The sequence below is a fragment of the Neurospora tetraspora genome, assembly GCF_033439725.1.
Source record: "Neurospora tetraspora strain CBS 560.94 chromosome Unknown B0H65scaffold_4, whole genome shotgun sequence".
Lineage (NCBI taxonomy): Eukaryota > Fungi > Ascomycota > Sordariomycetes > Sordariales > Sordariaceae > Neurospora > Neurospora tetraspora.
Window position 1 is genome coordinate 734,292 of NW_026944386.1, and position 241,916 is coordinate 976,207.

Here is a 241,916-nt window from a genome sequence, read left to right on the forward strand (position 1 = left end):
TCGGCCGGATTAACTGTAAATCGGATTGGTGTAACCTGAAGGGGTAAGAGGCGATGCAGGTGCCAAGACCGTTCCGCCTCCTCTGGCTGGTGCGTCATCCGATGTAACTCTGGGAGACTAGCCTTTTCAGGTTGGAGGGAGAGCCTCATCGCCGTTCTGGACCTCGGAACAATAAATCAAGTTGAAACCCATAGATTACCACATCATAGGGAACCAAGCAAGAGACAGTTCAGAATAGGAATAACAATGCCATATCATTGCTCTATGCATCTACCACTACCAACACCACACACCTATATCTCTACTCACCACTCTAATAAAACTGTGACCAAAAAGGAACGGACCAACAACCAAAAGACCAAAACAGAGGAAAACAATCATCAACCCATGTACTCTTTAAGCTCCTCCGACTCTTCAAGCTGTTGCTTAAACGAGAACGGCGCAAACGGCCATCCGCCAAACTCGGCGAACTTGGAGAAGGACTCGACCCACGCGAGACGCAACGAGTGAAGCTGTTATCACACAAAATCATTAGCGGATGCTCTCTACCAAGGACATATGAGAAAGCGAGGCTTACCATAGCAGAGACACCCTCCATGATAATCAAAATGATAACGCTGAGGACAAAGAACATGGCAAACGCAGCCACAAGGAAGAGGGCACCGCCAATACCCCTGGCTTCCAGCGCCTTCGCCATGGTCATGGACCAGAGCACAGCGGAAAGCTGCTGATGCGCAAGCGAAAGAGCCCAAAGACGGAGGTAGGAAGCCGTGTGCGAAACGCAGTTGAGGCAGAATTCTGTTTCCTTGTTAGCACGCCACCGTTAACATAACCCATCGGACAACAGAAGAACTCACCGATAGTATGAATAACCTGGTGAATCATCACCTCACCAAACTCAAACTCCTCATGCTCACCATCACCATGGTCATCGTGGGTAAGCATGGCCGCACCCTCATAGTCGTCACCGGCGTCAATGGTATGGCCGTTCTCATCATCGTCATCCAGAGCACTAACACGAGATCGCTCGCCAATACCGCGATAGCCCTTGGCGCGCGCCCGGTTGTTCTCCCAGCGAAGATAGAACGGCTTGAGGAAGAGTAGGACAGGAACCTGGACGACAGCCAGCAACAGGAGGATAACCTGAACTGTAGCCTGGCCAGGGTAGAGTTCGACGCCACCGTCAAGGGTACCAGGTTGCAAGAACATGTAGATCAACATGTTCAAGAGTCCAGGCGGTTGCTTGCCGGTGCCGAACCAGTCGACGGACCACTTGTAGATAATGCAGAGGACGAGATAACCAAAGATAGACTGGAAGAAGATCATACCCGGGACAAAGTTACCCCAGATGTCGATCGGCTTCTTGAAGTGGCGGGCGTTGATGTATGAGAAGCACAGCGAGTACGTCATGTGGGCCCAACCCAGGATGATAGCCATCTTCATCTTGTAACTGTTGCTGAAGAGCAAGTCGTTCTCGGTACCGTGCCAACGCCAATCGAGACCAAAGGGATAGCGGTAACCGTTGGGTTCGCGGAGCACGGCCTTAACACTCATACCTTCCTTGTAGTTATCCGGTACAACCCACTTCCACTGACTGTCAAAGAGGGTCATGGACTTGGAGAATACATCGTTGTAGATGAGACCGGTGTAAACAGAGAAGACGGCCATGACCAAAGCGATGTAACGACCGTAGTAAACCATGGCGAAGAGCTCGAACGTGACCTTCTTCAGGGGCTTCTCCCAGTAGATCATGGCAAGGGCGGCGCAAAGCATGATCATGGCGTGACCAAAGTCACCGAACATGACAGCGAAGAGGAAGGGGAAAGTGACGATGACCGGGATGGCAGGGTTGACTTCCTGGTAGGTAGCAGTACCGTAGGCGTTGACGATGGTTTGGAAAGCCTCGGTGAACTTGTTGGTCTTGAGGTACGTAGGAGGGGTCTTGTTGGTCCGGATCTCGTTGATAATGGACGGGACCGAAAGACCAGCCCTGTTGTTGACATCCTGCAGAGTAGACCTGATGAGCGGCAGGTCGTTGGTAGGACACCAACCCTCGGCAATCAAAGTCCGGCGAGCCCGGTCGTACGAGAAGAGGTTGAGAGTGTTATAAACAGCCTTCTCCTTGCTGACGAGAATCATCCAAGCCGAAAGTGACTGGGAGGTCTGGGAAAGCTCAGCGTCGAGCGTCTGCTGGGTGTTGCGGAGGACGTTCTGGACATCGTTCAGTCTAGCGTTGACCTCGTGGACCTGATCCCGGCGCAGATCGCTGTTTTCATCGACATTGTACACCTCGGCGCCCATAGATTCGGAAATGCGGCGGATCTTGGCGAGAATTTCCTTGCCGTGGGCAAAAATGACAAAGACGTTCTTCTCAACGGGCTCGTTGATGGTGGGATCGATCAAAGGCTCGGGAATCTCGGCCTGGTTCATGTAAAGGTTACCGCGGAGGGTACGCCAGAGGATGCGCTCAAAGGCATCGACGCGGTCTCTACCGATAACACCGGCGACGAAACCGATGTTCATGCCAGAGAAGGAACGCTCGACATCGGCGGCGGTGTTGTGCTGCTCGACATCCTGCAGCAGAGGGGCGTCATCGTTGTCGGTGGACGCCCTAATCTCCTCGACGTTGCCGTGGGCCCGGTCGAAGAAGCCGCCAGCCTCGCGCAAGACCCATCTCCATTCAGTCAGCTCGACCTCGCGCTTCTTCAAAGTTTCGTAGCTCTCGTTAAGAGAAGAGACGCGCTGCTCCAGGGTCTGGGCACGTTCGGCGAGTTCGTCGATCTCGGTGGTGGTGGGCGGGGCGAGGGTGTCTACGTCGAGGTCGAGTTTGCGGAGAGGGATTCCAGCCTTCTCCATCTGGGAGTGGAAGTAGCCTTGGCACACGAGGTTAGCGATGATGCGATGTGGTGGCTTCGGGAGGAGGGGCATACGCAGTTGGCGTTCGACATTGTCCAGGCGTCTAATGTCTTGGGTAAATGCTCTTTGGAAAGCACTGAGTTCCGAGTTGAGCTGTATTGGCACACATGGTTAGTTTGACTTTGTTGTTGTTGACGTTGGTGGTGGTGCTGGTGGGTTCTCGTCATGACAGGGCAGCAAGGCAGGGGAGGACTCGGATGGCATTACGTCTCTGAACTGGACAAGCCCCAGCTCGCCCAGGGCATTGCAGACTTCGCGGCCGATTTCGTTGGAAATGTAGAGCTGGACCATGCTCATGTCCGCCGAGCGGAACGGCGTGTCCTGTTTCGGCGCCATCGTGGATGACCCGATTGAAGCGGAATGCTATGTGCAACTCCGAGTCGTTGTCGATAGGTTTTGTTGGTGGTTTGGATTCAGTTCCAGGTTCAGTTGCTACGATGTCCTGCAATCCATGGACGCTGGATGGTCACAGGTGGACCATGCGTCGCCGCGCCAGGCAGTGGCCACTTATATTGTTGGACGCCCTTGTTCCTTGCCGCCGCCAGCGTCGCACTTTGCTGACGCACGCTCGGCCACCCATTGACAGCAGCTGGCACTGCCAGAAGGGAGAGTGTCAGCTGTTATGCCCTAACCCTGAGTATGACACTCTTCTCACTTGTTATCGCAGTGACGTCTGAGAACAGTGCTTTGTCTTCTCTTTTCTGTCTTTCGAGAAGAGGTTGCCGATTCTTTATCTTGATGAATGCCACGGACATTGGATATACTGCTGCAAAGTCTTCAGAGCCAAGATATATGTAGGTCCTACATACTCTGCTCTCTTTAAAATGACTTGATCCGCAGTTGCCTCGTGAACAAAGTATACACTACTCAGAAACTCTTCAGTTTCTAATCCCATCACCACACAAAAGCAGGTACCGTCTCTTGCATCTCTATCAACAAAAACCTCAGTGACGTCACTACTTGCAGTTATTCTACTTCCTGCAGAATCCATCAAGGGACCAGTTAGAAAAGACTTTCAAGTTCCCCTTCTTCTCGGATTCCATTTGATACTATTCATGCTCAATGTTTTCAGCACATGGACACTCATTCGGAGGAGGGGAAACCCCCACGCGGGGTCGGGTCAAGGACTCGGGAATGGTCACACCCAGTGGCCATCCATCACACATACAAATTACTCACTCACTCACTCAGCGATTTAGGAACGAGTCCGATATCTTATCTAAGTGTTTCTCGGATATCATTTGGCACAAGCTGTGAGGTTGTAATATTGTAGCACATTTTGCTTAGTTTAGGTAGTCAAGTCAAGTAGAAACTCGCCAAGTTGCTTATAAATGTAGCACAAGTCTCCTCCCATCCTTTCCCGTGGGTTCTCCCGCTAGAAGCTTTCCATACACATACATACAACTTCGAAAGGCAGTTATCACAAAACTGTTGGTTTTGCCTCCTTTTTATCTCTTTATGACCAAACAGTCAATTCCTTTTCCCTGGAAACTCCTGCTTTTGGTATATTGATGTCCATCGATGCAAAGCAAAATTTGGATAACCCTTCTTTTGACGAACAACAACAGAAAGCCTATCCCTCCAAAAACTCCATGCAATGACAATGATGCGAAAAGCCGAAAACCCTCAAATACCGATAGATCCATTGGTGGACGATGGATATTGGAACTCTCAACGACCTCGCTCTCGGCTTTGCGAAAATGATATCAGAAACTCAAAAAACTCCGTGGTTGAACGCAAAACCCAGGGAGAAAAAAACGCCGAAATCGCTCGCTTGCCATGCCGGTCATACCATGCCATGCCATGCAAACATAGGGGATACATAAGAATAAAAAGGTGAGTAGAGAGTCGGGAAAAGGTTGTGGCGAGGAACAGATCGATCGCGGATGCGGAAAGAGCTGCTTAGAGCTTGCGCCCAAACATGAAGCTCCCGTACATACCGCCGACCTCAGCTCTCGCGACGGGGATCTTTCTCATTCCCCAAGCCTCGGCGCCCATCTTCCAACCACGGCTACCGTCATCGTGTGGCACAGAGGGGTCCTGAGACTTCTGTCGCACCATCCATCCGCGGCTTCCGACCTCCGAGGTGCGCCAGCCCATGCGCTGCAAGGTGGCAGACGACTTCACCACACGACGGAAAACATCCTCCGCCAATTCAACCACTTCAAGAGGAGCCGAGAAGGGCTTCATGATCGCACAGCGGCTGTTGAACAGATAAACCAGGTCCAGCTCGTTACCCCAGAAGTCCGAAAGATCGAGGAACTTGAGCGTGTGCGGAACCCATTCGAGCTGCTTCTCAACATCTTCGGTCTCGTCCGGCACAAAAAGACGGTTGACATCCTCCAGGAGGAGGGATCGGCCAATAGACAATTCTTCGAGGTGCTTGGTCAAGGGCCGGAGCAAATCAATGTGCGAAGGATCCATCTTGCTTCCCTTCAAGCTGAGCGATTTGAGCGTCGTGGGAAGGATGGGGAGCAGCTTGGAAATGTCCTCGACATCAAAGAGCTGGTGGCTTCTAGCATCAGTAGCCAAGCTCAGGTATACGATATCCTGGGCAGCAGGGTGGTTGGCGAGGAAATCAATCACGCCGCGCGCCGAGAGCAATTTACACTTGGCGATATTCAGCTGAGTGATCCTGGCCGAGTAGGGGATCGACATGAGGGCCGCATCAGTGATGCGAGTGCCGGCGACATCAAGGTGCGTCAACCGGGTAAGTCGGGGAAGAATAGTCTCAAAGACGGTCGAAGGCAGTGTCAAGCACTTGTGTAGCGAGAGGCGGCGAATCGACAACTGCGCGGGCCAATCCGGCGTCACTATGGCCGTGAAGGAATCCTTGAAGAAGGTCGAAGTACATCCGCAAAAGTCCAAAGCCTCCATGCGCTCCAGGCCCAAAAACAGCTTCCTCAACACATCCGCGCTCAAATCCTGGTCAATGTGTTCCTGGACCAAGAACTCTTGAAGGTTGGGGGTCAACTCAAGGCATCGGAGCAAGGTCTCGGAAGTCAAGTTGCGGGCCTGGGATCGCTCGGCGGCCGTGGAGAAGAGCTGCGAAGGGTTGAAGTGGCAGAAGTCGAGTCGTCGGACGATTGTGCCCAGCGTTTGGTGCTCGGCGATATGGGTCAGGAACTTGTGGAAGATTCTCGAGTGGGGGATCGTGATCTGGCTGTACAGCGTGCTCAAGGTAGCAAAGTGCAGTGTCTTGGATGTCAGCAACAGCGACATGAGATCGATATTGCGCCGGGTTACGCCGTTCGGGGGAACGTCGAGGACGAGGAGATTGATGATGGCGCCTGTCACATCACATGGTGGTTAGCGAACGGGTTGTTCCCAGATGCAAAGCGGTGGAGGGGCATTATGGAGTCGGACGGGTACGTACTCAAAATCTCGGCAGGGAGCCTCTCGATGGCAGCCTCACCCGGCCTAATTGTGACATTTCTCGGAGCCTTTGGCGGACTGCCCCAGACGTTATTCAGAATGGTCAGGTCTCCAAAGCTCCTGCTAGCAAGCTTGCCCTTAACCTGAATTCCCTTCCAGCCTTGGAAGCTGTCGGCGGGGGCAACATAGCCGCGAAGCCTGCTGTTGGGTTGGGTCACTGGGGGACGGAACTGGGTCTGAATCATGTTGAAGGCGTGGATCTTGTTGAGAGTCGAGGGGCCGGGAGTGACCTCGGGGGTGCGATCGTCAACAACCTCTTCGTCGACGTCGAGATGGGAGACCTTGGAGTGGGTGAAGGTCTGGGTGAGGGTGTTTTCGTTCTCTCGGATGGAGGAGAAGGAAGAGCGCGACGCCCTGTCGGGAGAAGGCTGGCGGTTTTGAGCCTCACCCATGATCATGTTGTTGCACTCGTCAGGGGAGGGGGGAGCTGGGAAGAGGCGCTCCTGGTGGGCAGGAGGAGTAATAGGAGGGCTTGGCGTTTGGATGTGATCCATGGCCGCGAAGGTGTTGAGGTGATGCAGAATGACCATGTTGATTGAAGAAGGACGAAAGGTTGGGGGAGGGGGGGGCTTGGCCCAGCCCAATGGTAAGATTACTATGAGGTCAGGTGTGCGACGGCGGGACAATCGATAGTCGACAGCAAGCGGTGACTTGTTTGGCGTCCTTTGTTCGGTTTTTTGGACGATGTGACAGACGTTGGCGGGCCGAGGAGATGAAGCCGCAATATGTTGAGGGGTACAAGCGGAGGAAGTTAGGGTTGGATGGAAACTCTTGAGCAACAAGGGACGAAAGTCGGAGAGGAGTCAGTTGTTGGTGGATCAGTTGGATTTCGCTTGTGGTGGGTTGCGGTGTCGGTATCTGGAAGCTCTTGGATCCCGGGAGGTTATAAAGAGCCGTTCTTGGATCGCCCCTCGCCAAGTTGGGGTAAGCCGGAGTCGACAGGTGAGGCAGGTGTCCAAGCGCGTGGTCCCACGAGCTCACGAGAACAGGCGTGGACAGGCGTGCGGAAGGCGGACTAGTCTAACTAGCCGCTTGGGAGCCGGTTGGTGTTTTTCTATTAGTCACGGGTTGGTGCTTGTTAGGTAAGAGGAACGAGGTTGAAGGGGGTCCCGGCGATGCGAGTGACGGGATGCGGGGAAGAAAAAGGTGTTGAACAGCAGAACAGTTGAAGAGGTTGGATCCGCAGCAGTCGTGATCTGGCTCCCAGATGATGCCAATCGGAGCAGGAGGTCGTATGCTCGGGTCGGAGATCCCAGGTCGCCGCCGCCGCTTGCCGCTGGCTGGGGATAAGTGTGGAGAGGCTGTCGGGAGCGACCGAGAGCACAGTATTCTAGCGGATGGTTTTTCGTGCGCAGGTACCGTGTCTTTGTAACTCTGTAACCTGGGGAAATTTGGAGATTTTTGGCGCTACCAGATATTATGACCGGCAGTATAAAACGTGCGCCGACCACCTTAACACCGATGGGGACGAGGAGGAGTAATGTGGGCGCAATATGACCTCAAATGCGCACGGGTATGCGTAATTTGGAGTTCCCCTCCGCTTTGGTCTGGTCGGTTGGTTCGTCGGATGAGGTCCCGTTCCCGTGTTTTTCGTCGTTCGTTGCGTTCTTGGTCGTTCGGTTACCGTACGCGGTTGGTAGTGTTGGTTGTTGTTGCACAAGCAACGGCAATGACGGCAAAAGAAGCGACCAGAACAAGAAGCGAGTGCAATTGTGAGATGGAAAAAAGAACAAACTGATTAAATACGGGAGCTACTTTGCAATTCGGAAGGTACCTAGGGCAAACCGGCAGAAGCGGTGCCGGGAGGGCTGCTTGAATTTTCTGTCACCAAGTCCTCGTTTTCATTACTCAACGCGAATTCAAGGAAGCAAAGACTTGCGCACTGCCTGCCAATGAACTCGGCGTGTACGTGTACTGTGTACTTTAGACACGGGACCCAGCCGTGTGGTTGCCAGACCCTCACCGGGCACAGCCATTACTGTCAGATTCTAGGGTGGTATTCTGGCCAGATGTGGGTTAGATGCTAGAGTCCCAGCCACCGGATTTAATAGGTCTTGGCAAATATAGGATACCCCTAGAACCCCCATACTAGAACGTTCGAGTTAGAATATATAGAATTAATCAATTACTAATAAATTTAATAATTAATAATCTAATACGCGCCCTATTAATATAATAATTAGTATTACGAATTAGTAATAAATAACACGATAATGATACTCTTACGATATCCCTTTCAAAGCTTACCGAAATAAAAGAAAATATCGTTTACCTTAAAGATAACAACGATTAATTGCAATAAGAACTTATACTTTAATTAAAGTATATCCCTAATATCCTTAAGGATTAATTTTAAAGAAAAATTAAGAAGCTATCTGCCCCGAAACAGTTTTATCCCAATTACTACCCTATAACGAAGGAGGTTAAAATCTGTATTAATAATACCGAGGTGGAATTCATACGTTTCGATAGTAGTATTAATTTTTAAACCGTTATCTACTTAGATAGGATTAATTATAAAGAACCTATCAAATACTACGACCAAAACGAAATTAAAATCGATGCTTTCATTACCAAGGACGACTTTATTAATAAATAGCTCTATAAGTTAAAAGTTAACCTCTATCCTAATAATGAAAAAAAGATTAGAAGGAATTCGTAATTAGTAATGAGGCCGTACGTACTTAAATAAAATTATTAATTAATTATAGAGTATAGAATAGAATTATAAAAAAGGAATAGGATACCGATAAATAAAATTAAAACTTTAAATAAATAACGAATTATAAGGCAGTTAATGACTAAATTAAAGTAAGGAAAATATATTATAAAGCCGTCGCTATTCTTACGAAAGAACCTAAGAATTATATTAATTAATTATAAGTTTAGTTCACTGCTATAAACAACGGGTAAAATAAAGGAATTAGTAAAACTCTCGTTACGAATTTATAATATTTTAATTGTATTAATATAATTAGGATCGTCCGCCTTAAGTAGTACAATAGCGCCTAAGAATTGGATAAAAAGATAGCTACTAATATTCTTAAATATATGAAAATCTATAAAGACTTTAAATAGTATAGTATTAATAACGTTCGTTATAGGGTTACTATTAGAAAAAGAGGAATTTATTGCAGTACTTTTAGTATTAGTAGAATTAATATCCAATATAATAATTAAAAATATAATAGGGAAAGCTATAATATTAGAAATAAGGATATTCATTACAATAGTAAAAATAAAAAGCTAAAATGCTTTAATATTAGGAAGAAAAAGTTCCCGTCGGATAAATCCGAAATTTAACCACGTAAGAAGGGTAATAGTATAATATATAAAATATACGAAAAAAGCTATTATTCTCTTAAAAATTATTAATATATTAATTTAAGCGCGAAGCCTTTATACTTTAAATTATACCCCTCTATTAAACGTATTATTAAAACCAACTTTATAAGAAATTTAGAATTCGCTAAAGAAATAGTTAAATTCTCTAAGAAAGAAGAGAAATTTGAGAAGGAAGAATTAACGTTAGCGTAATTATCGAATCGGACTTGCAAAATAACCTTCTAAATTAACGGGGTATTTGAAATTAGAAATAAAATTTACCCTTTTAAAAATTTAATAATATTCGATTTAAATAATTCGCTTTATATATTTAATAAAATTATTCATTTCCTTTACTTTCGTTATACTAATCCGGATAATTTTTATAGGCTAATAATATTTAAGTAGAGATTAAAGGGGTTTAAGGAGGTCGATATTATTACTAAGAGTAAGAATAATCCTTTAAAGTTATAATTAAAGGAGGTCGCCTTTTACTTTAATTTTACTATTAACCTCATTTCTTATTTCTAATTACGAAGGCAAAGTTTCTATTAGGACTATCGATTACTAAATAATTATCTAAGGAAAGTTAACAGTTTATTTTTTTATTATTTAAATACTATCTATAATTAAACAATTATTAAAATAATCCCCTTTTTATTTATTAGTGCTTCATTTATAGCGCGCCGTTATTAAATTAATTTATATACGTAACGACCTTTGAAATAATTAGTAGAAATGTAGTATTAAAAATTTAATTACTTAGGTCTTTAAATACTTAATTATTTATAGAACGTAAATAAAATATAATTATATAGTATATTTTTATTTAAATATAATATACACAATATGGTAAAGATAAAATGATAAGTTAATTGCGTTTCGAAAAACCGAAATTACAGCTTAAAGGAAAGATTCGCTATCGATTTCTTCGATTTCAAATTAGGACTTAAAGGATTACACTACTTCCTTCTAATTACCTATCGATAGTTAAAATTGATTTAGAACTATTATTTATCGAACTAAGAAGTTATTATAATAGCTAGTACCTTAGTTAGCTATATTAAAATATTTAAATATTAATATAATATTAATATTAAAACCGTCGAATGTAATAATAAATTTATAAATAATGAGATTAAGAATAGATTCGCCTAGTATAATACAATTCTTAAATTTTTTATTCTTAATACTTAAATATAAAATAGAAAGGTAAAATATTTAAGGGGCGTAGTTAAAGAAAAATATTATACAATATTATTAAATTCGAAAATATTAAAAGATTTATAATTAAAGATTATTTGCGTAATTATTTATTTTATTAATCGTTCCCCTCATTATTTATATAATTAGAAATCCCCTTTCGAGCAATTCTATACTTATATTACAAATTAATATAGTTAATAAGAATTATACACATCAAATTTAAATTATCTTCAGATCTATAAGTATAAAGTATTCATTATAATAAGCGCCGCTTAAAAGAAAGAATAAAAATTTTAAAAAATATAATTAAAGGCCTAAATTAGGTACTTTATCAGCTACTTAGCAACCTCTATTTATTATATATAGAATCCCTATATAAATCGGATCGTTTAAATTAAGGATATAATATTTTACGAAAATATTATTTATTATCTAAACGTTAAAAAATTTAAAAACGATTTTAAAATTACTAGTAAAGAATTTATAGATTTATTTAATAAGATAAACGAGCCTGCCAACTAACTTTTGGGGGTATTCGAATTATTTTATATTAAAAATTATACGCTATTAAACAACGTTAATAATAGTAATATTAAATTTCTCCTATTAAATCTCTTCGATTAAAATTAAGAAAATTATTAAATGAACTAAGAAATCTCCCAAAATAAGAGTAATTAATTATAAAAAATACTAATTCAATAGTCTACCAATAATAAAATATCTATTAAATATATTATAGGTTTATATTTATTACTTCTATTTACCCTACTAACCGTACTCTATACCGGCTATTCTATTGACCGAACTATCGATTAGTACGATCGTTATTAAAAATTATAAGAAATTGCCTTTAACGTTAGTAGATTAGCCTAATTAATAATTAAAATAAACGAGAAGATAACTACTAAAGCGGAAATTGAATAATTAATTAAAAAATATAATCGTTTTAATAGGGTATACCGACGTAATTTCCTACTAATACCCAAGAAGTACTATAATTTAAATAATTACGTACTTAATTAATAATTCAAAGAAATAGAGGAAACTCACCTCCAAAATCTATAAAGATATAAAAATATAGATTAAAGTAGACGAAGATATCCTCTATTCTAAATACAAATAAATCTTCGACTATATATAAATTTATATTTATAAGTTTAATAAAGATAAGATATTTAATAAAGTAAAAACGAAATTTATTATAAAAAGTAATTAATAAAAAAAGATAGGAGCTAATACGTACGCATTTACCTTCGTAGGTCGATTATTTTATACTATTATTACTTTCGCTATTCGCCTTAATTTTAAACTTATTTAATATAATATAATTAACGTTTTCATAAATACCTACTTTAATAAGGAGATTTATATACGTATATTATTAAAGAATCAAATACTTAGGAAGGTTCTTAAATTTATTAAGGCCCTATATAATTTCCAACGAATTCCTTTACTATAGTAACGAGAATTAAATAGGGTATTTAAATCGATAAAATTTAAAGTAATCCCCGAAGACCCGTATATTATAAAAAAAGATAGTATTTTTATATTATATTATATTAATAATATCGTTTTTACACTCGATAAAAGTAAAATAAAGGAGGTTAAGAAATATACAATAGAATTATAATTATAGTATTATTTAATAAGAGGAAATAAATTCCAATAATTTTTAAATATTGAAATTATATATAATCAAAACTAAAGAAAAATCTAATTATTTTAAAAAGTATATATCAATAAAATTACTAAACTATTTAAATTTAATTACCGCCTAACCCTAGTACCTATACGGTATAAGGAATTGGTTCCTTATAAAATTATTACTAACTACGTAGAGATACGAGCGTATTAAATTAATATAGGTTCTTTATTATATATAGTATTTAATATTCAGTTATATATTACGTTTTCGTTAAATAAATTGGCTAAATATAATTATAATCCTAATCCTACTCATTTAGCAGCGAATGAAAAGGTTATATAGTATTTAAAAATAATAAAGATATAGGTATTCTATTTTACCGGGAATAATAGATTTGAAATTGCTTTTAACGCTTCGTTTACTAAATAACAATAATCGTAAGAATTCCTAAGGATTTACAATTAAATATATAGTAGTTTAATTTATTAGAGAATACCGAAATAAATTACGGTTACTACGTCAATAATAGAAATAAAATTATATATAGTTCAGAAGGTAATTAAAGAAACCCTATTTATAAACTAATTAATATTGGCGTTAGGGGTAAATTTATTAGAGAATTCTATTCCTACTCTATATTATAATACTTAGTAAACTATCAGGGTACTTATAGGAAAAACGCTTACTTTTAATATAAAGATGAAGCACGTAAATATCTATAGATATTAATTAAGGGGAAAGATTTTCGAAAAAAAAACCTTCAATATCGAATATTTAGAAATAAAGTTAATACTAACAAATAGATTGATAAAGGCATTAGGTATTCTAAAATATAAGAAATTTAGGGAATTGTTAGAAATAATTGAAATATTATCGTAGGAAGACAGCAGAGGAAGAGATAATCTGGTATTAGGAGAGGTAAATTTCGATAATTTAGATAAAATATTAGGACTAGAGATATAAAATGATGAAAGTAATATATAAATAGCTTTACTTTTGACCTTAAAGAGGTAAAAGAAGTTTGTAAGTAAAGGGGTGTGTTAAATTCTAGGGTGGTATTCTAGCTAGATGTGGGCTAGATGCTAAAGTCCCAGCCACTTGATTTAACAGGTCTTGGCAAATATAGGATACCCCCAGAACCCCCATACCAGAGCGCTCGAGTCAGAACACACAAAATCAATCAATCACCAGTAAATCTGACACCAATGGACTTTTCTACCAGTCAGAGATGAAACGCGGTGGAAACTGTGTCCAAGGCCAAGACTTGTTCCCACACGGGCTGGTGATGGTCATCAGGGACCGGGCCGCCAGCAGTGCAGGAATTTTTTATTTTCGCCTCATCTGTCCCGTCAGGTCTTCTTTGCTGTCAGAGCCGTTCCTCTTCGGGTGACAGACGGTCAAAGTGTCTCGGGCTTGGTTGATCTTGCAGTATCAGCGACCGGAAACACGAAGCGGACCAACCAGAGCCTGGATATCGCCCACCAAACGTCCGAATCGAGTAACTGAGCATTTCTGGGGTCATGTCTGCCATGTCTGCCATCAATTGTGCAATCGATTCCAGTTTCTACAAAGACGTACCAACACATACCAAGAGACGCAAGTTCTCAGTTACCGGCCGCTGTAGACAACCCAAAATACCCGAGTTTCTATGACATGCCATAACATCACCGGTAAATGCGATCAGCGGCTGACACGACCCTTGGCTGACGTGACCAAACCTCCAAATTGACGGTCGGTTTGCCGGTCTGTTATATCGAATTTCTTGTACGGATTCCCCAGCCAGCAATACAAAAGAACCCTGACGTGGGAGCAGCAAGGGGTCACACACCGTTTGGACCCCTTTCTTCGCCCTTTGAGAGATCGCCTCCACGCCGTTGTCGGAGGATCTCTCTTGTCATCTGTAGATGGGCCAATCAAACCCCCCATTGGAAGACAAGATGACAACAAGATCAGCAACGGAGAAAGTTAGGTCAAAAAGTCAATTTCAACCAGCCAGCAGCCAGCCAGCCAGCCAGCCATCAAAAAATGATCATCCAAGACAACAAGCGCTGAAATGGAATGATCAAGCAGACCACTGAGAGACGACCGAGGGGCATTGATGAGGCGACGCCAAGCGATCCGAACGGTGCGGCCCAGAGTCCCGTCCCAAGAGAGGCTCATACTGTGGTAGTTGTTCACGTGCACCTGATCATTCGCACCGCAAGTTCTCCGCCTTCTCCAACAAGCAAGCAAAAGTCCGGGGAGCCGCTTGCAGCCGCCCCGAGCTAACCCTGTCTTGACTGGACTTGATGTGTTACCACTGTCGCTATGTAGTGTACCACAGTAGTGAACTGCTAGCGTAGCCTCATCTTTCTCCTTTCCCTCCCTTCGGTTCTCCTTTCCCCGCATATCATTTGGGGGAGAATCTCGACCAGGCTCAGCTTGCATAAAAAAAAAGGAGACGGCAACGTACTATGTAGGTATAAAATATGTGCCTGAGAGGGACAGGAAAGTACGAGCCGGATAAATCGACTGTGTGCCATGATAAACCGGCGGTGTTGGAACCCGTCTGACCAATGAGGAGGCCCATGCCATGAGTACCTACAACGTCTCAACCACCAGCGTTCAATGTTTCTTACGATGCGCCCAAGAAGAAGATAATGACAAGAGAGCCAGAGGGAGTAGGAGGCGAGGGCAGAAGGAACCATGAGGCGATGGCGGAAGAAACCATGAAGCGATGGCGGAAGACAGAATGAAGCGATGGCGGAAGATAGAATGAAGCGATGGCGGAAGATAGAATGAAGCGATGGCGGAAGATAGAATGAAGCGGTTCGTCTAGAAGTTTAAGTCCAAGAGCTGAAGGTTACGCCAAAGGGAGGCACCAAACTCACTACAGTAAATAGCCGCATCATACCGCCAATACCAGTACGGCGCGCCCGCGGCGATGCCAAATCATATCCACGCATGAATGTCAATTGAGCGCTTCGAAAAAGGTGGTTCTGAGTTCTCGTCGTTGTGGTTCGAAATAATGATTTTTGGTGAGGATTTGGTGATGGTTGTTGGCGCGCGAAGTTGATGCCAAACTTGGGGTCTTGGCTCGAGCTTGGCTGTCAGTTTGTATAGCCCCACACCGCCGGTTTATCATGGCACACAGTCGATTTATCCGGCTCGGGAAAGTACATCCATCCGGCCTGGGAATTTAGTGCTGTCATTGACAACCAAGCACACACCAAACAAGGTGGTAACGGTCATCATTGCACAACACCTCCAAGTCCCCAACACACGCACACACACACACAACATTTGCATTTTACATATTCGTGTGACCGTTCACCTTTTTCCATCTCCGCGGAGCCTGACGTCTGGCTTTCATACGTTCTTCATACTTTGCCATGTTGTCAAGTACTCACCAACGGACTTCTCCCTGGCACTGCTGCTGCGAAAAAACTAAGGTAAAAACCGAGAAATCTTCTCAGCACTCAGCAGTCAACACAACGTTGCTGACAGGCAGAACAAAAAAAGCCAGACGTCCAGACCGCTTCCCCAAGTTTACCCCAGGTTTTCGGGCACTTCCTAAAGTCTTGGCCAGATCATCGCTCCCCTTCGCTCCCCTCCCCTCCCGTCAGCCGTCAGCCGTCACCCGAACACTTTTCTAGCCAACGAGAGGACGCCAAAGCGCCATGGGGACAGGGGCTGTAAAAAGACAAAGAAAATGGGACAGGATGAACTTTCTTGGCTTGTGCGAGAATTTTCTAAACTCCTACTGCAACTGCAAGTGCAACTTGTCGACGTTTTCGCATATTTCGATGTGCTGAACAAGCAGTACGTGTACCCAAAATACCAAAGAAGTCTTTTAATGACAAATCAGAATCATCAGTCAATTGCGCCATTCAGCGTCGCCATTCCCTCCATGTGCCTGCCCGTGGTGAATGGTGACGAGAAAAAAGGAGGAGAATGAGACAAAATCCCCGGTGCCGTGCTGCGTGCAAGGGACCAATTCCAAGCGACCACTTTTCCACCAAACATTCCCGTCAGCCACTTCCCGACCAGGGCAGACCAGGGCGTGATAGAAGGATCAGGGGGACGAGCTGAGGCTCATGGGTTGGTTGACGACGTCCGTTAACGGATTCCCCTGCGAGGACCAGGAACCAAGACTTCAAAATCCCAAGTGGGGGGTTGAGGATATGTCTTGGAGGAATCTCGATCTTTGCCGGAATTCATGTTGAAGATTGAAGTAGACATGGACATTGGAAGAGCAGGAGATTGGGAGTCTATTGTGTGCCTGAAGCTGCAAGCCCTTCATTCCCGTCCCGTTCCCCTTCCCTTCCCTTCCTCACCCACCCTCTCTACTACCTCACGCTCTGCCTCTTATTGCACTTCAACACCTCTCGGATTCTAGGGTTGAACGTTGGGGGCGCCCTCGCGCAGCTTGGCCTCATGGCGGTGGACCATGTCATCATACGATGGATCCGCATCAGTCATGGCGTGGTTGTTTTCGTCCTGCTGATGGAGTTGGTTATAGCAGTCATTGACATTGATAGCGGTCGCCGCATCCTTGGCTATCTTCAACGCATGATCCTTGAAGAACGTGGCGACTTCGTTTTCGCCGGCCTCGAGGGCCATGTTCAAAGAGAACAGAACGCTCTGTTGATGAGTTAGCACTCGCGCCTAAGGCAATCAGAGATAATGTCTGACTTGCCTTTTGGTCAGTCTGTTTCAAAATGCTCTGCTCGGACGCCAGAGCATAGAGGCGTGCCGTCGCAATTTCGGCAATCGCACCTTTGAGCTTCTCTGCGTCCTCACTCTCCCTGTGTTTCTGCCACGCATATACACCGGCAAGGACCACAGCGCCGGCAGCGACAAGGAACTACTATGAGTTAGCTCTGGTTCGTTTGGATCTGGAAAACCAGTCTTACTATGTTCCACGAACAGGCGGCTTCGGCCGCTGCCACTCCGGCGACCTCAGCAGCCACGGCGGCTTCACCGGCAACGATGCTGCCGAGTTCGGCCTCCGTAGCAACCATCATGGTGGCTACCTCATCTCCCTCGATGAGCGTGGCAGCTTCAGCGAGCTCCGTGGTGCTAGCAATGCTCGTGAGTTCGATCCCATCTGCACGCATCGTCAGCAGTGCCCAGACTTAGTGCGAATTGTCAACTCTCACCAGCAGCAACCACTGGAAGGCGGTTGATTGCGAGATAATCTATGTCGCGTACACTGTGGTTAGTCCCCGCATGTCACATCGTTCCGAGGAGGAAAAGAGTCTCACTGTTGAACCATGACCGGGCCGTTAGAGCCGCCGTCTGAAAGAGTGGAATGGCCCCTTGCGCTGCGGGACGACGTCAGTAAAGGGTCGTGTGATCGGAGACAGCTGCTTACGTACTGATATACCATCCTGCCATGAACTTGGCAATCTCGGCCGGCTCAGTCAAGGCAGCCAGGCCCTGTGGCGGCTGAAGATCTTTGATGGCCTTCGTCTCTCATCAGTATGGCTGACATTTGACTTGACAGATCGTTGGCGATACGGACCTTTTGCACCTTCGCGGCTTCTTCCGGAGTCAGCTCCTTCTGAGCCTTTGCCAGCCATTCGTCCACCGATTTTACTCCCTTTGACTCCAGAAACTTCTGCAGATTGGCGTACGTCTTGGTAGCAAGTGCCTTGTACTCGTCGACATGCTGTTTAGCACTGTTCAAAGGGTCAATTGTGCGTCTCTTTAGAGGTACCCAAGAACGCTCTCAAGTCTCAACTGCTCACCTCTGAGTGATTGACTGAACATCAGTCACAAGACTCTTGGCCCTGTTCGAAAGTTCCTCGTTGCTCGGCATTTTGGGATGATTTTCCGGCTTCGACGCAGCTGTGCAATTGGCTGTTGTTCTCCCAAAAGATCCGCTTCAGTTCATTGAGGGCAAGCCTTCATTTAGGCATTCGAAGGCGACGACGACAAATGCCTGCTTCAAATAAAAGAACGAAACGAGCACCGCATCCATCGCAGTATCCCATACGTGCCTTCGGCCGCTAACCTTCTTGACCGATTTTGATATCATATGGGGCCATGTGCAAGACTCAGCCGCACAGCCAGCCATGTCACAGTGAACTTACCGGATTGGGCCACACACCCTCTGTTTTCCTGCGCTGAACTACAATATATCGATCGTACATGCCACCATCGTCGGTGCAGTCCGTTACAGATTAGGTGGTGGCCGCGCGAGAAACCCAGCTGATGACCACGTGCATGATCATCGCCGTTTACGGTCGTTTCAGCCAGCATGGTCATCGTGTCAATCGACAACTGAACCAACCAAATCTAAGCTTGTCAATTTCGGCAGCTCGATTTGCAGGACCTCGACTGATCTAGTCGACAGACTCCAACGTCGGTTGGACCCTCCATCAGATCTAGAACCGCGCGAAGCCTCATGCCAGTCGATCCTCGGTAACGTGCCAGTCAACTGCTACGATTCCACCTAGCAGGACATCCCTAGGGCATGGACATCTCGGAAGAAGACCTCGAAAGGAGTCGCCGATACAGCCAAGCTTGATCCAAGATATTGACAGAAAGCCCGTCTCGTGAAGGATCCCACCCACCCCAGAAACTCTGCATCAGCTAGCCGTTCAGCTAGCCATATCACAATCGGTTTACCGAATTCGTTCTATTGTATATCTAGCTCCTCCCACTATGCCTCCCACTCTTGGCGGCCGAAACACCTGTTTGATGTTCGAGCATCTAGCCTCCTCCTCTAGCCTACACGTTATGTGTTGAGTTCGGAAGTTGTTTGAGCCTAGAACTCTACAGGCCTCGATGTACCTGGGTCGTATGGTACGTAGACCCATCACATGCTTCATTGCAGACAATATTTACACTTTTTCAGCTGTGATTTCGACAACTACCCCTCATCGTTCAGCCAGCCTCACTACAACCCCCAACGTTATTGACCGACTTAGACGGGCTTCGCCGACAACATCATAACATTACTCTTCACACTGACAGAGGCTTTGGGCATTTAAAGACTCGAGGACAGTACGCCGATGTCGATATGCGCAACCATCACTGATTACTCCAATCATCAAGTATCAAGTCCCTCTACGAACTCAACTTTACAATCACCTAGAGGTACACATCGCATTTCAGTCAATTACAATGCCCGACAACGACGTCTGCAAATGCCCTACGTGCAAGGACAATGCCGACTGCCAGTGCAAGAAGGACCAGGCCACCTGCAAATGCCCCCATCGAAAGGGTAAACCTGAAGGACCCGAGATGGACAACAACGCTCGGATTAACCGCGTCAGGGCTCTGATCTCCGATGTGAATGCTTACCAGCTAGCGTGCGTTTTCCGCGATATTTCTTTCTTCAACGCACCGCTAACCTCGTCACAGCTCCCAGTCGCATCAGGCCACCTTCATGAGCATCTCGAATCAGGCCTATGGAGCACTTCAGGACTATCTCAAATCCAGGGGCATGAAGACGACTGATGAGCTCCTGAAAGAGGTCATCGCCGCACTGCCCCCCACCGAGCAGGAGAAAATCCGCGCTGTAAGTAGTGACATCCTGCGGCCACTTCATGACTACATGTTCCACTTGTTCGTTGCTGACCACTTCAATCCCAGCGGCTTCACGAACTGGAACCGAAAAAAGGCTTGGAATTCTTCACACAACCTTCGGAGCTTGCCAAATTACTGCTTTATGGATATCTCAGTTAGTTCATTGTCCACACTCGAGCGGGTGCGAATGAAGGAAGCTAATTTTCTACCCTCAGTGTCCGGCATCGCGAAAGTGGCCATGCCTTACTTCTACCAGGCCAAAGCATACTACCTTGGTACGTCTCGGCTGCTTCATTGATTCGAGAGACTTTGGAAACTAATATGGTCGTCTCAGCTTCTCGCTCCCAAATGCTCCTAGAGGCCACCAGGACCGGAAAAGGTTTGTTGTTTCTGTACCTATCATTCTGTTTCGTTATCAACACAACATGAGCAGCTTACATTTGCATATGCAGCCTTGAGCCAGGAAGGAAAGGCCCTGGCAGCTCTGGGCCAGGCAGACCGTGAGGCCCTTCTTGAAGGCCTTCAGGCGGAGCGACAAGCCCTGGGGACTGAGATTCTCGACGTTTCCATGATGGAGAAAGTGGGCATGAAGTTCAAAGACATTGCCGGTGTAGAGATGAGTGAGGCCGAGGCCGTGCTGCTCAACTCCAAGATTGAGCAAGCGGCGGCGGCGGTCGAGAAGGTGGGCTCGATGGAGGCTAAAGCCCTCGCTTCTGCTGCCAAGATTACGGTTTGGACCAAGGTGTTCATCGCCATCAATGTCGTGGCCATTGTTGTAAGTGATGAAATGGTTTTCTAATGTGTTCTCGTTCCTGTCTCGAGGAGGCACGCAAAGCTTACTAGAATCATCAGGGATTGCTTGTTTGGGATCATTACAAGGAGAAGCAGATCGCAGACGAGTTGCACGAGGCGATCGCAAAGGTCGCCACTGCTCGCCTCTATGCCCAAGTCGCAGAACGACAGGAAATGGTACACACCGATCAGATGGTAAGCGGCTCTCACTCATCCATTCCCCCTACCTCTAGCTGATTCAATTACAACACCGACAAACGTTGCGGGCAGGGCTAATGCATCAGTCTAGAGTTCGATCAACATGCTCTTGCAAGCGATCCAGAATGACAACAAGGCGGTCCAGGACTTCGTCAAGCAGAATTTTGCGGACACGGTCACCAGGGCTTTGACTGCGATCAGCGACGACAACACCTATGAGATGTTGGTTAAGGTGGATGCGGACAGCCAGGCCGATACGAGGGAGGATCCGTGTCTCTGTGAGATGAAGAAGAGAAAGCTCGAGGACGCTAAGAAGGCCTTGCCTTCGAGGCCGGTGAGTACCTAAGGTAACCAGCTGGTTGGCTCATGTCAGAACTCCGGTACAGATTGGACAAAGTCGGATAAAGTAGGTATTGAACAGGTATAACAAACAGAACGATACGGACAGTTAGTTGAGCAGCTCCCACAATCAAAAGATCAAATGGAACACATTGATACACCCCCTCATTTCCCTCATTCCCCCCTCCCCCTTTCTCCCTCCCCTCCCCATCAACAGTTCTACCTCTACGCATACGTCACCTGCATCCCACCGGGCAACTCACATGCTCTCGTCCAGGAGCTCCTCGACTGCGTCCAGCCCTTGTCTCCCTGTCAGAAAGGGACAACCATTGACCAAACGATTTTCTTCCCTTTTGTTGTCTCTCAGTACCTTATTTGAACCTAAAAGGGCCAAAGGGGGATGAATGGTACTCGGGCGTCGTTCCATTGGACCGTCTTTGCTCTCTTCCCGGCTGGTTTGGCTGGTTTGGCTAGAACACTTATGTCCCCGGCTCTCCAGCTGAGCCCAGGTGTCGATCAGGGGATGCGTAAGACTACCTTGGAGAAAAGAGTGTTGAAGCCATCACCATGTCTTGGCATTCTTGGCACAAGGTGGATACGATCCACACATGCTTACCCTGTATACATATAAGCTGGACTTTGTCCCTTTTCCCTTGTGGTCTTTCTCTCTCTCTTCAATCAATCAAGACATTTACCACCACTTTCGTCGTCTCTCATCTTCACTCGTGATCACCTCCTCCGTATGGTTCAATAAAGAGAAGCGATATCCTCACCGGTTGGTGATAATAGTACCTAGACAATGCTATATTACCTTTTCCCCTGAAATATGGGCATCCATCCCTCTTTTCCCTAGAGGTACCTACCCTACATACCTTCAATGCCGAATGCTCTTTATCATCCCGGTATCCCCGTGTCTGGAAGATTCTCGTCAGGATTTTTCTGACTCGTATAAGCCCGCGTTGCCAACCCAACGTAACATTTTGACGATGATCAGGGACAGTTGTAAGATCTCCCTAACGTCAACAGAGAGGGGAGGGGAAAGCAAATCGTCGATCAAGAACACGTGTACGGTATACGACAAGATATCCGCCATTTGACTACCTATACCCTTCCGTGGCATTTCTGCGTGCATGCAGGTACCGTACGCAGTAAAAAGTCAACCAACCTAACCCATTCAGCTGTAGAAGGTACAGTACCAGTTCGTGAACGGAAATAACTTTTCTGACAAAGGTTTCCAGGACTCCATGAAACTGTATACACAGTATTCTTGTATGGTTTTTCGTTACATAACATTTTTCTTGACCAACCGAAGTGAGGGGAAGGAAGGTTCGTATAGACATATTACTGCGTTGGTTCCTTCTCTTCGGCTCTTGGCGGGTAGTCTAGAGTCGAGGTGAATTAATTGTCTTTGTATAACATCAGAAAGATCTCCTCCAACTTGGCGGTCGTGGTTTGCAAGTATATATGTACCCATCCATGTCTTGAGGGCTAAAGTTCTTTTTGTTTATCTATCTCCATGTAGGCGAGGAACGGGGGAAACTAATAACGCCAAACCTACAATCAACGGCTTGCCGTATATCTGACTGATTGGAATAACACTGACAGGGACACACATATGCCTAGAGAAGGAAGGGATGCCGAAGAGTATAGTATGGTTCTTCAGGGTTTGCGAGGACGTGTTCAGGGACAAGCTTAGTACGTTGAGGTTCTGGATCACGAGTAATAAGTCTGATCAAAATTAAAATAGTAGTCATAGTAGTCATAGTAGAAAAGACTGAATGTATGTGCAAAGAAGAGACAATACAGTAAAAGCGTCCGGCCCATTTATAGCATAGCGTACAGCATACCTGGGACGAAACAAATCGATCGCCGTCAACCCACAAGTTACGATCCAAATATGCCGTTCGTTCGTTCATGATATCCATCAACGCCGTTTTATTCGCCATCCCTATTCGTGTCGGATCTCGCCCGATTTAAGTCATGTACTGTAATCATTTTCGAGTTGTCGTACTTTCGCAAGAAATATGTGCAGACACCGCTCGCCGCTATCTAGAACTAGGTCGCCGCGCTCGCGAGGCTCTTCACCTCCCCGAAGCGCGTAACCTCTTTTTGCAATCCTCACAATACCATTTCGCTGTTTTGTCACGTTCAGGTTAGCTTCAAGTGCGAACAATAGCAAAGAGCGGAACAAAGAACAATACTCACCATTCCCCTTGGGCGCCACCTTCAACCCCACACATTCCAAATGGAACCACTCCCTTGGACACCCCTCCCCATCACACGCCACCATCTCTCCATAGCTGACTCCGTTGCAGAAGCAGTACCTCTGCTCATCAGCGTCGACCTCATCGTCGTCATCCTCCTCCTCTTCCTCTTGTCGCTGTTGGTGCTGAGGTTGTTGCTGTTGAGCCCTGGCAGCAGCCGCGGCCGCAGCGGTACCTCTCCTTCCGTGACCGTGACCGTGGCCCGTCTCAGACTTTGCGTCGCGGTCACCGCCCCGATCTCTTTCCAAGGCTCTTTCGGCTTTGCTGTCGCGGTGGGCGGCACCACCCTTCCCTCGGCCGCTAGTGGTGGGTCGGCCGTTGTTCTCGTCGCTGGCGTCCTTCTTTTCGTCCGAAGCGGCAGCTGACTTGCCTGGCTTCTCATCTTGTAGGGCAGCGGGGACGACCATAGCTGACACCGAAGACGCGCCCTTCTTGTGGCTGCGCTTCGATGTCGTAGTCCCCGATGTGGTGGTGGTGCTATTACCAGAGGTATCCTTACCACTAGTGCCGTTGCTATCTTTGTCCGATTGATTAGTGTTATTCCTTGACGGCCGTGACCTCGCAGTCGTTGTGGTTGCATTGGCAGCCTCTGCGAAGGTACCCAACGCTGGTGTTGACGGCTTGCTCGCGCGACCGCTCTTGGTGGTTGTGACAGTAGTACTTATTGGCGGAGGTAGTATCGCTGTCTGTGTCACTATCGAATTTGATCTCTTCTTGGCTTCCGGCTCTTTGGCGGGGGCAATCGCTGCCTTGCTATTTTCTTTCTTGGCTGTGCCAGCATTGGATACTGGCTCTGGTGGGACAGGAGGCTTGATCTCTGTCTCCGGCTTCGCAGCCTCAGTCTTGGCAGGTGTAGAGACAGCTGGCTCGGCTTCCTTTTGTGCTTTCGCATCTAAAGTTGACTTGCTCTGTGCCACGGCTTCCACCACTGCTGGTGTGATCCCGTTGGGCTTGTTTGTGGCGGCGGTCGCAGGTCGTTGCTGTATAGGGAGGTTGGTAGACGCGGTAGAGTTCTGACGTGCGCGTGACGAGGCCGGACGAGGAGGAAGGGGCACGGGGGAGTTACGCCCGGCCTTGGTATCAGGGAGAGATCCCAGAAGGGGAGATGCCGCCACCGACGGTGAATTGGCGGCATTCGTCCTGCTGTAGCACAGGGGTTAGTATGACATGGCAAGGGAGACGAAACAGGATTGCTGTAAACATACCTCTTCTTTGCCTGTCCACTTCCTGACGGGAGCGCCTTGCGCTTCTTTGTAGTAGGTCCAGTTGTCGCGGCTCCATCGGGCGCTGGGGATTCTCGAGGAGTCGTTGTCTTGGTCTTGGCTGTTCCATTACCAAAGACACTGCTCATGGCACGTTCCATGGGGGCACCTCCATTGGTCTTGGGTTCCTTTTCGACCTTTCGTCTCTTGGATGGTCCAGCCCCATTAGTCGGGGTGCCATTGGCGATTCCGAGTCCGACGGGGGTAGCCTCGGCCTGGTGTTTCCTGGATTTGCCGGTCCCTGGGCCCTTCTTGGTGGTTTCCTGTGCTTTTGAATCTGCCTCTGGCTCAGTGGCCTGTCCCTTGTTATTCTTCTTGGCTGCCAACGCCTGTTTCCTGTCGCTGCTGCGCGCAGCGGCTTCTTCGGCTATTTGTTGGGCAGCGGCCGAGAGGGTAGCGGCACCTTCGCGTCGTGATCGCTCCGCTTCCTTGTGGTTTGTCTTGGGAACCCGGTTCTCGGCGTATGCCCAGTGTGCAGTGCTGCCCCATTTGGCCTCGTCGCTGAATTCATTCTCCAGATGTGGCCAAATCTCCTCAATGCGCGACAGCTGCTTGTTTAGGGCATCGTTCGCGGTGGATATGACGTGGTTCTTTTCCTCGAGGGAAACTAGCATTTCTTGTATCTTCCAGGCGGCCTGTCTGAACAGGTGCCGACGCGGTAGATTGGTAGGGTCGAAGACGGCAGCATGAGCCGAGTCGGTAATCGATGGTGGTACTGTGGCGGGGTTCGCGCTCGCGGCCGCCAGTCCGCTGGTGCTGTTCTGGGCACTCATTGGCGTCGAAGCTGGCGCAACGCTACTATTGCCATCGGTAATCGATCGGGTACGGTCTGGCACGGGAGCCTTGAGGGCGGCATCGACGAGCTCGAAGAGGGTAGCTTCGGGAGCGAAGATCTTGGCATCGACCTCCTTCAGGAGGGTGAAGTGGCGCACAAGCTCCTTTGGTAGGGCGGTAATGGCATCGGCGAAGTGGGTGACGGCGGGGAAGACGTCGATGGGCTGCTCTGGGGCAGGGCCGTTGGGGAACGAGTTGGTTCGATTGAGGGACGAGGTTCGTGTCGGGTTGATTCGCGTCTGTCGCACGGGTTGCGCTCTGCGATTCGAGCCAGGTGGCCCCGAGGGTGCCTCGGCCGCGGGAGGTTTGGCCGTCTTCATGGTCGGTAGAGGTCTGGTATCTGACGCGCGTGGGATGGACGATAAACAAGAGCTATTAGGTGGGAAGTAAAACAAGACAGGAAGAAGACGAGGGGTATTGAGCGTCAAAGCACACGAGTAGTTGCTCCCAATATTCGTGGCGGCGCTTCCAGGTCGTGTCCAAGGCGTCGGAGACACAAAAGAGTCAGGTAGCAGCAGTATGGCGGCGAAATTGTTGATTACTGCTGTGTCCAGGGTGTACGTCGGGTGGTTGGAAAAGAGGTGTCAGAACATGCCGCCGTGGGTATCTCGCCGAGTAAAAGGTGTGGCCGTCAACTAGTCCTGGGGAATTAGGACAGAAAAAGAGGAGGTTAGGGTGGCCGTGGTCGGGTGTGGTGGGTGTGTGTGTGGAAGAGAGACTTTCCACTTGGGACGCGGGCGGGAACTTCCACTGACAGTGTGCTCTCTCTTGCGCTGAAGCACCCTGGCACAACACAAAGTCAACCTCGCGGCACCCACCACCGACCCCCGACGAGAACCGCGACCGCAATCGCATCTCCAACTAACCCGAATGGAAGCTGCAGATCACCTCCAAAGGTACACAGGTACCACCGAGGCCTGCTGCCACTGTCATGTCACTGTCGATTTGGCGTCAATGGCGTGCTTTCTGACCTCTCCAAGCTCTCCTTCCTCTTCTGCCGGCTGGCAATGTTTCGTGTTCCCGAGGAGCCATGAGCTGAGCGCGGCCTCTCATTGGTTGACTCCAAATTTTCGAGACCTCCGATACAGTACGTCACTGGCAGACGAGGTTGCGATAAGATAAGGTCTGGTCTTATCGCGCCGCGCCATTGAGGTCGACCACTGAAGCAATTCGACGAGCTGCTTCTTCCCCTAAGAAATCGGGTTCGAGAAAATGATTCAAGGTAAATTTTATTGGTATTTGGACGCTTGTTTCGTTCTCTTGTGAATCTGTCTGTGAAAATGTCCCGGTCGCTCAATTTTTGTAGGCTTCATGTCCGTTATCGGGCGCATGCTCGAGCAGTCGCGGCGCATGATATGAATATGTTGATGCGGGTGATGTGAAAGACGCAAATGTAAACAGGTCAGAAGGCAAGTTATTTTTAGCACCCTTAACCTCTCAAGCCCTAACATATGCATGGAGGGTTTCTCTGCCCTGGATGATTCTATATGCTGCTGCTAAGGACTCTTTTCGCTCCAATGCCGTACATAACAATTGGGTATCAAGGCCGTTCAGGCCGTCTTGACCCGCTGTCGCGGCCTCTCCTCCATGGCCTTCTTCTTCTGCCGCCACTGCCACTCCAGCAAGACAGGGAGGAAATGCCACAGGTCAAACTCGGGCCAGAAACACTTGAGGAAAAACATTTGGGTATCTTGGTGGCATTGCCACAGCATAAAGTCGCTCAATCTCTCCACGCCACTAGTCCGCACAAACATGTCTAGAGGTGGACAGTCGGCCGTGTACAGGTGTTTATCGATCGTCTCGGTCGTGATGTTCTCGGCATTGGGGTATATGGTAACGTTGTTGGAGCTGTCCTTGGATGTACGGCCCGGGGATTCTGGGTATAGCGTCGTGGTGGACGACATGGAGTCTTCGTTGTCGTCCGACCCGGGTGGGGTGTGCGTCGGCTCTTGTCCTGAAGAGGAGTTGTCGCTTTCGCTCTTCTCGCTCCTATCTCCTTGCTTGGACATAATCTTCTGTGTAATGCGCGTTTGCGAGAAGGGTGTGCTCTTCGGGGCGGATGATTTCGAATACTCGTCGACCGTTGAACGGATGGCTGTCGTCATTTCCTCTCGCGATGTGTATGGGAAGCAAATGTTCAAGATACACCTATACGGGCTTGGTCAGCTAACTTGTCACCGGATTGCATAACGAGACATGCGTACTTCTTGTTGTTCTTGGTTGTGGAAACGGCACGGTCGATGACCTCGAGCACATCGTCGCTCAGTAGATCACGCTCGCCAAGTACGCGGACACTGGCGCCGTATCGCTCGAGTAGTTCTCCGTGCTGAATCAGTTGCTCCAGCTTGACCTTGGCCAGCTGCATCAGGCCATCGACCTCGTATTTTGGGCGGTTGAAGTTCTCGATGCTGAATGCGTACACTGTCACAACCTCGACACCGCACTTGTAGCATATCTCGAGGACCTGATACAATCACAGGTCAGTATGGCCCATTTCTCAGGGACCCCGCGTAGTAACGTACCCTCGCAAGTGCCTCGAAGCCGAGATGGTGGCCCTCGATAGTCTCGATCTTGTGGCTCCGAGCATACCTCCGATTACCGTCCATAACGAAAGCCACATGGCGAGGGATGGGACCCTGCTTCAAGGCGCCGATAAGGGTCTCGCGGAGTCCCTTGAGGGCCCATTCTGCCGGGGGCGAACTGAGGAACCAGTTACGAATGCGGGAGAGATAGAGATCGGACATGATGCCGAATTACCGCATACAAGGGCTGGGAGATGCAGCGATGCGAAGTGGCCGAGTCGATTTGAATATGGGAGGGGGTGGGTGAGAAGAGAGCGTGGAGACCCGAGGTTGGACGGGATCAGCCTCCAAGGGACTCGGAGTGGACTGAAAGTGGAAGTTTAAATTGAAGCTTCGAAGGAACTTTTTTTTTGGGGGACTCTAGCGCCGGATCATCGATGCGCACAACGGGTTTTTGATGGACAGCGAAAAGTTGGAGAAAAAGAGGACCGATATGCAATGAGCAGGATGCAAACGCAAAGCACGGCAATGTGTAAAAACGCACTTGTGCAGTGTTGAAGAGAGGGAGATAAGCACAGCTGTGGACGTCCAACATGAAATGAAGTCAGGTCAGGTAACTGTTGACTGACACTGACTACACTCACAGTGGTGAGAATGCCACTCCGAGGCTTTCCATTCGTTGTGGTCCTATCATTTCCCTCCATTTCCGCCGTGGTAGGTAGGGTTAACGTCCGCTCATGGGCCCACTTTTAATTCTCGGGACACATGTCATCGGCGGGTCTTGGCCATTCAGGAACCGTGACGGCCGGCGATAAAGGACGACGACAGCTTCCATTCAATTTCGACACTCTTCGCCGGGAACCTCACGTTTTTGAAACCTGAACACCACTGCCCTGAATGCCCGGTGCATATGGACAAGTGTTTCGGTCAACGAGTTTCCGAGAATTATAAACCTAAAAGTTCCTCATATGTGCATCTGATTGTCGCCATATCCCAGAGACGGGACATTCAAAAGGGGGAAAGCATCTACCCACGGTCTTCATCATGTCCTTCACCGACGCTCCAGTAACCAAGGCACTGGTCCTGGGCCTGGTTGGGCTCTCCATCGCCGCCAGCATCTTTGATATCAAGCACTACTTCTACATCTCAATCGGCACTCACTTCCTCCGCTACGGACAACTATGGCGCATCTTGACGTATCAGTTATGCTACACCAACTCATCCGAGGTCCTCTTCGGAGCCATGTCACTTTATCACATGAGAATGGTTGAGCGGTTTTGGGGATCCAGGAAATATGCCGTAAGTACCTTGATCCCCCTCAAGTCACAGTCATACTCACCACGGACAAAATAGTCTTTTATCCTCATAGCCGGACTCTTCACAGCCATAATCCCACCCATCTTCCTCACCGTCGTCCTGCGCCCCCTCTCCTTCGGCGCCCTTGACTACATACCCGCCGGGCCGACACCGATCCTCTTCGCCATCCTCGCGCAGTACCACGCCATGATCCCGCAAATCTACAAGTACAAGGTCGCCCTATCCGCCAGCCCGCCATCCAACGCCAGCGACGACACCAGCGGAGTCATCTTCTCGGACAAGTCGACGCGCTATCTCATGGCTTTGCAACTGGCCCTCTTTCAGTGGCCTGGCTCTCTCCTGGGTGCGGTGATTGGCTGGGTGGTGGGGTATTTATGGCGCAACGATCTCTTGCCTGCGGCGGTGGCTCACTGGAGGGTGCCTGGGTGGGTGGTTGGTCTTCGCGCTCAGAAGAGGAACGATAGGTTTGATGGAATTCGGAGGAGGTTGGAAGACGAGGGAGCTTCTACTGGAGTAGCTACGGGCGCGCAGCCGGCTGCTGAGGGCGAAGGTAATAGGAGGAGACCGTTGGGTCAGCAACTGATAGATGAGGTTAGAGGGGCGTTCTGAGGACGAGGGAAGTGGGAGTATCAGTTTGGACTTGTAACCAGATTCCCTCCGGTCCTATCCGCCAGGAAGCACTTCCAGTAATACATTGGTTCGTACTTAAGAGTTGTTGCTTTTTGATATTCGAGCCCCAAGCCGGTCATGCGGAATCCCACACTTCCACGCCAGGCAACGTAGGGTTCTGTAAGTCGAAAGCATCATTCACATATCTTTTCATTTCAGACATACACGGCGTATTCGTCGTATGGATGAAGACTTCTCACAGGCGTCAAGTTTTTAGCCTTCAGATGTGACCACGACATATCAGAGATCGAAGTGCTGAGGACTATTGTCAAATACAAAGATCTCATTAACTTTAATTGAATACCGGGCACCATTTGACGTTGATATGCATAGTACACGCAAGGGCAGACATTGGCCTCTTCACTCGACCTTCAGATAACCCGCTATCCGGTCCCTCTGTCAAGAAATAAAGATGCTTCTTTCTGAAACGCTCGGCTAACAGGTTCTCCGATCATTTCCACTTGTTCACTTCCGAGGACGTTGTTCATTTCAATGTGCCCATGTTGAAGAGAGGACCTCGATGGCCCAGGAAGGATTTAGACCGAAAGAGAACCCCACCCACCACGCAGGTACAGTCCAGCTTTAGCGCTAGCTTCACAGCGATTACAGGCTTGCGGTCACCAGTAAAAGTGGGGATGCTCTCGGGTCGGGTCCATGTCCATATAAAATTGGTTTCCCTTTCTGGATTAAGGCACTTTATCCATCTTCCCCCCTTGATTTTGTTGATTGATTTCGGTCTTGACCTCTTGATTCTTTTCTTCCCATTGCTGAGTCGTCTTTGAGCCCCTAAAGAAGGAGTCTCTCTTGGCAGCCCCGGACGGCAATTGAAAGGATCGGCGGTTAACTGGCACCCAAAACTCAAACACAGCTACAGTAACTAGACCCATCCCGCCTGGGCCGACCCGACCGACCGCTTTCATCCTGTTTGTCGCTTCCTCCTCCTGCTCCTCCAAGTCTCCAACTTCGATCCTCCCCTTGCATCGTGCATACAGGAGACGTACCCGGTGCCTGGACAACCGCATTGCAGTCGCATCTCGAATCTCCTCGCGACCGCGCAGAGACAACACGACATTGCATGGCGCCGCCATAGTCCGCACGACACGACCGACCGTTCTCTGTTTCGCCTTTCCACGCTCATTCGCCCTTTTTGTATAATGTCTTGGACGACCTAGTTGTACTTTGAACGCAGACCGAACCAGCGCCAGACTACAATCGCTCTCTCTTGAATACCTAATACGACGACACCTCGGGCGCATACACAGCTATCTACCTACTACACCTAAACCTAATACATCATAATCATGAATGGAGCCACGACTAGGGAAGGGGCGCCCCCTCCCCTCCATGCCCTGGGGAGGTCTATGACCGACGGGTTCGACAAGCCGCGGTATACTCCCGTAAGAACGACCCAATTGACCGGATAGGAATCTTCAAGTGATTCGAGGCTGGGGCTCAGGCTAACACAAGTGCTTCGCCTACAGGTCAATCCCGCCGACCGGCCCCGGATCTCTGCGCTTGTCGACCTAGACGACCCTATTCAAATCCACCTCTTGATGGAAACAGCTTTGAGTGACAGCAAGCAATGGGAGATTCTGTCCCAAGAAGAGGTGGACGACCTCAAGAAACAAACCCACTCCCTGACGATACGCATCGACCAAGCCCGCGCCAACCTCGCTATCCAGACAAAGTACCGCGATGCCGCCGTATCCATGGCCCGATTATATAACCCGGGACACAGGAGACATAGCTCCCGTGAGGAAATCGGTGCTGCGAGAGAGGCCGAGGTGGAGAAACAAAACAGCGAGCGCCTTTGCAATGAGCTTTCGTCTGAGCTTGCCATGCTCGAGAACCACCTGTTTGACTCCCAACGCCGCCTACTACAACATACCGCCGCCATCCTGCAGTTGACACACGGAGCTAGAAGGAGGAACGCGCAAACACCCAATGGCCAGGTCTTTGGAAACTCGATGATGGTTAATGGCATGCCCGAGAGCCCCGAAAGTCTCTACACCTACACCAATTCGCGGGATAGTATCAGCATGGAACCCATTGGTGGTGATGATGGATTTGACTGGCGGACATTACACCCCTCAGAAGGAGCACCTGAGAGGTCGGTGACCCCTGTTCCTACTGCGGCGCCAACTTTGACGAACCTCGAAATCCCACCAAAGTCGCCAATCCGTGAGCAGGCCAGCCAGTTGCGGGAGGAGATGGAGCGGGTCAAGGAGGAGAACGAGAGGCTCAAGGCGGCGGAGCAGAAACTCAGGGAGACTGAAAACCAGCTCAGGGCCGGACAGCAGGAACTCTCGGCCGAGAATGACGCTATTCGTACGGAGATCAATGGCCAGATTAGGTTGTTCGCGGAAACCGAGCAAAGGCTGGAGATCTTGAATCATAAGCTGAGGGACGTGATCACGGAGATCAACCCGTCCGCCGACGCTAACCTTGATGATCCTGAGCCCGCCGCTGGAAACGGCCAAACCCTTCCTGTCCAGCTTAATTACCTTGAGCGTGGTCTTGACATGGCCATGCACGAGCAGCAACTGAGATCTGCAGCTATCAACAGGGACCTGGAGCTTGCCGGTGATGCCTCGGCGGCCACCCTCTCCCAAGCCGAAAAGCGCATCGAAGCTCTGAATAGGCGTGCCCACACCTTCCTGGCGCAGACCATTCCCGACATCAACACAGCTGCTCCTCCCACGGTCTCTGAAGGATCTATGGACGAGCAGCTCGACTACCTCGAGACCATCCTACGCACCCTCAGAGTCGAGATGGGCCGCGCACAAGGCTCGACAGCTAACAACAACAATGCCAACAGATCCAACAGCGAGCAAGTCGAAGCCGTCCTCATGGGTCTGTGGGATATTATCCACACCGGCTATGCAGAGATTCAGCGCCAGAAGGCTGCTCGTCGCCAGAAGCGCATGGAGATGAATCTGGCCGTCGACGAGGAGGACGAAGAATACCTCTCCGGCAGCGACGAAGCCATCGATCCTAACGAGCAATACTCCCTCCAGGGCTTCTCCGCCAAGGTGCAATGGCTCTACGCCCAAGCCACCAGTCTCAAGGAGCAAAAGGCTGTGCTGCAAAGACAAATCAAGCAACAGCGCGAGCTCAACAACAAGAGCGGGTCAGAGAAGGATGCCGAGCTCCGCGCCAAAATGGAAGAACTCGAGAACATGCGCGGCCTCATCGACGCTGCCGAGGCCCGCGTCCTCGAAGCAAAGGATAAGATGGAGAACGCCCTCGAGCAAATGGAGACCATGCAGCGCACGACCGCCGAGCGCGAAGAGGCCGCCGTGGCGCGCGGCGCGCAGCAGACGCAGGATAAGCTCATGGAGCGCAACGCCGTCATCGCCAACCTCGAGAGCAAGTTCAACGATGTCTCCACTCGCCTGGCCGAGACGGAAGCGGACGTGGTCGATCTGCAGTTTCAGCTCCAGCAGTCCGCCAAGGCCAAGGCAGCCGCTGAGAAGTCGCAGAAGGACGCCGAGGACGTCGCCGCAGGTCTGCGCAAGCAACTCAAAGACAAGGACGAAGAGCTCGAGGCCATGAACATGATGCTCGTCGAGATCAAGATGGAAATGACCATGGCCAAGGCCGAGCTAGACGGGGCTTACGGCTCGCGCTCCGAGCGCGCCGCTCAGGCAGCGGCCATCAGCAACAAGAGCGAGCTGGCCGATCTGCAGGCGCAGGTGGCCAAGCTGAAGATGGAGCTGGAGAGCACGCTCAGGGACTTTGAGGCCATCACCAAGGAATCGATCGCGGCCGAGAAGGAGAAGTTGGATCTGGAGCATAAGCTGGATGACGCGCTGCAGGCCAAGGAGTCGCTGGAGAGCGAAGTGGCGGAGCTGAGGGAGAAGATGGAGAGGGAGATCAGCAGGCTCAAGGAGGAACTGGATAAGGAGCGTCTGAGACCGCCGCCTAGTCCGGCGCTGAGCGCGGCGGGTAGTGCTGCCGGCGGGCTGTTGAGTCCGAGGATGGGCGCGACGATGCTCAGTGAGCAGTTTAGGGCGACGATGAAGGAGGAGAGGAAGAGGTTTAATGAGGAGATGAAGGTGAGTTTCTCCGTTTGTCTATTTCTCTCATTCCAGTCAGTAAATGGGTACTAACTACTTCACAGGAGGAACTAGCCAAACGTCGTAAGCTGGAGGAGGAGCTGCGTGCCTTGAGGAGGACAGCAGCCGGTGGTCTAAGTCCGGGGTTGAAGAGTCCGCTGGTTGATGCCGGGGCACTTAGTCCTAGGTCATGATAGATAGATTGAGTCCTTGAGGGGCTGGATCTTGTTTATAACAATTCTGAACCTGAGGAAACCTACTCGCCGATTTTGCGAGCGGTCGGTCCTCCATTTTTGCATCATTCACATCAACAACTTTCGATTTGCATTGCATGGACGGACGGATGGATTGCGGATGCCTGCCTGGATTGAATGACGCATGCAAGGGGATCATCATCATCACCACCATTATCAAACTTCATATTCACTTCAATGTGACTTACCTTCCGTTCATTTTCTTCTCTTATACCATCTACTTTACTTGTAGCATTTGCGAGCGAGCGCCCTACAAACCAGAGAGAGCTAGCGGGGAATGGATGGGATTTACACCCCAACAAAAATGGATAGGATAGATGAATCGGCGGTGTTGCTAGATGAACTCACTGCTCACGTCTTTTACGTACAGTAGTACACTCCGTACCCTACACTACTACGTAATCGCTGCGTGTGTTGCAGCCATGCGATATTCCAACTGCCCTGATCCTTGGTGCAAGCTTTCGCAGTACGAGTACGAGTGCGTGTTGATAGATACTAGCTGCAATTTTCTACATCTCCCCCACTCCCACTCCCACTCGTTATAGAGGACCTCACCTCCTCGCATTCTTCTCCTTGATGTTCTCGGTCTTTTCATGCTCTCTTTTGTGTAGCCGGCCGGGTGTTGAGCAGGGGACTGAAGGTTTCTATATATATATAAATAATTTTTTTTTTTTTTTTTTTTTTTGTTGGGAACATTTTCGGTTTGATGAATGAATTCGGGCTTTGCTTGCCGGGGGGCTGGCTGGCTGGTGCGAGGGGGGTGGTTGGATTGGATTGGATGCTATAAAGGACCGACGTAAGCGTCGGTTGAGTTGTAAGGTGTTCGAACTTGCGTAGGTATGATATTTTCCTTGCTCCCGTCCTTGTTTCCTGTCTTTGTCTCAAAGGTGAGTGGGTGGGTGGGTGTTGGGAATATGACATACATACCAAGTACGTGTCTGGTGTTGGAAACCCGTCCGTGCCTTGAGCTTTTTTCTGGCTTCGTCTTTTTTGGTATATGTAACTGGGGTGTTGAAGATTGGTTGGTGTGTGATACTCTGACGTTCTGCTATGTGAGCAGCTCGGGGTTTGAACATTGACTAGAAATGCCTTGGGGGAGTGGGTGAGTGGTTTGGGTACGCATGATAAAATTGGAATCACAATCGCAATGTATGTTTATTGCACTTGTTGAGCTGGGCAAAGATTCGACTTCGGACTGCCCACTGTACCAGACAGGAAAGAAGGTGGGGGGGGGGAGTAAGTTGGGTTGGTAACGCCAACGGCAACTACACCATTTGGGAGACATCTAATCATGATTTTACTGGTTTCATCTATCGTTGTGCCTGGGAAAGGTTATTATAAAACTGTGATAAGGACCACGATAATTTAGAAACACACCGGCCAGACCCTATTAGGGATTCCTCCATCCAGGAACTGCCCCTAGAGGTTGGTTTCAAAGGTATTATGATGCGTGCGAGAGTATTCCGAAGGTGTGAAGTATTGGACCGTGATGTGTTCGGTTTATTCTGGCGACCACTCAAATGGTTGTTCTGTCGTCAAGTGGACATCATGATGGGGGAAGGTACAAACACGGTCTCGGCTGAAAAAGCGAATAGTGCAGTTGCCGTTTGATAGAACCCGCCACTTCCGGTACGGGAGTTTTATCCGTCAGTCACTTGGCATAGGTCTGTTCGAACTGAAGGAGGAGACTGTAGTATGGATGAGTGAGATTCTTGGGGAAGGTAAGAACGAGAGAGGAGTTAGAAATATTGTGATTTAGCAACGTGGTAATTGAAGTAGGTGCGATGAGAGGGAGCACACTTCAACGAGCGCTCTTGCCCTCTATGACCACCTCCATACCAGTACCAGCTGCTCCTTTTCCTTCTTCCCCCTTTTTCCTCCCCTTGACAATAACTTTCTCACCTCCGCCTTAAACTCACTGCCGTTATCCTTCTCTACCTGCTTTCATTGCCGCCCTTTTCTTTGCTCCAATACAGATAACAATCCTTCTGCCCATTGTCAAGGATTACAAGCCTTCCCGTCTCTTGCACTTTCCCACTATGATATCCATTGATGCGGCCCGCTCGCGGGCGCATGCTCATCTTTTTCTTCCTGCCCTTTCACGCATCAGATGTTTTGACATGGGCGCTTTTCTTTTGCATGGATAGTCATACGGTCCTTTCTGACTGCCTACAGCACATTGTTTTGATCCCAAATTCAAAGCTCACACCTTTTGGCGGCGAAAGTACAATTTAAAAATAACGTTAATTATCCAAACACGAGGTGTCCCCAACAATGGTCCTTCCAATGGTCTTATGAAACTCTTCCGAACGCAAAAGCTTTCAATGACTTCTCAAAGCGCGCCAAAGCTCTTGTGAGTTATCTCGGAACGCTCATTGCTCTAGACTTTCAATATCGAGTTGGACTCTTCATTGTCGCAAGATGAACGAATACATCATCGAGGCAGCTCTTTCGAGCTCGTCGTTTTGACATAAAAGGCCGTACCGACAGAGATAAGGATGCATCTAGCATACTCATCATCATCACCATTACCATCATCAGCATCACATTTATCAACAACACGTTCATAAGCACCCCAGTTACCAAACAGACAAAGCCGGCCAAAAAGCTCAAAGTTTCCAACCTTATATCCTAGGAGACCACCCACAACCCGTCACCTCCAGTGCCAGTTCCGTTCATTCCTATCCCGCCAGTCGGCTAGTCAGGCAGCCGTCATCACCCGTCCACTCACCGACAAACCCACCCGTACCAGCAAAGAATCAACATGTGCAAGAAAGACATAGAGGTCTACCCTTGCTCCTCTCCCAACTGCCAAACCAAGAGTGACAAAGACCGAGTCTATGAAGAAAAATGTGCGAAAGTGCGATTTAGAAACTTGCTTTTGGGCGCGTGCGGAAACGTTAAAGTAACCACGAGGCCCATCATCACGCACTCTCAATGCCTCCCCTGCACCAGAGCTCGCCCGAGTCGGCGATAGGTATCTTCCCAATCCTATATCTTAGGAGATCACCCCGAGCCTTTCACCTCCAGTGCCAGTTCAGTTCATTCCTGCACCGCCAGTTAGCCAGCCAGCCTTCATCACCCGTCCACTCGCCGACTAACTCACCCCGTGCCAGCAAAGAATCAAGATGTGCACAAGGGATATCGAGATCTACCCTTGCTCGACCAGGTATTGTCCAAACAAAAGCCAGGACGACCGAGTCGAATATAGAAAATGTGCCTACGCGGTCAATAATAGGAGGGCCTGGAGCCAGTGCGGCACCCAGTGTCGAGAGACTAGGAGGGTCATCAACACGCACTCTCTCTGTCCAGCCTGCACACTTCTTGCGCGACTGGACGATACTGGAGCGCAGGGAAAGAGAGCTAAACGGAATAGACCAAGAAAGTCGTAGATAGGTATGTTATCCATTTCAAGTGTGAAAAGGAGTTTTGCCTCGGAGATCAGGAGTGTTGGACATGATGGTTGCTAGGGAAGTTTGAGTGTTTCTGGGTTGGGCACCGGTCTGGGGTATTGTAGTTGAGGCTGCTGGACAGTCGTGGTACTCGTTGCCACTCCTTGTCGAAATGAGAGTGAGCTGTGCGACTGGGTAATCAGGGAACGTGGATACCGTAGCGTTGGTTGCTAGCAAACTTTGGGGGTTGTTTTCTGAGATGGGATTTGGGGCTGCTGGACAGTCTTGTTCGTCACTCGTTTGTAACTGGGCGTAATAGGACTTGAATATTGTTAAAGTTGCTCGCTTCTTCTCATGATTCTTATGAGTACTGACTGACTTACTATCTCTTTTTCGTCACAGTGGGTGTATATGTTGTCCATTCAGGTATTGAGTCGTGTGACGTCAAATTTCCTTATCTGAGTAGTAGTTGAAGGGAGATCCAAAGACAGACTTGGAGTTTCGTTTCATGTGTCACCTATGAGCCCCGAACCTGAAAGAGACTGGATTGGATGGGTGGATGGGTGAGGATGCTGGTTGGGAACGGAAGGAAAGTGCCAGTCGAAGTAGGTGCGATAATAAGGAGCCCACTTCAACGGGCGCTCTTGCCCTCCATGTGCCCTTGAGTCGTCCCCCACCAGTGCCAGCTGTTCTCTTTTCCCAAATCTCCCGTCGCTTTTCCACTCGCCCATCTCTGTCCTGAACTCACAACCGTTATCTGTTGCTACCCCCTTTCTCTCGCCCTTCTCTCTGCCTTTCCTTGGGCCCATGCTTCGGTTTGCCATTCTCTGGTCAGATACGATTTCCACTCCCCCTTCAACATATTCGCACAGTCTCTTCGGCCTCAGTACTGTGGAAGAAAAGAGATTGCGGATTTGTTTCGGCTCGGTGAGCAATCCAGGCCCCCACTCTTCTGTAAATCACTCCTAAGCTTCCTTTGGTGGCAAGCTGATTGGGCTCAGGCATCAAGACCAGTCCAACATGTTGAAAAGAAATCATATAGTCCTCCCATGTCACTACCAGCAGCAGAAGCACAGGCTCGCCCCCTCTCGGGGTTTCATCCCAACTCACCATGACCGCGTCTGATGAACCATATTGGTCGTCCAGCTGGACTCGATACGCCGACGGGAGCTGAAAGTTTCCCAAGCCATTGCCTACCACGCCTCTTCTGACCGGGCCTTTCAAGGTGATGGTCATTCCCGGTTCTCCCTCCTCGGTGGTAACACCACTGCAGTGCTGAGACAAGGTCGGAGGACAGAAGTAGTCCACCACCTGCGACATGTACGTAACAGTATCATTGTTGAACGCGAACGAATCGAAAACGACGCTAATCAAGAAAGATTCTCCACCTTCTTTGGCAGCCCAAGACCAAGAGGGTGCTGGTATTCCCGAGGCCACACGAAGCTCCTGGTCAGAGGAAAAACACCATAACAAATCCAGGGGCCAGAACTCCTTCCAGGTCCCGGCTACGTACGTCCAACCGCGACTCTTCTCGATAGCGCTGGCGATGCCAGCAAGAGCCATCAGCCTGTCCGTTGTTTTCGTGAGACTAGCAAAGCTATAATTGGACACGATGCGATACCAGCATAGGTACAACCGGAGGATGCTAGGTTCCACGGTTTTCACCTTGTCGAGCGGCACCCAACCGAGCTCTCTTCCCCGAGACCTGGGCTTTATGTCGCCACCACTGTATTGGGGAACACACAGCTCTTGAAACCTGGCTTTCAAAGAAGCCCAGGATGAGTCTTTCCAAGCGAAATCCTTCATCCAGTGTTTGGAAGGATGTGACTCTCTGACCACGGAATGACAGCACTCCCAGAAAGCATCTTCGGCGCCAAAGTATACAACCCGTGGCGACAGCAGCCTTTCCTGCACACACCATCCTCGTGAAAGGAGCGGTGCTGCGCTCCGGTCTACGCGCCATTGCCTTGTCAGCAACTCGTCTTTCAATACGTAAGCAGAACCAGAACCCCCATTTCCGCCTGGTTCCTGGCAATGAGGCCTGAGACGACAAGGAAAATGATGTAACGGATTCCGAGACACGAAGCAGCCGTCAATACCGAAACCCCACAAGCGGCAATATTGCAGGAAGAGTGGCCGTAGACATCGCTCATGGTAAGTGCCTCTTTTTCCCAATCCTCAACTGAGTCTTGGATGATGCACAGCGAGTCAATCCAAATGTATTGAAAACCGAGCTCCCGGGTGATAATTAGTGCATCGTAAAACGTCTGGGATAAGTCTTGCAGTGGGATTGCCTGAAGAAATCTTTCCGTATTCGCGATGGTTAACATGATAGATTTGCCGGTTATCGCCCAAGAGTGGCTGAGGGTGAGATATCTAAATTCCACCGTGGACTCGGACGCACGAGGAAGAACCAGGCGTGGGGCAAGCTGTCCATCTGCTTCCTCCCCCACAAATATGAGACGGGTTGGAAGCTTCACGTGGCCTGATGAACCTTTGCCCTTGGTGAAGATATTCTGATTGCATCCGGGATGGTTCTGTAGACAGTCATCCATCCAGTGGCGTACAATGTTGAATGTCTGGGGTGACTTGGTTGATGAAGGAAGGAAGTCGGTTTCGGGTGGTCCGAATGGGAAGTACATGAAATCATTTTCTTGAGCATCGGGTAAGCACTCTGTCATTATTTAACACCCACAGCACAGAACCTGGTTGTTCGCGGAAGATCACAAACCTTTGATAGGTAAAATCTTTAGATCATCGATTGGCCTAGTCCAACGATGACGAGGTAGAGGCAACTGCTCATGCAAGATGCCATCCAAAAGCTCATAATTCTCAGCAGCCTCCTCTGGTATCCGCAACCAAGAGACATCCTCGATGGAGAGATACACATAGTAAAACCAGCCTTTATCACTGTCTCTCTTATACGAATCAGATCTCAAGTATGCTTGAATGACCCCCTGTTGCGGATCTTCGCGGTCCAGATTATTAGGGTCGATCTTCTGCGAGGTCGAGATAATGGAACACAAATGGCAACCAGCCGAGGCCGAGGAAAGGATATCGCGAACACTGCGGCTGTGAACGAACGTCTCAGTGGTGTTATTCATTCGCTTTTCTCTTTCGATCTGTTTATGGTTGCCGCTGAGTAGGAGTTGGATGAAGGTTGACTTGTTGGTGACGCGGGAGCAACGTGAGCAAAGGACATGGGCGGGGACAAGATCGGGCCTGTTGTTTTCAAGGGCTGGCTGCGACATTGTCGAAGACTTTGACTTCCACGAACTTTCCAATGAAAACAAGTCTTTGAAATTGTCCACAAGTCGTTATCGGGCTATGGGCAAGTCGTAGACCTGGTTGTTGCTGGCCGCTGCCCAGATGACGGGTGAATGAAGTTGGGTCAGACAACGACCACAATTGCTAACCAACTGGGTAAACGATGGCGGGTAAATCTTTGCTTGGAGATTATAAAAGAGGAAGTCGGACTCACAAATGTCCACAAAGAACCCGAGATATCAGTGTGTTAAGCATTGCTCGAGCAAGAAAGCCGTTGATACATTGGGCACGTATACATGTGGTTAAGTCGTCGGGCAGGCATTCCACCCACCCACCCCCAGCCGTGGTTTCATCCTGTTGCCTGCCGATTTTAACCGGCCGCCCTTCCGCTTTCTTAATCCAACGTCATCACAAAGACCACTCCGTCAACGAACGTACTACCTATCACTGTCACGGGCCTGTTGGTCGATATGGTAACAACTTATTGATGACGGCTTCTTTACCTTCGTTGGCTGAAGCGTTGCAAGTTATCAGCCCCGCGCGGGCTCGTATCCTTCCCTATGCGGATAAGCTCGGTAGCTGCCTGTGATAGTGAACCTCACATGCGTCATGCATAACACGGTGACCTGACCAGTCCGCTCTGAGAGATGACTCCCAAGTGGAAGTTCATCGGAAAGACGGCGAAGAGTGTGGACAGTTACCGTAGAAACTCGGTAAACTGGCAAAAAGCTAATGCCCCAAAAACCTCTTTTTGCCACATAGTGCTGGCAGATCTGTAGCGCTCAAGTCCGAGCCTGTGCTTTGAAACGCAGGCAAGATAGTGGTGGGCAGTGTTGTAAAGCTTTCACTAACTGAGCGGACATATGTACAGAAGTATGCTGCTTCCTGTGCTTACTGTCGGGCGCTCAAAGAGGGATAGCTTTTTGCCAGTTTACCGAGTTTCTACGGTACGCGTGAACTAATGATTCTGGTCATTGACAGCGAAGACTGCTTGTCCTTTCCCCTGTCGGCCAATCTTTCTCCCTTTGGCCTACATCTCTCTTTAACAGCCATCTGTCATCCGCCAAAACCCGCTCTGTCGAGACCTTCCTTCTTTGACGTCTTCTGCTTTATGCATGGCGAAATTCTTCAGAAAACAAACTGTATTACTCGATTTACATATTCCCGTATTAATTCCTACACTTCGTCATCCATCTCACGTCACCCTTCTTACCGGATCACCAGGGGAATTGATATCAACCACGCCACCACCACCAAGTTACCATTCTCATCAACCAACATGCCCCCCTTCACACCCGCCCTCCTCCCACCAGACCTCGCCTCCCTCACCTCCATCCCCAAATCCCTCTTAACAAGCGGCTACCGCCACCTGCTCGATGACGACCTCGCCCTACGCCCTCCTCCCTATCTAGACACCCTCATCTCCCCATCCTGCCACCAAGGCCTCGCTTGCATCCTCCCACTTTGACCCTTTCATCCCATTTCTACAGCCGCTAGGGGTTTATAGTACAGGTTACCAGCGATCTCTTCCGTGGTCCGTTGGCACATTCGGGAGTAATGCGAGAGAGCTCTTCGTGAGCTGTTACCAAGTAAACTGGAATGAGTTGCCGGTTCGAGTCCGGTGCGGGCCACTTCTCTTTTTTTCTTTTTTTTTTTTGCGGCACGCTGCCCCCACCAACCAAACCAGTACCACCCCCCCCGGCGGCACCCCCGGCCCCTTCCTCAGCCTCCTCCCCACCGAAATCCTCCTCCCCATTTTGAGTCAGCTCGACATCCGTACCTTCCTCCACTTCCGCCTGCTCAACCGGCACGCCCTCTCCCTCGTCGATCTCTGTCCCGGCTACTTCCCCATCAAACAGCACGCATCCAATGTGTTACGAGGGATCCTATCCAGGACTCGTAACAAATCAAACAAATTAAATCTCGGGTCGAATTTGGATTTGATTAGGGGTAAAATGTCCGGATTTGCTTGAAAAGTGGAAAAATTGGGCTTGGATTTGGAGACTCAAATCCAAGTCAAATCCAATAAGGGTTAGGGATATAGGAGGGAAAAGGACCAAAAGGTACCTAGGTACCTGGAAATTTCGAAGCCAGGCCCTAGGCCAGTCCCACTATTTTGTAGTTCGCTAGACAAAAACGGCATATTTCTACACCTATACGCCTTTACGCCGAATAATTACTACTGACTTGTACTTACTAAGTCAAATCTAGGCCTGGATTTGGGTTTACAAGTCAAATCTCTACCCTGGATTTGACCCCCTCTGGAGGTGGTTTTACTTGGATTTGGATTTGGGAGATTTGATTTGTTACGAGTCCTGATCCTATCCATTGAGGTCGGGAAGTACTGGACGCTGCCGAAGTTATGGGAGAAACTCTGTCAAAAGAGTTGCGACTCCCCTCCTGACGCGTGCGGGAGTTTCGCGGGGTATTTGTGTTTGTTGAAAGGGAAAAGGTGCTGTTGGAGTTGTTGGGGTAATAACCTCGAGAGTTTGCACGGGGAAGAGGAGAGGGGATATTTGGGAGGAGAGGGGTGGAGGGAGGGGTATCATGTATCATGGGTGGCCGTGGCCGATAACGGTGGAGTTTGCGAGCGAGTCCTTTCAGGTTCCCTCGCTGCGCAACTTGAGCGGCATGGAGGTGTTTGATGAAAGGGCGATGTTTGAAAGGGTGGAGCCGAGAATGAGGGCGCTGCCGAGGGCGGTGGTGTCTGAGGTTGTGAAAAGGGATTTGGGTTTGAGGAGAATGATAAGGGGGACGTGTAAGGAGGGGCCGGGCTCGGAGACGTGGCCGGGGATGGGATCCTTGGCCAAGGGGGAGAGGTTGGTGTTGGTGGATACGGAGACGGTGTTTGCGCTGGCGGTGTACTTGGGGTTCGAGCCGGAGAGGGAGATGAAGAGTTGTTCGCCGTTGACCTTCTACTGACTTGGGGCAGGCGTAGCAATTGACTCGGATGAGAGGTCTTCAGTTTCGTGATAATATTGGTGTCCAACCCTCGGTAGGGACTTGGGGATGGATCTGTCGGTGTCTCAAACCAAGATGAACACTTGCGAGTGTTGACGTCGGTTAGTTTTGGCTCTAGTCGTAAGCCACAACATGAACTCGGCTCAATTTAAACGAAACGAACGCAAAAAGGGGTGGGTAAACAACCACAGCAGGGTCGATAACAACGGTTTGTCAACACCACACTCTCGATTCCGTGTTTGCTAAGTCAAACATAGCAGTAACGATGTCATTAATTGGCCTCATGCCGAAGTGCAGAGAGAGCTCCATTCCAATGCAGGAGGAGTCAGTGTTCGTGCTTGAAGTGTCAGGCACCTGTATAAAATCCTCACAGGTTCGCGATGGAGGAAAGCTCGAGGGCCCAGCATTGTCACTTCCCTTCTTGCTGAGTTCCCATCTGTCGTCCTAGCTGCACCCAGCTCCAACACTTCACTCCCATCATCAACTCCCCAGTTTTCCAGTTCCTCGAGCACCCTCATAGACTCCAAACCTAGAGGTAAAAATGCACCTCTCAACCCTCCTCACGACTCTCACGACCCTCGGCCTAGCCACTCTCACCTCCGCCGCCGCCCTCGACACCACTACTTCTGCTTCCACAGGCTGCACCAACTCCGGGCTATCCAGCACCTGTTCCGCGTCCACCACCGCCACCGCCACGTCCGCATCCGACTCGAATGGCCCCGAAAGCATCGAAGAATACATCAAAGCAAAACAAGCCCAAATCGCCACGGAAAACAGCAACAACAACTCGACCATGGCATACAATATTACATCCGCCAGGCATGTCAAGGGAATGAATGCCTACGAAGTGCCCATGTGCTGTGTGAGCGGGTGCAGAGTTTGTTCGGCGATGATCTGTGGGAAGGGGCCTTCGGGGTGCAATGAGTGGCCTGTATGTGCATCTAACTATCCGTTCTTCCAGTTCTCACACGCTTCCCTCCCTCTTGTTTCTTTGATCCCTGCTTTTCCCCCCTTCCTTTGTTGTTTGTTTCACGGAATGAAATTCTTCAGGTTTAGATTCAGGGGGGCTAACAGAAGATGAAACTCTATCTAGTTCTACTCGTGCTGCTCGACGATCATCCTCTGGGATACGGAAAAGAATGTGATGCTGGATACATTTACTACAGAGGGGCAGACGGTTGAGTTTCAGTACGATTGAGGGGGACAATAATGTCTGGTGGATTGCTGGTGATGATAGTTGAGGGAGGTACCGGGGATGAAAAGGAGTTGTCATACCAGAGTCCAGAAGCCATTCCGTTTTACAAGACCTATGCAAAAGATGCTATTGATCAATCCAGAATTACCCATCTCATGCGACGTCCAGAAGAGAAATTCTAGGCGCACCGCTCTGTGCCCCATGTGCATTCTCCCACATGCACCCAAAATTTTCAAGCCATCTGGCAAACAATTGATGATAATATCCCAAAAAGACCCGAGATCCGATTTAAGACCAGTATATTTGTCTTCTACCTCTCAAACTTCTAATAGGCCTATTCATTCCTGACGAATAATTGCTAGTGCCGTGTTGTGATTCCAACTAATTCCATTCGCAGCGCCCTCCCTTTGCAATGTACAAAAGCTACCTCTAGGCAAATGAACGTATCTTGGATTTATTGAGACGTATAGAAACCTTAAGGCCTGAGCAATAATTGTATTCCAACATAACCTTCGACAAAAGAACACCGCCTAATGTGGAAGTACTATCGAGTGTCTAAATGGTGGAATCAAGGCAACAAGTCATTGTGAAAGAGGGAGAAAAAAAAGAGGAAAATCGAGTGCAAAGTACCTAGCCAGAAGGTACGATGTGAAGAGCGTTGATTGAAAGGTGAGCAGGCTGTGAAGCAGAAAAATCGTGGTGCAAGCAACTTTTCCGTCCACGCTCAAGTACTCCTTCTCCAACCCTCTCGCCCTTCTACAAACCGCTCTCTCTTTCACTCTCCCACTCCAAAACCCAAAGTCAGTTACCACCAGCCATCTCCATCATCCACCACCATTTCCATCCACAAACATGTAACCGTCCACAACACTGCTCCTCTCCGTTTTTTCCCCATCGTCTTCTTATCATCGATCCCGTCACCTCCCGATGAGGGTAGCACCTTGGGTGAGATATGATGCTCGATGGAATAGACGGGTCGGAGTGTGTCAGGATAGCGCCTTATGTCTGGGTGTCGGCTTGTGTACCTAGCGGGGTGAAGGATAGCCGCCGGTGATGGTCGACTACCTAGAGAGGCGTGGACAGAAAGAAAAAAAAGTAGGTTGGAGGAGGTTGCGGTCCTAGTAGAGCCTGTGTAGTTGTGGTAGTATACGTCAAACTTCTTTTGAGGGAGGCTCGAGCAATTTGCGCAGTAGCGCGACTTGACGGTCATGATATACTGAATATATCGCCTAGACTACTGCATGGCACAAAACAGCTCTGGGTTTGTTTCCTAACCACGAATAGAACTGGCTGAAGAAGGTCTTTTGTGTGGACGTTTTGGCGTCACGTCCCAAACAACACTCTCTGTGGAGTTCTCATAACTTGTTTCGAGCTAATCGAAATGCATATCGCGGATATGTGTCGGCCTTTCTTAGAGTCACGAAGGGGCCTGATCTGGGTCAAGCAACCTGTATCCGACTGTTCATATCGTATAGTAGGACCGAGTCGAAGAATTCCAGCCTTGACCGCATGCCACTCGCGGGTTTCTCGAGGGTGTATAGCTACCTCTGCGGTTGGGGGGCAAGTCCGCGGCGGTGCCATCCTGCCGGAGTGGCACGTCCGGGAGGTGTAACTTCTGGCGGTGATGTAGCCGGAGACGGGGCTGCGGCGAGATTGACTCTGAGGCGATCCAAAAAATGTATAGAACTGATACGCTCTAAAGTATGGGCAAGTGAATATGACTGCGCTCCGGACTGCGCTTCCGACGTAGCAGTAGTAGTCATGGTCAGTTGGTTGTGTTGAGAGCAGTCGTGAAGCAAAAAGTTGTGGTTTGTCAGCAAGAGCAAATACCCGATTGCAGCAATACATTAGCACGAGCACGAGAAGCTCCCGTCAAGTCGGCAAAGGTAGACACCGAAGCATCTTCTTCATGACTGGGAGTGGACCGGTGTTCACGCGAGCAATGGCGACTCTCCTCCCACGTCCAAGAATAGAGGACTGGGCGTGGGGGTGTCTGAGGGTGGGTGATCAAACGTTGAGCAGGTTCAAGGGGTTCTTCCTGCCGATGATCGATGATCCCGTTTGTTGCGTCTTCCGGTAGGGTGGGCGAGAATTTAGGGACCGATACTGGGAGATGCAAAGGGATCCGTTGTGGAATCCTAAACGGTTCGGTCTTCAAACTCAAACGAGATGTCGTTGTTGTCTTTGACACGGGTGTCAACTTGACTATTAGGCCGGTCGTCGACCACTCCGGCCCCGTTGCTTGCTTTGTTTTTCGTGGTAGGAAGACTACTTCTGATCATCCTTGAGCAAAGAACGTAGGAAATCGTGCACCTTTATTACCCCTACCACTCCCTCTCCAGCCAACATCCAGCTGGGAGGAAGGGCGGGGTTGACGTCTTTCTTTGGTACCAGCTCAGTTTGGACGCATGCCACGCCGTGTGTCACAGGGAGCGTATAGGTACGGACGATGTGCCTTGTGGCCGAGACAGCCAAAACAAGTCCGCGGATGTACAATCTGATGCCAAATCCCAGCATGTTGCCAACTTCAGACTCCAGGTAAGTCCGCTGGATCTCTGCATCCAAAAGTACCAACATATGCCGGTGTGGAAGGTCACGTTTCTGGAACTCTAGGGTCCAAACAATGCCGGTACAGTTGCCGAGAAGTTCTCCCTTGCTCAGCGCGTTTGCCTTCATATAGGTCATACAGCCCATCATACCGTCGGTAAATGGGTTTGAGGAAGGTGCGTTTACACCAAGTTCCACCTGGATAACGGGGGGCTTGTAGTCCTCCGATGATTGAAGGACCGGGGGAGGTCGGGCTGGGGATGAATGTTTCCCGAAGACATTTTCACCGCCAGAGAAGAATTTCAAAACTGAATTGGATGAACATCTCTCTCTTGAGAAAACTCGTTGCAAAGACGACGTTGTGCTCTGTACTGACGGATCTGGTCTTGTCCAGAGAGTCGGGCGCAGATACATCTGCCCCGGCGGCCACTGCCATCTCAATGACTCGAAGTTGACCCGTGACGACCCCCCAAGTAACAGGACCTCGCTTGGTCTTCGCAGGGACATTGTCCTTGTAGACAATGGGGTTCGTGATGCTGTATGCGCCCTTGCAAGTTTGCCCAAAGCGGTTGGCGTCGCTGGTGCCGAGGTACTGAACGATGTGGTTGACTGTCTCAACAGGCAGTAGATTCATGAATGACGCCATGGTGAGCTCGATGTGAACCGGTAACGACTCAAATTTCTGGCGGACAAGGCTGGAAGGCGTCGGGAATCAAGCGGTGTTCATTTCTGCCCTGGAGCGGCGCTCTGTGTGCCAGAGGCGGATTTCGTGTGGGTGCTTCCAGTTCGGAAGCGATTCTTTTGATGAAGCGATAGTGACTCCGGGTCGTGCCTGGAGAAGTGTGTCAGATGGCATGAAAAAGACCGGGCAAAATTATGGGCACCTACGTGAACACTCTAGTTTCTAGACGTCTCCAAATACCCCATCCCAGACGCGCTCGAGGACGCGCCGGTGTAAGGCAGAAGGGAAGGAGTCATCTGCACGGCCGCCATTGTTGATGTGATGTTGCAGAAGTAGAGGTAGCAAGCGTGAGCGTGAGTTTGTGATTGCGAAAGCGTTCTTGAATGCAAGCGTGATGGAAATACCCTGGAACGCGTTGGTCTTGGGGTTGACAGTAGAGTGCGATTCCTCGAGTTGGATGATACCATGATGTGCTTCCATGTAGTGAGGGCGGGTCGGTTCAATTGTTTCTGACGGAATAACTGTGTTAGTCTACCTGTAGCAGTTACGAGCGGAGCTGGGAAATGATAACTTGCACCTACAGGGTATGGTGAAAGGCGGTTTTGTCAGGGTGGCCCCCCCCCGGAATAACTGCCAAAAGATCGCAAGCGCTATCAGTATGACGATACCCAAAATTGTAGCACGCCTTAAGGCGTCCTCGACGAATCCGAACACCGCCATGATCGTGACGACAACCGCGGCTGTAGCGTTGCTGGATGGTTGCTTGGTGCTGCTCTTCGGGTGATTGTTGAATGTGACTTCCTCTTCAGGAGTGGTCGTGGTAGGGACAACCGTGGTAGTGGTGACCGTCTTGATAAACGAGGAATTCGGAGTGGTGGTTGTGGTAATTGTGGTGATGGGTGTGGTTGTGGTCTAGGCTCTGGAGATGAGGGTGGAGACAGGTCGAAGTTGATGGAAACATCGAATATATAAATGGGCGGATGGGTTCCATCATGTTGATACTTTGATGGTAATGGTGGTTGGTGGTTGGGTGGAAGATGAGAAGAAGATGAAGAAGATGATGATGAGGAAGAAGAAAACAAAAGCAATCTCGGGGGTTGGCGGACCTTTAAGTACCCCTCCAAAGTAGTCCTCCTAGTGAGCCTTCCCAAGATCGTAGCACCTCAGGTACCTGTATGTTCTTTCACTCCTGACTTTGTCTCATTGACACCTTCCAACTGATTAGTGACAGGCATTCTGTCAACCCCAGCATCCCCAATCCACTCTTGTTCAGGTATTTCCAGTTCGACAGAAGAGACAGAAGGCGTGTTGTAGTTTCATTCTCGATAACCCTTCCAACCCAAGCGACCGGACCACTGGTGTATGGGACTGTTGAGTCCATGGCCGCTTCATCTGCACAATTCCTCGCCGACATGTGAAAGAGCAGAACAAGTGTTAGTATTCCCTTCCCTACCCCAACCAGCAGCTAACTAATGAATGACAACTTAAAAAGCAGTTGCAAAACGAGTGACCTTATCCCTTCCATCATTCCTCCGATAGAAGTCTGTAGTGCCAGCACTACCCAATGTTCATTCCCAGTAAGACATGACATCCACCGTCAGTCTCTCCTTCAACACGAACAAAAGAAAATAGGAAAGAAAAACCACGCGCGGAATTCCAACTTTTGCTAGGGAAGGGGTGTTGGTGTAGGCTTGGAACAGAGCGATCCGGCGAGTGACTCCTTCCTCGGTGCCCAGCACAAGACCGGGAGTCACTGTTCTCGCCCGACCTGGCACATCATACCTGTAGGTAAAATCAGGTTCAAGACACGGTACTGATGAACAATGTATTCATGATCCCAGTACCGGATGGCGCCTACCTTCAGGTACCTACTCCTCCATATCTACTGCGGTGGAAGTTCCTGATAGGCAATGGTGAAGTCAACCTGATGGACATGATCCGCCAACATCTCTTTGAACATCGGTTTGATCTCTGTGATAATATCGAGCGGCTTGATGTCAGGTTCGGAATCCCATTCGATCTCAACCCCCCAGGAGTGTATCAAGTCTCTGTACTATGACCGAGTTGTTAGCTAGCTGTCTTATATGAGATGCCACAAAGTCCAAAACTAAGTAGCGAAATGGAGCGTTTTTTGCCTGGTCCCTCAAAAGGACTTGAGGAATATTCTACTCACAGTGATCCCATATCCAAATATGGTTGGTCCAGGTCTCATTCTGGTAAAGAAGGCTTGGATCCGTTTGAGTTGGTCTGCAGGCGATTCCTGATCGTTGATCGAACGCTTGTAAAATAGATAAAACGCCTTTGGCCACCCCCTATCCGCCGTGGGCTTCAGCTGTTCTTGAAGCATGCGGGCTCTCCGGCGTTTCAATCTCCCTTCATCAGTTCTGCTGGCTTCCACTGAAGGTTGGAACGGAGGGTTATCTATGTAGTACTGCAAGAGATCCCCAAAGGATATCGTCAAAAGCTCTGTCTCCGACTCGTCGATCCCTTGATTTGCCATGTTGACTGCACTGTAAGGTAAATGTTGGTGCCTAGTGTTGCTTTAAATTTGTGAAAAGATTTGGATGAAACGTGCAGTGGTTCGCTGACTGACTGACCAACTGATCGATAAGGCCCAGCAGATGACCTCCCCTTAAGTATCCATCCAGGCCATAACTCTCGTCGCAATTATCTCCCTCTTGTTCCCTTGTGGGTTTTGCGTCAGCCTCCCCTAGGGTGATGTCGTGACAAAGGAAACCAGTTGGAGACGGACGACTGGCAACACGGAACTGGAGAGCACTGCCACCAACTGGAGTTGGGGTCACTGCCAACCCTCCAAAGACTTTGAAACCCACATCACATTGAGATATGACTGTTGGTTGTCGAATGCAGCGGATGGTGAAAGTTGAATGAAGTCACCCTTGAAGGGTATGTAGCCGGTAGAAGCAACAAAAACTAGGAAATCAGAAGGGGGTGATGAACACCCGCAACACCCACATCCAACGCACGGAGGTTTGTATCCACCGACTTCGACATGTGCTTTCGTCTGTCCATATATAGATGACGCCGGGCAAAATTTATGGATAGATATCGCAGTGATTCGAAAAGTTACTAAAGCCATCCATCGAGAGAGGATATGGGCTATTTCTGTCCCCATAGCACACATCGTTAGAAGAAATTGACTGGTGTGCCTACCCATATGCCAGTATCGTCGCCAGAGTTCCTCGACTTCAATCTGCCTCCCACTTGAGGCTTGTTCTTTTGCCAGCCTCGGGTCTGAGAGCAAACAATCTACGTCCAACTAGCCGTCACTTCAGCCCCGAGCCGCCATTTCCACCAACGAGCCGGTCGGAGGTCCAAGCAAACACCAACGTTTGACGCATAGTGGTTAGATATGGAATCACCTGCCGCACAGCGCACGAACCATTGCACGATTGCCTTCTCCGTGATGCTCGCGGGCAGTATACATTGCACCTTATGGTGAGGTGTAGTCAACCCGTGTTAGCCACCGGAATCGTGCCAGAGGACGACCAACGGAAGGTGAAAGACTAAATAGGGCAGTTTCGGCGATCGCGTCATCAACGGCACCGGAGGTGGTGTGGTCAGAGGAACGCTTTGTTCATATATGAACAAGCAGCAAATGAGTTCGAAGCATGACGTATTAGCTAAGTGAAAAAGCGATGAAGTATGCCGAGCAGAAGCCGGATCGAACATGCGTCTTAAGTTTTTAAAAATTTGCATATTTTAAACGGAGAAGACTAAACTCACTGGTAATGAAAATGTAGAAGTCTGGCTGATTGAGGCGCTGCCAGAGACGTCCCGAGGGAGTGTCGCTCCCAAGTTCATTTTCTTCGAAACCTCATGTTGGTGACGAGGTGTGTGTGCCAAACATTGTGATAGGTCGAGTTGAGGTGGTAAATATACTAAAGGAATATCTTGTAGGGGTTTGAGCGGCTCCGCAATATCTTGTAGAGCTGACCCATTTTACACAGTTTGCGGGCGGTGGAGATGAGGTCCACTACAGTTTAGTGATCTTGGCGGGCCCCACCTCCCCGCATCAGACATGGGCCCAGATGGACGTCAATGTTCGATAACGAATTTGGATTTTGCCTCTGCCACTAACCACCCACCAACCGAAAATTCACTTGTTCCCATCGACTCTCGACAACGCTTCGACCGCCAGCGACTCACCATACACCTACGTTACTCCGAGTCGTCCACGAAGCCCAACATGTCCAAGTCCAAGAAGACGGCGGCCAAGCGCAAGCAGAATGTCGAATCGACCGAGGCGTCGGCCAAGCGAGTAAAGACGGCCGCCGGCGCCCTGCCCTCCCCTCCAGCCGAATCCGGACCCGAGGTCGACCGATTCGAACCCAAGAGCATCACGACAGTAGTTTCGGAGGAGGAATTGGAAGTCACAGTCGACACCCTTCGCACATTGGCCGAGAATCCTGCCATAATCAAGTCCAAGGCGTGCAAGGAACTGCGCTCTGTCGTCTATGACTTCAGACAGGCCTGCACCACGGGCATCAACTCCAGTTCCGACGCCAACCTTACCGCAAAGGTCTCGGGCTTCCTGGCCGACGGCAAGTTTGTCGATGCCCTTGTTACACTGGCCGAGATGCGCATTCGTGGCGACATCCCCAGGCTAGGCGCCTTGTGCCGCTGGGTCAGAGACCTTGACATCACTAGCGGCCTGTCGCAGACCGAAACTACCAACAGACAAAGTCGACCCGAGCTTCTCAAGATCATGGACGCCATTCTGAGAGCCACCGGACAGCCGATTGATGCTTCTGGACTTGGGGACTCGTCATCAACAACATGGACAGGGCCCATTGCGCTTCAGAACATGTGGGATATTCGAGAGCCATCAACAACCCCATTTCCCATGCGGCAATCTGTTCTAGACGGCACATTATTCTCGGTATGCCCACCGAATGTCAAAGACCTGTTTAACGCCATCGAGACCACTCCCGGTCCTCAACGAAAGCCACCCAACCTCCACCCGGCTGTCCTTCACCTCAGCAACGAAGGTGCCGTCCCGCTATCTCCCACTTCCCCGACCATCACCAAGCACCAACACCCCATCGTTCCCTCCCTATCTATCCTAAAGGACGTACTCTCGCCTGCCGAGTGCAAGTCCATCATCGCTGCCACCGAGTCTGTCGGCTACCTCCCCGACGCACCCATCAAGGAAGACGGTTCCGAGTCCAGCATCCTCGCCCACAACGTCTACTGGATCGTCGATCAAACCTTCCACGACGCCCTCTGGGAGCGGGTCCGCCCTTTCATGCCCACTCACGATGCGGGCAGGAAGGCGCGGGGTATCAACCGTCGCTTCAGGGTCTACCGCTACGTCCCCGGAGCCGAGTATCGCTGCCACTTTGACGGCGCCTGGCCTCCCTCTGGCATTCACCCTACGACGGGCAAGTACATGTACGATGCCTCGCCGGCGGACAAGAAGCAGTCGAGCCTGTTCACCTTCCTCATGTACTTGAATGACGAGTTCGAGGGCGGCGAGACGACCTTCTTTACTCCGAGCGTACGTGACGGTGTCATGAATGCTCATCCGGTGAGGCCGGTTATGGGCTCGGTGGCGGTGTTCCCCCATGGCGAGAACCATGGTGCGCTGTTGCATGAGGGCACTGGTGTTAGGAAGGGCGCCAAGTATATCATTAGGACGGATGTGGAATTCGATGTCGATGCTGGACGGGAGGACTAATGTGTTTGACATGACCTTGCTATGGGCTATGTATTTATCCGAAGGTTCAATATACCGTCTACCGTTACCATACGCTATCAACCGACTACAGCTTAAAGTCCCTTTGGCCCACGTCTTAAAGGAATCGAGATGCTTCGCTAGACACTATAACTTGGTCTATACATCAGAAAACTCATGTAACCAACCCTTCGCTTTCTCGCTCCTCCTCGACCTCAGGGATTCTGCTCACATCGGACGACAGTCAGTCAGTCTTTAGACCAGAGTTAAACTCTGGAGGCCACTCCGCAAGCTGTGAAGGCCACTCATGCTCCGCACGACACTCAGTCTCTCCGATGTCCGATTCCGTAGGAGTCAACACCACTTCATCGTCACTAGAGGTATCATCGTCATCGTCAGCGTTATTGCCACCCTCCCGCGTCTCCTCTTCCATACTCCAATAGGCACTGTCGTAGTCCTTGTCACTTCGTACCTCCTTTGCCATTTCATCCTGCACGCTTGTCACGCTTGTTTCCACGCTGTCTTCCACGTCGTCTTCCTCGTCGTCTTCCACGTCGTCTTCCACGTCGTCTTCCACGTCGTCTTCCACGGCATTTGTCGAATCATCTCTCCCGCCATTCTCCACAGACTCCTCATTTCCAATCCCATTTTGATGGCCTCCGTCATAGCACTCCTTTTTACTCCCCCTCTGCTTATCATACCATCGTTGCTCGACAATTTGTTGATGGTAGGCATAGTTGAAAGCCCAGATATCAGCGTTTACTGTCCGCGAAACGGCGCGACGAAACGTCAGCATGTATCCCCAACTGACCCACGTCGCACGGGGCACCCCACCCCATCTCAGCATGTTTGTGACTCACCTTTCCTAACCTCCTCATAAACCTCCTCCGTCCTCCTCCTCAACTCCTCCGTCTCCATATCCTCCGGCTCACCCCCCAACCTCCCAAACGGATCCCTCGTCCAAGTCTGCGTCATAGCCGCGGCCAAGTACCACAACGCCCACGGCTCATCGAACCCCGGTTCTGCCGCGAAAATCGGTGGTCCGCAAATATTTCGCAGGGTCTCCATGATGACGAGCAAGTTGTTGACGCCCTTCATCGGCCAGTCGTCGAGGAGGATGGGGGTATACGCTGGGTGCGGGTAGAGGAAGTACTCCCGTGATGCGATTAGGAGGGGGGTGTTGAGACGGAGGCGCCGGATGAGGTCGAAGGATAGGTGGAGGTTGGCCATGCGGAGGGCGAAGTTGTGGCGCGAGATGGGGTCGGGGAGGAGGGAGGTGGGGAGGTGGTAGATGTGGAATTCCATTTTTGGTAGGTTGATGGTGGGCTTTGCTGGCGGTGGGTATGATGAAAGTAAAAATACAATCGTTATGTGCGCTGATGTCTGAAAGGCGTTACGGGATGGATAAGAAACGATGCGACAACATTGAAGAGTGAGGATAGCAAATATCATCAAGCTCGCAATGTGCAGTCCACGTTTTCTTGTCTTTCACTTCTCACGGTTTCCTCTGTCAAGCGCAACCCTCCGGAGCGGAACCAAAATCAGCTTGAAGGGAAAGCGAGTATCAGGGAGGAGGAACAGGCAAGAGCTAGGGAATTCCCTCTCACGATGGAAATACGCAACCACAGGAAGATGTGTGGTAAGTAAACAAACCCCTGGTTACACTCGCGAGACTTGTCGATGAAGTTGCAAATCTGTCGCTATCTCTACCTATGCTCGACATTCTTTGATGCAATTCTTCGATTGAGCTGTCGAAGCAGCAACTTGTTATACCGAATACAGATCTGATCGCACGATCCCAGGTGTCTGTCGCTTATCTCGTTCCCCGGACTACAGTGATATTGGCACGTTCTTACCTAGTAGGTACCTACCGCACTTATCATCTCTACGTACCTTCCATCATTCAGAACTCCCCTTTCAAATCGCAGCTTCCCGCGCCAATGAATCCCACATGAAGCTTGGTGCCTCGAGATTGTCAGCCCATCTCACCACTGCAGTCAAGTACCAGCAAATCCTTGGAGTGCTTCAAACTCTCGCTTTTACCAGCTTCTCAAACGATAAGTACCTCGTTACATCGAACACCGCAGACGCAAAGACATATCTTCACTATGTCGGATCGATGAGCAACACGTATCCAGGCTTTGCTCTGAATCGAACACGACTGTATTAACATATAGCGTCCCCGACAGTCGAGTGAGCGACGCCTCAGGTTCGCTCATTTACCCCCGGATTTCCAATCCATACCTTAACTTTCGCTCCTAGATAATATCCAATCCCACGTGCGGTTCCGCTCAATTTGAAGTCAACCAGAACCACGGATTCGCAAATTACCCAAGACGAACGAAAGCAACGTTGCCACGGGCAGACAATCTAGGACAAGAAGATCATAGTGTACAAGGTGAGTGAGTGACATGAGTGCCGTGTGTCCAGTTGCTGCGGTACCGGTCTTCGGCAAAGTAACACGGCTTGAGCATCGCGGGGATGCAAAGTTTCTGACACTAGAAGGAGGAGGAAACGATCATCAGCTTGGCAGTTTGTTTACTGTACTGTGTATTTTCTGAGCTTGCTTGCCCTGAATATCACCGTCCAGATGACGAAAGAAGATCGAGATGATCACACATTTGATAGCAGTTAAGATCGCCGTACATATGCTCCGTTTATACCCCATAGTGGTAGTAGTACTCTATACAGTGCTGTCTATCATCGCTCCCTCATATAACCATACTGTGGTAGGTAGTCCAGTTTAGCTTCCACATTCCAGTGCAAGTCAGTCCTCTCCGCATTCCCGTCCCGTCTTTACATTCCAACCACATTCCACAATTCCATTCCGCATTCCATTCCACTTTGCTCTTTTGCACATCGGGCGGGACTCATGCAGCACTGACACCTGCATGCAGGTCCGCACATCCACCCGCCCACATTTGAACCGCAGAAACCGGTACATAAGCCCGTTGGTCATGCAGGGCCGTTAAACCTAAACCTGCATAATGATTGCATCCTGCAGTTCACTGCATTGCGCTTGCGGGTACCTGGCAGCTGGCACGGCATAGCGGCATTCCACTGGACTGCAATGTTGCAATTGGAAAACGTTTTGCTTGGAAGCCTCCATGGAGGTGTTCGTTCCATTCACTGCAGTTTCCTTCGGCGGAAGTCGACACCGTCCCAACTGGAACGGAAGTGCATGAACCATCCATGCGAACTGTTCGAACCATACGTCGACAAGGCCCGGCGGGGACCACGGAACGGTTGGGACATGGCCACGGAGATCTCGTAAGGCTTAATCATCATCTTTCTTCTGCCGTTCCGTTTTTACTAAAGGCCATGTGGAAGTTAGGTAGGTAGGTATGGGACTGGGAGATGGGATGCAACGCTGCTTCTTTAACCGGTAGGTAGCTTTACCGGTGTACCGGTCGGTGTACCGGTCAACCACGCAGCAGCCTTAACCCATGAATTCAAGGCCCCAAGGCCCGCAAGACCCCAAGGTCTCATGGACTTGTTGACACGGCACTGCACCGTACGTCGAGACGCGCGTCAAGAATTTGAAGTGATATGTAAAACGGAGGATCATCGCCATGGCATGGCAGAGTTACATACAGCTTCACCCCTAGCAATACGACCGACCGTTCGCTGACCCAGGTGCCAGCGAGCGACCAAGTGACCGGTGACCGGTGACAGGGGAACGAACGGCCATCAATTCCATTCCTTCTTCGGTCCTTCCATAGGCATTCCAGAAGGATACACACGCAGAAAGGATTCCTGCAGCCGTAACGGCAGCGTGTTTGATGTTTGATGTGCTGCTCTATGATAAGCTCCACAGTGACGCCGAGGGATCGGTGCTGCCCTGCCCAGACTTGCTAGGTTAGCGTAGGCCTGTTAACCCCTGATTAGCGCAGCCTGCATAGGCACTGACGGGAATGCCATGTTTCCAAACTTGGAGACAGACAGGACCGTTTCGTTCGTTAGCCTTGTCGCGTCGCCCTGTCGCATCGCCCTATTGCTGATGGAGTCCGCGGGTCCGTAGTGTAGTGTATGTAGAGTCCGTGGGTCCGTATCGAAAAGGCTGTTGTATTCCTGGATAATATGTGTGTCATTTTGCCAGCGTTGTATCCAGGAGATTGGGAAAATGGTTTGTGGTGTTTGGGTTATTAAACGGTCCCCAGTTTTTCTTCTCTTCCTTCTGTTTTTGGATTTGAGACTGAGGGAAGCGTTTTGACCTCTTCTTCTTCTGAGTGGGGGAAATGAAACGACCAAACTTTTTTACTTTTAGTTCCGTTGTCTCAAATGACGAGTCGCCTACCTACTGGCCCCGTTGCAACCCGCGGAATTGATACCGTCGTTTCTTCCATGATTTCCATCTTGGTTTTCTCAAAAGTGATAACCGAACACAGCAAACTGTCGGGATCCGTTCCCCGGTTGGTGTGTTTCTCGCTGTTCCTTCCTTGCTTTTTCTATGAGCGACCTTGACTTGACCATGAACACTCACTTAACACCGTTCGGCCAAGACAGGTAGGTGAGGTGTTCGCTCGTTCGAAACATCGGGCCATCCGGGTAGGAATTTAGCGATGCCCCCATCTCTGCCCCCATCTCTGCCCCCATCTCTGCCCCATCGGGCAGTGCTAGTCGGTACCTGCAGTAGCGTCGCTAGGCGTGCAACTCCACAGGCCACGAGGACGTCCCAGCTGTCAGATTTACTGGTTTTATTGAATGAATCTGTGTAATTGACTCGAGCGCTCTCTCTGCAGAAGGTCTAGGGGTCTGGGGGTATCCTATATTTGCTAAGACCTGTTAAATCAGGTAGCTGGGACTCTAGTATCTTATCACGGGGCAAGGCGACGGTTAGGGGGTAAGTTGGATATGCGTAGTTATACGAGGAGAGAAGGAGAAAGGTGTGCGCAAGTCTAGCGATATAGGGCAGGGCACGAAGGCCATACCCAGAGCCGGGACTAGAGCACGTATATATGCACGTAACGTGCCATTGGCCAATGGCAGTAATAGTACGGTACGAGGCTCGATTGCCTATAGCGGGAGCCGTGTATAAACAAGGTAGTTATAAGTAATCTTGTAATATTACCTCCTTGTAAAAGAAGTTTTAGAGCTTTAAAATCTATATATATATGAAATAATAGATTATCCTTTAATTCCCATCTTCAAATTCCTCTATCCATAATTAAAACGTTTGCTCGAACTCCTCCGCTCGCAGCTCCCGGATTTTCCTTATATCCTTAATTTTACCCGGTTTTTAATTATCGTTTCCTTATTAATATGTTTCCGTTTTTAATTTATTTATTATGTTCTCCGTAGGTAGCCTCCTTCCTTAATATATTTCTAATAATTTCCTAAATATTAACTTAAAAACGTCGTTTATTTTTTCTATATTATCCGCCAATAATTCTTCTATAAGTTAATTGGGATTCTTTTTTATTAGCGGGCTAGTTAGCGGGTTAGGCCTCGTTATAATTCCTTCTACGAGCAAATTAATTAATTTTTTTAGGTCTACGATACGTTTAGAGCGTTTTGGTACTGCGGGTATAGTAAGTTATAGGGTTAGGGCTGGCGATTGGGGTATTAGAGCGACGGCGGCGGGACGGGGTATTAGGGTAGTAATAATTAGGCGGGGTATTGAAGCGGTAGTAATTAGGCGGGGTATTAGAGCTTTCTTTTATAATATAATTTTAATTTTTAATTATTATTAAATTTTAAATAGGATCGGTACTTTAGGGTAATTATTATAGAAAGTTTTAATTGCTTTCTTTATATTAATTACGTTAGTTAGCGGTTCCTTAATTAAATTGTAATAAATTTATAGAATTATATAGAATTAGTAGTAATTATCACCCTTTTATCTATAGGATAATAGCTAATTTAGTTTTTATTTTATAATTTCCTTATAATTATTAATTTATATTATTACTTTATTTCTATTAGCTTTTATATTTCTTTAGATATTAATTTAGTTAGGTATTGTTTTTAAAAAAAGTTTAATTATCAATATATAAAATATTAGCGAATATGTTATATTAATGGGTAGTACTAATTTAATATTATATAATTTCATTTAATTAATTTCAAAAGGGCTTTTCTACCTAGGGTAGAATTTATTATAAAGGCGGCCGTTAGCGAGGTTAATTATATTTGATATAATTAAATCTTGAATTTAATATTTGGGTATATCCGAATGTTTTTATTAGTATTAAATTCGTAGCGGTTTTATATTTTTTTAATCGAAGTTCGAATATAATTTTAAATAGTTTCGAAGTGGGCTAATAATTCGTTAGTTTTCAAATATTTTTTCTATTAAATTAAGGATAGTTATAATATTATAATTAAAGATAGTTCGATGTTTATTTGAAGGTGGAAATTGTAATTAGTAAAGAACGGGGTTATTCTTATAGTTTTTAATAGTATATTATTACTTATACATTTTATTAAGGGGAGTTAGCGAACTTAATCTATTTATATTTAATTTATAAATATTTATAAATATCATTCTATTTTTACGTTAATACGCTCTATTTAGGTATTCGTTTAAGGGTGGAAAGCGGAGCTTAATAGTCTTTGAATAGTTAGTTTTTTATAAATTATAGTTTAGAATATTAATATAAATTAAAAGCCTCTATTTAATATTATAATATTGGGAAGGTTATAGAGGGTATATGTATAATTGATAAAATAGTCGGCGAATTCTTTTATTTTTACAATTTTAGTAGTAATATAGTATTGTATCTTAATAAAGTAATTTATTATAATAGTAATATATTTAAAATTTTAGTTTAAATGAATATTCTCTAGGAGGGGTAAAATATAATTAACGGTAATATTATACTATAGTACGAAAGCGGTTAGTATTAATTTTAAATATTTAGCTTTAGCGCGCCGTAATATTTTCGTTTTTAAGTAAATTAAATATTCTTTATAATAAATTCTAATAGATTTTATTATACTAGATTAATGCTAAAATTTGTTTATTTATATTTAAGTTTTATTCTTATTAGGGTATTCCGCTATCAGTAAAGAGTAAGCGTGATAAATTAATTATGAGTAAGTAGCGGTATTATTTGGGTTAATAAATATTTTCTTCTTATAGTAAGTTTTGCTTCCTATTATAGAATACTCTATAAAGGTTACTTTTAATTTCTTCTTAATATATAATTGCTATTCTAATTAGTTAGGATTTTATAAGTAGGTTACTACTTCCTATATAAATATTAATTTCATATAATTATTATTAATAATACTATTAGTTAATTATTCTAATTCTTTTAAAATGTTAAAGGCGAGTAAGAGAATATCGTTATTAAAATTTAGGGCTATAGTAGAAATATTAAATAAGGTTTCTAAATACCCGTCTTCGAATTTAGCCGAGTTACTTAAGTTACGATTATATATTTTTAAATAGTAATCCTTTATATTTAAAAATATATTTTCGGGTTTTTTATTTAGGGTATTAGGGTATAAATTCTGTAAATTGGGGGTATAACGGATTAGAAAGTCGAAGCGAGATAGGAATTGAAATTATTATATATAATGCGGGGTAAATTATTTATTCGTTATAAAAGTCTTTAAATTTTTATAATCCGTTAAAATATTAAACGGTTATTAAGCGCCTTCGAATTTAGGCTTCTATTCTTCTAAAGCTTTAATAATAATTAGTAATTCTTTATTATAAATATTATAATTATATTCCTAAGTAGTATACTATAACGAGAAGTAAGTAATTAGGTATAGTATTGCGTTATTCCTATATTAGGACACGGTACTATTGGAAGCCTAATTAGAAGCGTTAATTTTAACGATTATTCTTTTTGTTTAATTATATATATATAAAGTAGGTCCGCTATTAAAAACTACTTTTTAAGTTTCGAAAATAGTTTATTAAATTAGGGTTTAATCTTATTTTATATCCTTTGTATAAGATTGTAGAGCGGTATTATTATTAATAAAAGCTTTTTAATAAAACGATAATAGAAGTTAATAAAGTTTAAAAAATTTTATGAAATGTTTTTGGAAATAGGGGCTATTAGTCTACGATAGTTTTAATTTTCTTTAGGTCTATTTCGATACTTCCTAGTATAATCATTAGTTTAAAGTATTTAATCTTTTTAATATAGAATTCGTATTTAGCAATATTTATTTATAAGTTAATTTTAATTAATTATTTTCAAACGTCTTGAATATATTTTTTATATTTTGTCTTATTAATAGAAAGAATTAGAATATTATTTAGATATACCGTTATATATATATTGAAAATATTATATAGGATATTATTTATATAGTTCTAGAAGGTACCGGGGGCGCCCTAGAATCTAAAAAGGTATACTAAAGATTCACATAATTTAAAATACGTAATAAATACTATTAATTATTCGTAGCCTTCCGCAATATAAATATAATTAAAAGCAGTAATAATATTTAATTTAATGAAAAGCTTTATTTTATAAATAGTAGTTAAAGTTTTTTTAATAAACGGGAGGGGGTATTTACTTTTAAAAGTAATATTATTAATCCTTCGGTAATTAACGTAAATATATATTTTTCTACTTAACTTCTTTAAAAGGAAAATAGGGGAAGCGGCCTTCGATTGGAATAGTTAAATAGAATTATTTTTAAAGTTATTATTTATTTAGTTTTTAATTATATTTGATTCGTTTAGGTTAAATAAGCGGGATCGAAAGTATAATAATTATTTTCTTAATCTAAATTCGATTTTTAAATCGTAAACATAATACGGGGGTAAGATTATAACTTTCTTTAATTTCAAAACGTCAATATACTTCTAGTACTAATTGGGAAACTTTTCTTTTATTTAATTATTAATTTTAAGAAATTTATCGGCTTTTTCGTAAAATTTAATAATATTTTCTTTGATAATTTTAATTATCTTAGTAATTTCTTTATAGTATTTAAAATTTTTATTTTCCTTACTTTTTAAATATATTTTGTTAATTACCTTAGTAGTCTAGATAGCGATTTTGAAATTTCTACCTATATAAGCGTCGATTTAAATATAGAAACGTTTATTTAATAAATTCCTATATTTAGTACCCTTACTTACTATAATTTCCTTTACTATTTCCTTTATTAATAAATTTATTAATAATTCTAATTCCAATTTTTTTTTATCCGCCTTATCCCTACCCTTCTGTTAATAACGTTTTTATTATTTCTTTACTCCTTAGGATCTAGGACGCTTCTTTTTCCGTTTTTAACCCAGGTTTCCTTTTCTACTCTAACTTCTTTAATAACTTCCTTAATTTCTATATACGAAATTTAGAAAGACCTTGATTTATATATTTCGTAGAATTAATTAAAATTCGCCGAATTAAAGTTTTTAATATTATTTAGGTCGATAGGGTCGTTCAAGTAATAGGTTCGGTAGATTAGGGTATAATAATCCGCGTTAAGCTTCCGAATTCTAATAATTACATAATAAATCGTAGGTTTAATAACTGGTTGGATAGACTTTAGGGTAATAAGGGTTTTTAAAATAGTCGTGGGTTTTAAGGTTATATAGGTCCGCCGCGCTTTTAACTTCGCGAATCGTTACCTTATAACGCATTTCGCTTACTATACGGGTACTAGGTAGCTAATAGTTATCGGATTAAAATCTTTAATAATAATAGGTTCGAATTGTTTTATTTTTATAGTTACTATAGGAGTTATTATACAGTTAATAGCTTCCTAATAGCGTTTTCTATAGTCCTACGCTTTAAATAGCTAGAATAGAGTTTTTAGGAAGTCTATTAGTAAGTAGCGGCGGCCAATATATTTGCTTATAAAAATAACCGAACTATTTAATTACAATATTGTAGGGTTATAATATTTTAATTATAATATATTTAGAATAATAAGATAATTAATTATAAAATTATAAATTAATATAGTAATTATTTTAATATAGTATCCCATTTATAACTGAATTTAGTAGTAATTAATAATAAGGTCCTTTAATACCCCGTCGGTTAAATATAAGGTTTTCAGTTTAGTAAGTTTTAATAATAGTAATATAAAGTGGGTAGCGAATTAACGATTGATAAAAGCGAGTATAGAATATCCGCTATTATTTAAGACGGTATATTTATTTCTAATATTATACGGTCTATAAACGATATAAACAGAAAGGAAAATAGAATTATTATTATAATTATCTAAAATTAAATTCTTTAATTAAATTATTTTTAAATTTATTAAATCTATATCTTCTTTTTTTATTATAATTATTAAAAACGACGGCTTTTCTGCGCAATTTAGCGGGGAGGTATTATATTTCCCGTACTATATTTAATAGTGGGGGCCGGGGTTAAAGTAGTGGCGGTAATTAAAGCGGCGGGAGCGGCCTTTCTAATACTTATAGCGTTAATATAAGCGGTATTACTATAGCTAGCCTATCCTATAGTGGGTTTGGTAGCGCTAACGCCGCTATTATTACTACTATAACTATAATTATTATAGCGGTTCCTATTCTTTTTAGTATAAAGAATATTAGTATTAATATTATTATAGTAATTAATAGCCTAATAACCCTCCCTACTATAGCGTTTACAAAGGTTATTTTAAAAATAATAATTAAAGATAGTTTTATTAATTATTTTACCTAGTAAAATATTAAAAATAGATATAGTATTAATATCTATAGTATTACTACTTTAGGTAATAGTACGTTCGGTAGTAGTACTATTAAAACTTTTTTTTATTATTAGAACTATTTTTATAGAACGGAGTAACGTTTTAATTATATTAAGTATAATCTTTAAAATTAGTTGTAAGGTTATAGTACGATAGGGTGAGAATACGTTCAGTATACGATAGTAGGTCTATTTTAAAAGGTAGACTTTAGCTTGGCCGGTAGAGAATGTCCGGCTAGGCGATAAAGGTTTTTATTTTATACGCGAGCCCTTAGTAGGCCCAGGATCCGGCGTTCGGCCTTTAATTATACGCTTTTATTATTATTGTACTTATTCTATTGCTTGTTATAATGGCCCCCTTGCTCCGCCTTATTGCTTTTATCAGTTCGTTATAACGTTTTAGTCTTCGGCTTAATGCCTAAGCCTTTTAATACGATAATTTTATAATTATCCCCCCTTCTAATAGTTATAATCCTTCATAGTTTGGTTATATTTTTTAATTTTAAAGTATAATTTAGGTTTTAGTTAGTTACGCTTTAGCGTGGTATGGGTAGGCCCTTTATTAGCGACCCTTCGCCTTTATTTATTATATTATATTATTCCCCCCCCTAACGACACTTAGCCCTCTAAGCGCTTACTTATTGCGGTTGCTTACCTTAGGGAGTAATTATTTATTCTTCTTTTTTTCTTCTTTAGAATTAAAGAATTCTTTCTTCTCTTTTATTTTTTTCCTCCTTATAATAATTATATTACGACTATAATTAATATAAATCAATTTCTAATTGTCCCTATATAGGAGCGCTAGTTTAATAGCGACTTTATAGCGCTTTTTAGTACCGAATTTCTTAGAATTACTGGCTTCCTAATTATTTAGATTAAGTCTATCCTTCGTTAGTAGTCTTATAACCCCGTTAAGGGTTTTTTATTTATTTAATATATTGTAAATATTTCTTTACTAGATTCTTTGATTTATTAATAATGTACTAATATTAATTTACCTCCTAGGATGGCGAAAATATATTTTATAATTAATATTCGGTAATTATTTACCTTAATTTACTATTCCCTTACTATTAGTAAATTAAGGACTCTAATAATAATTACGTACGTTACTAGGTATAGAAGTAAGTTTATTGCCTCGTAGATTATCCTTTGTTTATTTTTAACTTACTTTATTAATTAACTTTTAATAATTTAAATCCCTTATAAATACCTTAAGTTATTTTAAATTTATTAATATAGCGTCCTAAATATCCTAAAATATATTTAGCTCTATATAAGTACCAATGCTAGCGATTCTTAGGTTAGGACCAGTATTAATAAGCGTATCCGTTTTAATAGTTTTAAGGCGAAGCGTTTATTATCAGTATTTTATAATTAATTAGAAAGGTTTTTTAAAGAATATACTTCTTGTGATGGTATTTGTGGGATGCATCTGTCATTACAACTATATAAGACCACTTGAGCAACCGAATTGCCAGCTTCGGTTACTTGTACCCTTTTGCGGGGACACGGGCTGGTTAGTGTAGTAGTCTGCCACCACTGTGACACTTCTATTCGGGGTAAAAATATTATTATCGGTTAGGTTATAGAAGAGTTTATAATTTCCGGCACTTAACTATTACAATTATTAATTATTTTTACTTTAGTTTAAATCCTGGAATTAACTTTAATTCCGCCTAATATATTAACGTTACAATTTAAATTGCCGATTATTTCCCTACCGTTAAATAGGCCCTAAATATTTTAATTACTATTATAATAGTATTGGATTAATTCATTATTTAATATACTTATAAATTTACGGATTATTAGCGTAAATTTTAGAAGAAATTGTAGAAGTTTATTAGCGGCTCTCTTCCAGCTTATATATTTATTCAAACTATTATTTATTAGAATGTAAATAATAGTATTGAATTCCGTTTCTTATAATCCGGTTTATACGTTAGTATGGGTCTTTATATCGCCCGTCCTACGCTATTTCTCTAATATAATTATTTACCTAATTTTAATACCCGTTTTTATATTTCCAACAACGAGGGTAATAATAATAATTATTAGTCGCCGGTAATCTACCTTAATAATCCTTCGCTTTTCCTAATTTATTATATAGAGGATTATTTCTATTTTACTTTACTTATTCCTTATATAATTAGTAACAAATTTATTCGTTTCGGTCTTTAGTAAATTTATAGTAATATTACTATCTTAGAATTTTTTAATTTTAATTATAAAGAATTTAAAGAGGATATAAATATTAATAAATGTTACCTCTCTATTAATAATCATGAATCTAATAGTAACGCGGAAGTTTCTATCAATGGAAGTTCGGTAATTAGTTTTATTTTTAAGGATAGTGAATTTAATTATTTTTTTAAATTTTTCAAACGCTTTAATTCCTCTAATTTTTTTAATTCTGGACTGTTTTTTAATTCCGGATCGTTTTCCAATTCCGGTAACAACTCCAATAGTTCCACGGATTATATAGAATTAGATATCCATTTCCTCGGCAGTATTTAGGAATTTAAATCTTCCCGTCATTTCTTTTCGAAGTCTTCTTTTATTTCCCCTAATAAGCGTAATACTATATTAATTTTTAATTATAATTATCCCTCTATTTAAGAAGGTAATAAAATTCCTATCAATAGCGACCTTACGTCTTTAAATTATATAAGTAATATATTCTAGCTTCCTATTAATATATCCTTTAATAATAACAGTAATCGGCGTTTTTATTATTAAAATTCTTTAAGTAATGTTTTTACTATTTTTATACTTTTATATTAATAAATTAGCGCCCTCAAATTGCCTTTCAGTTAATTGATTTTAAACCCATTTCCTAAACTAGGCCCTTTCTACTTTAAAAGCCCCTTCGGTTTTAAAAATAAAGAAATTTCTATTTCTATTTATAGAAATTTATAATTTAATTCGGACAGAAGCGGTTTTTTACTTAGTAAATAGCGTAGTACTATCGTTTTAAATTCCTTTATTAATCGTTCTCTTAATTACGTCCTCTTTCTTCCTATAGAATTTTAAGGATAAATTCCCCCGTTAAAATAGGGCGGGGATATAAATTCTATTGGCGCAGCGTTAGGGGCTTTTACGGTAGTTATCTTTATATTAAATATAGTTATTTCCCCTTGAGTAGTCTCCAATCCTTTCGATACCCTTTCCAAGGAATTTAATTTATTCGGTTAATTATATAAATTATTTTATATTAAAAATCCCTTAACTTTAACTTTCATAATTCGGGTTTATAATTTCTTTCTATTTAGAATTGGGCCTCTCGTTACTTCTTTAATTGTAATTATATTTTTTATTCTAATAATTTTATTCCTTATGAACTCCGTTGCGAAAATTTATTTTATCGCTAGGAAAGTTCTTCCCTCGGAGGCAATTCGTCGGTTTATAGAGAATTTACTTACTATAGCACCTTCTCGCCCCCTTCTTACTGACCCCAAAAAGTTTCAAATTATAGGTTATATTTATATTCTTTAAAATTAACCTATAATATTTATTAAGGGTAATAGTTTTTCAATACTTTATTTGAAACTTTTTAACGTTTTTTAGCAGTTCCTATTAGCGTCGAATCAGAAAGTCCTATAATTTCATATAAAAAGCCTTCTTCAACTTATACTAAATTAATTGCTTTCTTATCTTGTAAATTTATTAATATTTTTTTATCGGCCTCCTTTACCCTTTCCAAACTTTATTTACTTACTATTTTTTATTATAATTTTCTTAACTTAATTAGTAATTCTATTTCTATTAATTATCGACTTACTATTATTAAAAAAAAAAATAAGGAAGTTCCTACTAGCTAGCGTTTTATTACTATTAAAAAAGGTAAAAATAAAGAAGTATGTTCTCCGTCCATTAAATTTAAGGCCCCTATAATCGTAACTTTTTTTAAATTTTATTATTACTTACGTATTAACAAATTAGCAATCGTTCTCCATAGGGTTTTCATAAATATTTATTTTAAACCTATTACATCGATTATCTATGCCGATTATATTATAAATATTTTAATTCCCGGGCCTACCCTTCTGACGGCCCATTAATATTCCTTCTATAAATATAATATTTCGGGTTAAGTAATTACGGGTAGTCCTTTTAAAAAGCGTAAATAGGAGTTAAAGTTTCTAGGATAAATTTATTTAATTATATTTCTTATTTAAATATATTCCTTCGTTAATTACCGATTTTTCAAATTTCTTTTTTAGCGACCCTTCGGTCTCTTATTTTAGTTAGTATATAAATTACCGATTTATTATAATTATTATAGAATTTTAGTATCATTTAGGAGGTAGTTTTTTTTTTTTAAATAATTAGATCCATTTTTTATACTTCTAATTTAATTATTTTATTTCTTATAATACTTCTATTTAATTTTTTTAATATTTAGAGAGTACTTTCCACGCATTATAAAAATACTCTTCTAATTCCTAAATATTATATTTAATAAGTTAACCCGCCTATTTAATTAAGAATCTCTATTTTATCCCTTTTTCCTTATAATTTATTACTTCTTCTATTTCGTATTCTTCTTATTCCTCTATTAATTTTAGTAATAGTATATTTTCAATAATTTTATTCACAATCTTTTAAAGTTCTAATAAATTTATAAGGAAAATATTATTTATCTAGCGATACTATATTAATAAAAAGATTTAGTATATTTATAACCCGATTTTTTTTTTAATTTTTATTTTAATAAATATAGGGGCTAATTTACAGTTGTTAAATTAAAAATCATTCGTAGATAGTCCTATTAAATTTCTAGGTCGGAATTCTATTAGCGTATATTATTTATTATATTCCTTTTATTGAATTTAAACGGCTTATTCCTAATAGCGTCTTATAATTTAATATACTTATTCTATCTTCTAAAACTTTTCCTTTACTGCTTAAATTTATAGTTCGTTTTAGCCTTCGATATATTTTACTATACGTACGTAATATTTATAGAGGGCTTCGAATGGCGAAACCCTAGCAATTGAATATATTGACTTATTATAAATAAATTCTGCCTTTTATAATTAGCGGTACTATAATAGCGGGTTTTCTTCTAAAGCGTTAATACGAAGGAATTCTTTTAGAATTCAATAGAAGCGTTTGGTTTAATTAATTATTTATGAATAAAAGGCGGTAAGTAATTAATATAGGATATCCCGGGTTTTAGTAAACTCTTTTTAGAATTCGTTTATAAATAATTTATTTTAATTATTAGCGATTTTTAAGAGGGAGCCAAAATAATACTTAATATACTTATATAGGAGGCTAATTATTAGTATTATATTTAGGGTTTTAATTATTAGAATAAAGAGTCTTATTTTGATAAACCGGTTAATAATTATAAGGATAGCGTTATATATTTTACTGTTAATCCCCTCATTCGGTAGTAGGCCGGTAATAAAATCGATATTAATTTTTCAAAAGGGTTATTCGGGTAATAGTAAAAATTAGAAATCTCTATGGAATTTATATTTAGGATATTAGGTACTTTAGTACAATTTGTATCGAATAATGCGTTTTTTTATATCTTTTGCGAAATTCTCTTAATAGAATTTCCTTTTAATAAATTTTAGAGTTTTAGGAATACTTATATAATTAGCTTTTGAATTATTATAATAAATACGTAAGATTTTTTTATATAGTAATTCTTTATTAGGGATTATTAATTATTCTTTAAAATAAAGAACTTTTTACTTATTTAATTTATACCCTTTGATTATCGAACTTTTGGTTCGTACGGTCGCCGATAAATTAGTAATATTAGGGTCCTTAGGTTAGAATTCCTTCATTGTAGTGTAAAATTCTTGATTTGCTTGTAATGCGAGGGGTAGTTTTTTATATATTAGTTTACGGGCGACCTTTTTTAGGATAATTTAGGGAAAAGGATTATTTTTAGAATTTAATAGGGTTACTTTTAATTCCCGTCTCGTCGTTAATTTAGTAATTCTTTTAATTTATTTAATGAACGTATATATTACCGTTCTTTTATTGTACTAAAACTTTATTTTGGAATTAAATTATTTTTGGAAGGATACTAATAATTATTAAATTAAATCAAATTTTTTTTAGAAAGTAGGTAGGATATTATTATATTCTATTTCCCCCTTTATATAATTTAGCTTCTTAGATAACCCGTCCGTAGGGTTCGTAGCACCCGGTTAATATTCTATATCGAAATTGAATTATAATAATTAATATATTTATTATACTAACTTTCTTCGGGGATCCTTTATTAAGGATTCTATAATACCCGTTAAGGTTTAGTAGTTTGTAAATATTAAGAATTTTTTAGGAAATCCTTTTAAGTAGTAGTTTTAATATTTTAAATTAGTTACTATAGTGAAAAGTTCTTATTACTTTGTATATTAGCGCTATTCCGTATTCGTTAGTTTTTTCGAAAAGAAAGGTATTGGGTGCTATTAGTCGTTAATTTTTTAGAATAGAATATTCGAAATAGTTTTAACGGAAGCGTCCGTTTTTACCCTTATTTTTTAAGAGTAATCCTAGTATTAGAATATAGGCGCTGACGCGAAGGCGTCCTTTAGGGTTTAGAATACTTTATCGGTTTCCCTTAGCTATTTGAATAGTTTTATTTCTTTTCTATTTTTATTTCCTTTTAATAAATTTGTAGGAGGGGCTATTAATTTGGAATATTTATAAATGAAATACTAATAAAAATTAGTAAACCTGAAGAAAATTTAAATATTGTAGTACGATTTTAGTATTAATTATTTTTTAATTATTACGACCCGGGTTGGGTCTATTATAATCCCTTCCGTCGTTATTCGGTAATTAAGGAAGTTAATATATTTTTTATAGAATTTGTATTTTGAGAATTTAGTGTATAGTTAGGCGTCCTTTAGCTGTTTAAAGATGAATTATAGGTATTTATTTTATTCTTCCTTAGTTTAGGAATAGATTAAGATATTATTAAAATATATAATATAAATTGGGTTAATTAAATTTGTTAGGGCTTTATATATATACGTTTAAAATATAGCAGGCGTATTAATTAGTTCGAATAGTATTATAATATATTTAAAATAGTTATATTTAGTTCTAAATGCTATTTTTTATTAATTTCCTTCTTTAATCCGAATATAATAATACGCCTCCTATAAATTTACTTTAGAAAACTTTTCAGCGCCTAATAATTAATTTATTAATTCTCCGATTAGAGGTAACGGGTATTAGTTTTTAATCGTTATTTTATTTACGTTATAATAGTTTATATATAGGCGTAAGGAATTACTTTTCTTTGGAACGAATAGGATTAATATTCTTACTGGGCTTTCGGAATATTTAATCCTCCCTATATATAGGTTTTCTTCTAAATAATCCTATAAAATATTTAATTATATTTTTAAAAAGAGATATATTGTTTTAAACGGTATTTCTTTGCCCTCTTTAATTCTAATTTCGTATTTAGTATTAGGAAGGGTCAGTAGTTACTTTATTCCTTCTTCCAAAAAATATAATTCCAATTTTTTTAAAGCGGGTAAGATAGTTGTTGTTTCGTCGGCGTTATTTTCTTTATTATTTATATTTCTAATAGTAGGCCTTATAGGGTTATATATAGATATAATATTAGCGATAAAAGTTTGTTCGCTATATATTACTTCATATGTAAAAATTATTAGGTTTATTATTTATAATTTATTAAATTCGAACTTATTATTACGTATGTGTACGATAATGCCTGCTGAGCCTATACCCGGTATTAATAATAATAGTAGTAGTATTTTAATATTTCTATAGATTATATAGAAAAATTAGGTTATTGCCCATTCTTATCTTATTTTATCCTTTATTTGGAAAGTAATTTCGAATGTTTTATAATAATATATTTCTTTACTATTCGTATTTATTAGTATTGCTAGTACTATTATTTTTATTTATTTCAATTTGTATTTTCCCATAAAATTCTTATAAATTGTATTGATTTTGGCTTTTGGGTTAAAGTCTATATCGATTTTTAGTCGGCGACCCTTCGGCGAGGTTATTATTATTATTATCCTTATTGGACTATTTTTTCTAATTATTTTAAACTTTTTAATTACTATAAACGATAGTTTATTTACGGGGTTTAATCTTTTAGTAGATCTTCGGAATTGGAGAAGTAGTTGTTTTCTTTATTTCTTTTAAGTTTAGGTTCGGTAGTAACGTTTTAAATATAGGTTCTTTTTCGGGATTTATTATAAAATTTATAGTATCCTTCCGTCTTAAGCTTTTTAGGATAGTTTTTAGCGATATATCCTCTTTCTTTATAAATATAGTATTTTAGTCCTAAACTTTTAAAGTTTATTTTTATTCGGTCGGAGGATTATTTTTATTTTTAGTTATTGCGAAATTTATTCGAATAGTCCTTAAAGCGTTCTGATTGTTCGGCGTTAAAATTATTCTGCGACTTCTAAAATTGTTAAAATTCTTTATATTTAAGTAAATCCCTTTTATATATATTTTTCTCATAGTCCTTTAACTATTAACTTCATGCTTTTTAGGTTATATTTTAAGCGTTTTCAATAGGGATTTTTGTATCTTAGAAATATTAATATATTTCCTTCTTTAATTATAAGAAAATATTATAAGCCTAATTTTCGTTATTAGCAACTAATTGGCCTAAATATTAGTAATTAATTTAATACAATTCTTATAAGGCTTATAGATTTTTATTATTATATTAAATTATCCGGTGAAAGAGTTCTTTAACTTTTAATTTGTAATAATCTAATATAATATATTCCTTACGGATGAATTATAAGAATTCTTTCTAAATCCTATCTCGCTTTTGACTATCTTTATAAGTAAATTCTATAGAGAATATTCGCTATAAAATAGTAATTTTATTATCGGTTTTCGAGAATGGTTATAAAATAAATTAAAGGTTCGTAATATTTTTGTAAGTTCGGTTATTTATTTCTAAGCTTTCGATTTAATTTTCGATTTTAATATTAATATCATTTAATTATAAAGTATATACGTTATAAATAAGTATTCGGAGGTAGGTCGGTTCTTTATTTTCCTTTTTTCTTATTAGGTTTATTATTATTTTATACGATTTAAAGAATATTTTTAAGAGTTGGAGGGTTACTTTTTTTAATTAGCGGGTTAATTTTTTTTACGTACGATTAATATTTATACGGATATTTCGAACGATTTTTATCAGTTTTTAAAAATCAAAGTAAATTATTAATTAAATATTACGAATTCTTTGACGAAGATTAGAATTGGGCCATTTAGGACGATTTTATAAATAGGGATTTAAATTTATAATTCATTGTTTTAAATTTCCTTATAAGTTAGCGGGAACCTTTACGGAAATATATTAAGGTAATTGAATAGTAATAAATTATATGTTTATTTTTATATTCCGGAAAATATCTTCTATGCTAATACGGGTTATAAAAATAGTAAGTACGAAATATATACGAATTTTTAGAGAGGTAGCGTTCTAATTTTGTATTTTACGATATTTCGTGTAAAGAAATTCCTTTAAATTTAAACGAGGATTAATTTTAATTATCATTATTAATAGTAAGTATATTAGTAGTAGTATTAATAAAGGATTCTTCAGCTTACGTAATTAGAGGAACGTCCCTATTAGTTGGACGTATATTAGTATCCTTATAATTTCGAATTTTGTTATTATTAATATTATTCCGAACCTTTTCAGCATTAGAAATATTTTCGCCCAATCGTTCTAGAATACCCTATTTAACTACGGGTACTTCCGGCGTTATTTCCCGTTCCGAAGAGTAGTTTCGGCGGCGTATAACTATATTCTTTATACGGGTATTTTTTTTCGGGTATTAATTATATTCCTAGCCTTTGCAAATAATATTTTAGAGGCTAAAGAATTGTAAGGTTATAGTACGATAGGCTAAGAATATATTTAGTATACGATAATAAGTTTATTTTAAAAAGTAAGTTTTAATTTAGTTGGTAGAGAATATCCGGTTAGGTTATGAGGGTTTTTATTTTATACGTAAGCCCTTAGTAGGCCCGGGATCCGGCGCTCGGCCTCCGACTGTACGCCCTTATCGTTATTGTACCTACTCTATTATTTATTATAATGGCCCCTTCGTCCCGCCTTATTGCTCTTATTGGTTCGTTATAACGTTCTGCTCTTCGGCTTAGTTCCTAGGCCCTTTGGTACGATAACCTTATATTAGTATCGAATTTATAATAAAAAGTAAATTATTTTTTATAAATATTAAAAGTAGGGAGGTTTTATTAGTAAACGATTACGTTACGAATATTATTGATAATTTTTATTTTGAAGTAATAGGTTTTTATAGTATTATTTAAATTATATTAATCGATAAAGGTAATAAATTTATCTTCGAAATTAAATTATTTTTATCCCTTACGTATTTTTAAGCCTTCGAATTTATAACTAAATTCTAAAATTAAATTTATATGATTATATTTCGTATTTAAATAAGCGAAGAAATCCTTACTAGTCTTCTATTTCTTTTTATTTATATTAGCCTCTTTTAATAGTGGTATAGTATAGGAGGATAAAGTGTAGAAAGTAGCGCTATTAAAATATTATATAATTTAGGCGAATTTAAAACGTTTATCGGAATTGAAATATTATAAGTTTTAAAATTAGTAAAATTCGATTTTAACCTATTAAATATAATAGGATTCGGTACGTTTAATTATAGTATTACCGTCGCTAATAAAAGTTTTAGGATCTTTATTAATTTTTAATTTAGTGGTAGTAGTAGTAAATATAGTAGCGTTATTATTATTATTTAGTAAGGGGATAAATTCGGGGTGGATAACTTTTAAGTAAATAATGTTTATAAAGTCTTTAATAATATTATTCTTCTCCCTAATTTTAAACATAATATTTTTCTTAAATTTATTATATATATTATTAATATTGTTAAAGGAAATATTAATATTAATAAAATCATTTTAAATAATTGTAAACTATTTTTCGAAATAAATAACCTTTGTTTCCTGCGGTGCCCTGACTGGCCTATAATGATAGCACCAGTACAAGGTTGCTACAGTGAACTATGCACTTGTAGCAGAGCGGAGCGGAAGCGGTAGGAAGTACGACAGCAATGCTGAAGGAAGCAGCGTAGTTGCAAGTACAATAAAAGGATGTTGTAAAAGAGGTCTTAGAGAGGACTCTGCTCTCAAGACAGAAGATTACAGTGGACTCTGCACTGTGAGAAAAGACTATATTGTATTGCTTGACTTGTGCTTGCTTGCTTAAGGAGTGACGAACTGAAGGAGAGGAGAGGTCTCTATATACATGGACACTAAGCATCTAGAAGCTTCTGTTGAATCCTGTGATGACAAATCAGTCTGGAAGAAATGCTAGCTAAGTTATAAGACTCTAGAATACAGTGGCAAAACCTCTTGTATTCTAGTACATTCTGTGGGGACTGAGTCAACTGATTCCGTAGAAGGAATAGTTCAACTAGCCTTCTATACTACAAGGTAGTACAAGGCAGTTACAAGGCACAGTACTAGCCACACGTTAACAACCTTATTATCAAAATTATTAATTGTAGCGTCCTTATTAATAAACGTATTTTCTGCGGTAGTCGTAAAATTATTAGTTTTAATTATATCTTCGTAAATAAATTGGGCGAGCGTAATGATTATGTGAGGGAAGGCGGCGTAATTAGTAAATTATAAAGCGAAGTCGAAACTAAATTATTTAATTGGGTTGCCTGGGTTTTAATTATTACTAAGGGCCTTAGTAATATTATTAAATAATTATTCGTACAAGGGGTCAATAATTGAACCGATAATAGAAATTGCGACGTTGGTATTAATAATAAATAATATTAATTAATTTGATTAACGAAATAAAACGGGAAAGTTATTTTTTAGTTTAGGGAATAATACGCTACTTTATAGGTATTCCTTAAGGGGATTGCGGTACGATTTTAGTATTTTAGTTTATTGTAGTACGATGAAGTTTTATTACGGTACGACGAGGAATTGCGGGTATATTAGAGAATTTTACGACAGCGGCGATAGAGTTTTTAAATAAAATTGTACGCTCGTAGTATAATAATAGGTATAATTAATTATTACGGAGCAAAGCGACGGTTAGGGGGTAGGTTGGATATACGTAGTTATATGAGGAGAGAAGAAGAGAGGTGTACGTAGGTTTGGCGATATAAGGTAGGGTACGAAAGCTATACCTAGAGTTAGGACTAGAGTACGTATATATGCACGTAACGTGCCATTGGCTAATAGTAGTAATAGTACGGCACGAGGCTCGACTGCCTATAGCGGGAGCCGTGCATGTGCAAGGCAGTTATAGGTAATTCTGTGACATATCTAGCTTGCATTTGGCCAGAATACTACCCTAGAATTTAATATACCCCCTCACTTGCAGACTTCTTTTACCTCTTTAAGGTTAAAAGTAAAGCTATTTATATATTACTCTCGTCGTTTTATGTTTCTAGTCCTAATATTTTATTTAGATTATTGAAATCTACTTCTCCCGGTACTAGATTATCTCCTCCTCCGCTATCTTCCCGCGGTAGCACTTTAGCTATCCTTAGTAATTCTTTAAATTTCTTATATTCTAGAATACCCAATACCTTTATTAATCTATTTAATAATATTAGTTTTATTTTTAAATATTCGCCATTAAGGGTTTCTTTTCTTGGGAATCTCTCCCTTTAATTAGTATTTATAAATATTTACGTATTTTATCTTTGTATTGAAGGTAGGCGTTTCCTTTATAAGTATTTTAATAGTTTACTAATTAATATAATATAGAGTAGGAATAGGATCTTCTAATAAATTTACCCCTAATACTGATATTAATCGGTTTATAAAGAGGGTCTCTTTAATCATTTTTTCGATTAGGTATAGTTCTACTTCTATTATTAACGTAGTAGCCGCGGTTTATTTAGTTACTCCTTAATAAATTAAATTACTATACAATTTAATTGTAAAATTTTGGGAATTTTTACGGTTATTTTTATTGTTAGTAAACGAGGTGTTAAAAAGAATTTCGAATTTGTTATTCCTATTAAAATAGAGTATTTATATTTTTATTACTTTTAAATACCGTATAACCTTCTCGTTCGCTCTTAAGTGAATAGGATTAGGATTATAATTATATTTAATTAGTCTATTTAATAAAAATGCGATATTTAATCGAATACTAATTATTACATATAGTAAAGAATTTATATTAATTTAGTACGCTTATATTTTTGCGTAGTTGGTAATACCTTTATAAGGAATTAATTTTTTATACCCTATAAGTACTAGGGTTGGGCGGTAGTTAAATTTAAGTAGTTTAGTAATCTTATTAATATATGCCTCTTAAAATAACTAGATTTTTCCTTAATTTCGATTACGTATAATTTTAATACTTGGAAACTATTAGAATTTATCTCCTCCTATTAGGTAATATTGTAACTATAATTTTATTATATATTTTTTAACTTCTTTTAATTTGCTTTTATTAAATACAAAAACGATATTATCGATAGAATATAATATAAAAATACTATTTTTCTTTATAATATACGGGTTTTTGGAGATTATTTTAAATTTTATTAATTTAAATACCCCATTTAGTTTTCGTTACTATAGTAAGGAAGTTCGTTAGAAATTATATAGGGCCTTAATGAGTTTGAGAATTTTCTCGGGTATTTGATATTTCAATAGTATATGTATATAAATTTCCTTATTAAGGTAGATATTTACGAAAACCTTAATTACATCGTATTAAATAAATTTAAGGTTGAAGTAAGTAGCGAGAGTAATAATAATATAAAATGATCAACCCGCGAATGTAAATATAAATATATTAATTCTTATCTTTTTTTACTAGTTATTTTTTATAACCAGCATTGTTTTTACTTTGTTGAATGTTCTGTTTTTATTGAATTTATAAGTATAAACTTATATATAGTTAAGGATTTACTTACGTTTAGAGTGAGGGATATCTTTATTTACTTCGATTTATATGTTTATATTTTTATAGCTTTTAAAGTAAATTTCCTTGACTTCTTTAAATTATTGGCCAAATATATAGTTATTTAAATTATAATATTTCTTGGGTATTAGGGGGAAATTACGTTAGTATACCTTGTTAAAACGATTATATTTTATAATTAACTATTTAATTTCCGCCTTAATAATTATCTTCTTATTTATTTTAATTATGAATTAGGTTAATTTATTAATATTGAAGGCGGTTTCCTATAATTCTTAATAACGAACGTATTGGTCGATAATTCGGTCAATAGAATAATTGGTATAGAGTACGGTTAGTAGGGTAAATAGAGGCGACGGGTTAACTATTATATTCGATATTAATCTCGTTAATGTTAAAAGTATTATAATAGACTCTTTCTCTTCTAGTAGCGACCTTACAACGAGCGTTATTAATACTGTATTATTTAAAATCCTTATAAAATTTTATATATTTAAAAGTATTAGCGGTTATTTTTTTATCGAATTTCTAAGCGCTATTATATTATTCCGGACGAATAATCTTAATTACGTTAATAAAATTAAAATATTATACATTAATAATAAAAAGTTTCTCCGATTCCTTTACTTTAAGCGTTATTTATAGTAGTAAATTAGGTTTATAATTAATTAATTTAATTCTTGGGTTCTTTTGTAAAGATAGCGACGGCCTTTATAATATATTTTTTTTTACTTTAATTTAATCGTCGACCGCTTTATAATTCGTTATTTATTTAAAGTTTCGATACTATTCGTCAGTATTATATTCCTCCTTTATAGCTCTATTTCATAATTTATAATTAATTAATAATTTTATTTAAATACGTAAGGTTTTATTACTAACTACGAATTCCTTGTAATTCCTTTTATTGTCAGGATAGAGGTTGAGTTCTAATTTATAGAGTTACTTATTAATAAGGTCGTTTTCAATAATAAAATATCGACTACAATTTCGTTTTAATTACGATATTTAATAAGTTTTTTATAGCTAGTCCCGTTTTAATAAATAATAGTCTAAGAATTGATACCGCTATCAAAATATATAAATTCTACTTTGGTATTATTAATATAAATTCTAACCTTCTTCGTTATAGGGTAGTAATTAGAATAAGGTTGTTTCAGGGTGGATAGTTTCTTAGTTTTTCCTTAAAGCTAATCTTGAAGGATATTAGGGATATATTTTAATTAGAGTATAGGTTCTTATTGCGATTAATCGTCGTTGTCTTTGAAGTAAGCGACGTTTTCTTTCGTCTCGGTAGGCTTTAAGAGGGATATTGTAATCTGGTTATTATTTATTGTTCGTACGTGCTAATTTTTATATTAATAGGTTGTATATTAAATTATCAATTGTTAGATTTACTAGTTTTATTAAATGAATCTATATAACTAACTCGAGCATTCTCTCTATAGAAGGTCTAGGGGTCTGGGGGTATCCTATATTTGCCAAGACCTATTAAATCAGGTGGCTAGGACTCTGGCATCTAGCCCACATCTGGCCAGAATACCACCCTAGAATCTGACACCAGCAGGAAGACGTTCCAGACTGGACTCCCAGGTCCGGTTTCGTTCATCACACCCTCGACAAGCCTTGGAACACTTCTGGAAGAAGTTTAAGCAGCGAAGAACGAAACCGTGCCAGGCCAGGTCTCACGGTGTTCGCTGTCGGGTTTGTCCTGTTCGCCTGTCATTTCCCCCGGCACTGACCAGTCATCTTTAGTCGCTTCTGTTTGCCGGCATGGCATGGCATGGCATCGCCGTTCAGTCCCCTAGCCCCCCCGTATCATAACCGTTAGGCGTTAGAGTGAAATGCGATAGACCGGGGTTGAGACGCGTGGGAAGTTTTGGGAACCTGGTCTGGTTCCCCGGCAAAATGAACAAGGATGGATGGCAAGGATGAAGGAAAGGCCGGCGCGGGTTTCTCAGCTTCGATTGCTTCTTCCTTTGCTTCTTCTGCTTCTTCGTGATTCTAGCCTCTTTCCCCTTTTGGGTTCCTTGTTAAATTGTCCTGTCCCTCCTTCCGTTTTGGAAGGCCGAACGAAAGGCGTTTTGGAATTGGCACTCTTTTTCCCTGGGCTGGGCTAGGTAGTGTGGTTTCGTAGGGATTAGTTTGCGGCAGTGCTGCTTTTTTTCGATGTTACCCCCGACCCTGGCTGTTTGGGCTTCGATTGTTCCATTTCGAATTCGTTGTTGATGTCGTGAATCATCCAAAAGCCCAAAGTGAAGCCATCCAATGTCGGAAAGCTCCCGGCAAAAAGACGAGAATTGTTTTTTTTTTCGCGAGAACCAGGAATCGAAGCGACGCGAAGACAGGACATGCCGAACGTGCGCTAATCAGAATCAGCCAGTCAGTCAGGTCAGTCTTTTTTCGTCAAGCGAAGCGGGTCCGAACACCATCGTGATTTGAACATCAGCTGCTTTTTTCCTCTCGTCGGGAACTGCTCCCCCTGCCTTGCCTTGCATTGCCTTGTCTCTCTTTTCCACTTTCCCCCCACGGGTCACACGTGAAATGTTCACGTGTTGGCGAACTCGTGATCACATCGCGATGAGCGACGACCACCACCAGGACCCCAATCCATTTCACAAGGAAAACGCCGTGAGTTCACATATGCCCCGGCCCCCGGTCCCGAACGAAGCCGGCTAGCCTCCCATTGCCTGGCAAGTGGACAAGTGGGGGCCGGAATCGCCTCACCCGACCTCACCAGGCTGACGCAACATTCTTCCGGTCCGGATTTCTTTCCCCGGGCTTCACCCCCATGTCGCCCCGGCGCCGTTAAACCTCAACCCGGTGCTTGATTGACCAAAAGGGGGCCCTTCCCCGAAGCCTTGTCTGTCTGTTCTGTCTCAAGCAAGCCCGCTCGGTGACCCCCGATTACCCCCAGCGACTGGACCCTGGACCCCCGATGTAAAGCCAGCCAAAGCCAGCCTCAGACGCAGGTTTGACTACCTAGTATTTGTCGCGTGTCAAACAAGGATCCTTTTGATGGGATGGGAGTATGTATGGGACCGAGCCGGGCAGGGCACGCATATCCACCGGAAGCTCGAACGGACGGACACGAACGGGCCCGAGGCGAGGGATATGTGGTGCTGGGGCTGGGGCTGGGAGAAAAAAAAAACTTCTGGAAGAAGGAAACGGTGCGGGAGAAGGAGTGGGGCAAATGCAGGTGCATGGAAGGGGGCCGGGGGTCTTCGTCCTTAATCCACTTCCACACCACGCCACCCACCACAAACCCTTGATCCATTTCTGACAACCTAAGTCAGGAAATAGAAGCATGCATGCCCGATAAAGCCAAGAATACTGCCTGCTTGCAAACCGTGGAAGTTCTTTCTTAACTTCAAGCCATTGAAGGCAAAACGGAGGGTTTTAAAACAGCATGCGCGAGCGTCTGGCCTGCCTTTCACGTAGCCCCCAAATGCGTGGGATGCATGGGGGAATGGGGGTTTGGTGATGAACTCCCCTCCCCTCCCCCATATATCCCGTTTGGGAATGGCTTCAATCGATATAAAACATTTGCAAACCGTGTTTGATGATCGTGATTGTACCCCCGGCCCCTGTTCGAATCCGTTAGTTTAACGTTTTGATCGTCTCAAATAGGGAGGTAAGTCTAGATGCTACCTACCTACCTCTACTTGTCTTTGCGTGGTGTAGGGTTTGATGCTTCTCTCATGTTTGTTTGCATGATCATAGAGATATGGTGATGATGGTGAAAAAAATTAGTTGTGATTAACTTCCAGGTTGTTATATTCGCGATCCTGAATTGGGGGATATACATTCCCACAGCATTACTTCTTTCATGTAGTCATCAATTCTGCTCGACGGTTTAAGGGGTCAACGGGGGTTTCCCTCCAGCGCGAGTATCGGTAGCTAAGATTGACATCGAGAATCAGGCGTGTTGATCGATTGCTTCCATCCCCCTTCCATCCCACTTTCTTTCCTTGCTTTTTCCTCTTCCTCTTTCAAGTCGCCCCCAATATCCAATCCTTTCGTTTGTTGATTTGTTGAGTTTGTGTCAAAAAAGTTTGGTGCGCTGGCTCAGTTGATTTCATCTATCACTTTGGGGGCCGTTAAGCAAACACAACCAATATCAAACGCCAGTTGAGAGTTGATAGGTCACAGTCAACACCTTTCAACTCACAAGGCCTTCCTTACCTTGCAAGCCTTGTTAAGCCTCGTTGTCCTTAACCATGTGGCTTTACCCGCGCACATGCACCACGCACGGCAACGCCGCAAATGTTGAGTTGCTGCTGACTGACTGACTGACAAGCGTCCTTCCATGCAAGCCACGATAGCCATGCCACGCCATGCTTCATCTTTCATAACGATAACGGTTAGAGCGCCACCACGCACCGTTAGCCGTTTTTGAACGTCGTTTTGGTATCGTGTGGTGCCTAAAAAGTGGAAGTGGAAATATCAACTCGAACTGCATGGTCTTTTCCCACACACGCAATGTCTCGTTCACCACGATATACTCATCCCACTACATTATCGGCCGTTGTCAAAGTGCGCCACAGTGGCAATAGTCTAGCCTCTCGAGCTGTTAAGGTTCCTCACGTTGTTGTTGGTTCCTCGTGAAGTGGCACTCACAGGGTCTCTCTTCAGTAATCAAAAGTAAACTGGAACGTGGATTGACCGGACCGTTATCTGTTAGTTGTCAGCCGATATAGAGTATTTCACCTGCCGGCCGATCGCATTGAGTGAATGTGTGAGTGGTCTTACGAGAGCGCCTCAATCCTAATATGTGATGTGGTATATGAGTCCCGTCTCGCGTGGTGGGCGTCAAAGTCCCCAGTGCCATGAGCCCATAACAATCTGTTTGCGTAGGGCAGTGAACGGCTTTGACTCGGCCATTTCTCATCCCAGTTCACGCCCACCTGTCATAATCATGTCAGTTAGCCTTCCCGTCAAGTGAGTGCGGGTGCACAGAGACAAACTGATAAGTGTCAGTCAGTCAGTCAGCCAGTCCATGTCAGCATGGCGACCGGCGAGACTGGCGGCTGGCGGCTGAGGTGCCTGATGCCTGATGGTTCGTGGGGGTCTCGCCGGTTGTTACCTCTACTGTCGTTTGCAACAGGGGGGCCTTGAAGCACTTGGGTGATGCGGCGTTTTGGCCATCTGTCAGTTATTTATGAAGACAGCTGCGGTTCGGCTATGCTTGTCTCAATCAGTGCTAAGTCTTGCAAGTCTGAGACAACAAGGACACAACTAAGGCACGCCAGGTCGCCAGCGGCCAACCCATTTAGAGGATTGCTGTTTTGGAATACTCTATTTGTTATGTCCGTATCCCTAAGTCAGTCAAAAAAGACTATCAGTCAACTTCCCTCTTGACAGCCCTTCTGCCTGTGGTCGGACAAGTGGTGAAGATCAAACTTCGGTGATAAAATTACTGGTCAACATACGCGTGAAGGATGACACGAGGTAAAACCTACCGATGTCGTGCACCGTAGACTGACTGACTGACGGAGGGAATACAAAACCGCAAATGCGGTGCTTAACCCAGCATAGGTAGGGCAAACTGTGCGCGGAGTAATTCCGGGTTGATCCAGTTGTATGGATTTGCCGTTACGTCCGCTCGGCTGCTCTTTTTAGATTATGAATGTCTCTCTTCCCCAGAATATGGCAACACCTGAGATTCGGAGATCATGCCGTCTCACATCCATCCGATCTTATGTACGATCCGTAGGTGTGAGGCAGGGCAGACCTTACCTGATGGATACAGCGATGAAGTTGACTGCTAGGCAGTGTACTTTGACCTTTTTGAAGGCTCGCAAATTTCGACGCTGTGTTGATATCGAACCTGGCCTCTTAAAGGCACACAGTCGGTACTAGACCCTGGAAAGTAAGGTAGTATCAGCTTATTTCCTGAGGACTTCCCACTCGAGATGGCTTTCGACGTTGTGGTCAAGGGGTATGCTCTATCTGGACATCTGGTGCTATCCCCAACCCCTGAACAGCCATCAAGATAGTCCATCACCAACAACATCAAGATCATCATCATCGAAAGGAAAGTCTGTAATGAGGCCAACAGCAGTCACATGATCCAAGGCGAATGCATCCCCGGAAAAAGAAAACCTGGGGGCCCAGATTATCAGGCCGCTGTCTTCTTTTCTTCTTTCTTTTCGAGTTCCTTCTCCGCGGTCACTAGCTGAGCCAGGGTCATGGGCGGATGGACTTCCCATTGGCAACTAACCGCCCGGGGCGCGCCAGCCGAGTGACGATCATCGATGCGCTATTTGCCCTGCTGCCCTCATCACAGTGTGTCTGTCTGTGTCCAATACCACTTGGCGCATTCAACGCGAATGATGGGCCTCAATGTTTGTTCCACTCGTCACTTTTTGCTTGAATTTGATCACTTGGTTTTGGGTTTGGAGCATTTGGGCTGGTAAACCCCTCCGTTTCGTGCAGGGAAAGCAAAGGCAAAAGAGGAATACTCCAAACGGAAAGTGAAGCGACCAACTTAGCCTTTGACTGGCCCGAGCCGTCGCGGCCCTGAACCCGTCGCGTTGAGTGTTTGGATAATAATGGTCTGTGACTCATCCACGTGTGATTCAGTTTGTATGGTGATTGATTGATAAGAAAGGGCAACAGTGAGAGCCAAGTTATTCGAGGACCAAGCAAGAAAACAATTTGTGTTCCGCTGTAGCAATCAATCAAGCACTCGTCATCACATTTGCCTCTCTTCGTGCGTGTTTCAGGAGAGCAAGCAAAACTTGATCCAAGGGCTTCCAGCCAGCTGGGCTAACGGGGCTCAGTCCGTGTGCCGGGCCCGACATTGGTTGAGTGAAATGGGCGTGTGTAGTGCGAGCGGCCGGCCGGCGGTCCGCTCGTCATTGTGCTTTGTCGGGTACCAGACTTTACCCATGTTAACGACGGGGAGCGTTGAGGGAACGCTAATGCAGGAACACATTTACAACCCTTGCAAGGTGTAGAAAAGGCATTTCCGTCCCGCTCACTCGGTGCCCCGGGGGCGTGCGTGTGTGCATGCGAGCTTGCCGTTTCGTAGCACGGCCAAGTCTTCCCTTTTTGTTACTGCTGCAAGGTACCAAGGCCGGGTTCCCAGGTTGAAACTATGACGGAGGGTTGGCACCTTGTCTGGCATCGAGTTTGTATGTCGGTACCTTGGTTGGCCTCCTCCCGTGGCCGAGCTCAGCCAGGCCAGGTACAAGACGCGGGACGGAGGGATCCGAGACGTTTACGGATGGCCGTCTCAGAGGAGGGACAGGACCAAGTACATAGTACATCACTAGCCACCGTTCTGTTTCCCTTGTGTTTGCAATGTCTCACAACTTCTCAGCCTTTCCGTCCCACTCAGCAGTCTCAGCACAGGGGGGCCAAAACATCACTTACCTAGGCTACCACAACGGCGGCACTCCGTATTGTCCGGTTCTACTCAGCCTCAGATAAACTGTCCGGTTGAAGCGGATCCCCAGGTGCAGCATCGCAGTAGTCAGGCATGATGAGGCTCAGCATCTGCAACACACGCCGAGGATAGGTAGACCGGATCCGTTCCCCGGGTTGTCGCTTCGGCCTTCTGAATGCAATCCTCAAGGTTAATCCGTGGTGCCGCCATCGCCTTCCACTTGTGCACCGTCTTGCCGCCGCATTTGTCTGCCTAGGCTTCCGGCTTTCCGTCGGGTCGTCCTTAACCGCGAACCCATCTATCGTCTAAAAAAGGTGACTGTGCTGATTGACACCCAAAGCATGAGTGTACACCAAATGGGCAATTTGCGATCATGAGAACGTGCGGAAGTGTGATTTTGGGTTAGGTTTCTTTTCGCGGGGCTGTTTCTGGCAGAAAAAACCCATGGCATCCCGGCGAATAGGCGTTGAGATCGGGGGAGGGGTAGTGGTAGGAAGAGTTTCTGTGCCGTTTCGTCGGTATCTGCAACCAAATGCAGCAATGTAGCTACAAAGTCATGTAAGTAGTAATCTTGGGGTACCTTTCGTGTCTTGGCCTCCTCCAATCCATATCCATAGACCTTATTTAGCGACGATGTTCCGTCAATGCCGTGAATGGTCATGGGCAGTAGGGCATCACGGCAAAGCCCACGATGATGCAGTGGGGGTCTGGAAAACAAGATGGCTCCCTCCAAAGCATCTCTTCTGAATTCGCCCTCGGTATTGTTGCTGAAGCGCGGCCCTGCATGATGTCAGTTCCAGATATTCGACACCTTCAAGGGAACCTCGGGCAAGAGCATGGGGGTAATGGAGGCCCCACGACACACAACACCCGGGACCTTGCAACCCCCGAAAGTGTATTGCATCGCACAACAGCACCTATTTCAAGGTCTGATAGCCATATCGCCCCAAAACAAAGAAAATGGATTGCTTAGGATACGACGAACTGGCAACACAACTGTGTTCCCCGCACCCTTGCTGAACTTGACAAGTGCTGGTAGCCTTGCCTGTGTTCGCTCCAATGTCTCAGGTTGTAGCCGTAGGAAACCGTGGCATTGCGCTGTAGGTATGCTCCGTCGCTCCGTTATTTCACTTGGCGCGGCGTCATCTTGGTCGGCCAAAGTGACTTTGATCATCCCCGTGTTACCCGCTACGCATGTCAGGCTTGCGGGCGGATAGTCCCATTCGGTGGGCTGTGGGAAACTCAGGCGGCGTGGTCGCGGGAAATAGTACTCGGGCCTTTTCCATCCACCTATCCAACTTCCAGAAATACCTGCGCAGCTAGGATAGTGTATGTCATAGGAGGGCGATTACTTGAATCCACGTGCTGGTAAGGCAACCCAATACCACAGAACATGGAGTTCTGGAAATATTCGACTGCAGCACCTGGGCTAGATGCAATGCTATTCGACAAGGTATTCTGTAGCTCATGGTCTGTAAAGTACCGTGGGTAGATTGCAGTACAGAGGCCAATGCGGGAGGCAAGTGAACTGCCGCTGCCTGCTCAAACATGAGGCTTACTGCATGACCGTCATCTCCTGCTGCGCAATGAGCGAACGTAAATCTGTGCGTAATCATTAGCACGCAGCTACCAAAACGCAAGGAAGATAAAGAGAGTCCACGATACATACCCAGGGCTGAGCGCCATCAAGTCTACCATTGGCATCCAACCTCTTCCGAGACACCGCGAGCTTCAGGTCAAATTCCAGACAGGCAATTATTCGTATTCAGCGCATATCTCATACGTACTTAACTGGATTACCCCGAGAGGGGACCCCGCTTGCTCGGGTTGTCGTGTGGCTGTCAGTTCCCGCAACGCGGCATGTCGGGCGCGGGTATATTATATCGAAAAAGTGAAGACCCGTAGCAATTGTCCACCATGTTACATTTGTACTTGGGTTGCTGTCTCGGAAACCTGGGGTAGACAGTCGTGTGTCTTCGGAACAAACTCATATGCATGCGCACCGAGAGTTCGTCACGAGGATGAGGTACGATATGAGACGAGAGCTGTGATATAGTCAGCTACCCGAGCAGGTGTTCCTCGTTGGGTATGTTCCGCTGTCGTACGGCATCCGAGTTTTACTGCGGATCCGTTGATCCGTCCAACCTTGAGGACGTGCAAGAACAACGACTGGCAGAGTTTTCATCCAACATGCCGTCTTTCAGCTCTTGACTTATTTATAAAATAAGAGTGGTCTTGACGACAAACGCGCAAACCGCGCTTCCTACGCAGGCCCGTGTTGTTTCTGCAACAAGGTCTTACGGGGTACCGTCTCCGGTTCCCGTTGCCTATCATGCGGGAAAAAGCTTGAAGACCCTGGACCCTGCAACTACCGCGTTGCTGGCTAGGCGCTACTGTACAGTCCTGCGAGTTTTGTGGCAGATAAAGTCGCGATAGCTTGACGTCGCCAGCTAGAGCTGATTTAGGTAAGCGGCGTCGACTCTGTGGGCTTTGTTTTGACGGCGACTGGTTTGTTGTCTCTCACCTTGCGAGTAAGTGCGTCGCATTGCATCCATCTCGTCTCGTCGTCGGCTGTTGGGCACCGCTTGGAGCGGCAGACTGGCTGGTTTCGATGTGCGTTTTTCTCTGTTGACCGAGCAATTACTGGTCAAGGTGGGGACGGTGAAGTGGTTGCAGATCGAGGCCATTCCTCTTTTGTGCTCTGACGGCTTAGCACTGCTGAATGTGTGGTCCAGCAGCCCTTGTTGCACAGATCGCCGCATCGCTGCCATGCTGAAACCGTATTAGCACCATCGTCACTCTGTGTTTAGGCCACACGGGAGATCAGATTAGCGACGATCCTCGGTTTCTGGGCATCTTAAAGTGCTTAACAAGACTGATTCATCAGTGTCCCTGCGTTTCGAGGAGCTTCAATAACATGTCTACGTAGTACCCGCTGCGACTGTCCGGGTGGTGATATAATATGAAATAAACGCTAGACGCGTCAGTGAAGGTTAATCGTAACAACATATGTACCTCAGGTGTGTGAAAAATGCCTTGGCCTCAATCCTGAAAACGGAGCGGCTGCCACATGATACCGGCCGCAACGCTCCGGGTACAATCCGGGCAGCTGGGTGGACACAGTGTGGCCTTTCAAAGTGGCCCAACGACCCTGAGGTCGCTTTTCATCTGCCCTGCTGTTAACCAACACACTCACACTAACAGATGTGTCAATATGTATATGCCTTCCGTTCGGACCGCGCCGGCGTCATGTTTCAACCACGCAGAGGCATCGTTAACAATCCAGGAGCGTGTTGTTTATGTTTTGGTTCGGTTGTGAAGACTGACACACTGTGGTAGGTGAAGGTTCAGTTTTCTCCCACCTTGGCCCGACCACTACTATGGCCGACCTTTCCTTCGGCCTGCAGCAGCTTTGGACTGACAGCTCACAGCATGCCCACCTATGAAACCAGGGCTGAGTCATCAAGTGGTAGCCTCTGGTGAACCATATTTTTACCCGGGTAACCGTTCCGGACCTCTGACGAACGGTACGAGGGCGTGGTGGCTGGGGCAAGCGAAACTCGGAGCGTAGTGCAGAGCGAAACTCGCGCAGATTGGACGGCACGATCCGGGGCCGGGGCAACTACGCTCGGCGTGCCTATCAGAACATCGGACGGCCGTTTCTGAGGAGCGACTCTCGTTGTATGATGCAGGCACACCACGACCCGGAGCACTTTCGCTGTGGTTCAAGTCCAGATCTGCCGTTTTCAGGGTGTCGACAGCGTCATAGCAGCCTGACTTTCTTCAGGTTACAACCCCAGGACTGCAGGAAAGTCCGCCACGTCCGGGGCCGCGAAGCTGCAACCGGCAACAAGCCTTGCAAGCTTGGTTCTTGGCCAAGATGCTGTTGTTTTCGAGCCGTTTTGCGTGGAGTCCGGTGATGATTTATTCCCCGAGCAAGAACTCTGTAGCCTGTCTCGGGCAACTCTGGCCCATCTCTGTGGATTCGATGGCTCGCTGGGCTTTTGTTGTTTGTGGACTGGAGCAGGACTGGTGTTGTGGCCCAGACTATCCAGGGAGGAACCGGAGGGACTCGTTGACTCGCTGGCCTTGACAAAACGCTCTGCCTACGGCCGAATGAGAAGGAGGAGGCTGGAGGCCGATGGGGACGCTCTGGAGATGCTGTCCATAGGTGGGCAGGCCTATCTGCAGGCCACCACGGTAGTGCACTGCGGGTGTCCAAGAGTGCGAGGCCGTGGCCACTGGACGGACGGCAATGCAGACGGAGAGAGCACCGATCTGGAGCCAAGTGCAGAAGAGGTCATCAGGGTCTGGCTACCGTGGTCGTGTGGACGAGGGAAAAACGTGGACCAGAGTTAGCCAACACCGAGGGCGACCAGCAGCTTCACTATCGCAAAAGTGGGCCTATTATTAGCTGGATATCTGATGCAGTGCCACGAAGCCCAACAAGCACCGAACCAGCACCGAAGAGAGGAAGGCCAACCCTTGTTTCCCACCTGCCCTAGGAAGAATGCCGCGTATGCAGAGTCCGGGGGTTCTCCTGGTCGTCCGGAGGGGCTCTTGGTTTCCCCAATGGCTCGGCGTTGCTGCACACGTTCCTTTGGTTCCGAGATGCGACAAAGTGCGACGAGATAGCAGCGGATTCCGGGCTGGGCATGTAGTCGCCGGCCATGGAGAAATCGACGGGCAGGAATGGACAAAGCTCTCTGGCCGGTGGGACTCGGATGTCCAGATATGGCAATTGGCAGACTGGCGATGGTGTTGTCGAACTGCAACGCCGCCGTATCGTACCAGTGCCCACCCCCGTAGCAGCTAGAGCAGACTGGGCCGCAGTAGCTCTCCAGGCTAGGCCATAGTCTACGGGTAGTTCGTGGTTAGTACGGGGTAAAGGCTAGCACTAACGGCGGGTCCAGGCAAATCTGAAACTGACACTTGCAAGATGCAGTGCATCTTGCATGTCCACCAACGAAACATGTCCATCGCTCGTGAATGTGGGTGAATGTGAGAAGGGGACCCAAAATGACGAAAAATGCTGTCCTTTGTTTTTTCTTCCTTGTTGAGAAGCTGAATGTGCGGTGCGAGCCGAAGGGAACCAAGGGCACTGCACCCGGAAACCCCAGCCATCGTAACATGTTTTTTGGGTACATACCTGGAGGTACCTCTGGGCCTGTGATGGCAGACACGATGCCATCGTCCAATGCCCTGAGAGAGTGCAAACTCTGCATCAGGAGTGCAGCGGCATGCCGCACTTCTCTGCACATGTTCATGATGCGGACTCGGGGTTGGCTCAATTGAGAATCAGAGAAAAAAAATTTGTCGAGATTCCAGGGGTGAAATTCTTTTCTCTCCAATCGTGGCAGCTGTGTTTGCAGAGGATAAATTGAGTCGGTCATGTCGTCGATGGCGGTGGTGAAGGTGGTTGTGGCGGCAGGATGACCGTGGCGGAATTAAGAGCAAGGCGCAGCCATATCATCCATCAGTCAGCGGCGGTCCTGTCCCGCTGTCTTGTTCCCATTGTAGGACATATAGATCCGGCTTCTCTGGAGATGATCTTTTGTTCCTGTCATCCGGCGAACTGCGCATGTGCGTCTGAGAGGTGTAAGTAATGTTTTCTTGACTTTCACTTGATATGCCTGCAAAGATCAAACCATCTTGTCTTGTGGGCGCGGTGTGGTGTGTGAGTGGTGGGTGTGGCTTGTGGCTTATCAGGGGTGTTGGAGTCCGGATTGGGAGCCGGCAAACGTCAAGACCGAACGAGGACTTCAAAAAGATGAAACTGGAGGCTGGGCCTGTCAGAAGTCGCTCAGAGGAGCAACTCGGGGTTCGGACCGTCCCTGATATGGACCTTTATGGTTCTCCGTATTCCCGGATAGTCTGCCCCTAGTTCCCGATTGAGGCCGATCCGGAGAAAAGCTGGAGCTGTAAAGAGGAGTGAGAGACTGAGAGGCTCCAAAAAGGCTGCAGCCCTACTGCATAGTCCAAGGTAGTCTTGTCTTGTCCTGTCTTGTGTTGTCTTGTTTTGCCAAGCATACTCGGACCAGAGGTGGGAGACGGGAATAAGGTAAGAGACTGGAGCGTCTCCGAAGAGGCCGGAGTTTGTAACGGAAGAGCGGATGGATGAGGTGGAAGACAAGAGACAACCTAAGAGACGGGAGAGGGACGATCGAGAGTCGATCGAATGTCACCATTTGACATGATAATAAGGGTCGTCATATAATGGAGAACCGGATTTTCAGGGTCGTGAATCCGTGATGTGTTATTGGGGCGTTGCGAGTCTTCTTGGTGGTAGTGGTGATGCATGTTCCGGTTCCTGGATCGAGTGTGGTGAGGTGTCATTGCGCTGAAGTTGTGGGAGTGGAAGCCCTAACTGGTCGTGAGGTTGGATTGATGGGCGCCGTTCCCGTGATTCCCAAGAACAAAAAAAAAAAAGTGTGAAGAGATTTCTCGTAGCACGGTAGAAGAAGGAACACGGACCTTTGTTTGAGTGCTGCCTTGAGATTACTTCTGAAGCGGAAGGCGCGAAAGGAAGGAAGGAAGAGTCCTTGCCGGCCGTGTCCCTTCCGTCCCGGGCCCGAGCGCACGCAAAGTGACGGCCATGACGAGTGCTCCTTCCTCTCTCGACACCGTGATGACGAGGCTGGCATCAAACCGAAGAAATTTCAGTGAAAATTTTTCATGTGCGGCTGCCGTGTGTGTGTGTTCACTTTTGTTGTTTGTTCGCAACCTTCATTTTCCAGCCTCATGGCCAATCCGAAGGATGAAACATCCGGAAACAAGTGGGCGTTCACGGCACCGTCCATCGCCCACTGCATCGGGTCCGGATGTCCGTGATTGTATGCGGCCACTGCGGGCTGTCCACTGGAATATGGCGGGCAATGCGCGGGCTTCCGTCCCAGGCACGCTGCAACCTCTCGTCCGTACCTCCCGTCTGCCCCTCCTTGTGCCTTCCACTTTTTACTTTTTCCTCTGTTTTGCATCACGACGGGACCTGGGACCTTCCTTTTCATCTCGAGACAAACAAAAAGCAACACACAGATTACTGAACGAATGAACGAACGGAAAACGCCCCAAACTCATCACGATCACGCAGGAACAAACCCATTTACCCATTTGCGGCGCAATACTTTCGGAACAACCGCTGCTTTTCTGACGACCAGACGGGAATTGTTAGGGATGAAGTCTTTGGGACTCGCCGTCGCCGACGTCAATCACTAATAAGCGCGACCCCTGTTTTCTGCGGTGGTTCCCGTCGCCCCGTGTTATGACGGCGATGAGGTGCCAATACCCAATATCTCAGAGACCGAACAGCATCAGCACCAGCCTCACCACCACAAGACAAGACACGACGTAGGTAAAGCCGGATCCCATGGCAAATGTAACATTCAAAGACAGGAAAGGAAGTGCAAAGCGCTCGAACATCATCAGTCAGACCGCTGAGCTGCACTGCACGCCTGCGATGCGCTGCGTACGCAACCACAGAGAAACTCTGTAAGTCTTTGCCAACCAGCAGCAATCTGATTGCCCAATGTCCCTCTGGATGGCACCCTCCGTACGCACGTTTGAGGCGATCAAATCAACTTTAGGAAGGCCCCAAGCTGCCAGGGGCACACTCTGAGTCTGACAGTTTGACACTTGCTTGACAGCCCCAGACACTGGCTGGCATCAAATGGCAAAAGCTAAAACGGGTGGATGGCAGCCACGGCAGGACAACAACATCGTGGCTCTTCTCGCCGGGAGGACTGGCTCGCTCGCTGTGTCGCTGGATCTCTCGGGCGTCCGTGCCCAGGGTGCCTCGAGTACCGTGATACCGTTCTGGAGGGCACAGTGCCAGAGTGTGCCAATCTGCTCACCTCATCATTCCGTTTTCTCGCTCCATGTCGCTGGTACCAGCTACCTCTGACCACTGCGACAGCGCCAGCAACCTGCCGCGCCCACACAAGCTCCGTTTCGTTTCTCGAGACGTGTGGGAGAACTGGTGGATTAGACAGGGAACCCCCCGGCCCGCTGAAATCCACCGAGGCCATCCGCTGGGTCCTGAAATGGGCCTGAAAATGGAAATCTCCCGGCAAAAGGAGATGGGTCCGTCCAAGCTGGCCCCATTGCTTCAGTGGGTGTCTCTGTCTCCAAGGTACATGGGTACCATCGAGTTACGCTACTGTACCTCAGGCGTTGTCCAGCTCGTCTCGTAAAACGGAGACCAGCTCAAGGCCAAACACACACCAGACAAGGTACCTGGCTGCTTTGGCTGGGTCCCCCGGCTGCCCTGTCGTGTCTGGTGTGGTTGTCTTTGGGATTGGGACTGACTGGGTACCGGGGTGTGGTCCAAGAGACAATTGATGCCAACGACAAGGTAGGGAAAATAAGGTCACCCCCTTGACTTCCATTTTGACATTGCCTCGTTCCAGTTCCAGTAATCCTCATGTTATAAGACCGACGGATCCCCTTCTCCGTCCAGACCTCTTTTCTTGGAATCCCCATCACAGCTTCTCAACCATCTTCGGATCCTAATTCTTCTCCTGTGTTGTGAATAAACACCAGGTTTAATACTACCTTACTTGTCTACTTCCGATCCACACTACTGCACGACTGCCAGCTCTCCAGAGTTCCTTTCCTATTTCGAACATCACGAAAGACTTCCGAAACGGGAAGCACACCGAACAACCACAACAAACTTACGCACTTGTCGACGACACTTTTTCGAATCCTAATTCTCGCCGATTACACTTTGGCGTCTCAATCGTGAGTCATGACGCGCAACAACATATCAGATGCCGGGTCGGACAGATAACTAACCAAGGTGTCTTCTCGGTGGTACAGCTCTTGCGACGTTTTTAATACAACCTTCACAACCGCCAAAATGATCACCAGGACGTCTCAGTGTGTCAACTTCGGCCGTGGCGCCTACGATACCACCGGTGTCCCCAAGCCCCCACAGCCGCCCAAGCCCAGCCGGAGGTAAAGGGCCCTCGATCTTATCGGGACCTGATGCGTGCCTGTTCATCCCTTGATTCACTGCAGCGCGGATCATTGTCACATTCCTTAATCGACATTGGCACGACAAACAACAACCAAACATGACGGCGATCTCGAACAAGCAGCACCACCTCTTCTTTTTGCGACTTCTCTCTTCGACTACTATACTATAATCGGTTTTAATCTCGCCCTCACCATCTTTTACTACTACACTTTAGTCAACAACCTCTGCGATCTCATTCTCGGGCGATTAATTTCAATTCGGAGTACGCCTTTTAATCATCATTCCTCCAACATGGAGGACAACACTACAACAACAAGCGAGTGGTTCATTCCGGGCGGCTGACTCTGGCCTGAGTTTTGCTTTTTACACCTGGTGCACGGCGTTTACACTAGAGATGGGCTTGGTTGCATTTTCCTTTTTCTTGGGATTTAATGGAGCAATACTCAGTCGCTCTTGGGGTGGTCACTTGTCATTTTTACACCAAACCTGTTTTGCGCGGATCACAACGGAAAAGAAGCAACCAGCTTCTCTCCCGACACATTCGACCACCAACTTAATCACGCCCTCCCAAACCCAGCCGGAACACGATCCGGTCTCATAATTCGCCGAATCACGACGGCACTTGATCATGGGCTCAGGGACGGGCATGCCAGCCAAGAATGATGCGCGACCGACATCACAGCGTTTCGGTTTTTCTTTTCTCGTTTGTCTTGGGTTGGATTGGGAAAAAGACTTGGGTGGTTGGGAAAACTGCTTTTTTATTGCATCTAGACTTTTTGTATTTTCCCACATTGTTATGGGATGTACCACCACATCGGGATGGTTCTCCTCGCGGAGATCGCCATCATCACCCGCAAAGCGCATCATGGCCCCTATTTCCTTTTCATGTCACATCACATCATCATCATCACATCACCACTGTACACCATCTGGCATTATCTTGGAGGATACACATTCTGGGGCTTCGGTTTCCCTTGGTATCTCCAGCCATGAAAGGGGCAGTCAGTGTTCGCTTGGCTGGATCCAGGTTATAGAAGATACCCCCTCTCGTCTTTGTTTAGTTAATCCCCTCCCTGCACCTCTTATATCAGAACTCATGTATAAAGATACAGTCTGAGGATGGATAAAATAAGAAGTAGCTATATAGTTTAGCGACAGAAAGCTTGGTCTATACATACCACAGCCAGCAAATGGAACATTGAGATTCACATCTCAACAATCACTTTTTTTCAACATCAACTTGCTCTTTTTGAATGTTTTCAGCCGCACTTGAACACATTCGGATAAGCTTCTTCTCCTGCGTCCGATATACGAACGCAAGAAAAAAAAAGAAAAAAAAAGAAAAGAAAGTTCGCATTGTTAATTGTGGCGGAGGCTTGCGCGGCGCGGGGTCGGAGAAGGAGAAGGAGAAGGGTGAAGGGCGACCTCGAGAATGCACGTTCCCGATCTGTTTGTCTCGTACAAAGATAACGCACACGCGAAACCACCTAGCTACAGGAAACCTATCATTGCATTACGTTGTGCTGGATCTCACGATTGCTTACCGCACGCAGTATTTGACACTTGCATCTGTCACTATTTCTTCATTTTATTCCCCCCTCTTTGTTGACGTGCGTGTGGCCTGCATGGCATGTCAAGCTCTCCAATTCCCAAACGAAACATCCCAATCCAATTGTGATTTCTCGCTTCTCTAAAAATGCACACACTGAACTGAACCGAACCGAGTGAGCGGACTGCCCGGACCCGTTCAGTTTTATGAAATTGAACGTTCGTTCAAATTGAACATTGCGCCCGACCCGCGAAGGCGAACAAAGAGATTACAGCGACACCCACCCAACAGCGGAGCTAATTCCGGGGTACCTAGGTGCGGCAGGTGCCAGGTGCGCTTGGCGGGCCGATAGCCGGGCCGGTCACCTCAGTCGCAACAACCAACAACCTAAGGTACGGTGCGGTGCGGTACGGTACTGCGGCAGGTACCTTCGTTACCTTACAACCTTTGTTAGGTCACCTCTCTTTGTAAGATAAGGTAAGGCCCGTTCAACCTTTTCGCTGCGGCCCGGAACGGATGGACGGGTGGTTGGCTGCGTTGGTGATTTAGACTTTTTCCGTTTGTTTGCTTGCTTAGTTTGACTCCTACTCCTGCAATGTTAAAATCCACGACGAACGACGAGGGGGACGTCAACAGCAGCGATCAGAGGATGGGATGTTCGAACAAAAGATCTGTGCTTGGAGTTGAGCTTGAACCGTTGCCCAGTGCTGTACCGTAGATACGTGTACCTGGTGGACACACCACCGAGTGCTCCGTGCTCCATTCGTGCCTGCATCGATCAGTGCAGTGCAGCCAGGCATTTCCGAACCCCGAATTTGAACGAAACGAAACGACACTATGTGGACCCCACCAGCCCACCACTCAAACTCCAGCTCGCAAGAGAACCTCTACGGTTACCACTGGGGACTGGGGATACGTAACAGCACTCCAGCAGTGACAACTGAAAGAGGCGCAGATCATATTCCTAATCGAGCATCATGACAAGAAAGCCATCATCCATTCCCCGGCTCGGAACCGGCGACCGGAGCTGGAGTCCGGGCACGATATCGTCATTCGGCGACCATGAAAAGCCTCACAAGTCGTAACTCGCGAGACATCGGATAACACCCGGGCGTCAATCGTCGTCACCAACCTGCCCGGGCCGACAGGGTTGTCAACTACGACGACATTGATGAATTAGTAACACGAGCAGCCCGAAATGAACAACATGCCATGCCATCATATCATGGCATCAGTAAACCCATAACCGACGGTCGACAAACAACAGTCAACACCAGTCAACAACAATCAACGGACAACGGGACGATGAGACCAAACCTCCAAAGGATTATGGAGCCGCTAATGCAAGCTCTAAAAGCCAGGCTAGACTTCTTTCGATTTGTCCTAGTAAGCAAAGTGTAGCAAGGTGCAAAGTCCTTTCGCCGTCTCAGGCCCTTGCTGGCTGCTGCTGGTCTCAGATGTTGCATATTCGACAAATGTCCTCGTGATTCGAAACCACCACCAAGCCAAGCCATGCCATTCATTCCGTCAATTCCGTCCATTCCGTCCATTCCCCGGGCAATACCAAGACTTTAACATGTAACTGTAGCTCGTCCCGTGAGTGTGGTACTAATCGATGCCAGGGCAGGGAGTAGGGAGAAGAACAATCGTTGAGGTGCCATTGAACAGTGTCAAAGTCAATCAATGCCAAAGGGAAAATGTTCGGGCATTGCCGTCGTTGTATCAAAGGCTCAAGTAAGTCCGAAGGCGCTGCTACTACGTTCCGTTACGAATATGCCAGATTCAGGATCGGCAAGGGGTTTCAAGCCTTAAAGCCTCATGATTCTCAAACCCGAACTTTCAATGCTTGGTTAGTATGTATCCAATGGAGATGGGAGCACCGGAACGATTTGAAGCTGGAGAAGGAGATGTCCGAGAGTGATGCCTGTATGTACATACATACGTAAGGTACCCGAGAGAATCCCGGGTACACCTTCCCAGGCCCAGGTCCGCAGTCCTGGGTCAGAGGTCGGGCGCGGCGGCCGGGCGGACTGGCCCTGTCAAATCTCAAAAGGGCCTCCTCAATTTGGGAGCAAGGCGAGCTGACGCGCTGTGATTGATGCAACGGGTGAACCGGGAATGGCCGCGGTGCAGGAGGAGTTGTGGTGGACACCACCATCACCAAAAAGGGTTCCCAAAGAGGGTGACATCCCCTGACTAGTGACGGAGAGATTCACTTCTGTGACAGGAACGAAGCCGCTTCGGCGGTCACTCAGCATGGTCACCAAGCGATGTACAACCTAAGCCTCATATCGTACGTACGGGGAATAAAACGACAAAAGGGGATCTAGAAAATCTCGAAAGGAAGGGTTCATTGGTAGTGATTGCACCCGACGTCGCCGACGTTGTGTAATGTAATCCTCGCTGAACCATATCTTTGGGTCACTTCCATACTTCTGACGCCTGACGGGCCTGACGGGGCTGACGGGGAGCTGAGAGATGATTTCCCCGGGAGGCACACCACTGCATCGTCCATCACGAATGTTTCACATCATCTCACTGCAATTCAAAGGGGTTCAAAGGGGAGATTCTGGATGTGGCGTGATGCAGTGGCTTTTTGATGGGCGTGAGGCTTGAGAGGGACTCGAGACTGGTGGATGGAATTGGGACTAATTGGGGGAGGCTCCACTTTCAATTTTGAATCCATTTCCCCAAACCCCGGTCACGTCGCATTTTGCATCCTTCTCATTCGTCGGAAACACGGTTCATCCCATTTTTCCCCAAATTCCCATCCAGAAAAATGGAGCTTCAAATCCCCCACTGTAATTACACTGCGACTCTACAACTTCACAACCACCAAAAACGATGAAGTCACCACCACCACCACCACCACACGGGTCCCCTTCCGCGCACACCACTGGGCAGCTGTCACTTGGCTTGTCGTCGGATCGCTTCAATTGTCTCAGATCATTCCGCTCATAGATCAGCGAGAGTCCATGCAAGGCACGATATGGCAGGCAGGCGGGCAGCACGTAAGCCTCACATTAACGACCCTGACTCTCGCTTACCACTTTTGCCGCGAGTTCGAGTCACTTCCATATCTCGTTGCATCATCATCATTATCACTCGTTGGGAATCACCCAGATGTTGTTGTCAGTCAGCCTATCCCGTCGTCGATATCGCCAATATGGCCTCTATTGGTAATCACGACGAAACCTCACGAAGCTGCCTGCGATTACTACAAGTCGTCGCAGCGCGGATGTAGGGTGGGATGATGCCAGGCGTGGATGACTCTGTCCCTCGCCAGTCCTGTCATGACATCAGGTACCGACCGACTGGACGTAACACCAGCACACCTATGATGCCAAGAGTAATAATAATCCCGTCCCCCTTCTTTGGGATTCTCCCGGATCGCTGCTGCTGCCACTGCCGCTGCCGCCGTCCCATTTGACATCCAAATCGATTCCGGCGTCCGAGACAACACCAATCGGATGTCGGGAGCTTAGGAATATCGAGAGTCGTGCACAGCCTCGTGTGTACAGTCATCACTCATCTCAGGTTAAAAAAGAAGAAGTGGAAGCACAAGGCAGCACAGGCAGCACAGGCAACACAAAGTTGCTGTGGAAGGCGGATACACCGTTACAGCACCTGAACTTTGAGCACACTTGGGTCCTGCAGTGTCATCATCGTGCTCCGTTTTGTTGTTCGTGACTTTCAGTGGTTGTGTAGGTAAGTAGAGGTAAGTATTGTATTGCGAAACTGCGGAGCTGCAACGAACTCATCCAATCATCTTTCTCCATTCGCCTCTCTTCTTTCTTATTTTGTCCAGCCATTAGCCAGGGGCACGCCTCCTTTGACTTTGTGCTCCAGAGCAAAAAAGATGATTCCCGGCGGTAGATCCCGTCGAGGCCCGTCTTACGGGGTGGGGGTCCTTCTCGGCCTTCTCCCACTCTACTCCATCCAGCTTTCCAAGCTCCGTCTCACCACGGTATCACCATGGTGATGCCCTGATGGTCCCCCATATGGTTGTTCCATGTCGCAACGAAGTCACGAGAATCCAAGTTCCCGGTTGCCATCCGGCTGCTCACCCGGCCCTTACCCGGATCCCCGATCCAACCTCGACCATCCCGCCTCCTCTTCCCCGGACTACGCTACACAGAGCGAGAGGCTTAATTAAGAAACCACAACCTTGTCAGCCCGCATGGAAACACCCATCCAAATGTCAATCCCTCCGTTTTGACCCAAAGAGACGGGCATCATCACTAGAGGCATATGTTTCCCCAGCTTCTTAGTTCTTCCCCCAACCAACTCCGGTCGCACTTGGCAAGTAATGTGGTGGGGGGTTTTCCGTTTTGGGAGAGATTTCTTCAGTCTTATTTTGTCTCTTGTCCCTAGCACCCACGCAAGACCAGGTTTAGAGCCCTGGCTTGAATCCTTCTTTAGCATGAGCTGCTAGACAGGCAAAAGACAGGCCTAACTCGCCTGTTCGCCTGGCTCGCCTAACAAAACCTGGTATGTATAGCTATCTCAGACATACAGTCGGTATCAAGTGGGAAAGCTTCCATGCTCGCTTGGCTACCTAGACAGGCACAAATCGATACCTATCATTCACTAAGACAGATCGACAAGATAGCGCTGGGGTTGGTTGCAAATCCTCAATGGGGAAATCATCCACCCCCAAAATACTGGGCGGAAAATACCAGGGGGGGCCAGGGGACCATCCGGCACTTCCGCTCTGGTTTGAGGTCTTCCAATTCCGCACATACAAGTTATGTGCCCCCCGGTACATGAACCCCCCCGCGGACCACTTCCGGTCCCTGTTCAATCACCCAGAAAGCAACCATGGGATTGCACGTCCAATCATGGCCAGTTACCAGCCTTTCGGATCCCATGGCGTAATCTGCAAAACTGCTGCAAGTTGCTAGGGCGGCGAGGGTCTTGTTTCGCGGGCTTGGCTAAAAAAGATTATCCTTGCCATTATCGTCGTCGAAACCGTAACGATTTCTGATTCTGACGGTGTTTGATGCAAGAGAAGATGCTTCTTTTGTGGTTCTATCGTGATCTAGTGGTGTGGTGGTGACCGGGTGTAGTGATGATATCGAGACTGCTGTCGGCAGTCTTGACAGTGCATCATGGGGTTTGTGCAAGGTGCTTCCTTATCGGTTACCACTCTGACAACGTTCTCACCACACGTTCAGGAACAGAAAACTCGCATCCGCGGGCCAGCCACGAGATGCCATCCCGGATTCCCCGTGCATCACTTTCAAGGCTGCATGCAGTGAGCCTTACGACAGAGTGACAGACAGCTGGGACGGCGACTCCATTTCTGTCATCCAATCCGGCACCCACCGATTACTATTCTGGGCGAAAGTGGAAGTTAAGCGAACCCTTTCTGTCGTTCCATCCAGGCTTCCAGAAGGTCCACTCACCCCCCCTGATTCATCCTTCCGTTACGTCTCGCCCTGAATTTCGAAACTCCGGGCATTGATGGGCAAGAAGACTCCACCGAACGCATCACCCACGACGGCACCACCGCGGCGGCGCCGCCGCCGGCGCGGGCTCATGGCATGGCATGGCATGGAGATGCCCGTCCGTCCGTTTCCGTTTGGGACAGCAGGAGAAAGGACCCTGAAAACAATGAACTGTTCAGGCATCCCCCCTGCTAATCTGTTATTTAGCCCTCGTTCGAGATGAGGACTGGGGAAAAAAACGGAGTTTCTTCCTGGGCAGGCTGAAGCTACTGCTGGAAAAAGAGAAGAGGACGGAGTTGGGCGGGATTTGCATCTGTTTGACAACGGACAAGAACTGACGTCTCTAATTTCCCGTTTTTCTTTTTTGCCCTGGAGCCAGGTGATGCTGATACGGTGCAGGTGGGCTCCATTCAGTTGCTAGGTAATGTCCCAAGGGCCCCAAGGAGGCCCCAAAATGTCAAAATAGGATCCACTGCAACCATTCGATACAGCACCTGGGCTGTTACCACACCACCGGCACCACCAGATCACGATCTCTTGTATCCAGTCCCACGTTTTTTTCTTGCTTTTGCGGGAGAACTTTAACGAGTATCAGTTGGTGTCATGATATTGTGTGTTAATATATCAGTTTTGGAAGCAAGTCGCGCCTTGTAATTTTGGGGAGTCGTTGCTTGTTTCTCGAACATTTCCTCTGATTCAGGGGTTTCAAACAGGGGGTCGGGTCGACTTGCAGTGGTGATAACGCTCGCTCGCTCGCTCAAAAAACTCGAAACCATGGACATGGACAAAAAAGAAGCAAAAGGGGAAGGCGGAGATACCGAGCCCATGGCTCGAAGCCTCAAACAGTGAAACGACCAAATTAACCCCCAAAACTGTTTACTCAAGTCAGGCTGGTAATCCAGCCGCGCCGTCGGCCTCGTCATCGTCGAAACCCAACGTCATGCATGGGCCCCCGTCAAAACGACAGAAGAGTAAAACGCCGTCGGAACCGAATGGATGGAACTGAACCCTCAGGGGTGCCGGCCGGGGTCCCAGGGCAGCCGGGCGGACAACGATAACGGACTCGGGGCCCGGGGGGCCAGACTGTGACGGAGAAACTCAGACAGGCCCTCGCCAAAAACTTCTCGCTAACATACGGATCTACAACACCTCATAGAACTAACGCTGCTATAAACGGTATAATTCAGGTCCCCATGGTCCCCCATTCCCAATCGTTAACAGCGACCAAGTAAAACCACGTGGACCCTCGCTAAACAATCTCCCCCCCGAGCTGGGCTCGCACGCCTCGTCCATCCTCCTACGCTATAATCGAACTAATCGAACATCATTGTCGATCAATTCACTACGATCGAAACCAATTCACCAATTCCAAGTTCCCATTCGTCACACCTGCCCCTTTTTGGGAAAGAATTGTTCTTAATCCCAGGTCCCAGAGATACCACGAGGCTTTAAGATACCCACATTATGATCCCTATCTGCTCGCTTCCCCTTGCTCAACCACCTTGCTCACCACCCACGGGATCAAGAACGCTATCAAAAGAAGTTTCCACCTCCCCGGAATTTCTCCCTGTCTTACCTAGTATGTAAAAGAGTTAGTGAGCATACTATCCATAGCAGCGGGCAAGCTGGGCACTAAGGGGCCCTGCCCCTGAGTCTTATACCTAGTCAGGCACCGTTTTCTTCTCTGTCCGCCCGCTCGCTCGGTCCTTCGGTCGCTTCGTGGCTTTAATTCGGCGACTTCTCGCTCTATATTGGCGAGAATGAACATGGAGAACATGGGAGTCAGGCTAGGAGAGTGTCATTGGATGGCCTCAGGTGACTTGACCCTGTGACAGATCAATGGAGAACCTTTCTTGGGCCTTTCTAGGGTATGGAAACGGAGTTCAGTTCAAGTGGGCTTCCAGTTTCCATATGAACTATCTTCGTACCTACTTACTGTATCCAAAAGCAAGGCGTCAGGGCGGTGACGCGGCAATTACCGATTTTTTCTTCTTTTGTGGGAGTTCCAATGCCTTGTGGTTCCCCTAGGTCCAGTAGGCAGGTCCATCCCCTTGGCTCCCCTTGATCCCCTAATCTGACTAGGTCCCCCCTTGGTGAAAGAAGCCTCACCAGTGACCAAGATAGCTGCCTTCTAATCAGACTATCACCCTAATGTCCAAATGTCTGGGGAAAACGGAGGGGATGGGATCCACGGATTCGCCGATTAGCTCGTTCGTTTGCCCGCTCGCTCGGGTTCTCCTTGGTGTGTTGTCTCAGGATGTCCTTGACTGCTACTGCTGGTGTCCGTCTGGCCAGTTCCCTTCCGTCGGGTACTGAAGCAGATGTACAGCTGGTACATACTGGAATCGAGACTGGAACTAACTGGACCGGGTTACCTGATCTAATGAGGTAGGGCTCAGAAGATTGCCATAGCTGTCCTAGTTTTGGGAGAGCTGGATGGATTCTTACAGTTAGTTAGGTCTGGAACGAAGACTTGTTGCTGGGAGTTCCTTGACTGTTTATTGCAGTGGGCATCTAAAAGAGCTCTAGCTTGTCGAGCCCTTATGATCATAGCAAAGCGTAGGCTATGACACAGCTGTCTGAGCTCAGTTTCCTTCGCTCAAGTTCACCCAAGTCGAACACCCTACACTACTCACTCCCCTCCATCCCCACAACTCGCTTCATCCCTTACTAGTTCCCAGTCTCAGTTCGAGGTCCCCGAAGCCAGCGTCTCTAACTCCCATGCCCGCCCATACAACCCCCACGTCAACACATATCTAGTAACGTACACCGCCCAATAACCCGGGAGTTTCTCCGGTTCATTAGCCCGTCCCATTCCCCTACTTCAATCTAAAAGTCAATCCCCCAACTCCCACCATCGATCCCGTCGTTACCGGTGCCCTGGGTCCAGTCCAGTTCATAGACTATGGGACTGGAACCCGGATCCTCCGCTATTTATCCCATCTATATCTCATCATTCCATTTTTAGTTAACTGCTAGCTAGTTAGAAAGGTAAATGAAGGGCGATCGGCATCGCCTAGTCTAACCCTCGCTCGCCTATTTCCTCGCCTACTCTCGCCTAATGAACTTAGTCTCAAACTTCCATGTGTTGCTATCCTGAGCGATCCGAACGGTACCCTCGCCTATGGGGGGGATAATTGGGTCACGGGGATGGCAAAAGAAGAGGAGCCCTTTTTTGTTCAGGGCAAGGCAGGACCGTTTGCCAGGGGGATGAAAGTGAAGTGGGAGAAAACGGAGGAACCCCTGATGTTGATGAGGAAGGAAGAAAGAAAGGAAGAAGAAGAAGAGAGGGAAGTAGTCGGTACTTTGGAGAGTTGAAGGAGGGAAGTGGGATGAAAACGGTGGAGGGAGGGGCGCACTGTATTTTCCATCGTTCTTTTCGTGTCTCCGGATGGACATGGCATGGCATGGCATGGCATGGATGGAGTGAGGGAAAGATGGATGGAAAATGGGTAATGGGGAGATACCTATGACGTCGATGATGGAAATGGTTGGAAGGCACAGCTTTGGTGCGGTCGGTGATTCCGGGTCGGGTGGGCGGTGAAATGGGGAGAAAGATGCACCGGGATACAGCCAGTGCGCCCCGGCTTGCGGTGCTTACCTACGGTGACGGATGACGTTGGGTTTCGGAAGTTGCGCCCCGTGCAAGGCGGGGTGTTTGGTCCGGCCCGGTCCGGCTTGGAAGATGCAGTGACGGCCGAGAGATGTGAGAGGATTGGAACATTCAAATCATGTTGAAACCCAATGTGGGTGTTTGATGGTTGAGCTGGTTTACCGATGGTTTGCGCTTTCAAACCGGACCCAGTTGTTTATTCCGTCCCGGGCCGGTCTTGTTGGCTTATCTATTCGGTTGTTCCCGGGCTACTCACCCTACCGGCCTTGAACAAGTGTTTATGGCAGGAGCAATTCAGGAAGGCAGTGGCGAGGGGCAAAAGGCTTTCGTCGGGAAGGAGCGTCAGACGCACGTCTCTGCCTACCTACCCACCTGCCCTTTTGTAGGTACCTACTACTCTTCTTGCAAAGAAACTTGGCTGCGGACCAAGAGCCAAATTATTCTCCTGCTCCTCTCCATCCATTACAATATTCCTCTTCTTGACTACATACCAAAACAACTTGTCGCCATCGCCTCATTACACTTGATTTTGGGTATCCCAATGTTTACTTGGTCCCGTCACTCGCCGTGGTATAGGGCAGCCAAAGTGTCTCAGGTCGTCGAATCCCAGCCTGACAGCCACCACCTGTACATCTTCTACGTTCTCGAATACCCTCGCTTCCACGCCGTCTACCCAAAGTGAAGAAGTAGGATAAACACAAGCCCTCGTCCAGGTTAGTTCCGTCCTTCCAGTCTGACACTCGCCCGTGGCTTAACAGCTGACTTTCCTCGATCTCAGGTACTCACCTGCTTTGCTCCTCCAGTCTTCCAATGACGACCCACAATGAAAAGCCCTCGGCCATCAAAAAGCTTCCCCTGGAGCTAAGAGATCTGATATGTGAGCACATGGCTTCAACGCTGCACTCAGCTCTGCACCATAGCAGCCTTCCAGAAGATGATCCTTGGACTTTCTCTTGGACCACACCACACCGACCCCCCGACTGCCAAATCATCCAAAAGCGTCTTCGAGCTTTGTCACTTGTTTCCAAGGCCTGGTCCCGTTCAGCACAGCGAGCATTATTTGCGGTAATTCCGATAAGCAGTGCTCGGTGCCTCATGAAGTTGCTCAGGAGTCTGTTATTATACCCGAAGAACAGACGTTTCATTCGATGCCTGATACCAATATTCTCATTCCAATGCGATAAATTGTATGTGGGGCGGTACCGAGTCCCATTCAACCTTGGGATGCTCACTTTGGCACAATTTGTGGATAACTTGGGTCATATTCTGTTCACGCCCACTGTGGACGAGCTTCCGCACGCCATGCTGCTTCGTACCAGTCTCATCAAGCATGCACTTCACCCACTACTACCGGACCCCAGTAACCACGCAGACGCAGACTATAGCGTCTATCGCTTCCGGGAGGTCTTAAACTCGGCCTTATGGAGTGTTGTTCACCTTTCTCCATCGCTCAGTACGGTTCACTTGCGTACTGAAACCTATTATTCCGCTTCACCTTTTGGGTATGGCGAGGAGATGACATATAGCGGACGTTTTCTTGAAGGTGGCCGTCCACTCCTGAAAACTCTCAGTCTGCACTCCGATGCCTTCCCAACAGTCTATAACAGGCGCGATTATGAAGAGCTTGCTTACGAGTGCTGGATGTCATGCATTCCCAGCATCCAGTATATCACGCTCTTGGGTGATTCCAACTGGATGCACAATGGCGAGTGCAGCGAGGCGCGGAAGCTCGACGACGTGTACCGCTGGCTGGATAGCGTTACAAAACTCACTTCACTTCGGCTACTCAATGGGTTTGATGACGTTCTGGACGTTTAGGAACCTCCTGGACATTTACCTGGCCCTGAACACACATGGAACTCAATTCTCCTGAGGCACAAACATACGCTTGAGGAGTTGGTGTTTGATGGCTACCAGGGAATGGCGCTTTCTGAGCAAGACAGAGAAGTGGTGAGCTCGACAAATATCACCCGCTTTGGGCCTACCAAGACGTTATCTTGCTTGCCAGAACTCGAAAAATTGGCGTATCTCAAACTGCCCTTACACTTTCTCATATCTAACATGGACGCCCATTTTATTCACGAATATATGTCTCCAGAAAATGAGGGAGAAGCACTTGCTTTGGTCAATACCTCCTTTCCCCCGTCACTGAAAAGACTTGACATTGTGGTCTACGGGTTTTATCTTGATGAGGAACGGGTTGGTGAGATCTACCCACTCAGAACGATCACCGTCAGGTTTTGAGGCCAAGGGGCACACCCCCTTTTACTTGACGGATTAGTTAGGTTTTTTTTTTTTTTTTTTTTTCTTTGGCATTTTTCTTTTACACCGATACCGTAGGGGCTATCATTGTCGTGTTTGAGGTGTTTATAGATTCCGGTCTTTTACGACGCTGGCACATCGGGATGACTTGATACGGGCAGAGGACTTGTGATTAGAAGCGGAATGGACACTATTAGTTTATTAATCAAGTCCTATTATTACAGCGAAACAAACTGACTAGATATTCTCAGCATACTCGAATATTTACAACAGTGAGGTGCAAAGATACCGACCCCTTGCAAAAGGTACATCCACCCTCCTGATCACGTTCGCCATCTACTTTACTTCTGTCATCCAACAACAACCTGGCATCGGAGAGCAACCCTTCCTTCCCATGCTCGCCTTACACACGATGGCAAGGTAGTAAGTAGGTGACAATGAGAAGAAACAAGGGTTTGATTGTGCCAAGTTGGTTGTTTGACTCTGATATTCACCAATATCCTTGTTCTGAAAAAACCAACGAGGTACCACGTTTCCAGAAAGGATGGAAAACATGAACTCACGAAAGCAAACCATCTTCTCGAAAGGCCAGACAGAGGGTTTGTGGCTGAGTGTCCTAAGGGAATGGACTCGAAGGGCGTTACCTTGCTTGGGTCGGAGTTTTGGGCCTAGGACATGTGTAACGTGCGCGAAGTCAGAGTGTAGCCCTTCTAGATAGAAAGTAAAACGTAGATAACGGTAGACATATCATAACATTTGGACCTTTGATCCTGAATACTTGATGGCACTATATTCTTCGGAAAACTACGTCGTCGAACCGGCATGCACGAACATCATTCTGAGCCATCGCTGAACGAATAATTGTAGAGTAGGTAGAGCGATGAAGGAGGTCTGGCGGGCACGAACTGTAACGGTGTAATAAGCCGGTAACAAAGACTGATATGTTACGGAGTGCAGTCGGGTGCCTCTTCCGTGGCTAACTACGTATATATACACCACTTTGAGATGCCCGATCGCCAACTTCCGTTTCCTTGTACCATTTATGTTTTGCAGGAACATGGCATGGCCATACAGTGTAGTTGTTTGCCACCGCCGTGATAAATCAGATGTATACAGCAAAGAAAGCAAGATAGTGTCCAAGTAAATGTTTCCGCGCCGCTACAGGCTGGCTTAGCAGTAGTCAGGATCATAACGGCCATACCTACCTACCTAGTCGTAGAAGAGACGAAAGAGAGAGAGAGGCCGCGCAGGAACACAAAGATGGCATCATTCCCCAGCTGCCCGCAAGAGTGGCGCCTTCAGGCCTGATATCCGAGGAACGAGGAACGCAAGTTCAAGTCGAACGAAAGGCAGATTGTCATTGTAGCTGCAACAGGTCATATGTAGTTCACGTGGCGGAGCGTGAGATCGACGCGCAGAACGTGGGAGCTGGAAGAAGCGAAGCAGATGGAAGAGCGGTACCGGAGAAAGTAAAACACAAAACGAACAGCTCAACGGCTGGATGGAGAAGGGGCAGTTAGTTGGATCTCTCTCTCTCAATATATCATCATTCCCATCATTCGTGATCCATCTCATTATCACTCATCATATCAGCAACATGAGCACGACGCTCATGTCTGCAAGTCCTATTCACGACCGGCGAGTTCACTGGCCAAGCATAAACGAGAAGAGTGTGTCTCGTCATTCCAAATGCCGCCGCCGTAGATGGAAGGCTCTACCCATATTTTCTCTGATTGAACAGGAGCATGGTTCGGTTCGCAAGAAGGGGGAAAAAATCTGGGATTTCCGCCACGATCGATGTCGAGCGATTCGGAAAGCGAGGATGTGCCGTTTTGAGGATTGTTCATAATGTTGGCTTTGCTGGTTTGTATTGGTTCCAGCCGATGTGGTAATGGCGTTTACATTGTCGAGGTAGCTGGAAACCCAGAAGAAGAAGGACTCCTTCTTATCGGTCGGTACGGTGTTCCCGGTCATCTTTCTGCGAGCGGATCCGTCGATCGTGATAGCACCGATCGTGTAGCCCGAGAAAAGAGTCCCTTGTGCCGATTCGTTCTCGTAGGTGAATCTGCTCGATGCCACACGAGTGCGCGCCTATAGAGCCAAAAGTGTGAGAACTGTAACTCGGCATTGTGTGGAGAGAATGTGTCTCGTTGAGACTTCCACTTACCCGTCGGTGTTGCTCCAGGCCTCTCTTGATCGTGATCTCCATAGTCAGGCACTTGGAAATAAATAGGGGGCACTGGACATACCTTGGGATTTGGAGTTCTGGTCCAGCACTGAATGTGCCATTGAAGTTGAATGGAGAAAGGCATCGTCGTCAAACGGGCACATGCGCACTTCATTCTGCTCCCTTCTTGCATCATCACGGGGTTTTCGGCGACTCTCCCTTCTTTGATTGCCTCTGACGTTTAGCGCTGCGGCACAAGCAGTCTTTGGTTCATGTTCCGTTTTTGGAAGCGATTTTGGATGTTGGTCGTTGATGGGTGTCCATTTGACAAGGCACCTAAATCGACCCTGTGCTTGGCTTAGATACACTGTGCTCACAGGTCACCCCAAAGGTTGGTGTTAGGTAGGTTAGGGTTAGCGGTTAGGGCTAGTTAGTGTTAATTCCGGGGTGCGGGGGGTCTGTGAGAAGCCCCAGTCTTAACAGGAATCTAGCGCATTGAAGAGGACGGATAGTTAAACGCTCTCGTTGTTGTCGTCAAAACGATGGCTTTTGGTAAGAAGGACTCGGTGATGAAGTTGCGGGCGCGCGAAAGCGATGCTAAGCCTCGAGTCTTGGCAGTCACTGTATGGCCCAACACAGTCGATCTACATGGGAACACAGTCGATTTAGCCGATGTGCACTTTGGGAGCCGCACTGTTTGTTGGTTGGAAGTTTGCCGAACCACAAGGACACCAACAGCAGGTGTGATCGTGGTAGCCGCAATGCCCCCCAAGAACTGGAAACCCCGCTATCGATTCAGAAAAAACGATCGAGGCATTTCAACATCCTCATTTCCTTCAGGTATCAGACTTTAGTCGCCGAGCAAAACGATGCGGTCCTCCATGAATGTCCAGCACTTGAGGTTGAGAACAGAATCAGGAGATACGGCTCACGGGCGTTTCCTCGACATCCCTGGCGGCAGGATGGGGTGAAAACTCGACCAACACTCAACAGCGGGACCGTTTTGGGTCGATAAAGAGGTACGCTCATAACCAACATGTGTGTCAAGGTGGTGTAGACAGACAAAGGCGAGTCGATGAAATGACGATGACAGGAGTGCTGACTTGCTAGTAATGTCAATCTAGGTCAAAGACTGCCCGGTTCCTCGTCATGGTGTTGGTAGTTAAGCGCACGACAACCCAAGACCTCGTCTTCCGTCTGGTTCTTGTCATGGATCACTCGATGGCTCGGTTGGCAGCTCGTTGGCGCTCGAGTCCAACATGACAATGAACCCGTCATGACAGTCAAGGCACGCATCCCGTGCTCATGACGAGAAGAGCGCAAACAGTTAACAAAGATATGGACTTTCGTCGAGCGTCTAAGGCCTTTTGGCGGATACAAATAAGATCTTGTCGGCGCTTTTCCATGATGTATTCCGACAACACATCGCCAAGTACCAGTACGCGTTCCCCAAAAAGCGAATAGAACCCACACGAAGGCAAAATCACATAGCCCACGATGTCTGCTGCGGAAAACCGAGCTGGAAATGGCCAAACTGTCGTCAACTTAGCGACTCGCAGGAAGAATCTCGTGGCCGATGCCGAAAAGTTCAGTGAAGAACTACGCCGATATCTCGAACTTTTGGCCAAGCATGAATTCAACGTCGATGCTGAAACAGATCCAGGCCTCAACATTGTGGAGTATTGGGGTACATTTGCGCGAAAAGAACAAATTATGGCCATGACGGACACCGCGGACCTCACAAGCTGTGGGAACATTGTGGGGGCATTGATGGATAATGCCAGAGAATGTGAGAAGCTACTCCCCTAGACTATTGTTACTTTCTTCGCAGGTGTTCCCCTCCTGGTGAATCTTGATATGACCGACTCCTTGTTTCCCAGGTCACTGACTCCACCGTTTCCTCAAGTGCGTTCTAAGTTGAAATCTTTCAAAGAGAACCATGGCGATCAACGACTCACCCCCCCGGCCCAAGGTTCTACCACGAGCCACGGAGTTATCCCAAAAGTATCTACCTCTATGGATGTGAGTTTTCGATCAAAACTCGGTACAGAGCTTTGAATTGCACAGGAGTTGGTGGCTAATGTGTTGGTGTTACTTCAGCGAGTTTCGAGTCCCGCGTTGAACAAATCGAAAAATGATATTGATAAAGAGCTCCATAATATCAGGAAGTTGGTCAGCGAGATGCGAACGATCTTAGGCGACAGGCGCACCTAATAGACTCCACATACTTTTTCAGGAGTTCTTTTCCCGGCATTGGAAGAACTAGGAAATTGGATTGGCGTGCTCGATAGGTACCTATGCTTAAGCATGAGGCATCGTTAGGTTTGTCCTCAGGTTAAACGAAGGGATTTAACTGATGAACCTAGAATTAAGGAGTACGGGAAAGAAGAGCAAGCTGTCAGATGATGCAGCAATCAAAAGCCGCCTTGAACATCAAGGAAAGCAAAACAGTCAATTTAAATCATATTACGTCACTTTCATTACCAAATTGGTTCTGTTTACAAGGCGTCTTGTTGGGATGAGAAGGCCACCAGTTGGCAATGGACCTTGACGAAGTCCGACGCCACAGAGCCTCGCCCCATTTACTGCATGGCCTGCCTTGTCCCACCTTCTCAGTCCCTTCACTTCAGTTCGCTTTCAAGTATCCACGGTCGGCCCATGCCTTTACGAGATGTTGAGGTATCTTCATGTGCCAAGGTTGAGATAAGTTTGAAGTTGGGAGAGATGTGGATCGATCAAATAGGACAAGGTTGTACCAGCGCGAACACGACAACTCAACACAATCGAACCTGTTCTTCCCTCACAAACCGTGGTAATGCGGACCAAACCCGTTCGTGCTCATCCTCGTTGACGTTCACCTTCAGTAGGTGCACTCTTTCATACATTGTTTCTGGTCTTCCATTGAGCGTTCTCTTTACTGGCTTGAGCATCATAATCCAAAGATGGTGCGCAGACCATGTAAAGGCTTCTATTGCGAGCAACAGGCCAAGAAAATTGGCATCTTCGTTGCGCTTGCCACTGGTGGAGGTGCCATCGCTGCCCCCTTCATGTTCAATGTCGTCAAACAGAACACGGGGTAGGCAGTCTATCGTCTGTCCTTCAAGGAATGGTGGCCATGTATATGTCCATGTTCCTAGTGGGCTCCATGAATCGAAATCGGACGTCAACTTCAACTTTATGTCTAACACCGTCCCCCTGAGAGTCAAACACGCCGGGATCTTGCCGCCTTGGAGTGTTAGGTTCAAAATCTCTGCGTTTTGTGTCTCCCAGTCCAGCCTCTGTACAATGCCCGCTTCATCTTCGAATTCGACATGTGCCATGGTGCAGGTGTCTAAGGCGAAGTGCCGTTTTACTACATTCTTATGCTTTATTAAGCAGGTCTTCCAATCGGCCCATGACCAACTTGGAAACACTGATCTTCGCATCATTTGCCGGTCTGTTGGTATAATGTCTGTAGGCTTATCTAGATGATCTCAGTAGTCGACCCAGAGGAGACTGTAGACCAATTTGTAGGTCAGACTGTTCGATATATCATTGACTGAAGACGAATCTGGACCATTGGTGATGGAATAGCACAGGTGCTTGCCGAGAGGTATTAGAGGCAGTTGTTGAAATGAGCAGGCCCACGGCAAACGTACAGTTCCGCAACGGTGAAAATATGGATAAGAATATAAATCATCATCTTTTATAGGAAGAATGGGCAGGCCACAAAAGAAGGGGATTTCGTGCTCTGTCGTTTTAGAACGGTATCTCCCAAAGATACCGGCGATGGCATCCAGAGTGTCTGCATCAAAAGCAAGTCGTCTTTGCGCGAACTCTTTGATTCTGTCCCAGATTGTGCTGGAATCTGACCATTCGGCGACTCGACGTGGAAAGACGGAGCCAAAGTCTGACTCTTCGCGTTCAAATGATATATAACGGATGTCGTCGAACTGATCATGTCGACCGTCCGCATCGAGTGAATCAGCCGCGCCAGGAAGCGGGACCGATAAGACTTCATCCCCGTGCATCTCATAGCACTGGAAGTAAACCAACAGGTCCGTGAAGATGAGCCGGCGCTTCGACAATAGTCCTTCCTGGTAGGTCCAACCACGGGTATGCCACTTTGAGGTTGTCACCAAATTTTTGGGACTTTCATACAAAGCCAGGGAAATCTCTTCGGCCACTTGCACACAGAGCTGTTCAGGACGATGGCGCGAACTAACTCCCGGAAGCCCGTACTCCGGTCCCTCTCCTGCTGCCGCGATTATAGTCAAGACAGAGCAGGAGTAGATCCTCTCCATGTTCTGGATCTGGATTTGTTTGGATGGTATGTCGTCCTGGGGAATACAATACCGGTCGATCCAAAGGTATCTGTATCCAAGCCTCTTGACGACCTCTATGGCATCGCTGATGACCAGAGGTAACTCTTCTGGTAGAGAGAGGCCGTCTTCCCGTAAGACAGGACCGCTGAATCCCGCCTGACCCCAGACGTAACTGAGAGTAACATAGTCAACCTTGTCGTGCTTTCCACCACTCTCCAAAGCCTCAACCACGGAAACGATATTTCCCGTGGTACAATCAATGACCCGGAATCCAGGAATTGTGACCACATCACCATCACCATCACCATCACCATGACATTGAGCATGCCCCAACTGACAAAGCCTTAACCATTCCCCAATGAGATTGTAGTTGACCTGATCGGGCAAGATTCTTCTCGCCAATAATCCGCCCCCAGCCTCTCTAGCCCTCGTCAACGCACTATGATTCGGACCGTCATCCACAACACGCAGAATGGCATGCCCCGCATTATGCGCGTGGAAAGTATAGGCTCCAAGGCCCGGGTCAGTGCGCCCTTGCGCGAATTGCAGTGCAAAAACGTCTTGCACATAATGTCGACAATACTTTCTACGGTAATCGTCGCGGTTGTGTGGACATCCTTCATGTTCTACCCAAAACCATTTCAAGGAATGAAACCCTTTCAAAAAAATACCGGTCGGAAAATGATCGGGATCCCTCTCCATTCCCAAGGTGATGCCTCTGGATCGAAGTAGGTAGTCTTTGTAGAATGCGTAAAAGGGGCACTGTGGTTTGGATTTGTCTGCCAACTCGGGGCCTGGCCAGCCGGACTTTTCACGGGTTTCAAGTGTCTCAAAACATTTGCATGCCTTGGGTATTTCATCCTCGTAAGGATTCAAGTCATTATGACGTCTGTGAGTCGTGAAAAGAGCTTTGAAGTCGATCTGGCTGCATGCCGAGCAGAGGTGTGGTCGTGGGGGGTGATGGTGTTCGTTCTCCGGGTCCGGGGAGCTCAGGCCCGATTCTTTTGGCTCCGTCATATTTGCGCGGTGCTGAAGTTTTGCAAGGGCTTCTACGAGCCGCCCTAAAGGTGATGCTGAAATGCTGGTGTAAATGGCTTGTGGTGATGTTGTCGTGGTGGTTGGGCGCTGAGCGCCAACTCATGTTTACTTCCAGATTGAGGTTACAACAGCCGCCCAACCAACGTCGAGTGCCCTGCATGTTAGGCTGTTAACTCGACTTTTCGGCTGGCGTCCATCGGAGCGACAACAAAATGGCCAAATTGCAAACAAGTTGAGATGGAAGGGTCAAGGGAAAATCATTACATGCTATTTCGAAGGACTTACATCCAATATCCCTTGTGTCTCTGTGAGCACACACAAGTTTCTGCTCAACACACGGAAAGCACCATGAGATCGTGCACTAACAGACACATATGTACAAGAGATGTTTAGTCAGCAAGCCTTATCAGCTGCCTTATCGGCTCACTACATAATACACTGGACAGTATCAACGTCGCAAGGCTTCCTTTGTTCTATTTCGCCTCCTTCTTCCGCCTCGTCGCCCTCCTTCTGCGCTCGCACAACATGCGACGACGCGAAACACGTCACCGACCAACAACCACACGCTCTGCAACGTTTCTTCCTTTCCCCCAAGCAACCAAGCAGTCACCGCCCCGCCATTCGTTCGGGTCTCGCCAGCCTCCAAGTCCCAGCCTCCCAAGCTCTTGACGGCCAAGTTCGCCCATGTCTTGACGTGACACTTGTCCCCCATCTTGGTCACCTCGCCGCCTCCAACGACAAGATCCGAGCTTGTGGACCCGTCGGCAATACAAGTCACCGACAAGCCTGTCGCTTTTGGACAGGATGGACACGGCCCGCGCCTTGAGTCTGGGCTGGCGACGCGACCAGAAGGGCAGCCGTTCCCTGAGATTGCCCAGCTAGAAGGTGGCTTGAACAAGAGAGCCGGAATACCGTCGAACCGAAGCCGTACCACGCGTTGACAAAGCGTTCTTGAGATCTCACATGGCCTAGAAACCACTCGCTGGTGCCCTCGGCCTGCTTCGACCGCGCGACGATCCGGACCGACTCGTCGGCCGCCTTGCACAGTCTCGACTCGCCCTCCGACGCGGTGTACCGAAGATGGAGACCAACTTCACCGATCGTTTCATAGTGGAACTTGCGAATCTCGGTCGGCAGCTCGAGCAGCCAGTTCGAAATCGCACCCGTACCCTCGAACGGCGTATGTTTCCAGAAGAGGACAGCTAGAAGGCGCTGGTTTCGTACGATTGCGAGCTGATGGCCACCGAGGAGACAGGCACGCGTTTGAAGTAGAAAGCCAACGTACCTGTCCCGCCGTTATCGGCCTCCTTTGTCACAGCGGACGCCACGCAATACTTGCGGCTGGGGTGTATGAGGGTAGCCTTAACGCCGCTATACGGGCCGTCACCTGCAAGAATCGAGAAGCCCACGGACCGAAGACGACACACCCATATAATGACCGGGAAAGTCAATATCGGTAAGATCCCCGCTGAACGAAAAGCCTGTGCTGCCCTTAAGACGGAGACGAAGCAAAGCGAGCGGGTCAATTTGTCATAGAGAGACCCTCTTCGTGATGCCGTACTCGTGGCTGCTAGCTTCAGTACATGCCAGCTCAAGGCGCTTCAGGTCTGCCCAGAGATGGTCAACACCAAGAAGTCCATCACGCGAGGCATCCTAGTATTTCCCCCGGCTTGAGGGCCCAATACGCTACAGGCCTTGCTCGAACGACAAGGAGCTTTCTGCTCGCCGCGCCGCGTCCAAGGCTGGATTATAGTCCTGTAAGTGCAAGGTCAGAAGCTGGAGGGGATCGCCAGCTATATAGCTGGCGATACAAAGATGAAGGTCTGCAAAGGAGGGGATTCTGGGAAGTGCCAGAACCGCTGTCAAAAGAGGGTGCAGGGCAAAGGGCCTGCAGCGCAAAGGACTAGCGGTCTGTGCGACAAACGCCCAGAATCTTCCTCGGCCCTACTCGGGGCTCCCTCCCCGTGTCCACCCGATCCTCAATGCTAGGGCAGGTACCAGGGTTGCGCACCCGGACTCCCGGACGGGTTGCTGGAATATTTTAGATGGTAATTAATGGATTCTGAGGTGATGCCCAAGATCCTGACGGTCTCGGACCTGCTCAAACCCGAGGCATCCTGCAGTGGCATCTGCGGTCGTTCAACGCAATATAACATAGGGACTTTCGTCCGACGGCTACTCTTCTTCTTTAGCTAGGTTTACAATAGAGGTAGGTGATCATGAACCACGCAGAGAACGTGAAGATTATAGAAGTTGGAAGACCAACATACAATATATCGGCCAGGGATGTCCTCTTTTTATCCGCCTCATTCACTGACACTCACAGAAACTTGGCCACTCATTCTAGACCACCATCCTGCGGTACGTAAAACTATGGATGAGCTGGCGTCATGCTCTCAGAACAGTTTCTCCTTCAATCCCTCCAGCGCCGTATGAAATCCAACAAGATCCCCCTCCTTGATCCCTAACTCTTCAAATCCCAGGAATCTCTCGCCAGCCAATCCCTTCCAGTCGGTAAACTCGTCATTCCAAGCCATCTGATCAGCAATCTCAACCCCCCACTCTCCCCAGAGCTTGATGAACTGATTATGTTCAATCTTGCTGAACGCGATCCTCTTCTTAGGGAATAGCTTCTCGATGGCCTTATATCCCTCTGCCCAGGTCACGTAGTCCGTAGCCCGAACAGCAATCTTTCCGTACGCTTTGGGACCGCTGTTGATGATTGCTTCGACGACGACGCCGATATTACCTCTATGGTGCAGGTCGCCAGTGTAGGGAAGCAAGGTATCGGGGTTACCGGGGAGCGGGACGATGTACCCGCCTTGCGAACCGGGCTTCACGCAACATCACTCTTGTGTCAGCACATCCTCTCCGTGTACATCAAGTAAAAGGGAAAAAGAAAAAGACTCACCACCTCAACCGGCTTCAAAATCGGCAACCCCGCCAAACTATCCGTATACATCCAATCCCACTCCAAAACTCCGTCGTAACCTCCCACAACCCCGGCAATTCCCCCCTAATCCAACTCGCCACCCTAGCCTTGAAATCAAAATGCGGCACCTCAAGCCTCCCCCCACTGCTCCCCTCCGCGCTCGGCAGCGTGCTGATAACAAAGTGCTTCAACCCTCCACTTTGTTTGCAGCAGTAGCTATGTTCTTCCACTGCTGCAGTTCCTCCTCGCCAGCGCCGTGTCGGCCGAGAGTGGGGAAGGAGGGGCAGTAAGCGGTGACGGCGAAGATGGCGTAGGCGTTGGCGAAGGCCGGACCAAGGGTTGAGGGGTCGTTGACGTCGGCGGAGACGACTTCGACGCCCTGGGAGGAGAAGGACTGGGAAGTGGGACTGGTGGGGGAGCGGGTGAGGGCACGGAGGCGGTAGAAGGAAGGGGATTGAAGGAGGCGGGAGACGACAGAGCCGTCTTGGGAGCCGGTGGCGCTGATTATGGCGATTGTTTTGGGGGAGTAAAAATGCTAATCCAGCACCATGTGTCTGCAAGGTTCGTTTTTGTTTGTGTGTTGTTGTGCAATGTCTTTCCGGCAAATCCGGTAATAAAATACCAGTGGTGATTGGCCTCACTTCCGCAACACTCACCCCTTTAGAAGTAGTCATCCATCATCCGCTGTTGCAATTATTGGGGCATATGTCTACTCGACCTGGTACTCTTTACTGACATTTTGCTTGCCCGTAGGGAACATTTCCATATCTTACTTCTCATGTCACTTCAGGGGCATGTTGACAACTCCAGTCTGTCAGGACGGTATTATGGCGGGTTAAGAAACCTCATATTCCAATAATCGAAAACTATCCTAAGATTTCCTCCGAGAACTTGATGTCGAACCAAGTCTTTCCAGTCCCTATAGCAAAGAAATAACCAAATAACCCATAATTCCATCTGTGTGTTCCAGCCATCACAGTTTGAACCCAGCCAGCGGGTTTCCTTTCCTTCCTAATTGTCCCATGCGTAGTACCTAAAGAAATCACAGTTTCCTCCAAATCCCTATCCCTCTGTTGCTTGTCCAAGATGTTCCTGGTAAGCTGGCAATGGCGGTAATGCCTTGGGGAAACCATCGGGTCAAGATGCCTCGTGCAATTTCATGTAATTGTAACGTAGCGCCAGTCTCTTGTTGTAAGCCCAGTCCTGATGTCTGTGCCGGTCGTCCTTGATATAGGTCCTCTCCTCTCTGTTCTTGTCCTCCACATATCTCTCCCACCACCATTCGGTTTCATCCTCCCACCAGTCTCCCTTTTCAGACAACACACCTAGGGCCTCACTCCAGCTTTTTTCCAGGACCCTTTTCTCTCGTTCACCTCCTTCCATATATTTACCAAGTGCCTCGCACAGCTCTTGGAACTTCTTTGGGATTGGGCAAGGGTCGCCACCCATGAATGAAGCTGGGTGCGGTTCTTCGAGGAGTTCCTTCTGCTCTCTGATATTGTTCACAGGGATACTCAGATCCCAAAAGTCCTTCTTCCGGAGTTCGTCGAAGAATTTTCTGGGCGTTCTCGTCGTCACGTGCACTTGCTAAAAGTCGTGGACTGGTGACGAACAAGAATTAGCTTCGTTACTGGTGTGAATTTTGTCATATATATTATACGTTGTCGGGCTGATTTGCATTTCATGTCTTTGGATGATAAAGTCGGCTCAAGGCTCCATGTAGGATGGCATAACATGAGGTTGAAAATGTAGGTAGCCAAGTAGAGAGAGAATGATTGAAAGAACCACGTACCTTCCAGAACTTCTTGTTTAATTTCTTCGAGCAGCCGCTTGATGGTCATCGCGTCCTCTTCAGGTATCTTGGGTGCAAGTTCTCTTGCCTTTGGCAAGACATTGTGCTTTAGCCAGTCCGCGTGCCTTAACGTACGGAAGTGTGTCGCCCATCTGCGAAACGTAAAGGCCATCATGACTTTCTCGGGCACGTCAAAGTTGAAGGAGGGCGTTAGACCCTCGAACCAGACCGATAGTTCGACGATCTTTTCCGGAATGGTGAGAAGGCTTAGATCTGCTGACTTGCGCTTTGGCATTGTGATGAAAGAATATATGTTTCTTGGACTTCAGGTAGGGAAAATACGAATGGCCCAATGCTTGGGTATGAATATAAGCAGGTTTCTGATCTTGTGCTAGTAACTGTGAAGTGGAATCGAATGGTGCGAGATGCTTCTGTCATGAACCAAACGAGAGAAGCAGATGAGCCCATCTTTATATACCTTCTTCTAGCCCAGTCAAGGTATCAAAGGCACAGTGGCATGACCGTAGCCTTGTGAAGAATCGTCGTTGGACTCCCGTCGTCGGTCGAAACCATCGCCAGCATGAGCGCATGATCACACAGAATGAATGAAACGACGAGCGCGAAGGGATGCCGTTGGGAATCGACATGATGTTGGGACGTCATGACGATATCGTTCCTTTGAGATTCGATGGTGGTTAGCATGATTTGTACGAAACCGGGCGGTGGTTTGGACTTGTTGGGTCGTCGAGGTCCTTTATGTCAAAGGACGTGAACGCACCCGCCGCACCGGCTTCCCCACCGGTCAACATGTTGGGTCGGGCACGACAGCACGAGCGCTGCATTGGATCACGCATACGCGTTCACTTGACGATTTTGACAGAGTCGCGAGAAACTTGAGCGCTTGCTATTTTTAACTAGTTCTAGTTCTTTGACTCGCGCTATCTACATTCACCTGTTCGACCTCGCGTCTTCTCCGGTTCGCATCCGCCGAACCCTACCATCGCCTGCCCCATCGTCCTCGTGGTAGACCTCACCTGCCGAAATCATACCGGCCTCATCAACGATTCTATCCTCACTCCCGTTCCCGCATCGCCGCCACCACCTGTCCCGGAAGTTTTCCGGTCTTTCGCGGTCAACTTCTTTACTGCCTTGTCTACTTCCTCTTCGACGTCCGAGATGGTCCCCGTGAAGGTCCCGAGATACTCTCCCCATGGCACCATGAAGGTTGTGGTGCTCTCTCCGTTGTTGATGAATGGGTGGTATACTAGAGGAAAGATGGTGGTTAGCATCGGGGGTGCAATACCCTTTGTTGCATTTGGGAAGGGGGTGGTGTTGATGCGACGCCCTGGACGCCAAGGCAGGGAGGCAGGTTTGGTTGGTTCCTTGGTAGTGCAAGTTGGTTCCTTGGGAGGGGTGGGTGTAGATGGGAGGTACTGGGAAGGGGGACACTCGACCAAGTTCAGTATTTCTGATCTAAAAATACTATTAACTAAACTCATATCAAATCTACGCATGGTGTGTCTTGATAACCACGAGGTAATGGGAGTCTCAAAATGGTGATCCTAAAAAGCTGGGCTTAAGTGTCCCCAACCCATCTACCCACCATCTACCCCCACACTTCCCAGCTGTGCGCGCCAAGACCCATCCGTACCTGCATCCCTTGCACCCCCCGTGCCCCTTCTGCCCTTCCAACATTCAAAGCACCTTCGCACCTCCCCATTTTCACCACACCCCATCACTGGGAAACTCACCTCTCAAAACATCCCCGAACATCCTCTCACACAACCTCACCACCTCCCCTTCCAACGCCAACCCGGGGTAATTCTCCACCGTCTTCCACACCCTCCTCACCCTCTTCCTGCGCTCTTCAAGCTGCTGCTTCGGCGCGCGCACAGGATCACCTCCAAACCTTCTTTCGAGAAACCGGAAATCTTGGTACAGAGTTTCGGTCACTCGACAAACGCATGACAAAAGACCGAGTAGGGCGCCTTGCTGCCGCGCGGTGTCGGTTGCTGTTGGTTTTGCTGTCCCTGAGGGGAGGCGGAAGGGGGGCAGGAGGGGGAGTGGGGAGGAAGGAGGGGGACCGGGGGGTGGGGGGAGAGTCGGGGAGTTGGGGCGGGCTGGGGAGGACATGGTTGGTGACGGGAGGAAAAGAATAGAAAGAATGGTAGTAAACAAGGGTGAGAAGGGAGGGTGGGAAGTCAGATGTCGGGTACTGAGAAGTGAGGGTGATGGGAGTGTGGAGATGGCGATCAAGAGGCTCATTAGGGACACCTTTATACCTCTGGATATATTATCACTGGCTGGTTGATTGCGACAGTGGTGTTTGACTTCATCAGTCATCGTGGTGAGAGTCATCCATCGAGCCAAACTTCAAGTTGCGATCACGTTGAGCGACCAAACTGACATGACAGGTATGGTCTAGGTAAGGGGGAGAAAGCCGTGCCTGTTCTAACGCAACACGAACGGTCACCTCCGTCGCGCAGTCACAACAGGATGACGATGCGCAGTGGACTCCCATCAGCGCACACAAGCGCGCGCATGCGAACTGTGTTGTTGGTTTCAGTATCGCGGTAAACTCCGCAAGTCCCGACCAACATCGCTCCACCGGCGAGTACTTACAAAGAAGCAACCTCCCTCTCAATATACATGCACACCACGATAAATGCCCTCTACACCCAAGGTAGCAACCAACCGTGACCAGCCCCATTCCCATACCGATCCAATGCCACCCTGTCATCCATCGAGCCTAAATACCCCCGAAGCCCACCCATCTCCCCTCGAGTTCCCTTACTCGCAACTCCTTCTTCATTCATTCCCAACTCCACCATTCCCAACTCCCCTAACCCAGCGAGACCCTACAGACGCTACCGTATCCCTTTCAGCCTCAACCGATCCCTGTCCATACACCATGTCCGACCACTATTTCCATTTACCATTTACATTCACTATTTACATCCACTCCTTCCATCCGCTCCTTCCTTCCATGACCATCCATCGACAACCATCGAAGACCAATCCATCGACGATCATCCACTCCACTCCATCACCATGACCGCTTATGACAACCATCACCACTTACAACAACCATTACCACTACCCTCCGCACTACCTCCCCCACTTCCCACTTCCTCCTCCCCTTTATAACCCCCCAAAACAACCCAAACAAACACATACGACCATACCCACTGGAAAACTCGGGATCCCGTCCGCTCTCCCATAGATAAGCCGGTGAGGGCCAGACTAGTAGTTGGGTCGGTGACGACCAGCGAATCCCTGGTGTTGTATGTTTTTTTCTTTTTTTTTTTTTTTTTTTCGTTTTCTTCCTCTTTTGTTTTTTTACTCAATCTTCCTTTTCCCTCCTCTCTCCCTTCTTTCAACAGTCTTTTATTTGGTTTTATTTCATGTTGGTTTTTTTTTATTTTTTATTTATTTTTATTTTTTTTATTTTTTCTTTTTTCTTTTTGGGGGGGTATGAGTGTGGTCGAAGTTTTTTTTTCAAAGGCGGTCGTCGACTCGTCGTGATGCGGACAGGGGTACGAAAAACGAAAAATCCTTGGCAGTCAGGGTGGTGCACTGCCCTGGGAGTCTGGGGGGAACGGAAGTGGAAGTGGACATGAAGATGTGAAGATTGAAGACATCCTGACGGGACTGGGAGGCCTCTCTGCATTTGGTCGAGTTATATGTCCCCGGGTGGCTTTCCGTTACTGCTCATCGGAGAGTCAGTTATTGGGTAAGTACTGTTTCAATCCTTCTATCATATCTTCATCTGTGTTATGCACCACCAAGCACGGCTGGCATAATAGTGGTATCTTGGCTAACATGCCCGTTTATACGTCATCTCGGGTTACATCTCTTTTTATCTAGTAACCATCGTGGTATATCCAGGAAAAAAAGGGGCCAGTCGAACGAACTCAATATCCAATGCTTAACGCTTCGATCTATACAACAAAACTGTCTTTGCAACCTCTCTCTCTAAAAAAATGGAATATGAAGACCCAAGAAAAAAGATATCATCCCAAAAAAAACCCACAAGTATACACACGTTGAATGTTATGAATAACCTCTTAATTTTTATTTCCCCACGTTCGTCCCACGCTAAATTTCATCACCCAGACGCCTAAGCAGAATCCCCATCTCGCGCCTTCAACTCCTCCTCTACTTGTTTCCTGACCAGCTCCCTCACTGCCGTCCAGTCGTTGGCCACATCGTTGACGCGCTTCTCCTTCTTGTCCAGGCCGACAAACTCTTGCGGTAGCACCTTGGCCTCGAAGTCGAACCCGGGCTCGTTTTGGAGGGCGAGGGTGACGGCGCCCGAGAACTTGGCGGGGTGGGCTGTCGAGAGGGAGATGTGGGGGATCTCGGCACCGGCGCGCTTGACCGATCTCCTGGCGGCCTCGACACCGACGGCAGTGTGGGGATCGAGTACGTAGCCGACCTCCTGGTAGAGGCTCTTGATGGTGTCGAGGGTCTCCTGGTCGCTGACGCGCTCGCTCTCAAATTCGCGGCGCGCGCTCTCGAGGACGTCCTTGTAGACGGGGCCGAAACCGCCCTTCTCCTTGAGATCCTTGAGCCAGAAGCTGACCTCCTGACCGGCCTGCTTCTTGTTCCACTCGTCGTCCATGCCGACGCTGGAGGCGAACTGGTAGGCGAGGAACCACAGCAGGCGCTCGAAGTTGCTCGATACCAGGATGTCCATGGCGGGGCTCATGGTCTCCTTGACTCCATCCTCGTGCGCCTTGACGCCGTCTTCGGGGAGACCGCCCTCGGCCTCGGAGCCGCTGACGGGCTTCTTGGTGTAGCAGCCGGTCTTCCAGAAGCGGTCAAGGATATCGTTCTCGTTGGTGGCGATGACGAGCTTGTCGACGGGGAGACCCATGCGGAAAGCGAAGTAGCCCGCGAGGATGTCGCCAAAGTTGCCCGAGGGAACTACGAAGCGGACCTTGTCACCAATATTAAAGGATTCGGACTGGCGGGCAAGGGAGAAGTAGGAGTAAAAGTAGTAGACGGTCTGAGCAAGGATACGGGCCCAGTTGATGGAGTTGACGGCACCGAGCTTGTGGGTAGAGTTGATCTCGGGGTCGGCAAATAGGGCCTTGACGATGTCCTGCAGGGGGGGTTAGAGAATGCGACAAGGGGCGTGAAAGAGCCGGACTTACTTGGCAGTTATCGAAGTTGCCAGTGACAGCGAGGTTGTGGACGTTGGCATCAAGGACGGTGGTCATCTGAAGCTCCTGGATGGGGCTTACACGGCCCTTGGGGTGAAGCATAAAGACGGAGACATCCTTCTTGCCGCGCAGACCGTAGATGGCGGCGGAGCCAGTGTCACCGCTCGTCGCGCCAACAACGGTCAAATGGTACCTGTCCCTTCCCTCCTTGCCCTGGTTCTTGCGCACGAGGAAGTACTCAAAGAGGTTGCCGAGGAACTGGAGGGCGACATCCTTGAAGGCGAAGGTCGGGCCGTGGAACAGCTCGAGAAGGTGTATGCTGCCCTGGAGGTGGACGAGGGGAGTGACGTCGGGGGTGCGGAAGGTAGCGTAGGAGCGGTTGATGATGTCTTTGAGGTCTTCGGCGGGGATCTCTGAGGGGGAAACGTAGAGGGAGATGATGTTGTAGGCGAGGTCGGTGAAGGAGAGGTCCTTCCAGCTCTGCCATACGGACTCGGGTACGACAGGCACCTGTTCGGGGATGTAGAGACCGCCGTCGGAGGCGAGACCCTTGAGAACGACGTCTTCGAAGGAGAGCTAAGGTAAGGTCAGCAGCTGGCGACCACATGGTTGGCGATACAAAGGGACAGAGAGACATACACCGCTGTCCTCACCGCGCGTGCTCAGATAGCGCTGGGAAGGGGTGTGAGTTTGATCCTGGGATCCAGTGCCGTTGGTCGCGACGCCGTTGGACATGGTGGGCAATTTGTTGGAGGTTTGGGGAGGGTGGTTTCGCAGTCGGATCTCGGATCCTGATTGCTGGGCTTGGTTTTTAGGAACTGGTTTGTCGAGGGAAAGGAGGAATGAGGGAGCAAAATGTTGACGGCGGCCCCAGTTTCAGAGTCTTGGAGTGGCAGTTTCGACGATCGGCGGGCAGTCAAGAAATGAATCACTCCCGCCGAGCATCGGCCACCGGCCCGCCCTTAAAGGCGTATGGCAACATGGTAACAATTGGCGGGCAATTGCCCGTGAGCCCATTACAGTACTGGGGCAGGCACGGGCAGGCACCGCACCATGGATAATCGGGGCGGATATGGAGGCGGGACCGCTGAAAATTTTGCCCCGCATCGGTTCCTTGGCCCACCCCCAAGCCTGGGCATCCAGGACTATCCCGGCCGTCATGGCCGTTCCATTTGCAACTGCCCGCCCCTGAGCCCCTGTTGAGCCCATTTTAGTGCCCACTGAATGTGAACATCAACCGTACAAAGAAGGCTTTTAGATGAGAATCAGGATCATCAACGGGCGCTTGCCTGCTGAGATATCGAAAAAAGAGCGAAAATTCCAACGTCAGCTCCACGATTACAAGATTTCAAGACGGGAATGACGCAGCGGTACAAGAACATCATCACCAAATAGATCCACTAAAGAAGGCCATTTCGGAGGCGCGTGATGTCCGCCTCGTCTCCAATGGTACCAAGTGGGACACCCAGTCGGCGGGTAGATGTCTTGTTTGGGCCTGGTGAGGAGCCAGGCATCCCGGACGAGTTTAAAATGATCAGCACCAGGCTTCATTTCATGTCCAGGTGGTGTCCCGGTGGTGTCCCGGTGGTGTCCCGGCGGAAAATGTGAATGTGACGTGTGCGGCTGGTCTGCATATGCCGTTGCATGTTGTTGAGGTGAAATTGAGTTGAGCTGAAAATGTCGGCGCCATCGCCTTCCCCGACCAGCAGATGTTTACCTGTAGTAATGCGGTAAAACAGGTCGTTATCCGTCAAGACCAGCAACGGGTGTGGTGTCTTGACTCTTGAGACTATCGAGTCATGAACGTGAGATGCTCATCTCATATCCACACATCAGGCGGGAACGAAGTCATGTTATAGGCTGGGGATATTGCGTCGATATTGACCTGGTACCGTAGTGAACCGTGTGAAGCCAGTTTTGAGAGGATGTTTGTGAAGAGATGACTGAATAGAAACCTCTGGTATTTGGAATAACGTCCAAAGACAGGATTTTCCATGTCGAGGGTCTCGTTGACGATGACCGACTTTAGCTTATCGGCGGTAACTTTATCGTAACTTAAACTCATCAACGTGGGTCGGGCAGCCGTAAAGGGTCCGGGTCCCCCGTCGTGGGCCAAAGCGGGGAACGTGGAACCTCCCGTAGCATTGGACGCGTGCTGCCGTGTGACCCGGGGTGGACCCGTGACTGTGCCTGTGGCTTTGTGTTCTGATGGATGAAAAGAGCACCCGACGGTGAACAGTTGGAGAACTTGGCGAGGAATAATTGCCCCTGTTGACTCGTTCTGGGCCTTATCTTATCAAGTCACACTCGCGGCAGGCACCCGGGGAATTCAGTCCGCAGACATGACTCCTCAGTAAAACACTGCCAAAATAGGGTATGCTGGCCTTTTGGGAATTAGACTTTTTCGAAATACCTAGAGCACCCCGCCGTGGTGGTGAGTGTCTCCATGACCGACTCCGGCCCGTCCAAATGTTTCGCCTCTTGGCAGCATGCTATGTATTGTATGCTGTATTTATTGCAGGGGAAGCGGCGCCGGCGCAGTTCACGAGGCAGGAACAATCTGGCGATTCGCAGGCAGCTGCCTTTCTGCCGAAACTCCTTCCCATTTGAATTTTCACCTGGGCATTGTGAGTCAAGTGGAAAATTTCTCTTGAGTTCCGTTGGATTTCTTTTCCTCCAAAATGTCCTCCTTCACCTTCGCCATGAAGCGATCGCGATCACCTCAGCATTGGACGACATCAGAGGACACTACACACTGCACGACTTCAACAAGCTCGCTACCCTTGCGGATGGTCTGCAATGACTCCCACTGGCTCCCTCGACATTCAGGTCGTCTAATCCTTCAGTGAGCTCGGATTCCTACTGGTCCATCTCAACTTTGTGCCTCTGTGACATGGGCACCAACGCGCATGCAGCAATAAGAAGAAAAGGGAGGCACATGGAGGAGCCGCCCGAGGATGCTATTGGACGACGCGGCGCGGGGTTCTGCACCTGTCCAACCACTGGAAGTGAGTGCCATCCCAACATGAGCTTTTGCATTTCATCATGGCTTCCTTTTCTACCCTCTGCTCGTCTGGGCATGTCCATCAATCATATGTAATGCCTGAAGATTGTCCATGTTGCATTGACTGACTTAACACACGCCGGGACGGAATGCTTCATGTTTCACATTGGGGCCCCATTGCTTGCACTTGCTTGCAATTGCACGACATGGAAGCCATTGAACAACACAAATCAAATCAACCGATCTGGTCCCTGCTCGCTACCACGCTCCCTGGGATACCCTGGCGACGCCCCATCCGTTGGCGCCAACGTCCCCTCCACCACGCCCTAAGCAACCTTCCCCAATTTGTCCCCCTCGTGACGAGACCCTTCCAGACTGCTGGGTGCGGAACAGGGCAGTGGGCGAAAGTGGGCTCTGGGGAAAGCTTCTCAACCTCCATGCTCCATCATCTCCAACACCACTCTCAAAAGGGATTTGTTGTTTACATACCAACCATTTCATTATCAGCTCAATTCGGGTGTGAACGAACGGATACACGACAGGGTGACCTTGACGCTCTCGTCCCACCCCGGAAGACACCGGTCTCGAAGCACTCCAAGCAAACAGCCTTCGCATCTGTCATTATTCCCCTTTCTTTGTCTCGACGTTGTAGTGAACCATCCGACAAATCTAGCGCAATATCGCCAACTGACGCCATTGCCGTTGTCTTATCTGCCGCCGTCTCAGCGCGAGCTGCCCGTTGTTTGGCTCTCTCCCCCATACCGGGCTGTTAAATAACAAGCAGGGATCTGCGATAAGCCTGTCACTCTTCCACTTACGGCCTCGACCCTCCTCCCTGCCCTGTCTCTCTTCATCTCCCCCAACACCACCTTACTACAACACTACCCCTACCCCCTCACCTCACCACCCTTTGGCACTTCACCCTCCCCTCACTCTTCGCCTGGGCCGTGCCGGTTCCCTTCATTCCATTGACAACCTCGTCTCAATTGTCTTGGATTCTCCCGTCTCTGTCTTTGTGCAACAGGAAACGACCACTTCACCTTTTGGCGCCTCCCTTCTGTTTGCTATCAACATGTTCCTATGATTCTCTCTTCACCATCCGACGACCTCGATCCATTACAATTGCAATCGCATCACACTGCCTTGTCGTTGGACCTCGACACGCACGCGCCCAAGTGAACAACAGTACGAACGGCTATACTACTATACCCCACTAGCTCTAGTCTAGCATCTCTATCATATCCACCGCGGCGCAGGAACAATGGCGACGATTGCCCTTCCACGACCACTCGAGTCCCATAGGTCCTCCTCCAACATTGGCTCCATCTCCTCCACCCTCACCCTGGCGCCGACCACTCACCCGGCGCCCATCCCCAACAAACATATTCCCGTTTGTCCTCCGGGTTCAGTTGCAGTTTCCCAGGACGACGCTAATACGCCGCCGCCTTCGCCTTGGCCCGTGACGAATGGCGCCGACGAAGACTCGTCTCCTCACTCGCTTCTCTACCCGCCTCATCGCTTTCACCATGTCGACTCCGGCGATCTCTCCATCTACAAGATCGACGCCGCCGACGTCGTTGCTGCCTTGGACTATCTTTCGAGGCAACCCTTGCCAGATCCCGCGCACGTCTTCCCCTGGTACCATGGCCTCCATCCCCGGAACCAAGTGCAACAACACTTCTTCATCGCCCGCAAGCGTGCTCTGAGAAAGACCCCCTCATGCCTTCGTGGTATCACCATTGTCAAGGCCGATGGCGACCTCAACATCTCTCGCCTCAAGGGCGCAATTGCTCCTCACGAGTTCCTTCACCTAGGCGGCGCCGAGTTCATCGATGTTGACCCCGTCGAAGGCTTTTCCGTCCGCAACTTTCAGATTCAAGCCGCCAAGGCCGCCATGACGAGCGATATCATCGTCTACGGCGATGACGAAGTGGCGGTTCGCAAGTTGGGCTGGGACATAGCTTCCGCCCAGCACAAGTGGCGCTACAAGCATGAGCTGCAGCGTCATTGGGTTCCCGAGTACAACACCTTTATCTGCCTTAGCCCATTCGACGAGTTTGAAAAGAACCACCGTGAGATTGTGGCAGTCGATTCGACTGGTAATTTGACGGGGAATGTACTGGACTTCATCAACCAAGAGAGACTTGAAATGTATCTCATGACGCAGGCTTCGGAAATTGCACTCAATGTTTGGATGGGTCCTACTCCCGATCCAATCATCGAGGAGGACAATGGTTATCATATTCAGATCGAGTGCAGCGACATGGGAAGGGCCAACACCTGTGCAGCTTTCCTGCAAGCTCTTGCTGAGGATGAGCTGGGCGATGTACCAGAAACGGTCCATTTTGACTTTCCTTCCTCAGGAAGCTTCCTAGTTCCGAACTATTCCCATGCGGAAGCAGACGCTCTTCTGGACACTTGCAAATGGATCTGGCATCTTTCACACGGGACTAGGTCAGAGAAATCTTCTGACCCCGGTAGAGAGAGGTCTCGGCCACCACCAAGCCCACGAAAGATTCTCATTCACTGCGCGGACGGTTACACAGAATCCACAGTCCTAGGCATTGCATACTACAGCTACAGCACCGGCCTACCTATCCCCGAAGCTTGGTTGAAGCTGCACACAATCATGAAACGCAACTTCTTCGCATACCCCTCCGACGTAAGCTTCCTAGCGGCAATCGCTCCCCGACTCCTGCAAGAATCACCCATTGGAGCCGACCGAAGCCTCGCCCAAGTTACGGAGCTTGTCAGAAACGAGCCAAAATGGTGGACAGGTTTCGACGGGTCATTGCCCAGCAGGATCCTTGATTACATGTACCTCGGCAACCTTACCCATGCAAACAACCCAGATCTACTTAGGGCAATGGGTATCGGCCAAATCCTGAGTGTGGGTGAGATGGCCATGTGGCGGGACGGGGAGTTGCAGGAGTGGGGGGAGGAAAACACGTGTATTGTGCGAGGAGTGCAGGACAACGGAATTGATCCGTTGACGGATGAGTTTGAGCGTTGCTTGGAGTTCATTGGTGCGTTGTTTCTTTTTTCATTTTCCTCTGTTTTTCCCCACCCTATTCATTCCCACATTCCTTTCTCCCAGATCACATAATCACTGACAAAACCTCCCGTAGACCGTGGCCGTCGCCTCGGGACTGCAACCCTAGTCCACTGTCGTGTTGGTGTGTCCCGCTCCGCCACCATCTGCATCGCCGAAGTGATGCGTTCCATGGGAATGTCCTTCCCGCGAGCATACTGCTTTGTCCGCGCTCGACGGCTCAATGTCATCATCCAGCCTCACCTCAGGTTTGCCTACGAGCTGCTCAAATGGGAAGAGTTGCTTCGCTCTCACCAAGAGACCAAGGATCACGGCAATTACACTCTGACGGCCGATGGCAAGGAAGATGACGAGTCGTCTTCTGAAGGCCAAGGCATCAAGCGAGAGCTTGAGTGGGGAGAAATTGCCAGGGAGGTTGCCTTGATGAACAAGCCTTACTCGAGTTCGAGATAAAAGGACGGTATAACGCTCGAATTGGGGATGCCCGTACAGGAGATGTTGAGATGACGCTTTTCAACCGAGGCAATTCACTGTTTCGAGGATCGCTTTATCAACCCCTGTGGTCGCTGCCAATAGTGTTTGCGATCTCGCAGATATATATGGAAAGTGGCTTTGGTTTCCCGACTGGGAAGAGCGAAAATGTTACCGAATGCGTGAGACGCGTATGACATGGTACATACATGTTCACCTCCATTGTTGCTTCACCCGTCGAGGCCAGACAGCTCCCAGGAGGTGTGGTTGGCCCAGGACACACGCCTTTGGTTTAATAAACGGGTAGGAAGCGTGAAGTTCCTTGGCTCGTTTGAAGGTTGTGCTTGAGTGAGCCGTCCTGGACTGGTGTTTGGTGCTTCGTCTTCCTTCTTCCTCTTTGCAGAGTTGGGGGGTTTCTGTTCATTCACCAGTTTCAACCATTCACCATGACTGGTTCTTTTTTTTTACTTGTACCTGTATCATGTTTTTCTTTTCTTCTTCACTTTGGCCTTCTTTCCATCGTCTTTCTCGGCGACATGGTTTCTGCGGTTGGAAGAACAGAACCACCCGAGAGAGAAGGAGCAACAGGACACATTTTGGGTCGAAGTAGGGTTGGATTGGGTTGTTTAAGGGTGTATGCATACCCTATCGAAAGGATGAGATGAAGCGGAAGGAGAAGAATGGGAATGAGTGTTGAAAGGGGATGTTCAGAAGATGGTGTCGGACCCAACACCTGTCATCCTCGTCTAATGAAAAAGTCCCAACGGAGTCGGAGAAGCCTCCGTCTAGCTTCGGGCCCTCGTGGCCCAACAAAAGAGATGTTTTGATACCCTACACACAATACTATTTGCTATTACCTGTGCTCACATACCTATACCCCATTTCTATTTTGCTTATTTCCGCTCACCCTGCTGCGCTTGCCGTTCAGCTTCGTGTCTCTGTTTTCAGTCAATGCTACCCTGAGACCTGTCATTCGGAGACCTCCAGTGTACAGCCTTGACAGCCAATCGTTTTGATCTTCCTTGATCATCAAGCTGGCCGAAAGGGTCCGCAACTCACCCTGTCTCCGTCGCTCTGCGGCGGCGGTTGGCTGCCCGGTCTCCACTCCGGATGGCAGTTGAGCTCATCATGATCGACGCTAAAACTTACAGCTGAAGATCTTGCATGATCTCATCGGACAACGCATCAGGGCCCGTCCCGGATCCACCATGATCTCCCCGCCCAGCGCTGGAAATAACTCAACTTACTCAACTTAACTCAACTCGAGGGTCCCGAGTTGAGTTGGCGAGTTGGCCGCCTTCTAGGCAACCCGGCAGAAACTTTTTTGGGTGCTAAAAGTGTGCAGGTTTTGGCCGGGGACAGTCTGGGTTCCAGAGGAGTTCCCGGGTGGGGGTTAGGGTTATAGGTAGTCAAATTATGCTGGTAACTTTCTCAACTCAACTCAACCCACTCAACTAACTTCAACCTCCCGAGTTGAGTTGAGTTGAGTTATTTCTAGCGCTGTCGACCCCGCCCCGTCTCGTTCTTCCTCGACTCGTGCTCGACTCAACACACACACATACCGAACCACCACCGATGACGCGGTCTCTGCTAGCGTAGGCAGAATTCGGGAACGGTTCACCACCAACCGATTTCTCAAGTGTCCTCTTTGATATGGATGCAAGAGGGACCCCGGATTTATGATCGATACGACAAGCTTCGTTCAACACTCCATTAATCGACCTAAAGATTCTTGCTAGCACCAGAGCTGAAATGCAGGTCTAGCAAGTGATCGACAAGTGGAATCTCATTCAGCTGGTGGTTATCTTGGATTTTCCTAGAGCGATTTTACCTTCGGGAGATGTTTAGTCTTCAGCTAATGCACTAGATGATGTTTAGTCTTCAGCTAATGCGGTAGATCTATCTGGGACCAAGTCGTCGGAGTTTCGTGATGTGGCATACATACCTACTCGGAAGAAGCTTGTCGACAGACTCTTGAGATGAGTCACGAAGATATATAAACTTCGCCGTCACTCTCTTTGTCTGGTCTCCTGCATCTCATCATCCCATCCTTCCAACCATTCATTCTCTCCCCTCAGTTAAGATACTACTCCTAGTCCTGTCTCAGCAAAAATGGCTTTCTACAACAGCTGTCGAAACGTCCGACTCGATGGATCAACCCTCAGGGCGGACTGCCAGGACAAGAATGGCAGTTGGAGACAGTCCGAGATCAACCTCAACGATTGCATTGGTAACAAGGATGGATACTTCAACACCAGCCAAAACAGATTCTTCGAGACTGCTAGAAACGTCTCTCTGAAAGGCTCAGCCTCCACGCAACTATGCAAGACAGTTATGGTTACTCCAGGGATGAAGAGCAAACGGTTGACCTCAACCTCTTCATCACCAACGACGACGGACATCTCAAGTTCAAGCAGTACATGTGAGTTTTTTTTTGTTTTTTTTTCTGTCACCACCCTAACATACACAATACACCTCTTCGGCTTGAGCTTGTTTACCAACCTTTTGTTTTTTTTGGGTTCTCACAGGCACGAATCCATCCTGAAGACGGGCTCCTTCTACCACCTCGACGGCCCGATCCTGCGCGGTCTCGTCCTGGGGTATAACGGCAAGTTCAATGTGACGGAAATCGACCTGAACGAATGCTACGCCAACAAGAACGGCTCGTTCCAGTCCGACGACAACCACTTTTACAACTCGTCCCGGAACCTGAGGCTCGTGCCGTCGCCTGGCGCGCTCACACTTGAGGGCGAGCTGAGGAACTGGTACAATAGCTACTCGAATGCTTCCGTCAACTTGGCCATTTGCATCATGAACAATGATGGCAAGTTTCAGTTTGTTAGGCAGTAAGTGGACTGACTTGTCACAACCTTATGCCAAAGAAATAGATAGACTAACACCACAAACCACCACAACAGCGACGGCTTCTGGGACCGCGACGGTTGGGCCGCCAAAACCTTCGAAGGCGTGCCCCTACTCGGCTTCGTCGTCGCAGGCATCCACGAGATAGCCGGTAACCACGAGCACGCCGCGCGCGCCCTCGCCAAATGCGCAAACAGCTCCGTCGTCTGCGTCGGCGTCGTCATCGGCTTCATGCTCGGCGAGACTATGGGTTCCGTCATCGGCGCCGGCATCGCCACGCCCATTGGCATCTGGATTGAAACGGAAATCAAGGACCACCTGATCGAAGACCCCATGTTGCTGGCGCAGTTCGAGGAGGCTACCCTCGGACGGTATATTGGCGAGACTTTGTTGAACATGGGCATGGCGGCTATCCCCGGTGATCCGATTGCTAATATAACCAAGGGGGCGGGCAATGAGGCGTTTAAGCAGACTCTTGGGATCGCGGTGAAGAATTATACTAGGCAGGTGGTGGCGGGCATGAGGTCCAGTGTGGCGACGACGGAGGTGGAGGAGAAGGTCAAGATTTTGTTGAGCGGGTATGTTTTCACCACTTTCCTTTTCTTTGATGACGCAAAAAGGTTTGACGTGATGGGGTTTTGTGCTAACGATTGTCTGTCAAAAATAGTATCGGTGACCTCATCAAGGGCGATGCGCCATCCAGCTGGTCGGATGCGGAGGAGAAGGTCAAGAAGGTGTTGAAGGAGAGGGGCGCTCAGTTGGCGAATACCCCGCCGATGGTTAACTTTCACATTTGAGCAGATAAAGGAAAGAGACGGAAAGGAAGGTCGTATGTGTGGGTAGCATGAGAGATGGAAGGGTTGATGGATATCTGCATGAGGGTTCATTTGGTGTTATCGGCTGCGCTTTCGGGATGAAATAAGGGGGATGTTGTACATGATATGGATGATGATGATGAATGATGAAAAGTTTTATTTGGGAGTCATGGTGTTTGCAAGAAGCGCAATTTTGAGAGTTGTTTGTGTTGTACAGCTGTCTTGACTTCTTTGGATATAGGTTCCGTTCCTCCAGGGTCGAACTCGTTCCAGACGATGAGCAGAAACGATCGACAGAAGATATTGCCCCATGCTGCGCTGTATCCGGGGAATGAAGAGATTCGGATGTACTTGCTTGATAATGGGCTGGAGGAGTCCCTGGACACGCCAAACCATTCGCCGCGGAAGTCATATGGCTTCAAGGTGGGGGAGAGCTTTTTGCTACATCTAGCGACACGGTATGGGGATATCAACATGGTCAAGACGTTGTTGGATAGGGGTGCCAAGATGTTGCAGGATGAAGACGGAAAGACACCGCTCTTGGTTACGGAGGAAAACACACAATGATCAGGGTTGCGGGGAAACTGAAAGAGGTGGAAGGACGCAAGGAGAAAGCAGAGTTGATAAAATTAACGTTGAAGGAGAGGGGGTTACATCAGGAGCATGTTGATGAGCCTGATGAGTATTTGGGCCAAGGCGAGGCCGCTCAGAAGATCAAAAAATGAGCTGTAACCAAGTATTGCGCTGGTCTTTGGTCATCTCGACCACATGTTTGGTTAGTTGTGTGCATAGTTCGTATCTCGGGCAATAAACCGCAGTATCCTAAATGCAGAACCAAGTCAGTACTCAAATCGACCAAGAGTTTTTTGCTTGCACACATCGACTGATGAGAGCGCAACATTGTCCGCTTATCCTGAAAGGTCGAAATCATAACAGCAACGAGACAAGGACCAAGTGAACTGAGTCGTAAGGAGCAACAATGCGAAGATCAAGTGCCGACCTCCAAAACCGAAAAGGATGGTAGTACACATGACTTTTCGAGGCGCCAGAAAAAACGAGAAAAGGCACAGAAAAATGCATTCTTCAGCTAGGCGCGGGGGGTTGACAGAGGAAATAGCAGAAGAATATATCGAAACCGGGCAAAAAAAGAAACATCTCATTAATCGTATTGGACGAGCTGGGAATCGAACCCAGGACCTTTCGCATGCTCGGAAACATGCTAAGCGAACGCTCTACCAACTGAGCCACACGCCCTAAGGAGAAATGTAGATGAGAAGTGGACGAGCTGGGAATCGAACCCAGGACCTTTCGCATACAGGTGAGTATGCTAAGCGAACGCTCTACCAACTGAGCCACACGCCCGAACTGTCTTGTTGTTGTGGAGCGTTCTGGGAATAGTGCTCAAAAAGCCCGAGTCAGGGCAAGTCAAGTTTCTCGAGCAGGCTGCTAGGTCCGTCGATAGAGGCGACGTGTGCAAAACGCCGATACTGACCAGCGAGCTGCAACAGGAAACTTGATCATAGGCGCTCATGATATCCACTGCTCAAAACCACGCGACTGCATCCCGCACACTAGTACAGGCAGCAGCAACTTGAGCTCAGTGGGTCGAAGATGATGAGCTTATGGGGAGACGACAGATCATCGAACATGGCCTGCCAAGCCTTCGCGATCGGTGGGTATGACATTCCAGCCCGTAGTGGTACAATGAAAACCGGAGAGCATAGAATCCCTGATGTTTGCGAGCCTCTCTTCTATTCGTTGGTCGATGTTGGTCGTGCTTATCAAGCAAACCAGGCTCCTACAGCACCGCTTGAAGGGCCAAGGCTGTTTCGAAGGCTGATTCTGAGTCGGACTGGTGCGTCCGGCGTAACTGGATAATGCCCTAGGCTTCTCGATAACCACGGTATACGGCTTGCCATGTGAAAAATCCGGGAATGTTTGACAGGCAAAGACGAACGGTTAATCCCCGACGAAGCCGACGCAGCTCGGATTCGGATTGTCTAACACTACAACAAATGCTGATTCTTGTCGTGGTAGTGCTTTGATAGATTAAACCGATCAAGGGCCGGTGGTATGTAACTGTGAAGATAATTAGCTATGGGTTGTTTCCCAGGCAGAGATATACAAGCAAAGGGTATTGCCAACGATGGAAAAGGAGATATGGCGGCCTCTTAACACCACTACATCTGGCCCTTGACCAGCTGGGAGAAGCGGCACGGACGGAGGCTCTTGCTGTGACAACGAGGCACGACTTCATGCCACGGTCGCAGAGGACAATCAGCCCAACAAGAAGGATGGATGGGTTTGCTGAGCCACAGAGCCTTGCCGTCTTTGGTTCGGAATGTTCAGCCGCATGAAAAGGCTGAAGATCTGGACTGCGATGATTGCGTAACCTCGACACTCTTCGGAATGTCCAAGCCCAAGGTTGAGGGGTATGCAAGGAACGTGACGAGCGACCCGCCAAAGAATTTCGGGAAATGGGGTTGCCATATGACTATCGAAGCGAGGCTGAGAGACTGGTGAAGTCATGATAATGAGCCATGTGGTTGTGGTGTAGTTGTATCCGAATGACAGCCTGTTGTGGGTGGGGTGGTGACTACACAATCGCCAAACTCGTGGAAGACTTCCATTCCAGATGACAAGCGGCAGCGGACTTTGCGTAGACACTGGCAGCCTTTTGCCCTTGACGATGAGGTATTCGACGAGGTGGTGGGCAAACAAAAAGGCCTTGGTCGGTCAACGAAGAATCACAAAAAAACGGTGTTGGAGGACAAGAGGTTGTGTGACGTCCAAGTTGTCATGGAGGGGAATCAAGGAGGAGTTGATGGGGACGGGAGCTAAGCCACAGAGCCACAGTGGTTGAGGGGGGTGCTCCCTCAGTGGATGAGGGGCCCCGTGGCAGGTGGCCCCCACCCCGGCCACCTGCCATCCCCGCTAACCGTTGACGCACAGCGACTGATGAGCCAGTCGGTGTGTCCCGAACGTGACTGCCGCGTTTATTCTCTTCCTTCGATTGCAACTTCCCATCACCTTCAGGAAAGCGCGCCTTCTCCATCGCAAGTCCAGACCTTTCGGTTGCTGAAATTACACAGTAAGCGACAATGCCACACTACGATGCGATACCGTAAGCAACCATCGCCGGCCTCTCACCTTGGCTGGCAGTTTGGAGCGGCGCCTCACCGAGTCGAAGCTACGTCATTTGCCATTCTGTGGTCCATCGCGTCGGGCGCCGATATCGTCCGTCCCTGGTCATAGCCCATCGGCCATCTCATCACTACTCCTGTTGTTGCCCTCATGTTTTGTGCTCCTGTCTAGCACCATCTTCTGAGGTACACGATGTGGATTTCATGACTGACACACATTTGTACGCTGTCCACCTTGACCGCTGCGAGGTCATTCACCGTCCAAGTGGAATAGGAATGACCGTTGGGTTGGTCTTTGCTGACCTTGACCTGAGACACTTCCTACACCTTATCTGAACTACACGAGATCCAGTCATACCGGTACAAGTCTTTCGAGACGACACCCATCACCCTCCTGGCATACACACCACTGACCAACAGCCCCAGGCACCAGGGCAGCCCTCCCCCCTCCCCATGCGGCATGGACAACATCAAGGGCAATCATGTCGGCGGCCGCCATCATAGTAGCCTTTCCGACCTGTGATTGCCCTCACCCTGTCATTGCTTGTCATGGACACATTGATGCAGAACCGTACATCCAGGTCCATCTCTTCTGCGTGTTAGTCCGCCCTTCCCATGTCATGGAAAAAAAAATCAACCTACCGTGGCATTGCTAGACGCCTCGCTCCGGAACCGGGTCCCTCAGTGTTGTAGTGTTTGGTGACCTTTGTGCCACACACCTCTCCATCCATCCAGTCCTATCACAACATGGTGCCTAGCATCGTCATTCTTAAACAAGCCGCACCCATCCCACCTGCTCCGTTCCCCCTTCCCGGCCACCTTTCACTTCTCTCAACTCCTAGTGGTGAATAACAACGAACGCCTGCAGCAGATAACCTGCATATTCCTAGCTCAGCCCTACCAATCACTTGCCTTGCCATCAACTATTAGTCACCGTCTTCCCACGGGCCTCTATAAGATACCTTACTCCTAGAACACTATCATCATCCAACACCGGCCCTATGCCCGCTCATCGAGTCTTCATCGAAACCCGAGCGGTTGACAGGAGCCCCCGAAGCCCAAACCCAAGAAGTCCCCGAAGCCCGCGCCACCGGCCCCGAACCCGAAGCGAAGAGCGCATCTACGTCTACCGGGACGAGCTACCAGCAGACAACAGCAACAACAACACCATGACCGAACACGACCGCGTCCTCCGGGAGGCCTACGACGAAGCCTATCGGCAGAACCAGAACCTGCGCAACGAGCTCCGGGCAAAGGAACTCGAGCTCCAGGAGAGGGACGCCCGTATAGAGGAGCTCAAGTTTGACAACACGAACCTCCGGCGCTCGCTCGACAGCTTGTCCAACGTCGAGGGGCTCCAGGAGGATGAGATCCATAACCTGAAGCGGAAGAATTCCAAGCTGAGGAAGGACAAGGATGATCTGAATGTTAGGGTCCGCGAGCTTCGCCATGAGATGGACGCTAAGATGAGGCCTATGGTGGATCAGATTCATACCCTCAAGCAGGAGGTGGCCAACTGGAGGTTACAGTTCGAGTCGGAGAAGCGGAAGAACAACGATCTTGAGCGTCGTTACGGGAGGTTGCGTGAGAACCTGGACATCCACACGCAGCAGAGCGAGGCGTTCAGGACCCAGAATGAGAATCTGAGGGTGGAGAATGAGCAACTTGCTCAGGTCCTTGAGTTGGAGCGGAGGCTGAGGGTTGCCCGCTTTTGAGCGTGAGGGAGGTAGCGGTTGACGGCAGAGTTTTTGGAGTTTCTCATCTGGGGCCAGCATGACTTCAGGCTCACCACGGCGATTGACGCTTGGCCTTGGATGCACCCTTCACTCACGGATTTCCTTACTTCATTCACATTTTCATGGATTGACAATGGATTGTACGATACGATTTTTTTCAGGTACGGTACACTTGGGTTTGGTTCATTTCACTTTCATGACATCTTCACGGCGACGATACCCCCTTTCTTGTAATTATCATTTTGATTTATCTTCTTCACATCTAGGGTTTTGGTGAGCAACAGAGGAGGCACAGAGGGCGGATTGTGTTGCAATATTCCACAGTTCTTTATCTTGCAACATTCTACAACACAAATAGACAACATAGACATCTTTTACCTAAGTAGCCTCTTCAACTTTTCTTCACAAATTCCCAAGCTCAGCCCCAGTTACCTTACTTCCTTCTCACGGTCTCCTCACAACCCCGTGAGCTCATCATCATGTACGTGACATGTCATGTAAGCCATCGACGGCCATCGACTCGACCCAACGAAAAGCAATGAGCGATGCATACATGTAAAAGTTGTGACTCCTACACGGATTACCCGATTCGGTATATCCTTCTCAAGCCATGCGTCGCTGTGTCATGTTGTGCATCACCAAAGCCGGATCCAGCCGGAACCCGAACCCGAAAGGATCACTGCACAAGATCTCTGGATAGCAGTTGGACGATCGAGTTCAGTTAGACGATCGAGTTCAGTTAGGCATGACTTCCAGCAGTCTTTTGAGTTGCTTATCTAGCCCAGATCGGATCAGATTCATCTCAACATCTAACCTCAACCAACTGAAATCCTCAATCATTACTCATATCAATAATCGATCCTTCATTCAATGCTCCTGGAGACCGCGTACCTTGGGCGTCGGGGGAGATGAAGATAACACCCACCACCCCACCAGAAAAAGAGCAAAAAGATTGTACAGAAACAGAAAAGACTCTCAAGAGAAGTCAGATGCGGCAACTACGGTAAGAAACAACTTAACAGAAACAAGTCGACACTAAACTGAAGGAAAGAACAGAAAGGTTTCGAAACAAAGAGATGTTGCAATAAAACTAACAACGGCCAATCATATCCATTCAATCCGCAAAGTTTTAAAGGCTTCGGGTTCAGGCTGGATGCCGGTTTCAAGCTGCGTTGTTTAAAAGGGAAGGAACGAGTGACAAAAGGGTCGTACTTGCTGGTGATAAGTGATGGATACGTAATGCGGGAGGTCCCGCCAAGGAACCGTGAGAAGGAATCTTCTTGTGAGCCTGCTCTGGTGGACGAGAAGAGGGGCGACGAGGGCAGGAGGGGTTGACGAGGCTGTTGCCTGGTTGGTAGAGGTACATTGTCTACTTTGTGAGACTGGATGTCTAGATGCTTTCTATGACAGTTTGGGAATCCGCCTGAGGCTTGATGATAAATTATGTCCGTGACTTGAGTGGGAGAAATGTGTTCCCTTTTTCATCCACTTCGTTGTCACGAGTTTCTTCCTCCGCAAGTAGGTACGGGTGTGAGCTTTTATCCAGTATCTAGTGTACCGTATTTATCCCGCACGCAGGTACAAAATGGACAATTACACATACATAGTGTACGCATAACTAACAAGATGTGGGATGCGACGGAGGCATACGCATACGCATTGCAGATTAGGTGGCAGATGGCAGGCAGATGGCATACAAAGACGCAGGAGAAATGCACAAAAGCAAGCGACTTGTCGCTTTTTCAGATGGAAGTGAGAGTTTGGTTGTCTGCAGGAGATGTGCAGAGGCGATGAGGATGTGGATGGGCGGAGAGGCGTTGGGATTGGATTGATGGATGAGCTGTGAAGATGTAGAGTGTACTTTGTGCGGGGCACGAGGTGAGGAGGAGGGGGAAGGTGAGAAAGTGAAAGTGAGGAAGCCTTCCGAACCTCCGAAACTTTGATCATCACAAGAAGTTGACTTGCAGGTTCAATTTTTCACTTTGTCTTCGCCCCATGGCAAGCACCTGTGGCACCCAGTTAGTTCGAGTGATAAAATCCAATGATATGCTATACCAACCAGTTGAAGTTGACGATCCTCCACCTTCGCTTGTGGAGTATCGTCAACGCTTCTGGCCTGTAAGTCAGAACTGATCTTCAACAACTGAACAGCCGGATACGCTACTAGTCCTGTAAGTAATCCCTGCATATTTCCTGCCTGGAAGGTGGCGACAAAGTCTAGACCTATCCGAACGTGGGCATATGAATGGCTGTCCTGTGTATGGCTTGCGGGAAGGCTTCCGCTGGAGCGATTCACCCAGGTGAGGGGAAGACACATCCCTCTTTAGACTCACTCCATGCATCTCATATCACATATCCGATCCGAGGCTGCCTGTCTCGCCTGTCTCAAGGCTTTCTGCCTGCGATACAGTTCCAGAAGCGGATACCAACAAGGTAGAAGTGGAACATGGAAGAGCCTGGGCATCTTAGGCAGACAATGGGCATTCTTTTTGTTATGTTCAGGGTAGCTGAGATCTGGCGGAGATATGCATGGCCGTTTCGGTAACAAGGGATTGAAACGAAGCAAGAAGCCGAGGATTGATTAGGCGTATAGACGAGACAAGACGAGGCTGTATTTCCCGTCGGCAATCTTCCAGGCTTCCTCACCTGTCTGCTACAAAGTGACACGGTGGATAGTAGAAGCGTTGCTTCCTAGGTGAGGGAGCCGCCAACAGAGTTATCAGAAACTCTTGTGATCACAACGAAAGGTGAAGGATCATTAAACTTGACGTCGATTCTTGGAAGTGGTCGGAGACCCCCCTGTTGGCGCTAGGCAGAGATGGCTTGGCGAACTGCCGCCTTCTTCAAGTTTCAACCCCATCGGGTGGAGGGACTGTTCGGGTTAATGTGCAAACATCTTTTGTTCTCGATCCGATACTGTAGTTAACGGAAGCCTTGCTTGTCTCGATGGAGGTTTGTCGGGGTCGTTGCTTGCTTTTTGCGTGTCGGATCGAATCTAAACGGCCGGCTGGCGGCGTGGTGTATCTCCGAGGCCTGGTCGATATCTTGGTCGCCGACGGATACGAACAGAAGACAGCCAGGTAATGAGAATGGGCAGTCGCACTTTTGAACTGCGCATTCTTCGCGCAGGTGTAAAGTGAATTAATGAAGAATTCGTTGGGGACGGTGTGAAAGCGGTAGGACTTTAACCTCAGGATCTTTGGTGAGCCGATATCCCGTCTGCCATCTTTCTTATCAGCAGAGAGTGTCCGAATGAGCAATTCAGCCTGGATTTTCACGCAATTCTTCCACCTCCCCCTCTAATCATGGCTTCCGGTAATGTCCATCACACCCACTCCAGCGAGGATTGAAACTCGAGCGGGCCTATCAAAGGGCCAACATTGATCCAAAGTTGCCAAAAGGGGGTGTGCGATGTCGGCCGTGGGAGACCCTCCCCTCCATCTTTGTCAGTCTGTCCACTTTTTTGAAAATGGCTGACCTGCTATGTACCTCTACAGCTGGCAGTGGTGGCCGGTCGAGATGGGGAGCCAGTCAGACGTCGGGAATCGCACACCTTTCCACATGGTCTTCATTTGTATGACGTGAAGAGATTTTGAAAAGGTGTGAAGTCATAAAGACCACGAGGTGAGTCGGGGATTGCATATTGCAGACTTGAAACAAGTAGATGGAAGCCAAGGACGCAAATGCGCGAGTGCATCAAACTAGATGGAATAATATGGAAGCCAGTGGCGGATAGACGGGAGTAGACCGAGAGATAGATTAGTATACCGCGAGATGGACTATATTCCTCGGGACTCTCCCGGCGTTTTCCCTGGTCGCCTCGACACTTTCTTTGCACCCCCCGTCTGTAAGTCCGGGCAGTCTATCGGTCCCATGCTGACACCTGACACTGACGGTAAAACCGGCAAGCGACCGCGGTTTGGTGGTGATGATGAGTGCGTACGTAGGCCATGGTGTATGTGGGTAGCATTACACCCCCCGAGTGGACACTGTCGCCTGCGTGCTTCTTGTTCCCCGGGTGGAGCACGTCGCCGTCGATGGAGTCGCGGGTGGACTCGTTCGGACCGGGAGTCGTTCTTGGCTCCCGTCCGCAACTCCACCAACCCATTCTCCATTCGCTTATTCATAGGGCTGCGGGGAGAGCCGGGCACCCTCGTCGTCAACCTCGACAACCCCAAGGCAGCTCGTCAAGGTTAGCCGGATGGAGACTGGTGGACTGGAGACCGAGAGGACGAACACGGGAGCTTATGACTTGCATCCCTCTCCCCAGATTGGCAGACTCTGGCAGTGCATCGCATGGCAACCTTGAAGACGGGAGCAGCCATCGACTGCATCAGGTGAACCTCGTGACAGCGCTTTGCTTTTCTTTTGCAGTAGCAGCCGTGGCAGCTGGCCTTTGACGCGCGCCTTTCTGCCAATCTGATGGATCCAAGTAGCGACAGGTCGAATCCGGATACCCTAGACCGACCCGCGCCAGATTAGCTGATACGACCTCATCTTTTGAGAAGCCCCCGAATGACCGTCGCGACATTTGGAACCGCGTCCAAGAAAAACTGACGAGAACCAGCCGACAAGCCACAATCGGAGGAAAGCATCCCATTTCTGTGTGGTGACACGGGCCGTGATGGATGATTTGTGCAAGCGAGAAGGGCTGAAAGGGATCAGGTCGCGAGATTTGCGGTTGCACAAAGACACACGAGGCGGCTTCATTTTTTTTTTTCATTCCCTCTCTCTCAACTCCCGAAAGATTCTTCGAGGAAGGAAATGAAGGAGGGTGCAGTGGAGCTCCTGATCATCGCCCGGCGCGGTTCACGGTGTGGATCCGGGCCGCGGGGTCACTCGGAGTGGACTCAGCGGAGGAGGGGCACTATGGGGCAGCGGACGACACCTTCCACTGAGCAAAAAGGAGGGGCGTCCACCAAAAAGTCGCCCATTCCCGTACTGGGAAGGCGGGGGTCTAGCGAATAGTAAATTGACTGTCAATTGACTGTTGGGGGGTCGTAAACGTTGTGATTTTTTCAAATGCGGTAGTGGCTGTTTGAAATTTTTCAAATATTTATTGAAATAAACGTTAAAATGCATCTAAACGTTAGAATGGGTAAACGTTTGAACTATTAAACGTTAGAATTCTATTAAACGTTAGGATTATTAAACGTTTATAATATATTAACTATTTTTAAATATTTAATAAACATTTGGTCACGGTCACAATCACGGTTATAGTTACAATTATATTAATATATTTAGTTTCTTAGTAATAAGAAAGATATTAATTAGTTACTTAAATTCTTTATATAGCCTTATTATATTTGCCTGAAAGAGAGAGAGAGAGAGAGAGAGAGAAAGAGAGAGAAAGAGAGAAAGAGAAAGAAAGAGAGAGAGAGAAAAAGAGAGAGAGTTGGGCAATCTAATTATTAAAGGATTAAGCTTATAATACTATTTGGCTACAATTCCTACTTAGAAGACTTAATACTTTAATAATTAATTACCTAGCTCTCTAATTCCTAAGTTCCGTCTCTAAGTAAATAAATAAATAATTTAGGGTTTTAATTAAAAGAGGGAAAAGGAAGAAGTATCAAGTTTTTGCTCCGGGTTGGCTTTATAATAGTAGAAGGTAGTAGTAATTGTTCTTATTACAGGCTAGATTACATGCCCTGTGCTAGTCGTGCTATGGCTGTTATTGGCCAATGTACTGCAGTGTAGTATGATAGAGCTATGGTATTGGGCAGCCTTGGCAGCGGTTATGGGGTAGATCTACTTAGTTAGGTGGATCTTACCTATGCCCTATATCTGCCTTGGCTGCGTATACTTTTCTTGCTTTCTTTATATAATAATAAAGATTATACCTTATACTTAACAGTGCCCTCGCACCGTAATAGTTTATTGTATTTATATAGCGTTGCGCGCGCTTATTTATTATAGATATCGTAACGAACGTCTTTCTTAGCGATTTGCTAGCAATTAAGTTTTCGAATTGTTTTCGATGTTCTCGCCCTTTATAGAATGGAGAATTAATCTAGCGATAATACTTATCCGTTTGGCACTCCTAATTATAAATGGATTCTATAATTATTGTAGTTATAGTTCAACGTTAAATGATATCCTTAATTAAAAGTATATTTATTTCATTTACCCTAAGGACGATAATGATACCGAATTGGTAGTTATTAATTATTATTATAATAATAATACCGATACTGAATCTGTAGTTATTAATTATTCCTCCAATTTCTTAAACGAAGCTATTTTTATTAATTAAATTTTAATTTTTAATATAGTTAATAATTACCCTATTCTTTAGGGGTTAAACTCCTATAAGGTTAACGTTTTTTGCCCCTCCAACTATTATTATTAGGATTATAAGTTCCATAGTCTTAATTTTATTCCTTAAGAATTAAACGATCCCCTGGTCAATAGTAACGAAATAATGACCGATAATAAAATAGTTTTAATAATTTTACGTACGTATAGTAACGATATTATATATCGCTATATATAATCTTTTTTATATAATATATTATTAATTAATAATCCCGTCGCTATTTACCTACTTATTTTTCGCTAGTATATTAATTATATTGCTTAATTACTAGTTTTTATAATTATTGTCGATACTATTGCCGAAGCCTTTTGTACTTCTAAAAAACGCTACTATTAAGAAATCCTATATAAAGAGGCGGAAGACTGTATTAATAAACAATCCTAAAGGAACCTCTAAAACGAAATTATTTAATAAAGGTCGGAGGCTACGAAATAATTCAATAAATATAAAAATAAAGAGTAATTCTATATAAACTATAATAAGGAGATATTTAATATAATTAATAATAACGGAATTATAAAAGCCTAAGTAGTCTCTTTATAAATTTAAATATTTTACTTATAGAATTAAATTGTAAAATTATAAATTAATAATAATAGTTTTATAACTTTATTTAAAAATAATGGTATTAATGTTCCTATTAGCTTCGGCCTCAATAATAGTAATAGTAGCGGCGGAAATCCCGGAAGTCCCGGTAGTAGTAATTATAGTAGTAGTAGTAGTAAAAGTCTTGAAGGCCCTAATTGTAGTAATTATAACCCTTCTTTTAAACTCTTAATTCTGGGTCTGGCCGCAAATGTTGTAAATTATAATAATAATAGTCGTTGTTATATAGTACTAAATTTTAAAGTCTTCGATATATTGGGTAAAATTCCTAAGGATTATAATGATGTTTATTCGATTTAATGTACGAAAATTCGGTTATATTAGAGTATAAAGGAATAGGCTTTTCCTATAGAGCGTATTAAGTTCTTCTATATTTATACCCGCTTAGGTAAAGTACCTATAGTTAACGTTGAAAAAGGTATAACATTTATTATAAAGAGTAAGGATAATTCAATATAATCTTAAAAAATAAGCGAGGATTTAATTATTTATTTAAATATTCGTTATAATACTATAAATATAAAATTAGACGCCGAATGTATTCTATAGCAATTTTAGTAAAAATCCAACTCCTAAAACTTCGAAAATAAATTCATTTTTTATATTGACCGTTATAATATAAATAATTCGAAAAAAAAAACTTTTTATTTAAAAAGAAAGTTAATGATTAATTTAAGGAATTAATTAACTACTAAACTAATTTTCTAATCAATAATAATTTTTATGGCTAGGTTTTATTCTTACGTAGCTTTATTCGTAATTACGAGGAAGCTGCTTTTAAAAAAAAACTTTCTAACCCCTTCAGTAATTGCGGCGGTTCTAATTCCGGTAACGGTGGTTCTAACGGCGGAAATAATAGCGGCAGATTTATTAAGATTGTTTTATCGAGTAATAATATTATAGATTTAAACTAATTCGAGGTAGTTATACGTTGTATTATACCCTTTGATATTTAGAAATATCGTTAGGATAATAGCAAATATAAGAAATATAGTAAAAAGGGCTATAAATGGAAAATTTATTAGCGTTTTATAAATTTAGGTAATGGCAAGGGACCTATTGTTAGTATTAAAATTAATTGCTTTAAAAAGTCCGGTAATAATAATGATAAAAAGCTTGGTTAGAGCGGTTACGGTAACGGCGACGATAATATTAATACGGTTGACGGTAGCGGCGGCGAAGTTACCCCTAAAGCTAACAATAGTAATACTGGTACGGGAAATGTGGCGCCTCTGTTGTAAATCGCTAGTGGAGGCTATTGTTAAAGAACGAAAGGGAGAAGGAATTGGAGGGATATTTATTAAAATTAAAGTGTAAAGAATTGAATTAAGAGGAATCTTTATTAATTAGTTTAATCATAATTAGATTAAAAAAATCTATCCTTCTTTCTAATTACTTTTATTATAGTAGGTATAAAGTATATTATTTGGTATTAATTAATAGCGGTTGTATGGGTAAAGCGTTTATTAATGCGAATTTTATTAAATAAAATAATTTACTAATTTATAAATTAGAACGGCTATGGCCGTTGAAGTTAGCACATAGTAATATTAATACTTATATTACTAATTATATATAGTTAATAATCAAGATTAGCGTTTATAATAAAGAAATTAATATATTAATATTTATATTATTATTAAAAAACCCGGTTATTCCAAGATTCCCCTAATTGTAATAGTATAACCCTTTTACGAATCAGGAAATAGGAGAGTTCAAATTTAATAAGAAATGTTGGGGTAAATATCTTCTTAAAGATATACTTAATTTTTAAATACGGGTACTTAAAGTTTTATATAGGGATGTTGTAAAAGTTGTTAAAGAAGAGGGGACGGAGGGAGAGATAGAATCGGCGCTAATGGCGGCGCTACCTTTTTTAAATAATGGATTGGGCTTCGAAAGTATATTGGTAATGCTGGAGCCCGAGGCTAAATTATTTTTAGAATTAGAATTAGATTTGGTTTGCCTACTAATATCGGACTTATTATTAATATTAAGCCCGGAACGTTCCTGGGAACCTTTAGTACTATCCTAGATTAAATATATAATTTAATATAAAAGGGTTTAATTATAGGAAAGAATTGCAAAAAGGGTAAGTATAAATCCTAAATTACTATAGCTTACTAATTTACTAGAAGGGAATTGAGTAATAATATTATTTTATAACCTAACGCTTATACCCGAACCTAGGACTAAGCTAGTACTTTATAAATTAGTTAACAGATAATGTATATTTACTGTAGACCTAATTAGAAAGCCCTTAATATTATTATTTGTAAGGCCTATTGATGTTAGTAGTATCCCTATTAATATAAACGATATTATAAAGTTTAACGTTGTCAGCTTTAATTTCGTAATTTGTATAAAGTAATTAGAAACGATTATTATAAGTAAGGCTAAAATTGAGGAGGCTATTAGGTAAATAGAAGTGGAGGCGGAGGATAAGAGTAAGGAAGAGTCGAGAGATAGGAAATTGGAGGTTATAAATTAAATATATAAAGATATTTATATAAGTAATAGAGTTAAGTATAACGATAAGTTTATAAATTATTTTCTACGGATTTTAAAGGGAAATATGAGTGGAGTTATATTAAGGATTATAGAGGAGGACGTTAAAAAGTTCTATAAGAAGGCGAATAAACCTTTAATTATTAAAGAGTAAATTAAAGTAAAAATATTAATATATTATTATAAGTATTAGAGGGTAGCTAATTTTAGCGATGTTAAAGTTATACCCTAATATAAATTTTATAATTATAAAATCGAATTTATTCCGGGAGTCGAATTGCTTAATATCCAATTATAATTATTCTCCCTCTTAAAGTTGGAGGTTATTAAAAAATAGTTAGATAAGAATATTAAATAAAAATTTATTAGGTTATTATAATTATTAACGGTTTTCCTAATTTTATTAGTTAAAAAGCCCGGCGGTAGCGTCCGTATTTATATAAACTATAAGGGTATTAATAATATAATTCTAAAAATACGATACCCTTTTCCTTTAATTAAACAGATGTTAAATGCTATTTATAAGGCTAAAACTTTTACTAAATTCAATATTATCGCAATTTTTAATTGTATATGAATTTTTAAAGGCTATAAGTAGTTAATAGTGTTTATAATACGGTTCAGGATATATGAATTTTTACTTTATTCTTTTAATTTATAGGGTACGCCGGCGACTTTTTAAATTTTTATTAACGATATTTTCTATAATATTCTAAATAAATTTGCTACTACTTATTTTAACAATATTTTAATTTATTTAAATAACGAAGAAGATTATATTAAATATATATCGGATATTTTAGAGTGGTTCGAAAAGTTAGGGTTATGAATTCATATTGATAAGTATAAATTTTATATTATAAAAACGAAATATTTGGGCCTAATTATTATACTAAGCGGTATTAAAACAGATATAGATAAGGTTAAAGTGGTAATTGTATAGGGGGCCTTAGAATTAAAGAAAAGATTATAATTTTTCCTAAGCTTTATTAACTTCTATTGTCGATTTATTAAGAATTTTTCGAGTATAGTTAAACCCTTTTACGAACTTACTAAAAAGACGGCGGACTAGTATTAGAATATCGAGTATTAAAAGGCATTCGACGATTTTAAAACTGTTTTTACGATAGTATTAATCCTAAAAATCTATGATTAGAGTAAAAAAACGGTAATTGAGACGGATATATCGAACTAGGTATTAGGAAGAATATTTTTTTAATAGGGAAATAATAGAATTCTCTACCCGGTAATATACTCTTTAATAAAGTATATTGTAGCGGAATATAATTATAATATTTATAATAAAGAATTGTTAGCGATTGTAAAAGCGTTAGAGGAGTAGTTTCCTAAATTCGAAGGGGCATAAAAAGAGGTAAAAATTATTATAGATTATAAAAACCTTAGAACGTTTGCAACTACGAAATAGTTTACCCTTCGATATATTAGGTAGTTAAAATTTTTTAATCGATTTAATTTCCGGATTATATATTAATACGGGCCGGATAATGTAAAGCCTAACGCTTTAAGCTGGAAGCCGGAAGATAGGTCATAAAATTCTAATAATGAGTGCTTATTAATAAAGAAAAGATTATTAACTAATTTAGACCGTTTCGATTTAGCTTTTTCCGAAGAAAATAAGCTAGTAGATGTCTTTTATTTATATTTAGGAGTGATAGAGGAAGTTTATTATATAAGCTACGCTATGGATTTATCCGATTAAGAGTTAGATTTTTAGAATATTAATCTCTATGAATTTAATATTACGAAATCGATGGACGATTTTATTGACGATGATTACACTAAATTTGATTTAATGTAGAAGATAATTTCCTATTTATAAAAGGAAAGCTAGAAGAGTAAGACCCCGGAGGTTAAGAAGAAGTTCAAAATTGTATTTACAAAGTATTTAATTAAATAGGGCTGCGTATATTAAAAGAAGAATATAAAAGAAAAGGTATTTATTGATTCTAATGATAAAAATTTTTAATTGCAATTTATTTCTAAAATATATACGGTAAAACCAAGTAGTTACCCGGGCCGTAAAAAAACGTATAAAACCTTTAATAGATTCTATTATTAGCTAGGAATGTACTAATTAGTTAAGGAATTTTATAAAACTTATTTAATTTATATAAAAATAAAATTGATAAAATATTCGCTAGCGAGGTTTTTAAAATTGTTCTTAGTCCCGTTTAAATTTTGGATGGAGATTTTAATTGATTATATTACCCCTATAATACTATATATACGGAGGGGTAGGACTTATAGGTATATAGCGGTTATTATCGACCGTTTAACTAAAATAAAGTATTATATTCCGATAGAAACCTTAGAGATAAAGGAATTCGTTAAAAGGTTTATTGAAAAAATCTATAATATTTACAACCTATTAGATAGCATTATTTCGGATAGGGATTTATAATTTATTTTAATACTTTAAAAACTTTTATATAAATAGTTAGGTATTATAGTAAAATTTTCTTCGGCCTTCTATTCGTAAATTAACGGCTAAATAAAAAGAATTAATGCGGAGATAGAGTAATATCTTCGTCTTTATATTAATTCGGTATAAAATAATTAGGTAGATTAGTTACACTTAGCCGAATTTATTTATAACAATGTAATATTTGAAATAATAGGCGTTAATTTATTTTATACTAATTATAGTTTTTACCTTCGGATAAGCATTAAACCGGTTAAACTATACTTACTTAATTTATTTGAAATATAAAAGAAGGAGTTCTTTAAGGTTTTAGAAGTAGTTAATTGGTTCTAAATTATTTTAAATAGTATAATCGCTCTATCAAAGTAAGCGTAAGATTGGTACGAGGTAAATATAAATAATAATTGTAATAATACCCTAAAATATTATATTAGAGATAGGGTCCTACTAAATATTAAAAATCTGGCTACGGGGAAGTTGTAAGCGAAGTTAGTCCCTAAATAGGAGGGACCTTTCCCGATTATTGAATTAAATTCTTATTGCGTAAAGTTTAAATTCCCTAAGAATATAAAAGTTAATTTAATATTCTATATATTTATAGTTAAATTTTAGGAGACGGCCGGATTGCCGGGATAGTATAATATCAAAGAAGATATTTATACTAATAAAGGCCGAATAATAATTAAGACTGACGAATACGATAATGATAAATAGTAGGAATAGAAGTTCGAGAGTATTGTAGGATATAGTAAGGTAAGTAACGGTCACTAGTAACATTATATTAAGTAAAAAGATATTAATAAATTTAATTAGTAATTAATTAAGGATTTAGAAGGGTACTACGACGCTATTTAGAAATTTTATAATGTTAACTCTAATATACTACCGCTACCAGTCTGGGTTAAGAAATGACGAGGACGGGAACGGCCAAAGAAGAAATTAATAAAGCTGGAGGATACCCTAGAATAATTAGAAGCACCGCCGGTCTAATAAAGTATACGATTAAATAAAAAGTAAAATATAAATAAAAATTCAATATAAGAGGAATTTAGGATTTATAGTGCGAACCTTACCTAGAGTCCTTAGAAAACGAATCTCCTAAGCTTATTTTGAAGGATAGCCCGAGATTTATTTATATTTTAATTTCCTTTTCCCCTTATAGTCTCCCTAAATTGGTCTCCCTAATTCGGATAAGATTATATGATAGTTATAATACATTAGCGTAAATAAATAGAGCGTTTAGTAATTATGTTTATAAGTATAAGGTAAAAGAAGAAGAAAGAAGGATATAAATACAATTCGAATATATAACGTTTATATTTATACTAGTAGTAGCGCTTTAAGCGTCCTCATACGCCGCTATACTATAGGGCCCGTATAGTATCCCCTTCGGGGGCTGGCGATAATAAAAAGGGGAAGTAGTAATTATAAAGACGATTAGAGCGTTATTTAGAATTATTTAGTAAAATAATAAATATTTTGGTAGGAGGGTTACGTTTAGTAATATTTTAGCTAGTATTCTACTTCTAAATAGGTATTCTAACGCTAAGCAATTTCCCGTTTTGGTATGCGCGCTAAGGGATTTTATCGGATTTTAATTAGGTGTATCTACGGGGTGATTGGGAAGGCTTACTTTGAAGGAATTAAAGGGTAAAATTATATATTTAATAATTTTATAGATAGGGATTTCTTTTACGGAGGGTAGTATTATAGGGTTAAATTATATACCTTATATTAGTCGTGCTATGGCTATTATTAGCTAATGTACTGTAATGTAGTATAATAGAGCTATAGTATTGGGTAGCCTTAGTAGCGGTCATAGAGTAGATCCATCCAATTAGATGGATCTCACCTATGCCCTATATCTGCCCTGGCTGCGTACACCTTTCTTACTTCCCTTGTACAATAATAAAGATCATACCTCATACCTAACGGTGCCCTCGCCCCATGATAGTTCTTTCCCTTTTGCTAAGTTTTTTAACTTTGCGATTAGGCTAGAACTATAATATTACCTTATAATTTAGCAATGTTAATCTATACCCAAGCGTTTATTTATATTAACTACTTAAAAATATATTTGGTTAGGGCAACCGTTAATTAACGCTTCGTAAATGTTTGTTCCAAAACCAATTGTTAAATTACAGTTCGAAAATTTCAAACTATTTTCTGACTGTTCGCTAAACCCCCCCCCCCCCCCTTCGTAGTACGGTCTCTGCCCGTTGTCACCCACACTTCGGGCACAAATGGAACCCTGGAAATCTTTTTCTTCCATCACACATCGTCACACCCGGGCTCTTCTCATTCCAACACTTTGGCACAAATCGCCAACAAAAAATCGAGCGACCAAAATCGCCCATCAGCGGCGGATTGAAAGCGCCAACGACTGTATTTGACAGAAAGAGTAAACAAAACAAACCGTAACAGGAAGTCCGGATCTCGCGACAATCTCGTGCGACGCTTCACAAACGAGACAAGGGACGACGCCAGTGATGGGCGACGACGTATCTGAAATTTCATCAGGACACGTACAGTCAAACAATCAAAGAGACAAAAAGGTTTGATATTCTCCGGCCGGACAAGGGAAAGGGGTCTTTTTGCACTCCCTCGACTCTTTTTGGTCGCTCGCCCTGCTCGCCCTGCATCTCACATTGGACGCATCACTGCACGCATAATAAAGGTGCGCAATGCGTGAGTCACGGCGTATCCAACAGCCGCGCATCGTGGGCCAGAAATAGCCCAGAGACGTCTCACCAAAATCCCCCCTTTCCCCTGCTTGTCAGACGTCTGTTTGCGCGACCGGACGAATAGCTTCAAATCCACAAAGCCGCGCTTCCCTTTGTCGCTCGCCTCATCATGCACTTCCTGACTGGTGCTTCAAGAAGGCTGGATTGGGCAATGGGCTCATGGACTATCCCCAACAGAACCACGAGGGGCACATCGATGGCGACACAAACCATCAGCAAACGGACATCAGCTATCCATCCGCCCATACAGATTGCATCCAGATACGTATCACCCAGGCCCACTCCGCCTGCCCGCTGCGTCCGCCGCCCGATGCTTCCTGATGGCCAGTCTTATGCGAGTCCGCACTCAGCACACCTATATGCACCCCCTTCGCCAGTCTTCTGGTTCGCCAGATCACTGAAACGGCCAAACCAAGCCTCTGAAGCTAGGGAAATCCAGGACTTGCGCAGGACACGCAAACCCACAAGATGGACAAGCTCACGAGAAAGCAACGAGCATCAAATTTCCGCAAATGCAGCCAGGCAAACCAAGAACCCGATAGTCGCCAGCATGACATGCCCGACCGTCTCGTCTGTCATGGCAAACGACCAACCTTCTTCCAACTTTTGACCATTTTCCCAAAGGACGCCTTGGTGAAAGCCAAAAGCCGGACGTGTCACGGAGGCCCGGGTGTGGCTGTGCCGCTGTGGATTTTCTCACCTATATTACCTACCCTGATCACCGCTTTTGCTTCTCTAGTCTGGTCGGAGCCTTGCCGTGATGTTACGGCCCAGTTGCCCCTGGAGGTGAGTGAAGTGAGCTGAGAATCGCCTCCTGTTTGATGCCCAGTGTTTCCTATGCTCCTTTGCCCATAACCTTCACATGCAGTGTTTGCTGTGTTTCCCGACCCTGCCTCCCTGCCTCGCCATGCTTGGGTTCTAGCAAGGTCCGACATGGACCGCCGATCTATGGATCCCCATGAGATTACAGGGATGCAAGTAGCCAGTACCTACATGACCTTGTTTCCCTTTTCGTCACCAAGGTGAGCCTCGTGGTCGGTAGCCGGCGCGAGCTGCCTGGATTGTGACTCCACAGCTACAGCCCCGAGTTCTGGGTACAAGTTGATACCTGGCCAGAGTCCTGGCTTCTGCCCAGTCCTGGACCATCCTGTTCCGTACTTTGCCATCTCCTTGCCCCGGCTTCCACCTTTTGTTATCCAAGGTGTGGTCGTAGTGCGAATTCGTACCCCCTTCCGTTGTGTTTTCTGACTATTGGGCTTGCTTGGTGGATTGCGCAGTGGAAAAGGCAGCAGTTGGCCCATGGCTTGCGTTTGCCTCGAGGCACCGCCGCCGAGAGAAAACAAAATAAAAACGTCTGGTCTCCCGGGTGACGACGGTGAGACCCGCACATCTTTTCCACCCATTCCACCAGGCATCTCTTCTCTCATTCCTGTCCCAGGACTTCATACCATCGGCGCTTTATACCCTCGGCTTCCAGCTCCGCTTATTCGCCCAATTCCGGGATTCGGACTGGCTTCTCGGTGCCATTGAGGCCCAACCCAACCAAACAGACCAGGGCAGCATCAGCATTCCTAATCTAGCCGGTATAGCCTTGTCATCCGCCGTCCCGCCCCTGGACGTCACTGAGCAGAGGTACACTCTTCTACGCGCAAAGTACCGAGTCTACTTGCATCTCTGCACCCCCTGCCACACCAGTCCTAGGTAGTCAGACCGGCCGCCAGTCTATCCAATTTCGGCGCGGGCCTCCCATCCCCCCTGCCTCAGTCTCTTTTTACCCGCAACCCTTTCCTCTCCCACTCTCTCTTTATAATATAACCAGTCGGGCACCTCTGCAGCACCGTCCCCCCTCGTGCCGTCAAATCAGCACAAAACACATTTTTGCACTCTGCTGCTTCTGGTCAAAACACCCTTCAGCCTTCCATCATCAACTTACCATTACATACGCTTCCACCTACGGTTACAGCTAGCTACAGCTACAGCTACAGCTACCTACCTACCCGCACTCAAGGCTACTACGACGCCCGCAGCAGCCATGTCCCACAAGAAGGTTGGATTCCGGGACGACTCCCCTTCGGGTGCATCCCACTACTCCGATCACCAAAGGAGCGATTCCGGAGTCGGTTCTCTGAGTGGTAGCGACTGCGGTGCTCCCAACAGTGATCGTACCTACACACCCCGTGATTATGACGATCGTCGGGACGCTCGCGAGATCTTGCGCCTCAAGAATGAGTTGACGCAGGCAGACGACAAGATCAAAGATCTCCAGGCCAAAATCCAACAACTTGAACGACTTCAAGCATCTCACATCAAGCTCAAGGTCGATCACAAGGAGGTCATTCAGAGTGAGGCTACACTGCAAGCACAACTGGACGCGAAACAGAACGAAAACGAGGTCCTATCCGATCAGCTCACCGAGCTGAAGTCCAAGAATACCGAGCTAGTGCAAAAGAATAAGGATCTTACCAGCGAGAACACCAAGCTCAAAGAGGAAAACGAGAAGCTGCGGGAGCTCGAAGACGCCAAGAAGCTCAAGGACCTAAAGGACCCCAAAGAGTCGAGCGAATCCGTCGATTCCGAAAAGATGAAGAGACCCCGGCGCAAGAGTATGTCTATGCCCCCGCCATCCGACTCATCGGATGACAGGAGACCTCGCCGAAGCTCGAGCCGACGCGCTCCACATAGAGAACACGAGAAGTTGGACATGGAGAATGAGTGGGAGCGACAGCTAGAGAGGGAGCGACAACTGGCACTGGCACACGAACGACCGGTCATTGACGAGGAGAAGGAGCGTCTCCGCAGCCGCTTCCGCACCCGGGGCGACGACAACGATGCCAAGAGCAGCAGCCAATCTCTCCCATCTCTCCCGCCGGCTACCATCAGAGGCCAGTCACGGCGTGATAGCTACATTGAGTCTTCTGGTCGCGGTGCACCCAGACCACAGGTTCCAGGCCCTCAGCTTGTCTCCGGGAGAGATGCCTACGATGGCTACTCCTATAATGCGCCCTCCTATCCAGCACCACAGTACGCGCCACGCTCTGCCGCTCCTCCGGCACATCATCCAGCGGTCTATGTTCCAGCGCCTGTTGGCTACGTTGACAACCGGTATGCCGCCGATGATGACTACCGTTACCACCAGCAGGCGATCGCTAGCGCAAAGATGCCGCGGAGACAATAAGTTTCTCGATCAATCGCCACGACCATCAGCAAAAGCCATGCTCATTGTAACAACACCCGTCTTTGGATACTTTTTTTCTACCTCCTCTTTTTGGTTGCTTCGCTGCAGCTGAGACCCTTTTTTCTGCGTTTTTACCATTGCATGCCAAACATTACATCACATCCTTTTTGAATCCCCTCCCCCGATTGGCAGTCTTCGGATCTGCATCTGCACCCGGCGACAGATTGGGCTGTCGTCTCCTGCAAGGCACCTCGTTTTCGTTGGACTTTCGAAATTGGCTGGTCAGCAAGGCTCACGCGTGGGCAGCAAGCAAACAAGCGGACCTTCCAGGGGTCTGCTACCAGCACCGCTGCACCGCCCTCTCTCGGTGCCTGATTGACAGGACAGCAAGCAGTCTGCCGCGCGCCAGCGGTAGCACCCATTCAGGCACTGCCGCCATTCAGGCACTGCCGCCATTCAGGCCCAGTTCTAACGGCATCCTCCCCTCCAAACAAACCACGAGAACACGCTGGTGACGCTGGCCCCACGATCGCGCCCTGCACACCCCGGCAAGAATTCTCTTCTCGTTCCTGGCGCTTCGCTTCCATTCTCTTTTCGGACGGACGCCAGAAACAGAAGAGAAAATTTCTTTTTTTCCCGAACCCCCTGTCAGCCGTCCAACCCATCCAACCCCGCCATCCCCAATCGGTCGATTTGCGTCCTTGGTTCCCGTTCGGGAATCGGAGGGGCAGACCATTCGGCCTAGGCTAGCCAAGGGGTAAGGTCGGCAATCGGCCCATCGGGTTTGGGTGCGGGGAAGGAGGGAAGGAAGGAAGGAACGAACGAGGGAGAAGGAAGCAAGGAACGTCAGGTTCCGACCGAGGCCAAGCGAGGTCAAGGCCAAGACGGGAATTTGAAACGACTTTTTCCTCTCCTTCTTTTTCCTTTCTCTTTCCCTTCCTTTCCCCTTGCCGAGCCCTCCATCGAAATTTCCCACGTGTGAGGAGTGGAAAGCCAACCGGGACTTTTTCTTGTTTTCCCAAAACCTTCTCCAGCACCACTGTCACTGTCACCACACCACACACCGAGTCCACACACTTGACACACACAAGCCTCATCACACCATGTGTCAAAGCCACAGTGGTCACTGTGTGTCAGTGTCATCGCGGCTTCACCACGGTGACCATGCTGATGGAGAAACGTCTCGGTGCCTGACCGACCGGCCGGTGACCCCACTTCCGGGATCCCCCCGTCGGGATCTTCACTTCTTTCCGGGTTGCAACTCCCACTTTATCCAACACCTCGTCGGCTCACGCCTTCGGGGTTTCCTCTCCGTTTCTTTTGTTCACTTCTTCATGCTTCCCTTGTTCATCTTCTTCTTCTGGATAAAAGCACGTTATACCCCTGCGGCCCAAAAATCATGTAGAACATCTTGTTTTCGCATTTCAATGTATACCCCATTCCCATACACATACCCCCGTTTGTCGATTGATTGTTTTGTTCTTCCCTTTGTCATGGATTGGATGTATTGATGTGGTACTGCTGTTATGGACTCATGTATGCCATGGATTTCATGTACTTGGATTGGGGCGGATGAAAAATGTGCTATGTTTTTGCAACGAATGGATGGGTATATAGATAGGTAGTCTAGAAAAGGTTCGGAAACGGCGGGTGGCGGCGGTATGGAGTCAATTTAAGGTTTTTAGGTTTTTGCGCATACTTTGTTCCCTTTTACTGCTTCTATTTTTGAACGGTGTTATCGACGATGTCCTTCGTTGTTTGTCTTGGCCACGGTCCGTACCGCAGGTCCGTATCGTACCTTATCGCGCATTCATCTAGTTAAGCTTGTTAAGTATTGATGCTTTTAGGTTGTTGGTAAAGCTTGTTCGTGATGCCTGTTGGTTCTTCCTTCTTTGTTGTTGGTGAAGCTTGTCGGTTGGCGTTGAAGGTTGTTGGTTGGTCATTCTTTGTCCTCAGTGATGCTTGTTTGTGGTGTTTGTTGGTGAAGTTTGTTGGTTCGTCCTTCCTTGTCCTCGGTAATAGTTGTTGTTGAACCTTGTTGGTCCCTCCTTCTTTGTGGTCGGTATACGTTGTTGGTAAACCTTGTTGGCGAAGTTTGTCGTTGTTGAAGCTTGTTGGGTCACTCTTCGTTCGATCTTTCTTTGTTCGCCTTTGCCACGGTCCGTGCCGCCCTTTCTTTCATCTCTTCTATAGACAAGGAGACGGGATGGCTTGATGACTTTTGTTAAGCCGGTTGGGATGTTTGTTGGATGGAAGCTGGGTGTATGCTTAAATGGACATCAGATGGATGAAGGTTAAATGGACGTCGGCTGGTTAAAGCTTGATTGGACGTCGTGAGTCCATCGCGAGATACGGATGAAAGGAGTGTATGACTTTTCTCAAGGTGGAATGGGCCACGAGTCGAGATAGAAAAATCCCGTGAAGGTTCACTTTTCATAATCATCAGAAAACAATTGCACACCTTCTTCCCCGCCTGGGGGCTTGGAGTTTAATGTAGTAACTCTGGAGGTCTGACATATTGAGGCGCATTCCCAACCCCTACAAGTAATATCCGTGAACTAGGAAAAGGGAAAGTACTAGCGTTGCATCGACCGTCAGCCTTAAGATAGGACAGAGATCTCTAGCTTCATTTTCCGGTTCATGCGAGTTGCTTACTACTCACGGTCAAGCTAGGAAGGTGCCGACTGGGTACCTACCAATGTCTCTGCCTGCCTGCCAAGACAAGTGCGCGGTGAGGCAAACCTGCCTTGTTCTGTTGGTTCACTCGCCCAGTGTTACTTCCGGTTTTCATGAGCAGGAGCAGGCCAGACCCAATTGTGCATTTGGTTGAACTGGCAGGAACGGCGACCATACGGCACTGCACTTGATTACGGTACCATTACGCGGGCGGGGGGTATCGGTCAATCGAAGCACACCATTTCTTCTTACCTTGGCTAGACCAGAACGACATTCGGTGCCAGGAGCATTCAGCCCCTGGTAGGGGTTGCCATGTCACGACCGACTACAACGCTCCTCCTGCTCGGTCTTCACCTCATCGGATCACCCATCCGAGTACTCGGCGCCAAACTCAGACTTGTCAATGCGATTTACAGCGGCCCGGACAATCATCTTTCACTCTTAGAATGGATCCCCGATCACGGCTATAACGAAGAGGTGGCCCCCAGGCCAGTGAAAATCAGCTTCGAGCACGAGGACTTCGACCCTGAGATACACGACTGTTTTCCTAATGAGTCAAGTGCTCAACAAGCTTTCGATAAGGTCTCCGAACATTGCGTCGAGCTGGCCACAGTGAACGGCAATGACTTTCGATCCAAACCGGTCGTGCCTTACGAAGACGGTGTCTACACCTTCCCGCTCACTCATAGAAACCAAACCGTCAGAGCCCCGGTGTTCTACATTGACGTCGATGTCCCCGTCTCAACAGCCCAGCCAACCACAACTCCAACGACATCACCGTCATCTGAGCAGTCACCCGAAGCAACTTCAGACTCAAAAAATGACATGAGCGACTCTGCAAAGGCCGGGATAGCAATCGGAGCCATCCTCCTCGGCCTTCTCATCTTCGGCATGTTCGCATGGGACTACATACGAACAAAACAAAAAAAACAAAGGGCAAGGGCCGCCGCCGATAAAGGAGATGATCACTCTGAACCATCTGAATTGAAACAACCAGAGGAAAAGCAGGTGGAATTGGGACAGCCAGAGCAAAGGGTCGAGCTAACCGGAGGAGTCCGGGAGGAAAGAGCCGAGCTGGCGGCTGAGACTGATGTTCACGAGTTGGACGTTACACCACAGCGGTGGAAGGAGGATGAAATTGACAGCAAGGACTGGATGAAAAATCAAATGGTGGGCGTTGATATGTCCGTGGGATGTCCTAGAGGAGGCAAGAGCTGAACAGAGTGTAGGAACATATGTATGGCGTTGAATATCCATCTCCCTCCGCCGGTCTTTCACCCCAAGACATGAAGATGCACTTTCCTTGAGCTTCCGCCGCCCAGAGGGTTACCGCTCAATCCTGCTTGTCGTGGTTTTGGTGGAAATTCGTTGGACAGGGGAGTGCTTCCTGCGAACGACGGCATGAGACTCAGGCGGTTACCACTTACTTCCGGTCAAGGTGTGCCTATGGTGCAGGTGGCAAACTGCAAGGGAAGTGCACACAACCACAGTCTTCCACTGCTTGGGTATTTAAACCCGGCCGGCCCTTGGGAGTCCAGTCTTTTTCCACCTCATCAATCATCCCATCATTGGATCAATTTCACTTCCCGCCAACTCACCTCAAGCATCGCCATCACAATCATACACTTCAATGCTGGCTTTCTTTGTTCCTCCACTCTCGTTCTTTTAATGAAGCCTTTTCCCGAACTCCAACTGCCTCAAGGACAGATCGACCTACCTCGCCCTTCACCAAAAACGTCTACACGACACTTGCTTTGGCCTCCCATCATCCAACTCACCCTTCTACCATCGGATGAAACGTCTACACTCAACAGCAAAACGGCCGGAAACATTGACATAAGGTCTTGTTCACTCATCATCCGTCTTTTCTTCGACCAGCGTGTACTCGAGCGGGACTACCACCAAGTTGCCTTCCATCACGATGCCCTGCATGACCATAACTTCGGGCGAACAACCGCGAGATCCCCTAGGACGGAGCTTAGTGTGTGTTCGAAGAAGTGAAAGGGCAGGGAACGAAGAAACACCGCAGCCAGAAAAAGACGAACAAGAAGGAGAAAAAGAAGAAGGAGGAGGAGGAGGAGAGACAAGAGGAAAATATGGTGCAAGATAACCAACCTCAACCGCAACCTCAACCGCAGCCTCAACCGCAACCTCAAGCGCAACATAACTCCAACCGCCTCGACATACCTGGCCGATTCCTTCCCATCATTCCCATCCATAACGCCCCAACGCTTACAAAGGCTATTAGTGCGTTTTTGGTTCGCTGGTGCGCTTTTCATATTCACTTGCCCATGCTTTAGAGCGTACCAGTTCTATACATTCTTGATGAGCCTGAGAGGCCGCCCACCACCGGATGGCGTAGACTCTTTCACCCCAAATCGTCAAGCCGTTTCTCATTACCCAGCCCTACCCGTCCCCAGTTTCTCGTAAAGAATGACCGTTGACGGCACAAGCCACGGCACAACCGCAACCCCAGCCGCTCCAACGGGGGAGGAGATTGACTGGCTGGTGAAGGCCGGGGATGCGATTTACGGGCCGTTCATTCATGTAGGTGCTGGCCATCATCCCCTGCTCCGCCGACAAGAAGACAAGTCCGACTAACACAATTCCCCAGCAGCCATCGGCCACCACAACCTGTGCTGCAATCTCCGAACAACCATGCCGCGTGAAGGTGCAAATCTTCTCGGACTTTGAGCAAGTCCCCACGGGCCTGAAGGGAAACACAATAGCTCCAAGGGCGTCACTGGGCCAGTTGCTTGGGGCATCGTCGAGAGGTCACAGGAGCTACGGCAGCGCTTCGGAGGCGAGCACTCGCGACTGCCCGTAGACCCGACTTACAACTCGAGCCAGTCTACTATGTATACCGTTTGGCTATTCTTTAATATCTGGTTGGGAAACGTGGTGAGAGTAAAGATGCGGCGCCTTTGACCTCCCCATCATTGTTTACAGTATCTTGGTCAATATCGCGGCGACTTCCGGCCCTATTATAACCACTATAACCGCCGCCAAGCACTTTGTCCAACAGCTAGTAACAGCCATATTACTCGCTTTGGCTATTGCCCTGGCTGTCAACCTCGTCGTCTTCCCCGTCAATAGCCGTCTAGTCGTCTTTATGGAATTTGCTGGCGCCATTGGCCTGCTGAGAAAGACGGCTTCCCTGCAAAAGGCTTACCTGGCCAGTCTCGAGTCGGAGGATATGTTCGCGCCTGCTACGAGAATGGAGAAGTTAAAGACGCTGGCACCATCCGCACGCCCGCCCCCAGGAGTTGGTGTTGTCCACCAGCACGACTTCGGCAGTACAAGGACCAATTTTGTCAAGTGCGAGCCTCCCCCAAGAAATGCCTACGGCCATGCCTACGACCCTGCCAACGCCGGCAGAAGCGCTGACCACCTACCTACTTGTGGCCGCCGACACGGACTCGGCGATTGGTACGGTCGTTATTAATCGGATTGGGCTTCTTTATGTGGAACGCATGCGCAATCTGGGACGGACGCCGTGAACAGCAATGTCCCAATAAACGAAACGAAGCAGACCCTTCAAAGCAACGTACGGGCGCTGAAATTGTGTTTGAAGAGCAGGAAATGGAGAGACGTGCATCAAGTGGATACTGTCGATGGCTGTCTGCCCCCTCTTGATAACGGGGTAGTATATCTGGAAAGAGCATCATCATCCGGGCCTCGTAATTCGTATGACATGAGGTCTGGGGAGTGGTTGGATACGGGAGCGAGCCTGTTGTCATTTGGCAACCTAAGTGGCCGAGCATCGTCCGGTGTCTGTCGTACCTGTGGATAAGGTACATTAGCATTAGGAGGAGCTCAGACCGTTTGAAACACCGATATCAGTTGAAGCGGCGAATTGCATGGTTGAAATGGCCATGTACCTTATGTATGTATGGCTAGTTGATCTCAGTTTCGCTCATGCCTGAATGGGAGTTCAAATACCCCTCCCTCACTGGATGAACCTAATAACACGGATCTGACAGCAATCTTTTGATTAATAGAGGGTACGGACTGAATGTATAGTGGTATACTGCGTGGGCGTTGGAAAGGTTCAATTCTCTTTTTTTTTGCCGGATAAGACGGAGTTAGCATAGCATAGCAAAGAATGGCCGGGACTCAGGTTTTCATCCGAACCAGACTTGATGTTTTGTGATGGAGTGGAATTAACGTGCCTTAGTTTGTAAGAGCATGGAATGAGTATATATACTTTACCTTCATCTGTAAACGAAGGAGATGAAGCCATCGGCATTCTTTGCCCGCAGTTCAGCACTTTGTTGAACCTCATCCTCATAACTGTGCGGCAGTTACCGTACGCTCAACCACCCTTCAAGCCCAGTGCATGCGATTAATCCCTAGACACCTTCGCCACAGTAGGGACAGCCAGTCAAGCACGGAAGAATGTTGATCATACGCTGTCATTAAACTTCGCTTATCTCTCAACTAGTCATGCTCTTTCCCATTCCTCATCATTTTTCCCTTCAAGACTGTGCTCCTGAGCGTCTTCCGCGTCCCTAAGCTCACGCAGCCGGAGCCGCCTGACCGGAACCACCGCCCTCGCTCCTCTTCGCACCACCACCACCGCCGCCATCTTTCTCCTTCTCCTTATCCTTATCACCACCACCACCCCGTCCTCTACCGCCGCGTCTCCTGCCACGGCGATTCTCACCCTTCTTCTCCCCTTCGCCCTTCTCACCCTTGTCGTTTTCTTTGTCTTTCTCGCCCTTGTCCTGGGCTGAGGTCGGTCGGGCAGATGCAGAACTAGCGTTACCTCTCGGGGCCTTGGGTGCGCTAACAGGACGATCGGAACCACTTCCCCCCTGAGGAGCGGTTTCCTTTGCACCGGTGGCATCGCCCTTTGCGTGACCTCCCCTCGAGTCACCCTTCTCGGCCTTGTCGCCCTTCTCCTTATCCTTATCACCGCCGCCGCCATCGCGTCCTCTGCCTCTGCCTCTTCCCCTTCTTCTTTCATCATCGCGCTTTTCTCTCTCCCTCTCCTTCTCTGGTGCTTTCTCTTTCTCCTTCTCATTTTCCTTCTCTGGCGCCGCTTTTTCCTTCTCAACTGGTGCACTTGGCGTCGCACTTTCAGTGGCAGTAGTCTCCCTGTCCTTGTCCTTACCGCCACCTTCCTTCTTATCGGTATCCGATTTCCTCTCTAGAATCGTGACACTGGCCCGCGCAATCGTCACGGGACTCGCGGCTATGGCCTTCTTCAGCGCTTCGGGGTCCGTAAAGTCGACGTAGGCCAGACCCTTCTTCCGCATGTCGATCGAGTTGATGGCGCCAAAGGCTTGCATGGCCTCGCGTAATGCCGACTCGGTAACGCCCTGTGTTTGGTGGGCGTGCTTGATGAAGGCTTGGGTGGGACCTGTCGGGGCAGGAGTAGATGGGGTGGTGGCTGCGTTGTTACTGGCTTGGGTGTTCTCTTTGGTTTCGCCTCCGCGGCCACGGCCCCTTTGCCTGCCTTCGGCGGAGGGCTGCTTGGGCGTGGTGGGTTTTTGCGACGCTGATGAGGCCGGCGGTTGGGCAACTACAGGCGTCGAAGGTGCCGAGGGTGCCGATGGCGGAGGGGCCTGTGTGGAGTCCCTCTTCTTGAGGATCATCGTCGGCTTTACCGGTGGTTGTGGTGCCGCGACTTCGGCAGGTTTGGTCTCTTTGCCGCCATCTGCTCCCTTTGACTTTGGTCCCTCTTCTATTGTTCCACCTCGTCCTCTCCTGCCGCGTGTTCTTCCAGAGGCTGACTCTCGTCCTCTAGCAGACGTCGAAGGCGACGCAGCAGCCGAAGAATCGGCGGCATTGGCTGGTGTCGAGGAACGTTCGGAGCTCGACGGCACAGGAGCTGCCTCCTTTTCCTTTTTCTCCCTGGATGCAGTTTCTTTAGCAGCACTGGCATTGGCACTAGCAGTAGCAGCAGCGCTGGCCTTTGCATCAGCCTCAGCCTTTGCTGCCTCCTGACGTGCCTTTCTGTGGGCGTTACCTGGGCTGAGGCCCAAGTCACGTTGTAAGATGCGTGCTGCTGCGGCGATGCCTGCCCGTCGGCTCTTGGGAAGCTCTGATGGTGCGTCGCCTGAAGGAACCGACTGTGTGGTGGACTGTGACGAACTCTGGGCGGCCTTGGTCTGGGTGTCAGCTTTGGAGCTGGACCGGGCGTTGTCCTGCATCTGGCTGGCAACCGTATTGGCAGCCTTGGCGGCTTCCGCTGCGGCATTTGATGCTGATGCGCCCCTTTTTGTCAAAATCTTGACATTGTCCCTCGGTTTCTCCGAGACCTTATCTGTCTTCTCCCCCTTGGCTTCTCTAGCCCGCTTCTTCAACTCCTCGAGAGTAATAGTCGCGGTGGCAGTCTTTGTCTTCCCTCCCTGCGATTCCTGTCGGGCATGTTGCTTGGCGCTCCTGGCAAGTGCAGCCTCCTTGGCTCTCTGTGCTTTCTTCTCCTTGAGATATTCGACAAGTGGCGTGGTGGTTATCTTTTCCGGCTTGGTCGATGTTTCGTCGGCATTTGGTTCACCAGCAGCATCTGTGTTCTTGTGGGCATCGGGATTGGCAAGGCTCTCCAGGAAGGCCATGAATTCAGGCTCTTGGTCGATGGTGCCTTGGCGGTTATCCAACCGTTTCTTGTCGCTCGGAATCTTCTTGTGAATCGACAGCTCGACCGTAGGAGGCAGGATCAAAACCGGGTCGTTGTATGATTCCTTGGCGTCCTCCCACACGACATTCTGCACGGCTTGTGAGAGCACTAGAAGATCATCTTTCCTGATAACGTGAAGATAGGCGCGGGAGGGTCGAGATGGCCGTGAGGGACTGCCGTTCACCATTAGTAAGCATTAGTGTACGAAGTGGTGATTTCCTTACTGTTGGGAGCTTTTGCCGGGCCAGTATGAAAACCAGTCGACCTTGCCATGGCCCATCTTCCATTCGTCGCCGAGGATTTTGAAGAACTCTTCCTCGGTTAGTAGGGGAGGAAGTCTGCGGACAACGACCTTTTCACCCTCGGGCTGAGGCTTGGTCTTGGGTGCGTGCTGGGTGTCATTGGTGGTTTGGCCGGCAGCGGTGCCATTAGGCTTGCGCAGAAGCAGCTGAGGCGCCGCCATCATGGTTGAATTTTGGGAGCGTGTTGGCTGGCAATGGTCGGGGCAGATGTGGGTGCTGGTCAAAGTTTCGATCGGGGATTTCACAGCCTCATGTTTCGGTAACAGTGTTGGCGGAATGATGGTTCGTGTATCGATCGATGGCTGATGGGGGATTTATATGGAGAGACAGTTGAGGCGAGCTCTCAGTTGGATGTTGGTGAGAGGGCACGGCTGGTGCCGCGAGTGAAGTGGAAGAGTGGAGCTTGGTCTTTAAGGTACCGCTCAGCCTTATCGGATTCTGATAAGAAATCCATATTCCAGGTGCCCCGCAACACAATTCCGGGGATCCAGAACTTTAAGGGAGAGCACAGACCCCACAGCGGCCGAAGGGGGAGCTCTCGGCGCCAATGTGCGTGCGTAATGTGACCTGCAGCGCAATCCATTCAGGGCACTCGCCCAGTGTCCGCGAACTGCAGTTGGCCAGGTCCCAGTTTCCAGTGGGAGCCCGGTCACGGTCGAGGTCGAGGTCGATTTCAGCCCCATCAACGTCAACCATCCAGATCCCGCGCTCGGCATCGTCGTCATCCTTTCATCCCAACAACCAACAACAACCCAACACATTCGACATCTTTCAGCCCTGGCCCTTGCGCTTGACAGCAGGACCCCCCGATCACGACAACTTGCGAACCGCGGTTCATCTAGCGACCTCGACGATTGCGCACGAGTTCTATCGCAACCTTACACAAGCATCCCTTCGATTAATACTCGCCCGCTGCCCACCATCCTCCGTTCTTGCGGCCCGTATACCAGCAAGCTCGAGTCCGATTAGATACCACCATTCACCATGTCTACCATTCCAAAGCCGGGTCCGGCTAACCTTCGCCCCGGAGCCGGTCTAGATGAGTGGTTGGAGGAGGCGAAACAATGTCATTACCTTCCTGAGCCTGTCATGAAGCAGCTCTGCGAGATTGTCAAGGAAGTTCTAATGGAAGGTACTTGAGAACCAACTACTAGTCAGGAACACGCGCGCGCACATCCCGTGTTCCAAGCCGCGCACGACAAGGGAACTTGTCCAGCTGACTTGTGTCCCCACGTCATCAGAATCGAACATCCAGCCTGTTGTTACGCCAGTTACTATCTGCGGTGATATTCACGGCCAGTTCTACGATCTCCTCGAACTCTTCCGCGTCGCTGGTGGCATGCCTGGCGAGACAAACGTCCAGGCGCCCAAGACAGCAACAACCGTCATCACATCCGAGGACATCGAGCCCCCGACGGAAATCACAGATCCAAACCTTAAGAAGAAGATAAAGAGCAGTACAGACAGCGAGGGTGGGACTGGAAGCGATGAGGAATCCGCCAGTGAAGATACCCCCCAGTCCAGTGCCAACACGGGCTCTCAATCGGCCGACACTCGCTTCGTCTTCCTCGGGGACTTTGTGGATAGAGGGTACTTCAGTTTAGAGACCTTTACCCTTCTCATGTGTCTAAAGGCAAAGTACGGAGATCCCCAATCCCTGTTTGGCTCGATTCACGCTGCTAACGCTTTCGCCCCAACAGATACCCAGATCGCATTGTTCTAGTGCGCGGCAATCACGAGTCCCGACAAATCACCCAGGTTTACGGTTTTTACGAGGAGTGCCAGCAAAAGTACGGCAACGCGTCTGTTTGGAAGGCATGCTGCCAAGTGTTCGACTTCCTTGTCCTTGCCGCTATTGTCGACGGTACCGTTCTTTGCGTCCACGGCGGTCTCAGTCCCGAGATCCGCACGATTGACCAGATCCGCGTCGTTGCGCGTGCCCAGGAGATCCCGCACGAGGGTGCTTTCTGCGATCTTGTGTGGAGTGACCCGGAAGACGTCGACACATGGGCTGTCAGTCCACGTGGCGCTGGTTGGTTGTTCGGAGATAAGGTCGCGACAGAGTTTAACCACGTCAACGGTCTGACGACGATTGCAAGAGCGCATCAGCTGGTGAATGAGGGTTACAAGGTTTGTCGTTTTTCATACTTGCTACTTATGAGGGGAGTTGCTAGCTGACCTGGGTTTACCTCGTAGTTTCACTTCGCCGAAAAGTCGGTCGTAACAGTATGGTCGGCACCCAACTACTGTTACCGCTGTGGTAACGTAGCCTCCATCATGACGGTGGACCGCGACCAGAACACAAAGTTCAGCATCTTCTCGGCCGTGCCAGACGATCAACGGCATATCCCCGCAGGACGTAGGGGTCTGGGTGATTACTTCCTGTGAAGCTGCGTTGAGGGCTCGCGAAATCAGAAGAGGAGGGTGTTATGAGTATTTTGTCGAGAAAGCATGTTGTCGCGTTATGGGAGGGACACGTTTGGTCAGGAATTGGTGGCAACAACTCCAAGAATCCTAATTTATGTATGACATTGTCTCTGGGAATACTTGGCGTTTACGAGGCGTTTTACTACCCAGTTTTGTGTTGTCAAGTGCCACAATCAAGCTTTGAGACTGCCAGCAACCATCTAGCGGTTAGTTGACCCATCAGCGTTGTTGTTCAATCGCGGAGTGAATAATTACTGTCCATTAGAATGGTATAATGGTATAAATGCGAAAGCAAAGCCGCGGATCACAAAATAACAACCAAAGGGGAACGAAGATAAACATGAAAAAAAGGGGTAAACTGGAGCCATTCCGACCCTCAAAACAATGTCGTGGTCTGTGCGTGATTGCTTCGATCTCGGGCTCTTCCTGAACACAGGTCTTCCTCCCAACAACAGTTTGGACTCTTGTCATCACCAACAACCAACATCAAACAGTCGAGCGATGCGGCTGAACACTGTGACGGCAGCAGTGAAACAACATTGAGGCTCTAGCGTTTCGTACCGTTGGCGAACTTTATTCAGACAACAGATGGTAGAGATGAATCGGCTCAAGTTGAGAAACAGCCCGAATGAATTTGACCTGCAATCCGCAATTACCCTGACAATTAAATGGAAGAAAATGAACTTAGTAGCGGAACAAAAAATGAAAAAAGGATTGGTATGCAAAAAAAAAAAAAAAAAACATACAACACCAGGGATTCGCTGGTCGTCACCGACCCAACTACTAGTCTGGCCCTCACTGGCTTATCTATGGGAGAGCGGACGGGATCCCGAGTTTTCCAGTGGGTATGGTCGTATGTACTTGTATTGCCCATTTTCTGGGCTTTTAAGAAACAGACAAGGATCAATATTATAGTGTTAACGAGACGCCCTGTGCGCACGCCCTTCCTCAACATGTATACCTCCTCGAGACACTCAACAACAAGACCCCAAAACTTTGCAGTATTCCGGTTTACTTACGTTCATTTGAATTTCCTTACAACTCTAGGCGACTCTAAAGTTACTCCAACTCCTTTGATCCAAGGTACAAAGAGCGGCAAACCGCTGGTTAAATGCTCGGTACTTCTCATCCCACGAGCTGGGTTTTTGAGGGGAGTAATGACAACCGTTCATAGCTTGTTGTTGAAACCTGAAACAAAACGTATATTGAGTAGAAATAGATGCGTTCAGTTGATGTAGATCCCTAAAAAAAGACGATGGGGACGGGAAATCGATATCAAAAGGAGGTTCTTACTCCACCTGTTCGGTTTCTGGCCGCGAGATAAACCCGGGTTACCGAGCGAGAGCTCCGTCCGCGTACTCGTGAGGGCTAGAAGCGCCTGGCCTCTTCCCCTTCACGTAGCATTGGGTCTGAGACGTTTTTTTAGCCATGACAAGTAATATCATAGGAAACGGACCGGCACGGAGTAGTAGTTGCGTGGTTCACATCGTCAGAGCGAATGTGAGAAGTTAGAATTTGTGATCTCCACCCCAAGGTGGGAAGATTGAAAGAAGAAGAATTTGAATATCATACGCTGTAACAAAACACTAGGATATACTGTTGTGCATGCTAGTGACAAAACAAAAAGAAAAAAAAAATTTATCTACTCAATTCCTAACCCACACAGTGCCGTCATCCATAGCTACGCCCTTGATAACCACGCATTGATCCATATGAACGTCCTTCTTCTCGACAGTACTAACACAGGCATCGGCGGTAGCTTCATCACCCGTCGGCGGCGATGATCCCCCGGCGCCAATCCTGAGCTTATCCCAATGGATAAAGTCCGACAACGACTTGAGAGGGTTTGTGAGATGCCTAGCGGCGACCTCAAGAACTTGCTCGTCTTTTTTGGTCATGGCCTCCACAATCAGGAGAGAGCGTCCGTCTGCCCCTTTATATCTCCACTTGCTGCTATCATACTGGCCATTATCATTGCAAAGACCACGCAAAGTCTCGTTGCGAAGCTCGAACAACTCCCGCTCGATTTTGCCGAAGATTTCGATCATGTAGCACGTGAGCCAGGCTAAGTTGAGGCCGCATAGCGGATGGTCGCCATCGACATCGGCCATGATATCGACCTTCATGAAGTCGAGCCACTCGCTGTTGCTGAAACCTTGCGGCGTTGTGTAGACCACCTTGTCAGCTGAAAACTCTGCTTGTTGCTTTTCCACCGAGTTGAGTTCCTCCAGCGCTTCCGCAATGGCTAGCAACTTTTCTTCGGCGAGGCCTTCAGCGAGGCCTTCGGAGATGAATGCGGCCTTGGCCCGCTTAACGAGGACTGTTTCCTTCAAACGTCTTTTACCGGTGTCGGGATCAAAGATTTGCTCGGTTTGAGCGATACGAAGCTTCGCAAGAAGTGAAGACAGAGGCACCTCAGCATCAGAGATCTTGTCAACGTTCCATTTTGCCTCGCGTAAAAGGACCAAGAAAGACTCGTATGGAATCGTAACACAACAGGGTACGCCAAAACCACTCGGGAATCTGATCTTTCCTTTATTGTTCAGCACTTTCTTCTCGAGGGGGATTAAGAACTCAGGTAGGGCGACACCATAGTCTGCAACAGGGATCTTTCCATTCTGGAAGAAGCCACTTTGGAAGAGCCGCTGCAGGCTTTCGAACAAATCAATAGGCTTGTCGAGATAGCCTTCTCGGAGCAGCATATTGTATAAATGCATTAGCACCACAGGTTCACGATGGTGCCCCCAGACATACAGGATTAAGAGAAACTCCAAGTCCAGAGCTTCTACAAGACCGACGCCGCAAAGAAAAGGCGAATAGTGCCACAACCCGTTTGAATTTGTCGTGCAAAATCGGGATTCATCCCCCAGGTCCGGGGACTTTCCGAGAAACTGAGTACCTATACCGTGGGCGGCCTCGAGTAACTCCTGGATGTGCACATCGTTATCCGTCTTCCTCTTGTTCACAACGGCCTCGAACGTTAGTGTCGCTTTCAGCCGCGAGAATCCGTAAAAGAAGCCTGGCCGTGGGTCAAAGGTGTCTACACCGCGCATAGGCCGGAATATGTCGGCGGGCGGAGGTTCAATCAAAACGTGCCCCTTGAGTAGATGGCCAGGGTCACCGATGCCGTGGAGAAAGGTGTCTACATCGCGCATAGGCCGGAATCTGTCGGCGGGCGGAGGTCCAATCAAAACGTGCCCCTTGAGTAGATCATATGTCCAGCCCTTTGTCACGGCAAGCGAATCGACGATACACTGCAGTTGGAAGACATGGAGGGGTAGGACCTGCTCGCGAATGTCAATGCCGGGCTTCTCGGTAGCGAGACGATAAATAAGCGCGGCAAACTCCGTGATCCCCAACAGTTTTTGGGTTTGTGCTTGTCGACGCTTTATGACGTCCGGAACCTTTTTTTTAATGGCCGCGTCCATCTCTTCCAGTCTGTGAGAGAAGACTCTGAGTAGGTCATATAGCCAGTTGATGGTATAGGAACGACGCCATTTGAGACGCTCTTCCATGGTGGCGCGTTGGAGGTCGAAGTCGGGGTTCCAGTTGTTGATTTCCTTCATCATCCGTTTTGTCGGTTTACCATTTCGGTTCTTCTGGTAGTCAGTGACGAAATCAAGAAGGTCGTGGTAGGCATGCACTAGAAACATCTCCTTGACATCCGCGAGGTGCTCGTCTCGACTATTGGCTCCTGTGCCCTCTGGCTCAGCGTTGAACCCAAAGACGGAGGACATGGTGTTTATGACGCTCTGATAAGAGTCTTTGTCAGGGAAATCTGCCAACATGGTGTCTGTAGAACGTTGGATCATGATACGGGCGGTGTTGGAAAGGGCACCCGCTACTGCACTGTTGAGCCCTTCGTAGGCAACCTCGTACCACACGTCCTGAAGATATGCTCTGAGATCAAAACATTCTTTGAACAGGTCGTAGACAGCCATGATACAACCTATAGTGGTACCATCCTGATCCAGAGTGAGATCGAAACTGTCCAGCGGCTCCTTGCCGAACACGTCGTCGAGAGATCCCTTCTTGGTATCCTCAACCTTGGACTTGGATGTCTCGCGGTCTTTCTTACGCCTCCCCTTCTTGCCTTTTCCGGGTTTAGCTTGTTTCCGCTGGTGTCCAACCCGGGGACCGACTTGCTGAGGCGTCTCTTGCTCCGAGTCTTGGTCGGCCTCGGGAGCTTCAGGGAGATCGAGTGCGCCAAACTCCTTGATTACCATGCAGTCGAGTTTTTCTTTGGTTAAGGGAAGACAGGAAGACAGGCGGTCTGACAAGGTATAATTATGGAGGGCCCAATTCCAACCGCCGAGAGCGTTGAGGCATTCTCTCAGGTCTTCGACGAAGCTCTTGAGGAAAGCACTGCCATTCTCGACGTCAGGGTGTGGTTTCTTGGTTGCGATACGTTGAAAAGTGGCATGGGAAGTCGCTATCGCGTCGATGACGGATTGAAACAAGCCCAGGACGGGGGTCGGAACATCACCCGGATCAACGTGCTTGCCGATGAGCTTGGAGAGGGAAACGAGGCTTGAAAGAGAGATCTCCGGGTTGTCGAGAGGCACTTGAGGGGCGTCTGGGTATGACGATGGCAGAGACCAGATGAGAGCGTTGGATGTTTGCAAGACCCAGTAGACGAGGGGGCTGATATCACGCTTGTAGGCGAAGTATGAGTTGGGCTTGGTCGTCATAGTCATGGTCGTGGTCATGGTCATGGTAATGCTGTCATGTAAGCTTGTGAAGAGGCACGGAGAAGATGGTGCTCGAGCAAGGGTTAAAATACTTACGAGTTGCTGTTCTCGGCGGATAATGACTGCCATCACAATCCCTCCCATTCCTAGAGCCAACCACGTTCCTATTTTTGAGCAGGAACATTTGCAGAAATTGTTGAAAGGGAGTGTCCATGGAAAGAATCACCAATGCCGCTAGGGAAGCTCCCAGGGAAGCAGGCCAGAAAGTGGATGGCACCCGCCATCTTGAAGTCACCCCTCATGGAAGGCGCACCGCTGAGGTTGGGTGTAAGGAAGTAAACACCAGTCCAGACAGTGAACGTGAAAGTTTGATAAGGCAAGCACGGGTAAGAACGCCGGGACCGGGCCGGAGTGGGGTCCAGTGACGGAGCCGGGCCGGGACCTGGAGCTTGTGACGGGATGGAAGCTTGGAAGCTCGGCTCCAGGCTCCAGCTGCCCGCAACAAACCATGCCGTGGGTATCCGCGGCCCCACCCGGTGCCCAGCTGTGCCCACCAGTGAGAGGGGCCGCCTCCAAGGCTCCAATGCCACCCCCGTTCAGCGCATTGAAGCAACGGCCCCCAGCGCTGTTCCTGCCTAGCTGCAGTTCAAGCCTCCACTGTCCAAGACAGTCCAAGCATCATCACCAACACCGCCAAACAAATCTAGCCTCCAGCGCCAACCCCCCAGATCCCCAAGACCGAGAACACAGCAATCGGGTAATTCACGAACTTCGCCCTTGACTCGAGCCGGACATTCTTCAATCGCAACCATCAACCCCTCCTAATTAACAGAACGCGGGCCACTCACACCGCCGTCACCACCTCAACCAACCAACCAACCAACCAACCAACCACCAAAGCCACAATGTCCATCATCCAGCAACACACGCAAGCAACGCTCAGCGACGCCTGGCGCACCATCAACATCGACGCTCTCACCGAAGACTCACCCGTCAACTTTGACGTCTCCACGCTCCACCCGCCCCTTCCGGAAATCAGCGAGGCCGACGCGCGCGCCATCAACGGGCAGGTGCGGCAGCTGCTCAGGGGCGGCGACGCCGAGGGCGCCTTGCGCGGGTGTCTGGAGATGCCGGTGTACAACGGGTCCGAAGCGGCCAAGGAGACGCACCTGCACACGGTCATCGAGGTGCTGCAGAGCATCAAGGCGAGCGAGATGACGCCCATGTTGCAGCGGATTTATGGACAGCAGGGGGGGAGCGAGTGTTTGGATGTTTTGATGAAGTATTTGTATGTTTTTTTGCGAGTTCTCTTTTTGTCCTTCTCCGGTGGATTTGCGGTGACAGATCAGATAGCTAACGGATGGGTTACTGCTGCGAAATATAGGTACAAAGGCATGGGCGCCACTTCCTCCTCCTCCGCCGCCGACGGCTCCGGCAGGGCGACGCCCGCTCGCGCCATGACGCCCCAGGCTACCGGGTTCAGCCAAGTTGGCCAGCGCCCTATGGCCGCGAACGAGTCGACTGGTTCGGCTATGAGCGTTCTGTTGAGCTGGCATGAGAAGGTTGTCGAGGTTGCTGGGTTGGGTTGCATAGGCCGCGTCATGACTGACTTCAGGAGGGTATAAAGAGGTTATAGAGGGGGGAAGGGAAAGCTGGTTGTTGGTTTGAAGCGATGCGTTATGCGATTCGAGGCGATATATACACCATTACACAGCAATAATACATGCGCATTACACATCATAGGGGGCTCTAGGTTGATATCCATGGTTGATGAGCTGGAGGGTTTGGGTAGGCATGTTTGGGCTTCTCTCGTCCCCAGGCCCGATTGTCATGTTTACTTGCCCCTGAAGGTGTAAACAATACCCACTTTCGTTGGAACTGGCTAACATCGTCGTGCCGCCAACAAGGGCTTGTGCCACCTTCAGGATGTTGTTGGCTCCAAGATGTAAGGGAGCGGTTGAGCCAGGGTTCCAGGACCAACAACCTTCGAAGAGGCAAGCCACAACAAACAACACCTTATTTCAACTACACCAGCAGGTTGACTTGACTCCCTGGGTACCTTGATTCAACGACATGAATATCTGCTTCCAACAACGCCGCACCTTATTTGGACTACACCAACAGCGTGAGCCAACTCCCTGGATACCTTATTTCAACTACACCAACAGCCTCAGTCACCTCCCTGGATACCTTATTCCAACGACATGAATACTTTGTTCCAACGACGCCGTACCTGATTTGGACCACAAAGAAACTTAGTTCCAACAACATAAAAAACTTAGCCCAACGACACGGAAACCTTAATTTGACGACATGTAAACCTTATCTCAACCACTCAAAAACCTTGATTCAACGTATTTCCATTTCCTATTCGAGTTCCGTTTCCCTCTGTATACTGTCGATATCTTCTTCCCTTCTCCCCCTTCACTGACCCTCCAACAAATCCTTCAAACTCGCCTGCCCACTGCCCCTCCTCAACGGCTTCGCCTGATCCGGACTCTCCTTCCACCCAATCATGTGAATGATCCTAAACGTGGCCGGAATGCTCCCATCCTCGTTCCCATGCAGCGCCCTATAAATCGCATCACCCGCCAGCAACACATCCCGTCCAATGGGTCCCATCTCCCTCCCCAGCACCGCGTTGCCCTCCCCCATCGCCTGCAGGTCCTGCATCAGCGCAAACATGTCCGGGTAGTCCACCACAATATCCTCCACGTCCACCGTCAACATCTTGAACCCCGTGCGCTGCAGCAGGCCGCCGACGTCACGCACGTCGGCCAATGGCGAGACGTGAGGCGAGATGCCGCCCTTGCGCTCCTGCTCGGCTAGCTGCAGCGAGGTGCGCAGCTCGTACAAAGTGTCGCCGCCGAGCATGGCGCCGATGAACGGGCAGTCGGGCTTGAGCACGCTGTTGATCTGCGAGAGGACACCGGGCAGGTCGTTGATCCAGTGCATGGACATGCTGCTGAGCACCATGTCGAAGGTTTCGGGCTCGAAGGGCAGGAGCTCGTCGTGCTCGAGGACGTGGCGACTGAGCTTGAAGTCGGGGACATGGGCGGTGGAGAGAGAGGGGTGGTCGTGGTCGCGGTGGAGGAGGGAGTGCGAGGATTCGGCGGCGACGAGCTCGGTGATCTTGGTTGCTAGGGGGTCGGTGACGGGGGGCTCGGATTCGGGGTCTGGGTTCGGGCGCAGGAGGGCGCGGGCGATGTTGCAGGAGTTGGCGCCGAGGTCGAGGACGCGGGGGAATTGGCGTTTGACGTCCTGGAGGGGGATGGTGTTAGTGGTGAGCAACAAGGTAGAGGAGGTAAAAGGTTTACCAAAAGACGCTCGCACACGCGCATGGCGACCTCATCCTTGAGGTAGTCGGCTTGTCGACCCTCTTCGACGTTGGCGGCTGCCCTCTCCTTCTGCAACCATTTTGCGCGACGGTTGAAGACTTCAAAGTTGAGACTGCCGGACTGAAACGCGTATGATCGACGGGCCGTCCCGCCCGTGAGGAGCGGTTTCCATTGCTGCGGCCGGCAGACTGGAGCCAAATTCAACCGCATCCTCGAAGTATAGTGAAGCCGTCGCAGTCTGAGCCCGGCTCTGGCATCATGACAAGAGTTCGTGGAGGGGAAGTTTTGAGTCTGAAGACGATGGTACGCGGACATCGAGGTACCGCGGATTGATGATGCCAAGGCGGATCTAAATCGTCATAGCTCCTCTCGATAGCGTGGAAGCCACATTTATTGCCGGGGTTTATAAGTGTGACTAGCCACAAAAAGGGGGCATTGTGGCGCCCATTTCGTGATAAGAAGCGCTACATTGACTGATAAGGACATTCGTTACAGCGTGGTGCCCGCTATAGTACAGCGGGTAAAAGTTATTGGATGGGGATCCCCTTTATTTTGCAGTGGAATCGCCAATCCGCCCGTCGCCGTCCGCCAGTCCCCCTGAACCCTGAGAATCCTCGACAAACCAGTCCGGAGCCGCCGACCACGCCGACCTTCCCACAACTCGACACAGAACACGTCGCGAACCCGACAAGTGTTTCTGCCAGCCCTTCATTGTCTCCGCGACCCCTGGTTTCCGTCTTTGTCTCAGTCGACTTTCCGATACCCCGTACACCGCGAAACATCGAAACGGACCGCATCGCGAACTTCCACTTTGGTCGACCAGCACTTCAACAGAGGGGGACATCGATCGATGCTGTCAGCCGCCACGCCGACCGCAACTTCTACCATTCAGCCAGAACACTAAACTCCGACGACCACCCGCCGTGCCGCTACGATTATTAGCTTGTTTATTATCGAATGTCGATGGATCAACACCGTTGCTCGTGATGCGCTCAGTGTGAAAGGTCGGCAAAAACAGCAAAGAGGAATTATTTGGCTCTCCGGAAACCGCGAAGCTCCCCCCTTGGACGAAACCGTGCATACGTGACCGACTCAGCCAGGCTCAGAGAAGCTTCGAATACGAAACATAATCACACAAAGATACCCCGAACCAACCCACAACAACCGTCATAATGTCGTCTTCAACAGGAACCGGCTTCCTGGGCCGCTCGTCCAGCAGCAACTCCAACATGCGCGGTCTGGTCCAGTTCATTGCCGATCTCCGAAATGCTCGGGCTAGGGAACTCGAGGAGAAGCGCATCAACAAGGAGCTGGCCAACATTCGTCAAAAGTTCAAGGATGGCAGCCTGAGCGGATATCACAAGAAGAAATACGTTTGCAAGGTATGCGCCGCACCAAACCCCTGAGCGTCCACTTGCGCCAGAGCGAAGAACATCACGGTTAACACTATTCGCAATAGCTGCTTTATATCTACATTCTGGGATGGAACGTCGACTTTGGCCACCTAGAGGCCGTTAATCTAATTTCGGCCAACAAGTACTCGGAAAAGCAGATCGGTTACCTCGCTATGACGCTATTCCTCCACGAGAAGCACGAGCTCTTACACTTGGTCGTCAACAGCATTCGCAAGGACTTGATGGATCATAACGAACTGTTCAACTGCCTGGCGCTGCACGCCATTGCGAACGTCGGTGGCAAGGAGATAAGTGAAGCGCTGAGTCCCGAGGTTCACAGGCTTCTGATTTCCCCGTATGTGGTTTCGTCTATCAGGAAGCGGCGCATTGTTATACTGACCTAGCGCGTATAGAACATCGAAGGCCTTCGTCAAGAAAAAGGCGGCACTCACACTGCTCCGACTATACCGCAAATACCCAGACATCGTCCAGGCTCAATGGGCGGAACGTATAATATCTCTAATGGACGATACCGACATGGGCGTGGCTCTATCGGTAACATCCCTTGTCATGGCGCTGGCGCAGGATAACACGGAGCAATACAAGGGTGCCTATGTTAAAGCCGCCGCCAGGCTAAAACGGATCCTCATCGATGGAGAATATAGCCAGGACTACCTCTACTACAAGGTGCCTTGTCCATGGATCCAGGTCAAGCTTCTACGATTACTGCAGTACTTCCCGCCATCCGAGGATAGCCATGTTCGGTCCATGATTCGCGATTCGCTGCAGAAGATTCTCAACCTGGCTTTGGAGAGCAACAAGAACGTACAGCAAAACAATGCGCAAAACGCCGTTCTGTTCGAGGCTATCAACCTCATCATCCATCTCGATACCGAGCATGACCTCATGAAGCAGGTATCCCAGCGACTGGGCCGGTTCATCCAGTCGCGAGAGACGAATGTCCGCTATCTCGGTCTCGAAGCCATGACGCACTTGGCAGCACGAACCGACACCCTCGAACCGATCAAGCAGCATCAGGATGTGATTATCGGCTCTCTGAAGGACAGGGATATCAGTGTTCGGAGAAAGGGTCTTGACCTGCTGTACAGCATGTGCGACACGTCGAATGCCCAGCAGATTGTGGCCGAGTTGCTACACTACCTGCAGAACGCCGACTTCGCCATCCGAGAGGAAATGGTCCTCAAGATTGCCATTCTCACCGAAAAGTACGCCACCGACGTGCAATGGTATGTCGACATCTCTCTGCGCCTGATTGCCATGGCTGGCGACCACGTCAGCGACGAAGTTTGGCAGCGAGTGACCCAAATTGTTACGAACAACGAGGAGCTCCAGGTGTACGCAGCCCAAAATATTCTCCAGTACTGCAAGCAGGACCACTGCCACGAGACACTCGTCAAGATTGGCGCTTATATCTTGGGCGAGTTTGGCCATCTCATTGCCGAGGAGAGAGGTTCCAGCCCTATAGAACAGTTCCTGGCTCTTCAAGGCAAGCTTTCTGCATGCTCGTCTAGCACGCGAGCCATGATCCTCTCATGCTTCATCAAGTTTGTCAACTTGTTCCCGGAGATCAAGCCCCAGCTCGTCAACGTGTTCCGCATCTACAGCCACACGCTCGATGCGGAACTGCAGCAGCGTGCTTGCGAGTTCCTGGCCATCGCAAGCATGCCCACGGACGACCTCCTTCGGACGGTGTGCGATGAAATGCCACCATTCCCCGAAAGAGAATCCGCCTTACTCTCCAGGCTACACGAGAAGCACGCCAACACCAGCGACAAGAGGACTTGGATCGTCGGTGGCAAGGATGCCAACGCGGACAGTGCAGAGCTCAGCTTAGCCAAGAAGGCCAGTCTCAGGCGGACCTTTAGCACCAAGACCGGACCAACGAACGGCGGTGGTGCGGCGGCGGCCGCCGGAGGAGCCACCAATGGATCCTCATCCGCCAACGACCTTGCCGGTCTGGACATGAACAACATCGGTCCTGCCGAAGCCAAGGTCATCAAGCCGCCCAACCTCGCCAGCGCCGCTCACCTGTCCCCCGGATGGGAGAAGGGCTTCAACCGGCTCCTCTTGCGTGCCGACGGCATCCTTTTCGAAGACGGGCAAATCCAAGTCGGCGTGCGCGCCGAGTACCGCGGCCAAATGGCGGCCATCATCCTCTACTTCACCAACAAGACGCCCGCAGTCATCGGCTCCTTTACCACCACGCTCGACCTCGACCCCTCGGAGCGCGCCAACCTGTCTTGGGACGTCAAGGGCCTCCCCGAAACCACCATCTACCAGGGCGCGCAAACGCAACAGGTGGTCGTCTTCGAAGCCAAGCGCGTCTTTGAAAAGGCGCCCACCGTGCGCATCTCGTATCTGGCCGGCGCCCTGCAGGCTTTGACGCTGAAACTGCCTGTCGTCATCCACAAGTTCATGGACCAGGCCGAGTTGTCGGCTGATGACTTCTTCAAGCGGTGGAAGCAGATTGGTGGGGCGCCGCGCGAGGCTCAGCGCATCTTTGGCCTGGCAGGGCCTAAGGATGGGGAGAGGGAGATTACCGAGAGTTTTGTTAGGCAGGTGCTGGAGGGGTTCAGATGGGGATTGTTGTATAACGTTGATCCCAACAGTAAGAACTTTGTGGGGGCGTCTGTGGTGCATACGAGTGAGGGAGGCAAGTTTGGGTGTTTGATGAGGTTGGAGCCTAATTATGGTACTCAGGTAAGTTTTGACTCTCAGTTCAACTTTGATGATGCAAGGGATGCTAACAAACGATGTGCAGATGGTTCGGTTGACGATTAGAGCGACGAATGAGAAGGTGCCGCCTGTGTTGCTCAAGATGATGGAGGAACGCCTTTCGCAGGGTGTGTCGATTCGTCCGGAGAGATATGAGAACCCGACGGCGAATGACATTTCTGAGTCGTTTAGGAATATCATGGTTAGGTGATAGGGGGTGTGGTGTGTGATTGAGAGGAGATAGGGCTGGCCATCGAGTGATTGAACTCGAAAGCTACCCTGATGTCGTTTGGGTTACTGGGACAACGGACAAGGTGGAGAGCCCAAAAACCAAGGCAGAGAGTGTAGAACTATAATTACCGGAGGTGGGCTTGTTGGCGGTCATTGTCTGGCTGATAGTTGAAAGAGCCAGCACCAAGGAGGAGGAGGAGCAGCTGATGAGAGGGGTCATTATGCTATAGTATATCTGGCAAAGAATAATGTTGATATGGTATTAAAGGAAATCAGGATTCCATGAAAAGCAGTGAGGGTGTGAGGGTGTTGTGACACTGGATGGTACCTCTAGAGGTACCTCTATGCTTCAGGTCCTGATCCCTGGCTGATAAGATAGTGACTGATAAGAAGGTACGATAAGAGAGAACGCGGACGTCAGGCTGCAGCAGCCAGCAAGGTGCCCGTGCGAGAAATGGTACTTGGGGGGTTCTGGGCGCCGTGATCGTATGGTCCGAGCTTTATTAGGCTAAGGTTTATTAGCGCCGATCACTCTTAGTTGCTCATCCGCGGCTGGTCGGGTGGGTGATTACACTTGCATCACTTGACCTCACCGCACTCAGGCTGGCAGCGATAAGTGATAACGCAAGCTAACACCACCTCCCGCTGCCGCCTTGGGAGCATCTTTCTCTTTACAACAAAACCAAATATTCAACCCACTCAAGGGCAACAGTTCCTCAAGGGCTCATTGGCTTCACCTACCTACACATTTCCATCTCCGGTCCAGGCAACCTAGAAAGAACATACGGACAAACCGAACATTCCATCCCTTCAGTTGTATTAACCTCTTGGCCCATCTCGACAACGTCAAACGTATCATTATATTCCACTCGCCCTATCGACCTCCTGATACCCTCTGCTCATCCTCTCCCTTGCCCAAGGGAGCACCGCCGCCATGACGGGAGGCACCCTCAACTTCATCACCTTCAACCAGGATTACAGCTGCCTGGCTGTTGGCACCTCCAAGGGCTTTCGCTTCTACCACACTGATCCCTTTTCCAAGATCTTCAGCAGCGATGAGGGCAATGTATCCATTATCGAGATGCTCTTTTCGACCTCGCTAGTAGCTTTGATCCTCACGCCTAGGCAACTCGAGATCCAGAACACCAAGGTAGACCAGCCCTCCCAGCGCCAGTGTTTACCCTCCGAATTTAGACTAATGCGGCGACCCATTCTACCAACCCAGAGAGCGTCCGTTATTTGCGAGCTTACGTTCCCGTCCGCCGTCCTAGCTGTCCGTCTGAACCGTAAACGACTAGCCGTGGTGCTCGAATGCCAGATCTACCTCTACGATGTGTCCAACATGAACCTGGTCCAAACAATCGACACTTCGCCGAATCCCAATGCCATCTGCGCCCTATCTCCCTCGTCCGATTCCTGCTATCTGGTCTACCCTCGTCCCAACCCGCGAGAAGACGTTGGTGCCAAGGCTCCTGCACACCTCCCGCCACCAAGCCAATATGTTCCGCCCAAGCGCGGCGATGTGCTCGTCTATGATGCCCTCAATCTCAAGACGGTCAACGTTGTCGAGGCCCATAAGTCCCCTCTCTGCGCCATTGCTCTCAACCACGACGGCAGCATGCTCGCCACCGCTTCCGAAACGGGCACCATCATCCGCGTTTTCTCGCTTCCCCAAGGCCAAAAGCTCTTCCAGTTCCGGAGAGGCACGGTCCCTACTTCGATCTACAGCATGTCCTTCAACCTGAGCTCCACGCTCTTGTGCGTCTCGTCGACTTCGGATACCGTGCACATCTTCCGTCTGCTCAACACCCAGAAGAACGCGAATATGCTGCCAGGGGGTGGTACAGCGCAGGGAGCCCGGTCGCGAAGCTTTGAGATCAATGACCCCTCACACAATGGTGGTGAAGTACCATCTGCGGACAACGGCAACAAGGGCTCTGGTGGTCATAGGAGACAGCCAAGCGGTTCCTTCAGCAGCATGCTTAGGCGGTCATCGCAGATGATGGTCCGCGGTGTGGCTGGCGTGGCCAGCTCTTACCTCCCGCAGTCGGTGGCGGAGATGTGGGAGCCAGAGCGAGATTTTGCGTTTATCAAGATCCCCAAGTCTTCTAACAACAGGGCAGGTGGGTTGAGCGCGACGCCGCTGAGGAGCGTGGTGGCCATGAGCAGTAGCTCGCCGCAGGTTATGGTTGTTACGAGTGATGGTGGTTTTTATGTTTACAACATTGATATGGAAAAGGGAGGAGAGGGGTATCTCGTGAAACAATTTTCGTAAGAGATGGTCTTTCTATGATGAGGCGAGGAAAGTGTGCTGACTTTGGGAAAACAGGGTGTTGGACGGCGACGACAAGCTTACGAACTCGGACTATGGAGCCTAGGAGCACATTGGAACAGACGCAGCTGTCGGAAACGATTTCGAAATTGTCGAAGGCGGCCCTATTGACGCTGAACGCTAGTCACTTATCGGACGAAATCGTTTCCCGTTTGACACCGACAACCCATCACAAGCGTGGGGATCTTACATAACCTTGAGGGGCGGCGGGCCCCCTGATATCTTTGGATCAGACGAATTTCTGCTGGCTACGGCGGAGCCACCAATTTCCAGTTCGCCTTCGAGCCCGTCTTCATCTTCGATGGTCGGTGCCCCTTCCGAGTTTTCTTCATCATCGGCTTCATCAGCAAGTTCGGAGGCGTCATCAGCTGGGACAGTATTTTACACGCCGTCTCCTGCAGGGTCAAACCGACAACTATCACGGCCTCCGACTGGGGTTGGGGAGTTTCTGAGGGCACCCTCCACGAGACCTGCATTTCCAAGGATCACTGATGATGCTTTACTGGAACATATTTGGGGACAGTCCTTTGATGATTCGCTTTTTTGGCTTCGTCGCATCGGGTTGCAGGGACTTCCTCAATATGAGACAGCACCATTGTCGGAACTTATGCCGACACAGAACCGTTTACCCAATAATCTTGGGGTACGACGACCTGTCATTGTTGATGGAACCACAGGTTGGAGGCAACGTCAATATCGCAGGGCCGCTGCCAACATGGACCTCCCCCTATTGCTAGAGGAGATGGGGAGATTACGCGAGGAGGAACTTCGTATCCTAGAGGCCCGTCGCCGTATCGCAAATCTTCTTCCTCCGTGGATGACATTGACAGCCGACGAGCCCATAAGACTAAATATCCCTCCTATTCCTCCTCGGCAAATGCCGGTTAACATGGAGTTCCCATTGCGGGTATTAGAGGACACCGAAAGGGACAATATCGCAAATGGCTTTCCGCAGCATGTTAGACAGCGTTCTAGCCATGTTAGGCAACGGTCTAATCAGGTCAGAGAGGAATCCGACGAGGACCCGTTCTCCCAGGTCAACCCATTTCGCCGAGGACGGAATCTCCCTAGATAGGCCACCTACCCCAATCTTTCCGAGGGGTGATTCCATCTGGGTTTGTTTCTGGTGCTGTGACTGGACGTTGGGATGGCGGTAGAGAATTTTGTCATGGCCCTTCTTCTTGTTCAGTTTATTATTCTATGCATAGCGTACGGATGCTTTTTTTACTCCGTTGGCGTTTGAGGGTTATTTCTCATCTCACTTTGTCACCGATAGTTTTCTTTGCCCGAGATGGGCATTGCTCTGAGGAGCTTGTGGTAAATACCAGCGGACTACATAAGTCTATAGGCTCATCATTTGTGCACTAGCCTCTTATTATTATATAGGCATGAAGCGAGAATTCCTAGCGAGTTCAGCTTGATCTTCAACAAGGGGACTCGGTTTTGTGATGATGTGCTGCTGATGTGTGTAGAACTACACTTCGAGCTCGTCAAACAGACTCCTTTGTCCCGGCTCAGGATGTTTGTTGGTTCCAAGACGCAAGGGAGCGGGTGAACCAGGGGTTCCGGGACCAACAGCCTTTTGGAGATACAAGCCACCAACAAACAACACTTTATTTCAACTACACCAACAGCTCTAATTGACCCCCAACCTTACTTCAACTGCACTAACAGCTCAATTCAACTTCCAACTCCATTCCAACGACAAAGAGTAGCTTATTTGAACTACAAAGAAACCTTATTCCAACAACATAAGTGACCCTGGCACTTTACACATGACAAGAGTACTCCTTTTCGTGATGATGATGTATCTTCCAACAACTTGGGAAACTGGCCTACATCGGGAGTTTTTGGGAGTGCGCCGAGTGTAGCCCTCCTTTCCGGGATCTGTCATACTCGGTAGCTTTTGATAATCAGACCATGAGAAAGGTTAAATATTATCAGGACAATTGTAATATCAAAGTGCCGACGGGCAAGTTGACGAAAAAAAAGTGGATATCGTGAGCTGGACAAGGACGGTTGGTGGTGGGTGGGCGCCTGATCCTGCCTGCGGGCTTTAAGTTCCAAGAAGTACTAAGGCCAAGAAGAAGAAGGAAAACAACGAAGAGCATTTCGGTGCACGCTCGGCGGGAATTTTACGCATCTACTTGACCGCACCTATTGACCCGTCTGGAAATGACTTACCTGATCCTTTCTGACAGCACTTGATAGTAACCTCCTCCTTGGAGATGAGTGGGGTGCAACTGAATCAAGTGGGCATTGACATCTCTTTCAATTATGAATAGGTATTATTAGAGGTATGGTTGGGCAGTTTGAGATAAGTACGGAAAAATCTTGATGTTGAAACTGGACAGAAACCGGTCGATAGACTTGTTTGGAAGTTGAAGTCGCTGTTGGGGGATATGCAGAAGAAGTTGGCAAGACCAAGTTGCGTTAAAGAAGGGTAGTGACAGGATCAGCCAAGACAGGGAAACGCTTCGGTTGCAGTTTTGAAACCGATTCAGAGGTATAGAAGCTTGAGTGACGGTGGGTGTTTGGGGGATGGGTTGAGTTTTGGGAAGAAAGCAATACATAGGAGAATGAGGAGTTCTGCTCTTCCTGGTTGCCAAACTGATGATGAATTCCATCAGTTACTAAGAGAAAGAGCAACATCTTTGACATATACGATGCATGTTAATTGATCTGGGGATCACTCCCCGTCATGGTCTGTCTCCTTTTGGAATGTTGCCTCTCTTTATTGGCCGGCCTCCATGAAAGGTACCTACCTCGGTACCTATCACGGCCATGGTACGGTCCGAGTGTCCGAATCCAACCCCGGCTCCCCGGCAAGACAGGGGCCGGACTTTTCAGACTTCAGTTGCACAATGAACTGTGCTTATCTCCGGGCCTCGGCGCCGCCAAGTCTGTGGGGGGGCGTTGGTGGCACTGTAGTATTCTGGTCGAGGCTGATGGTTAAATGCTTGTCGAGCTCAACGTCGCTTGATCCTTCCGCCGTATGCACCCCGCAGTCAGACGGAGGGAGGATTCCGATCAGGAGATGAGGATGTCCTGCTTGAGCCTTGTCGGTGCTTTGAAGCAAGGCGCAGTGATGAAAAGGCACTGAACTGATTCGTGGAATCATGCTCTCTTAGCTTGTTATTTCACGCCGAGCCAGACACTCCATGTACTTATTTCACTCGAGGTCGCTGTAGTTACGATGGATGACCATGAAGAAAGAGGAAAACCCATGACAGACCAGGAGAAGTACACCCTCCAAAAGTCTGTTAGAAGGGGTAGTAGAGCGATCGATTTTGCCATAATTAAGATTCGAGTCACTAACAGAGGTACATCGAGTGGCATTGAGAGCTCGTTTGCAACTTCCTCTGTTCGTCTTGAGTGTTCAGTTCCGCGCACAGTGTGATTGAGATCGATGTCAATATTTCATTTGGACGAGTGGGGCGGTGGGCGAAGAGGAAGGAACTGAGCACTTGGGGGGCAGTGATACCAGATTGGCTCGATCCGTGACCGACGTGCCATAATTGATGCCCGCCCAGTTGGAGTGCACTGCAGTCCACTTGCACGTCGTGAGCATGCCGAGTGAATCCATCGCGACTAAACCCGGCCCATCGGACCGTCTCACTCCGTCACTGCACTCCATCCCCAACTAGCGCCATCGCCAAATACTACCGCCCTATAGGGCTTAGACGTTGGGAGGCTCGACTCTCAGTATTCAGTATTCCAGTACTACCTACCCTTCTTCGTGTCCAGTCGTAGTAGCTGACTGCTCGGACTCAAAGTCGGACTTGAAGTCAACATCATGAGCCAGCCAAAATTTTCGGCGGCAAATGGCAAGATCTAAATCCCACCTTCGGCATCCCATACCGTTACCGACGGCGAAGGATCGATATCTGCATCGTGATGGGTGAGATCCACTGCACTAGTTACCTTCGTCCTTCGAAGCCGGCTTGTAACGACACTGCAATGCGATTGGATGGCCTCATGCGTAAAGGTAGATTCAACACCTCTCATCTACAAATCCTCCAACGCCTTCAACACCCTCCTGGGAACGGTTGCAAAAGAGGAGTATCAAGCGATGGATGCCTTTCCACCAGAACCGTCGGGGCGCCATCCCGTGTCGCTTACTCACAGCTTGAACATAGAGAATACGTCGATCGCTCGATGAAGTGAATGGAGTCAAAGAAGCGAGAAAGGAAGCGAGCAAACAGGCCATGAAGCCAAGGTAGCACAGCACCGCACCCGGGAGAGTGTCCCGTCGCTGTCCTTGACCTAGGTTCGCCATGTGTGATGGGTAATTTTTGATGAAGAGTGAAAACTATAAAGCCTCTGTGATGTTGCCATTTCACTCCTCGATCTCAACATCATCATCCTCACTCTCAACTTCCCAGTCTCTCACTTCCACTCCCAGCTACCACCCCAGGCAAAGCATCAACACCAACAAACTCAAACTAAACCACAAACACCACCAAGATGAAGTTCACCACCGCCCTCACCCTTCTCTTTGCCACGGTCGCCCTCGCCGCCCCTGCCGCCGAGGCCAACCCTGAAGCCTCCAAGGCCGAGCTCGAGGCTCGTGCCTCCAAGGCGCCGGCTGTTCCTGCCTGAAGGGCAAGTGCAACTGCGCCTTCTGCACCGTCATGGGTTGCACCTGGAACTTTGATGGCAGGACTTGCTAGATCCAGAAAGTGAGTGAGTGTTCTCTGTAGTGGTGATGATGGTTATGCAGTGACTTGACTGGCCTAATTTAGTATGAGGTACCACCGATAGGCATGGATGGTTTCGGTTGAAGCGACGGCCTGCCTTTTGCCTTCGCTTCTATCTTCTTGCACAAAAGTGGAAAAAATGTTGGTTGAGGTTCTGGATTTATGGGAAAATAAAACGTCCTCCTCCCGATCCTGAAGCGCGGATTGGTTAAATTCATAGGGACACTACCTAGCAAGCTGAGGAATACGAAGTAAAGAGTGTAGTTAAAAGTACCTAGGACAAAACTTCCCCCACCGTGGTCTTCGCCTACACGCACCCTAATCTGACTTTGCGCACCGTCCGTAAGCACATTTTATACAATTTTTCCACACTGTCGCTATAAATAAGTATAAAAGTACTTAAGTAGCGAGGCTTCCATACTCGCGAAACTCATCTTAGGCCAGACAATTGAGGCTTAAAAGTCACTAATGGAGAAATATCTCGCAGTCTCACTGCCGATGAGTGCGAAAAGGACACTCGCCAAAACAGAATGGTTGCATATAAAGCACTTCCTTCCATATGGGCGGCATGACAAATTTTGACTTACTATCTAGACTAGAACAGAAACTTGAGAAAAATCGGAAAGAATCGGGGACTTGTAGCAATAATATCTGGCTTCAAAGGGTGGTGTCACAGGGTTCCCTTGCCGGCTATATACCTAGGTATTAACGCTGTTAGGTGTGTTCCGCTAATATTTGTTGTTGTTCTCTCCTACCAAAAGCGATATTTCGTTATTTTCAAGAAAAAAGAAGGGGGAGAGAGAAAAAAATCATCCACCATCCAAGGTTCTCAAAATGCGTAACTTTTGGGTATCTCAATCATCAAGGCCCCGGAGAAAAGGGTGTCCCTTGAGCCCCTTACCTCCGGAAAACAGAACCCACGCCTCGCAACGAACTCCCACCAAACTCCTCACAAGATCTGCCTCCCAGTTTCTAACTGTCCACGGCGGGACCCGTTATTTTGGTTCATTCTCCAGTCAAATCATCTCTTCTCCTTCTTCTTCTCCCCATGTACCCACCTACACAACCTGCCCATCACCCCCATCAGATACTCCCGATACAGCGCCAGAAACGCAAGCCCCATAGTCAGCGCCGAGGCCAGAATCCACCACCCTATCGACAGCGGCGTCTGGCCATCCAGCTCTCCGACGTTCATGCCGAAGAAGCTGGTCGTAAATGACAGCGGAACAAAGGTGAACGCCAGGAATGTGAGCTTCCCCATGCTCTCCGCCTCCGCTAGCGCTCTCTGCGACTCCGAGATGGAGATACTCGAGAGTAGAACGGTGATAGCCTCTGTCGTGCGACGATGCAGGGTCTCGGCGTGGTTAAGCAGGTGTTGGAAGTCCTGCTCTGTCCGTTGGGCGGCGATCCTGGCCTTTTGTTCGCTTCCATCGTTGATACTGGGATCGTGGATGCTCGAGTCCGAAGCCTTGGGCCAGCGAGACTGCGAGCTGGTTGCGCTGCGGATGCTTTCCAGTACGCATTCGGTCTTTTGGATATAGCGTTCGAGGATCTTCTTGGTGTACTTGAGGTTGGGGAGCACCTTAAAGTCCTCTTTGGTCGGGAGGGAGGTGTACCGGTCGAGCTTGAGGTCGATGAGGTTGAGGAACTGCATCTGGGAGGAGGCGGCGAAGCTGAAGATCTCGGTCAAACAGTAGAAAGCGTCCTTGGCCATGGTGGCCGGATCCAGGGAGTGACCGTACTCTTTGTGGATGTCGGCGGCCGAGTGGATAGATGGGGTTGAGTTCCACTTGCCTTGGCTCGGACGCCGTGCCTTAAGGGCAATTTTGTGCTTGTGCACGATGACGGGGAGGCAACTCTTCCATTGAGGCCAATCCGGGGAGTTTGAATGTGGTTGGTAATTGTCTCCGGAGTCTGACCAGACGATTACTTCAAGGTCATGTTAGTCCGGTTGTACCAATGACCTCGGTAAGGTACTGTTGTGAAGCCTGGGGATGACTTCGAAGGGGTAGTACTTACACTGAAAGGTTGGATCATCCCCGGGTCTTTCCATGCAAATGGAAATACGCTGCTCAACGGCAAAGTGCGTCTCATCAAAGACGTAGTAATCTCGTACCATTGACTGGCCATCCACCATTTTGGGCCTGTTCTGATCTATGTATTTGATCTCCCGACGATGAGCATCTAGAGCAATCGCAGCTTCTCTCCTCAAGGCTTCAATATGTGCCTCGTGCAATGTGCAGCTTGAGGTACAATCGTCACGCTCGCCGATTGTGATCACTGGAAGATCGATCAGATAGCAGCATGATGATGGTATCGAAGGTATGGAAAAGCTTATCGGAGATTCCTCGGGACCCCGAAAATCCAGATGTCGGCAGAAGAACTCCGGGTCGATGTTGTATCCGGCGCCTATGTGATTGATCCATGCCGGCGATGTATAACCGTGAAGAAATGTGACAGTGGACTGAAATGGATTCCGGCTCGCGATACTCGCAGAGAACTCTTTGTGTGTCGAGAACGAGATGAACTTTCTGCGCTCATCTTGCCCGGAACTCTCCTTGCTGGAGCGTCTCTCACCCGCAAATGAGTCTCCAGTGTTATCAGTCGATTCTTCGGATAAGATGCTTCTTGGTGATAAAGTTGGCGTCAACGCAAGTGAACTCTCCTGCGCATCGGCAATATCATCATCGCCGGCAATGGGATACTGTACCACCCAACTCTTCAAATCTCGAGGGGCGGTTTTCCGCACATATACAGATGTCGATATATTCAGCCCCAAGAAGTCGCTTAACCATATGTAATTTCGTCCAATCCCATTGTTGAGGACCGAATGCCTGCGTACAGCATCGGCATATCCCTCCGGTGTTACTATAGGCAAACAGTCAACATTGCGATCATCCACCCAAACTGCATCTCAAGGTATTTGCGGTCTTTTTGAGATGAGACCTGACTCACATGCATCTGGATCCTCGCGTACAGTCCTGCTCGCTGATGTAACCCGTGACGCAGGATCATCGCCCGCGGCCGATGGTGGATAATCTCTGCGAGTCCGGCGGATTGACCGCGATCGTCTCGGAAGATTATCCGCAGGCATGGGTTGTAATTTTTCGGCGGTCATGCCGTTATCGAACTGTGGATGGTTTCGCTTTCAGTAGATTCCTTGTCTTAGGAGTTATTTTCTGGATGTTGTGATCGTTTTACGACTTGCCAGAAAAGGGCTGATAGTATAATGTAGTTGCTGTCCATAAGCCGATGGGAAACGCATATTTTCTTCTTGGTTTTCCCACTGTTCGGTGTCTTAATCGGCCTGAGACGTGACACAGGCTTTGCGGATGGCAGCCTCGTCATGAGATTTGCCCATTATGAATGCATAAGGTACGGATCAATGCGATGTCAGATTTGTTGTCAAGATATGTTTTGCGATGATGAAAGCGACTAAATATAGGTTGAACTGAGGCTTCCGTCATCGTCGTTGGATGCCACCACCGGTTGCCTTGTTGACCCAGTGGTGGTGGTGTTGTCACTAAGGGGGCCACGTGTTAGTGTTTGGCATAGCTGCTCCACTTAAAAGGCTGAAGGTAAGACGAAGACCAGACACAACTGTCCACGTTGATTGACATGTTGAGGCTCAACCGACCTATCACTCACTAGATGCGGAGGCTTTGCTCCAGACATATGAACCTGTGTTTCCAGCTCACTGGTTCAAGTGATTCTAGACTGTGACATCCAGACAGAAGTATCAGCCATGTCCGAGACCTCCTACCCGAAGGTTATTCTGAACAAACTGATAGGGTTAAAGCTCCGCCCTGGCTTCAGAAGGTTGTGCTCTCACTTTTGAAGTGAGCGTGCATCTTCTGATACTAATTAAGTGGAAGCTTCAGTAGGTAGGCCTAGCAGGTGCGTGCCTCTCCCTGATATGCAGTCCTCGAATGGATTTTGTCCCCAGGCATGCGTCAAATGCGAGCCACATGCAAGTTGGATTACATGCACTTGTCAAGATGCAGCTTGGTGAGGCGAGCAACGTGTACGTACCTGCTTGCTTTTCTGGGCCTGTAGCCTTGTCGTCGTGTTTCTTTTCACGGGTAAACTGCTCGCCTTCTTTGAACATACATTGACACTCCGACAGGCTGTTTTCGCACGCGTCCATCCACGTTGATCCGCCGCCCATCTGTTTCTTTTCTTGTAAGGGACTCTTCACGATCATTACCTTCTTGCACATCTTTTCCACGACAAACCTAGCGAGACCAGTAAGAAACTAGGGAATCATAGTCCTCTTCCTTCAGTTCATCCATTGGCCGAGAATCTTCCCGCTTGCCTTGCCTCTTGAGCACTTTATTCCTCAGCTCGTATGCTTGCTTGAATAGGCCGTCGGCCTCCCCTTTTCTGCCCATTTTCTTGAACAATTGGCCCTTCTTGAAAGTTGTCCTAGGCCGCTCGTTTTCCAGATACGTGCGGGATTCGAAGATCTTCAATGCTTTGTCCAGATAATCTCTAAGTTCAACGTCAGTGAGCTGATATGCAGTCATCGACTAGTAGATGCTCTGTTTTTTGTGGAGAGTGCACTCAGGCAAAACGGTTGTTTACTCACTCGGCTTCCATATGGCGACCTTGCTGCATGCAAGCACCGGCCAGCCGATGATACGTATCGCCCACTCTGTGATGACCGGAACCCAGAACTTCCTGATATTGTGTTAAGCATTGGTTGTGGAAGATGTAGCTGTCCCAAAAGCGGCGCTGAGACCATAGCACGTTGCCAAGTGCGTACAGAATCTTGCCAGTCCTGTGTTCAAGCAAGTCAGTAAAACATCTGACACAGGTCCCGGCCACTTGCCAGTTGGTACGTACTTGAATGAATTCTTGTCTTCCGGACCGTATTTTGACTCGTGGATACGGAGGATAGCTTGCAACTCCCTTTCAGCTTTGTCATAATGGCCCTGCAGCCAGTATATGAAGCCGAGGTTGGGTTGTGGCCATCCTAGCATGCTATCTTCGAAATCCTCGAGATCCTTGAAGGTCTTCATCGATTTCCGAAAAGCATCTGCCGCTTCTTCCAGATCGCCGTTGTTCCCATAAGCAACACCAATCTCATTATACGCGTAGCCCAGTTCATAGACAAGGTCCCCAGTGTCTCTCCCCGTGGCCTTCACCATGTTGAGCCATTTCTGCTTGTGCTGCATACTGGTTTCATGCTCGTTGGTTTCTGTCAAGATAATTCCCAGGAACATGTGGCCCTGGCGGAGGAGCTCATCTGTTGGACCTCCAAGATTACCTCCCAGTTGCTGTGCAATCTTCAGGGCGCATTCGCAAAAATCTTTGGCCTCCTCGAGCATGCCACGCTCAAACAAGTACCAGCCTGCATCACCAATCAGCCTTGTGACATAAACATCTGGGGTGAAACGAGTGGGATCTTGCGTCGTGTTCTTGAGGCGAAGAACACTGTCGTACAGAGGCCCACACTCCTTGTGCCTTGCAACAGAGTGATGTTCTCTTATGGACTGGAATTGCCATTTGTCATGAACGAGCCTGCTAGCAGCTTCGAACGCTTTAATCAGCGTTTGGTGATCCATGGTGCGCAATGTTGTCTCCTGGATCGAACGGTGCAGGGTAAGGCTGCGCTTCTCGTTGTTGTGGCTGATTAGCGAAGAGGAAAATAGATGGGCTCTTGCGTCCCAGTAGTCCCCGTTAGAAGTCGGATAGCCATCGAGCTTGACGACCTTCTTCTCATCTACAAGAATGTCTTCAGGAATGCCATCCGGGTCCAGCATAGCTATGACTTGTAAAAGAGATTTAGAACGCGTGGGAAGTTCGTGCAGCGCCCAGATGGTCGCAAGTCCGCGGACTTCGTCAGGGTGTTGACTGATCCTCCTGCTTGGTGTAGGGGGACTTTTGTGTAGTCCTCCAAGCACTCACTATATGACTGCAGTCTCTTGTTTCGAAATCTCGCTGATACCTGGATAATTAAGAGGGGGAGCCCAGCCAGTTTGCGCGATAGGTCAGACAGAGCTTCGGACTCCTTTTCCTTCTCAGATGATGATGGGGTTGACCTCACGTGTGTGAGTTTCCGGAGCAAATCTTTTGTTTCCTTTTCGGCAAGCGGCCTCAAGTTGATACCAGCCTCAATCTCTGTGTCAAAAAAATACTTCGCGTCGGGGTCTCGGCTGGTGATTAGAACTGAGCCGCCTCTGAGTCTGAGCTGATACTTCTCAAGGACCTTCAAGTCATCCGCGTTGTCGAAGATGATAAGCCAGTTGGCTAGACCAACGGATTCTCCTGACATCTTCGAGGGAGGAGCGAGCCATTTTAGGACAGCCTCTTCGCACGCAACAAGGTCTTGTTCGCCATCTACCAGTCCCAATTGCCGAGAGACACGGGCGAAGTCAGACGTGAGAATAGTAGCTTCATCCGCTCTGAGCCAAAACACAGCGTCGAACCTATTAGCCCGGGAATATGCGTATTCCACAGCTATTTCCGTCTTTCCTATACCGCCAAAGCCGCAAATGGCAAATGAGCGGAGTTGATTCGATTCGGCTGAAGTTGTGTGACGTTGGGGAAGAAGGGCAGCGTCAATTTTGTCTATGATATTCTCTCGTCCCGTGAACCGCTTATTTGCCTGGCGGTCTCCAAGCGAGAAACATGGCAGGCGAGGGATTCCATCTCGTCTCGCAGGTCTACCGGGGAATGTATCGCTGGATCTGACAGGCGATACACCTGATCTTTTGTTAGTCCTATCCTTTAGGAGGTCAAGCGAGATTTATTTTGGATATTTTTCTTTTTCCCTCGATGCGTTTGTTTGACTTACTGCGCCAGTGGCTCTTCCTCTGAGCCTTTTCTTTGACCCTTTTCAGAAGATGGAGACACTCTTTGTACAGGTCACTGTCGACTGAACATTTGCAGATATCCCAATGGTTTGAGTTGCTGTACACTTTCTCTTCGTTCGTCGATATTCTTCCCAGTGTTCCTAGATCCCTGGGGACAATCTGGAATTGGTTAAGTGCACACTGTTAGCCAAAGCAAGTTCGAATTTCAGCAAAAGTTTTCTGGTCGAAGAAACCCGCAACAGAAGAATGAGGAAATTGCGTGTTTACATACCACGTAACTCGAATCCTTAACGAACGGGAGAAACCTGCGGCGTTTTACTGTGGGCTTTAACTCATATGCAGATACTATAGGCATGTTGAGTGGGGTGAATCCCTGGCAGATATCTACTAGGATTTTGATTTCATCTCCCTCGGAGCCCATTTTCGCGGCACCTTTGTCATTCGACGTAAAGAGAAAATTGAAGACTTTCCTCACATCTTCTTCTTTCGTTTCTGTGCTAAAATGTGGAGCGCCCAAAAAGACGATCCCGGAAAGAGCATCCATCATGTGAGGATATGTTGATCGTTCCTTATGACAAATATGGAGCGCCTACCATATGAAGAGTCAGCATCCAATCCATGAGAGAGTTATACGGCTCCTCGGTGGGCATGTTATCAGGTTGTCCCAAATGAGTCAACTTGAAGAAAAGGAGAAAGAAAGAAAGAGAGACAGAGAGAGAAGGACCCACCCGTTTCACGACAAATCCTCCTGTTCCATGGCAAATGAGGACCACAGGTCGCATCTTTCTCTCGTAGTGATCAAACATGGAGTCCAGAAACACGCGTCCTTCTTTATAGAGATACTGGGGGGACACAGAGTTGCCATCGCTGGGATCATATTGATGCTCAAAAATAGCCACGTCGGGCAGGAGGTCATCACAAAGACACTTAAGCCAACCCCATTCAATGGGCTTGGCTAACCCATAAGCGGGCACGATGATGATGCTGGAAGATCGCATGTTAAAAGAGAATCTCATGAGGGAAAGGCTGCTTCACTCACTCCAGTTCCTGGGGTGCCCTTTGCTCCCTCGTGAAGATCCGATGGAGCGTCCTCTGAGGTTTCATTGTAGCCAGCTACAGCTCCAGATGTTTCGGCATGGACGACTAAAAAGCCAATGGAACTGATTTTGACAATATCAGGCAAGAGTATTGCTTTAGGCTAGATTTACTCTTGAGCACGAAAATCCGACCGACTGGGACAGGAAATTCACGAGTGTGGTATAACGCCAGTCGCAATGACGTTGCCGACCTGACGGGGCATCACTCATGGTGGGCAACAGATGAGTACTAAGACGACTAGTAGTACAGCCAGAAGGGCACGATGTGTAGGCAGCGAAGGCTAATTCCTGAGACTCAGCAAGGCAAACGTGAAAGGCGGGGTAATAAAACGCATGCATGAAGTACAGAAATGGTGGTGTGAAGGGAAAACGCAAGCATGTTTTCCGAGATTAAGCTCCGAGATAGATGTAAACGCTACTGGTGCATGCACTGGGCTTCACCAGCCGTTGGTTGGTCGACAGGTAAGATCGCACGAAAGGATTCTGTGAATCATATTTGAGCTTTTCTGTACTGCTAGTGACAGCTGAAGGAAGTCAAGCTGTCTGGGGTGAATTCCGTCTCCGGTTGACGATCCTTACAGTGAGGTTGCAGTCCTGCGGAGCCGCGAGATAGGGATACGCGTCAGCCTTGCGTTTGGGTAGTCAGAAAATGTGGTAAGCGTTGGTTTGAAACCGGCGTGTCGGGGTATGATGAATGAGCCCATGATAAATAGAAGCTTGAAGTGGTGAGCAGCTGTTCCAGCCTGATCGGGCACGTCTTCAGTCTAGCGATTTGGACTGCATATGCTGGATGCCACCTAAGTCCTAGTGTAAACGCCATTCAGCTGGGGTTGATGTTACCCCATCGTGCCCATCTCACCTATTCCACCAACGACATCTCTGCACCTGGGCCAACAGATAAAGAAGCGCCCTTGGGGGGATACTGGAGGAGGCTTCCTTTGCCCTACGAAACACTCACCCATCATTAGGATCCTCATGACGCGCATTTCGCCAGTCACACTCGTGCTGGAACTGATCACATGCAGCCCAGTAGGCAACGAGGAGGATACCTCGCCAAGGCTACACAGCCAAGCATGACTGATTATTGTTTAGCTCAAAGTGGGTGGGCGCAGCGACTGGGTCGGCTATGGCCAGTTAGGAGGTTTGGCATGGAGTGCAAGTGATTTGATGATTGGGAGGAAAGCCGCTTGAGCCGTCTTCCCACGCAACCAGCTTCCCGAGTTCAGTCTGAGCTCACCGAAGCGAAAGGTGCCTGTTCCATCAGGCAAGGAGGCTCTGCGTAGATGCCTAATGTTGCTTCATAGCGGGCCCGAAGGGTGGGCAGGCAGTACGTTAACGGGTACCTGACTTTTTGGTGGTGTAGCCTTCTCCCGCAACCCAATATAACAAGTCACCACACTGGTAGCTTTCCTTCCGCAGTAATTTGAAAATGCCAACTGGAAGTTCACAGTCGTCTTGTCCGTTCAAGAACTCGTTCTCCAGCGCTAGCTGAAAGTGTCCCAACCTCAGCAGTGGTACAAACTAAAGAAGCCAAAAAAACAAGCTTGATTGAAAAACAGATCGATAACGCAGCTAGTAAGGTGTCTCTCCTGCTATATGTCATGCCTTGGAATGAGCGCGTACTGATTTCCGCACAGCCTGCTAGATGCCGAACAACAACTTGTCATCCGCAAAGGCTCAGCCCTGGAAGAAAGGATGGATTGCTCGGAACTCGCTAGGCGTGAAAAAGCAGCCCCCAAAGGGTACAACCCACGGCACCAAAGAAGGCGAGAGGCTCATTCAAGGGGGCCACACATTCGGCATACCTATCAAGATAGTACCCGCTGAGGCTCAGTGAAAGGAGGAGAAATATCAAGGGAAGCGTCGGTTTGGTGGGAGTGGATCGGAACCGGGAAACAGTTGCGGTGATCTGTGTGTAGCCCTTACTCTTGGCAGTTACAGGAATGGTCTTGAACTGGAACTTTGCAGAGTCCGTCTTTAGCTTGGAACTTAAGAAGCGCGTATTTCGGACTTTCAGCAGCCACTTGAGGCTCGTACCATACAATGCCCTGTTCAGTGGCGCCCAGGAGACAAATGCTCTCGGTCCGATGCTTTCTCATGATGGATGTGTTGTCCCGTTTGTTCGTGTAAGGGGAGAGGCCGCATGTGGGTATGTTAAGTTCGTCAAGTAATTATCGTCCGATGTGGTGATTCAGATGTTGAGGGAAGAAGAGCGTCGTACAACAGAACTCACGCACACTCGCTGTATCATCCGAGTCTGCATTTGAGCAGCGTTGTCTCCGTCTCTTGAAGCCCTGACAAGTAATATCACTGGCTGAGCTGGGTGGTGGTGACCGCGTATATTCTCGTATTTCCGTCCTGGTACACAGCATCGGATGTCTGAGCATCGCAGGTTTGTGTGAATGTTGGGACGATACAGACAGAAAGAGGCCGAATGTATAGAGGGCCTCTGAGCCGTCGCCAGACGCTCTCCGGAACTAGTGGTGACTGTGATCAAGGCAGGAAGCAGACGCCAAAAAGCTGGCTACGTCGCAGAAATGTCGAAGGAGGATAAGACTCGATGGCTTGCCCGCGGTGCTGCTTGATTCGGTCCACAGTGCTCTCCTAGAGGGTCTCCAACATGCTCGCCGCTTCCTCGTGGGAAAAGCCTGGCGTTTCCACTATAATCGGCGTACTGGATATCGAGACTAGACCCAGCGACCACGCTTGGAGCAGAGGCTACACACGCAAGTGTACGAGGGCCGCAGGCTGTGATGCTTGTTTGCTTTGCCATTGGAAACCAGGAAGTCGGGATGCTGCCGTCGGACCTGGTCGCCAGTGATGTTAGCGAATGATTGAGGAATGGAGGCTTGCAGCCAGCTGAATACCTACTGCGCAATCAATGATGCGGACATGCGGCCCGTGAAGGAGCGTCATTAGATGGGGCCTGCAAATCCGTTGCATACGAGCCTTTCGATCTTGTCATGGTCAAAGAAGCCGTGGTAGGCCATGGGTCGCGGGGACAGACGGTCTCGATGTTTTGGCGAGTGATTCCATCATCAGGGTGTATCGCAGGCTTTAGGGTTTGACGGTGTGGTAGAAAATGTGTTCCGCTTCAGAAACCCGACTTGACTTCAGTCCGACGAAGCCATCCTTGGGCAGCATGTCCACGTTCTCTTTGACGGAAGGCGCTAGGGACTAAAGAAACGAACTGATTTTTATTGTTGTTCGATGAGGTAAGTGCAACCAAGGGAGGTCGTGAAACGTACAATACCCAGGCGCTCTTGCGAAGTTGCACAGGCGGGCCCTGCCCGGCTGTTCCTGCAACTAGTCTAGATCTGGAACTTGGGGGAAGGGACGAAGGCATTGCATTTGGCAGATAGTTACAATAAAGAGGTTTCTCTTTCATAAGGTACGTAACTGACCATTCGACCACCCTCAGTCTTGCATTTAGCGGCGTATTTGCATTAAAAGGGGCTTGCACCAACAAGGGTCAGTCTGTACCCGTTGGGTAGGTGGTCAGTGCTCTGTCTGTTTCCCCCGGGTTTCCCCTGAAGTCCCTGACCGCCTTGCGAACGGGTAATGGCGACAACTTCTCCACTTCGTACCCGTAACCCCATGTCCTTGTTTCAGTGGGATCGCAGCTACGCATACAAGGATCAGTTAAGTCTTTCTTTCGCTTCAGGCACGACATATTTACCTAAGGTAATGTGACTCTACACTCATGGGCAGGAACGATATACAATCTGAATACCCCCAATGAACTCCGCTTCTTATGTGCGGGACCCAGAATGTCCAGACCGTCCCCTGACGGTCGACCGACGGTTGCACAGGTTTAGACGTCTTACTTCTCAGTCAAATAATTACCGGTCTACTTTGTAACAGCGGTTTAAGTGTATAAACGGTCGGCCTAGAGGCAGACCGTCGTCTATACGTTTGCCTAGATTTAAGCGGTCGGGGAACGGTCGGAAAAAGTTAGACGTCTGAAAATCCTCGGGTCTTAGGGTTCTAATACCACAGCATTTCTTCCACATTACTTTGGGATTTCACGGTCGTATTGGTGCATTTGGTTCCTTAGTGAGGATATTGATTGATTGATTACCTAAGCACCTTGCCCGGCCTTATTTTCTTGCCCAATTAAGAAAAGAAGAGAGAGAGAGAGAGAGAGAGAGAGAGAGAAAGCTAGGCAGTCCATTTACTAAAGTATTGGTTTTGCAATGCTACTTGGTTGTAATTTCCACTTGGAAGATAATGATTTGGTGAATGGGCTGTTCGGCTCCTTGATTCTCTAGCTTCTTAGTTCTTTGGTTGAAAAAATGAATGACTTGGTGGTTTTGGTTGAAAGAGGAAAAAGGAAGAAGTGTGAAGTTTTTTCCCCAATGTTGGCCTTATAGTGGTGGAAGGTGGTTATCGTCGTTCTTGCCTTTTGAGGCCTCTTGCCCGGGCTTCTTGGGAAATGCCCAAGTTCTCGCCCCCACTCCTAGCTTCTGAAGCGTCTTCCGACCCTTTACTTTTTCTTAGACCGTTGGAAGACTGTCAAATTGCTTAAGCTGCCGGGAAAAAACCAGGCCGTTGATTTCTTAGGTGGTCGAAATAGTTAACGGTTTGTAAGCTTGACTATTAACCTTTACAACGGTTTAAATGAAGTAAACCGACTTTCGACCGTCTAATACATCTAACGGTAGTAAGACCGCCTAGCAAAATGGCCATGTGCAGCTAAGTTGTGTCCTCCCTTCTGCACGCTTCAAGACCTACCCTCGGCCCGTCCCCTTTCGCTCCATTGGGATCTCCGACTGAACTTATTGAGGTCTTCACCGCGACGTGCGGGTGCCTGTGTACCATGCTTTACGAACGGCACCTTGCAGCAGACGTTACCTCGGCGCACAAGTTGATGTCACACCCGACAGCTTAATCCATAAATTTATACCTCACAGCTGGGACCAATTTGTTCATTTTGCAGGTCTTACATATTTAACCATAGTATCCACCATGTCCCTCCTTGGTCAGTGACGGGACCAAGATCTCGTTCAAACAGTCTGATGATGGGGCTTGGAAACATCCCCGACAACCGGCGGGTACTCATCGAGGTCGGCATAGAAAACGAAGCATCGACAGTCGAGACTTTCCCTTCGCTCTCCCTTTTTCGACTTGGGATTCAAGAACCCAGAGTGGCAGCAACCACGAACTGGCGCTGAAAGATCACTGTCAGTGCTCTTAAAGATGAATGCCTCCCACGTGTTATGATCTGGCAGATAGTACCACTCGGACGCTGGGTTGTGGTAGACCTGCATGTTTTCGGTGTAAAAGTTGTCAAACACCACGTCGCTCGCCACCGTGTCCTTCTCAAAGTCGAGCGTTCGAGCGTCACACAGGCCAAGGGGCCAGTCGTTGAGCGGACCTCGAATCGGCTTCCAGACACTGGTATTCATCAGCCTGAGTTGAACCTGTGGCTAAGGGAACAGGGCGGGTTTCCTACTTCACAACTTGCCAGCGGCCTTTTAGCACTTCCTCGGCGCGGTCACCAAAAAGAACCCTGATCATCCGTTCTCCTTCCTCCGGGGTAAAATCTACGATAGTGTCAGTATCACGATGTTTCGTCACTGACGGAGTGCTTCAACATCGGAGGAGAGCAGGAAAACAAACCAATGTGGGCCAGTGAGGTAGGTTGATCATACTGGTATTCCTCTCCAGTCGAGAACGGGAACGACTCGTGTCGTTTCCTGAGCTAATACTCTCACAGGTGTGAACAAGTGCTCTCAGAAGAGTTAAATTCATCGTACCGAGACTCAGAAACTCACCGCGTAGTCCAACACATGAACGTGTTTCGCTCCAAGCTCTTTCTTCAAAGCTTCTTTTACCTCTTGTACATACACCTTCTGGACCAGCTCCTCCTTCCAGAAATCGTCGGGTGTCAAGTTTGAATGAAGCTGGATCATCTGGAAACCGCATTCTTCCATGCGGAAAGGGCCAGCACCTGGTTCCCTCATGCTCTTCACCTCAATCGGATGAGGGATCTTTTTGAGGTTATTTTGCGGAATCTCATCGTCCGGTTCGTATCGCATGCTGTATGGCTTTTCGGTCTCGTACAGTGGATCACGGTCAAGGTACCACATGGAAGACCTCACGGTGCTCCCATCTCGATCCTGTTCGTTCATCATGTTAGGGACATCTGGACATGGCTCATCGGCTTCATAGGCGACAGGGTGAGAACCTCAATCATCTTTCCAGTTGGAATAGTGTCCCGATGCTGATTTGGGGTTTTTAGAGTTGCTGTGATATTGAGAGGCTGATATCCGGTCTCGTGCGCTGTGGTTCTGGATACACCCGAAGGATCCTTGACGAAGAAGTGAGAAATTCAGGTGGAACTAACTTGAGGCCGACGTTGAAGCCTTCCGACGCCAACTCTCGAACTTCGTTGTGCCTACATCGTCCCAATGACCACCCGATTCATCTTCGTCGGGCATCAACTACCCGCCATCCTCGAGTAATCTGGAGCTTTGCCAAGCGATTAACTTGGTGTCGTTGCGTACGTTACTGCGACCTGAGAAGCACAAAAGACTACTTATCAGGCAATCCAATGAAATACCAATTGGTTAAGATCGTATTCCCGTCTTTCTTCATTTGGTCATCACATACTCGACGCTCACCGGCTTGAGGTAGTTGCAAGGGCAAGAGCTGGATCACAGTATGTCTCAGCCCAACATGTCGGGGAGAAAGGGAGAAGTAAGCCCCTCAGACATTCAGCTTCAGCTGGTCTAGCTTGGGTGATTTCCTTCTACGATAATTCCGACATGTCTTCGCTGGGTTAACTGCGTTCAATGGAACTCTAATATCATCCTTCATCAGTCGGGTAGCCATGCAAATGCAGACACTACCGGATTGACCAGCTTTGATGGAGATTGTGTTGGATTATCCCTTCCCGCGTTGTCGTTAAGGTCTTGATACCTAAGCCATAAGTAGCACTCCAGCCAAGCTTTCTTTGGTTTACTGTGAATTGCCAACCTTGTGATAATCTTCGGAGGTGAGCAGATCGTGACAACTTCATGATGGGAAGTGGGCAACCGAATACTCGTTAGGACTTCAAAAACAACCGTCTGACTAGTTGGTTTAACTGACGAATATTCGAGGCAGATAAGACAGCGGTCAGAAAGCTTTCGATTATCACGCCCCGATCAGGAGACCGACGAGCCCAGTTGGAGATCACCAACAACTTCAACCTCCCAATCTTCTAAATGCTGCTGAGCTGGAAAGGCTCTTTAAATGCTTTGAGCCTATCATGGCCATGTCAATCAGGTGATCAGGTAAGGGGAAGAGGAAGCTACTTCCAGGACAGTAAAAAAGAGCGAGTTTGCTAGGGCTCACCGCTGTCAATCATCTCCTATATCTTGCTCTAGTGGCTGATGGGCGTTGGCGGGCGTTGGCTGCGGTCCTAAAGAAGCAAAGTAAAACCAAGTCAGGCCTCGAGCTGCAAGATCACCACATCAACATTGTAAGAGCCAATTCTTTACGACTTTGGGTTGTTCAGATAACGAATTGTGGAGGGGCAGCGGGATATTGCTGAGTTTAAATGGGATTCGATTCGTTCCTGCTGTTCGCCCTACAAGTACAGATGGAAGTGAGAGTGGTGGGGTAAAGTGTGTGTTGCGTTGCATGCAGGATCGGGCTGCGTTGTACTTATGTATTAGTCACCCAAGTGGGGGAGAAAGGAAACCATTCTCCGCGAGAATGGCTCTGACACTGGATACTTGGGGGTTGGCTGGGCGGCTTGGGAACCTTTTGTCAACCCCCTCTCATAAAAGAGGGGGAAATTTTTGTCTGGAACAAACTTTTAATTTGGGACATCTGAAATACTAGCGTGCACCATAGAAAAATGTTAGTGGGAAGATGCAATAACTATTCAACTACACCACTATTTTTTAAAAATCTGTCAAAATTTGGGGAGAATAAGAAGGCTCTAATGAAGGTGTTGCCAAATTTGCATCAAATTTGGTCGTTCGATGTGCATACCTTTTGATCGTTGAAGCGTGGTTTAGCTCGGCGGTTTCGCGACACCAAAAATGACGATATTTGGTGTTGATACAAAGTCTAGAAGCTATCGTTCGCCCAATTTAGAAGATGATTTTTTACAACTTTGAAGGAGCCTTTCTTATATCCTTTTCTTACTTCCTAATTTTTGCTAGAATTTTAGAAAATTGGTGGATGTGGTTATTATTGTTGCATCTTTCCCACTAACAATTTTCGATGGTGCATCCTAACATTTCAGATTGTCCCAGATTAAAAGTTTGTCCCAGATAAAAATTTCCCCCTCTTTTATGAGAGGGGGTTGAGGAAAGGTCCCACCACTAAACCGCACCACAACCCCCAAGTATTCCTTGAGAGTTTTGACAAGAGGATCGACTCTTGTACGGTGGAAGGGAAGAAAGGCGAAACACCCCGCATGGCAGGGACACTACAAATTTCGAAATTACCCGCAAAAACGGCCGTAATATATGACAGCTGCCATGGGTGGATATATGAGTGCGCTGAGGAAAGGTATGGGTGTGCCCAGGTTTTCTCTCTTTTTTCTTTTGGTTTCTCCCGCAGATATATTCGTTGTCATTCCATTTGTTGCGCAACATATCAAGTAAGCCTCATAGCATGCCCTCTCCCGTCCCGACGAGTCACTTCTGTTCGCAATTGGGTTACTGTATTGTACGGGAATCACCGTATACCTTATCATTGGCCGAAATTCAATCCGGACCTGACCCGCCGTATGTCATTGACCGAAATCGCAGTTGCCCGGGGTTTCACGAGGGAGTTTGCATGCCTACCCGATCAGTTACAGTAAAATAAAAACCTGGTATGTAAAGGGGGGGGAGGCTCTCAAACTTTGAAGTAAGGGGTTGAATGCGATACTCGTCAAGACTTGAAACGCCACTTGAACAGGCAAAACTAGTTGAGACAATGACGGTATGAGATCTAGAGTGCTATCCCTTTATATTATGCGCAGTAGTTGAGTACTTCTACTTATATTAGAATCGGTGTCTTCCAGTCTAGGAATGGCGTATTGTACTTGGACCCCTACTCACCGCAAGCCGGGAGATGGCATGCAAGTGACAGCTAGGATCGCGCATATCATCCCACCATGGAGCCTAGCTCCTGCATATAGAACAAAAGCGGTTTGGACGAGTACTATGGCAGAAGCGGTGGGAGAAAAAGCGAGTGCGAGAAGGGGGGCAGTTTTTTTCCTCATCAATCCCACCGAGGTACCGATTTCCGACACTCTGGCCTTTTTGTCCACTCCACGTGTGCTTTCTCTCTTACAGCGTCATATTGTGTTTTTCATGATCCCGTATTGTTGTTTATCTGTTGATATTCGATGGTGAAGTCCAACACAGTCTTGCAGCGCCTGTCAAAAATTTGCAACTCAGTGTTTTCTCAGCCGAACGACCGACATTGGACCGAACAACCCCAGTCTTTCTATCGACATTCTTTGGCACTCGAAGAACAACAGTCAAATATTTCGCGAAACACCCGGTTTAATACCCACTGAAGACGATCAGTGCGTGAAGGATTGACCCACAAACTGTATGCGCATTGCAGAGATACAATATTCCATACCTAACCACTCCACGCACATCGCCTCCCGTCCAAATATGGGTTCTACAACGGCTAAGAAGCCGAAAAGAATTAGCGACGCTCACTAACATCCGTAAAAACAGTTACTTTTTACTCGAATAACCGGCAATTGTTCTCTCACTCAAGATGCCAAGGCTGTCACTCATTTGCCATTTACCGTGGTTTAAACGCACCGGCTACTTCAAAAACGCCGAGGCTACCGGACATAAAGACAAAGTGTCAAGCATCTCTGGCCATGGCGGGACATTCAATATAGGAACAAGCGTCTATGCGGTTGCCCCCACTCCATGTCGGCTTCTTCCTGTCAGCCGTCTCGACAAGCTCAGGAAGAAATCCACTCGCCGTAGTCTCGCTACTGTCTTTCTGGTCCCAGCCTCTGATAAAGGTGCTAATGAGACCGTGACGCTGGATTGGATCACGAACGCTGTCGAGAACTACACAGCCAGTGATGGTGTCTTCCACATCTCCTTCCTTGAGACCGTTATCTTTAAGGGTGGGGGCAAGAAGAAGCCAAGGATCAGTCCAAAGGCGCAGAAGTATCTCTTTGAACAGGGGACCCGGGATATAATACTGTGGTCAGATGCCGTCGATCTCCCGCCAGGACCGTATTACAAGACGGGTAATCAGATGAGGGACGTATGGAAACTTGAAGACGACACATATGGCACATGTATGGTGACAGTGGCACCCAAATCTGAGTGAGCTCACCTCAATGCCTGATACGCGTACGCAGGAGCCAGCGCGGGGATGCAAATTGTTGCTAACAACCAGCGGTACTCTAGCCCATCCGAGTCTTTTCAACCTCTTCACTGGATTGGTACGCGCCATCAGTTCCCGAGCTTTGCTCTTCCATCGAAGGTGCAGACAGGAGACACTGTTGACTTCGAGTCAAAACCTCTTGCTGGGTGGAGAATAGTCGTCAAGGATAACATTCGCTTGAAAGGAACAAAGACTTCACAAGGAAACAGGGCATACTACGATGTGTATGATGCCAGCAAGGAAATCGCACCATGCATCCAGAAACTGATTGACAAGGGGGCAATAGTCGTCGGCGAGACAAAGATGAACTCGTTTGCCAATTGGGAGGAGCCCATTGAGTACACCGATTATCAAGCCCCCTGGAACCCACGTGGCGATCAATATCAGTCCATGGGCGGAAGTAGTTCCGGCAGTGCGGCGGCTGTTGCAGCCTATGACTGGCTTGACATCGCCATCGGAACAGATAGTAGGTTCTTCAGTACCCCTTACCCATGCCAAATTGTGCGACGAGTTGATAAAGATGAAACTAACGCGGGGACGACAGCCTGGGGCAGTGTCACTAGACCGGCCCTCTGGTGCGGTTGCTTCGGCCTACGTCCCACTATGGGCGCCGTTAGTGGAGAGGGAATCGAACCGCTTTGCAAGTTAGTCACCATGTACGACATGAGATGTTTGAGTGTATAGGGCTGACCAGCAGGGATTTAGGGAATGGGATACGGCCGGTCTTTTGGGAAGGGATCTGCAGCGATGTATACATTCCGCTATGCAATGGCTGGATATGGAGAAAATGGTGGCGGAACCAAAGGTATACTCCAATCCCTGTCGGCAAGGAAGACAAGCTCGAATTCTGCCTTGCCAAGCGAACTTGCACTGACTCTCGGTAGCCATTCACCTCCATTATCTGGGCCAGTGACTTTTGGAGTATCATCGATGATACACAACAAGTCAACAGTGCGCGAGAATTTGCCCGTAGAATGGGATCCATCCTGAGCGTCGACTTTGTTGACCTTTTCCTTCCAGGATACTTGGGCTGTGTCTCCCCCACAAGAGGCCCAAGGACTTTCACTTCGAGAGTATATAGAGGATGTAAGTAGCGGCTGTGCGGGGTGTGCAAGTACCAGATATTCATCTGACATTCAACTCTCCACTCCAGGCGATAGAAGTTCAATCCTACGACGCGTATCATAACTTTGAAGACTTCCGCAGGAGGTACCAAGAGAAGTTTGGACACACACCATACGTCTCTCCCCGAAACCAGGGAATGTGGGAGTTGGCAAAGGGGATGAGCAAGGAAGAGCGAGACCGTGGCTTCCACAAGATGGGTGTCTACCGCAAATGGTTCAACAAGACGATCTTGAATGGAAAGCATTTCAATGCGCTTGTCATGATGCCACTGGAAAAGATGGAGCCAAGGTATCGAGATGAAGTCCCAACGTGAGTATCCCGTAGCCCCTGCCGCTGTGGCCGCTTAGTGAAGGCGTTTGTTGCTGACCACCGTGAACGGGTTCCAGATTTCCACGACCACCTCAAGGAGGAGTAAACGCACTAGCATTGGGGCCAGTGATGAAGTCTCCGGTTCTGGCTGTTCCCAGTAGGCATATTCCCCAACTTCCAAAAAAGCCAACATGACTCGTCAAGAGCACTGGCACTGACAGTGACACACGCATCCAGTTGACGAAATAACTTATACTTCTCGGGTTTCAGGCCGGGAAGAGAAGCTTCCATTTGTGATAGCCCTCATGGCGAGACAAGGTGAGCAACCCTTTCCTGCTCAACTCGGAGCGGAAATTCCCGTCTGATTCTCGACTTCTCGCCGGATATAATGAACAGAGGCTGACCGCGCTTGCAGGGTATGACATAGAGCTGATGGAGAAAACGCGAGATGTGTTAAAAGAAATAGGCAAGCCAACTGTACTGCAGACTGGAAGAAGAATGTACAAGGTAGATAACATACCTCTGGGTAAGGTGTGCAAAGGGTGATGAGGGCGTCTCCTAGCGGCGTTGACTTATTCGTTTCTTTCCTTGCTTCTCGCTTTCTATACCCGCTTTCGTGCATATGTTTCTCGCTGAAAATCGACAATGGTTCCTCTCCGCCAATTTTCTGCGATCGTATGAAGCGATCGTGCGGCCGTGCGGTCGTTACGGAGTAAGTCGATAGTTGTCGAGCATTGCTCATGGTCAGGAGCGAAAGGATCGCGAAGAGCCAGACCAGAACTGGTCACGACGTGTACGAGTGCGGGCCGATGGGGCGGAGAGTGCTGGATGTGGTCTTTTTTTGCAGTCAAACAGCGATAAGACTGTGCAAAATGTAACAAGCATGTGGGAAGGGTTGGTTAAGCTTAACTCAGAGGAGAGAAAGCGAGGAAGCGAGGAAGCGAGAAAGTGTGGAAAAGAGCAAAAGGCGGAGAAGGAGATGGAGAAGGGAACTGAAGAAACGGAGATTGCAAATTGCACTTTGTGTGAAAAAAGTGAAATGCATGACAAGGCGGAAGGTACGTACTCTCGAGGCTCCTTCCCGAACATTTGATTGGCAGATTGACCAACAGCTGTCAACAGGCAGAAGCGGCGTATTGGTTCGGCCGCTGCGTCTTGTCGGGACGGGATGAACCGTCCCCGTCGCTCGCGGGGAAACACGAGCTTACGAACCCAGTGATGCGGATGAACCAACGGTGCTGACCTTTCGCCTGGGGCAATGCTACCTCCGGGAACTAACAAGACATCGCAAAATGGCTCAGCAATCACTACGTGATGTTGGTTTGAAATGCTCAACATGGGAACAACACGGAATGAGAATCACGAATATCATATCGCGGACTATAGGATTTAGATGATTTGGAGACGGTGTGCCTTCTGTATAAAAGATCATTCAACACCACTGGAAATCTTCAGACAAGCAAACCTGACGATATCCATCACAGCTTTCACTCAAGGAGAATCCGTTCCCAAATTCTTCCAATCTCACAAGTCCCATCTCAGCCCGAAACCAAAGCCCAAAAGCCATCATGACCACCCCATCCCAAAAGGACCGTCCTCATCACCGGCTGCAGCGAAGGCGGCATCGGCTCCGCCATGGCCAAAGTCTTTGCCGCCAAAGGCTACCGAGTCTTCGCCACTCTCCGCAACTCCTCCAAAGGCGGACCCTCTCTCGAGAACACACCCGGTATCGAAGTCCTCCTGTTCGACGTGACCTCCCTGGACTCCATCAAGCAATGCGCCGCCGAGGTGCAAAAGCGCACCGGTGGAAAGCTGGACGTGCTGGTCAACAATGCTGGTGCCGACTACGTCATGCCGTTGCTGGACGTGGATATCGATGATGCGAAGCGGTTTTATGATCTGAACGTTTGGAGCGTATTGGGGATGGTGCAGGCTTTTGCGCCGGTATTGATCAAGGCAAAGGGAGTGGTGGTGAATCATAGCAGTGTTGCGAGTGTGATGCCGCTTGCTTGGGCTGGTAAGTCTCTCCCGCTAAGGCATCTACAGCAGTTCCAAATCAGCCATGAACAGCATATTGGCTACCCTCCGTGCCGAAGGAGTGCGTGTCATCACTGCTGTGATCAGTTGCTGTCCACACGCCCATCCACTCAAAGGCCAGCGATCTCGTCTTGCCGGAGGGTTCGTACTATCAGCAGGTCTTTGATCGGATCAGTGATATCAGGAAGGGACTGGCGCAGCTGGGATCCATGGATGTCAACGTGGTTCCCAGATCAATGGTTGCTGATATTGAGAGTGGAAAAAATGGTGTGATCTGGCGCGGTGGGACGTCATCTTTGACCAGGTACCTCGTGTGGTTGTTACCGAATGGCCTTTTTGAGAGTTTGGTGAACTGGGTAAGGGGTCTGGAACGTGTGCAGACTGAAACGAAGTAGGCACGATGGGTGGTCGGGAGAGGAGTCTCGACTGGAAGTTGACTTCCGTTCATCCCATGGTTCTGTTTGTTGGATGTTCTTGCTGTTTGTCATCTTTTCCCTTGTTTCGCCGCTTGTACTTGCTTTAGATTCATTGTTAGAAATGACATGATCACAAGATCAACTTTGAAATCTCGGAACGTACCTGCTTGAAATGGCCGGAGGAAAGTGCCCATCGCGCGTTGCCAGTCTCGGCACTTGATCGCCTGAGGGAGCTTCCGCAAGCATCCCCGATTGGATGTGGTGAGTGCCTGCACCAAGGTTAGCATGCTCCTTCCCCAATACCTTTTATGCCATCGGCGATGACCCAAAACATTCCAGTTTTAACATCTTCGATTTCCATCACAAGTCAAAACTCACCTCCTTGACACGCATCCTCTTCTTCCCGCTTTGGCTCATCCTCTGCTCTCCCGATTTCCCTTGCTCCCATCGTGCGTCGCCCCTCCTAACATCAACACCAGAGTTACCCTCTCGGTTCAATCGATGCCATCCACCTTCCCTTTTTCCACCAACGCCACGCCGTCAACATCACGCCTTCCAACCAACCCGTTCTCACCTCAACCCACTCAAACCCCAAAACTTTCACTCGTGCACAGACCGTCTCATCTGCCTATATAATCTCCTCCAGCCTCCCTCAATGTTTGCAAACTCTCTCCTCTTCTCTTCTTCTGATCAAGCTAGGTCCGGTCGCGAGAAGCTCCAGAATCTCACGCGGTAGCCAACCTGGTAGCCAACCTGGTCCAGGTTGCCTGTACTACTTTTCCCACCCCAGTGCCAATTCGCTGGGCGAGTAGGTCCGGACACAATTTTTGGTGGCACCCTCTCGGGATTTTTCCTGATCACTGCTTTTTTTTCGTTATGCTTCTCTGCTTGAGGGTGGGGACATGAGGAAGAAAATGATTGTACTTAGCTGTGATGTCCATGCAGGCCTGGTGGACTTGGGTCATGATCAAGAAAGGACACTGAGATCGCGAGGTCACAGCTCCGGGACTTTGTCATGACTGGTGTCTCTGCTCGCCTCGTCTTGGTGGTGGGCGCTGTCAGTCATCTCCGGAACCGCTGATGGTGCTGGACGGAAGGTGAGGTTTGCCGGGTGCCGAGATGAAGACCTCCCGTGGGAGGAAGGAAGGGCTTGAATGTAACAGGAAGAAGCTGAATCAAACTTACCCTTCAGGTGTTCGTAGCCAGCTCCTTCCCTTCGAAGACAGACTGAGAGTTGGCGGGAGTAGTCGATGCATGCCCCTGGTGGCATCGAAGTGAGCTCGTGTGGTCGTGACATCCGCTCGCCGACCGTGACTTCTCTTTCCCGAACCTCTCCTGCCATTCACACCCACCCCGAAGGCCACTGTATATGTCAACAACATCGTCAACAACTTCCCTGGCCATTCTTTCTCTCCTTGCCCGACAGTTGGACCCGCCCAAGTTTCCAAAACTTGCACTCGTGCACAGACCGGCTCATCTGCCTATATAATCTCCCTATCCCCCATCATATTTCCGATCCTTTCTTCTTCTCTTCTTCAAGCTAGGACCCGACTGTGGGAGGCTCCAGAATCTCTCACAGTAGGCAGCCGTAAGGTTGCTTGTACTACGCGTAGTCCTCACCCCCAGGGCCAACTCCCTGGGTAAAGTAGTCCGGGCACAATTTTTGGTGGCAAACCTTCAGGTTTTACCTGACTATGACCTCTCTTTTTTTCGTTGTGCTTCTCTGCCTTTGGGTGGGGACATGAGGAAGAAAACAGTGCACGGGGGGAGATGAAGGACAGAGGTGGAGGGGTAGGTGAAAGAGGATGGGGTGGTGGGGGAAGGAAGGGGGAAGGGGAAGGGGAAGGGAACAACTCGCTGAGGTTTGTGGATGTGGATGGGGAATGATGGAAGGGAGAAAACATTCTGGATTTTGGGAGGGGATTTGAGGCTTTAAGTACTTGTGGACGCTTCCTTGATTCCAACACCACATGCATGAGTGCCGATGGGCATATCTCTTCCAAGACTGATGCATGGCAGTGGGCGTCATTTTGCTGCGTCGCAGGGCCCGGTCGCTTGTCGGTCTTCCGAGCACCGAGACCCCTCCGAACTCTTATGTATCATGATCTCACTGACTGAACTACTGGTTAATTATGACTCGAAACCTTGCGTTGTGATCCACGTAGTCGTGCTGGACAAAAATCGAGGGCGCGTTTGGTTATGAAATGAACTAGATGCGATACTATCAGCAGCACGCGATACATGTGAGGACTTCTGTTAGTAGAGTAGCACCAGGCTCTAGTTACCTCCCATGGCAATATTCTTTTCGAATGGACAACATCATGTTCAAGATCTTTCTCAAATTGGAGATTCATAGATTAGAGAAGATCTACAGGACTACAACAGCGTTTAATGGCATTGTGACATGCTTTCGACCGTCATGTTGATAACCACGGCCTTCCCATGACCCCGACCGGGTTTCTTGGCATTCACGAGATTGAAGTTCGTCTCCATCTTTCATAGGGTTAGGGTCAAAGCGGCCCCTCCGACTTTTTCACCCGCACGCCAACATCCCCGCCGCCGATCTTCCGTGTACCTGCATCACCGGCGGGCCGTTCCCCAACTCGCCAAACTCCCCGGACCCCGGACACCGACGTTTGTAGCCCGGTCCCATCCACAAACTTTATTTGCACGCCGTGTCACCTCACAGACACCACCCACAGACAGTGACACCAGTCCACCAGACCTGACCAATCACCAAACACACTTCCACATTCAAAGCAATTGCAACAACATGTCACAACAACCACCCACCGTCGTCTCCAAAGACGAACATCAGAGGAAACCGCGAAAAGAACGGGGTCCCAAAGCACCCAAACAAAAGAAGGAAAACCCCATCACGGCCGCCGTCACCTCATGGCTCCAAGACCAGCGACAATCCATCTCCCTCGCCGCACTACTTTCACCTCTTGAAACTACTCAGGATGAAGAACAGCTCGAAATCCTCCTCCTCGACAAAGCGCCCAAGCGGTGGGTAATCTACGAGCCCATGGTCCTTCTCCCCAGCGGAAGTTTCACCGCCTCTCCCTGGCCTCAACTGCTCGACTCTCTCTCCTCCGACATCAAATCTTCGTTGTGGACCAGGATCCTGGCCAACATCACCAGGGATGGAGGAGCGTCAAAGGCGGAGTTGACGAGGTTGGCTGTTAATGAGGGGATTCCTTTGCATCATGTTGCCGACGCTGCTGAAGATGCGAAAGCTGGCTTGAAGGGTGAAGAAGAAGAAGAAGAAGAGAACTTGCTAAGATCGCCCTCGGGACTAAAGTTATTACACGGCGACTTCGGTCCCGCCTTGTCACCCACCGCCGCCCTACCTACGCCGCAAGATTTTGGCGAAGCGTTTTGGGTGTCAACCAAGCAAAATGGGATTACCCAGATTTGGGCGCCGCGGTATACCATGTTCTCGAGGGGAAATGTGAAGGAGAAGGCTAGGCTTTTGGAGTTTCACCACCACCGCTCTCTCACTAGCGCAGCGGCGCCCACCAACACCAACGCAGCAGCACCATCACCACAACAAAACCTGACCCATCGGGTAAAACCACCAGCCACCCTAAAGGACAAATACGCCCTAGACCTCTACGCCGGCATAGGATACTTCGTCTTCTCCTACGCCAAGCTGGGGATGCGCGTGCTCTGCTGGGAGATCAACCCGTGGAGCGTGGAGGGACTGCGGAGGGGTGCGCTGGCGAATAAGTGGAGCGTCAAGGTGTTTCAGGGGGAGGAAGATCTGACAAAGAAAACGACGGGGGAGATGTTGAGAGAGGCGGATGCGGAGGGGGTGCAGGTTGTGGTATTTTTGGATGGGAATGAGAGTGCGGGGCGGAGGGTGAGGGAATTGAGGGAAGAGGGAGGGGAGTTGGATGTGATCCATGTTAATGGTGGGTTTTTGCCTACTAGTGAGAAGAGCTGGAGGGATTCGTGGGAGGCTGTGGTGGGGAAGGGGGTGGGGGATGGGTGGTTGCATTTACATGAGAATGTGCATGTGAAGGATATTGAGTCGCGGAGGGGGGAGATTCAGGGGATCATGGATCGATGGAATCAAGAGTTGGATGGCAGTGAGGGGACGACTGAGACAAAGGCGGTGGTGGAGCATGTAGAGCTCGTCAAGACGTTTGCGCCAGATGTGTGGCATTGCGTCTTTGATGTATACATTACAAGGAGTTCTAGTACAAGTAGTAGTGGTAGTGGTAGTCGTCCAACATGACGGTCCGGTTCGTCGTAACCCCTTCGCCAATGCGCGGGTTGGCAATTCATGAGTTTATACATATATGTGTGCAACATAAGATCCGTTTCCAAACAAGCATCCATCCGTGTCTAAATATCCAGTCCTGATCCTCTTCATATGCGCCGGGCAAAAATCAAATCGTGCACGCAGATCGAGCAACTAGGGAGGAGGGTCGTCTTTACCCACTCCGCCGGAACTTGGCGGGGATGTTCTCCTCGATGATGGCGATCTTGTCCATCTGGGCTAACCGTTCCTCTTCGAGCTCCATCTCCTCGTGCTTCTTGAAATGTTCAATGTCTTCAGGGTGGGTAAGGTCTTCGAGCTTGGTGTTGTCGTCGTGGTACCTGCAGCAAGTGATCGTTAGTCTCTGACATCATGTCTTGGCACAAAGACGGCGGGTTTTGCGCCGCCCCCTTTTGCGACCTCAGTTTGGAGGTAGAGGACAAACTCACTTCTCCCAGTGATGAATCTCGTACTCGTACTCAGCATCGCCGTGGTGTCCCGGCCCCGTACCCATATCCGGAAGCGTCTTCTTCTCGACGTCGATGAAGCGCACGAACTCGTCCTTGGTGATGACGCCGTTGCGATCGTAGTCGATCAAGTTGAGGATGTCGCGAACGATCTCGTCTCTCCTGGGCTGGGAGACGTGCTTGTTGGAATCGTCCATCAGGCCGTATGTGCGGAGGATCTCGAGACCTTCCCATGTGTTATCGCCGTCGAAGTCGTGCAGAGCGAAGAAGGAGGCGGCGTCGAAGTTTTCGATGTGGTGTTCCTCTGGAAGCAAGGGATTGGTTAGCGGCTGACGGGCCGTGAGACATGGGCTGTGGAAAACATACCAGCCATGTGCTTGACCATCCATGGGGCGTTCTCGTCGACAATGGGCTTTTGCGACCCGCTGCCGTGGTCGCCGTGGGCGAGGGCGGTCCCTGTCAGGCCGACGGCGGCGAGGATAACGCTGGACGGGCGCATGATTTCGGGACGGGCGGGTTCTAGGATCGGAGGTTTAAGGATGGAAGTGCGAATGAATGCGCCGACGACGGAAGATGGATGGATGTGTTTGTGAAGAAGATGCGATCAACCCCTTTTCGATCGATCGGTTTTGCGATTCGTGATTGCTCTTTTTTGGTTTGGCGACGACCCCTGATGGTTTTATCGTACCTTGATTGATCAATTGGACGTTTGCTCGTGGAGACGGTGACGAACTGGGTCTGGACTTGCCCGGCAGAAGGTGACGTGCCCGTTCTTCCAGAAGGTTTAGCGTGCCAAGACTCGTCAAGCCCATCGCCGACTCCATCCTTGGCGTTCGCTTCCAAAACTGTACAGGATTAGTTGAGTAAAGGTGCTCACTATCCAAGGAAAAAGACGATTTTATGTACAGGGCAATTCCACGCTTTTGACCCCAAACTCCAAAACTGGATATATGCCTGCTTCCACCCAACATCACTCATGTACAGATGGATCTCCAACCCGTAATCTGATATTTCGTCGATCATTCTGCTGCAAGTTTTCAATCGAGTCAGTTTGCATTCACTTGGACCGCAACACTCTTTCAACATCTACGACTGAACTGGTCGCCATCTGGTGGACGATAACATGGGTATCCTATCACTTGCTAATATGTAACTGTGCGTTTTCCCCCCACGTCTGTTACTGCCATGCTAGTGCACAATCAGGGGCAGCCTCCAGGACAGACAACCTTCGCTCTTCTTTCCGACGATTCGTACAAACAACAGGTGACATATCTCAATCACTTTCCAATCAAAACATCGGAATCAACATGGAAATCCGCATTATCGGGCCTTTTCCCACTCCTTGCGCTCAGGGCCTCTCGCCTACTTGGGGATTATGGTGCGGTTCGGTGGTGGGACCTTTTCTGAACCCCATCGCATATGCATTCCTTCTTGATACTCCCGCTCGCTTGCTGAGCCTTGGTATCGACTCTCGCTTATTCGCTTGCTTTGTCCCCAAAGACGATCTATCTCGTTCGCTTACCATTCCTCTTTCAGGTCGTCACGCAGCAACACCAGCCCAACTGCACCATCTTCTCCTCTTAATCACGAGGCCCCCTCCCTCTGATCGTTCAGTTATTCCCTCTCTTCTCCTGCCTTCTCTTTTCAGATCTTCTTCACCCTCCCTGTTCCATCTTTCCTCAGTTCCTCAAGTGAAGAAGGCTGTGTCAAGCTGGCACTGCACTGCTCTTCACCTCCCCGAGATATTACGTACAATATATCATGTCTCGGTTCCCTTTTCAGCACTGGGTGCTTAGCCACCTTCCGCTCCGTGACACTGGCATAGTAAGACTCATGAAGAGCTGTGGTTAGGACTCGATCCCAACTGTCTACAAATCTTGGTCTTGGAGGGATAGTGCTTTTCTCCCGTCCGGCATGAACTCTCGGTCCCGAGCCTCCCACATTCACTCCCGGATACCACACTCAAATACATAAACAGTCACCCTTCATCCTTCCTTTCACGAGTCAGCTCCTCGTCAACTCGAGCCAACTTCAAGTGAAGTGAACAACCTCTTACCGGGATCCCGCAGTTGGCCAGGCTGTTGATCATCGGATACTCAGGAAGAGATATCGGAACCCAGAAAGTCTTGAACAAAGAAGACAAATGCAGAAGCCTCCTGCACTCCTAGCCTGCATCGGCAAACCTTCACCTCGCGGAATCATACGGAAGCAAGCGTCTCAACCGTCTCCGTGCAGCTAATGCACCCCGCTGCAAAGAGTACCGCACTCCGCGGCATCCAAAGATCGGCATTGCGGAGGCAGCTAACATGTGAAACATGTGATGGCATGTACTGAAGGTAAGTCTACCATCGTCTCCCACCATCTTCATCAAATGAAATATTTGACTGACGATCGATTGAGGACTCCAGAGTTGAAATTTCTCACACTCCGAAGTTTCAAAAATCTTCTGGTTGGTTTTCTCTTTTGCAGCATTCCAACGTCTGCACATCTTTCGGAGCAGTTTATTGTCTCTATCCGTCTTTTTCAACCACCATTCCATGCCCTGTTGTCGTCTGGGCTGTTTTATTTCCGACCACTCTGGTGCTATTCGATTTCCTAAATTGTTGCCCATCTCCACGGTAGCCGAGGCACCCATATGTTGGCATCACCCTCTTCCGTCATCGAGTTCCTTGGAGAGCCACGAGATCCCGACAGGTGGTAACTAGGAAGAAGTTGGAGTCAGCAACGAAACCATCACGAGCGAAGGACCGAAAAGATGGGACTACCTTGTCCCGTCACATTTCCCCGTTATCGATCACCGAGCGATGATGTTTCCATGCACAACTCCGACCCGAGCGCTGAACTCGATACCGATCAGCCATGACAGAAACCAGATACAGTCAAGAACGACATCGGAGGAGCCGCCATGGCAAAGAGATTGACAAGAGATGGCGTCAACAAAGGAGAACGTTGACTAGGGATGGGATAGGGTGACAGTCAAGAAGAGGGACAGGACACGACGACGACCAGGGGGAACAGGGACGACAGCAAGACAGAAACACCAGCGATAGTGTGAGCACAAGCGACAACGAGCAACAGAAATATCTGATCCAAAGGAAAAGCCACGGGAACAGCCGAGTCGATAGGAGGGTCAAGCAAGGGCAACAGGATAGAGTCAGGGAGTCAGGGACAAGGCCAAGGGTGCGCGCACCGGGGACAACGATAACGACAACAACCCGCGACATACCACTCAAATAACATCCTCTTCGGCCTACATCGGTACCCCTCAAGCACTGCCAGCCCCATTCGACATTTCCCTTCTTTGACGCAGTCCCCCAGTCCTCGAATCCAAATCCGCTTGCCCCTCGAACAAGCTCGAAATTCCCGATATGATCTTCCGAACACCCATCTCAGCTGACTACCTTAATTCCTTTTTCACGGGGTGCCGGCTGTTGCACGCAATTACTCCTAGGAACCCAAGAGACCAGATAGATCCCCGCCAACGGCCACGCAGTTTGAACCACCACTACACCCAAAAAAAACTATCGGTGTAATCCTAAATTTTCTCGGCTCCGCCCAATGGCTCCGGATCCAAAAGTGCACAAATACCAGATCAAACCAAGCCATCACCATCGCCATCACCAGTCCCACTACCATTCCCATACATATCCAGGAAACAGAAACCTTACCCGCGGGCCGAGACATATAACTTGACATCCAGACACAAACAACCACATACGACCATAGATGGTAGAAAACTCGGGATCCCGTCCGCTCTCCCATAGATAAGCTACCAATCGTCTGACTAGTAGTTGGGTCGGTGACGACCAGCGAATCCCAGGTGTTGTATGTTCTTTTTTCTTTTTTTTCCCCTTCCTCGTTTCTGGCTGGCATGTTTTCCCTTTCCTCGTTTCCCCTATGGATTCCGCTCTTCGGTTTTTTTTTTTGGGGGGGTTTTTCTATTTCATCGTTTGCTCTCTGGTCGTGGGAATGAGTGGTTGAACCACAAGATCAAGTCGGCACGCAACCCTCAGTCCGTGTTCAATCATCTCCACTTCCTCGTTCACCCTTCTTATCGTCTTATCCTTTTGCTTCTAGTTTCCCATTTCAACCCCTCGGCGAATTCTGCCAAGTTTTATCGCCATCATCCCAAACAACACACAAATGGCTATGTCATACTCAATCACTGTCAAAGATAAGCGACCCAGCCGCTGGTGGCGGCTACGACTCAAATCCAGCATGTGTCATAAGATCCACTACTGCCCAGACATTTCAAGCAAGCGGGTTTAGCTCAGTTGGGAGAGCGTCAGACTGAAGTCCACTTCACTCATAAATCTGAAGGTCGTGTGTTCGATCCACACAAACCGCAGTCTTTTTGTCTTTTTTCCTTCCTGTTCATTCGTTTCACCAACTCTTCTTATTTTGCCATTCATGCTTTGTTCCTTTTCCTTTTCAGCCCTGCGCTTCTTTTCTGATTTCCTCTTGATCTTAGTTTTTTTTTTTTTTTTTTTTTTTTTTTTTTTTTCATCTTCTATTCTGAGATTTGGATTAATTGTCTATCTGTTGATTTCTTGCAACCGCTTGCCTTGCTTTGCTTTTCTTCAAGTGCAGTCATCTCACAAATATTACTGTCAATAAGCGAAGCAAGTTGCGCACTTCAAAGTGTTCCGAGATACTCAAGGATTAGAACAAGTTGTTGGAAGCCCAGCAAGCGCACACTTTCGTCTTGTCTCCAGGCCAAGGAAGGCCAGGCATCGAGAAAGTCTCCTTTGAAGGGATTGTGAACAAGTTGTTACACATACAAGTAAACAGAATTTTCGCTGCTCTCTTCTGATCTTCTCCTCTTCGTGCAATAATACGTCTTTTCCAAGCCTCTCTGCTAGGTCGGTTTGGAAAAGACGTATTATTGCACGAAGAGGAGAAGATCAGAAGAAACACTGTGCCTATATCATATAGTACATCCATCCACCATCAAACACCTGTGTCACATCTACCCAAGCAAGCTCAAAGAATCCCATTTCCCTGGTGTTGCCTACCTATCCCAAACTCAACCCACGTCAAAACCCACTTCTCCATTCAGCAAACATGTTCAACTCATGAACACATCGTCTTCTTGCACCCATACATGTCTTCTGACTTAAGTTCTCATTACATATGTGCTTCTGTTACTTCATTGTTACTTCAAAATCCTATCCCGAATCACTTCCTTCACCCGGTTTGCCCTAGTCCAGTCAGTCCAATATCCCTGGGGTATATCCGGGTCGCATTGCCCAACCAATTGTTCTTCCCCCTTCCCTTCCCTTCATCCAATCCCTTCAGTCCCTTCATACCTTTCCATAACCCATGATGGTCATGTCATGTGATGCTATGTCATGCCCTTGATATACATACAAGATCGATCTCAAGCAAACCTGAACCCCAAATCCTAGCAGACAAGAAGTTACAAAGAAGTGAAGGTCAAAGTTTCACGCCAACCACCAAGCCAAAAAAAACAAACAACCAAAAGCAACACTCCTTCCCACCCCTATGCAAACAAGTGTGTGTGTGCGCGTGTGTGTTGAAACATCAGGTATCTCATATGCAAAAGACCCCACCAAATCCCATACCCAAATGATCAAAAGACGAAGGGAAAGAAAGCAGGGAAAACCCCGTACAAACAAACTCCGAAAGTCAAGAGAAAGAGAAAAGGCGACCGCAATCTGCGTTGACCGACCGATCGACCGACCGCGATGTTTACATGCCAGCAAACCTCGCATCCGGCAGCGTCATTCCCGGATTGCTATCATCAGCAGTCGCCTCGACCTTGAAGAAATGATCGCCGAGATCATCACCGACGAGCCTCGCCCCATAGATGTTGCCCGGCATCGGCTGCAGCTGTTGAATGGTTCCGGTTCCCGCAGAAACAGGCACTGGCGTCATAGGCTGCGACGGGGAAGGCAGTGAGTACTGGCGCTGCTCCTGCTGACCCTGGTTCTGAGGCATGCCCCATGATTGCTGCTGTTGAGGAGGCGGGTATTGACTATTGAAGTCATTCTGGCCGGGCATCATGTTGGGTGGAGCCGGATAGGGCGAAAACATTCTGGGAGCGGTCTCGTTGGAGGTCAAAACACGCTGGTACTGGCGCTGGTTGTTTTGGAGACCTGTTGCCCATGGCTGCTGTTGAGTAGACTCTACAGGCGAAGGTGAGTAGCTGCCGAAGTTCCCCTGCTGCGGCATCTGTTGGGCCATCATGTTTGAGGGAGGCGCAGAGTATGAAGGCATAACCCTCGACGGCATATAGGGCATAAGCTGTGGTATCTGCTGCGATCTGATCTGGTTTTGAAGGGCGAGCGACGCTTCCTGCAAGTTTGGCAGGTGTGTATAGTTGTTGAAACCTTGGTTGGACCAGTCACCTTCCAAAGCAGTTGGCGAGTAGGCAGTGCTATCAGCCGGGCTACTTTCGGTGCTGGCCGTAAGGTCGGGCGGTGCCGACATGTGGAACTGGTCGAACCCAGAGCCGAAGCCAGGGTGTAGTTGCTGCCTGGGGGTCATGGAGCGATTGATACCACCCCGATGGGAGTTGGTATGGTGCTTGTCTCTGGTCGTTTTTCTGCAGAAACTGTTAAAATGGCGGTTAGTGCCGCAGATGGGGGGGCGACATGAGGAAGGGAATGGAGAATCGTCAAGGAACTGTGCTTGGAATCGCGAGAAACACTTGCGCTTTGTTACAGCCAACATCTTGGCAACGGTATGGCTTCTCTCCCCTATGGATACGACGATGTCTGGCCAAACTCGAGGACTATTGAACATACGAAGTCAGCGATTCAGTCCCCTATCTCGAGTAGCGATCAGCGAATTTAACTTACGTCGGCAAATGGCTTCCTGCATTCAGGAACTTCGCACTGATGAGGCTTCTCGCCAGTGTGCGTTCGGAGGTGGACAGTGAGGGCACTGCGTTGGATGAATCGCTTCCCACAGTCTTGCCAGTTGCATCCGTATGGCCGTTCGTTTGTATGAATGCGATGGTGTCTCTGAAGATCGGACTTTCTGTTGAAGCGCTAGATGGACGACAAGGGATAAGTTAGCGAAGCTCCACGATCAAACCTTTCCAATAACATCTGGCTTTGCTGGAATGCGGCACCAGGAGCACCGATTGAAGATAGTATCAAAAAACTATCACGAGCCATGGTCTCGAGTAACCGACAGACGAGCGAGCAAACGAACGGATGGACGGCCTGTGCAAAGAAGCTTCAGAAGGGGGTGCTCAGTAACTAACCTTGCCGCAACCCTGCCAGTCACACAAAAACGGACGAGGCCTCTCTGGATCTTCCATGATTTGAAAGAGTTCCATACAAAAGTGAAACTGCCTTTGCGCTTCGGGTCGTTGCTCCTTTGGTCGTTTGTGCTCCTTGACGGAAAGATCAAAGCACAAAGTTTGCGGGCGGACGATGGTCGTGCACCTTGGAACTTGGTCTTATAAGGTGGTTGTCCTCGTGGATTGATTTGCCTCCTCCTATGTCTGGTTGTAGGAGGTAAAGAGCGGGGGAGAAAGATGAGAAGGGATAACCCTTGATGGGAAAGAGAGCGAGGTGATGAGTGATAGGGAGCTGGACGCAGAGACTCCGGATGGCCTGGAACTGTCTGCTATGTTGTGTGTGTGCAGCGGCGCTCTACACCGGCGGGCGGGCCACAAGTGCGTGGTTATAGCGAGTGGCCAAGGTTGTCTGAGGCCTGGCTCTGTGGGAAGAGAAGGAAAGTGATCTGAGCAAAAGGCCGTGTGCGTCGGAATATATAACTTGCTGGACGTGAAGATCAACACCAGTGTCGTTACTGTCCGGTTCTTCGGTAACTTCCTCTCGTGTTCCTCTTGAGCGAGTGAAAGATCCGACCTGAAATCACGACGGATAAGTAGAGATATTCAAATTGAATCCACAACCTAAAGAGACAACAACGTATTAGAACGAAGGAACTGCAGAATCAGAAGATATGAAGGCCGAGTCATTCAGTTTCCGGACGAGCTCCACGCGTGATGATAAATGTGGTGGATGGAAGGCAAACTACCTCCGGGAGCTTTGACGTGGGGAAGAGAAAATCGGGCCATCTACTACAACACAGCGTGCCATACGTAGACACTGCAACAATGGGACGAAGTTAACTGGAGACATCAAACTAATACACATCAAAAGAGTGCAACACTCGAGAGAAGTCATCCAGTCGGCCACAGCACGTCCGACATCCCGATGCCAGCCTAGGGGTCCGTGTCGACTACGATCCTCCGCCCGAGATCAGAATGACGACATGGTCCATAGACTGCATGATGCAGTAGATCAGAAGGGCGCCATTGAGGTTGGGGTCTTTGAAATGGAGGGAGGATGGTTGGGAGGAGAGCCACTGAAGAAACATAACTGAATCGCGTTCACTCACCAAAGTTCTCTTTGACAAGGCCGTGCCCTGAACACGAAGTCACCAAACAACGTCCGTGGAGATACCCTCGCCGGCGATGACCCACAAGAGCTAAGGTAAGGTACATGGTTAGTTGAGGAACCACAAACAAGATCGACTCAGCCGGACCTATAACCCATCATGATCCGATATTCTACAACGGAAACACGGAGTCAAGGCGCACACTCGCATGCCAATGCTGTGGATCTACCAGCCTCTGGACGTTCCAACTTACCCCCGAATGCGATTCCTGATATCGAAAACAAGTCCTCAAGGTATCAATTTCTCCTTTGTTCCCAAAGCAACGAGCAAGTTTCCAAGTTCGTGGCCGTGTGCTCAAGTACTGGTTTCCTCTTCGCTTTCGATCTCGTTTAGGGCGATCGTTTAGTAATCGTGAAGTGGTGTGCACTAGCTTCCTCCCAAATCCGGCAACCTAACAGTCCCAAGATTGGTTAGGATGGTTGTGGTAGGTTGTCGGTGATAAAGTTGGAGTGTCTCGCTCTCTCGTCGCAAAACTCGTCGTATCCACACGTTACTCGATTAACGCAGCTGTATGATATCCGATCTTCCAGTGTCTCTTGTTGATGTAAGCAGTGCAGCTGTCATGCGAGTTGGCGCGTCTGGCATATACGTGGTGGATAACTGTCTGTAATGCAAGCGTATAGAGGTCCGTAGGTAGTGAGCGAATGTTGGTGCGTCGGCTGCGGTGATGTGCCTATATACACAAGTTGGTGGTCTGGTTTCTCGGTGGGTAGAAGGCACCACGAGACCCTTTATGTGAAGCGTTGCTGGATCAAAGGGGGCAGTCAAGAGGGTTGCGGTGCCTGTAACGGGGACGGAGACGATGTTGTAGCAGCAAGCAACCCTGGGCGAGAAGGGCCTGGCACTGGGGTGCAGATGTCCATTGTCTCGCCTGTCCCTTTTTGGTTAACCATTTTTTCTCTCACGACTTTACTACACAGTACACTATTTAGGCCGGTCCCTCGCAACGGCCAAAGGCAAGGGGGGGGGGGGGGGTACCTGGGCCGACTACCGACTCGGAACGTGGTCAAACAGGGGTATCGGTAGGGGTGGTCGAGTGCAGTGGGTGTGGCAGAAGCCCACGAGTGCAGCTTGCTTTGCGGACAGTATGTATGTACTGCATAGCATGTGGGTAGTAAGGATCCTATGCGGCTGTAAGTGGTAGGCCAGGTAAACTACGAATCTGGCATAGAATCAGGAGACATACGGTCGAGTCTAACCTACTTACACCCAAGTCCCTTGCTTTGGTAATCTTGGACGGCGGCTCAAGGCAACCGACGAACCACCGAGACAAGGCGAGAGCCAGGGATGAAGCGATGAGTTGATGGCGTCTTGGGTCTAGTAGGGTTAGGTGAACTTCGGCGTGGCGGCTTGTTGATATCTGGATGTGTCCACTTTGCAATCTCCGGAGAAAAGCGAATCTGAAGAGCCCTGCGGAGGGCCTGGCGATAGCCTCCATGCGATCATGATGCCCTGGGGATCTCGAAGCCACAAGTGCTGCTCACCTTGCTTTTTCCTGTCTACTTACTGTAAATGGAAGTGCCTTGCGTACCAACCCTAATCCGGTCGGCTCTGTTCTCATGGGACCCATGGCTCGACAAAGCTAAGCATTTCAACCGGATGGGTATCATGTGTACCCCATCGGGCGGATTGTGGGATAGCGGATGCAACAGAAGCTGGGTCGCTCGAGTTGGTGAAGCTTGGAGGTTGTCGGAACGCGAAGCATTGCGCTAGACGACAGCTCCCAATCGAGGAGACGAAGTTGACGACCAGAAAAAGTCCGAATGGACCCCTCTTCCGCAATAGACCCACTTCGCTGTGAGAAGCAGACAGTGGAACCTCCGGCCTGACAGCTGACGTGCTCTGAGGACGGAAAGTGGACGGGTTGACATCGCATCCACAGGAAGGTGCGGCACTCCCGCCGGACGTCCACAGTCAGGAACACAGTCAAGAACTTTGTGAGTGGAGTTTAGATAATTGGTATTATTATGTTTCCCTATAGAGTCTTGAACAGAAGCAAACAAATGTGGACAAGACATAACGATATGTCGATGCCAGACAACCCGAAGGAGATTTAATGATGCGGCTGGAAAAGAAACGAAGGTCTTGTCTGGGGGCCAGACCTGGAGCCACACAAAGGAGGGTCCCACCCTCCCACCTTCCCGCTCCACACCCATCCTTTCCTAAACGGGAACAAGTCTGCCGGCCAAGCCAATCGTTAGAAGGGAGTCGAGACTGTGAGACCGACCGGTGTGCAAGGGGGCCTTAGGGCCTGTTTGGCGCGTCTGAAATGGGGTTCTGAAAGGGGTCCTCTAAAGTGCTTTTCAGAGGAACAGCACAGACCATTCTGAACCGGAATTTTGCGGTAAATGCCGAGATTTTAAGCTCCACCCTATTCCTGTTCAGAGCCCCATTTCAGAATGCCATTTGGTACCCTAAAATCGTAGAGCTCTGCACTTGGCACTACATTTCGTATTTATAGGTCGATAATTAATATAACCTTCTTTATATCTCTTTACTAATTGAAACCACCAGATCTACCAACAAAATAGCCAGCTTCCAGACAACTAATTAGGTAGCTGACAAGCTACCCGCACGCACTCCTCTCCCCTCTACAACACCCCTATCTATACAATCTAATCAACCTGCCTCCCAAGTGCCCGCCTCATAAGTAACAGCCTCCTCCCAGCGACCCTCCCAACGCAAGCTCAAGAACCCTACCAGCAAGGCATCCAAGAAATCATAGCAGTAGAATAATAAGCAGGAAATAACCCTCCTCAACGTACTAAAGAGAGCAGTCGACAATAGCCTCACGAACCAAGGAGGGTATAAAGAGCAGGTATATAACTACTCATCTGGGCTCGAAACGCCACAGACTATTAGCCGAAACTAATAGTCTGGCAGGGCAATTAGTAAAACTAGGGCAATTAGCAAAACTAGGGCAATTAGCAACAAAACTTTGGTACATTGGCTACCTGCAAAATTACTAGTAAATGAAGGTAGCTCGATTTAATTAAATATCGCTAAATATATTAAAGTTATTCACACTTAGATTCCTAACCACACAATACGTATATTTAAAATATAAACGCGCTAGATTGTTCGTCTTTTAATTCTCTATCTAACTATTATTTTATCTTTTTTATATCCTTTATTTTGATAGTGCAAATCAAATTGCAGTATAACTTTAGCGTTTTTAAACATTCTAGCATATACACGTAAGGTCTGTGCTCGTAATCAATTATTAAATATTATATACATATATACCAGCCTAATCCAGCTTAGCCGCGACGCGCTTTCTAAAATCTATCCTCCTTCATACTATTAACTATATTATATATTTTTAATTAGATTACTATATTCCTTAACGATCGAACTTACAATACCTCCTAAGAAGATAAAATATAAATTTTATAAAGAGGATATTCATAAAGACGTTGTCAATATAGTAGTTAATACCGCCGTCGCTATTTTCCTTCGTGGCTGATTTAAAACTATTAGGGTAGCCTCGATTGTATTTAATACGTTATATTTTGTATTATAGGGTTATATAAACGGTGTATAGTTAAAGTTATAGAATAGTAATTATAATAAGAAATTACTAGAGGAAGAGGATCTCATTATATTACTATAAGTTATTAATAGCTAATCAACCCTTTTTATATTTAATTAACATTAATTACATTTAAATTAACCTTATATAAGGATGGAGGTAATGAATTAAGAATTTTAAGTAGTAATACGATAGATTTTATACGTAAATAGCAAGCGAGACGATATTAATAAATAATAGGTTTAAGAATATATAGTTTGTAATAACGATTTTAAAATTATACGTACTAAATCCTTCGTTTGGGTTCGAAAAGTAATATAGTTACGAAGCTCTATAGAGGAAGTATTCGATTAGTATCGTAAAGTCGTCGAAAATAATAATATTATTATAAATAATTAATGGAATGGGGATAAGTTTGGTTATTGAATCGGTTATCTTATTAAGAGTTATACAGTTTGGACGTATATTGAAATACTTTCGATTTAAATGCCTAACTTAAATATTAAAAAATCAATAACAGTTATTAAATTTATATTAGTAGCGGGACGGATTATTTTAGTATTTATTATTTTACTAAGTATTTAAATTAATAAAAACTACTTTGATAACTGCTTTTACAATAATATTATTCTCGCTACCTCACTAAAAGGGTATATTAATAATTAGTTTGCTTTATATTAATTTAATTATTAGAATTAATATATTAAATTATTTAATAACGAGGAGAAGTGGTTGTTAGTATTAGATAATTATAGTAGTTACTATACTATCGAATTTTACGAGCGTTGTCATAAGAATAACGTTATTCTTTTCCTCCTCCCCCCTTATTTAACCTATTTCTTATAGCTATTCGAAATTAGTATTTTCTAGCTTTATAAACATTATTATTAAAAGGATATATTTAAGCAAATTAAGTATAGCGTTATTAAATATATTAAATTTACTTTCTTCGATAGTTTGAATAATATACGTAATATAGTATTTAAATAAAATAATATTAAGTTTGCTTAAAAGAAGGTTAGTCTTTACCCTATTAATTTAGAAATTATATTATTAAAATTAATTAATCCGTTTATATTAGTACTTAATCTAGAGTTTATATTAAAGAAGAGGAGTATGTTTTTCTGGATAAAGACTATAATGAGGAGACTTTTAATTGGAGGGAGTATAAATCTATTAAAGAGAATTATTTCTTTTATATAGTAAAGAAGTAAAAGATACTTACTATTATAAAGAATCCTATAATATACGATATAATGGTCTTATTATACGAGAATTATAGCCTTTTAATACTGCTTAAAAAGTTAGTTAGTAAAGAAGATTGGTCTAACGTTATTATACCTCCTTTAGCGCTACTAATTATTAGAGGATATTCTATATACGTTAATAAGGGTATTTAACGTTCTGAAATTAATTAAATACTTATTAATCTAATAACTAGGTACGTTATGATAAAGCGGGATAAAGTATAGTTTAGTCTTTTATTAATAGTAGTCTCTAGTATAGAGGTTAATAGAAGAAGGAGAAGAAGGGAGGTTAAAGAGATTATTAGAAAGGAAGTTCGTATTAATGGATTGGTAATGAGAATTGGGTTAATTATTATTGGTAATACTCGTTTACGATTTGCAATAGATAATATTAGTCGTATTATTATAGAAAAGAAAGAGTAAAAGAGGATTAAAAAGAAAGATTTAGGTATTGAAAGGGTTGTTCTATGTAAGTGGATTATTAGCTTTAAGAAAGATTGTAAGGAGTGGGTAATGATTATTAGAGTACGTTTAAAGATAGAGGGTAAGAAACGAGTTGAATAGAGTGAGGTTGTAAAGTTATTATTGGAACGGTTGAAGGATAAGGATTACTTTATTGCTTAGTATCGAGAGGTTAGGAGAATACGTTGGAATTAGTTTAACGATGAAAAGAGTAAGGTATTTGTAGTATTGGGAGTATTAGTTAACCGTACGGCTGATGATATGAGGCTACTGCAAGGGTACAATATAGGTGAGTCGAAGGCAAAGTTAAGATTCTATTTATAATAGAAGATTTCAAATGGGGAAAAGAAAAGAGGAAGAGAACTAGGTATAAGCGTGCAGACCTAAATAAATACCCTAGTCGTACAAGCGATAGCGGGACCTATATGCGGGTCGCTATTAACCAATCCCTTCATTCGCATCCCCTTTACCTATAAGATTAACCCTTATACGTACTAGGGTCTACTCTATAATTAGTCTTAGTATAGCTAATTAAATGGTTTATATCCTTTAGCTCGTACTATACTTAGAACCTCTATATATTTTATTCTATCGTATATAGTACCTAGGCCTAAATTTAATTTATTAACGCCGTTATATTACCCCCCCCTATACAAAAAATTCGTCTACGACTTTTGCTAGATATGTATATAAAAATATTGTAAATTGTATTTATTTCTTCCTTATAATACGCTATAAACGTTTTAATCCTTCTGCTTTAGGGTACTCGTCGTCGTTATACTATTTTATGTTTTCATTAAACTAGTTTATTAATTATTAGGGCGGGTCCGGGGTATCCGGGTTGGCTTTATAAAAGTCTTAAAGCGTTTTCGGTACGTACTTGAAATCGGAAGTAGGATACTACTCTAGATCGGGGTCCTAACTTTTCTAGTCCGCTTAGTAGAAGAGTTTCCTATTAGTTACTTTGGAAATTGTAATTCTATCGACTTCCTATTCGGAATTTCCATCCTCGTCTATATTAATTAGGCCAGGGTATTCGAAAGTTTACCTTAAGAGCGGATCGTTATTATAATTTCGTAAGCGGTCCGCATAGAACACATTACTACTTTTCTAATTTTTTAGTAATTCTAGCCAGTAAGAATACTCTACTTTCTCAATAATTTTATAATAGTTATAAGTATTCGGGAAATCGAATTTATTACTGGGCTGGGTAGTTATAAATTAGAGCCTTTTAATAATAATAATCCTATTTCTAAATTCGAAATTAGGCTCTTTCTTTTTTTTATTAATTTACGCTGCCTATATTCTTATACCTTTATTATTATCCCTCTAATATATTCAATATACCTCCGAATACGTTGCGCGTAATTTTGCGCCTATTTCCGGGTAAATTAGTCCGTCCGGGGAATATTAAAGTTTTAGGTACGGGCTTCCTAATCGAAAAGTATCTTTATAAGGTAGCCGAATATAATTTCGTAAGAGGATAAACCTATGCTATCTTACAGTAAATTATTTTATATAGTATTTAGAGTAGGGATAGCTTTAAATTAATCGTTTTAGTAATAATTAACGAACGGCCATAATTATTAATTAAAGTAAGCATTTATTACCTTTACCTAGCTCGCTATTTAATTATATCCCGCAATAGCTAACTTCTATTTTGTTCCAATTAATTTTAATATTTTATTTATAAATAAAGATATAAATTGTAGTTCTTTATCGGAAATTATTTCTTTTAATATACTATAAATACAGTATAGCCCTTCGTAATATATTCGAGCGGCGTTATAAAATATAACGTTTTTTATATAAGGGGTAATTTAGAATGATTTTAATAGGCGGTCGACTATTATTAATGTATTATTGAAGCTATATTTATTTTTCGGCATTTTCTTAAAGTTTATAACAATAAATGTCCACTTCCGGCCTAGCGGGGAAATTAGGTATAATAAGCCTAGTATTTTATCTTTAAGGACTTTGCTAGCTTTATATATTATATAATTCTTTATAGATTTATTAATATTTTTAATTATATATAATTATTAGTATTGGGTTTTAAGGATTATTCGAATTTTATTCCGTCCGGGGTAGGCTATAGATAATATTAAATATATTTCGTTAATAATACGGGTATGTAGGTTTTCCGAATCGGGGACGATTAAGCGGTCTTAATATATTAGTAATCCGTTAGCGAGTATTACGAAATTAGGGTTTAATCCGTAAGCGCGGACGTAATACTCTTTTAGGGATTCGTCCTTATAGTTGTCTTTTATAAACGTATCTACTAATTCGTATTCTTTTAGTTCGATAGGGCTTAATTCTATATCTTCTTTATTTAATATTATAATTAGGATTAATTTTTCTATAAGGCCCCTTTTCGTTAAAATTGAAGCGATTATGGAAATTTCGGCCCTTCCTTTTTTTTACGAATTTAAATATTTAGAGCGTGCGGTATATATCCTTTTTATCCTTCTAAATTTTGAAGTTTTTAGATTTGCGGAATAGTGTATCCGCGGCTGCGTTTTTAGTATTAGGGTAATAAATGAGTTTAAAGTAGTATTAGGAGAGAGATTTTACCTACATAATCTATTATAGATTAAGAAGGCGTTTAGTACTAAAATATTCTAATATTTAATAATTAGTAATAATTATAAACGGTTTATTTTATTAAAATCTAGTAAATTTAAGTCGCTAAATTTAAAGGGCTCTAATAATTACGAATAATTTCTTATTATAAATAGAATAATTATATTCAGCGTTTTATATAATCTTTAAAAAGAAAGTGACGGGGTATTATTTTCCGGTATTTTCCTATAATTAGGATAAAATTCCCATTAGGATTCCATTATTAGTATTTCTTTTTACCCTCGTTTTAGTATTATAGCGAAAATCTTTTAAGAGCGGAGCTTCTACAAGTAGTCTTTTAAATTCTTATTAATTTATATAAAAGTTTTTCCTTTCTATATAAAATTCATAAGTAGTTTAGCTACGCGGTTATAATGTTTAATAAATTTTCAGTAGAGATTATAAAATTTTAAGAAGGATTAAATTCTTTTTAAATTAGAGAGTATAGCCTATTCTTTAATAATTTCTACCTTTTTTAAGTCGACGGAAATACTATCTCGTCCTACGATAAAGTTTAGGAATTTTGTTTTCGTAATATAGAATTCGTACTTTTTAAGATCGGTTTGGAACCCAGCGTCCTTTAATCAGCAAAGGACCTTTTTAATATAAAATCGGTAATCCTTTAAGATATTTGAATGGGTAAGGATATTATTAATATAAGCTATATAGAAGTCGCCTAAATATTCGCTTAAACCCGAATTAATAAAATTTTAGAAATTAGCCAGACTATTAGTAAGGCTGAACGGTAATACTTTATATTTAAAAGCTCCTATACTAGTACGAAATATAATTAATTCCTCATCTTTTAATCTTATACAAGTATAGTAAAACGCTTATCGACTATCGATTTTTATAAACTATTATATCTTAGGTACTTTAGCGAAAATTTCTTCAATTAATAGTAACGGGTAACAGTCTTTTTAAATAATTGCAATAAATTTTCAATAATTTATATAAAATAAGTATTATTTAAAATAATAAATTCGCTTCGATAAATCCTTTTAGTAAGGTTTCTAAAATATACTTCCGTACTACTTCTAATTCATTAAAGGATATTTTATATAAAGGATTATATTCGAATTCTTCTAAATAATAACTTTTATCGAATTCGATCTTATAATCGTAAGGGCGGTATTCGGGCAACGTATTCGAATCCTACTTATTGAAAATTTCGATATTATCGTAGTATTCAGGGAAAATTATTCGAAGGATTTTATTACGGAATTTCTTTTCGTCGTAGGGGAGTAGTTCTTAAGCGGGGTCGTCGATAATTCGCTTTTATTAAATATATAACGGGGATAGTATAGTTAATATAGGTGCTAGTCGTATAGCTTAATTAAGGTTCTATAAAAAAGGAAAGTTCTATCTAAGAGGCGGCTCCACCGGAGATACGAAGTTTTAATAGGGACTATACAAATATAATTATAATGCCTTATAATAATTCTAATTAATAATTAAAGCGTTATAGCCCAGGCTTTAGCCCTATAATATTACCTCCTTCCTCCCTCCTCCTACCCCTTCACGCGTTCGCTCCTTCTATTTCGATTAACTAAAGTAGTAGGTAATAAGTAGTAGCGTACGCATATACGCACCTTTAAAATTATATATAAAAACCCCTCCCCCGACTTTTTTTCCCTTTCTCTTTCCTTTCTTCTTTTTTTTCTAATCGTCGTTCAAATCATTAAAGTAAATATTATTATCCCCCAATTGATTCCTCGCTTACCTTTTTTAATTAAAGTAAATATTTCGCTTAATTTCGTCCGAACCGTCCCTATCCTTATTTTAACCATTTAAGAACAAAATTTCGTCTTCGTTATTATTATATAATTCTTAATCCCCTTCCTAAGAGGCCGCCGCCGTTATAAATGTATTAAAAATTCCGTCGCTATTTTTAAGAAACTTAAATTTATTAAATTTAAATATTTATTAATAAATCTTCCTTATTATTTTTACTTTAAAAAATCGTTATTAATTTTATTTATTCTTTAAGTAGATTGTAACTTTTTTAAAGTCCCGTATATTTCCTATTTGAATGTCCTACGCGAATACTATATTAAATTTAGAAGTTGAGTATATATAATTTATTATAATAATAGTAAATAATATAACCAGGCTTCGTCCCTAACCTAAAAATTCGCCGCAATTTAGGAGGCGGCGATTTCTAATAAGGAGAAAACGAAAGCCTTCGGGTACGTCTATAGAATTATAATTATTTAATATTGCGCCGCCAAATTATATAAAAATAGCACTATTTGTTTAAGAATTTTTTAATCTTATCTACTTTAATAAAAATAAATTTTGGCTAATTAAAATTTCTGAATAGGAATATAGTCACTTCTTTTCGGCCCTCGGTAACGCTACCGCCGCTCTCTTAACCCTTACTACTCTTATTACCCCAGCTATTCCCCTAACTTCTGCCCTCCCCTTTGAAGAATTTACTATAATGAAATTAATAGCCCGCTTCGAATGGTTCGAAAAGCGGTTAAAGGTTATAGAAATTAAGAATAATTAGAAGTGTAAAATACTGAAGAAAGATTAAAGAAATTTAAAATCGATATTTATTACTTTCTTTTTTTCTTTTTATACTACTATCTTTATTATTTCGTATATTCTGTATTAAAATATTTGATTAGTCTATTATTAATATTAATTAAACTATATTTCGTTGCGAAACGGTCTAAAGCCGCCATATTAACGAATTCTTCTAACGCTTTCCAAAATTATTATACTTAACTAATTTAATTAATTAAAATTATTCTACGACCTTTCTTAATCGTATAATAGAGGATTTTATTTACAAAGTACTCCTTTTCCCTATTTATTATAATGATTAGTAATTGAAAATCGGTAATAATTTAATTTAATAGAGGGTTATTATAAACCTTTTTAAGTAAGTCTATATAAAATTGATTAAAAACCTTTAAAGAAAAGTCGGAAAATTCTACTACAAAAGGATTAAGAATTCTAAATACCGTATATTTTACATAAACCTAATCGAATTTCTTCTTAGGGCGTATTATAATAAAATTCTTAAAATTTAATTAAACTTTATCCCCTACCTTAAAAACTTTAATTAATTACTTCATATAGTTAACAAAATATTCCTATTCTTATATAGAAATTATTATATTTGCTTAATATAAATCTGTAATTTGTTATAGTATTGTAATAAAATCCTTAATTCTTACCTACGGGTTTTTAAAATTTATTTCTATTAAGAGAATTACTGAAGTTATTAAGGATTATGGATAATAGCTATAGGTAATAAAGAATAGAGATATATTAATAGAAGTATTAATTTGGCTATTAATCATTAATTATATTATTAGACATTAACGATCCTAATTATTTTAAGCGTAATTAACGAAAATTCTTAAGAAGGCCTATACTTCTTAGTTTATTCTTTCGGGGCTACCGTCGGTTGAGGGGTAAAAAGCAGTACTTAAGAATTAATTAATACTTAATAAATTATAAAGATATTTCTAAAATCGATTAATCTAATTAATACCCTTATTATCAATAATAAATTATAACTACTTATAATATCGTACGAAGTACCTAACAAAAATTTCTACTATTACTTCTATTTCTATAGAAGGTATTAGTTCTAAAATTATTGATTTATTAAATTTATTTTAAATAACGAGGAAATTAATGTAGCCTCCTATAGGAACGAAATTAATAATAAAATTTATTTAAATATTTTTAAAACATTAATTTAGAATAGGAAGAAGCTTTAATAACCTTCTTTTCTAATTTTTCTAATATTTTACTTTATTATAAATATTGTAATTAATTAAGAACCAATAGATATAAATACCTATTAACAGCTAATAGAAATCTCTATTTATAGTATAAATAATACTTTCTCTTCTAAAGTACCTAAAAGCCTTCGAATTGTATACTTTTTAAATAATACGGGTATAGAGAATATTCTTTTTAACGTCTTTTAAAAATATGTATAGGGCCGTAGCCTCGGTAATATTGGAAGTTTTTAGAATTTAAATACGGCTTCTATAGTATAACTTACCGAGCTTATCGATAGTATATTCGCCGAATTAAACTTTTAAACCCTATATAGAAATTGGAAAGATCTTATCTTTATTAATAACGGTTTAGCGGATAATTTAATAGATTTCGTTTTTTTAAGAGACTTTTTTAAAGAATCACTATAAATCCGGACTTTTAAATATTTTTACGCCTTTTCCTATTATAATAGAAGAAATAATTACATAAATATAATTTTTAAAAGCGGATTAAGGAATTAATTATATTTTTTTAGCTTCTATATCCTCTTTGTTAGGGCGGTTTTAATCCTAATAGGATAGAGTATTAGGAATTATAGCGAATTTCCCTAAGTAGTAAAGGATGTCGAAATTAAACTATAAGAGAAATTTAACCTATTCCGTTTACTATTTAAAAAGCTTCTACCTCTTTATAAAATATTTAAAATTATAGTAATTAATAACGATAACGATTTTTTTATAGTTTTTAAATTTCGTAGCCTATTCCTCTATATATTTAATAATTGCGAATATTTCTTTGTTGTAAATGGGGTAATTATATTTAATAGGAATAAACTTCTAGGAATAATAAATAACCGCTATCTTTTATTTATCGCGTTTTTGGGTAAGGATATTACCGAAACTATATTCGCTATAATTTACTTTTAAGAAAGTAAATAAATTGGGATTTTATTAAATAAAAAGAGGGGCTTTAATAAATAATTCCTTTAATTTCTTAAAAACTATATCGTACTTTTCAATTTATTTAAAGGGGACCTCCTTACTCGTAAAGGCTATTAATAGTCCTATAACTAAAGAAAGTTTTTTAATTAATATTTAGTAATAGTTAGTAAACCTAAAGAAATTTTATACCCCTTTCTAAAACGTAGGTACCTCTTATTTAATAATCGCTTTAATTTTCTCCAGGTTTGTTTAAATATTAATATTTATAATAATAATAAAATTTAAATATTTAATGTTCTTTACCGCGAATTCGTACTTTTTAAGGTCTAAATAGAGCTTAGTAATAATTATATATTTAACGACTTTATATACTTTGGCTAAATAATCTACTTGAAAACTTAACGAAAAAACTAATATATTATCTGTGTATATTAAAGTAAAATTAGTAAAATAATTCCCTAAAATATTATTAATATACTATTAAAATGTTGCCGGTATTCTTAATAATCCGATAGGTATAATTAATTATTTAAATAACTTATATCGAATTTGAAATATTATTTTCCCTTCCTTTCCTTCGGTTATACGGATTTTATAGAACGTTTATATAATATTTATTTTAGTAAGCTATTTCGCTTTAATAATAATTTTAAATATTTTTTAATTAAGGGTAATAAGTACCAGTCTACTTTAGTAATTGTATTAAAAATTCTATAATCGTAGTAAAATCGAAGACTTCTTTTCGGCTTTCTAAAAAAGAGAACTAGTGTAGCGGTAATTAAATTATTAATACGGATAAACCCTTATCGAAAATTTTTTGGAAAGTTTTCTTTAGTATTAAAAATTCTTTTTGTAATGTATTATAAAAGTAGTTATAAGGAAGAGGCAGCTCCTTACCATTTTTATCTTTTTTAAATTTAATTTTATAGTCGATATTTAAGTAGTTAGGATTAATTTTATTAGCTTCCTTTTACTTTTAAATAAATAAATAATTATATATTTCTATAGGGATTATCCTTCGTAATTCTTTATTTGTTATATTGATTTTAAGTTTAAAGGCTTTTTTAATATTTCGTAAGCTTACTACGAATATTGTTAATTTTGCGGCTTGCCGGCTACTCTTTTTCTTAATTTTATTCACTATAGCTACGAATGTAGTTATTAAATAATATACTACTTCTTTAAATTCTTTAGCCTTTAAGAAAAAAACTCTTCGAAGAATATGTTCAATGTAGGATTTAGTAATTAGTTATTTCGTATTAGAGTCTATATTTATAAGGGATAAAGTAAGCCTTTATAATAGTTAATTATAATTTTTTTTAAAATAATAAGGAATCTTAATTTAGGGATTACGTAAGTATAAATAATAAATTTATATTTATAGATATTTACTTTAAAATAAATAATCCCTTTAATCTCTACCCTTTCTATTATTATTAAAGTCTTTCGTATTTATTTTTTAAATATAGGTATTACGGGAATCTTTAGCTTTTTAATAATATTTTTATTAGTTACAGTATAATATTAGCAACCTTTATCGATAAAGGTATAAAAATGATCTTTATTATTAATAGCGATAAGTATTTTAATAATATTTATTTTTATAAGTCCCGGGAAGCTTTTAATTCCTACTTTTTTATTTAATACTTTAGAATACTCTTTTATTGAATTTTATAAAGGAATTACTGTTTTTCCGATTCTTCAAAGGAAGAATATTTATTACTATTTTCTAATATAGATTCTACTTTAAATTTAATTTTAGTAGATTTAATACTTATGAGAGGAGGTTATATTAATTAATTTATATAATTACCGACTATATATCCGCTAGTTTTATAATGGAAATAGAGATTTAAAGTATAATGTTTATTTCTTTCATCCTAGGAAACCTATTTAATATATTTAATATCCTTATTATTAGGGTTGCCCTTTATTTTAATATAGCTAATCGTAATATTACTATTTATATTTTTAGAATATTTAGGGGTAGGGGTAAAGTCGTGTTAGGAAAAGGAATTTTAACGATAATTACTATATTTCTTACTATTATCCCTAATATTATAGAAGGCTTTATTAGCTTTAAACTTCTATATAATATCTTTTAACTATTCGATATAGAAATTATAAATTTCGGGTATACGGATTATAATTAATTAATTATAAAGAGCGTTAGATATAGAAATTTCTAATTAGGTTAATTTAGAATTATTTTCCTAAGTAAAGCCCCTAACTTTCGTAAGGTTTTCTTTAAATATAAGGAACCAATCCGATAGGGATTAGTTCTCTCTTTATTATATAGTACGTAAGCGGGTTAGGGCTAATCTTTTCTTATTCTTATTATTAAAAATTAATTCGAGGTAATTAAAGAAATATTTGGGTTTATAGGTATTATTAATACCGCTACGGCGCTAAAAGGCTTTTACCTTAATTATTTTATCGGTTGGGAAAATGTTTAATAGTATTAACCAAGCCGATTTTTTATTAGTAATAGTTCCTGTTAATTTCTCATCTTTATACATAAAGCGTAGTCGGGTAATATAGAGACTAAATATAGAGGGGGTTCTGTCCTACTTTAATTAATAAATATTTTTACATTTAGAATTATAGTAAAGAATAGTTTTTTTATATAGTATTAATTATAGCGTTCGGAGTAATAATAATCATTATAGTAATTATATTAACGTTTAAGGGATTTTATTAATTTTGAATAAGAAGTTATATATTGAGCGCTATTTTTACTATTTGGGCGAATATATTGTTAGTAAATAATGTCCTAGCGAAGTCTTCTTTCTCTTATACGAGGCGTACGGCTTGTTTCTTCGTAATTTTTATTTATTTTACGGCTACGGCAGCTATAGCGGTAGAAAATTCTACGGGAATTCTAATTACGGCTATTTAGGTAGGTAGGCCTTACTACTACTATTATAGCGGTTAGTCATCCTATTCTATTAGGTCTATTATAATAGAACCTAATATAACGGGGATAGTATAATTAATATAGGTACTAGTCGTATAGTTTAATTGAAGTTCTATAAAGAAGGAAAGTTCTATTTGAGAGGCGGCTCTACTAGAGATACGAAGTTTTAATAGAGGCTATATAAATATAGCTACGGCGCCTTATAATAATTCTAATCGATAACCAAAGCGCCACAGCCCGGGCCTTAGCCCCATAACAGAATAAATTAGTCGATTTCGAAAATATTCGTTAAATAAGTCGTTTAATTTTTTTTAATAGAACGTATAAAGAGATTTCTATCTAATATATATATTTAAGTAGGACGATACTTATATTAACCTATACCGTTACATTTTAATTAATAGGTATTTTGGGCGTCCGATTCCTATTTTCCTTTAGCGGGTTATTTTCGATAATAGGGTTTTTCGGGTTTTAAGAATAATACTATAAAGTAAGTAAAATTAATTAAATTACATTCTATCTTACTTAAGGGATTAATTCTTTTAAGAATTGTAGTAGAGTTTTAAAAAAAAAATATATAGGCGGGCGTAATCTAATTCTCTTATATTATTGCAGGTATATTAGAAATCGGCCGGTACAATAAGGATTATTTTAGATTTTAAAATTAAAGCGGCTTTTAATTCCGTAATCCGTTTTTTAATATTCCTTTAGTATTGGCGGGTTTTACAGTGGTATTAATTTCGTATTTCTAAATCGAATTCTTTTTTACAATAATCGGGAAAAAATTCATTATCAAAGATAGATTTAATTAATATATATCCATTCGTAAAATAGGTAGCCGTTTATCTACTATTCCTCCTACCTATTTGTTGTTTATTCTTTTAAATTATTAATACGTTGTAATATTTTAAATCTTTTTAGTAGGTTAGGTTAACCGAAGTTAGTAAATCCTAAATTTCGAAGTATTTTGATTAATTTAAGTCCGGTTTCTATTCTGAGGGAAAGAGGAGACGACGGTATATATAATTTATTTAGATATCGTAAAGGTCGAACTACTTTCGGCCGATAGTAATATCGTATACTATATTAATTAGAATAAAATAATCGGGCGGGGTAGTTTAGTTCTAGATTTTTAAAGTGGCTTTAATAATTTCTTTAATATTTTAATTCGTTTTTCTTTAGTAATTGTTAATTCTTCGAATTAGAAAATTATTCGTAAATTCTATTAATAATTGTTTTTTTAATCTTTTAATAAAGGC

At 46.6% G+C, this 241,916-nt stretch overlaps 58 protein-coding genes and 3 non-coding genes across 61 annotated transcripts; 30 read left to right on the plus strand and 31 right to left on the minus strand.

Moving 5' to 3' along the window:
- Positions 1–264: 264 nt before the first annotated feature.
- Positions 265–3,252, minus strand: B0H65DRAFT_573048 (V-type ATPase, V0 complex, 116kDa subunit family; the record flags this gene model as incomplete). The annotated part of the gene is made up of 5 exons (XM_062830532.1): positions 265–512; positions 578–798; positions 858–2,873; positions 2,931–3,009; positions 3,124–3,252. 5 exons carry the CDS (start codon positions 3,250–3,252, stop codon positions 381–383), a joined length of 2,577 nt encoding a protein of 858 aa, XP_062681339.1. The 3' UTR covers positions 265–380.
- A 1,535-nt stretch (positions 3,253–4,787) lies between these two features.
- B0H65DRAFT_183751 (uncharacterized protein) lies at positions 4,788–6,996 on the minus strand. Its single transcript, XM_062821538.1, has 2 exons — positions 6,293–6,996; positions 4,788–6,206 (listed from the first exon to the last, which is right to left on the minus strand). The coding sequence occupies exons 1-2, from the start codon at positions 6,879–6,881 to the stop codon at positions 4,819–4,821; spliced, it is 1,977 nt and encodes a 658-aa protein (XP_062681340.1). The 5' UTR covers positions 6,882–6,996; the 3' UTR covers positions 4,788–4,818.
- Positions 6,997–16,530: 9,534 nt separating this feature from the next.
- Positions 16,531–18,436, minus strand: B0H65DRAFT_183851 (uncharacterized protein). The gene is made up of 8 exons (XM_062821540.1): positions 18,259–18,436; positions 18,033–18,189; positions 17,887–17,974; positions 17,773–17,826; positions 17,668–17,706; positions 17,422–17,615; positions 17,205–17,372; positions 16,531–17,149 (listed from the first exon to the last, which is right to left on the minus strand). The coding sequence occupies exons 1-8, from the start codon at positions 18,327–18,329 to the stop codon at positions 16,901–16,903; spliced, it is 1,020 nt and encodes a 339-aa protein (XP_062681341.1). The 5' UTR covers positions 18,330–18,436; the 3' UTR covers positions 16,531–16,900.
- Positions 18,437–20,437: 2,001 nt separating this feature from the next.
- B0H65DRAFT_183823 (uncharacterized protein) lies at positions 20,438–21,572 on the plus strand. The gene is made up of 3 exons (XM_062821539.1): positions 20,438–20,819; positions 20,897–21,031; positions 21,126–21,572. Exons 1-3 carry the CDS (start codon positions 20,613–20,615, stop codon positions 21,378–21,380), a joined length of 597 nt encoding a protein of 198 aa, XP_062681342.1. The 5' UTR covers positions 20,438–20,612; the 3' UTR covers positions 21,381–21,572.
- A 12-nt stretch (positions 21,573–21,584) lies between these two features.
- B0H65DRAFT_464273 (uncharacterized protein) lies at positions 21,585–22,009 on the plus strand. The gene has a single exon (XM_062826752.1). It carries the CDS (start codon positions 21,774–21,776, stop codon positions 22,002–22,004), a length of 231 nt encoding a protein of 76 aa, XP_062681343.1. The 5' UTR covers positions 21,585–21,773; the 3' UTR covers positions 22,005–22,009.
- Positions 22,010–23,083: 1,074 nt separating this feature from the next.
- Positions 23,084–26,145, minus strand: B0H65DRAFT_183947 (uncharacterized protein). Its single transcript, XM_062821541.1, has 3 exons — positions 24,843–26,145; positions 23,579–24,780; positions 23,084–23,507 (listed from the first exon to the last, which is right to left on the minus strand). The coding sequence occupies exons 1-3, from the start codon at positions 26,051–26,053 to the stop codon at positions 23,455–23,457; spliced, it is 2,466 nt and encodes an 821-aa protein (XP_062681344.1). The 5' UTR covers positions 26,054–26,145; the 3' UTR covers positions 23,084–23,454.
- Positions 26,146–26,884: 739 nt separating this feature from the next.
- Positions 26,885–28,581, minus strand: B0H65DRAFT_183951 (Decaprenyl diphosphate synthase-like protein). The gene is made up of 3 exons (XM_062821542.1): positions 28,256–28,581; positions 27,938–28,197; positions 26,885–27,881 (listed from the first exon to the last, which is right to left on the minus strand). The coding sequence occupies exons 1-3, from the start codon at positions 28,475–28,477 to the stop codon at positions 27,284–27,286; spliced, it is 1,080 nt and encodes a 359-aa protein (XP_062681345.1). The 5' UTR covers positions 28,478–28,581; the 3' UTR covers positions 26,885–27,283.
- A 457-nt stretch (positions 28,582–29,038) lies between these two features.
- On the plus strand, positions 29,039–30,409 carry B0H65DRAFT_464280 (uncharacterized protein). The gene is made up of 2 exons (XM_062826753.1): positions 29,039–29,554; positions 29,609–30,409. Exons 1-2 carry the CDS (start codon positions 29,300–29,302, stop codon positions 30,179–30,181), a joined length of 828 nt encoding a protein of 275 aa, XP_062681346.1. The 5' UTR covers positions 29,039–29,299; the 3' UTR covers positions 30,182–30,409.
- A 1,021-nt stretch (positions 30,410–31,430) lies between these two features.
- Positions 31,431–34,550, plus strand: B0H65DRAFT_184004 (Up-regulated during septation-domain-containing protein). The gene is made up of 3 exons (XM_062821543.1): positions 31,431–31,638; positions 31,723–34,299; positions 34,365–34,550. The coding sequence occupies exons 1-3, from the start codon at positions 31,543–31,545 to the stop codon at positions 34,491–34,493; spliced, it is 2,802 nt and encodes a 933-aa protein (XP_062681347.1). The 5' UTR covers positions 31,431–31,542; the 3' UTR covers positions 34,494–34,550.
- A 4,250-nt stretch (positions 34,551–38,800) lies between these two features.
- On the minus strand, positions 38,801–39,508 carry B0H65DRAFT_424936 (uncharacterized protein; the record flags this gene model as incomplete). Its single annotated transcript, XM_062824541.1, has 1 exon — positions 38,801–39,508. The coding sequence occupies one exon, from the start codon at positions 39,506–39,508 to the stop codon at positions 38,801–38,803; it is 708 nt and encodes a 235-aa protein (XP_062681348.1).
- A 332-nt stretch (positions 39,509–39,840) lies between these two features.
- Positions 39,841–41,000, minus strand: B0H65DRAFT_184025 (heterokaryon incompatibility protein-domain-containing protein). The gene has a single exon (XM_062821544.1). The coding sequence runs from the start codon at positions 40,624–40,626 to the stop codon at positions 39,931–39,933; it is 696 nt and encodes a 231-aa protein (XP_062681349.1). The 5' UTR covers positions 40,627–41,000; the 3' UTR covers positions 39,841–39,930.
- On the minus strand, positions 40,669–41,565 carry B0H65DRAFT_508576 (uncharacterized protein; the record flags this gene model as incomplete). Its single annotated transcript, XM_062828234.1, has 2 exons — positions 40,669–41,240; positions 41,544–41,565. The coding sequence occupies 2 exons, from the start codon at positions 41,563–41,565 to the stop codon at positions 40,669–40,671; spliced, it is 594 nt and encodes a 197-aa protein (XP_062681350.1).
- Positions 41,566–42,014: 449 nt separating this feature from the next.
- On the plus strand, positions 42,015–42,737 carry B0H65DRAFT_184061 (uncharacterized protein). The gene has a single exon (XM_062821545.1). It carries the CDS (start codon positions 42,174–42,176, stop codon positions 42,678–42,680), a length of 507 nt encoding a protein of 168 aa, XP_062681351.1. The 5' UTR covers positions 42,015–42,173; the 3' UTR covers positions 42,681–42,737.
- A 1,031-nt stretch (positions 42,738–43,768) lies between these two features.
- On the minus strand, positions 43,769–44,580 carry B0H65DRAFT_588491 (uncharacterized protein; the record flags this gene model as incomplete). Its single annotated transcript, XM_062831007.1, has 2 exons — positions 43,769–44,127; positions 44,545–44,580. Coding segments are annotated over 2 exons (394 nt in total), but the record flags the coding sequence as incomplete, so codon positions are not given.
- Positions 44,581–44,714: 134 nt separating this feature from the next.
- On the plus strand, positions 44,715–45,371 carry B0H65DRAFT_523969 (uncharacterized protein; the record flags this gene model as incomplete). Its single annotated transcript, XM_062828811.1, has 2 exons — positions 44,715–45,104; positions 45,267–45,371. 2 exons carry the CDS (start codon positions 44,715–44,717, stop codon positions 45,369–45,371), a joined length of 495 nt encoding a protein of 164 aa, XP_062681353.1.
- Positions 45,372–46,758: 1,387 nt separating this feature from the next.
- B0H65DRAFT_573074 (uncharacterized protein) lies at positions 46,759–48,750 on the minus strand. The gene is made up of 3 exons (XM_062830533.1): positions 48,292–48,750; positions 47,691–48,113; positions 46,759–47,406 (listed from the first exon to the last, which is right to left on the minus strand). Exons 1-3 carry the CDS (start codon positions 48,559–48,561, stop codon positions 47,182–47,184), a joined length of 918 nt encoding a protein of 305 aa, XP_062681354.1. The 5' UTR covers positions 48,562–48,750; the 3' UTR covers positions 46,759–47,181.
- Positions 48,751–50,373: 1,623 nt separating this feature from the next.
- On the minus strand, positions 50,374–51,247 carry B0H65DRAFT_184077 (uncharacterized protein). Its single transcript, XM_062821546.1, has 2 exons — positions 50,771–51,247; positions 50,374–50,650 (listed from the first exon to the last, which is right to left on the minus strand). The coding sequence occupies exons 1-2, from the start codon at positions 51,095–51,097 to the stop codon at positions 50,480–50,482; spliced, it is 498 nt and encodes a 165-aa protein (XP_062681355.1). The 5' UTR covers positions 51,098–51,247; the 3' UTR covers positions 50,374–50,479.
- Positions 51,248–52,687: 1,440 nt separating this feature from the next.
- B0H65DRAFT_184137 (uncharacterized protein) lies at positions 52,688–54,717 on the plus strand. Its single transcript, XM_062821547.1, has one exon. The coding sequence runs from the start codon at positions 52,808–52,810 to the stop codon at positions 54,296–54,298; it is 1,491 nt and encodes a 496-aa protein (XP_062681356.1). The 5' UTR covers positions 52,688–52,807; the 3' UTR covers positions 54,299–54,717.
- Positions 54,540–55,600, minus strand: B0H65DRAFT_548518 (uncharacterized protein; the record flags this gene model as incomplete). Its single annotated transcript, XM_062829585.1, has 2 exons — positions 54,540–55,057; positions 55,156–55,600. The coding sequence occupies 2 exons, from the start codon at positions 55,598–55,600 to the stop codon at positions 54,540–54,542; spliced, it is 963 nt and encodes a 320-aa protein (XP_062681357.1).
- Positions 55,601–87,461: 31,861 nt separating this feature from the next.
- B0H65DRAFT_508581 (uncharacterized protein) lies at positions 87,462–89,077 on the plus strand (the record flags this gene model as incomplete). The annotated part of the gene is given in 7 exon segments (XM_062828235.1): positions 87,462–87,534; positions 87,887–88,002; positions 88,230–88,275; positions 88,324–88,462; positions 88,496–88,681; positions 88,859–88,991; positions 89,006–89,077. 7 exon segments carry the CDS (start codon positions 87,462–87,464, stop codon positions 89,075–89,077), a joined length of 765 nt encoding a protein of 254 aa, XP_062681358.1.
- A 1,070-nt stretch (positions 89,078–90,147) lies between these two features.
- On the plus strand, positions 90,148–90,928 carry B0H65DRAFT_508582 (uncharacterized protein; the record flags this gene model as incomplete). The annotated part of the gene is given in 5 exon segments (XM_062828236.1): positions 90,148–90,183; positions 90,204–90,438; positions 90,472–90,555; positions 90,575–90,665; positions 90,793–90,928. The coding sequence occupies 5 exon segments, from the start codon at positions 90,148–90,150 to the stop codon at positions 90,926–90,928; spliced, it is 582 nt and encodes a 193-aa protein (XP_062681359.1).
- An 850-nt stretch (positions 90,929–91,778) lies between these two features.
- Positions 91,779–92,279, plus strand: B0H65DRAFT_184229 (uncharacterized protein). The gene has a single exon (XM_062821548.1). The coding sequence runs from the start codon at positions 91,897–91,899 to the stop codon at positions 92,149–92,151; it is 255 nt and encodes an 84-aa protein (XP_062681360.1). The 5' UTR covers positions 91,779–91,896; the 3' UTR covers positions 92,152–92,279.
- Positions 92,280–93,835: 1,556 nt separating this feature from the next.
- On the minus strand, positions 93,836–94,651 carry B0H65DRAFT_508583 (uncharacterized protein; the record flags this gene model as incomplete). The annotated part of the gene is given in 5 exon segments (XM_062828237.1): positions 93,836–93,943; positions 93,976–94,079; positions 94,162–94,301; positions 94,429–94,468; positions 94,486–94,651. The coding sequence occupies 5 exon segments, from the start codon at positions 94,649–94,651 to the stop codon at positions 93,836–93,838; spliced, it is 558 nt and encodes a 185-aa protein (XP_062681361.1).
- Positions 94,652–105,710: 11,059 nt separating this feature from the next.
- Positions 105,711–105,920, minus strand: B0H65DRAFT_426318 (uncharacterized protein; the record flags this gene model as incomplete). The annotated part of the gene is made up of 1 exon (XM_062824625.1): positions 105,711–105,920. A coding segment is annotated over one exon (210 nt), but the record flags the coding sequence as incomplete, so codon positions are not given.
- Positions 105,921–106,666: 746 nt separating this feature from the next.
- On the plus strand, positions 106,667–108,100 carry B0H65DRAFT_573080 (uncharacterized protein; the record flags this gene model as incomplete). Its single annotated transcript, XM_062830535.1, has 2 exons — positions 106,667–107,649; positions 107,731–108,100. 2 exons carry the CDS (start codon positions 106,667–106,669, stop codon positions 108,098–108,100), a joined length of 1,353 nt encoding a protein of 450 aa, XP_062681363.1.
- A 4,959-nt stretch (positions 108,101–113,059) lies between these two features.
- On the minus strand, positions 113,060–115,606 carry B0H65DRAFT_508585 (heterokaryon incompatibility protein-domain-containing protein; the record flags this gene model as incomplete). The annotated part of the gene is made up of 3 exons (XM_062828238.1): positions 113,060–113,748; positions 113,782–113,835; positions 113,995–115,606. 3 exons carry the CDS (start codon positions 115,604–115,606, stop codon positions 113,060–113,062), a joined length of 2,355 nt encoding a protein of 784 aa, XP_062681364.1.
- Positions 115,607–117,573: 1,967 nt separating this feature from the next.
- Positions 117,574–120,646, minus strand: B0H65DRAFT_573088 (uncharacterized protein; the record flags this gene model as incomplete). Its single annotated transcript, XM_062830536.1, has 4 exons — positions 117,574–118,448; positions 118,752–119,059; positions 119,951–120,146; positions 120,352–120,646. 4 exons carry the CDS (start codon positions 120,644–120,646, stop codon positions 118,024–118,026), a joined length of 1,224 nt encoding a protein of 407 aa, XP_062681365.1. The 3' UTR covers positions 117,574–118,023.
- A 588-nt stretch (positions 120,647–121,234) lies between these two features.
- B0H65DRAFT_523978 (uncharacterized protein) lies at positions 121,235–122,484 on the minus strand (the record flags this gene model as incomplete). The annotated part of the gene is made up of 2 exons (XM_062828812.1): positions 121,235–121,655; positions 122,083–122,484. The coding sequence occupies 2 exons, from the start codon at positions 122,482–122,484 to the stop codon at positions 121,395–121,397; spliced, it is 663 nt and encodes a 220-aa protein (XP_062681366.1). The 3' UTR covers positions 121,235–121,394.
- Positions 122,485–124,246: 1,762 nt separating this feature from the next.
- On the minus strand, positions 124,247–126,555 carry B0H65DRAFT_184493 (tryptophan synthase beta subunit-like PLP-dependent enzyme). The gene is made up of 3 exons (XM_062821550.1): positions 126,159–126,555; positions 125,511–126,095; positions 124,247–125,458 (listed from the first exon to the last, which is right to left on the minus strand). The coding sequence occupies exons 1-3, from the start codon at positions 126,252–126,254 to the stop codon at positions 124,472–124,474; spliced, it is 1,668 nt and encodes a 555-aa protein (XP_062681367.1). The 5' UTR covers positions 126,255–126,555; the 3' UTR covers positions 124,247–124,471.
- Positions 126,556–128,581: 2,026 nt separating this feature from the next.
- B0H65DRAFT_184537 (uncharacterized protein) lies at positions 128,582–129,540 on the plus strand. Its single transcript, XM_062821551.1, has one exon. It carries the CDS (start codon positions 128,673–128,675, stop codon positions 129,294–129,296), a length of 624 nt encoding a protein of 207 aa, XP_062681368.1. The 5' UTR covers positions 128,582–128,672; the 3' UTR covers positions 129,297–129,540.
- On the plus strand, positions 129,541–132,389 carry B0H65DRAFT_184549 (uncharacterized protein). The gene is made up of 2 exons (XM_062821552.1): positions 129,541–131,549; positions 131,652–132,389. The coding sequence occupies exons 1-2, from the start codon at positions 129,785–129,787 to the stop codon at positions 132,026–132,028; spliced, it is 2,142 nt and encodes a 713-aa protein (XP_062681369.1). The 5' UTR covers positions 129,541–129,784; the 3' UTR covers positions 132,029–132,389.
- Positions 132,390–134,158: 1,769 nt separating this feature from the next.
- On the plus strand, positions 134,159–135,705 carry B0H65DRAFT_508589 (Cyanovirin-N; the record flags this gene model as incomplete). The annotated part of the gene is made up of 5 exons (XM_062828239.1): positions 134,159–134,383; positions 134,404–134,468; positions 134,575–134,892; positions 134,965–135,486; positions 135,576–135,705. The coding sequence occupies 5 exons, from the start codon at positions 134,159–134,161 to the stop codon at positions 135,703–135,705; spliced, it is 1,260 nt and encodes a 419-aa protein (XP_062681370.1).
- Positions 135,706–136,892: 1,187 nt separating this feature from the next.
- On the minus strand, positions 136,893–136,977 carry B0H65DRAFT_t274. The gene has a single exon. It is a non-coding gene; the product is annotated as a tRNA-Ala (tRNA).
- Positions 136,978–137,000: 23 nt separating this feature from the next.
- Positions 137,001–137,085, minus strand: B0H65DRAFT_t273. The gene has a single exon. It is a non-coding gene; the product is annotated as a tRNA-Ala (tRNA).
- Positions 137,086–139,440: 2,355 nt separating this feature from the next.
- Positions 139,441–140,689, plus strand: B0H65DRAFT_184737 (uncharacterized protein). The gene is made up of 2 exons (XM_062821554.1): positions 139,441–139,464; positions 139,523–140,689. Exon 2 carries the CDS (start codon positions 139,868–139,870, stop codon positions 140,579–140,581), a length of 714 nt encoding a protein of 237 aa, XP_062681371.1. The 5' UTR covers positions 139,441–139,464; positions 139,523–139,867; the 3' UTR covers positions 140,582–140,689.
- Positions 140,690–143,955: 3,266 nt separating this feature from the next.
- On the minus strand, positions 143,956–145,609 carry B0H65DRAFT_184768 (uncharacterized protein). Its single transcript, XM_062821555.1, has 3 exons — positions 145,161–145,609; positions 144,840–145,060; positions 143,956–144,785 (listed from the first exon to the last, which is right to left on the minus strand). Exons 1-3 carry the CDS (start codon positions 145,310–145,312, stop codon positions 144,382–144,384), a joined length of 777 nt encoding a protein of 258 aa, XP_062681372.1. The 5' UTR covers positions 145,313–145,609; the 3' UTR covers positions 143,956–144,381.
- Positions 145,610–156,936: 11,327 nt separating this feature from the next.
- Positions 156,937–158,620, plus strand: B0H65DRAFT_184776 (uncharacterized protein). Its single transcript, XM_062821556.1, has one exon. It carries the CDS (start codon positions 157,258–157,260, stop codon positions 158,398–158,400), a length of 1,143 nt encoding a protein of 380 aa, XP_062681373.1. The 5' UTR covers positions 156,937–157,257; the 3' UTR covers positions 158,401–158,620.
- Positions 158,621–161,309: 2,689 nt separating this feature from the next.
- Positions 161,310–162,688, plus strand: B0H65DRAFT_184809 (uncharacterized protein). Its single transcript, XM_062821557.1, has 2 exons — positions 161,310–162,246; positions 162,306–162,688. Exons 1-2 carry the CDS (start codon positions 161,389–161,391, stop codon positions 162,381–162,383), a joined length of 936 nt encoding a protein of 311 aa, XP_062681374.1. The 5' UTR covers positions 161,310–161,388; the 3' UTR covers positions 162,384–162,688.
- B0H65DRAFT_184815 (uncharacterized protein) lies at positions 162,387–163,293 on the plus strand. The gene has a single exon (XM_062821558.1). The coding sequence runs from the start codon at positions 162,478–162,480 to the stop codon at positions 163,075–163,077; it is 600 nt and encodes a 199-aa protein (XP_062681375.1). The 5' UTR covers positions 162,387–162,477; the 3' UTR covers positions 163,078–163,293.
- On the plus strand, positions 163,163–164,521 carry B0H65DRAFT_588507 (uncharacterized protein; the record flags this gene model as incomplete). Its single annotated transcript, XM_062831008.1, has 3 exons — positions 163,163–163,623; positions 163,691–163,899; positions 164,026–164,521. Exons 1-3 carry the CDS (start codon positions 163,510–163,512, stop codon positions 164,519–164,521), a joined length of 819 nt encoding a protein of 272 aa, XP_062681376.1. The 5' UTR covers positions 163,163–163,509.
- An 809-nt stretch (positions 164,522–165,330) lies between these two features.
- On the minus strand, positions 165,331–168,436 carry B0H65DRAFT_464373 (Smg-4/UPF3 family-domain-containing protein). Its single transcript, XM_062826754.1, has 2 exons — positions 167,926–168,436; positions 165,331–167,874 (listed from the first exon to the last, which is right to left on the minus strand). Exons 1-2 carry the CDS (start codon positions 168,165–168,167, stop codon positions 165,594–165,596), a joined length of 2,523 nt encoding a protein of 840 aa, XP_062681377.1. The 5' UTR covers positions 168,168–168,436; the 3' UTR covers positions 165,331–165,593.
- Positions 168,437–168,520: 84 nt separating this feature from the next.
- On the plus strand, positions 168,521–170,781 carry B0H65DRAFT_464378 (putative cell shape control protein phosphatase ppe1). Its single transcript, XM_062826755.1, has 4 exons — positions 168,521–169,135; positions 169,245–169,641; positions 169,704–170,133; positions 170,200–170,781. Exons 1-4 carry the CDS (start codon positions 168,988–168,990, stop codon positions 170,389–170,391), a joined length of 1,167 nt encoding a protein of 388 aa, XP_062681378.1. The 5' UTR covers positions 168,521–168,987; the 3' UTR covers positions 170,392–170,781.
- A 1,214-nt stretch (positions 170,782–171,995) lies between these two features.
- B0H65DRAFT_464380 (uncharacterized protein) lies at positions 171,996–175,580 on the minus strand. The gene is made up of 2 exons (XM_062826756.1): positions 175,218–175,580; positions 171,996–175,152 (listed from the first exon to the last, which is right to left on the minus strand). Exon 2 carries the CDS (start codon positions 175,143–175,145, stop codon positions 172,077–172,079), a length of 3,069 nt encoding a protein of 1,022 aa, XP_062681379.1. The 5' UTR covers positions 175,146–175,152; positions 175,218–175,580; the 3' UTR covers positions 171,996–172,076.
- Positions 175,581–175,691: 111 nt separating this feature from the next.
- B0H65DRAFT_464385 (actin-related protein 2/3 complex subunit 5) lies at positions 175,692–176,862 on the plus strand. Its single transcript, XM_062826757.1, has 2 exons — positions 175,692–176,409; positions 176,506–176,862. Exons 1-2 carry the CDS (start codon positions 176,027–176,029, stop codon positions 176,744–176,746), a joined length of 624 nt encoding a protein of 207 aa, XP_062681380.1. The 5' UTR covers positions 175,692–176,026; the 3' UTR covers positions 176,747–176,862.
- A 683-nt stretch (positions 176,863–177,545) lies between these two features.
- B0H65DRAFT_426569 (S-adenosyl-L-methionine-dependent methyltransferase) lies at positions 177,546–178,669 on the minus strand (the record flags this gene model as incomplete). The annotated part of the gene is made up of 2 exons (XM_062824637.1): positions 177,546–178,382; positions 178,439–178,669. The coding sequence occupies 2 exons, from the start codon at positions 178,667–178,669 to the stop codon at positions 177,546–177,548; spliced, it is 1,068 nt and encodes a 355-aa protein (XP_062681381.1).
- An 847-nt stretch (positions 178,670–179,516) lies between these two features.
- B0H65DRAFT_184898 (adaptin N terminal region-domain-containing protein) lies at positions 179,517–182,759 on the plus strand. Its single transcript, XM_062821560.1, has 3 exons — positions 179,517–179,841; positions 179,919–180,208; positions 180,267–182,759. Exons 1-3 carry the CDS (start codon positions 179,632–179,634, stop codon positions 182,653–182,655), a joined length of 2,889 nt encoding a protein of 962 aa, XP_062681382.1. The 5' UTR covers positions 179,517–179,631; the 3' UTR covers positions 182,656–182,759.
- Positions 182,760–183,387: 628 nt separating this feature from the next.
- On the plus strand, positions 183,388–185,326 carry B0H65DRAFT_184930 (WD40-repeat-containing domain protein). Its single transcript, XM_062821561.1, has 2 exons — positions 183,388–185,091; positions 185,150–185,326. The coding sequence occupies exons 1-2, from the start codon at positions 183,755–183,757 to the stop codon at positions 185,196–185,198; spliced, it is 1,386 nt and encodes a 461-aa protein (XP_062681383.1). The 5' UTR covers positions 183,388–183,754; the 3' UTR covers positions 185,199–185,326.
- A 127-nt stretch (positions 185,327–185,453) lies between these two features.
- B0H65DRAFT_427166 (uncharacterized protein) lies at positions 185,454–186,227 on the plus strand (the record flags this gene model as incomplete). Its single annotated transcript, XM_062824669.1, has 1 exon — positions 185,454–186,227. The coding sequence occupies one exon, from the start codon at positions 185,454–185,456 to the stop codon at positions 186,225–186,227; it is 774 nt and encodes a 257-aa protein (XP_062681384.1).
- A 399-nt stretch (positions 186,228–186,626) lies between these two features.
- Positions 186,627–189,362, minus strand: B0H65DRAFT_442257 (uncharacterized protein; the record flags this gene model as incomplete). The annotated part of the gene is made up of 6 exons (XM_062825569.1): positions 186,627–186,763; positions 186,825–186,877; positions 187,337–187,420; positions 188,884–189,039; positions 189,077–189,107; positions 189,275–189,362. 6 exons carry the CDS (start codon positions 189,360–189,362, stop codon positions 186,627–186,629), a joined length of 549 nt encoding a protein of 182 aa, XP_062681385.1.
- A 1,141-nt stretch (positions 189,363–190,503) lies between these two features.
- Positions 190,504–193,220, minus strand: B0H65DRAFT_557844 (uncharacterized protein). The gene is made up of 4 exons (XM_062830087.1): positions 192,808–193,220; positions 191,872–192,720; positions 191,001–191,781; positions 190,504–190,910 (listed from the first exon to the last, which is right to left on the minus strand). Exons 1-4 carry the CDS (start codon positions 192,968–192,970, stop codon positions 190,874–190,876), a joined length of 1,830 nt encoding a protein of 609 aa, XP_062681386.1. The 5' UTR covers positions 192,971–193,220; the 3' UTR covers positions 190,504–190,873.
- Positions 193,221–194,087: 867 nt separating this feature from the next.
- B0H65DRAFT_508610 (uncharacterized protein) lies at positions 194,088–197,668 on the minus strand (the record flags this gene model as incomplete). Its single annotated transcript, XM_062828240.1, is given in 8 exon segments — positions 194,088–194,343; positions 194,441–194,632; positions 194,698–195,691; positions 195,763–196,520; positions 196,648–196,829; positions 196,942–197,043; positions 197,059–197,259; positions 197,399–197,668. 8 exon segments carry the CDS (start codon positions 197,666–197,668, stop codon positions 194,088–194,090), a joined length of 2,955 nt encoding a protein of 984 aa, XP_062681387.1.
- Positions 197,669–199,412: 1,744 nt separating this feature from the next.
- Positions 199,413–199,604, plus strand: B0H65DRAFT_427010 (uncharacterized protein; the record flags this gene model as incomplete). Its single annotated transcript, XM_062824659.1, has 1 exon — positions 199,413–199,604. One exon carries the CDS (start codon positions 199,413–199,415, stop codon positions 199,602–199,604), a length of 192 nt encoding a protein of 63 aa, XP_062681388.1.
- A 2,828-nt stretch (positions 199,605–202,432) lies between these two features.
- On the minus strand, positions 202,433–203,901 carry B0H65DRAFT_524018 (uncharacterized protein; the record flags this gene model as incomplete). The annotated part of the gene is made up of 4 exons (XM_062828813.1): positions 202,433–203,164; positions 203,223–203,313; positions 203,390–203,471; positions 203,545–203,901. 4 exons carry the CDS (start codon positions 203,899–203,901, stop codon positions 202,774–202,776), a joined length of 921 nt encoding a protein of 306 aa, XP_062681389.1. The 3' UTR covers positions 202,433–202,773.
- A 3,286-nt stretch (positions 203,902–207,187) lies between these two features.
- On the plus strand, positions 207,188–209,752 carry B0H65DRAFT_573152 (amidase signature domain-containing protein; the record flags this gene model as incomplete). The annotated part of the gene is given in 8 exon segments (XM_062830537.1): positions 207,188–208,062; positions 208,147–208,589; positions 208,668–208,767; positions 208,829–208,928; positions 209,008–209,124; positions 209,144–209,209; positions 209,277–209,557; positions 209,635–209,752. The coding sequence occupies 8 exon segments, from the start codon at positions 207,491–207,493 to the stop codon at positions 209,750–209,752; spliced, it is 1,797 nt and encodes a 598-aa protein (XP_062681390.1). The 5' UTR covers positions 207,188–207,490.
- A 688-nt stretch (positions 209,753–210,440) lies between these two features.
- Positions 210,441–212,165, plus strand: B0H65DRAFT_573160 (putative short-chain dehydrogenase/reductase; the record flags this gene model as incomplete). The annotated part of the gene is given in 4 exon segments (XM_062830538.1): positions 210,441–210,451; positions 211,147–211,574; positions 211,594–211,673; positions 211,711–212,165. 4 exon segments carry the CDS (start codon positions 210,441–210,443, stop codon positions 211,987–211,989), a joined length of 798 nt encoding a protein of 265 aa, XP_062681391.1. The 3' UTR covers positions 211,990–212,165.
- Positions 212,166–214,584: 2,419 nt separating this feature from the next.
- Positions 214,585–216,253, plus strand: B0H65DRAFT_557852 (S-adenosyl-L-methionine-dependent methyltransferase; the record flags this gene model as incomplete). The annotated part of the gene is made up of 1 exon (XM_062830088.1): positions 214,585–216,253. The coding sequence occupies exon 1, from the start codon at positions 214,784–214,786 to the stop codon at positions 216,251–216,253; it is 1,470 nt and encodes a 489-aa protein (XP_062681392.1). The 5' UTR covers positions 214,585–214,783.
- Positions 216,254–216,352: 99 nt separating this feature from the next.
- B0H65DRAFT_185229 (uncharacterized protein) lies at positions 216,353–217,501 on the minus strand. The gene is made up of 3 exons (XM_062821563.1): positions 217,111–217,501; positions 216,727–217,048; positions 216,353–216,618 (listed from the first exon to the last, which is right to left on the minus strand). The coding sequence occupies exons 1-3, from the start codon at positions 217,241–217,243 to the stop codon at positions 216,453–216,455; spliced, it is 621 nt and encodes a 206-aa protein (XP_062681393.1). The 5' UTR covers positions 217,244–217,501; the 3' UTR covers positions 216,353–216,452.
- Positions 217,502–220,079: 2,578 nt separating this feature from the next.
- On the minus strand, positions 220,080–220,813 carry B0H65DRAFT_185268 (uncharacterized protein). The gene has a single exon (XM_062821564.1). It carries the CDS (start codon positions 220,615–220,617, stop codon positions 220,192–220,194), a length of 426 nt encoding a protein of 141 aa, XP_062681394.1. The 5' UTR covers positions 220,618–220,813; the 3' UTR covers positions 220,080–220,191.
- A 190-nt stretch (positions 220,814–221,003) lies between these two features.
- Positions 221,004–221,092, plus strand: B0H65DRAFT_t232. Its single transcript has one exon. It is a non-coding gene; the product is annotated as a tRNA-Phe (tRNA).
- A 1,304-nt stretch (positions 221,093–222,396) lies between these two features.
- Positions 222,397–224,173, minus strand: B0H65DRAFT_185292 (uncharacterized protein). The gene is made up of 4 exons (XM_062821565.1): positions 223,979–224,173; positions 223,569–223,760; positions 223,422–223,501; positions 222,397–223,321 (listed from the first exon to the last, which is right to left on the minus strand). The coding sequence occupies exons 1-4, from the start codon at positions 224,051–224,053 to the stop codon at positions 222,457–222,459; spliced, it is 1,212 nt and encodes a 403-aa protein (XP_062681395.1). The 5' UTR covers positions 224,054–224,173; the 3' UTR covers positions 222,397–222,456.
- Positions 224,174–227,491: 3,318 nt separating this feature from the next.
- On the plus strand, positions 227,492–227,647 carry B0H65DRAFT_425507 (uncharacterized protein; the record flags this gene model as incomplete). Its single annotated transcript, XM_062824583.1, has 1 exon — positions 227,492–227,647. A coding segment is annotated over one exon (156 nt), but the record flags the coding sequence as incomplete, so codon positions are not given.
- Between the last annotated feature and the right edge of the window lie 14,269 nt (positions 227,648–241,916).

Coding starts and splice junctions, on each gene's coding strand:
- B0H65DRAFT_183751 (XM_062821538.1), bottom strand. CDS start 6,881: ATGGTCATTCTGCATCACCTCAACACCTTCGCGGCCATGGATCACATC. Junction 6,207..6,292: donor GCTCCCTGCCGAGATTTTGA/GTACGTACCCGT, acceptor GTGATGTGACAG/GCGCCATCATCAATCTCCTC.
- B0H65DRAFT_183851 (XM_062821540.1), bottom strand. CDS start 18,329: ATGCCGAGCAACGAGGAACTTTCGAACAGGGCCAAGAGTCTTGTGACT. Junction 17,975..18,032: donor AAGCCGCGAAGGTGCAAAAG/GTCCGTATCGCC, acceptor TGAGAGACGAAG/GCCATCAAAGATCTTCAGCC. Junction 17,150..17,204: donor TGAAACAGACTGACCAAAAG/GCAAGTCAGACA, acceptor ACTCATCAACAG/AGCGTTCTGTTCTCTTTGAA.
- B0H65DRAFT_183823 (XM_062821539.1), top strand. CDS start 20,613: ATGATGGAGAAAGTGGGCATGAAGTTCAAAGACATTGCCGGTGTAGAG. Junction 20,820..20,896: donor TCAATGTCGTGGCCATTGTT/GTAAGTGATGAA, acceptor TAGAATCATCAG/GGATTGCTTGTTTGGGATCA. Junction 21,032..21,125: donor TGGTACACACCGATCAGATG/GTAAGCGGCTCT, acceptor GCATCAGTCTAG/AGTTCGATCAACATGCTCTT.
- B0H65DRAFT_464273 (XM_062826752.1), top strand. CDS start 21,774: ATGAATGGTACTCGGGCGTCGTTCCATTGGACCGTCTTTGCTCTCTTC.
- B0H65DRAFT_183947 (XM_062821541.1), bottom strand. CDS start 26,053: ATGAAGACGGCCAAACCTCCCGCGGCCGAGGCACCCTCGGGGCCACCT. Junction 24,781..24,842: donor AGTGGACAGGCAAAGAAGAG/GTATGTTTACAG, acceptor CCTGTGCTACAG/CAGGACGAATGCCGCCAATT. Junction 23,508..23,578: donor GGTGGCGCCCAAGGGGAATG/GTGAGTATTGTT, acceptor GTGACAAAACAG/CGAAATGGTATTGTGAGGAT.
- B0H65DRAFT_183951 (XM_062821542.1), bottom strand. CDS start 28,477: ATGTCCGATCTCTATCTCTCCCGCATTCGTAACTGGTTCCTCAGTTCG. Junction 28,198..28,255: donor GCTTCGAGGCACTTGCGAGG/GTACGTTACTAC, acceptor TGATTGTATCAG/GTCCTCGAGATATGCTACAA. Junction 27,882..27,937: donor ACAACCAAGAACAACAAGAA/GTACGCATGTCT, acceptor AAGCCCGTATAG/GTGTATCTTGAACATTTGCT.
- B0H65DRAFT_464280 (XM_062826753.1), top strand. CDS start 29,300: ATGTCCTTCACCGACGCTCCAGTAACCAAGGCACTGGTCCTGGGCCTG. Junction 29,555..29,608: donor GGGGATCCAGGAAATATGCC/GTAAGTACCTTG, acceptor CGGACAAAATAG/TCTTTTATCCTCATAGCCGG.
- B0H65DRAFT_184004 (XM_062821543.1), top strand. CDS start 31,543: ATGAATGGAGCCACGACTAGGGAAGGGGCGCCCCCTCCCCTCCATGCC. Junction 31,639..31,722: donor ACAAGCCGCGGTATACTCCC/GTAAGAACGACC, acceptor CTTCGCCTACAG/GTCAATCCCGCCGACCGGCC. Junction 34,300..34,364: donor GGTTTAATGAGGAGATGAAG/GTGAGTTTCTCC, acceptor ACTACTTCACAG/GAGGAACTAGCCAAACGTCG.
- B0H65DRAFT_184025 (XM_062821544.1), bottom strand. CDS start 40,626: ATGACAGAGTGCTTACCCGATGCTCAAGAAAATGATTTCATGTACTTC.
- B0H65DRAFT_184061 (XM_062821545.1), top strand. CDS start 42,174: ATGATTCTGGTCATTGACAGCGAAGACTGCTTGTCCTTTCCCCTGTCG.
- B0H65DRAFT_573074 (XM_062830533.1), bottom strand. CDS start 48,561: ATGGCGTCATTCATGAATCTACTGCCTGTTGAGACAGTCAACCACATC. Junction 48,114..48,291: donor CTCTGGACAAGACCAGATCC/GTCAGTACAGAG, acceptor CCCGTTATCCAG/GTGGAACTTGGTGTAAACGC. Junction 47,407..47,690: donor CTGGAGAGGGAGTGGTAGGG/GTAATAAAGGTG, acceptor GATCATCGGCAG/GAAGAACCCCTTGAACCTGC.
- B0H65DRAFT_184077 (XM_062821546.1), bottom strand. CDS start 51,097: ATGGCAAATCAAGGGATCGACGAGTCGGAGACAGAGCTTTTGACGATA. Junction 50,651..50,770: donor TATTTGGATATGGGATCACT/GTGAGTAGAATA, acceptor ACTCGGTCATAG/TACAGAGACTTGATACACTC.
- B0H65DRAFT_184137 (XM_062821547.1), top strand. CDS start 52,808: ATGTCCAAGTCCAAGAAGACGGCGGCCAAGCGCAAGCAGAATGTCGAA.
- B0H65DRAFT_184229 (XM_062821548.1), top strand. CDS start 91,897: ATGCCTGCAAAGATCAAACCATCTTGTCTTGTGGGCGCGGTGTGGTGT.
- B0H65DRAFT_184493 (XM_062821550.1), bottom strand. CDS start 126,254: ATGTCCAACGGCGTCGCGACCAACGGCACTGGATCCCAGGATCAAACT. Junction 126,096..126,158: donor CGCGCGGTGAGGACAGCGGT/GTATGTCTCTCT, acceptor ACCTTACCTTAG/CTCTCCTTCGAAGACGTCGT. Junction 125,459..125,510: donor GCAACTTCGATAACTGCCAA/GTAAGTCCGGCT, acceptor CCCCCCCTGCAG/GACATCGTCAAGGCCCTATT.
- B0H65DRAFT_184537 (XM_062821551.1), top strand. CDS start 128,673: ATGCTTCATGTTTCACATTGGGGCCCCATTGCTTGCACTTGCTTGCAA.
- B0H65DRAFT_184549 (XM_062821552.1), top strand. CDS start 129,785: ATGGCGACGATTGCCCTTCCACGACCACTCGAGTCCCATAGGTCCTCC. Junction 131,550..131,651: donor GCGTTGCTTGGAGTTCATTG/GTGCGTTGTTTC, acceptor AACCTCCCGTAG/ACCGTGGCCGTCGCCTCGGG.
- B0H65DRAFT_184737 (XM_062821554.1), top strand. CDS start 139,868: ATGCCCGCTCATCGAGTCTTCATCGAAACCCGAGCGGTTGACAGGAGC.
- B0H65DRAFT_184768 (XM_062821555.1), bottom strand. CDS start 145,312: ATGAAGCCGCCTCGTGTGTCTTTGTGCAACCGCAAATCTCGCGACCTG. Junction 145,061..145,160: donor TGGCTTGTCGGCTGGTTCTC/GTCAGTTTTTCT, acceptor GGGTCGGTCTAG/GGTATCCGGATTCGACCTGT. Junction 144,786..144,839: donor TGCAAGTCATAAGCTCCCGT/GTTCGTCCTCTC, acceptor AACCTTGACGAG/CTGCCTTGGGGTTGTCGAGG.
- B0H65DRAFT_184776 (XM_062821556.1), top strand. CDS start 157,258: ATGTCCCACAAGAAGGTTGGATTCCGGGACGACTCCCCTTCGGGTGCA.
- B0H65DRAFT_184809 (XM_062821557.1), top strand. CDS start 161,389: ATGTCACGACCGACTACAACGCTCCTCCTGCTCGGTCTTCACCTCATC. Junction 162,247..162,305: donor ACTGGATGAAAAATCAAATG/GTGGGCGTTGAT, acceptor AACAGAGTGTAG/GAACATATGTATGGCGTTGA.
- B0H65DRAFT_184815 (XM_062821558.1), top strand. CDS start 162,478: ATGAGACTCAGGCGGTTACCACTTACTTCCGGTCAAGGTGTGCCTATG.
- B0H65DRAFT_464373 (XM_062826754.1), bottom strand. CDS start 168,167: ATGATGGCGGCGCCTCAGCTGCTTCTGCGCAAGCCTAATGGCACCGCT. Junction 167,875..167,925: donor CCCGGCAAAAGCTCCCAACA/GTAAGGAAATCA, acceptor GGTGAACGGCAG/TCCCTCACGGCCATCTCGAC.
- B0H65DRAFT_464378 (XM_062826755.1), top strand. CDS start 168,988: ATGTCTACCATTCCAAAGCCGGGTCCGGCTAACCTTCGCCCCGGAGCC. Junction 169,642..169,703: donor CTCATGTGTCTAAAGGCAAA/GTACGGAGATCC, acceptor TCGCCCCAACAG/ATACCCAGATCGCATTGTTC. Junction 170,134..170,199: donor TGGTGAATGAGGGTTACAAG/GTTTGTCGTTTT, acceptor TTTACCTCGTAG/TTTCACTTCGCCGAAAAGTC.
- B0H65DRAFT_464380 (XM_062826756.1), bottom strand. CDS start 175,145: ATGACCATGACCACGACCATGACTATGACGACCAAGCCCAACTCATAC.
- B0H65DRAFT_464385 (XM_062826757.1), top strand. CDS start 176,027: ATGTCCATCATCCAGCAACACACGCAAGCAACGCTCAGCGACGCCTGG. Junction 176,410..176,505: donor GATGTTTTGATGAAGTATTT/GTATGTTTTTTT, acceptor TGCGAAATATAG/GTACAAAGGCATGGGCGCCA.
- B0H65DRAFT_184898 (XM_062821560.1), top strand. CDS start 179,632: ATGTCGTCTTCAACAGGAACCGGCTTCCTGGGCCGCTCGTCCAGCAGC. Junction 179,842..179,918: donor AGAAGAAATACGTTTGCAAG/GTATGCGCCGCA, acceptor TATTCGCAATAG/CTGCTTTATATCTACATTCT. Junction 180,209..180,266: donor CACAGGCTTCTGATTTCCCC/GTATGTGGTTTC, acceptor TAGCGCGTATAG/AACATCGAAGGCCTTCGTCA.
- B0H65DRAFT_184930 (XM_062821561.1), top strand. CDS start 183,755: ATGACGGGAGGCACCCTCAACTTCATCACCTTCAACCAGGATTACAGC. Junction 185,092..185,149: donor TATCTCGTGAAACAATTTTC/GTAAGAGATGGT, acceptor TTGGGAAAACAG/GGTGTTGGACGGCGACGACA.
- B0H65DRAFT_557844 (XM_062830087.1), bottom strand. CDS start 192,970: ATGACCGCCGAAAAATTACAACCCATGCCTGCGGATAATCTTCCGAGA. Junction 192,721..192,807: donor ACGCGAGGATCCAGATGCAT/GTGAGTCAGGTC, acceptor GTTTGCCTATAG/TAACACCGGAGGGATATGCC. Junction 190,911..191,000: donor ACGCCGCTGTCGATAGGGTG/GTGGATTCTGGC, acceptor CAGGTTGTGTAG/GTGGGTACATGGGGAGAAGA.
- B0H65DRAFT_185229 (XM_062821563.1), bottom strand. CDS start 217,243: ATGCGCCCGTCCAGCGTTATCCTCGCCGCCGTCGGCCTGACAGGGACC. Junction 217,049..217,110: donor GATGGTCAAGCACATGGCTG/GTATGTTTTCCA, acceptor CCTTGCTTCCAG/AGGAACACCACATCGAAAAC. Junction 216,619..216,726: donor GAGATTCATCACTGGGAGAA/GTGAGTTTGTCC, acceptor CACTTGCTGCAG/GTACCACGACGACAACACCA.
- B0H65DRAFT_185268 (XM_062821564.1), bottom strand. CDS start 220,617: ATGCCAGCCAGAAACGAGGAAGGGGAAAAAAAAGAAAAAAGAACATAC.
- B0H65DRAFT_185292 (XM_062821565.1), bottom strand. CDS start 224,053: ATGGAACTCTTTCAAATCATGGAAGATCCAGAGAGGCCTCGTCCGTTT. Junction 223,502..223,568: donor GCAGGAAGCCATTTGCCGAC/GTAAGTTAAATT, acceptor TATGTTCAATAG/TCCTCGAGTTTGGCCAGACA. Junction 223,322..223,421: donor GATGTTGGCTGTAACAAAGC/GCAAGTGTTTCT, acceptor CCATTTTAACAG/TTTCTGCAGAAAAACGACCA.